This window comes from Callorhinchus milii, unplaced genomic scaffold, assembly GCF_018977255.1.
Source record: "Callorhinchus milii isolate IMCB2004 unplaced genomic scaffold, IMCB_Cmil_1.0 Scaffold3, whole genome shotgun sequence".
In the NCBI taxonomy this organism is placed as follows: domain Eukaryota; kingdom Metazoa; phylum Chordata; class Chondrichthyes; order Chimaeriformes; family Callorhinchidae; genus Callorhinchus; species Callorhinchus milii.
In genome coordinates, this window is record NW_024704744.1 from 87,705,337 (window position 1) to 87,993,694 (window position 288,358).

Sequence of the window (288,358 nt, forward strand, 5' to 3'; positions counted from 1 at the left end):
GAGTCAGAGAATATTAACATAATATTTGAAGCGATCTAATTCAGGTCTTCCTGTACTTTGTACTTTTTTCACAGCTTATATAGCATCATTTTAATAATGCTACATAAGGTATGATAAAGGTTGTGTTAACTATGCCACGAGCAAAGCAATATTGGTGTTTGAATGAACAACCCTGCATTATCATTAACATATTGTTTAGAACATTGCTGTCTTCATTTGCATAAAGAATTTCACAAAGATCGTGTCCCATTATTTTTCTCTCTTCTCAATTTTTTCCTCCAATTTTCTCCCCTCTCTCCCTTTTGTTTCCCTTTAGTGTACAGTTCTACTCTGTAGGTAGCAGTCATATCTGGCCTAAGTGACTATTATTCACGTCAAAATTGTAACAGTAAGCATTTTGACCACAGGGATAAGAGAAAGTAGGGGGGAGGGAGAAGTGGGGAGAGGGTATTATATCTGAGCTTCATCATGCTCTCTGTACCTCTAGAAGTCATCACTGGATAGCAATCAGTAGTTGGGTGACTTTCCACTCTCTAACCCAGGAAGCTGAGACTAATTTTAGCACCCCTAGTGCTTCCCTGACTGAGATCAGCCAACTCAGCACAAGCTGAAGATTGAACCTGAGAACTTTCTATTTTGTATGGTTTAGGTACCCACTGAATAAACTACCTATCTGATGAGCCTTTATCCAGCAGTTATTCTATTCAACAAATATTAGCAAAATGAACAATAATTTTGAAGCATAACACAATAATAACACAATAAAGCGGCATTTCGAAGGGTTTCGAGTGTTTTACAAGGTCAAAACTCAGCAGGAGTGGAAAAAAGTTAATAGCTTGTGAATAAAGGACCAAAGGAAACCGGAGAAAACATTTACTAATTTTTTTCAAAAAACAGAGGAACAAAACCAAAGAAGAATATGATATGTTTCACATGTATTGTTAGTCAATTTCAAAACATTAATACATTTTGCATGGATATATTTCTGATAACAACTGAGAGTTTTTCCAATTGTTTATTCATCTAAAATTATTAATTTAGCACAATAAAATCTCAAAGAACGGTGGAAAATCCCAGCTCGTTTTTTCATTGCATCCACACAGAGAATGAATCAGGATTCATGTCCTCTTTAAATCGCTTCTCCAGTTTTTGAATACGTCTTTTGAAACCGATCAAAAAGTTTAATGGATGAGAAAAAAGTTTTGAATGGCTGGAAAGAGAAAAGAAATGTCTTTTACACAAAGTGGTTTTAGGATAATATCTGGTCTCAATATACAATACACAGGATTACAAAAGCTTGAGGTGCACATTAATAGTCAACTATCTGGCTGCAATCCATTGATTAAATGAGTAAACAGCCCAACTTAACAAACTATTGATTGATTATGGCTATGAAATGTGAAAAACTGTTATAAAATTGCCCATGAACCAACCAACATAGGTCACCCTTTACCAACAACCATTGTAGAGCTCTATTTATAATAATAATAATGCTTGCATTTGATATAATGCTTTTCACATCTTCTAGACGTCTCAAAGTGCTTCACAGAATGGGCGAAATGCGGCAGCCAATTGTGCACAGCAGTGTCCAACAAACAGTCATGGATTGAAATGACCAACTTATTATTGTTTTTTTTGAGGGATGTGGGATCAGGCGTGTGGAGTAAGGAAACTTGCCCAAGGTTTCACTCTGCTGGGAATCGAACCCAGGTCTCTCGCTTGCAAAGCGAGTGCTCTAACCACTGAGCTACAGGACTCCACGAGTACTTTAGTGTAGCATTTAGTACTTGTATTACATCTAGAGGAACCGTGAATGTGTAAACATTTCTATCTGTGGAAAGTGAAATATCTTTGAACCAAACTGTTTGATATATTATCTCCTGAATCCATCCACAGGTTTTGGCATTGTTTAAATAACTGATACATTTATGCCTTTTTTTAGAAAAAAAAATGTAGGTGTAATATGAGCAGAACAATACCACAATTCTCAAGAAATACAGCTAGAATATTACTCAATGAACTAACATTAGGATCTAATTTGCAGCATTCCTTACCAGGATTCCTTAATTATGCAAAGGGGGACTGCTTTGAGTAGCCAGAAATATGTCACACTAATCCACAAGATCTCACTCCAATGTGATCTACTTCCGATATAAAGGAATCTCATTAAGAAGTACAAGAATTCAAATGTCTCCAAATGAGGATTTACCACAGGTATACATTTAGGGGCTTAATCTGTTCCTGCACAACTCAGCAGATGACTGAAGATCACATGTACCAGTCAGTGATTAAGCTCTCTATCTAAAGGTTAGTTAACCAATACTTGGACAAAATAGAAAAGGGTCATCTCTATCTTTGGAGATGCACACTGGCCATAATCACATTTAAAGAGGAAATCAAGGAGACAGCTCTATCCATCCTATAGGAGTTTTCTTCCAGGACAGAGTAAATCTTTATCCTACTCTCAGAGGATATGTCTTGCAAATGATCCCATAAGAGGTGTTATTAGTGAACAATATAGGTCCAGGAACTGCCATTATTTTCAACCTAATAAATCCATTTTCTGGCCTATATCTCAGCTGGCTATCTGACAATTGACACAAGAAGGTTCAGGTTAAGAAAAAAAATAAATCGTGTTCTGGTAAGTGGCTGGATTATTTGAAATGTTGTGACTGTGCCACATGAAGCCTTACGAACAGGAAAGCTTAGCAATGAACAGCACTCAACAACTGTATCATACCTAAAAAACTAGAAGTATCAGTAGAACCAGGGGAGCTTTAAACACAAGAGTTATACCTAAATGCTTCAAATGAAATGGAGGCTCCTCATCCATCTTAGCCTGTACTTGGGTATAGACATTGTAAACTGGTGGCTCATATCAGGTTCAAAATCTGGCTTGACATGAGGGAAGACTCCAGTAAGTAAAGGCATCAACCTTGTCTTTAAGGCCGTGGAGGATCTCTCGTCTTTAAGGTCTGTGTCCTAAAGTTTACTAGAGATTTTGTTCTGAAAAACTCATGTCATGAGGGAGAAGAACTGGGCTAAAACATTCAGAAATGGTATATGTAATTAGCAGAGTGAATTTAGTAACATCAACTTCAATAGTCAAGCTTGAGTTTGTTGGAGGTTAGTGTGAAGGTCAACAGTTGGTATCAAAACCCTCTTTACTTAGGAATTGAAAAGGGCTTGTCCTAGACTATCACATGCAATGAATAAACTGGAATTGTTCAAGATCTAATAAAGCTTGTGAAATACAAGAGCACAGCCCCTAGGATTGTTAATATTGGACAGCCCCACCTTGTCAAAGCGTGTATGACCTGGGGGAAGGTTAGTTAGCCTTTCATGCTTTTATCTTTTTAGCCACTTGTCAAAAGTACTTCCTTGTACAGGAGCTGAAATTAAAGCTTCAATACTGGAAAGATTGGGCTATCCCAGTGAAACTCCAAAAATAAAGGAACAAAAAGGAAGGGACACTTCAGCTGAGTATTTCTATATATTGAAGCCAGCACGAGTATCATATCTATCATCAAAATGGTGAATACCCAGCAGACAGCACATTCATCATAAGAGAGGGAGCTTGGAACAGCATCATCAGCATGAATGGAACCCTTTCAGTTTGTAGCTGAACTCTTGAGGAGACGAGATAGCTGCAAACAGAGAAGAGGAGAGTCAAGAAGAATCGAATAATTCTGAAAGTGACATGTTCCGACCAGCTGTTGCCAGGCATAAAGGATAGAACAGATGAAGGCCTCATGGCAAGGATTATAAAAAAGAGGGTATCTGCAACATAGTGAGACATCTCAGGAGAAGCTTCAATGATTTTAAATCTTCCAGTCAGCTACACAGGCAAAAAATTAAACCCATAGGCATCTGTGTGTGCAAAACCTGGTTTGAAGGACAAAGAACTGCATAAATATTGGAGGCCAGATACTTAGACTGTAACCCGTCCAAGGGTTTGGATAGTGTCATATATTCTGAGAGCAACACTTCATTGGGTAATGAATATATCTGCTGCAGCCTCAAAATGTGCTGCTATGTTATCTTTATTCCATACAAGAAACACATACGTGCACGGTCAAGCGTCTATTTAAAAGACAGTTTTGGTGAGGTTATACAGAGGGGGAAACGTGACTGAAAAGTTTAATGGTGAACAGAAGAAAGTGTCTAGAGGGAACAAGGGGTGCTGGCAGCCTGGATATTTTTTGGGATCAGCCAGGTGACTGACACACACAGAACCCCATGCTTAAGAGTATCCAGACCAAACAAAGTTCCATGTATCCCACCTAAATATGAAAATTCCAGAGAGGGATAGTTGGAATGTGCACTCTCTCTCTGGAGGGACGCATCCTGCTTACCCAATTCCAGGAAGTATTTGGCATAGGTTGGCAAGAGTCAAGGCTTGGGGACCAAGGTGTGCGGTGGGATACTGCTGGAGTCTAGCCAGCTAAAACTGCATAGCTTGCATTGATATCACTGTCTGACAAGTTTTCCCGCTGCTTGTTCAGCTAGGACCACCCTATCCCTTAGGGCTTTGGCTTGCAGGTAACAGGAGCTGAATGGAATAACTCCCCAGTGACTGGTCTGCCCTTCCTGGTCCTGCTGATGAGCCAGGCTGGCTGTGCTATCATCAGCAGTGCCCTGGAATACTGCGAACCCGCCAGGCTCAGGAACCGGACTACCGCCACCGAGGGCTGGCTCGATTCTGACTTTCCATTGCCAGGCATGTCACTGCTTGTCATTCCATTGCCAGGAGCCAAGAGAGACCAAGGAGACCCCGCTTACAAACCTGGATACCTCAGTGAGAAGCAAGTTAACAGTCATATGTGCTGTGATTCATATTGGGATATTACACCACATTTATTTTGTATTTTTNGATATTGATGTAGATCAAGTCTTAAGCGTTCAAAAGACGCAATACATGATATTTTCAAAGGTTTTGGCAGTCAGTCTCAATTTGACTATCTCAATTATTGTTGTGCCTTTCGTGTTAAGTAATAATAATGATAATAATATACTATGCTTCACAGGATATACTATACAATGTAGTAACTGTAGTATTTTGTCAACAAAGTAATAACAATATGCCCAATTGACACACTAACTCAGATTGCTATGATTAAATAAAATGTCTGATTTTATCCTCTCAGGAGTTGCACATTGTTCTCTTTCTCTACTTAGAAGTCACTGCATCACAATCATCTGTTCTCCCCTCCTGAGATCATCATCATCATCACAGTGGTACTGCTTCAGACTGCTCACAGCACTCTGCCTCAGCAGTGCAGTGAGAGTTGAGCATGTTACAGATGCAATTTTGTTTTACATCCAAAAGGTAGGTGGCACAAATTATATAAAATAACAGGTGCCGTGTCCTGTGCTTAAGGCTGTAATTCAGTCTGGGTTTTCTGCTGATGTTCACTAATTGCTGGAGCGGCACCCTCATGCTTTATGGCATCATCAGAAACCCTTGTATAGCCTTGTAACTCACTCCTCAGGATCCATTGTTCTATACCTGCTACATAAATCTACATGTCAGGCAATGTGGAAACACTTCTGAAAATCTAAACCTCAAACAATTTCAATCATACATAAAAAGCTAAGAGCTTTAAAAAAATTGAGTTTATTATTCTGCTCTCTTCTTTTTTAAGACAAACACATGTAATAATAAGATATTAGATATTGGTTTTGGTACTCTTAAGGTCGGTGATGTTTCATAATCATAATGGGAAATCTCACTGATAGGGCACATTATTGTCAAAATGCACTAAGCATACTGGTCACCAAGCATGACTGCGAATGCAGCCAGAGAATGCCACTGTCAAGGAAGTGTAATCTCAAGTGCCAAATCTTCATTACTTCAAGAATTAGCGTGTGATTATGTTGCAGATGTTTTGATTATTTGTGTAAATTATTATACAGTATATGTGTATCAAACAATATTTTCATGTCCTTAAGAATTGTTCATTTGCACAATTTTGTTATTGTTTTTTAAATAGCAGCTAACATTACAATTTTATGTTTAAGTTGTTACTGTAGAAAATCTACGATTTTAGCTATTAATGTGGTTTAAGCTTGAAACCTTCCATCATGGGCATTACAGTTTCCATTCTCAATTTTCTGCAGAATTTATGTTCAATGTGATGGTACATTTAGCGTACTTTAACGATGTGCGCGGATAATGGGATTTTATTAGTTCTATTGTCCTGAATAGTCAGACAGAATAATATTAATCAACACCTGCAGTATTCCCAAGGCAGCAGTATAGAATGTATTATGCAGGAAAGTGAAATAATTAAAGTTGAGTCAACTAAAAGGGCAAGTACAATCATCAATAGGCCGGGTACTAGGTGAAGATTTTAAAAAAAAGGGAAACCTCAGCCATATATGTAAACTTCAGCCTCCACGAGGCTGGCAGAGATTCTTGTTGAATGGACAAGGTGAAGTGCAACCGCTGGCTAATGTTGTGCCAAAACATCAGCATGCACATTGGCTCAATGAAACGGATATTTACAGGACTCTAGGGGGTATCCTATGAATGCAGATTATTCCAAAATGAAAACAGCAACGATTATTGGGTGTGAGGGATGAATGCTCTGGGTAAGCAACAAACAGCAGCTGTATACTTACTGTAGATTTATCTTTCCCTTTAATACAATACAGAAATGTAGCTGTTCATGGCATGCACTGTTTATGAAATGACTCTGTTATGCCCTGCAAATCACTGTTTAATAAACCTGCTGAAACATTGCCACAAAGCAGTGTAATACCTCTCTTTGAACATCATTTACTCATACTCTGAAAAGATTCATAAAAAGGGCAACAAATTCTTGGAACTTAAGTGGAAAATGTTAAAATGTCCTTACAATTCAGGTTGTATTATGTAAAACAAGATACTTGAAAAATAACTGTTATGATGTCAGTGACCTCTGTGAATTATTTTTTTCAAGTGACCCAAAATAAACCCCTGCAAACGATAATGATGGTACAGAAATGTCAGAGATAATTTTATTTATATATTAATATATTTTACATGACTGAAATACCTATATACAATTTTTAATAAAGATTGAATATTTAAAATGTTACTTCTGTTCTGCTTGCCTCTTTTTTAATCTCCTTATCCCTTTGTAGGAACACAGAAAAACTGGAACAGGAAGAAGTAATTCAGCCCATTGAGCCTGCTCCAACAACAACCAATTACATTTGAATAATGCCTTTCATGTCAAGAGGACATTCCAAGGTGCTTGATAGTCAGGAATTTGTACCTGAGCAGGGGGTTGGGACTAGGAGGGGTGGAGGTTTTAGACCCTGCTAGATTTTCCATACTAACTATTTTAGTTTTTACTTTATACTATATATTATACTTAACTTTCAATTTATTTTTCTATTGCTTATGTTAAGTTTAAAATAAAGATCCCATCTATTTTGGGGGCATCAATCATCCAGCAGTAGTTTCTTCTTTACCCACATAAGTAAAACTGGCTTAATGAATGCTGGAGGTTGACTGACCAGGAAAGAACATGTGATTTTCAGGTTGACATTTGGAAGCCCAAAGTGGGCAAAGAGAACCCAATGAGAACATTTGTCAGCAATGCAGGGAACTGAACACTGTCAAGAATAGTTGTCAAGTTAAATGTGTGATCTAATCTTGGAGAAAATCACGCATACTTTGGCCCAACAGTTCAAGACATCATTAGATCCTCCCTTGATTTGGTTACATCACTTTTGTACAGCATTAACCACATAAGTCAAATGTCATCTGCTAGATGGTTCCATCCTGCCTGCACCATCACCTTCACATTTCTAACACAACCGAAGGCAGTGACACATCAGTTTGCCTCAAATACAAGTGTAGCCTTCCTGCCTGTGAACATAGTGAGATTTCAACAATGCAATGCATTAGCTAAATGCATCACTTAGTAATAACCAGTGCTGCACTGATTCTCCACTGAGATTGGACTGGTTAATATTACTGAAACCAATTCAGTGAACTTGTGAAATAAAAATGTAAATGTTGTGGGACTGTCCATCAGTCTGTCCTTAAGCTTTTAAATGTATTAAAGAGGTATCTGTACTTCAGCTTTCTCACTATATTTCACAATTAACCTGTGTTTGGTGTCGGCATCTGAATTTTGTGTTGTGTTTTATTGTCTATGTGCAGAACGCTCCTCAGCTCCAGAGTTAGTGGAAGGGGTTAAGTATAAATCCTGCTTCCCATTCCCAGTTGCTTAGATCCATATCTAATATATATAAAAAGACCATTAAACTACATTATACATCTTGATAAATGAATGTGCAGAGTTGCAAAAGATAAATGCTAATCAGAAAGACACAGAACTGCTAATGATATTCCCCATGCTAAAATCACACTGAAAACATAACCACCAAAAATAGAACAAATGAACATTTTAGTTTACTATACCAAATCTGCTGAACAGTCAAAGTTATATTTTTTAAGTTCTATTTAGGTATCAGTATGGCTCAGCTGGTAGAAGGTTGAGAGTTAGAATACACTCAAGCCCCACATTGAGACTCAATTCATATAGTCTAGGCTGACACTTCAATGCAGTGGTGGTGGTACATTGTGTTGTCAGAGATGCCATTCTTCCGATTAAACGTTAAAATGAGGTTCTGTCTACCTGCTCTGGTGGACATTAAAGAACTCGCAGCACTATTAAAGTGCTCCGGGAAGCCGTCTGGCGTGAAGGGAGCTATATAAATGCAAGTTGTAGTTGTTACTTGAAAAGTAAAGGGAGTTTCTTCCAGTGTCCTGGTCAACAATCCCCTGGATCCAATTGGTCATTCACTTCAGGCTGTTTGTGGAACACTGCTGTATGCAAATTAGCTGCTGCATCGCCCACAAAACACACAGTCACTACACTTTTTCAGTGAATTTTGTGGAGCACTTTGAGATGTCCTCATGACATAAAAGGCACTATATCAAATGCAAGGATTATTATTATGTAATGTTATTTTGACAACAGCTTCCAGCAACTTAAAATGTCACAATTAGCAATTAAAAATTTCAAATAAACATCACAAATACATGAGTATTTATTTATTATGTTTATTACATTTTGGGAATTTTTCAGAACTTTTTTTTCAGAACTTCATCCAAAATCTTTCATATGAAATGAAACCTATGAGGCTTTTTTTTGTACATGAGTTAATCATTGAGAATTGGGGAGATGAGACTAATAGATGACAATGGAGTTCATAGAGGGTTTAGTTACTGCTGCTGTATGAACTTTGAATAAAAAGAAACATAAATTCATTTGTTAGAAAAGAAAATTCAAACGGAACATTTCATTCTGATAAAGGTTTGGAATACTAGAGGAGATTGGAAATATTTTATTACACATTTAATAATAGTGTGTCTGATAGTATAGTGACACAATTCACTGGTACTCTAGTCAAGTGTCTGATTTCACCCATATTTTCAAGGGGATGGCAGAGCAGAGGTTACGTGCCTTTCTACCAATGCCATGGTTAACCATCAAGTGAGTCATCCTGAGGCTGATCTTGTGCACTTTTTACAGCTAGCTCAAGAGCAACACAAGAAGAGACATGAGAGTGGTTTGCTTGCCTATTCTTTCAGGTGTGGTAGTGACAGGAGACAATTCATGGAAGCAGAAAATATAATGAGAAGGGACAGTTAAATAAAGAGGCACTATCCTGTCATTATAGTATCTTTAAACTAGCTGTTTCCCCCTTGATAGCCTTGCTCATTTGGTAGCATTCTTGCCTCTGACCCAGAAGATTGTGGGTTCAAGCCCTTTATCAGGCCTTTGAGTTAATCGTTTAGGCTGACATTCCAATGCAGTGCTAAGGGATCACTGCATTGTTGAAGGTGCCGTCCTTCAAATGAGATGTTAAAATGAGGCCCTGTCTGTTTTCAGGTGGACGTTAAAGATCCCATGACACCATTTGAAAACAATTCGAGTTTCTTCCACTGTCCTGGACAAAATTCCAAGATTTAATTTTTTTTATTTACAATACGTTTGCCTCCAAGTATACAGTCACTAGACTTTACAAGTCTCTGAAATGCAAAGTGCTCTGAGATGTTTCAATGTGTTAAAATGCTATATTGAATGCAAGAAATTATTTATGTCTTGTGGAAAGCTGCAAGGTTCTCAATAGTGGGTGTTTGGAATGTTCTTATAACCTGTAATAGCTTAAATCAGAGAGGCGCTTCTGGAACTGACGAGGCTTTTAATCACAGCCGTAATACATTTATCACAAGGTGCATTTAGACCATTAGTGATAAATGCAAGTAGCACAACAGCAACCATGACCTCATTCTAGCGCAGTTTGAAAATCTAGATATTTTTAGTTTTACTGGATTCAGGCTTTATAACTGGTACAGTTGCTATGGAAACTGAGGGCCTTCTGGTGTTCCCTTGGTGTCAGCCTTACATTATGTCCACCCTTGAGAATGATTTTATTTCAAATTTATAACCCTTACAAGGCTGGTAATTATGTGTCAGGGCATATGTTGATGAGGTGGCAGAGCACAAAATGGAGCAAAAGTTTGATTAGCAGGATGACAATAATTTTTCAAATATTTCAAAGCTTGACTGCAGACTAAACTAGGTCTTAGGCTAGTCAAATGTTCACATTTCAAACAATGCTTTGTTTAACTTAACGTACACTTATCATAAATACCATTAACATTGCAAACAGGACTCCCTGAAAATAGGGGGAAAATACTCAAAATGCGAAAGATTTGAATGATCTGAAGAGAAGCCAAAGTATACAATACTGGCTACAAAAACTTGTTTCATCTCGAGTTGAAGTATGCATGCACAATTGCTACAAATAAGCACTTAATAATATCCTCTGACAAGAGATTCCCCACAAATGGGAGCGCAATGAAAGTATGTATCCCAATTCTTATTTGATAAATAATGGCATAATGTATAACTGTTTGAAAAGAGCTCTTGATAGCCATGTGGATCACCGAAACTTCCCATCAACTCATAACAGCAGATAGATGGCATTGGAGTAATGATAATAATAAGAATGAATTGGAGTAAAACAGTATTTGGAATGGTTTGGTGGAGCACTGTATCAGTACATGGAAGAAGAGTGCCTGATCTGATCAATCACCGCGGATTAATCAAACAATATTGCAGAATGATTGACCCTCCCCAAAAATATTATGTCATTGAATCAAACCTGAAGCTGGTATTAAAGCTGAGAAATTAAGGCTGCAAATAGTGGAATGTTGATGTTTGGTCCCAAAATTTACAAAACGGGAACATTTTCATTTTTCTATTCCTCGATAAGGTTGTATAATTGTCTTCTCAAAGCCTAATGTCTAGTTAATCTAGTCGACCCAGATCAACAGATGTTGGTGAACTCTGTGTTCGAGCTTCTGTTAGAAAAAGGATATTGTTCTGCTACAAAGGAGAACTATACAGGTAGGCAAAGTGGCATAATAATAATAATCCTTATTATTAACTAGTGTTTGGTGGGAGTCTCAAAGCATTTCAAAGGATTTTATTTATAAAGTGTACTTACTGGGTATTTTGTAGGTGAATATGGAAGCAAATTTGTGCATGGGAATGGCCCACAAACAGTTATGAAGTGAATGACCAATTTTTTCTAGGGTATTGTTGGCCAAGACACCAGGAGAAACTCCCTTCACTTTTCAAATAGTGCCATGGGATCTTTAATATCCACCCGAACAGGCAAATAGGACCATGGTTTAATGTCTCATCCACAGGTTGGCACTTTTGATAATGCACTCCCCAGCACTGGATTGGAGTGTCAGCTCAACATCAAAATTCCAATGTGGTGCTTGACATGGGGACACAACCTTCTGAGACATGGCCTGTTGGGATTCACTGCTGGTTTAATCTGTGGACTATACACAATATAATAATGCTTACATTTGGTATAGCTCCTTTCACATCACAAAGATGTCCCAAAGTGCTTCACAGGGTATACTGTAAATGTCTGTGTGCTTTTTGTGGCAGGCAATTTCCTTACAACAATGTCCCACAAACAGCCACAAAATATCTGTAATGTTTGAAGTTACATTAACATGGAGAGTTTTTCAAGCACCAGTGCTATTCCGGTCATAATTTGGTAAAAGATCAACAGCTCAAATCATGTCTCCAGTGCTAGAGACACAAGGCTCAGTACTAATAAAGCTAATTTCGTTCACCGGTTCCTTTGACCAAGAAATGGGCTTTCTCTGCAAGAATGCGGAAGTTGGCAATGCTGCAGAAGGGTCATAATTTCTTGAAAATTATTATTTATCAGGTTTTCAACCATTCTCACTATTTGTTTAATCCACCATAAATCACAATCAAATATAAAACAAAGGATCTGAATAGTTGTAACTGGGAGCGATCAACTTTTTCGTGCTTTATTTGCACTGCCCACATTTGTTGGTAAATTACTCTGATTTTGTCACAACGTGTGATTCTTTCCCATGCAATGTAAACACAGTGGGTGTGAATGGTATTTGACTCGCTCCCTCCCCTGTGGCCTGTTTAAAGATCTTAAGCCATCCATTAGAGAGTCAGGAAACTTTCTAATGTAACTAAAGAGCTGACTGCTCACTGGCATTGCGTGTGAAAATTCCCAAAACTGAGCGTTTGGGATTTTTTGAAAATAGAGAAGAAAGGAGAACTCATGCTTCTCACTCCATGCTGCTTTACTGCTAGACATGAAGCTGTTTCACCCACTAGCACTATCAATACAGCATGAGACTAGAACTGTAAATTTAACATCACAGTCCATCTTCCTCGATATTTGCTGAATCTCAACACTGAATGTTTCTCAGTTCATTGTCCAATTCTGCCTATATCTTCTTGCAGTGATTCAGCTATTATTTTTCCTTCAGATGGAAAGTTAACCACTTAATAGAGGGCATGCCACCAGCAAAGACAATAGCACCATTTTTGACCTTCATCAAGTCACTGATGAAGATTAGAAACAGAGTGGCTAAAAACACTTCCCTGAGGGATTGCTCTGCACTCAACACTCACTGTAAGTGTTGCAATAAAAATAAAAATGCCCATTTATCATGACGAGATATGCATCCTGTGAAGAAATCATATGTACAACCTTCAATCCTTCCGCAGTGCAATTGCTAAATCTTACTAACCTTGATCTTTGTGTTCTTTGATAGGGCAATGGTAATCTTGATACGGTTTCTTCAAATCTCTTGCAAGTCTAACTAACAGCTATCACCTCCCATCTTCAACAGATTCACTCTCGTTTTGTCAATATTCTGGACTTCACTATCTCCACTTTCTTCTCTATTCTCACATCTCTCCCATTGCTAAAACTATCATTTCAGTTTTCTGCTGAATATTCTCAAATCTCAAAGCAGCATTAAAGAAATATGAAGGCCCTACATAAAATCTAACATTATCCATTTGTTCAACTTCAGCATACAAATAGAAGTATGGAAAGATGTGCATACTTTGAGCACCCACATCTCTATATAAGCTTATAGAAGCATTAAGGAGTTCATCATCTTCATTTGTCAAGTCATTAATTTCCAGTAAAAACATACAAACTGCTGCAAGCAGCTGCCCTGCAAATTCTCTTGAGAAGAACCTTTCCATGTTGGCCTTTGGGTGAGTCAATGTATGAGTGAATGGATAAAATGTCAGTCCCATGTTTCTGCGAGATAAAGGTCATTAGATACAAATCTTGTCAAAAGCGATGCTTGAGGTCTGATAACTGACCTATGTACATGCCATACAAGATACAACCAACACATACCAGTCACTACTTCCCTGTGCCAAGATGAGGGTCTGTAAATTAATAGTTTTTAGTGAAGAAAACAGTTTTAGAAAAACAAAACAAAAAGAAATAAATTAAGTTCAAAGGAACAAAACGTAAAACCTTTCATAAATTGGGTCATTTGGATTTTCCCCAAATATTCCAGTAGACGTGGGTGGAATGCAGATGTAGCAGCAATGTGGGTTCTTAACAAGCTCACATCAGAAGTGTCCCTGATCTAGCAGCATTTGTAGAAAGAACACATCGTGTCTTAACACTTTGAAACTGCAGTGCTGCTATCAGTGATGAAACATTTTTACTTATTGTTGTAATCTTTCAGACTGGAGGCTTTCCTGAATGTTGATAATATAGTAACATTCATTGCTAGAAGATCTCAAGATCACAGAGTGGTTCAGATGAGGAAAGATCATTTGATCTCATCCTTCCGCAATATCAGTCTCACCTTGTCTCCATTACCACAAGCTGTTTCTTGAATAAATGTAGTGTTCCAACTTCAAACAGCCATTCTTTCTAATTGATTACTCTATATGAAGCTTTGGTAGCTCTCTTAAATTTTCACTTCACAACCCTTAATATTGTCCCGCTGTGTTAAACCACCTGAAAGTGGTACAAGTTTACTTTCTCCATTCCATTAAGCATTGTATTTGGCTCTAGGATGTCTCCTCTGAGATATTTAATTTGGAGGCTGCATAGCCTAGTTTTTCAAATCATTCCTCAAGGCTCGTAGCTTGAACACTACAGATGAGCTTTCTTCTTTGCATTACCTATAAGACATGGGCAATCACGTGATGATCAAAACTGTAAGAGCTATTCCAAGAGTGGTGTAACCAGGCAATGTCACTGGGCTACCTTGTTTATAACTTCAGTTTCTCTGCAAGAATGCCTACATTGCTGATAAATAGATTCTCCAGTGTACCATTAAGAGATACTTTGTTAGGAAAATATTTCCTCTCAGCTTTCATAGCTTCTTGTGTAAATATGAGTCTTGGGTTCCCATGACCTTGAATGCAGTGCACCAGTTTCAGCCAGGTGTGAATTTGAGCTGAACAGCTTTTTGACTGCATACTTTTTCTATTTAGTGAAAAATAACAGGGTGTAGCTGTAGACAGTCAACAGCCCAGGTGTCAGTCTGGGAGCCATCTAACCTCTGAGTCAGAAGGGAAAATCCCTCATCGGGACTTTGAGCTCATAGTCTTGCCTGACACTTTAATGCATTGCTGGCTTTGGCCTGCTCCTTGTCCCCCGGACCCTCTTCCCCACCATCGGCTGCCGTGCTTTCAGTCACTTCGCCCCAAAGCTATGGAACACTTTCTCTCTCCATGGCTTCGCCTTGCCTCCTCTCTCCCCATTTTCAGATCACGTTTGAAGACCTTTCTCTTCGACCATGTCTACCTTCCCCCTCCCCCTGGCTCGGCATCTGGCCATGAAGGCCATTATATAAATGCAAGTTGTTGTTGTCTTGTTGTTGCTGGGTGAGTGCTGTATTGTTGGAAATGCCCTCTTTCCGAAAAGATGTTAAATCAAGGTCCCTTCTGTCTTTTCAGGTAAATGTTAAAGATTCCATGGCAATATTAAAAAAGTGTAGTTTCTCCTGGGTCATGTTCATCATTCCTCCTGATAAAATTGGTTATTCACTTCATGGCTGTTTGCTCTGCACAAAGTGGCTGCCTCATTTGCCTACAATTAGACAGCCACTGGACTTTACAGAAACTTTGTGCAGTTCTTTGAGACTATATCAAATGCAATAGTTAATAATTATTACAACTGTAATGAGAACAGACAGCTCTTAAATGTAATCTTGGTGGTGGGTGAGAACACAACTAGACTTTAATGATCATGTTTTTAAACTGACACAGCTATTAAAAATGAACACAAACATAAATAAACCAAACAGTATCTCTCTGCTCTCTCTTCTGTCGTATTATAAAAACACAAGAACTATTACAGCCTGTACATGTATACACAATAAGATGATGAGGCAGATACTGTAATATGGAAAGCCACTAAATTTTAAATTGTTCTACGACTAACATTTTGTTCCATTTTTAATTACATAGGACTTGTTGCATAATATTAACCAATTGTTGAACCCTGACATTTGGATATGAGGCAGTAATAAAACTAATAAATACAACTTTACTGCATAGTATTAGCATGTCCAGAATGTAATTTGTGACTTCATATTTAAAGGATTGAGAATCTAACAATCTAAATAAAAACAAATATCCACACAATGTTTGTTGATCAGTCATCCGTTACTATCTGTAACAATTTTGTTACTATCTTCTGAGGCATTTTAAAAGGGGATTTTCATGCAATAACTGCTGCTAATGGACGAATGGTGTGAGAATTTAAATCTCCACAATGACAGTGCAAGAAAATAAGGTTGGGTACGTGATGAGCTATAACCGTGGAACTTAAAGACTAAACATGTTTGATGTTAATCGTACATCAAGGCTCGACTATGCAAACTCACTGCTTGTCGGCCTCCCCAACTCCTCCCTCCACAGGTTGCAGATCATCCAGAACTCTGCAGCCCGTGTCCTCTCCTGCACCAGGCTCCGCCACCCTATCACCCCCATCCTCGCCCAACTCCACTGGCTTCCCATCACACAGAGGATACAGTTCAAGATCCTGGTCCTCACCTTCAAAGCCCTCCACGGTCTTGCTCCCCTCTAACTCTCCGGTCTCCTAACCCCCTATCACCCTGTTCGCTCCCTCCGCTCAGTGGGCTCCGGCCTGTTTCACGTCCCCCGCCTTGCTTGCCCCACTATCGGCGGGCGGGCCTTCTGCCACTCTGCACCGACCCTCTGGAACTCCATCCCACATTCCCTCCGTCTCGCCCCTTTCCTCGCCACCTTCAAAACCCACCTCAAGACCCTCCTCTTCGACCGTGCTTTCGATCTCCCTGCTTCCCCCCTGCCCTCCCCCCTCCCCCACCCCGACCCTCAGCTCGCGTCCGTAACTCTGTCTGTCCAGTGCCTTGGGACGTCCTCTCGACGTGAAATGCGCTATACAAATGTAATTTTTTTGTTGTTGTTGTAATTGAGATCCATTAAGAGACAAAACAGAAGACAATTATTGCATGGAAATAATGGTGGTTTGAAATCATATGGAAAAAAACTCTACTGAAAATTGCTATGCCAATACCGCATGTTTGAGTGCACTACATTATTGTGTAAGATTTAAAGTGTCAAAACTGTGGTATCTCACCTTCTGTAAATAAGTGACAATGTATTAACATAGAACATAAATACTAGCATGTTAATTTTTTCATAGTTAAATGTATAGGGATCTTGACATCCTGGTTTTCTAGTACTCGTTCACCTGACTCAATAAACTTTACTGGCTGAACTGAAGGAGTAAACAAATCAAGACAGCCATACTAACCCGGAGTTTATTGATTTCCTGCAGGTACACTGGACCTTGTTGGTTACCCTAGAGACCCTGGAGCTGGCAACCGTGCTCAAAATGTATTATCTTACACACTGACAAAAGCCACTCTGTGGAGATATGATCAGAAATTTCAGCCTCATCTCCCTGTTCTAAATGTGCCTTTTCAGCGTGTAAGATTATATAAATAGAAATGTTTGCCCTCAGTGCCCCAGTGCAGTATCCAGGCTTTCTCGTAGGGTCATTCCGTCCCCCACTTGCACTGTACATGTCTGGGACCTATCTGTGAATATCATTAACTGCTGTCCAGGGACAGAGGTGATGATCACCCTGTGTAATGACTGTTAAAAAAANTCATGTGATTCATTTTTCATTCAGGTTCAGCCCAATACCACCAGAATGAAAATACATGGAGGGAGTCAGCACTGGATTACATGAAATTTAGAGGTTAATAAATGAACCAGAACAAAAGCGCTACTTATAGTCTGAAATAACCAATATTATTACATTGAATACACCGACTGTCTGTTTTATTATTAAAAATAAATAAATGAACTTACTGTTTCTTTGAATCAATCTTTCAGCTTATGAAAACTTGGCGCTTACAAATTTTACTATGAAGCGTGAACCAATGCTTGTCTGCAACTGGTCATTTTTCAAATAACCTTTGGTCTCTTCAATAGAAGCTTAGCAGTGATAAATAAAAAAGGAAAGGCTCACACCCCTTGGCAGAGTGAACAGACGTAAGCATCAGTTTCTGTCAATACAACACAATCGTTAGTCCAGCACTCTGCCTCACTAAGCCCACTGCACTCTCCTAAAAAGATTGATTTATCTGCTCTCAGATTTCTTTGGGGCGAACTTTTTTTTCACAACTGAAACCAATTAGTGGGCATGGCACTTGTAGAGCAGAATGTAGGTCAGCATCAAGTAATAAAAAAGTATCGACTTTTTTCCATCTGTAAGCAGCATGAAAGGGATGCCATGGCCTTGTCTTACATGAAAAGAGGTCCATTAATTTCACTTATTTCAAGAAAGCCTGTCAAATACTAATGCTTCCATTGCACTTTTTCCATAAAGTATATTGACACAAATCCCAGTCCTAGTAAAACAAGTTTACCATATTTCAGCTGGGGAAAATGTCTGTGTAATGATTTTTAATTCCCACCAGCACAGAAATGGCAATTTAGCTACTGTTAAGCTGCTTTGCTTTGGAGACGTAGCATTAACACCAGGCGACTCTCTAAAGACAGAGTGATACTTTCGCCATCACGACTAATGGAGACTATAGACATTACAGCACTCACATGACTTTGACAGAGATGTCTAGAGTCATAGACTGACAGAATATCTAGATTCATACAGTGACAGGTGTTTATGGTATAACTATATTATACCAGCATAACATAAAAGGGGAGCTCCCCATGGATTTAAGAATCCGTGTCCTCCAAATGATGGTCTACTCCATACATAGAATAGACTTGTTCTTGCTGGTAGTTTCCTCTGTAGGGAACGCATCTGCCTATCGTATACCCTATTTGTAACCTTGAATTCATGGCTATATAAGATACTGGTCCTGCAAGGCATCTTAGTTCTTGGATAATAGGCACTCTATGTCCCTCTTCAACCTCCAAAGATTCTTTGGAGGAAAGAATGGATAGTTGAAAAAATTTCCTGAAGAGTACTCTGAAGACTGTGACCAACTATCCCTTCTCCTTAATTGCAGAATTCTCCCACATACTGTAACGTGTTTCCAATAACATGTTCATATCAGCCATCTGGAAACCAGGGATGGGTTACTCTGGCTCAGGTTCTGGTAAAGAAACCGAATGAACAGAACAGAATATAGCACACATTTAGCTAAACAAATGAAAATAGTTGTGCTAATGTATAATAATCCTTGCATTTGATAAAGTAGGTATTCTTTGATACATTTTACTGAATCGTTCATGCAAATTGACCCAAAAGTAATCCAGAGCCTGGATAATACTATGGCTAGGTAAGCAAAAACATCAACATATATAATTGTATTTATATAACGCCCTTCACACGTGGTAACGTCCCAGAGCGCATAGACTCAATTATAAACAGCCTGGGTGTTCTCATGCTCTTAGCCTGAAGACCACCATGTTAAAATGTTTAACATTTTGAAGACATCTTAAATTCAGACTTAATTTTGACGCTGTATATCAGAAAACTCTGCAGGAAACCTGCAAGAAAATTCTTGCATGATCTTAAATTTTAAGAGGTTTTAGGTCTTTAGGCTGCGATGAAAAAAATATTGGCCCTCAGGTTAAGCCATGAAACCTTGATATTCTCCACTTGCCATTTTAATAGTTTCTAAACCAAACAGTCTCTGACAAAATGCCAAAAGCTTTAGATTGTCTCAATCTCATGAAGCGGTTGTGATTAAAACATAAACCTTGATTGAACTGTATTACTGTGGAATATGCACTTTTGAAGACCATAGAACAAAAAAAGAATGACAGCATACTGTTTCGTAAAAAGGTGTCAAATGAGGACAGCACCTTAGAGAGAAACTTCATCAAATGCCAAAGCACTGCCCTGTTGTAAAAGTAAAAAGTCAAATACCAACCACTGTAATTCACTGATCTTCCTTGCCAAATTATCAGTCATTAGAAAGGTTACTTTCCATGACAAAAACTTCAAATCACATTTGGTAATTGCTATGAAATGCTATGTTTAAGATCTCATTAGCAAGGTATGACCTTATAAGTGGGGTTGATATGTCAAACTACTTGATAGGGCTTGATTTACGTCTCTGCTTATTTACATAATGAAGTAAGGTGGAATTGTCAATTCACATCAAGACTGATAGTTACAACCCCTATCCTCAGCCCCCCCTCCCAACTAACTACACTTGACTGTGCAAGTGCCACAAATGCATTGTATTTTCAGAGATGTGACTCTCTGCATTATTTTCCGCTTGGCAGGTGCCTTGCCGAATGCTGAGTATTTGTTCACCTCAGACTGTACCTATCCCTATATCTGTGGAGTCCTGTAGCTCAGTGGTTAGAGCACTCGCTTTGCAAGTGAGAGACCTGAGTTCAATTCCAGGCAGGGCGAAACCTTGGGCAAGTTTCCTTACTCCACACGCCTAATAATAATCCCTCCATCCAAAAAACAATAATAAATTGGTCATTTTCAATCCATGACTGTTTGTGGGACATTGCTGTGCGCAATTGGCTGCCACGTTCGCCCACAAATATACAGTCACTTCACTTTACAGAATATTCTGTGAAGCGCTTTGGGACGTCCAGAAGACATGAAAAGCGCTATATCAAATGCAAGGATTACTATTATTATTATTATTATTATTATCCACCAATACTGTCAATAATGTACTGAAGCAGGTATTTATCACTCTTTAAAAAAAGATTACAGAATACCAGTTTCAAAATTAGGGTTATATTTAAGAATTTGCCAAATTCTGGAGGCGTAAAATGCTACATTAATAGTAATAAAATTAATCTCCAGTGTTGTCCAAAGCTACACAATATTGCAAATGTTACCTCACATTAAATCTACCTGATATTCTTTAGCCCATTTGCCTGAATAATCTTTCTTATATTCTCTTACTTTTTAATCAAAAAATCCAAATAAGTAGGAATGGGTTTCAGAGCTTTTTTCTCTCTGCATTTACAATCTGAAAGCTAAGCCTTACAGTTTTGTGCAAAAGCACTGAACTCTGCCAACACAGAGACAAACAGTTGCTAGAATTCCACAATCGTTTGTTTGAAGGAAGTCCTGAAGTTCCATGGGGTAGATTTTCTCTATGCTATCAGAAACAATGCTCAAGATGCATCCCTTGTTAGAAATAGATTCCATAGTGCCTAATTGTGGAGCTGGGGGGATTCTAGTAGGAGCTGAAATGCCATGAAGATATTTATAAAAATCCTTGCATTTCATATATATGCCTTTCATGTAGAGCAGGCATCTTAAAGCATTTCAGAGGATTTACTGTAAAGTGTACTGACTGTGTATTTTGGAGGCAAATGTGGCAACCAATTCACACACAGGAACATCCCACAAACAACAATAATAATAATAATCCTTGCATTTGATATAGCACCTTATCACGTCTTCTAGGTGTCTCAATGCGCTTCACAGAATACACTGCAAATTGACCGTTTATTATGTGGGCAAAACAATAAAGTCATTGATCAATGTAATGTAGTATTTATACATTTTACTGTGTCTATTTATTTACATTAATTGTATTTACATTCATCGTATGTACATAAATATAAATTTGGGGGAACACATTCACTTCTGAGCTCCTCTTGTTATCTTAGCCTTCATAAAATCATATCTGTTTCCCCTCAGATGCCATACAGTTACAAATAAATTGCACATTGCTTGAAATGAGCCTCAATAACACAAAGGCACAATGTGTTTGCAACATACACCGGAGATACCGTGCGGTTGGTGTCCTGTCGAGTCTCAGAGTATAACAGCTCTTCCCCGTGAACCTTTCCTCAGCTGGAGAGGGAGAAGCTGCAATGGTCTGGGATCATTGGAGTACGATTTATGAGACTTAAATGTGAATTTCCATATATGGGACTAAATCTGGGGGAACATCATAGCTTTTGCTCAAAGGTTTATGACAATCAAAGTATGAGGTATGCAGTGTCTTCACTGATCCTATGCACCCAAAAGTGGTTCAGTAACATACTGGTAAAATTCAGCTTTGTTCCTGATCTTTATCTACTGGTGGTTGATTTCCCTTCATTCAGGGGCACCAACTTGTATGGTTTCCACCATCACCTCAGCTAATTCAGCATTTACTAGGAAGTGAACTTTCCACATGGCTCAGCAGTGGCTTTATCAACCAAGCCACTTTAAAAAATAAATTAAAGACCCTTCATACTTTCTTCCGATTAACCTTTTTTTAAAAATACTATCTATCTTATATTCATGTCCTCTAGTTTTGGACTCAGCAAGAAGTAGAAACAGCCTTTCAACATCACCATATTGAATCCTGTCTTGACCAAACATCTCTATCATGCCCCCTCTCAATCAGCTCAACACTAGAGAGAAAAGCTGCAAATAGCTTGAAATGTTAGCAATTCCTCTCCTTGCCTTCGCTGGTCAAATGAACTGAAAATAGCTATCAGGGGAAGAGTTCTAATAGCGGAAAAATAGAAGGTTGCATGAGGCCTGGAGAAAAATCTGTTAGAGGGACTGGCTGACTTTCCTGGTTAGTTAAGCTGTTACTGTATTACGGTACATGGAACACAACTTAGTTTGAAGAATGATGGTCACTTTAAGTAAAAGTGAGTAATCAAACGTATTCTAAACCTCAAACGTGATCAATCAAAATGTAAATAAAATCAATAAATATAAAATTTTAGTGCCTTCATGTGACCTCTGGTAGAACATTCCTACTGCAGTCAATTCATGCATCAAACATATTTTACCTCCCAATACAGACAAGATCTTATGAACTATCCAAATCCTAAGTTCCTGATTGTTTTCCCAGGCACACACATTTGTCAATTGTAACAATCTACAGCATTTTCCCCTAGTCCTGGTATTCAATACAGCTTGCCCAACCTATTCTTTGGACCTTAACTGCAGACTGCAGTTATGTCTCAAAGAAGAAAGCATGGTCTGTGTTTGTAGGAGATGTATCCTGAGGTCATCTCATTGTTCTGACTTCATTTCATAATTAATGTTGCTTCCAACTCTTATGTTAATCTGATATATTTCTACGGAGAATGTTGATTAAGCGTGCATTACTTCATTCACCGCTGGAAAAAAATCTATTTATGGGAAAATAAGAAATTGATTCGGTTTGGCAAATAAAATGCATTCGATAATTAACAATGGACAAAATAAGCATCATCAAATTTCGCACTCAACAGGGAATAGTAGGAAATGTTTTTCTAATGTGTGTGCTTCAAAGTATTACTATCTTTCAAGCACAAAAATATAATTACAGTTTCATATAAGCAATTACAAAGTGCACATTTTAATTAACTTTGAAGCATCTGAGCAATGGATTCTGAAAGTCTTTGATTAGTTCCATGTATTTACAAAACAACTGGTGAAAAAATGTTATTAATCACAACTGAATGTCCCCTTTCTTTGAAAACATAAATAATTATAGTCACTGGCAACAGATTTGAGCTTCCCAATAAGTACTGTGCTGTTACTGTACCTAATAATTTTCCCCCAATTTATTTGGCTAAAGGGCTATGATATATCCCAGTATTATGTATAAAATGTACAGCCGCAACATTAACAAACAACTGCACTTCATTTCCTACATCTATTATGTAGCATGGTCATTGCAAATACCTATATGTTAGAGAATATAACATAGAGAATTCACAATGTTTGTTTATATGTGTATATCATACAGTATATATTATACAGATAATCTATTTAGATTAACATATTTTCCGTTTATTTACATTGGTATGACACAGTTGGTTAGCAATAAAAGTTGATGATTATTGGTTAGCATTTCAAACAAAATGCTTGTCCAGCTATGGGTTTTGTTTTTAGGCTTAAAGTTCTTATCTAAACCTCCAAAACTCACTGTTTCTGTATTCTCTTTTTATCGTGTTAGAAATATATGTTATCTGGCAATTTTGTATTCAGCTGCTTTCTGGATGGCTTAGAAGCATATAGCATTGGTTTCCAACCTCAAAGATCCAAATTTTCCTTTTTGTAAAACTAGAAACCAAAGCAGACTTCAACATCTACTTGTGATGTTTGCTAAAAAGAGAAAATCAATGTACCTATCCGACTTCACCATGAGAACAGTCACTGCCTCAGTCACTCCCATTCTATCAACCAATTAAGCCACTGGAAAGTCTCCTTTTTGGTTTTCTATTTAAAACTTCCGGCAGAATTCACAAACTGCAAAGCTGTGATTACTGGAATTGCAGTAGTTACATAAAAAGTCTAACACATATTCTGAAGTGAGAATTTTGATAACTATATCAAGTGGGAGCTCAAACCCACTGCACTGAAATGATTCTCGAGTCCACCACAGGCTAAAAACAGTTGTAATAATGTTTTTGACAAAACCTTTCTTTCACTCACAGGAGCAGTGTAAATGGAACCAATTATAATAACCCCCAACAAAACTGAAAATGGATTGCATGCAGATGCTATATAAAACGCACTTCCTCAAGACTTCCTCAGCCAAAACATAAAACAAATCAATGAAAGATCAGCAACACTTACTAATAAAAAAATTTGGAGTGAGATGGAGATGAGGAATTTAAGACTATAGATAAAATCAGATGGACTGTGTATTGTATCCTATCCAATCTTTAAACTCAGCTGTAGTTGGTTTTGTGGGCTCTACTAAAGGTCTAACTCAGAAAACATTTATGTTCCTGCATCTCGCTTTCCAGAATAAAACATACAACTTTCTTAATATTTCCTTTTTGGTTCTTCTACCATTCCCTTTCTGTTTTTTTGTGTGGCATTTCTGCTCTTATACCAGGAGAGACTCTTCTAGCCCCTTTCTCACAACATATTACATGAAAAGACCCATCACCTATTTAGTGATCCTTGAGTCTGCATTCTTTCTCTCTGCTCTAAGCCATTCACCTAGTTTTTTTAGTTTACAATAGAAGAGTAAGAAAGAACATGGCACTAGAAAAGGAACCATAGCTAGGAAACCAAAGAAACAACGTCAACATGGTAGACATGGTGGGTGAGGGATGTAGATCTCTGCTCATCTCATCTCCGGGTAGCCTAATTATCTACACAAAAGTCAAACAATTCGTCCATGCTTCCTTTGCTCTCACTCAGGTCTAATTTTATTTATTTCCAGCATCATGGAATTTTACATCACAGAAGGCAGCCACTCAGCCCCTCATGCCTATGCTGGCTCTGTGAAAGAGCCATTCATTTAGACCAATTCCCTACCCATTCACCAAACCGTTTTATAATTTTATGTTTTAAATATTTGTTTAGTTCCTTTTTAAAAGCTATGTTCGATTCTGCTTCCACTGTTATTTTTGGGAGGGTATTCCATGCCTTAGTTTCCGTGTTAGATTTTCTGTGATAAAAGGTATTCTCCAAACCTCTTCCTTTGTTCTTTGAGAAAAGATGAAAACATGTTCATCATTTGCAATTATTGTTCTCAACAATGAGCTTTCCCAGACAAAGTTTATCTCAGTTTTTCTTTTAAAAATTCCCATTTTCCTCAACAGTGCATTTTCCTCATTTTATGCCTGCGTATTTTGCTGATATGCAGCTCCCTTTTGTAAGGGGAGGGGAGTTAGACAGATTTCTCTGAAACCATCATTACTTCTTCCTAGTATTTGACTGACAAGGCACATTTGTCATGAGACACAGCCTGTTTTACCCTGCTCTCACCCCTTTCCCACAGACACTACACTCTGTGACTGACAAACCTTATCAGGTGTATGTTTGGCAGATTCACATTATCAGCTACTCCCTGGATCCAAACACATGATCAAAGGGTTACAATTGGTGGGATCCCAAAGGAACTAGTCCTGGGGCTTCTGCTATTCATAATCTTCATAAATGACCTTGATGAGGGCTTTGCAAGAATAAGGGAGTTTGCTGACCACACAAAAACACCAAATTATGTGGGGAAGGAAAACGTATCACAGAATTGGATATAAAGAGGGATATGGAGAGAGATTGAGCACACACATACATACTGTTGATTATGTAACATTATATTTCGCCCACAAAAATGTACCGTCAATTTACTTTACAGTATATTCTGTGAAGTGCTATGAGAAGCCTCAAAGACGATAAGATGCTATATCAAATGCAAGGATTATTATTATTATTAAAAACTGATAAACATAACATAATGCACACAGGCACAGTTAAGGCTAAGTGAAGTTTAGAATTTTCACTGTATATTCGGACATCCAGAAATGAATGTGGCAAATGTGTCTTTCAGCGAACTGTACAAGCATGAGTTTGCACCTGCGTAAGTGTTTGTTTCTTACTGCAGGGCTGTGAAGTCACCCCACAATGCAAACAGGGTGAATTCCACAGCATTAGCAACCGATGATATTGCCGAATTACTTCTACTAGAAGCAGCTGAGCAGCCTCGCAATATAAACACACCATAAGTCTTTCTCCTTTTTTTCAGACCATTAAGTACTATCATCTTAATCTAGTTATTCTTAAAAGATAAAGAGCTCATATTCTTCTCGGGTGATATATAGCATTACAGAGCACAGGATGAATCAGTGCAAAGAACCATCAGTTTCATTTCCAGTACAAGGCTTACTGAGCATTTCACTCAAATGCAAACTAGTTAAAAACAATTCTAATTGTACCCTAATTGTAACATTTTATCTCTTTCAGTTCTGTTTACAAAGGCAGTACGATTTAGAATGCAGAAATTGTGTCTGTCTTCAACTGGTATTGGCACCCATGAAGAATAACATGGCAATAATGCTAACCACTGACAATAAACTAGGTTATAACTGATAGAATTCTGGGCGGATAAGAAATACAAGTAAAATAGACAAAAAGTAAATTTATAAATATCTTCTTGATAAAGAAAATCTGTACAATAAGCTTTCTTTGAAAATGTTACAATATTGCAAAATCAAGAAATTGCACTGAAATATCCGCAAAGATTACCAAATAATTTTTTTTTTTAGCTACATTTTTTTCAATAATAGGGGCCTATTTTGTTAAATCAGTCAATGTACATTATGTGTGTAACAATCTCCCTCTATATTTCGTACACGATTAAACGTTTATACACATATGTTAAATGTGACTGTTGTGAATTGCCTCTTCAATGTTGGTAGACCAACACGTCACTTCCCTGTTGCTCTGTCACTTAATTCCACAGCACTGCTTACAACTGCAATTTAATAAAACTGTTACAACAGGACTACAGCGATGCTCTTCTCTGTTCTAAATAATGATTAAATCTAGCAAATTTGTTTTATGCAAAAAAAATTAAATTCATTTTCAGATCAGTAAATGTTAAAAGGACTACATTTCTGAAATTTGTATCACAATACATAAGGTATCATATAAGATCATATTCTATCATATTAAGATATCATATTAATATCTTATTGTAATGTGTCTAGCCAAATATGGTAAAATGTTGCATTAAAATCAATTGGTTGATAGATCTTGAATGCAGTGTTTTAACTTTGAAATGTTAACATCTTGATTGTATTTTGACTGATATGGCAAGTGATAAAAGGGTTTTAAATGATAACTTTAAAATAATTGTTTCATGTTAAAGTTAGAATACTTAAATATGAAAATGAAACATATTTAGTGTAGAAGAGGGCAATATATCAAATAGTTTTTATTTAATTTTGATACTTTTTCATGAATCATTCGCCACTTGATCAGCCGATGGTAGTAATAATGAAATGATATTTTAAATTAGAATCTCCAAATACAGTTCTGCACACATAATATTTCAAAATAGCCTCTGCTTTGAAAGCAATTACAGAAACAGCATTAAAATGCCAAGTACGGCAGAAGCAATTCTGGATCAGTTAAAAAAAGTGATTGATGAAAGTCTAATCCAAGCCGAAGGAACAGTTTTGCAGTGAGCTGTAACCACTCCATACACTTCATTAGGTACCATAATTAGCCTGGTGTTTCAATTTGTTAGAACTGGTGCTGACAATTCTCTTAGAACGCAAACATCAAAACGCAGGCTCTCAGACTTCCGAAAGGCAGTGATGAGCGTCTTTAATCTAGTGTGCGTTAACTAAAAGACTAATTACAGTAGATGTGAGCCTGCATAGCGATTGTCAGTCTGTCTGCCCACATTACATACAGCATTAGAACAGTGACAAGGCAGACACTGGAGTGGCTGAAAAAGAGTCTTCAGACTGAGCTGGAATGATTATCCAATAATTCAAATGATAATACTCTTGATTTTTAAATTGAAAAATTGATGTCTGTTTACTACCATAATCTTCTCCCTACAATTCTTTGTTTATATAAATTGTCAATATTTGCCTGGATTGCAGGTTATCCCATTAGAAATCTAAGCTTAACTAACCGACCGAGATAGCTTGTATAATGGTATGATCGTGATGGACTTTGGGCTGATCAGAAGACATATTTTTTGAAAATAGCTGGATAGCTCTGAATATAAGGTTAAATTGGTGTGACGTCTTAATTTCTTATTTAAATGTTCAGAAGCAATAAAGTGTTTTAACTTACCATAAATGTGGTCAACAACACCAACTTTGAATGGAAAATTGCAATGTGTAATATGATAATTATCACTTATGGTATCACATACAATATTCCCCCCCACCACCACCTATATGTATACAGCAGCATAAATTGGATTTAGAAATGGATTTGAAATAATGGACACATAAATATTTCTTCCAGATACTGTAATTTGTGAATTCAGACCTTAACACTTTTACTTCTTTATCAATCCAATCTATCAATGTACAAAAACTTCATAGAGAAGAACCAGGTGTATCTGGCGAGGAATTCAACCTTCAGCCTGAGGATTTGAATTCGAAACCTTGCCTTCACTCAACAATCCCCAATGTCAGCAATTCTCAACGAGGCCACTAGGTGGAATACTCAGAAGTATCAATAACTCCATCTCAAGAGGAGGTAAAACTGAGTTGATCAATCACATAGAACAGTACTGACTGCAGAACTGGAGAACTCTGCCATCCAACATTTCCTCCTGGTGAAATACTGGCAACAGATGGAATCAAACTGGGAAGTAAGGGAAGATCAAATATTTTAACATAGAATTAAACACTGAGACATCTCTCCAATAGGTTAGTTGGTAAAAAAAAACATTGTCTGGAATGATACATACAATCCGGATGGTTCCAGATTCTATTCCTGGTCTGTACCGAGTTTGTTCATTTCAGCAAGGGCAGGAATAGGGATGGTTCAATCATCTACAAAATCCTTGAGCTAGAAAGGGAAATGATCACCAGACAGTGTTCCTCTTGCTCCTGATTGCTGTTGATGCGCATTTGTAGATGTCAGGTGAAGAGTAGAATCAATAGATATTTCACCCATAAAATCTTGCTTCTTCCTCCACCAAATTGAATAAACTATCCCAATACAGTAATTAGCAAACATAATGAAATACGTGTCCCCCTCCTCCCCAATATATAACATATTTAACTAAATCTATAAATATATGTCTCCCAGAACAGCAAAAAAAATGAAATACATAAATAGGAAGAAAAATATATTTCCTAACAAATTCAGTGCTTGGCTTCGTTATGACCTATGATTGGTAAGAGAAGAACCAGGAAATTATTTGGGTTTAAGAAGAAGGTTGTAATTCTGTTGCCCAATTTTACTTGCCAATTCCCCGCTCCCTCAAGACTTCAATGATGTAGTCTCATTCAAGAACACATTTCTGCTTCTTTCTTTTACTTCAGGAAGGCCTCTTTCACCACAATAGTAGAGATTTCTCAGATTTCACCTCACAGTTTAATGAAGGAATAATGAAATGACCAAGAAATTTTTAAAAAACTTTCATATTTCTGATAATTGCGGCAGTTTATGAATTCAACAAGGTACAATGCATTGGGGAAAAAAACATCAAATTGTTCTAGCAATCGTGTGTTATTTAAAAATATTTAAGGCAATATTTCAGGGAACCCCTCGTAATTTTACTTAAAACATTTACAACCGTACAGAGGTTGAATTGCGCTAATTTGAAGTCTAGGACCCACAGAAACTTTCAATTAAAAGACCAATGAACCACTACAATATATGTAGTGCAATGTAGCATTGAAATACCTGATTTATACTAATTGTGGTAGGCTGCTCAAGCATGACTTACATCACAAGTAGAATATGGTCCAAGAAACCAAGTACTGCAACATTATAACAAAATACATTAGCTTTTTTTATCTCCAGCCTACACTGACACTCCTCAGTTTTGTACCAGCATGCTCAATCCATTTTTGAAACTTATTTTCTTAGATGAAAAAATGAGAACCAGATTAATACCCCAGTATAATACGATAGCACAGGTGGGCAACTCAGACATCTCAACAAGTTCTCTACTTCTAGACCAACAGAATTCAATTTCTCTTACATTTCTATTTCTCAACATGTTTCTTCTAGAGATGAGGTCATAAAATTAAGTTGTTTCTTTAAACTGTAACCCTTACATCTTTTCATGCTGCACTACATTTATGTCAAAGTGGCTAATTATTAAGCATTCCATCTGTTAAAACGTTTTGTTGGAAATCTAGAGTGAGATATTCTTCCAGTAGTACAGTCCCAGTGAGACCAGGTAAAATGAGAATAGCTCCATTGGTTTATTTGCAGCAGTCCTCGGTTTGCACCAATGTTTATCTGCTTTGAATGTTGAATATAGTGTTTCATACGATTCAAATTTTAACCTGTGAAGAAAGAGAGAATCCATAAAAACTTCTTCACTCAGAGGGTAGTGAATTTATGGAAATCTCTACCCCAAAGGGTTGTAGATGCTCAGTCCTTGAACATATTCAAGACTGAGATTGATAGATTTCTTGTGGATAAAGGGATTACGGGATATGGGGATAAGGAGGGTAGGTGGAGTTAGAATAGATCAGCCATTGAATGGCGGGGCAGGCTCGAGGGGCCAAATGGCCTACTCCTGCTCCTAATTCTTATGTTCGTATAGGGGTCAGGTTTCAAAATAGCATTTTTAAATGTCTGTGCAGGAAAACTACAAGAGAAGGTATAACATAAGTTATAAGATAAATGTGATAAAAAATTTAATTTTAGATTCCACTTGAAGAACTTATTGGCTGTAAATTGTAGAAAATACCACAATATTAATCCCCCAAGCACAATTTCATTACAATTTTTACTAGAAAACAACTTTCCTTGAACAATGTTTACATTTGATATAGCGTCTTATCATGTCTTCGAGATGTCTCAAAGCGCTTCACAGAATATACTGTAAAGTGAATTGATTGTATAATTTATGGGTGAAACGCGGCAGGCAATTGCACATATCCCAGAAACAGTCATGGGTTGAGTCAACCAATTTATTCTTATTCTTATTTTTCTTGAAGGAATTATTACCCCTGGAAAAGCGATCCGTCAATCGACTAACAACCAGGTTCGTACTTATTGCTAGGTAAACATTTGCAGTTTAGCAAGCAAACTTGGCTAAGGTTTCACCCCCCATGGGAATCAAACCCAGGTCCTCTCGCTTATGAGGCAAGCACACTAACCACTAAGAACAGGACTCAACAAAGTTAAAGTAATTTTATCACTGTAATTTTAGGGTTTTTCAGCATCACAGTTTTTGGAATGAGTATATTTGAACTCTTCCTTATTCTCATGCCAATTGAATTTAAATTTCTAGAGCCGTGGTGATGACAGATCACTAAAATTGGCATTATGCAGGAGTTTATCAGTTAGAGGATTTTCACGTCAAAAAAATAAATTTATTGCATCTGATTTCTATGAATTGTACACATTAAATACAACAGTTATAAAACATACAAGCAAGCACAAAAAATTGTCAGTATTCATCGGTATGTATTTCTTCTAAAAGAAACCTGAGATTTGTGCATCTGAAACAGCCTTCAATAAAAGTTAACTCTGGGACAGATTTAATATATCTCTAATATACCGGTTACACTTTCGATTCAAGATCATATTTAATTTAGGGTTGGTATGAAGTTTTTTTGTTTTGTTGCAAAAGTCCAAATATAAATTTTGTTACAGCAAAACATACTTTCAGCCATAAAACAAAGCAACAAAGGCTTTGTTCCAATCCCCATGCACTGCATTTTTATACTTTGCTAGGAAGAGCAATACTCTACCAAGGAGTTTGCATGATCTTATGTCCCAGTAGAGAGAGAGAGAGAGATCAACACCAGCAGAACGATGACCTCTGATTTACATCTGAAAAATGGAACAAAGTGCTTATTCTTGTAAAACACCAGCTGAGAGCTTCCACTAACACCAAATGAAGCTAAACACCAAAAAAGTATAGTTACACTTAAAACAAAACAATTAATGCACTCATATCCTTGACATTACAGGAATCAAATACAAGCTTTTTTGAACTTCTTTCATTTTTTTTTAGACCTATAAAACAAGAGCAATAAAGATGTAAGTGAGTTTGTGTTTTGCTCTTGGCAGATATCCAACTATTCAACCGTGTCATCTCAAATGGCTACTAGAGGTAATGCAAAAACTGCATACATATATAATATATATATCCTTGCATTTGATATCTATCCATGTCATTCATTTGCAGGAATTATCAATCCTATGAGTACTGGGTAGCGGAATATCATGTTTGGTCCCAATACACGTGCAAATCTCTTAAATTGTGTTTGCGCTAAAGATTGCATTTGTACCATTTCTTTGAGTTGACGTCTCTATCCTAAATTAAATTTCCAAGATTTATACTTAACACAGCTCTAGTTCAGCTAAGTTCTTGGAGGCATTAAATTACCTGCCAAACAATGGATGGAGGTTTCAGACAAAGTATTTGTACCATTTATTCACAACCCAGGGCAATCCAAGGTGATCCAATATGAGTTTTTATTGTCACCTGCCATATTGTTGTAAATAGCTCTGAACTGCTTAGATTTGATCACTTGCTGCAATCCAGCTGCAAAATTTGCAGCAAATGTGAATCTGCAGTTCTATTATGAATGAGACTTGGAAGTTAAAGGTAAGTGACTATTCCTGGATATATGTTCACTCGTATGACAATGTTTAAACGCTTTGGAGATTCTTGACTTGTTTTCACTTCAAAACATCATGTGGGTATCAGTCAATTTAAAGTAGCAGTAAGTGAACAGATTTTAAACTTTAGGGAAAATGTCACAAAATCTAAACAAAACCATTTGTTTCATTTTGAGTAGTTGGTGGGTTTCTACAAAGTGATTCTGAAACGGAATAGTAAAGCAAATGCTCATGGTCTTTAATATTTCTCCTGGAATCTTCCATTAAAACCCATTTATTATTATTATTATTTATAATACCTATTAGAAAGTTGACTAACCATTGACCCTTCTTCTAATGGCTCTGCTGGCAGTTTAATGCCAAGAGTATGCGAGAAATATATAATAGAAAAATTCCCTTTGGTAATGATAAAGGCACACAATCAACAGCAGCAGGTTCTGTATCGTTACGTGTGGGTAGGAACGGAAAAGTGCTAGGTGTTCCTTAATCAGAAATGCATTCAAAAATCGCCTGTTGGTTTTCCCTTGCAAACCAGTAACACTAAGTTTAATCCATCATTATTTTACTGTGAATCAAAATAGCGGCTTGAGAGGCGGCCAGTACATGCTCATTAAAAATAGGCATCCCTTCTGTGCCACAAATCCACAACACTCAATGTTAAATGAGGAAGGTAGACAAAAGAAAGACATTCATCATGCGACAGACAAATGACACAGGATTGCTAGTTAGACAGTATAATAAGTACCATCTAATTTTCTCTTTAGAATCAATTTATTTTCTAAAGCTGCAGATCATCATCAAGGGATTGTGTTTGCCCACTGAGAAATTATAGAAGCAAGAATTTGATTTTTTTTAAATAAAAAAACTTCAACTATTTCCTGACAGATGTGAGGTAGGTAATTGCTGGAGAAACTATTTTTAGAAAGTGGCTTCTAATAAATTATTTTATTATTTTTGTAATAATTTCACCATTTCTTTACTTTCACCCTGTTACTTAATCCCCTGTACACACTGCTTCAAGCTCCTTCCTTCACATCATTCAAAGTCCATCTCAAAACCTTCTTCTTTGACCGCACCTTCAGTCATCTTCCCCCAAACATCCACCTCTCCTGAATCCAACCCGCAGCTTGGGTACAAACTCTAGACTGTCCAGCGCTTTGGGACATCATCCCAACGAGAAAGGTGCTATATAAATGCAACTGGTTTTTGTTATTGCTACAGAAATAGTAAGCCACATTTTCTGTAGCATTCCAGCTTTCAACACGCATTGTGTTTGGAACTCAGTGATATTACACCCAAATTTTTTATTGAAAGCTGCAAAGCTCAAAAAGGCACAATTGTATCTGTTTAAAAAACATGTGTTAACATTGTTGACATTCATACAGCTGACTCAATTCTGCTTATTCCCGTTTGCATGATGATTCTATGCTGTGCCACATCACTTTCAACTGTAAGGGTAGATAGTGTCAGCCATGACTCATCTTTGCTACCATCAACCTAAAAAGACAGTTGAGATATTTTATGATTCCGTATTTAGCCATCAAGTTGAAATCTCAACTTCAAACTGTGGTTCAAATGATTCCTAATGCTATTCAGTATGCGACAATATATCTAATTCATCTTGTAGATATAACAGTCATAAGGTAGATATAAGGTTGACTGTGTCACGTTCAATGCTGTATCTATGTCTACTGTGTTTCAATGCAAGTAGCCACATTCTATTATCATTAATGGCCCCTTTTCATGCTGATAAAAAGAATAATCAGTGAAGAATTTGTTGCATTTGGACGAAAGATATGATACCTCATAAATCAAATAATGAGATTTTTAATTTCAAAACTGTTTAGATTAATCTATTATAGAATTATAGAATCATAGAATATTATAGAACAGAAGGAGGGCATTCAGCCTATCGTACTTGAGCCAGCTCGTTGGAAGAGCTACCCAATCAGTCCCACTGCCTGCTCTTTCCCTATATCCTTGCAAATGTTTTCTTTTCAAGTACCTATCCAATTCCCTTTCGAAAGTTGTTATTGAATCCGCTTCCACCACCCTTTCATCAGGCAGTGCATTCCAGACCATAACAACTAATATTATCATAATAATAATCCTTGCATTTGATACAATACCTTATCAAGTCGTCAAGACGTCTCAAAGCACTTCATATAAATTACTGTATAGTATAGTGAATATGTATTTGTCATTAGACAGACAAGGCCGATTATTAAAACCTGAGTCTCCTAACTTTCTTCCCATGGTCTGATTCAAATTGGTGCTTACTCTTAGGTCAACACTGGGTCTCACCATTTAAATCACCTAATTCTTCTCATCTTCATTGAAAATAATTTTCTGTGAGTGTAAACATCGCCATGGACTTTTTTNAATGTAAAAAAAAGTACATAATAATAATCTTTGCATTTGATACACTGGGATTTCAGCCAAAGGATGGCACCTTTGATAATGTTGATAATGTGGTGTGCCCCAACACTGTATTGCAGTGCCAGACTAGAATAACACCACTTATCCTTTTGATCAAATTAAATCTGAATTGACGGCTATCAATATTTCAAATTGCTTCTGACGATGATTTCAAATCATTATTAGGGAGTAGGAAATAATAAGAAAAAGGCCTGTTTGGTATGACAAAAATAAGTTATGCTGCATGTATATAGGACATTTTGCATTGAATTACTGTAAGTTTGGTGGCAATTGCTGTGAAACATGCTGTATAATCAAGCTAGACACATGAAAATTACACTGAGGTTTGTGTTGTGGCATTTTGGTTGGTGAGTATAACACGTACTGAGAGTCTAAATTGGCCTGCAGACCTGTGAAGGTTTACAATATACCTGAGACAATTGGAATCCACCTTTGAATCCTCAAGGAATAGAAGGAAGAAATTGGTATGGTTCTGGTTAATAATTTTAGCAGTATCATAAATTCAGGGGCTGTACCTGAGGATTGAAGAATAACAAATGTTATCCCAATATTAAAAGGGAATGAAACATGAGCTTGGGAATTAGAGAGTAGGTAGCTTAACATCTGTAGTTGGGGAAATGCTCGAAAGCATTTTATGGGGATGCTATCAATGTTCATCAAAAGAGTGCAGGACCATAAGGAATAGTCAGAACGAATTTAGAAGCAATAAGTCATGGATCACAAAGTTATTGAAATTCTTTAAGGAGGCAACTAAAATCTAATAACTAAAATAAAAGATGAAGACCTTCCAGTGGATATAATTTAGTTGAATTTTTCCACTGGTAATTTATAAGGTGCGAGGCTTAGAAAAGCTTCAAAGGCGTTAAGGAACGAATAGTAAATTTTCCAGCTTAATTGAAAACTGATTTAGCAATAGCAACTAAAACTGATAAATTAGAAAAAGTTCTGTATAGGGGCAGTGCATTTTTGGGGTTCCTTATTGCCAGAGGTCTGATTTTAGTTCCCAAATATTTATATTATTACTAGTTACTATAACCAGCATTATAGAGTTTGCCAATGACACCAAGCTTGGTGGACAGGTGACAGAGACAGATGAGTTAAGATTCCTAAAATTCATCCATAATTTCACTAAAATTAGGTTTTGATGAGAGACTCACAAAAAGTAGCTTATTTTCATTGGAGAAAATTATTAAAAAAGGATAAGATTCAAACATTTAAAATGAGAAAATTGGATACAAGTAAATTATTTAACTTGAACTGTGTGACTAAAACTAGAGTGCACAAGTACAAAAACAGTCAGCCTCAAGTGAAATAAAAAATTGGCATAGGGTAAATGTGAAATAGACTGCACAAAAAGCAATTAATGCTGTGTCAATAAACTTATTTTAAAAAGACAAGGGCAAATATCTGTTTAAGAACAGATTGAATGATTAAAAGGGTAAAGATATAACATATTGGCACACATGTTGTTGTCAATATCATGGAAAAGATGCCAGAAAATCCAGGATGAATTGAAAAGTTGACTTAATATTCTAGTTTTACTTTTTCTGCTATGGGGGAAAGGAGGCAGGCAAGGAAAAAATCTCACTAAGCCTCATCTTATTAGTTATCCAAACATTAGTTCCTTCCCAGAGAAGTGAGGATTTTAACATGCATCGACTACTAATGCTAGTGTTCATTTTGCTACTTGCTTAAAAGGGAGCATACATGTATTATATTAAAAAAATGACAAAAATATTGCTATTCTTACTGATCGATACATCATGAACTCCTCAGGGAGTTTAACAAAATGCAAAATGGGGAAAATTGTGATCTTCCTGTTAAGACAACTGAAGCAATGGGCCAACTTCACCAGGTGTCTCTCTGACTCGTTTCCTCCCTTCCTTTATTCAAGCCCTGTCTCAAGGCACTTTGCTTGTTATATAACAACAACAAATTACATTTGTATCGCGCCTTTTAAATCAGGAGGACCTCCCAAGGCGCTGGACAGTCAGGGATCCACACTGTATCTTATAATCCATAACAAACATTCCAATTTTGGGTAGCCACAATAAATAATCCACATTGACATCCCATTCTAATTTATTCCAGCTAAATTTACAAAGCTATTAGGAAAGAAGTTTTTAGTTGATTTCTATTATGCTTTGAGACGTCTAGAAGATGTGAAAAGCGCTATATCAAATGCAAGGATTATTATTATAAGCCTGTTTGGGAGGGGAAGAAAATTCATTAGTAGCTCATTCTGCATTTTCTTAATTGATGCCCAAGTATGTATAGAACCTACAATATGTAGCACATTCAGAGGAAGCCCACTTTGATCAGCCCAAATCTCAGTTTTTCAGTTACATTTCAAGTTTGAACTGAAACGCCGATTTACAATATGTGCAACCCCATCATCAGGGATAATACCATTTGTCACTCATTCATTAATCCATTAGATCATCATACTGATATGCAGCCAGGTTACATCACCCAAAGCTGTTGAGGAATGTTGGTTCCGATTCTGGTTGTCCAATAAAGCTATCACTCCTGTACATGACAGTCAGTGATAGAATTAAAGGGAAGATCCAACTGAGGAACCAACTCAATAACACTCTGGGCCAACAGGAGGCAAAGCTGGATTTAACTGCTCCCCTGAAATCTCCACAGAAGCAGAGGAAGCACCTGCCTCACCAATCTGCTTTGATGGTAATTGGCTAACAGATCGTAAAACAGCCACTGCATCAATCAACAGCATATGTTGTGCCAGAGTAATAGACTTAACAAACTCCTTTTTAATCATCTCAGGGGTCAATTTAGAAAGCGCTCATTTTGACGAGAACCCCTTTTCCCTGAGGGCTACTAAAGTCTGGTCAGATAATTCAAATTCCCGTACCCAATCACTGATATTAAATTCCTGTTGGCTCTCAGCCATTCTTACCAGGACATTGCAGTAAAGAAATAATAACAATCACTTAATTACAAATCAAATTATTTTTAAAGAAGTGTATAGATTCAGGGGATTCTATCTCATTTGTTTATAGTCTCAAATAAGTTTTTTTAAACATATAAATTACAAAAGTTGCGATTACCTCCAAGGGACATCCACAAGGGCTCCCTCTCTCACACTGAAATTAATAAGACAGAAAGGAATGAGGCCCAACCACTACACTCTAAAGACATCAGAAATCAGAAAATACAAAACTATTCTTTAATTCATCATATTGAAACATCTTTTCCATATAGAAGTACTACACACAATAGTAGGAAAGAGGAGCAAAGTAACATGGATATGCACCAGACCTAACAAAAAAAATGTAGTCAACTGACTGGGGGAACCAACACTGGAATAACAGTGCAGACACTGCATAATATATGCCATCGCAGCAACTTCCCCAAAATTGTTCCAGTATTGGGTCCTGTGGGAGCACCTCACAAGACAATATAGAAGATTGTTGCAGTAAACAAGACAGCACCACTAAAATCCATCAACAGGATATTCAACTTTGTAAGATAAAACTCAAGAACACAAGGAAGAAATTTCTCTTCTTTATATTCTGCCTTACTTAATCCCCACAGGATAGAACCACACTTGTGTAAAATAAAAAACAAACTTTTGTCAAATTATAACATAAAACCTCAAATTGCTACATCCCAGATGTGGCGGAATTCCCAAGCCAGAAGAGTTCGGCACAAATCAGGGAATGCTGGACAAATGGACTCACTAAAAATATTAATTTGTAAAGAGAGAACTTTTAAATTATTGTACATCAGTATTCAGCAAGCATCTCCACACTATCTAATCCTTTGTAGATTTCTTTGAAAATGTGCAAATTTTTTACAAGATGGATTTGGGGGTGGTGGGGGTGGAGGGGTATAGAGGAGAGAAAGCAGCTTGCCCTATTCCTTTAAAAGACATAACTATCGAAATATAGAAGAAACAAATTTCATTCCTCACACTTGCAATTTCCCTGATTCCACCATGGATTTCCCTATTTCTCATTGCAGGTAGCAGGTTTGTGGTTGCTGTTCACGGCTATTTTCTCTGCATTAATTAAAATAATAGATAACATTATTCGTGGATTGACAGAATAGTGGAATAATGCGATCCCTGGTACTTGAGCAGTTGGGTGCATGCTTTTCTAGTGGTCTGCGACTGGAGCCATAAAATTGCTAACAGTGTAAAATTGATTGTGTACTCATTCTTTCAATCATTTATTGTGACTTTTAAAAAAAAAGCCAAGGAAATGAAAACAATTGTTTGCCCTTGCAAACATACGCAGCATGTGTACACATAAAATATAGGTTTAGCTGTGAAGCCAACCTGCTGAGAACAAACAGTGTAACAGAGGAAGCTTGGATCAACTCACTTCCAGTGGTTCAGATACATAGATTTTAGCAACAGGTTTCAGTATAACCATGACATTAATTGTGTTTTGATACTCAGTAGATGCCTGAGCTTTGGTTTGCATGATTGATATAATTATCTCAAAGTTTCATGTTTGAACAGCAGTGAATAACTTCACTGAGGGAGGTCTGTATGACTTTGACTTTGCTGTTATCATGGCAGCTACATTCAACATCCAAAGAGTTGTGTCTGTGAGCCTTTGTTTTCAATGAAGTTTCAATCGACATTTTAGTCTCCAGATCAATGTAAATTGGAATGTGCCTAAAGGACATTCTTCCATTTTCATATTTCAAAAGAGTAAATGTAATGAATAGGTTTTGTATACTCCTAACTGAAAACAATGCACATCCACTTTTTATTCTTCACCAATACATATATATTTTTTAAATCCTGAATATCAGGATCCTAAAACAAATGTATGTATTTCATTTGTTAAACTATATGGAATTTCCTTCAGTAAAATTATATCATGTTGTTTGAATTGATTCAATGAAAAAACCTGATTCAATTTACTTACAAATTATTATCAGATTCCTGAAATTCAATAGCTTGCAAGATTTTAATCAGTTTAACCAATTTAGGCTAAATGGGGTGAAATTTGCAACCTTATATAATGTGTTACTTGTGATAACTATCATGTTAAGAAACAGTGCAAATTTGTTCCTTAATTATTCCTGTCTTAAATGTACCTGTCACAATTCACCAAGGTACTAACATAAGATCACAAGTTTGGTCTGGATTAAGAAGGCCCTTCAGCTCATCTGATCTCATTCTTGCAGAACACCCATCTTACCAACTCACGTCACTGCATAAAACTGCTTTTTTAATGAGTCTAGTGTCCTGGCCTCTAACACCTTTTGGGGAACCTGTTCCAGTTGTTGATTACCCTCTGCGTAAAGAAAAAATCTTCCTGATAAGTGTCTTGAAGTTGCCCTTTACAACTCTAAACTTAAGTCTTCTTGTTCTATTGTCACGATACATCCTAAAGCATTGATCTGGGTTTACTTTTTCAATCCCGTTTAAAATGTTATACACCTCTATGACATCCCCTCTGAGTCACCTCCTCTCAAGACTGAAGAGCCGTAGCTTGTCTAGTAGTTGCAAATCTGTATGTAGTTTTCAAGGTAATAATAATAATAATTATTATTAGTTTTCAAGGTACAGTCTGGGCAGAGCACTGTACAGCCTGAGAACGACACTGGGGGCCTAAACCCACCGGCTGCCACTCCACCCCCATGTTCAATTTTCACCCTCCTATAACTATCTGTCATTGAGGCAGATTTCGATCTGCCTCAATAAAAATAATAGAGGAAAATGGTTCTATTTCACCCCCTCCCCTGTTTTGGCACAATGGTTGAATTTGTGGGAATCCTCATTTAAAACCTGGCACAAAGTAGCGTTTCAAAGCTGAAGATCAGAAACTGACTAATTATAATCATTTTTTTTAAATAATGGCAAACTAGAGGGAGCTGAATGGTGAAAATTCTGGATGGCAGCAGAGAGACAGCTGGTAAGCTATCACAGAAAACTTCATGAAACATGCAAATTTCTTTTCAACGTTACGCTTAAAACATGAAAATATCTATAATATGCAATATCTGCTTTATTCACAGCAGAAAAACTAAGATAAGTTGTCTTATGTTGTATCAAGAAACTTTGCCTATTCACTTTCAGTTGTTGGGTTATCGAGAGTCATAGTATAAGGTGGTAGTTTTTTCAGTAAACTACTTCTCTCAATATGATTCAGAGACCAAAAAACTTTGATGTAAACATGCAATTGTATTAAAGTGCTTTGATTTCCACAATCCACAATAAAAACTCAAACCAGTCATTTACACGCACCAGTTAACAGTACTTTTAATAGCAGCTTCCAGTAAAAATGTAATTACAAGTGGAAAACAGCTTCACATTTTCTACTTCAAAATTGAATTCTCTATGGTTCAAGGAGAGCTGTGTGCATGTGTAACTAAGCTCTGATAACCAACACTAAATGCTGTCCTAGTTGTGTGGAGCCTGCTTTGGGACAGAATATAGTTTTGGATGGATTGGAGATTTTGGAAATGGAGCTGAGGAGACCAGGCGAATATAGTATTAGAGAATTCTAGCCCTGAGGTAACAAAAGGTTTCTGCTGCACGTGTATGAGAGAGGGATATAAGCAGGCAATTTTCTAGAGATGAAAGAAGGTGAAAGTCTTGGTCAATGACTGGATGTAGGGCTTGAAACTGAGCTGGGGATCAAAAAAAACATGAAGGTTACACACTAACTTGGGTAACCAGAGCCATCAACTTGGGAGATTGATGGAATCAGAGCCAAAACTAGAAGGTGCTTGAGAAAGACAAAAAAGATGGCTTCAGCTTTGCTGATGCTCAAATGGAGGAAATTAACGCTCAATCAGGACTTGTTTTCTGGCAGGCATACAACTTGGAATAACCTATAAATTAGTTTATTTTGATGCTAGGACATGCTGATTATGAAGATATTAACCTAATCACTTTGCATAAATATCTACACAGGGATAAAGACAAGACAAAATAAGTAATCCCCCAAATAAGTAATATTGCTATGTTTTCCACGTATCACTCCAGGTTAGGCACAGAAGTGTTTAAGAGATAATAATAATAATCCTTGCATTTGATATAGCGCTTTTCTCGTCTTCTAGACGTCCCAAAATGCTTCACAGAATATACTGTCAAGTGAATTGACTGTATATTTGTGGGCGAACGCGGCAGCCAATTGCGCACAGCAATGTAACACAAACAGTCGTGGATTGAAAATGACCAATTTATTATTGTTTTTGGTTTTGGAGGGATTATTATTAGGCGTGTGGAGTAAGGAAACTTGCCCAAGGTTTCGCCCTGCCTGGAATTGAACTCAGGTCTCTCACCTGCAAAGCGAGAGCTCTAACCACTGAGCTATAGGACTCCACAAATATCCTGTCAAGCCAGGTGTTCTGTGGCAGTGCTTCTACCCGGACCACAAACATCAATTAAAAAATGGAAGGGGTCTTCAAGAATAATGCAAAGTTGTCTGTTGAAAACATATTTCATCCCAATCAACATGTAAAAGTACAATTATCCATAACCAAAGCTTGCTTCACAGCTGTAAAGTTCAGCTGTAATGATCCTTGCACATTGCATTTGCACATCAATTATGATAATCATAATCACGGTCGTTAAGCCGAATGTTCATTACTGTCAGGATGCTACTGACAGCAGTTTCAATCATCAGCTGCAATAGGCAGGCAGTCACAGTCACACCCATGTTTCTGCACCCAGGGTTTTGCCACATTAAATCCATGAACTGTTCTACTTCCTACACCATTTTGCAGCTACTGATGAAGAAAAGTTGACTTTGTGTGCTGAATGATGTGCTAAGCTTGTTTCCCTTTGATTTGTTTTAAGGATTATAGATTGGGAGTGAGCAACCTAACTTTCTTTTTGGTCTTCCTCTGCTCCTATCATCCATTTTGGAATTGGTAATACAAATATTTATGCCAGTATTACCATTCCCCAATCATTTTTTCCACTGGCTGGGTAATGGCTTTACCAACAACAACAAAACTACATTTGATAGTGCCTTTCACGTCGGGAGAACATCCCAGCTGGATTTGTAAACAATGAAGAACTGAGAGACTGACGAATGACATGGCACCACCATAAACAAAACCAGATTAATCTCTGAAATAAAGATCACATTGAAACATTAAGCGAGAGCCATGAATGATGAAACACATGCATAATGGTTCAAAGATTAAGTTGGCATCCTTTGCTTCATGCAGCAATGGACTAGAATTCACAAAGTACAAGGTATTAAACTCAACTCATATTTTAACCCCTAAGTACTGCTGACCAACTTATCTGTAGAAATACAGTGGACCATAGATGTGATGAATGCAGGTATCCATGGAAGAAGACAGGTTTGCTGATTTGGTCCTGGCTGTAGAAGGTGAAATGTTGAGCTAAGCAAGAAATAATGTGGCATAATCAATGGTGACACTAGAAATAATCAAACTTGTGTCAAAATGTGCACCTTCATTAAGGGAACTACAAAATGAGAGTCAACGTTCAAATTTCAGTGACTATTAAAATAGATAAGGAAACAGAAATTGCAGAAGAAAAAAAGCAAAACATTAAACAACAAGAGGATCAATAACTCTGAAAAGGATTTCAAATCAGATCTCTTACCTTCTAACAGTTTCAGTTCTCGACAATTTTTACAATTATTTATAGATCCTTATGTTTTTTTCTATTTTGGATCACTAGATCACTGATAGAGACAGTACCCAAAATGGAAAAAAGCTCTTGTAAACTAGTTTTTTTTTCATGATGCTCTATTTTCACAAATGTCATAAAATTCCAGCTCAAAGAAACTGTCCTAATGCCGCATCAAGTCACCTTTGTATAATATATTTAATGTTCTGTTCTAAAAGTACTTTACTACCATGAACAAAGGTGGAACTTAACATTGCCATTCTATTCTGTGTGTGGTTCTTAGTAGACGATAATGGGAGCTTCTCAGTGAGTCCTGCTGAGATTTAAGTATCCATTCTAAATTGTTTCCAAATGCACAGTTGGAAATAAAATTAATGATACTGTTTGAATAGTTACAATACTCTACTTTATAGAAACTCTTGTATTCCCTTGTATCATTCAGTAAAGTAAGTTCCATTATCTCTGCTTGTCAAAATTACATGGTAGAATATCACTGCTTGTAAAATCATGTGCCTTCATCACAGGAGCCTATAGTCTGCCACTATGCACTATGCTGGCTAAAACAAAATGATTATAGTGCACAGAAAATGAAAGATCATAAAACCATGTCACAAATTCCTATAACACAGAATAAAAATTCTAGTTTATTCAAGGTAAAGAATTTGTTATATTATAAAATTCCATGAAATTCTTCCCATGGTTATATTATTTTAAAAAAATACTGTCCTACTGCCATGTAATACACTGAGATAGAATATTCTACAGCATTTCATAACTGATTTGTCACCAGTGATGACTAAATCACATATTACAACAATTCAATAAACTGGTCGCTAATTATCACCTGGTGCTAATTATCATGAATTGATTATGAAGCGCTGCATATTTTATCCCATACAATTTTTTTTTATCTTTGGAAAAGCACAAGCACCAGTATTTTTCCTTTAAAAGTGAAGCACATAGAAACATTCAGTGCCTCACCGTAACAGCCATTATTTGCATTCATTTTTGTTAATAATTAAGATACTGTATTCAACTGCAATGGCTGTGCCAGCTACATTTGATGAACTCAGCAACCTCCTCCTATAATAACTTTTGGAAGAATACAATGGCTATTTTTTAATAGAATCATAGAAAGTGCAACTTAGAAGGTGTTTCCACTCAGGCGTGAAAATAAATAATGTTTCTCAATTAAATGTTATTCATTATGATAGTAATGTAGAAATGTATCTACAGATTTTGAAGATATTACTACGGTGCAAGCAAACTAACATACATTTCCATTTTCAGAGTTGATCATCGATGGAGAGAATCTAGTGTAAAGAAAGTTGTGCTGTGTCATGGCTAAAGTGAACAATGGGACAAAAATGCATCTTATTACTTGTTTTCTTACTTTCTTTTTGCAGAGATTTCCTGTGTTTTCAATTTCTCTAAAATGCTGAGTTCCATAAGGGATAGGTCCGTACTTGGTGGTCGTATGAAGGAGTGGTGTATACTTGTTGAAACCAGATGTATTGTTGAATGGGAGGAATCTGAAATACAGCGATTGTGACAAAACAAACACAGATGATTAGAGTATTCATGGGTACAATAGTTCATGTAAGGGTCAATTTAGTGTTGCATTTAACATTAATCACAGTGAATGTATTCAGATGAATTCTCCCCCTCCCTTCCCAATGTCATTCTCAGTGATGAAGTCCATGAAGCCTGATCTGCAACATTGGGATCCGGCATAATTTTCAACTGCTGGTTAGATACTTGCTTTTACTAATCCCAAAAATTCTGCATCTTACTAAAGTCAAGAGTGATCTTAAAGTTTAATACCACTGGCCTATCTTATGGACCATCACTGAGGGCAGTATTGGGGAGAGGGTAATGCAAGGGTCCTCCCACACCACACCCTCTCTGACATATCTGAAACTATTTTCTTGATCCAAATAAAATTGCTTTCTTCTGTCAAAAACATGCCAAACAAAGCTATGCAGTGCCCTGGGACAAACCCCTGATTATCCAGTGTCCAGTGTCTTTCCAACATGAACGGCGCTATACAAATATAATTTGTTGTTGTTGTCTCGATATCTCCTACCAGTGCTTTGGGACATCCTCCCGACATGAAAGGCGCTATACAAATGTAATCTTGTTATTGTTGTTGTTGCTCATCTATCGGTACAATTTGTACCGAACCCTCTCTAAATTCCTAAAGGAGTCTGACATTTTCTGAGAGTTTTTATAAGTCTTGCAAAGCAGTTTTGTTTCTCCTGGGCATCTATCAGAGACCCAAAATGTTTTGTCGTCTTAGCTTAAAGACTATCTTCAAAAAAATAAGATTGTGCTGAAATTTGGAAAATTCTAAATTGAGTCTTAATTTGGCAAGCAGTTATCTGAATTCCCTTTGGGTAATGTGGAAAACCAGCTCAGAAATTCAGACTGAATTTGAGAATTTTCCCAAATCCTACATGATCTTAATTTTTAGGACAACGATCTTAGGCTAAAACCAAGAAGGAATTAAAGCTTCATTTGTTTGCATATCACCAAATTTCCAGGCTGTTTGGGGAGTGAATCACCCTGGAGCCCAACTGTCAATATCCCTTTGAGGAGGTGGTTTCAGATAGAATTCGATCAAGTAGTCAACCCAGTGATATGAATCAATACCACAATGTGTCCCTGAAACTTCATGGGAAGTCCAATGGATCCCTTAGTTTCCAGCAGAGTGGCACTCGTGTTACCCTGCTGGTGCTGCCATTTTCAATGTGAGAGGGATGAGTAGATTGCAGCTGCACATTCCAACCCACCTACAGTCTGACCCCATTTCACAGGCTGGCCATGCGACAATGACAGATGCAATAGGCTCATGAGGAAGACCTTTAATAACTCATTGGTGACTTTGTCATTTATGAGTTATTAGGTCTTCCTTATTCGTGAAATAAACTGGATATTTCATTGTTTCTCCCCTTGTGTGTTCCCTATTTTTCAGTACTGCTGAACAAGTTGCAAGAATCATGCCTTGTCGAAAACAAGAAACAGAAAGTAGAAAAACCATTACAATTAATTGGCATTAATGATAATTATATAATCAGTAGCTACAAAGGTACCAATTTACTGAGACAAATTTGGCATACTTGGCATTAGGCTTCAAGATTGTAGGTTTCAAACAGGTTTTTGATGCAAATAATAGCTTCAAAGATGATAACCTGACAAACAGATTTAAACAGACAGTGGGAATTTACAATCACAATTTTAACAAAGCAAAATACCTCAAAGAGAAAGTATAGCAATTGTCAACCCACAATCCTAAACTCACAGCAAAATTCATTGTAACATTAAAATTATTGGAATAATTTAACAGAAGGGGTTATGACATAAAGGTGTGGTACTGTGTACACAATGGAGTTCTAGGAAAGCTGCCAAATGTTAATTAAAGTGTATGTTGATTTTGCAAATTACACCCTAGACACTTAGCTGGGGGTATTCTATAAACAGATTTAACCAACATGAAAAGGTGGAGTGTCGGAGGAGTTCTAAATACCAAAGGGCTTGCTGATGCTCAAAGAAAAGGCAATTCAGACTTACTTGCAGCGAAAGTAAGCTTAACATTCAACATATGAAATTAAGTAACAAGATTGGTCCTTAATTCAATTACAAAAACGAGTACTTCGCCATATCCACTACAGTTCAAAACGGACATGTAACACAAAGTTCTTTTGTTCAGTAAAAAGGTTATGAACTTTCCAAAGACTTTATTCAAAAAGAAAATTCCACTGTTCTTTCACAGTATTTGTGCAAGTCAATGAGTTTGGTGTCAGCGTGTCGGTAACAATCACACCTATGAGTCTGAAGGTTGTTGGTTCAAACCCCACATTATCGCTTTAAGCTCACAGTGTAGGCTGACACTCCAGTGCAGTGCTGGGGGAAAGCTGCATTGTTCAGGTGGATGTTAAAGATTCCTTGGCACAATTTGAAATGAGAAGGGTTTCCCTGGTGTCTTGGCACACCAATCCTCAAATAAAAAATTGGTTGTTTGCAGCTATTTATGGGACATTGCTATGTACAATTCAGTGAAGTGCTTTAAGACTTTTCAAAATGATAAGAGGTTATTTCAAATGCAAAGATTATTAATGAACAATGAATGGGAATATTGCTATATTGTACCCATCATTTTAGCTCAATTCTAAATGATTAATATCATAATAATTGAGACCACCACTCATCAAAAATGTAATAAGATTAAAATACGTTCACTGTGATGCAAGAATCTTCTGAAATATGCTGACCTGTGTTCTCAAACTAATAGTTTACCCATGCACATTCTCAATGATTTGGAGTGATATTTTAACCTGTGGGGATCATACATCATTTAAGACCTTGAAGAAGTATGTAACTTCACAAGGCTTTGTAGATATAGCTAGAAGTTGCCTTTGTTCCAAGACATTGCTGGGGAGAAATTCCATCTAGGTTCTAGATTTGTTTTTTATGTAACATTTCTGTGTCAAAAATTTGGTCAATTGTTGAATTCAATCTTAGCTTTGAAGTTTTTTTTACGTTCTTAAAAGAACCTATAGAAAAAGGCTTCAAAATTAAGGGTATATTTAATAATTTGCCAAAGTCTGGACACTCTGAAATGCTACATAAATAGAATAAATCTAGACCCAGGTAGAACTTCTCTCCATACATTTGTTAAAATTGCTCTCTTCCTCTTATGGGCAGAATATTTACAAAACACAAATATTGTAAAATAAAATACAAATGCATTTGAATAAATTTGTCAACACTTAAATAAACCATGATTGTTGAAACATTAGAATTCTTTAAATATATAATGCCTGCTCTCATATTGTAAACAATACCAGCAGCCTAGATCTTAACACATCCTCAACGTTAAAGTTAAGAAAAAAGTAAACATATTACTGTGAAACACAAGAAGGTTTTCTATCTTTAAAAAAAATCAGTCATAGTGAAACATATTATTTTATGACACTCTTGACATGTATTCAATAAGCAACAGGTGGCAATGAATATCTTGAGTTCTCAGCTTCAACTTTAGTTATTAGCAGGGTTCAGATAACAGGAATTGGCTATTATTTTTCTCCCAGTTTTGAATTACAGCCTGTCGAAATGGAGAAAATATCTATCCTTAAAATTGCTTAATAAAAGGGTTGTCAGAATAATAAGATGGTTTTACACTTGTTATACTATTTTATCATAGGCAAATGGTCAGTGGAAGAAAGACACCAGTAAGCATGCAATATCTGAGCAAAATAATGAATGGCATTTTATTAGAGTGGTTGATTGCTCTTTACACAATAAATGATTTTACCTTGCTGTTGAGCTAAGTGATGAAAATCTACGTGACCAGTATAAATCAGCAAAACGTAACCAGTGGTTCTTATAAATATACAAGTACACGGTTGTCATGAGAGAGATAAGCTACTGAATCTTATCCTTGGACCTTTTTTCCTTTCCTCAGTGTGAGTTGGCAAGTATCACCCTCTTACCTCCTGCTTCCATATGTAAGCTGGAATGAATTGGTTTTGTTTCTATAGTAACAATATCAGCATGTTGCCAATGTAAGCAATACCTATGTAAACACAGACCACTGCTTGTAGCATTGTTCCAGCACAAGTAGATAGTGATTTTTATCAGAAACATAATAGATATCTCTTCACATTTCAACTGTTTTCATTTTATTTGTCTGATTAGATGTTGTATGTAAAGGTTAGGGGTTTGCTCTTGTTTTCTCGTGTTTATCAACTGGTAAAGAGAAATAACTTATTTTCAAAACTGTTCAGTCCTACCTTACACTAGAAAATATGATATTATAACATCTTGGGAATTACTATTTGCATCCCATGAATGATTTGCCATTGTTATTTTTTCACAGTAACAAAATCAATCTCCAGAATAAATTTTACTTGCTCTATATTTTAAATCTGGACAATTATTCCATACAATTTTAAATATATTTAAAACAGGGGTAAATCAGGTAAATGGTAGTATGCTTTTAATTGGAACTCTTGCTTATTTGTAGACCTATATCAGATAATATAATGGAAAATACAGACACCAATTAATACATTTTAATATAAATAAGCATAAATGATTTATTTCAATTAATTTTCTGTGGAAATATGCCATTTTACAAACAGAAACAAAATAAAGTCCAATTACAATAAAGTTAGGCATTGTCATTTTAAACAGAGGAGAGTGTATGAGCATAACTATACTCACGAGAAACGAACATTCACACAAGACAGATTATAGTGCTAGGAATGCTAATTTGCACATGGGACAGTCATCACCAAAAAATTAATGTGGCCCCAATGTCCCAGAATATATTGAACTGACGCTGTGAGCCGGCTGCTCTATGAGCAGTTGCCATCCTGTTCAAATCATAGCTTCGAAATAAGGGCAACAAAAGTGAATAGTAAGTGCAGGAGAATTGTGTTTAGTAAGATGATAGGCATGTGGAGAAACTACTGTACAAACACAGAGGGCAGAACAATGAACTATTATAAATGGTTTCAAAAGGGGCCTAAAGACATTGTTTAAAATTAAGATGATTTAGGATTATTGGATGATGAAAATGATGTCAAAGGAATCTTTTAGAAAGTTGAATGAATAGGCTAGATGGACAAATGTTCTAATCGTGTCTGAAATTGTTACTATGTTATTAAGGGAACAGTCCATCGTTCTTTCCTCAAACTCTACTTTAAATATAATGGTGTATAATTTGTGGGAGATCTTATTGAATAATCAATCATCACTATTCCCGTCTCCTCCTGTCGTCTACCAGCAGGAATTCCGTTCTAAATGTAGATTGTGTCAGTGTAGAGCTGCCCCAAGTTGGCTCAATGTACTTTTGGTTACCAGATAGATACAAACTACACAAAAGCTATTCATTATCATATATTTAAACTATTAGTGGATTCAGGCACTTGAGCAGTACAGTGCCTCCATGTTTCAACATGCCATATTATTTAGTGATAGGACACAGGTTTGCAGCTGTGATACCTGAAACAGTGGGATCCTGATTTTGGTCAGGCTTTCATGGGGAGGTGCTGAACAAAGGCTAAATACTCTCCCACCTGAAGGATGAGTCACCCTGAAGTAATTTCACACATTGTCTAGCAGCTAGCTGCAAAGGCCATTGCCACTGAGAATAGATAACATGGTGACTTGTTCACCTGGGGAATCGGTCCCTAAACAGAGATGAGAACAACTCCAATACAGGTACTATATTTGGAAAATAAATTAAATTGTAGAAATAAGTGATAAATTCAGATGAAGAGTTACTTTAAATGGGCTATCTGTAAATTATATCTGGATTTTCAGCATCTTTAAAAAAATCCTATATACTGATCAATAACTGTATTCTGATTGAACAGCTTCAATGAGCGAGGAAATGGCCAAATGTGTCCCTTTATCTCTATCTGTAGTATTAAAGAGAATGCTTCCTGGAGGAGTATAGTATATGGAATGTGCAAAACACACTTTTTAGTGATCAATTCAATTGGCAAGCTCACAGATATCTGGCTAATGCATAAAATGGAACCATCAAAGTATTCTTCTGCAGGTGGTTAAGGTGGGGAGGGGGAACGGGTGCGTGGTCGAGAGTTCAGCAATGAGAGAGTCCATCAAGCCAATACTGTACTTGACTTGAGAGTATTTTCTACAATGGAAAGAAATTTCGAGAAATACTCCCTTTATTTTCTGTTGCTATCTCTTTTCCTTTATAAGCACAAATGCACAAAAAAAATCATTCTGGAGGAGTTTGATAGTGAGACCTCGTTAAAGAGCATAACATAAGAAAGTGCACTTAGCCAGGCCATATTATACACATATTCACCGTTTTTGAGGACTGTAATATTTAAACAGAGCATCACAAATTACAGAGGTGATTGCAAAGCCTGTTATAATGCTGCAAGCTGAAAGATGAGGCCACTGTTACAAACTCAAGGTCACTTCCATAACCAGAGGGGCAATATTTATACAATTTTCTGGCTATAAGTGCTGTCAATATTTATTTCATCATACACTTTGCCTAGAGTCATTTACCAGTGCTTCAGCCATGTTGTCAGTTACTTTGGAGAGCAGTACTATTTATTTTGACATCAGAAGCCAAAGTTCATTCAACTGGGACATCACTCAGAGCAAAATAGTTTTCATTGTGACATCAAAAGCCAAAGGTCATCAATGAAGATAGTGCTATTTGGGCGAATGGGTGTATTTTCTCACTCTGTACCTTAATCGTTTCACCTATTTAAAAGCCAGGGTGAACAAAGGTTCATCTGAATTGGCAAACTTAGGTTTCATTAACACATCAGGCATCAGGACCTTGGAGGAGTCCAATATTTGTTTTTCCGCTTTTAAACTATTTTAATAACAGATTTTAGCTAACTATATTTGAGATTATGAATACTTACCCTTGGTGTAGAATACTGGACTCAATTGACTTGAAATGCAGTCAAAGGCTATACAGTACTTTGTTTTTTACTTTTGTCATACTGATTTAATGGAGAAAGTACTGAGACAAAAGAATATTGTCCTTGGAGTGATATACAGCAAACATATTTGCTCTTTAACGCAACAATAGTAGTTACCTCATCAACAGTGCTAAGAATATTAGTTTTCCCAATTTTTGTAAAGATTATTGTTAAAAATGCCAATCCCATAAGCATAGAAGCTAAGTTTTCTTCAGGTACAACATACACAATAGAGAGCAATAGATTGCAAAAAAAAATCAACCCTATTAGCACACATCTTTCATTGTCACTACACTTAGTGGTACATGGAATCTTTCATCTGTCAGTGTTAGGCTTCAACACTTGTAAGCACCATAGGTGTAAGTGAATCATTTTACATTAATTTATTTTTCAGAATTCATGCTTTCTGTTGTATAGCTGGTTTTTACACGCTAGATTTTTGATGCTGAATGTTTAATAAAAGAAAGAGCTATAATACCAATTACAGTTTGTTTGTGTAAACAACGGATTGTAAGCCAGTTATAAATGTAAGAAGCAGAGAAGTTAATATTATAACTAAAACTAGCTAAGGTGCAAAAGTAAAAGAATTGAATGTTACATTTTTCACTTGGAGTATTTAGTCACAATGAAACTAGCAAAAAGGTTAACCAAGTACCAAAATATCTCCTGAGCACAATTTATTACGTTACTGTTATCTCACACAAATCATTCATAAGACCACATTTTGAATAGTGTGCAGGTCTGGAAAGTTTTCCTCCAAAAGAACATTGAAGAGAGTTTAAATAAGATAAGGGTGATTCTTGGACAAGGTTCCACGTTATGAAGGGAAACAAACATTACAGAATGCATTGGAGAAAAGGTAGGAGACATTTTTCAGAACACTGAGAAGATAATGCACGATAATGATAATGAACAATGCAGACTCAAGCAGACAATTTAGCTTAGACTTAGAGACCACAACTACACAATTAACAAGCCTCACTGAGACCACTGATGAAAACAATTCTTAATCACCCCCTCCCCACCCCGCATAAAGTTTTATGGAGCACACTGCCAGAGGACAGATAATAGTATACAATACAAAATTACATTTGTATAGCAGCTTTCACATCGGGAGAACCGATTAACTCCTTTAAATAAATTAGTTGGAAAAAATATCTGTTTATTAATGGTTTTGGAGGTTATAAGCATAAGTGTATATAAAGATGATTCTTTGAAATACTCTACGAAACATGATACTGTGCAGTTGCATCTATGGAAATGTTATCTGTGGAAAGAAACTGGTTTGAGTTGAAGAATGGAGGTTATAAGGTTAGAAAGACATTTTGAAGTTTTGCTCAATTACTTTTCAGGGGTCAGAGATAAAATTTGCACAACTTTTCCATAAGATATTAAATATTGGGATACAGTCCATGAGAAGGCAGATTGCACGTGGTTTGATGGGCTTCATCACCTTTTCTCATTCCAGACTCTAAGCCTGTCTACTTGCAGAAATGGAACAATCATAGCAAGTTCTTTAAATTTATGCTGCAATTAACCTCAATACTGCAGAAAATTCACATTTGCTGAGATAAAGAAAGCTAAACTGTCGAAAAGAAGCAGAAGCAGAAAATGTTGTCATAGCTGAAGTGATGAGATGACAAGGATTTCATTTATAAAACTATGCATGAGATGTGCTTTCACGTCTTCAAAAACAATGAGATGCCCAAGGATTGTAGGACAAGCAATATTTTACCACTACTTGCAAAGGTGAACGAAAGCTTAATGAAAAGTTGCAGAGGAATCAATCACTGCAAAAGCCAACAATACTATTGGTAACAGAATATGACTGCTTATTAACTCTATCTTGTAGAGTAAATGACAGGTTTTCATTTAGAGAGAAGCCATGTCAGTCAGGTAGATTTTGTGCAGATTAAGTTAGGGGGCAACTGATCAACAACTACATACTTTGTTAACCTCATTGATTTCACAAAATATTTGGTTTGAATGTTTAAAACATGATAGTTTTTCTCCTTGCCAATTTGCGACCCTCACCCTTCTCTACTGAAAGCACTTAACTCTTTTTTTTCTTGAATTAATTGGAATGCATTTTGAAATTTTCATTTATAAAATCATAGAATGTTACAGCCCAGAAACAGGCCATTCAGCCCATGAAGTCTATGCTGACTTGTTTTTCACCAGATGAAACAATCTAATCCATTTCTCCCCATAATATTCCTCCGCTTCATCTATTTAATTACTTTTTAAATAATTTATGACTGATTCAAATACGTTTTTGATGGAAAATTTCACATTCCATCCACTCTCTGTATAAAGAATTTTTTTTATATAACATCCACTTTAATTTTTTTGTGATTATATTAAATGTGTGCCCTCTCGTTACTGATTCACTGAGTGGAAATAATCGATTACTATTTACCTTATTGTAACCCTTTATAATCTTGAAGACCTCCATCAGGTCACCCCTTATCCTTCTCAGCTCTTGTGACAAGAGTCTTCTTCTTAAAACATTCATTCAACTGGCTTAAATCAAGCATGGAACAAAATCCTCTCTTTTTTTTGGAGAAGAGAAGAAAATCTTTTTCCCTGGTGGTACAAGTTTGATTACTCCAAATTGTAAGAAAGTATCAATCTCAATTTAAATGTGCATTGTCTGTGGCATAACCAGAATGCTGCAGATAATAATAATCCTTGCATTTGATATAGCGCTTTTCACATCTTCTAGAAGTCTCAAAGTGCTTTACAGAATATACTGTAAAGTGAATTTACTGTATATTTGTGGGCGAAACTCAGCAGCCAATTGCACACAGCAGTGCCCCCACAAACAGTCATGGATTGAGTAAACAATTATAATTTTTTTTAAGGCTTATTATCCCCGGAAAAGCGATCAGCCAATCAACTAACATCCAGGTTCCTACTTACTGCTAAGTAAACAGAGGCGTGTTGAGTAAGGAAACGTGTCCAATATTTCGCCCTGCCAGGAATCGACCCCAGGTGTTTCACTTGCGAGGCGAGTGCTCTAACCACTGAAATGCAGGACTCCACTAATTAGATGCACTAATCTTCCTGAATTAAGAAATGCATTGAAACTAAATTGAGTAACCTGTGGATATTAATTCCCTATTTGAAACCTATTTCTTGGAGGTAGTTTTTTTCAATTTTGAGGGTAACTTACTCTCATATTTTGGTGCTCTAGTTATTTTGAGCCAAATTCATCTGTAACTGAAAAGGTACACAGCTCAATGATGGTCTGACCATCCATTGGAGGATCACAAAAAAGGCCTTGGAATGACCCTCCCTTTGATTTTACCCTTACAATAAATCATTAGCTATGGCACTGAATTAAGAGAACTGAGAAGTGTGGTTAATTGAACCTGCATCTGAATAATGAGCTACATTGTTACTCCAAAACATTTGTTGACTTTACCAATTTTTTTTCTTCAATGAAAGAGCCAAGAAAATTATCCTAAATTGTTAAATGTAAAGTTTAACCAAATTTAAAGTTTAACAAAGACAGTCAGACTGACGCATCTACTGACTTGACTCTGTAATTTTCTTTCTCCTAAACATCTGAAAACTGATCACAATAATAAACTGATCTAAGAAAATCTGTTCATCCTTGGTCACAAAATAATCTTAATGGATGGAGCAGTGGGTTAGATCCCTTTTCACTGTGGGGCCTCTTTTCAGTTTAAGAGCTAACACTATTGTTTTTTTTACTCTCACAGCAAATGTTATGGGAGAACAGAATGGTGATAGCTTACTCTTATAGTTGACCTGATCTATTCCACTAAAACTGTAAGAGGGGTCAAGATAGAAATTCTGTGTTGTGATTCTTTTAAATTTGGGGGATTTCTGGGCTTATATACGACTCAATGAGTGCGGAGCGATACTTGGCTATTTTTTTCTTTTCAATGAATGATTTGATATTTTTGATTTGCACTAATCTTCCTGAATTAAGAAATGCATTGAAACTAAATTGAGTAACCTGTGGATATTAATTCCCTATTTGAAACCTATTTCTTGGAGGTAGTTTTTTTCAATTTTGAGGGTAACTTACTCTCATATTTTGGTGCTCTAGTTATTTTGAGCCAAATTCATCTGTAACTGAAAAGGTACACAGCTCAATGATGGTCTGACCATCCATTGGAGGATCACAAAAAAGGCCTTGGAATTACCCTCCCTTTGATTTTACCCTTACAATAAATCATTAGCTATGGCACTGAATTAAGAGAACTGAGAAGTGTGGTTAATTGAACCTGCATCTGAATAATGAGCTACATTGTTACTCCAAAACATTTGTTGACTTTACCAATTTTTTTTCTTCAATGAAAGAGCCAAGAAAATTATCCTAAATTGTTAAATGTAAAGTTTAACCAAATTTAAAGTTTAACAAAGACAGTCAGACTGACGCATCTACTGACTTGACTCTGTAATTTTCTTTCTCCTAAACATCTGAAAACTGATCACAATAATAAACTGATCTAAGAAAATCTGTTCATCCTTGGTCACAAAATAATCTTAATGGATGGAGCAGTGGGTTAGATCCCTTTTCACTGTGGGGCCTGTGTTCAAATTCAGCTCAGAGATGCAACTCAAAAGGAATTGAATGCATCAGAGTAAGTTCAGAGAACAACAACTCTTTTCAGTTTAAGAGCTAACACTATTGTTTTTTTTACTCTCACAGCAAATGTTATGGGAGAACAGAATGGTGATAGCTTACTCTTATAGTTGACCTGATCTATTCCACTAAAACTGTAAGAGGGGTCAAGATAGAAATTCTGTGTTGTGATTCTTTTAAATTTGGGGGATTTCTGGGCTTATATACGACTCAATGAGTGCGGAGCGATACTTGGCTATTTTTTTCTTTTCAATGAATGATTTGATATTTTTGATTTGCACTAATCTTCCTGAATTAAGAAATGCATTGAAACTAAATTGAGTAACCTGTGGATATTAATTCCCTATTTGAAACCTATTTCTTGGAGGTAGTTTTTTTCAATTTTGAGGGTAACTTACTCTCATATTTTGGTGCTCTAGTTATTTTGAGCCAAATTCATCTGTAACTGAAAAGGTACACAGCTCAATGATGGTCTGACCATCCATTGGAGGATCACAAAAAAGGCCTTGGAATTACCCTCCCTTTGATTTTACCCTTACAATAAATCATTAGCTATGGCACTGAATTAAGAGAACTGAGAAGTGTGGTTAATTGAACCTGCATCTGAATAATGAGCTACATTGTTACTCCAAAACATTTGTTGACTTTACCAATTTTTTTTCTTCAATGAAAGAGCCAAGAAAATTATCCTAAATTGTTAAATGTAAAGTTTAACCAAATTTAAAGTTTAACAAAGACAGTCAGACTGACGCATCTACTGACTTGACTCTGTAATTTTCTTTCTCCTAAACATCTGAAAACTGATCACAATAATAAACTGATCTAAGAAAATCTGTTCATCCTTGGTCACAAAATAATCTTAATGGATGGAGCAGTGGGTTAGATCCCTTTTCACTGTGGGGCCTGTGTTCAAATTCAGCTCAGAGATGCAACTCAAAAGGAATTGAATGCATCAGAGTAAGTTCAGAGAACAACAACTCTTTTCAGTTTAAGAGCGAACACTATTGTTTTTTTACTCTCACAGCAAATGTTATGGGAGAACAGAATGGTGATAGCTTACTCTTATAGTTGACCTGATCTATTCCACTAAAACTGTAAGAGGGGTCAAGATAGAAATTCTGTGTTGTGATTCTTTTAAATTTGGGGGATTTCTGGGCTTATATACGACTCAATGAGTGCGGAGCGATACTTGGCTATTTTTTTCTTTTCAATGAATGATTTGATATTTTTGATTTGTGAGTACTGATTATGATTACAGATTCAGGCAATAGCCTTTTGAAATTACTGCTTTCAGAAATAACGTTTGGTTAACTTCACAATTAATTAATTAATTAATTAATTTCACAAATAATTCTGGATCATCAGGTAATACTGAGCCATTGATCTACATTTTCAAAATCCTTGAATAAAAGATTCCTAGTCTGATTTCAAATGAAGTAATTTTAAAGTTATCCCTCTGTATAGTAGTCTCTTCTCTGCATAGAGGCATAAAACACTTTTCAGACACCTGTCATCCTTTTGGCCTTTCTGAGCACAACTGTCAGTTTAGTGCCAATGGGGTAAATAATAAACCATTTTATGCCGTGGGCTCACGCTCACTGCAAACTGGGCTGTGATTGCCCAAACATATTCGCAAAGGATACTTAAAGCTACACGAGAGGAGATTAGAATGAAATATTACTGTAAGAGTCAAAGGAGTTCAATTCTTAGTTCAGAAAGAATTCCCTTCAACCAACGTTACAATATATTCAATATATTTTTTATGCCAAAGCATGGTACTTTGCTATGCAATGGTTTTGATGTGCAAAGATATCTTGGCAAAGTGCTTCTATGTAATCGTAATCTGATGACTTGTGAGGTAGAAACTACTCAGTATTTTCTAAAATAAAAGGAGCCAGAGATAGGGCAATAATAAAACTGTTATACCAACTGCTTCCGTGGGCAAAGCTGTAGTTACTTCTTACTGATTGCATGAGTGTGAATTGAATAAGTTTTGTGGACTAGATGACTCAATATAGACAGACACTGAACTGAGCACTCCATTTACAGAATCATTTAATATGTAAGATAACATCCATATTTCCTTGATGCTTTCACAAATGTACACAATGGGGTGCCAGGCATTTCTCAACCGACTAAATGTTACAAAGACTGATGTTATAATTAAAATACAGCTAGAAGTAGTAACAAAACAACTAACCAACATTTCCAAGCCAAATAAAATAACATTGGTTACATTTCTAGTTCTTGGAACGATGGGGTAATTTGGGTGTGGATTTATGTGGTAATTAGCACATGCATTCATTATAGCAACATTATGATAATGATAGAACACATGTGGCCCACCACATTTTTTTCAATGGTCATGTCTGACAAGTCCTCTGGACATAGGACTTATGCCTTAAGGATTGTGACATTTTATGCCAATTAGTGGGATATCATCTTGACTAAACACAAACTCAGCGTAAATGTTGGGTTCCAAACAAGAGTCCAATGCAAAATCTAAAACTTGCCCCAATTAGCTTTTTGGATGAAACCATTGAGAAATTGTTTGAGAAGGGGCTTCTGCTTTCAGCACACCTGGGGGTGGAGAGGTCGGGTCAGTCAATATGTTCAATGGAAGGTCGCTCAATTGAAAACATGTGTAATTTAACACGTAGGTGTTAATTAACACATCACAACAACATGAAATTTACTCCAATGTGTTATCAGTTCAGTTCAATAAATAGTCAATAACTGTGTCTCTGAACATGCTACTGTTCTGTTCTCTAACCTGTTGATTTTAATTAATCATGCCATGTGATAAAGTAACTCACTTGGGAAGAGCTCAGTTCTAACTAGAAGTGATGACTACCTTCTGTTGGCGCATTCATCGCATATTAGTAAAAGTTTCTTCACTTTAAAACTGATGCAAAACAAGATTTCAAATATTTTTTCTCTGAACTCGGAAACCTGGAAACTGCTTCTCAAGTTTTTACCTGGTATAGTTTCATTCATTTTTCACATTAAAAAATGTGGAAAATATTATCTTCATCAAAAATGTTATAACGTGCCAAGACTTCATTAGCAAAAACAAGCTGAATAAGTCAGGTTCTTCTTTGAAATTTTCCACTGAAAATAAGCTGGATAGAGCATGGTAAGACTGGATCAAAAGAAGCTAATCATGCTTAACCATGCCCCAGAGCACATGAACACATAATACGATTTGCACAGTAACTGACTCTCATATTATGAGTTGTTTGGGGTGTTCTACTACTGGGTTAGCAGAATTGGTATTCTAACTTAAAAGCTTTGGTAAATGATGAAGGCCCCATGCTGAGATGGTAATTAATCTAAGTGTAAATGTTACCAATGTACTTTGTTTTAAAAGTATGATTTTTAAAATATAGAAATCTGATGTATTTCACATTAAAAAGTTTGTTTATTATGATTTTCATAATAATTATAATTATACCAGGTGAAAACTTGAGATTTGTTTATTATAATTTTCGCCCACAAATATACAGTCAATTCACTTTACAGCATATTCTATGAAGTGCTTTGAGACATCTAGAAGACGTGAAAAGCGCTATGTCAAATGCAAGAATTATTATTATATTATTATTATTTTACTCTGCCAGTTCGTAAATGAAAATACATTGAATTTTGAAATAAATTCACACTTGTGTTTTTCATCATTTGTATAATTTGTAAAATGAGAATAAAATGTTTTGTATCCCCTTGTTGTTAAAAAATAATAATATATAGTTGTTTGATATTCTAGAAAAAGTACACAAAGTCTGAAAAGTTAACATTACAACAACAGCAACAAAATTACATTTGTATAGAACCTTTCACGTCGGGAGGACGTCCCAAGGCACTGGACAGACAAAGTTACGGACCCGAGATGGTGGTCGGGGTGGGGGAGCGGGGAGGGCAGGGCGGGAAGCAGGGAGATCGAAAACACGGTCGAAGAGGAGGCTCTTAAGGTGGGTCTTGAAGGTGGCGAGGGAGGGGGCGAAATGGAGGAACTGCGGGATGGAGTTCCAGAGGGTGGGTGCAGAGTGGCGGAAGGCCCGCCCGCCGATAGTGGGGTGAGCATGGCGGGGGACGTGAAGCAGGCTGAAGCTCACTGAGCGGAGGAAGCATAAGCATTAAAATCCTGATTTTGATTTATAAATTCCTAAGTGGAAAATATACATTTAGAGATTATTTTAAAGTACAGTTAGATCTCAAGAATGATCTGGATTTAGAAGACCCTTCAGCCCATCCGATCTCAACGCTCCAGAACAGCCACTCTACCACAATAATAATTCTTGCATTTGATACAGCGCCTTACTATGTCTTCTAGACGTCTCACAGAGTTTCACAGAATATACTGTGAAGTTAAATGAGTGTATATTTTGCGGGCGAACTGCAGCAGCCATTCCCCAACCTGCAAAAAGCTGCTTTTTAAATGAGTCCAGTGTGCTGGCCTGGATTGTTACAGACTACATTCTCCGCCAGGCTGTTCCAGTCATTAATTACTCTCTGCGTAAAGAAAATCTTCCTAGTATTTGTCCTGAAATTGCCCTTTACAACTCTAAACCTATGTCCAAGTTAATAATAATCCTTGCATTTGATATATTAAAGCACATGAAAAGTTGTATCCTAAAGTATTAGGTAAATTGTAGTGCCATATTAACAGACCATAGTTTAACAAAAGCATTAAAACCCTGATTCAGAAACTAAGGGTTAATTCTGTGTATCAAGAACAGAATTCTAGTTAGTGACATGGTCTGGGAGAGCTTTACACATGTTGCTGAATCTTTGTTTTTGGCATTCTATGTAGACCTTTTGGATCGATAGAGAAAGAGGAGGTTCCACTGCAGAAAATAGAGATAACATAAGAATGATAACATAGTAATAACAGAGACTTGAAGTAGGCACAAGAAACTCTTCAGTTGTTCCTCCTGTGATAATCATTTGAGAACTGATAAGCCAACTAGATTAATACCTAAAATATAGAAAAGAGTCTTAGCTGGGATAAGCAGCTGCATAGAATTGGGTTATATTCTTCAGAGTTGAGAAGGTTAAGGGGTGAACTCACTGAGGCATTTAAAATAATGAAGGGAATTAATAAGATGGATAGTGGACAACTCTTACTTCTGGTAGACAGATACAAAACGAGAGGGCACCATTTTAAAATTGGAGCCAAATTGATTTGAAATGAGATCAGAAACCAATTCTTCAAAGCTATAAGAAAGTATAATCCATTGCCCCAGAGGCATAATTAATTGTCTTGTTTAAAATAGGGATAGATACTTGAGGTATTAAGGGGGTTGGAGAAGATGTGGCAAAATGGGATTAAAGTATCTGGCAGAATAGGCTGAATGGACTTTCCTTTATCCGTGTTCCTAACTCCATCACGAAGGTGGACTTTAGGATGGTATAGCCTATCTTTGCTAACTCTACCAGTCACCCCTCTACCTCGCCTCTGGCTCAGAGTCAGGCTCCGCCACTGTTAAGCGCTCTGAGACGCTACCCTGTGTGGAGGGTGGTATATAAACGCAAGTTGTTGTTGATACCTATGGAGGGTGAAATAATCACACAGAGGAAACTACATCTGATGATATCCATCAGACAGCTGATCATGAAACACTATATCTGAGTCAAACCATTTCTTTAAAAATTACTGTATTCACCCAATTAATACGGTACATGATCTGTTTCAGCAAAGTTAAAGATAAGCAGAACTATTTTTACTTCATACTAGAGTTGAGCTAAAAGGGATAACAATTATCATTCCCCTTTAATTAGGACATTATTGGGACACAAATAATCTTGATTCATTGTTTATACGTCATTTAATTTGTAGCATCTTTTGCACAAATTAATGATATGCATACAAAACAAAATTTAGAACAAGCAAGGATCCTATTTTTCTCTCGTTATCAGCACATTCTTAGAAAATCCAGAGTTACAAGTAGTGGTCCCCTGTCCTCAAAGATAGTTATGCTCCGCATTCTATGGACAAGCTGCCTATCGAAACACCAAGACCAATTGATTCTCATTTGGTGTAAGAACGTTTTGGGACAGAACAATCAAACTTTCCATTTTCTGATCAATAAAAGAAGTGCAGTTGGTGATGACAGGAGAAGAACTGATAGCTGTTAATCCATTATAGCACAAGAAGGAGTAGGTCATATGGTTGAGCCTCAATTTCCCCATGTTGAATAGGTGACTACCAATGGTTTTCAAATTAAATTCAATGAAAAATGTTGAATTTATTCTATGTATTCTATTCTATAACAATTTTGTTGTACACCTAAGTTGAATAAAAACGTGACAACTATAATTAAATTCTCAATTTACACTGTGAGCAGTTCAATTTTAAATTAGGCAAAAAAAAGCTAAACTGTATTGTTACAATTCATAGATCCATTAATGATAGGAAGCTATAGTTTGAAAGTAAAATTACTTTGCAATCAAAATCTTTAATAACTTATTACATGAAAAGGATAACTTTAATTTCTTAAGTAGCTCACGTTAGCAGGAAGCCATCCCTTAGGAACCATTTCAGAACTTTTGGATATATTATAAATGGTATTATTATAATTCTTTATATTTTGCTATAAGATAGGATTTACCTTTTGAGGATGGATTTTCTGCTTGACATCCACAAAAATTACTCTGAAATGAGCAAAGCTCTCATATAAAATTAATTTTCATCAGTCACATAAGCAATATCAAAATTATTAGTCCTCTGGAATGGATTTCTCAGCTTGGACTTTTGCCCAGATTGGTTTGAACTGAACAACCTCAAAAAAATCTTATATAAAGGAATTACAAATGCAAAAGTGAGCACCATTTAAGCAAAAATTGGGATTATTCCTGTACGCTTAATAAAAATGAAGATAACTGGTTGCCTGCTAAAACATTAAAAAGCGGATTACAATGAAATACAAAAATGAGAAATGTGCAGTTTATATAGCACTTTATTAAAACATTAAAGGTAAGGTTTTAAAAAGTTCATTGAATATGTAAAACGTGTACCAATTACACTAATGTAAAATGAAACATAGTCCAATGTTTAGTCCTTGACCCCAAATTAAAGCCATGGAAATGCCAAATGGTAACAAAGCAAATATAAAATAATATTGAAAATAAAAGATCAAAGTTGTTGGTGTAAGGGATCAAAAATGATCTAAATTCAAATGTATATGTCTTTTCCTTACTTGAAAGTTAACATTTTGGTGAAGACTGGATGTATGATACTGTAGAGCCTTTCATGTAAAACAGCTCAGTGTGCTTTACAGAATAAAAATACTTAAAAATTAAGTGAAAAGTTAGTATGTTGGCAAACATTGCAAATAATTTGTGTTAGCAATATCCTACAAACAATTAGAGGCACAGCCAACAAATCTGTATTTTTTTGGAGCCAATTTGAATAAGGAGATATGTTACATCAATGGATCCTTTACATCTGGAAAATATGAAAGGATTTATGATGTTAATTCTTCAATTTTTTAAATCTACAACAGCAGGAAATAAGCCACTCTTCCTGGAATGGAATAACTCTGGAAAACATCTCCTTGTACTTAAGTTCCTTGCACCTAGTTTGTACATTATCTTCACAAATCCAATTAAATAATTACTTCATCATGTGTGTTTGTTGGTGGTGATGAAATTATATGATGGTCTATTATATCAATAGAAATGTCATTGTAACCTGAAATGCAGATAACCTGGATATCAGCAACATTATGCAAAACTATAGTAACCTTAAATGATGGTACACCAAACCATTACGAAGAAAATTCACTGTGTTCAGGTTTACAAATAAATTCTTGACTTGGGTTTAGACACTTCAGGGACTGTGATGACAAGCACACTGTAAAACAGATTACTTGTTTATGACAGTAAGATTAAAGTTCAGTCTGCATGATGGTGTCAAGAATTCACAACAACATAGCTCAGTCTGCTTTGCTGGTTGCTGTCCTCGTTGGATTAGCAGATCAGTTTCAGAAAACCCTTTTGTTGGCCGCTGTTCTCTGCTGCTGTTCCGCCCCAGATCAGCCTGTAGAAGTCTCATTGCAGGCTGCTCCTTTGCAAATCAGCCTTCAAAGGTCTTCCTAGTGGCTTCTCTTTCACAAATCAGTCTTCAGACAACCTCTTGCTCTTTGATCTAGATCAACATCCGAGGTCTCCTTGCTGGCTGCTCTGTGACCTCTGCCCCAGATTAGCCAAAAAGGTCCTTTTTCTGGGTGATCCCTTGACCCTGCAGAGAGTGTTCCCCCAGCTAGTTCCTCCTCCCCAGCCTCTATAGCTCCATTATTAGCTGCTCTGCACTGGATTGCTATTACATTTTATTATCCATCAGAATTTATCAAAATATTTACACTCTGACAACTGCCTATTGGCTAAAACATTTATTTTGTCAAAAAACACCTAGTTGCTTCAGTTGACTAGAACTATCACATACTGTACTGTAAGATGATAAAGAGAGTCATGGCTTGATTTAGGGACTCTGTGATTTATTTTAACACAAGATTTGACAGTCAATGTATTGATTTGTAATAGAATTAGGTCCCCTGGCCACTCTCTCACTATTATATTAAAAATAGGTTAAAATGCTGTCACCATCTTGCTGATGGATATGATGGACAGAACTCTTGTTTCTCATATATGGTTTATTCAATTTTGTTCCCATATATGTGTCACCTTTTTTATACGTATTTTAAAAGATCCTTACACAAGGTCCTCAGGAAGTCCAGTCTATAAAATAAGTGTGTAACTTTTAGCTGTGATAGTCTTTAGTATGCCAGATTCTTGACTTTTAAAATCTATACTTGCATTTCTATTATCAATAAAACATACTACGTCTCACTAAAATATTTTCCTCATTATGACATGAATTTTGCACAACTTCTAAACAACAACAACAACAACAACAAGATTCCATTTATTGAGCGCCTTTCACGTCGGGAGGACGTCCCAAGGCGCTGTACAGTTGGGTCAGGACCCGAGCAGGGGGGAAATGGTCAGGGTGAGGGGAGGGAAGGGAGGGAGCGAGGAGGAGGGAAATGGTCAGGGTGAGGGGAGGGAAGGGAGGGAGCGAGGAGGGGGGAAATGGTCAGGGTGAGGGGAGGGAAGGGAGGGAGCGAGGAGGGGGTAGAGAGTCGAGAGGGGAGCTAAAGGCACGGTCAAAGAGAAAGGTCTTGAGACCGGCCTTGAAGGAGGAAAGGGAGGAGGCGGCGAAGGCACTGGGGGATAGAGTTCCAGAGCCTGGGGGCTGAGAGGCTGAAGGCCCGACCACCGATAGTAGGGCGGTTGGGGCGGGGGATGTGGAGCAGACCGGAGCCAGAGGAACGGAGGGTACGGGCAGGTAAGTAGGGGGATAGTAGGTCAGAGAGGTAGGAGGGAGCGAGGCCGTGAATGGCCTTGTAGGTGAGGATCTTGAATTCAATCCTCTGGGGGATGGGGAGCCAGTGGAGGCGAGCGAGGGTGGGAGTGATGTGGTCGCGAAGCCTGGTGCGGGACAGTACACGAGCTGCAGAGTTCTGAATGACCTGCAGCTTGTGGAGGGAGGTGCCGGGAAGGCCGACGAGGAGAGAGTTCCCATAGTCCAGCCTTGAGGTGATAAAGGCGTGGACCAGAGTTTCAGCAGCGTGAGGGGTGAGGTAGTGCCGTAGGCTGACGACATTCCGGAGGTGATGGAAGGCGGTGCCAGTTGTGGCGCGGATATGGGGGAGAAAGGACAGCTCAGGGTCGAACAGAACCCCGAGGTTCCTGACTGGCTTTGAGAGGTGGAGAGTGCAGCCTTGGATGCTGATGCTGTCAGCGCCTGAGGTGCGGAGGCGCTGACGCGAGCCAATCAGGAGGGCCTCAGTTTTGCGCACGTTGAGCTGAAGAAAGTTATCTCTCGTCCAGGACTCGATGTCGGACAGGCAGGCTGTCAGGACATCGGTGGTCGTGGAGTTGAGGGTAGAGGAGGAAAGGTAGAGTTGGGTGTCATCCGCATACATGTGGAAGTTAACCCCATGTCTGCGGATGATGTCACCGAGGGGGAGCATATAGAGGGTGAAGAGGAGGGGACCGAGGACAGAGCCTTGAGGGACACCGCACGAGACAGTGCGGGGGCCGGAGGAAAAAACATTTGTGGAGACAAAGTGAAGACGGTGGGAGAGGTACGACCTAAACCACTCAAGGACAGGGCCTTGAAGGTTTAGGTGGGAGGACAAGCGGTGGAGGAGGATAGCATGGTCGACCGTATCGAATGCTGCCGATAGGTCGAGGAGGACGAGGAGGCAGAGGGAGCCCTGGTCACAGATGGTCAGGATGTCATTGGTGACCTTGACCAGGGCAGTTTCTGTGCTATGGGCAGCACGGAAACGCGACTGAAGGGGTTCGAATAGTGAGTGGTTGGAGAGGAAAGAGCGCAGCTGGGAGGCGACAACTCGTTCCAGGACCTTGGATAGGAAGGGATAGGTTGGAGATGGGCCGGTAGCTTGATAGCTGCGATGCATCAAGGGAGGGTTTTTTTAAGGTGGGAGTGATGGTGGCAGTTTTTAAGGGAATGGGAATAGAGCCAGAGGAGAGGGACAGGTTGATGATGTCTGTGATATGTGTGTAGGAGTCGGAGTGTGGGAGGGAAGGGGTGGGTGGTGGGTGGATGTTGGAGGGGAAGTGACTGCGGAGCGGATTCCCTTGATCTTGGATTCAAGGAAATCCAGCATCTCCTCGCAGTGAAGGTTGGAGGAGATGACCTGCGCGGGGTGGCGGGGGGACAGAGGAGTTGGGATGTGGTAGAGAACAGTAGCCTGGGGTTGTCCTTCGCCTCCAGGATTATCCTGGAGTAGAAGGACGATTTGGCCGAGGCTAGAGTGGAGCGGTAGATTTTGAGGAGGTCCAGACAGATTTGAGGTGGGAGTGATGGTGGCAGTTTTTAAGGGAATGGGAATAGAGCCGGAGGAGAGGGACAGGTTGACAATGTCTGTGATATGTGGGGCAAGGAGGTGGAGCTGGGAGATAAGGAGTAGAGTGGGGATGGGGTCAAGGGAGCAGGTGGTAGGTTTCAGGGAGAGGATGAGTTTGGTGACAGAGGATGGGGAAATTAAAGATACCATAACCCACTATGTTCAATCTGCAAAATTATGACTTCTCCAGTATGTTATTTTCCAATACAAGGCACTTTATGCTAAACCAAACATCAAGGAAAATGCTTGATTCTGTTAGATCCTATTGATTTTAAATACACAAAATAACTGTGTTGTCTCCACGTTTACAAAATTAATACACATTTCAGTGAGTCTTTTGTTTTTAGATTATACTGTATTTTTATTGGTTGGAACAACTGCATATTTAATTCCAACTTTATCTTACAGTTGTTAACTATCACAGTTTCTGTCTGTAGACGGGATGCTGTAGCTGCTGTCCGTACAAATTCTGGGTGTATGAAAAAAGGGAGACTTCGATGGTCAGTAGAATTGTAGGAGTGAATTCCTTCATATCATTACCCTTTCCAGTCAAATGATTGTTAGCTGAGCAGGATTTTTCTCCAGGAGGTGCAATTACATTCAATAGAGTAGGGTTTCTGTGATATGTGGAAGAAGTGGGCTTGATGCACCAAATTGATTTTATACGTTCCAAGTTTTGGCAAATCCCCTAACACTGTAATCCTTAATCCAACAATAAATACAAACCAAGTTAAGAATAATCCTTGCATTTGGCATAGCGCCTTATCATGTCGTCGAGACTTCTCAAAGCACTTCACAGGATATATGTTAAAGTGTTATACGATTGTATATTTTGTGGGCAAAATGTAGCAGCCAATTTGTGTTCAGCAATGTCCCACAGCCAGCCATGGAGTGAGTGACTAATTTTATTTGGGGGATTTGTTAGCCAGATCGCCAGGATAGTGCCATGGGATCCTGAACAGCTAGATGGGACTTCTGCTTACCGATTCATTCAAAAGACGGCACCTCCAACAATGCAACAACCCCCCCAGCACTGCACTGGAGTGTCATCTTAGATTATGATTCCAAGTCCAGACGTGGGGCTTCAACCCACAATCTTCTGACTCAGAGACAAGAGTGCTACCATTGCGCCAGGCTGACACATCATCTAAACTGTCCTGTTAAAAAAAATTCCAACATAACTCTTTTTCAAGCCAAAAAGCACACAAATGCAGGCGCCTTTCCTTTTCAATTACAAAAACAGATGAATATTATCATAAACACACTGAAACCAGGAAACAATATTCAATAATTTTGTCTGTATAGATTCTGAATAAAAATATACTCTAGTGTTTGTTCCATGTAAGTAACATACCTTTGAGCAAAGATAACCCTTAAAAAAACACTGCTTGAGTTTCAATAGATGTGTTGCTACCTTGTAACACATTCTAGATTCTGTATTGTCCTATGTGTAATTACTGAACGTAAAAAGTGAGCAATAGTATGCAATTTAAAATTATATTAAATTGCAGTACTGCATTACCCTTTACCAGATTAATAGCAAATTCCCTTTTGAGTGGTAGAATCATTTCCAGATTGCATGAAACCAAATTGGTACAGAAGGTGTTAAAGATAGTGACTTACATATTGTCATTCACACGATTTCTCCATTCTTCTTTCTTCAATTCTTCTCTGCACTCCGCCTCTGATATGATTGATGTTGCCGACCGCAAGGTTGGATCCAAAGGCTTGTAGCGCTGTTGCAATACTTCAACAACATCACGGAAAGGACCCTGACAGGTACAGGATAAGGTAAATGTTTTATTGTTGTGTTTTTTGACACATTATTGATGACTGAGGAACCCGAGCGTCTGTGTAAGTGCTGCTAGCTCCTCTATTGTAAATTATTTATAAAAGTAATACCTTTCGATATACAGTTACAAAGAATATGAAAGTTGATAACATTTTGTTGATAGATGGGAATTCAAAAATGTATAAAAGTTTGATTTTGAAACTGTTAATCAATATTATATTGAGTTGAAGAATTCTTTGCAAAATATTGTTGAAGTGTAGAGTGGATATGGCCTCTTCATATTAATCTGCAATTATTCACATTCTAATTCCTGCTCCAAAAATATCTAAATATCTCCTCTTTTTAAGTGTGTTTTACCACCAACATCTTTCTACTTGACAGGATGGGACAATTGAGCCTGAGGACATCTTCACAATGACCAACAATGCTACCTGATAATCAGCCAACAGTATAGTATGGCACTATACAAAGAGGACACACCACATATCCCCCAGAGAACTGACTAAATGAACCAATCTGAGGCTGGCAAATTCAAATCTTTGTTACAGCAGCCATAATGTTGATCCAAGACTATCTTGAACTGTCACTTGTAACGTCATATGTTTAAACAAACTACAGATGTGAAGAACTCAAGCAGTTGAACACCTGAACTCTGAGTCTGAATTGTTTGAATTTCTGATCTCATTTTACCTTGTATACTTTAGTTGTTCAATTTTGTTAGTGGCCAAGTCACCAGCGATGTTCTTTTTATGGTCAATGGGAAGTGGGGGGTGGACGGGGAAGGAAAGGAACCTGCAGAGATTGGGGAAAATAGATAACATCCCAACTGGTCTTGCTTGAATTGACAGCATTGACAGCTGAATGAAACTATGACTTTAAAATGGTGAGAGCCAAGAAGTGGGAGAGAGAATGATAGAGAAAATAAATGTGTCAGGTATTGTGGTTTGAAACTACAGTGTCCATCTTAAGTTGCCAAAGTCCTAGAATGCGTTGTTGCCAATCAACTCCTCGCACACCTCTCCTCCCACTCCCTCTTTGAACTCTTCCAGTCCAGCTTCTGCCCTGCCCACAGTACAGAGACTGCGCTTGTGAAAGTCTCAAACAACATCCTCTCTATCTGTGACCAGGGCTCCCTCTGCCTCCTTGTCCTTCTGGACCTCTCACCGCTTTCAACACAGTCGATCACGCCATCCTCCTCCACCACCTTTCCTCCATCATCCACCTCAGTAGGACCGCACTCGCCTGGTTCGAATACTACCTCACGAACCGCCAGCAGTACGTCTCTACAAATGGCTTTTCCTCCCGCTTTCACCCATGGGGCACCCCAAGGATCCATCCTTGGCCCCCTCCTTTTCCTAATCTATATGCTCCCGGTTGGGGATGTCATCCGCAGACATGGGTATACTTCTACGTGTATGCGGATGACACCCAACTCTATTTTTCCACCTCACTTTGCGACCCCCAGTCCCCTGATGTTCTGTCAGCCTGCCTGTCAGACATTAGGAGCTGGATGAGCGCAAATTTCCTTCAGCCAAATGTTGACAAGACCGAAGCCACACTCTTTGGCTCTCATCAACATCATAAATCGCACGGTTCTCACCACCTCCACCTACCCGACCTCCCCCTAAAACTCTCCGAACCCGTACGCAACCTTGGCATCAGGTTCGACCCCCAATTATCCTTCCTCCCCCACATCCGGTCCCTCACCAGCACTGCTTTCTTCCACCTCTGAAGGATCGCCCGTCTCCACCAATATCTCACCCCAAAAGCCACTGAAACCCTGGTCCATGCCTTTGTCACCAATCGGCTGGACTATTCAAATGCCCTCCTCGCCGGCCTCCCCTCCACTACGATCCACAAAATTCAGAATTCTGACACCTGCATTCTTACCTGCACCAAACTCCGCTCCCCGATTGCCCCAGTCCTTGCCAGACTGCACTGGCTGCCTATCCCAGAGAGGATCGACTTCAAGATCCTCACTCTTATTTTCAAATCCCTCCACTTCTCTCCACCACCGTACCTCTCTGACCTCCTCTCTCCTCACAACAGTGCCCGTTGCCTTCGCTCCACCGGGACTGGCCTCCTCGTCCCCTAAATCCTCCGCTCCACCCTTGGCAGCCGTGCCTTCAGCCATTACGCCCAGAGGCTCTGGAACTCCCTTCCTCACTCCCTTCGCCTCACCTCCTCTCTTCCTATTTTCAGGTCTTGGCTAAAGACCTTTGGTCACCCTCCTCCCCCTCCCCCTGGCTCAGCCCTGGGATCCGTTATTATGAAGCGCTCTGAGACGCCATCTGGCGTGGAGGGCGCTATATAAATCCAAGTTGTTGTGTTGTTGTTGCTGTTGTAAATGGCTTGCACTGTATTTCCAATAATACTCAATCATTACAGAATTTAAGATCACAGATTATTTAAAGCTTTTTCTGAAAACGTCCACGTAAAACATATTCTTTCTGAGAGAGCTGCATTACACAAAAACCACTACAGTCTGTAAATTGTTCTGAATAAAAGTATAGTTTGGCTCAGATAGTATTAACATTTCGCAAATCGAAAACAACTAATCCACTGGTTGTAACAAAACCAAAGGTGCACATTTATCTTGCTTTTAGCTCACATTATCATTCTTTAATATGCTGGATTGTGCGTAAATGTTAACACTATTATAACATCTAATGGCAATACGCTGTCTATTTAAATTAATCTCTATATACTATCCTAAACTTAGTTCAGATTAATTCTTTATGTATTTGCATTAGCTTTCATGGTTCTGATTTAAGAATAATCCTTCTCTATTCTTTAATAACTACTGTGGCAAACTGAAGACTGGTTGGCTTGATTAACAGTCTCAGTGAGTCACTGTACAGTGTCTCCAATCAGACCTGGTTTCTCATCAAAATATTTACACTGTTCATCTTTTCATTATTTCAGGGCAAAGATTTGCATGGCATTTCAGGACATTATTTTACATGTAGGGTGCTATTTATATAACTAATACTAATAATCCTTGCATTTGATTATCACATCTTTGTGACGTTGCAAAGCGCTTCACAGAATATACTGTGAAGTGAATTGACTGTATATTTTGTGGGTGAAACACAGCAACCAATTGTGCACAGCAGTGTCCCACAAACAGCTGTGGATTGAAGTGACCAATTTTTTTTTTTTTTTTGAAGGAATTATTAGCCCCCGGAAAAGCAATTCGTCAATCGACTAACAACCGGGTTCCTACTTACTGCTAGGTAAACAGAGGTGGAGTAAGGAAACTTGACCAACATTTTGCCCTGCCGGTTGTTTGCAAAAATTTGCCTGTTAGAAAAGACTTCCAAAATATTTAGGTAATGAGTTCTGTACGGAAATGTGCATTGTGTCAATGAAAAGAACGATACAAAATAAACCAAGGAAAACCCCGGCAACATAAAAGACGAAATTTATAAGTGACGTGTTCTTTACTGAGTAAACCAGTCATAATATTATTAGTACTGGATACCAGCTTTGATTCAACTTTGACTTCCCAAATCCAGCACTGGATTTCTAAAAATTGGGCATAGAAATCAGATTTTTTATGGGTGAAATTCCTTTCGCTCTTAAGTTCACCAAGATCACAGGACAGGTTTAGATAAATAAGGCACAGCAAATTTGATGTCATCTTTTCACATATACACATTCGCCCACAAATATACAGTCAATTCACTTTACAATATATTCTGTGAAGTGCTTTGAGATGCCTAGAAGATGTGAAAAGCACCATAACAAATGCAAGGATTATTATTATTATTATTACCAGCCTGATCATTCTTTCCATTACGGCATTAAAACAATTCTCAAATGAGCCCATTGTCCTGGCCTCAACTCTATCTGTTCTGGTAACCATTCTATCTATTGATTACCTTGTCTATAAATTCTTTCTAGTAAGTTTTCCGAGTTTACTTTATCCCTATGAGATGTATTCAAGTGGAAGCTAGACCTTCACATGAGGGAGAGGAGAATAGGAGTAAGCAAAGGGAGGAAATAAGGAATGGGTGAAGGCTCATGCACAGTAAAAACACCACCATGGACTGCTTGGGCTGAGTGGCCTAAAACATGCTGGTGTTTTTGCTGCAGATTCTTTGTAAATCTTGAGATGCTATCAGAGTGAAGGGTGCTATATAAATGCAAGTTGTTGTTCTTGTGTATCTTGTTTACCTTCCCATTATGCAAAACTTGTATTTCCAATGCTGGAATTAAAATTTTGGGTGAGCGAGCCTCCAGCCAATCTGCCGCCCCTCTATCCCGGAGTCCTTCCACTTTGCCCCTTCCCTCCACACCTTCAAAATCTACCTTAAGATTTATCTTTACAACTGTACTCTTGGACATCTTTCTCTCCCTCCAACAATCAACCCCCTCACCCCCCAACATAGGGTCTTAGTCAGCTGTGTGAAGCACTTTGGGACATCCTCCCAACATGAAGGTGCTAAATAAATGTGAATTGTTTTGATGGACATGCCATACCTTATCGAGCAGCTTTTCATAGTTCAATCAACCCTCCAACATTGAGTTAATGAATTTGATGATATCTACAGAATCTGTTGTGGCTGGTCAATGGAATCATTGAACTGGCTGGATAAGCACTTGAGGACTAAAAACATTTCAGAGGCACTAAATACAAATTTTGGACTAACCTGCGACAAAATTGGAAAGTGGGATAAAAAGCAAAAAAGGCAATTTCCCAAAATGGGTAGTAATGGCATAGACATAACGGGAGAAGCCCCCCGCTTCTGAGCAGAACATTTCCATATATCCAACATGCTCTTATATTTGGAAAATCAGAATATTGAGTGATTAAATATAATAATATACCATTGTTTTATTTTGCTTGTCTAATTTAAACTATAGTATATACACTTATTTTCATTAAATTTGGGAAACAACTTCAGACAGATCTTGGTGTTACCGGAGGCAGCAGCACTGCTTAACAGCACTGCTGCTACAATCAGAGGCCGTAACAGCTCGTAACATAATTACGTCATTACATGTTTGAATGGTTTAGATGTGTAAATTGAATATGCCTTTAACCATCTTTATGTCTTCTTAATGATAAAAAAACACATAATGGAAGAATATTTAAGTAGCTGAAACACACTAGAAGGAGTTAAATTGATTTGGAGCATTCCTTAGAAAAACATAAAGCGTGTTATTTGATTCTCAAGGCTACGTGCACCCATGTAGTTTAGAACTCAATAATTCAATGGGTGAGCTGATCAGTAACCCATCACAGCTGGAGTTGCAACAAGCGCACAGTGAAGAAACACAGGGACTAATAAAAAGAAATGATTCATGGCTCATTTATGTTCACTTCTGTTTTACATTAATAGAAACCCATAATTGGAGTCAGTTACCATTAAAAATCAGTGACTGTAAATAACACAAATGGCAAATAGATATCATCACATGACCAATTAATAGTGCACATGAAGTATTTTGCACTGCCTGGGGCTACAAATGAAAGTCATGTAAATCAAAATTCACTCCCAACCGATTCCTGGCTCTCTCCCATCCCCAATACATCTCTGGCTACAGTCCTAGCACAACCCATTCCTGGCCTTGCTCCCAACCATACCCAATCCAGGCTACATCCTGATCCTGGCTACTCTACACTCACTGTTTGATTGAATTTCAACTATCCTTCCAGCCTTCACTGCTCCTGGCAAGATTACTCCCAGCCCAGCCCAACCCAATATCAGCCAAACGCCCTACATGATCTGCTCCTGGATACACTCCTAGCCCAAACCAATCTTGGCTCTTTTCCCACCCCATCTTGCTTCTGGCTGCTCTGCACTCCCAATGTAACCCAATTCAGTCTGGCGATATAACCAACTCCATCCTGGCAACTCTACACTTCCAGATTGACATCATATCAGCTATCTTCTCAGCTCAACCTGCTCCTGGCGATGCTCCCAGTCTGACCTGACCCCCCCATATTGTGCTAACTCAATCCACCAGTGCCAGGCTCAAAAGGTTTGCAGTAAATCTAAATCCTGCAAATTTATCAAAAATCAGTTTGTTGTGACATCACTTTTTACAGTACCTTGAGGACATGAGAAGTTTTGGGAAGTTTTAAAAAGTTAATTCTCTTTACAACAGTTTCGCCCACAAAATACACAATCAATACTTTCCAAATATATTCTGTGAAGCGCTTTGAGACGTCTCAACAACATGATCAGGCGCTACATCAAATGCAAGTATTGTTATTATTATAATACAGTGTGTTAGTTTTTTCAATGGTCTTGTAATAACTTTCATCCAGTCACTTCTATGTAGCACAATCCAAAGCAGGGTGAGTGTTAATGATCCGAGTGCTGTTGCTCCACATCAGCCACACTATTTTGCACAGATTCTCAGGAATTCAGAAAATATATGAATTTGGGTAAGAGTTTTGGAAGTAATAGCTGTGGAACTGAATTAGGTATTAAGTAAAACTTAATATATGCCGACATTGTACTTTGTCTATCTTTCTCTCTCTCTCACCCTATCATGTGCTCCCTCCCCCCCACTCATATAGATAACCTGACCACCAGCTAGTCTCCCTGGAAGATAGACATGACTGCTTAGGTAGGACATTGCAACATCACGTTTTTTGTCACAGTGATCGTCTCTTCAGATTGGTTTCGACTGTCAGAAAAAATATGCAAGAAACCTAAAATCTGGGGGTTAGGCACCTGCTTGTTCTCTTAAAAATTCTGCAACCCCCTTACAGCCTTGCATCTCTGTTTAAAAATAACACTCAGACAAAACAATTGGATTGCAAGATTGATTTATGATAAATTTGCAAATTGTAACTGACTTTTCAATCGTTTACCCTTTGGAAAATCAGTCTCATTGTTTCTTCAGGCCAATGTTAAACATATCACTAGGAAATTTCAGAGATACTAAATTATAGGTCAGATGTTACACTACTGCGTATGTGGAATCATCTAGTGTATTCACATATTGTATACAGTGATAACCCAGACAAAATGTTCAACAGTTCAATTAATTTTGTAAATGTTTACATGAATGGCAAAAATGTTTCTTTGCTTTTACTAATTAGCAAAATAAATTGTGTTAAACTGCTTTTATACCATGTACAGTATCACTCGGCCCAAGAGGTAACTACCATTATATATTATAATAATAACTATTATTAGAGTTGCATTTGATACAGAATGTTTCACTTCAGAAGGACACCAAAGTGTTTCACAGTGTGTGATGCAAAGTGTAGTGACTTTTTTTAGGCAACAATAGGATATTTATGGAACTATTTTCCATGAACGTTTAATCAATAGCAGCAATTTCCCCATGATCCATGTGTCACAGAATATCCTAAACAACCAAAGCTACCTTTATAAAAGAGTAGAAGACATAACATATTTAGATGTTTCTGGCCTATCCTAATCATCAAAATTTATATCTTTATATGAAGCACGTAGTCAACTATAACACAATCACATTTAGTACCTCTGCTTTATTTAGGCGATTCAATTCAATAAACATTGTATTCATTAGGGCTCAATTTTGTAGCTTCCATATATGTATTCTCTCGGAGTAATAAACATTGGAGTGAAGTGCAGGAACTCCTGCATTGTTAAACTGAATTGATACTAAACTCGATGCAAATTGTAGGAGCTGACATTACAACGTTTTAAGGATTGAAGTGGTAAAAGCTGAATCCATCTGTTAAAAAGGCACTGCACCACAAGAGTTACAGTCAAGGCATAAAAATGACAAACTAATGACATTTTCTATTGTCAGCTAATAATTGTGTTAACTATGTACTGCAAGAAAAATGTTTGCAGCAGCATAAGTTTCATGTTAGTTGTGAATAATACATTGATTGCAAATAATTTTAGTTATTCCCTAAAACAAATCCTATGACTAATAATCTTTACATTTGATATAGTATCTTTCGGGCCAAGAGAACATCTCAAAGCAGCTCATAGGATTTACTATCCAGTGTAGTGACTAGAGTCCTATAGCTCAGTGGTTAGAGCAGTCGCTTTGCAAGCGAGAGACCTGAGTTCAATTCAAGACAGGGCAAAACTTTGGGAAAGTTTCCTTACTCCACATGCCCAATAATAATCCCTCCAAAAAAAAAAATTGGTCATTTTCAATCCACGACTGTTTGTGGGACATTGCTGTGCGCAATTGGCTGCCGCGTTTCGCCCCCAAATATACAGTCAATTCACTTTACAGTATATTCTGTGAAGTGCTTTGAGATGTCTAGAAGACGTGAAAAGCGCTATATCAAATGCAAGGATTATTATTATATTATATAATTATTTTATAGGTAAGTGTGGCAACCAATTTGAGCACAGCCATAAAGTGAATGAACAATTTTATTTGGGGGATTGTTGACCAGGACATCAGGAGAAACCCCTTCTCTTTTCGAATCGTGCCATGAAATCTTTAACTTGAACAAGCAGATGGGACCTCAGATTAACATCTCATCTGAAGCATGGCACTTCCAAAATACAACACATCCCTAGCACTCAGCCTAAACATTGTGAGTTCAAAGTCCTGATTTGAGGCTTAAACACACATCTTTCTGACTCAGAGGCAAGTGTGCTACCAATTGAGTCAGGCTAACATCAATCCATGCTTTTAGAAGAAATATCTATCCATAAAATATACACTGTAAAATATTGATGCAAAATTTCTGATTTGGCTAAAGGATTTTCTGTTAAGAGTCATGAAAGTTTACAATTAGATCCCTAGCTTTTAGATACTTATGTTTCCCTTCTACATCCACATTGCATCATAAAAGAATAAAAGGAAACTTAATATTTATTGATAGTTAACACCACTTTATTGGAAGTAGTTTGTGGATATCCTTGAAAGAATATAAAAGGCATTCCTTTAGAATACTTACACTGAGTAACTGTACTGAAAATGTATCAACATGAGCAATAAAATATGTTGTCTATGGGGTAAACTTATTTTTAACCAAGTGCATTATATATTTTTTATATTTTTTATGTAATAAGATTTCTATCACTAGTCATGTTAAATTATTTCCATCTGCTGCTATGATTAATGGAACACACTATAGCATGTTTAACATCAATAAGATATGTGAGTTACCGTAAAATTAAAATGTACTTCACAATGAAAAATGCATTTCACAATGGAAATTGATTTATATCTATCTATTCTCATAATTATGTATTGTTAAATAAAGCTCTTATCTTTTTAACTATCTCATTCGATTTTATACAAATATAATTTATCAAAAGACATTGCTGATATTACCAGAAAATTTCCATAATTGTGCTGTAACCTTGCCCTCAATGAAAATGGGGAGCAGCACTGCAGTACAATAAAACAGCATACCTGTGGTTTCCCTTTGCCTATGGGTGGCAGTGGCTGTATTGAATGAAAAGTGAACGGAGCACACAGTGCTGATTTGTCCACAAGGCCCTCAGGGGTGTCCTTTATCAGGTATTTCATCTCATTCAATGGTTTAACCTGTCGTAACCTCGCCTCCATTTTATCAGGCACTGCTCTATATGGAGAGTTGTAGATACCTGGAATCTGAAAAATAAAAGTTTTATTAATTCATCCAAATGAAATCATTGCATAAAAATGAAACTTGCATTCAGATATGTCTCTCTGTGTATTTGTTCACATGACTGCATTTATTACATTTAAATATAAGAATATGTAAAGTTTCATTTACAAATTGCACAGTTCACACCAACAATAACTAGAAAATTCAATACATTTATTTACTATTCATATCAATACTTTTGTTTTTCTCAATAAACTGCTGCATGTACTCCAGCAATAAAAAATGCTACTTTCTTTCTGGATTTAAAAAGTAACATTGTACAAATTCTGAATACCAAATGATGCTTCGCATCCAAATCATTCATTCCTGAGAAATGATAGTTGTCTGTCAAGATTTATACATCAGCATTTGTTAAAAGCTTATGTGTTAGTAACATTTATTTTGCCATTCTTCCATTCAAGTTTGTAACAAACTTCGGCAGCCCTTTGCCATCAAAGTAGCCTGGGAATCCATTTTCTTTGGCAATTTTCTAAACTGACAAAGACTTTAGGGAAATCTATGGTATCTGGGTTAAAAAAAAACACACACCTGAGTTCACACTGTACGTTCAAGCTAAAACTGAACTCAATAAAGCTGGTGAATTCTCAAGAGTGAGCCTGTTAATAGCTTCCCACTGACCTCTCTACATCAAGTTCTACTTCTGGCTAGTGCACTGATCATACAATAGGGCAAATGAGCTGTGAAAACACTGATATTTTTAAGTGTAAAATTCTGGGTTGTCATGAAAAATTACAAGGAAATGAGTTATGCAAGAGACACAGTTTTGCCTGTTTAAATCCCCCTTGATCATAAGAATTCATGCATGAACTAGAATATTAATTGCACCAGGTCAGGCATACCTGCAAACGTGCCTTTTGTTGGCCAGTCATCCATCGAATAACATTTAAATTCTGGACCCTTTTTGCAAAGCTATCAATCCATCAGTCAGCTACCTCCCCAATCTAGATGTTTTTTATATAGGCCTTTTATAATTAGGGCCACAGGGGATGGCAAGGAAAGGCACAAGAAGTTTAATGACCGTAAAGAAGAGCATGAAGGAGATCAGTGAATGAAGTATTTGCTGGAGATGGGATTGCTGAATCAACACTGACCACTGTACTTCATCATAATTATCAGGACATACAACTGCCACGGGATTTATAAAATTCCCACTCAGCAAATAATTGCCCTGCCGTTAAGAAGTAGTTGGACTGTTAACACATTGTCACAGTATTGCATTTAGTAAGATATTCAAGATTTAATTACTCTCAGAGAAAACTCAAACGGTAACATGACCGCTTGCCAACTACACAATTACACTTTTAAATGAATAGCTGTAAACAGTGTTGGGTATTCCTAAGAGGACTGAAAATTATACATTACCATGTAGCAACATCCTTTCATTCAAGTAAAAGCTTTGTAAAAAATTAACTAAACAAATATCATAATTAATGCTGAAAGCGAGAACAAATCAAATAAATAGAGAACTGTAGCCTAATAGTGAAGTACAGCTTTTAAATTTACAAACTGTGAAGACACCATAAAACAGAAATAAACATCATAATTTCTCATTTATATGTGCTACTTCTCTCATTAAACCCATTTTTTTTAGAAATATAATTTGGCAAGATACACATTTAATTATTGTTATTCTTTCTGCAACATATATTGGAAAAAATGAACTTTCTGTTTTTTGAATTTGGTCTCATAACCTCAGTAACAATAAACAGTGTCTTGTTGAATTTTTTTCATTTATATTGCCTTTACTTTAGTTAAGAAAATATTTTCTCTCAGATTAGGAAACTGGTAGAGTCAGTCTGACATTGCTGAAAGTTTCACAATCAGAACAGAAACTACTGCAGGGCAGTAGGATCCATAACATCATTTGCTTGGTATCTAGAGCTAAATCTTGACTGAATGATAACAAATTATTACTTGTACAGTTATTTTAAAGAGGGGCCAGTGTTTTATGTACGTAACTATTGAAAAGGCAACATTACTATTAAGATGCTCAATGAATAAAAAGTTATCAATTGTTATCAATTGTTCCCCCTCCAAAAAGGCAGAATTTTCAATGTTTCCTTTGTAATTCATAAATTCCTTCAGAACATAGCAAATAATTAGTAAAATAACATTTCCTGAAAGATCTTACAGATTGTACTTGCTTGGGTAGAGTGTACCCACAGTAATTCAAATCTGATTCAGAACTTGATGTATTATTTTCTATTATATTTTGTATTTTAACATTAGCGGTCTGCTTTGAAGTTATTTGCTTGCTGATGTTTTAATCTTGAAGGTTTATTTCTAGGTATGTTTAGGTATTGATGTTATTTTACACACTGCGATTTCGGTTTATTTTCCTGCCTTTATAACCGAACAGGAATACATACTTTTCTATGTGCAAAACGAGGGAAAAAGAATGAAGCAACTACCAAATAAACATTCAACCCTCTTCTTAGTTTCTTGAACTAACAATAGCTGTAACATTACTGGGTTTTCTCGTACAGCAGGTTATACAAAGGCTTAGAAGCCTGACATAGAGAGGCTGTATCATTCCTGTTCAAAATACAGCAGCTGTATGATAAGAAGATGCAGACACAATAGTTTCTATGATCGTTTCATCAACTCCTTTACATTTTTTCATCTCATTAGTGCTATATTTCTGTATTGCAGGACAGTAACTCAAATTGCCTCTGAAATCTATACACTGTCATTCTGAAGTAAAGGAGTAAATAACTATAAAAATAAAATGTGTAACAAATGTATTGCATTGCCAGCGAAATACAAAACCCTAATGTTGCTAGATACTGTATCTGGTAATTATCTGTCTACAAATGTAATGAAACTCCCAACTGATTACACTGTCAGTGTTCTCTGCCAAACCTATCCTTAAAAATAAAGAAATGCTGGGTACATGAAATAAAATAAACACTTTCATTACATTATGAGATATTAAAGTTATAGAATCATTTTTCTAACCTTGTTTCCAATGTCTTATATTGAAACCTACTGTATTAAATAAAGATTACTTTCAGTCATTTGAATTTCTGAATTTAATTGCAATTACCTTTCTCTGAAAATGATTTCATTTTTATTGCAGTAATTACTTACTGATAGAATTGCTTCAAAATTACTTTACATACCTACAAATTATTGGTTAGTTTATAATGAACATGAAAGTTGACTTGAAATTAACATGTAGATAACTGAAAGGCAATGTTACAGGATACCTTCAGTTGTGCTCTACTATTCCAATGCAGGATAAAAAGTACCTCTGTAACATTCTTTAAAAATATGTTAGTAACAACTTTGAAACAGAAAAAGTGCCAAATAAAAATAAACTGGATTTTATAGCTTGTCTACTATTTTGGGCTTTTTAAAGGGATGTTATATATTGTAGTAATTGGACTTTAACCACCAGTATTCAAAAATGGATTGATTAATTGAAGTGCATATCCACGAAATGCTCCTACTGGGCTATACACTACTGCTTACATATGGTGCTTTGTAGTCTGTGTAATTTAACAAACTGCTAACTGCGATACGTTTAGATGACCTAGAAGTACAGAAAAGGACTTATTTCTACCTTTAGGTAAATTCTTTGTTTAGACTTCTACTTTGTAATGCTCAATTTGCGACTATTTTCAGAAAGTTTTAGCATAGCAGTTATTTAAACAAATTACAAGTCAATCACATCTATGTTTACTCTTGATTATCTTTCAAGATGTTAGTTTGACAATAAATATTCATTGCTTTAATAGTATCAGTTAAGGTACAAAAAATAAGTTTTGGGTTATTTAACTGATACAGTAGAACTTAACTAGTCATATGCTACTCTTTATGCTTATTGAAAACCTGCTAACACAGGAATAATATGCTTAAGTTTGGTTTGGTTTTGCTTACAACAAAATTGAACTTCATAATTCTGTTAAGATTTTAGCAATAGTTTGAGAGGAATGTGTGCAACATGTTTAAATTATTTGCATTCAAGGTTACATGTTCTTTAGGCCATTAGCAATTAATTTGATAATAAATAAAGTGAATGCATCATTCTTCTCAGTACAATCACCTCTACAATGTACAAAAACATTTGCGGTTATGGTTTAATACAATTTTGTGTGAAAAAGCAGTTACTGCAGTCTATTTCCTATGCATTAAGGTATCCGACATCTATACCTGTAAGAACCTCAAGCTGAATAGACTGACATAATAAATTCATAGTTTGTTTAAACGTGAACTTGGAAAATTCAGTTAAAATAAGAAAATATGAAATGTTTTATACATTTTGAATACAAAAAGGTTCACATAACCCCAAAATCCTATTTAAGAGGTTTCAGTGAAAGTCATCAAATACAATATTAACAGCCATAATTATGAAGAGTTTTGACATTTCTACCCTGGACTTGTGCCATCTGTCACTGTCAATTATTTTTCATTCATATTAATTAGATAAACAGGATTTTACAAACTGAAAACAACTATTGTTTAATGAAAGATTAAAATGACAAAGGATTTGAACTTGTTTAATGAGTCTTGAACATTTGATTTTGAAAGCTCATTTATTTAATACTTGCATTTCATATAGCGCCTTATCACGTCTTCGAGACGTCTCAACGCACTTCACAGAATATACTGTAAAGTGAATTGACTGTTTATTTTGTGGGCGAAACGCGGCAGCCAATTGTGCAGAGCAGTGTCCCACAAACAGTCATAGATTGAGGTGACCAATTTATTATTATTATACATTTTTTAAGGAATTATTACCCCCAGAAAAGTGATCCGCCAATCGACTAACAACTGGGTTCCTACTCACTGCTAGATAAATAGAGGCTTGTGGAGTAAGGAAACTTGCTGAATATTTCGCCCTGCTGGGAATTGAACCCAGGTCTCTTGCTTGCGAGTTGAGTGCTCTAACCACTGAGCTACAGGACTCCATTTAATCCTGAAGTCCTCAATAAAATTACATGGGACCTGGCCAAAGTAATCAACAAAATTCACCATAATTTTGGATGGTGTATAAATAGCCCATGTCTAATTGTGCTAAGGATTGTAAAACAAAACCTCTTGCCAGGTGATAAAAGTGAATTTCAGAGGCTTCAAAAAATATTTGATATATTTTGCACTTAAGGTTTGAAGGACTAAATACTCATGCAGTGATAGCAACAGACGTTCAAAGTCAAAATAGAGTAAGAGAATCAACACAAAGTTAAAAACAAACTTCTAAACCTTCACAAACCTCAATAAAGTACTCATCCTATTACTCTGTTATGGAGAGATTTTACAAATTTTACTATGCAAACTTAAATATTAATAGTGCCGCATTCATATCATTTAAGACAGTTGAAAGTATTACTTTACCACTAAATAAATATTTATTGGCATCACCATTTTCTAAACTATTTTGTCTTTAATGTGTTTAAGCATTAACACATTCACCCCTTGATTAGTTGAAGCGAAAATCAATTGCTAAATTGGTAGGAATCCCTTTCTAAAATTCAGTGTTTTGAATTAACCCCATGATTTGCAGATGTTTGATCTATCTCAAGGGCTGGTTATTGGATGTTTCCTTGCATTTGGATGTATTGTGTTATATGTATTGATTCCTAAAACTGACTAGTTTGACATTACAAGTCTCAGTCACCCTGAAGATGGTTGATAGCTTGTCTATATTTCATGTGCCAAGATACTACATTTAATTAGTTCACTAAGATTTCCCATGATTTCACTGCAGAGGTCAGTTTTTAAAATTATGTTAAAATGAAATAACACACTGAAGAAATATCTTTAACTTGATTGTTTGATTTCAAAGGGATTTTGCAAGTGTTATTCAAAGGAGTACCCTACAATACAGGTCACAAACCTTTGCATTCAACTATTTCAAAATTTAGTACAATATAATTGGGGAATGGCCATTGTCAGCCTTTGAATATCTTGCCTGAGTTGGTATTCTTCATGCCCAAGCCCAGGTAGTGCCACCAGTTTATTTGGTATTAGGAAGTATCATAGCTAAGCCTTATGCTAGTTTCTTCCTCTGGGATCCATACACGCACATTCTACAATACAAATATATATAGTACCTTAACGCCTTTCACATCCGAGCCAGTGCGGGGTGGGGGGGCCTCAAGGCGCTTAACAGTCCAGGCTTGGCACCTTTTAATTCTAACTGGATTAATGGATATTATTCAGGAATTGGAACACTGGTTGAGTTTTCCAAGCCTTATCCCAAGAGCACGGAGTCCAGTTGTTTCCAGTGCAAGAAGAATCAGCAAATTTACAAATACTGTGCATTAAACCTTACGCCTTGACTGTAGGTATTAGTACCATACCATTTAACCACTAAGACACTGGGTGCAATGTGCTTGGACAAATAAAATTTGAAAACAATAGAAAGACAAGCGTGCAAAGGTCATGCTGTTTTATGATTGTGTATTGAACTTGATGAAAGATCATATTGGTTATTCTTAATACATTTTATGTAACAAAGTCCTTGCATAATAGTTTTATTTAAAACGTGAGTGGCATTTTTAATTTTACTGCAATTAGCACTGATTGCGTTTTGTGTCTGATAATTTATGTTCAGTTGTGAATTTTCAGAAATGTGTTGGACGTATAGAAAAATAAATGAGTTATTTTTTGCCGAATTAACTATTGAAACAAAGGAAATAAATTTGACGCCAAATTATTAGCTTCTTTTCTTCTGTGCTCTATTTTAGGATTTTCTGCTCCAGTCTTCCCCAACAAATATAAATCACAAAAATGCGTGATCTTCCTATAGGATCCACAAGGGGGTAATTGAGATGAATTCTAGCCTGATAATTGACAGAACAATATGATGGTTTATTAAAAACTTTATAATTTAGTCAGAAGATATGAATAAGAACTAGGCATTCAATCAATAAAATAATAATAATAATCCTTGCATTTGATATAGCGCTTTTCACGTCAGGAGGACGTCCCAACGTGCTTCACAGAACACACTGTAAAGTTAATTGACTGTATATTTGTGGGCGAACGTGGCAGCCAATTGCGCACAGCAATGTCCCACAAACAGTCGTAGATTGAAAATGACCAAGTTAATTATTGTTTGGGGTTTTTGGAGGGATTATTATTAGGCGTGTGGAGTAAGGAAACTTGCCCAAGTTTTCGCCCTCTGCCTGGAAATGAACTCAGGTCTCTCACTTGCAAAGCGAGTGCTCCAACCACTGAGCTACAGGACTCCACAAAATGTGTTTCCTGTGAAGAACCAGACTATTTTCAACTATTCAGATAGGATTGTTGATCTAGGCATGCTGAGTTCAACAATTAATCGCATACCCCAACCCATGGAGTTTGAAGGTGACTGATTCTTGAAGAGCAGCAGACATAGAAATTTATCTGAACCCAGTGTCATTATTTCCATTAAGAATTGGACTATGAAGAATAACGTAAAATAATCCAATTTGTTTTCTTGGCAACTGACTCCAAACTCAAATATGCTGGGAGAGATTTAGTGAAATCCATACAACACGCAGTGAAAATGTGGTTTCTTCAACCCTCCTCTTCGACCATGCCATTGGTCACCCTACTTCCCCTCCCCTCCCTTCTCCCCCCCTGACCCCAGCTCGGATCTGAAACGCTGTACACTGTCCAGTGCCTTGGGACATTCTCCCGACATGAAAGGCTCTATACAAATGTAATCTTGTTGTTGTTGTTGTTCATGAAGGTGGTAAATATTGGTGGGATACTGTTTAATACCCAGTCATGGTTGTCTATTAAATTAATCAAATAACCGTACTGTGCCTTCTCATGAGCTGATATGATTTGAATGGGCTTTAGACTTCAGAGTTCATTTAGCAAAACCCAATCCTACCTTTACTTTGTCCTTCCACAAACCTCTCATGCACACTTCCAGGAAGTAATTAGCTGCAGGAACACCAGCTGTTTTTTTCCTTTCCTTACATCTGTGAAATTGACAATTGCCAATTGTAACACCTCCTGCCATGCTGGTCTCAGTTAACTCAATAGTTAACTCAACAGAAGCTAGGAACTTTCAGTTCTGTGTGCCATACAACCACCTCACTGATATATCCATTGAGCCAGTGGAGCTCAGAATTGGCTGCCTTAATAGAACAAACTTAGGAATTGATAAAGTTATGCCAAGTTTATACTGTACTTTTTATTCTTTAACATTAAAAATCTAACACGGCTAGCAGAGTTTGGCATATGTATTATTCGTGCATGAACAGTCTTCTTCAATGCTCCTAACTCCTGATCTAGCTAACAGTTACACCCACAAGCTAATAGCAAAGGTTTATGCAAACTATCACCCAGTGCTTGGAAACAGGTGAGTAAAATTGTGGACGTGCAACTCATATGTATGTCTTATAGGCTATAAGACGTAACTTTCTAACATGACTTGTCATATCCTTTACAATCTAAACAGCCCTTCTCTTAAACCAATGCAAATTTGAGTAGAATGAAATGTGACCAAGAGCCAGATAAAGTTCGAATGTCATGTTCGAGGGCAATTTTAGGTGAACGAGATGTACAGCCTTACTTCTATACCAGAAGTGTTGGCGTGAATCAGCTAACACTTACTGCCCTACCTAGCCAAGATCAATGCAAGAAACATTCTGATTTTCCCACCATAATACTTGTCATAGCCTCAAAGGAAGGAATATGTTAATATGTGAAGAATACAACCATGACAGTATCGCATGTCTACTGACCTACTTGTCTGGAAGCAACATATTGCTATCCAGACTGCTTCTAATTCCAACCTTTGAAATGTTATCCAGGTGCCCTGTATCAATCTGTCCTCCAGGTGGAAACTCCATACTGTGAGGGCGCCAATTACTAGTTGGATTTAGAGAAATACTGCTCCAAACGTTCCACTACCATATGGCCTCCACTGACAAAAAGTTCATTACCATTGCCTGATGCAGGCAATATCCTGGAGTGACTGCAATTGTGACTTCTCTAGATCTGTAGCTATCACTAACTGGCATTTGAAGGTTCTGAGTGTGTCAGTTAGCAACATCTTGTTCTGGTAGCACTTCATTGCAAACCTTTCTATTGCATTTCTTAAACGCTCTGTGGTAATAGGCATCTTTATGTTTGATGGCACCAATCAACCACACAATTTGAATAATTATGGGTAGGATGGCCATTTTGAATGGAATTTGAAGAATATATTTGACCTTCTGCCATTTGGGATTGGTCTGCAACCAAATCCTTTTGGCATAACAAAACACTAGAAATAAAATCTGCTTCTCTCTGTGTCTTCTCACCATAATAAATGTCTCATGACTCATGACATTAAATCTCCCTTGAAAAACATCCCTTCCCCAATAACACAACCAGTGACACAATGCATTGGAATCTTTGGAGAGGATCGATAGCCCTTGGATGTGATCTTCCCTTATTCAAGTGACACAAGTAATCGTCTTCTGGTGAATCATGTGAATAATATTTTGCCTCTGTTTGGGCAAAACATATTTGTTGACAAACATGCTATTATACCATTTTTACCGGAATTTCTGAGAACAAATTAAGGAATAGCCCAAATAGCTCTTTTGTTAATTGTACCTTAAGCAATTTTCCATCTTAATTGAAAAACACTTACATTCTCAATTTGAAAATTAAATTATTGATCTACAATAAAGTTATGACTTAATGGCAAAGAAAGAATTTTTATTCTGACCATTAGCAAATCCAACAAAAAATATATTTGATAGAAAATTATTTAAAATATTTTTTCTTGCTGCTAATATGCTAATTAATATCAAAATATTACTTTTGTGTATTTATATTAATTCATTCAGCTTGTAATTAACACAAGTAATTAACACATTTTAGCATATAGTTTATGTACTTCAGTTTGTAAATATTAACTTTTAAGATACAGATAGAAAACTTTCATATTACTATGACAGTAGTACGCTTTCCGATTTGAATGCTAACATAACATTGTGGTCAAAATTAATTTGTTTTGTTTTGCTAACTTATGTATTGCTTGTTACAGATTTGCAGCCTCAGCTGAACAATGTAACCTTTAATTCTGCAATTGCTCAATATGTTGTGGGTGTATTGCATAAACTACTGTCAAATTCCACACATAAAACAATCACAATTTTTAAAGATCTTTGCATAGTTTCAAAATTGCTAATGACATAAAATGTAATTTACATCCCAAAACATTTGATATAACTACGTTCGGAAAAATAAACAAAATATAATATTAGTGTGTAATACCCACGGTTCCCTATTAGTCCAGTACTTCCAAGTTAGATTTCCTGGTTGACAAAGTTCATTGATCTAAAACTTTCCTGCACATCCAGCATCCCTATCCTCACCAAGTTCCAATGGCTCTCTGGCACATGACAAATTTGTTTTCAAGATCCTCACCCTCCTATTCAAAGCCTTACTCCATATCTGTAGTTTTCTTCAGCTCTCCATCTATGCACCCGCTTGCTCATCTAACACTTATTACTCTCTCACCCACCATTTCTTCCTCTCCACCAAGTCTCCAGCTACCACATCCTTATTTCTGAATTCTCTTCCAAAACTATTTTGCCTCCATACCTTTTTCAGTTCTTTCAAAACTATCCTGAAGCTGTCTGTATCTTTTGCTCCCATTCCTAATGTCTTTGAGACTTTCTTTCATATGAAAGTGGCTTTATAAATGCAGTTGTTTCCCTATTCTGGGAGTTCTCCAATATAAAAAAAAGTACATCAGAAACCATTATGGACAAGGAAAGCATGACTAACTATTTTTCCATTAAGGTTAATTACTTATGTTTCAGTCACTTTATGAATGATGTTTGGATTATATTGCAAAATGAAAGTAAAAATGGGCTAAGTTAACTTGTGGCTTTGACAATTATATATTTTCTCTACAACAACATTGTGAGAGTTAAAGAGTTTAAAAATTCCATAGTGTAAAAATTTCCATAATACTTAGTGTAAAAAGAGAAACCTCTGCTAAGAATTTGAAAGTAGGTTGTCAGTGTTCTGGTAAACAGTATTGAAGTATTACTTCCATAACACAGCTAGTTATTTATGAGTAGAGCTGGTTTAAAATACACATCTAAAAAACATTTTTCCTTACCACAACATTCCTTGATAATTAAAGTCTGATCCAATATATATCTGCGTCAGTACATAGATACATGATACAAAATACTTTATAGTATACCTTGTGCGATGTTCCAATTTTTGGGGGAAAGCAAAGATAGAATTATTTATTGATATTTGTGCACTACACTTAAAAATGTGAAATAAAGAATAAGTGTTATGAATGACACATTTTAGTGATCTGACATGGAAAACATGAGGTAAACTTTCAACATATGCCAACTCAGGTTAATGTTTCAAGCATGACCCTGCTTTGTGCTGAAAATGTTAAACCTACTTTTCTCTTTCAGATTCTGATTGAACTGCTGTGGACTTCCAGCATTTGTTTTTGATTTCCAGATTTTTTTAGTTTTTCTTTGTTTCTTGTAAAGCAACTTAGTTAGCTGTTCTACAACATGGCAATGTATTACACATGCTGACCAGCAGTTTGAAATTATTATTTTTTAACCACTATATTTTTCTCTATATTCTGCTAAATATTATGCATAGACTGAGGCTGCTTTGTTTGCTTGTAGTAACTCATCAAAATATTCTTCCAGACATTTCTAGACACATCGATTTCGAAAAGCGTCTGCTTTATGAACCTAAAGCAGCCTTCATAAAACAAGTCTGTCAGTTGCAATTAACCTACTCTTCGGAACTCTACCCTGCTGAAACAGTTGCAGAAAAGATAAGACAATTAAAAAAAATGTTTTACCATCTTAGTTTAACAGCTTGTTGGCTAGTGCCTGACAATACTACAACACAAAACGAGGCAGTCAAAATGAGCTGTTAGGGTGAGGTTATGCCCTTCGTGTTGTGTTATCTGCCAGCAGATCAAACTGCTGACTTGGGCTCTTTCTGCCAACAATGCTGATGCTGCCTGTATGAAGATGCTGTCACCTAGTAGTCATGGTGTTTGCACTCCACAATAGAAAAGCACTAAATTGAACTCGAAGTATTGTCTTTGTGATATCATTTCAGCAAGTCATGTCCCATTCAGCCTGATAGTTTATCTCTGTCAGGCAGGGACCCAGGCGGCTACACAAGCTGTCAGGACAGGTACACAGACCTGATCAGTACTGAGGAGGTAATGCATCTTTTGGGCTTCATAATGCTTTCTTCTCTCTTCCTTTTCTTGGGCTTTTTTCTTTCGTTCCCTCTCCTTTGTCTCTGCATACTCTTCTAGTTCTTTTCTATATTTGGGTGAAGAAATGCACATAAAGAAGCTGAACAAAGCAAAATCTATATGCAACTCTTTCAGTTTCAATAGTTATGGCTTTTTCAATTACTCTTAAGCATAATATTTTACTCAAGGTTACTACAGTGAATATATTGACATTTAAAAATCACATTGCTTTACTTTTGCAGAGGTGCAATTTTTATCAACACTGGACTAAATTGCAAAGTAAATGTATTACCTAGAGTGACATGGCCCCATTTTACAATCCTGCTACTGAAATTGCTTATTAATATGAAATAAGAAGTTAGAGAATAGCCAGTTATGTTTATGCATAGTTTTTCAGGTCTTAAGAGCTTGAAAAGTTGTACTTGCTATGCTGTTTTTAACTGCACTGAAACCTGGTAATATGACCTTTCCTGACCTGCATCTCAAAGCTATTATTAACTGCTAAGTAGGTTGGTAAAGCCAAACAAATTTATTTCCAATGAAAGGATCTCTATCTGTGTCTGAAGCTTTGTACTGCACCGAACAAACTTCATTAACTCCGTCCGTTTCTGTCAGAAACCTAAGATGTTTGGAACATCAGTGACCTCTTTTGTCCTTAAAGAAGAGATTTTGTAGCAATTAAACCACAGTACAAAATAGCATTTAAAGTGAAATGTTGCTATGGAAAAGGAGTTCAGAAAATTCTACCACAAAAAACATGATGAAATCACCATCAATACCAATTTGAAAACTAAGAAATAAATTAATCTTTGCATATGTTGGTTTAACAAATTGAAAAATAAACGGCAGGATTCTCTGCATCATTTAAGTACTAACTATTTAACTGAATATCTGATGTTAAGTTTAAAACACTCTGATTATATTAATTTCTATTACTTAAATATTTTACTTCAATAAACCACACTTTTCAAGCAGATCTACAAATGAAAGTACACACGGTTTACATTCTGCACGATCTTCACGATAGCTATAGGAGTCATGTTTGGACATAATGTAAAAGCAAAAATTCAACAAATGAAATACAGTCTAATGTACACATGCAATAATTTAAATCACTTACTGTTTAAATTTGCCTGTTTTATTGCGTAGCACAAATTCATTATTTTAATGTAAAGTTAGATTCAAGATGTTTAAATAATTGATTATAAGGGTATCTTAAAATGTAAATTGTCGAAAACGTAATAATTGGGAACATCTCAATCGGTGCTGAAAAATAACAGTGAAATCCGGCACCGGCATTGTTATTGTTTGAATCCTGCTGGCAGAAGATTAAGAATAAGCTATCTTGTGTTTGTGGGATTCAAACTGAGCCTAACTCGATATCCCTGTCCACTGAAGGCCAGCAAGGGTAATGAAATGGGTGTGCGCGCTAAGTGAGTGGGCTGGCGGGAGGTTACACACACGCGGGCCACAGAAATGATTCTGTTTTGGGCCTGGTCCAGCTAGGTCTGAATTCCTGTAAGCTGGGGTTTTATTGTACTGTATTTGAAAACGGAAGGAGGGTTCCTCCGGTCTTGGCCAAAAACTCTTCAAATAAAATTGATCATTCATTTCATGGCTGTTTGTAGGACATTGCTGTGGTGGCAAATTGGCTGCTATGTTTGCCGACAAAATACACAGTTATGACACTTTACAGTAAGTCCTATGAAACGTTTTGAGATGTTCTCCCAACATGAAAGGTGTTATATCAAATGCAAAGATTATTATTATTCCAGCATATGCATATTGTAGTTCAGAATAATTACAATTGTAGTTCAGAATAATTAGTACTACTAATATATCCTGATTAAAATACACAAACTGTATTTTCTAAAAAGGCTGTAGCTTACTAAATACTGTACATATTCAAACAAAACATTTTTTAAAAAACAGATTTATCAGTTATACTAGATTTTATTAAAAATTGCAGGAAGTTTGAATTTTTTACCTTTTACAGCAACTTAAACTATTTGCTCCTCATCAATTCCATGGTTGGTATTATTACAGGCAGTGTCCACCTTCCATTACCTAACATAAATTTGTAGCAGAAGCTTTGTGTCCCACCCCCTCCAATATAGCATGAAACATGTTTTTATGCAAAAAAAATGTTTGGTTTTGGAGGGGTTAAATGAATTGCCTCACCAGAGAAAACTTACACAGGGAAAATTATCTGATCATGGCAGTAATAATTGCACAGCTGTTTAACTCAGATAGAGAAATAATTCATGTAGGCAATAGGCCGTGGTGGCAATGACATTCTGCATTTAGTAAATATGCAAACTGTTCAGTTCTAATTACCCATACTAAAGGATGCCCTTATTAAATGTATAAACTCAAACTGTCTGCTTGACAAGTGATAAATTATTATATTCTGCAAATCTGTACTACAAAATTATGACAGTGAACTTGGGTCTTCTAACTTCATTAAGTGATTTTGCAGGGAAGTTGAATGATCAGAAGATGGACACTGCCTGTAATAATGTAACTATGGAATTGACAAGGAGCAACAGTCTTCCACAGTGCAATTACTCTGTTACTTTTAGTATTCCTCAGTCAGGCCCTTTCCAGAATAAATCAGGAGCAATTTAAAGAAAGAACATTTCAAGATTCTACACATGACTAAAATGTTTGCTTTGACTTTAGCAATAAATAACAGTAGCTTTTCTGAGCTCCAAGCTAATAACATTTTATTAATGTCATGACTCAGCAACAGGGTGGCTATTTTTTAATTTCATGATATCATTTGCTTCATCCAAACATTGGTCTGTGTTTTTGCATATCTGGTTAGAGGTTAGAAGTGTAGAAGCTTACCAATTGCATACTCAGCCTTTAAATTAATCAGATCAATTTATCACTGTAATAACACAAGTCTTAATTTGAAACCATATTAACAGCTGCACACATGTAATAAAATGTCCAGGTGACTATAGTTGAGATAAATAACATATTTAAAATTAGGAGCTTTCTATTGCAGACAAATTTGGTTGAAAATTATTCTACACCATTAGAATGCCGTGTTATTTCAGTAATGGAAAGTCCTATCAAACATCACTACATGCAGTCTTACACTAGTTCAGCCTGTTCATCTCTCATTTGATTTTACATTGGATGATGACAGAAAATATCACACAGTTTAACAGTTTTTCAAACTTTATTTTGTAACAATATTTAAAAATCTTCTTATAAATTATGCATATATTATGGAAAAATGCTGTTTCATCTTTGCCACCAAGATAATATATTTTTAGTTTTCTACCATTTTCTCATGTGTTGGGACTTAGTTCTGTTGGGGCTCCTATCTCTACCTTACTTCAGTGGCCGTTCATTATGTTTGAGCCTTGACAATGAGTATAAGCAGGGTATTTAGCTCGGGGGGACTTAATTGCTGAGTCATATACCGTTCACGAAGGAACATCGCAAAACCACACTTTCCAGCAGACATCAATAGAGAATAATCATGACAGGGATCCTGGCTGATTTTGTTCCCTCTACTTAGGACCGTGAAACAAATTGTTCTACTCCATCTGAGATCAGCCAATTCCAGCAGAGACCAAACATTGGGGTCTGGGACCTTCATGGACTACCTGTCTCACAATCATGACTTAATGCATTTATCTACTGATCAATCAGAAAAGCCAGGTGCCAAGATTTTGTCTGTAGGATCTGCATTACTTCTAAGATAGTACAGATACCAATGGATATCATAATGTATCATCCATGTTGATTAATTGTAGGCATTATTCTTTAAAGAATTTACACTGGGAAATCTTCAAAATGAGTAAATTTTCAACCATTTCTCTTTTTTTGTATATGTTTGATTGCTTTACAAATTCCTAAGCAAGTACTGACAGAAAGTAAATCTTTACTCATGGGTTTATAAAATACAGAAGTCATGGAACTCTTACCTTATAATCTGATTTTTCATGCAAAGTCCTCTGAAATACTTTTTCATTGCACAGTAATCATGGATGTACTTTCTACTGTAATATCCATGCCATCTTTTCTGGATCTGGCAAGGCAATTATGAATATGTTAGCTTTTTCATGTATTCACTTTAGTCTAGTACTGTATTTCTTTGAATATTTGATATAATTTTCAGCTTTTGAGGTAAGTTTTTCTACAAATGATTCTCCCTTCTTAAGGTTTCCCCATTCCATGGGCCATTTCCAGGACCAAAGATCCTGTAGCTCAGTGGTTAGAGCACTCGCTTTGCAAGTGAGAGACCCGAGTTCAATTCCAGGCAGGGCGAAACCTTGGGCAAGTTTCCTTACTCCACACGCCTAATAATAATCCCTCCAAAACCAAAAACAATAATAAATTGGTCATTTTCAATCCATGACTGTTTGTGGGACATTGCTGTGCTGCCGCGTTCGCCCACAAATATACAGTCAATTCACTTTACAGTGTATTCTGTGAAGCGCTTTGGGTCGTCCTCCCGACGTGAAAAACGCTATACAAATGCAAGGATTATTATTATTATTATTAGACAACCTGCTGCAGGCATCTGCCAATGCTGCTCTTAATCTAGCCACTAGGAGTCTAATTTATCCCTCGCAGCAGACATTGAACCCAGCGTGACTTACCCTTAAGTGCCGAGTCTCTGCTTACTGCCTCCTTACTGGCTGCAGAGCAAAAGTAAGGATTTATACTGCATCACAGGTGTAAATTTATAATAATAATAATCGTTGCAATTGATATAACACTTTAAGACGTCATTGAGATGTCTCAAAGCACTTCACAGAATATATTGTAAAGTGGATTGATTGTGTGTTTTGTGGGAAACTTGCCTAAGGTTTCAGCCTGCCCGGGAATCAAATCCGGATTTTCTCGCTTGCAAGGCAAGCACACTAACCACTACTCTACAGGACTCCATGCTTAGATCTTGCCATTCAATGGTGCAATATATTGGATCAAATATAAAGCTTTCTTCCTTAAATTTCTAAAAATTGTGTTTAATGCAATGCATTAGCTGAAATAAGTATAATAAAAGGATATTCTTTTGGAATATTTTCTAATTTAATCTGGTGACCCTTTTATAATCTCAGTACAAAAATACTTCCAGTTCTCAGAGGGTTAAAGCGTTTTCATAATATTCATTGAAATGTAGTCAAATTGAAAATGAACAGAAAGGGTATTGAAACTTGTTTATATTTCCAGACTTTTTAAAGAATGTGAAATGATGAATCTCAATGTATCCTTTCATCTTTGATGAATCCCAGTGCTAACGGGAAGAAATCAATATATATTATATATAAAAGGATGTTAATAAGATGGAAAATAAAATAAAAAAAAAAAATCAAATACAAGTATATCATGCTTTTTTTTAAATGTAGGTCTCTGAAAATCCAGTTTGCCCCCAAAATTCTCTGGGCACGTACGGCTGAGTTAGTTTTAACCCCTTATTTGTATGCCAAAATTATTGTCATTGATTAATGCCTTGTTGGAGATTTCAATGGAAGCAAATGTGTGCTCAGCAGATAACATCTTCTCAACAGTCAAGCACATCCCTTTCCAAAAGTCAGCTGTAAGTGACCTTTAGAATCATCCAATCAATTATGCAGATTCCTCATTAAATAATGTCAGTCCACAACCAACCAACCCAATAATTTACAGATGTAACAACACTTAATATATAAAACTGGTATTTCCAAAAGTTAAGAAAAAACAATGAATAAAATCTTGCTGTTCAGGAAATCTATGAAACAAATTTATTACTTTACTAACAGTAACAAAAGGTTGGTCAATAATTTATTTTTAAATTTAAATGTTTTTATTTCTCTTTTCTATTTGGAATTTCATCTTCACACTCTTCTGTTTCCAACCAGGAGAGGAGGCTGGTCTAGCACTGTCTCATGTGGTGTCCCTCAGGGCTCTGTCCTCGGTCCCCTCCTCTTCACCCTCTATATGCTCCCCCTCGGTGACATCATCCACAGACATGGAGTTAACTTCCACATGTATGCGGATGACACCCAACTCTACCTTTCCTCCTCTACTCTCAACTCCACGACCACCGATGTCCTGACAGCTGCCTGTCCGACATCGAGTCCTGGACGAGAGACAACTTTCTTCAGCTCAACGTGCGAAAAACCGAGGCCCTCCTGATTGGCTCACGTCAGCGCCTCCGCACCTCAGGCGCTGACACCATCAGCATCCAAGGCTGCACTCTCCACCTCTCAAAGCCAGTCAGGAACCTCGGGTTTTGTTCGACCCTGAGCTGTCCTTTCTCCCTCACATCCGCACCACAACTGGCACCGCCTTCCATCACCTCCGGAACATCGCCAGACTACGGCATTACCTCACCCCTCACGCTGCTGAAACCCTGGTTCACGCCTTTGTCACCTCAAGGCTGGACTACGGGAACTCTCTCCTCGCCGGCCTTCCCGCACCTCCCTCCACAAGCTGCAGGTCATTCAGAACTCTGCAGCTCGTGTACTGTCCCGCACCAGGCTTCGCGACCACATCACTCCCACCCTCGCTCGCCTCCACTGGCTCCCCATCCCCCAGAGGATTGATTTCAAGATCCTCATCCTCACCTACAAGGCCATTCACGGCCTTGCTCCCTCCTACCTCTCCAACCTACTATCCCCCTACCTACCCGCCCGTACCCTCCATTCCTCCGGCTCCGGTCGGCTCCACGTCCCCCGCCCCAACCGCCCTACCATCGGTGGTCGGGCCTTCAGCCTCTCAGTCCCCAGGCTCTGGAACTCCATCCCCCAGTGCCTTCGCCTTGCTTCCTCCCTTTCCTCCTTCAAGGCCGGTCTCAAAACCTTTCTCTTTGACCGTGCCTTCAGCTCCCCTATCGACTCTCTTCCCCCTTCTCGCTCCCTCCCTTCCCTCCCCTCACCCTGACCATTTCCCCCCTCCTCGCTCCCTCCCTTCCCTCCCCTCACCCTGACCATTTCCCCCCGCTCGGGTCATGACCCAACTGTGCAGCGCCTTGGGACGTCCTCCTGACGTGAAAGGCGCTTTATAAATGGAATCTTGTTGTTGTTGTTGTTGTAGCCTTTGGACTTCTTTTTGGCCTATCTCTGCCAACAAGCTCAGCAAGTCACTAATTTCAGGACAGATACCAGGAAGTTTTTCTTTACGCAGAGGGTGATCAACAACTGGGACAAGTTGCCAGGAAAGGTGGTAGAGGCCAGGACCCTAGACTCAAAAAGCAGCTTGCTGCTGTGATGGGGGTTGGTAGCAAAGGTGTTCTGGAGGGATGAGATTGGATGCGCCAAAGGGCCTTCTCCATCCAAACGCATCTTGTGATCTCCAGTCCATTTCCCTCAGTGAAGAATTGATTTCAAAAAAGTTACCTTAGTCAGAGACACAAACTGGAGCTTTTGAGTTCTATAATCTTACTTTTGCTACTACAGTATCCCAAACAGTTTGTTAACTGAAAAGCACTGTGTTCAAGGAAATATTTTAAACAAACTAAATGGCTTTCCATCTGTACTAGTACTGTAATTACTGTGAATCCTTAAATTTCCCCAAGTGCTCCCTGCTCAAATTAGTTTTAATGTTTTCATAGCTTTTGCATTCATTACTTGATGCTTCTGTTGCATTATGACTCCAGGATTACAAAATTTATTTTCGAAGAGAACCCAACTTCTTTTCCATAATTTAACATTTTACAGGCATGACATTTGACAATTTCTGAAGCTGAATACTAAACAGAAAGATCAATTTCTTCTTAAGCAGCAGCAATAGATTTGTTCACTGAACGTTTGTTCAGTGAACAAACGTACTCCGTTTGTTCACTGATATTTTGTTGATTTAGTTGCTCTTTTGAACTCATTTTATTTTTTTTCCACATAATTCCAATGAACTGCAAAGCTACACGTACTGTTGTAGCTGCATACTTTCATTAAACACAGTTAAAATCTCCTATCAATTGGATTGAAGTATATTATTACTCTTATTGATTAAACCTGTTATCTTGTAACACTACACCTCAATTGTGTAGTTGCTATAGATTCAGCATATTGTGTAACTGAACCATATATACCAGAAATGTCCCAATTTGAAAGTGGGCTAAATACTCCAAGAATAAGGACTTGGACCCACACCATATCGCCATCCGGTGACCTTTGCTGGAGATTGTTTGTGTTTGGATATTCAGGGCATTATACTGCCAAATTGAAAATTGAAGACAAGAAACAAAAAATTCACGAATTTATTTTGGTAGTGAATAAAATATCCTATGATGTTTTCACATCAAATATTATTTTTTTTGTCAATCAGTGCTAATTTTGTGACCCCTACAACAATGGTAAATGAGTTAATTAATCAATTAATACATAACTGTTCCTTCCTCAAAATCAAATATAAAACCTGTTTCTCCTATAGATGGTTCCCACAAGATGGCATAATTGTGACAAAGCACAGATTAATAGATAGCACTATCTGTCCTATGAATGGCCGACTACACATTGTCATTCTTCTGCTAAATTTTAAATACATTTTAGGTAAAAACACACAGAATAATTTATACAATAAATCAAAAATGTCTTTGTCCTACTATATCACTTACACTTTTGGAGATTGAGTCTCTTATTACTTCCAATTTGAATTACCAAATATAGTACAAAAGCATATTTAGAGCACAATTGATGTTATCGTTTGTTGAATAATGCGAGAGATATATTTACCCTGACAGCCATTTCACTGTAGAAATTCATCTTCATAATAAAATATGCTCTCTGTGAATTAAAGAAAAGATAGAATAGACTGTAGTTACAGAAACATATAGCTCAAATTTGACATAGAAAAGTTAAGAATCTTTATAAATAATCCATAATAAGAATTCCAGTCACAGAGAGGAAAAACTCAAATTTTACATCTAAAAGACAGCCATCGTTTTATGTATAATGCAGAGTTAACCATTAAAATATACTATATTCAAATATCATGCTGGTTGAGATAAATCATCATGAAAAGATCTACACTGAGTTTTATGACCAACATTACTCTTCTTAGGCTAGAATAACAAAAGAAGAAATATCCACAAGTGCTTATGGCAATCTGAATTGTAACATTTTAGCCATAAGGTCTTTTTAAGAGTTTCATCGAAGCATAAAGAAAATGTAAATTTTCAAATGTCTGGTTGAATAAAAACTTTAAAGAATCAGTTATTTTAACTCCCAACCTTCAACAACCTCTGTACTAAACAGATGCCTTCTAATCATCGGTGCAAGATAACATATATTTAGCATTCCATATATTTATTATTAGAAAATTTGCAACATTTAAATTGTTCATCTGGTCATAACATAAATCATTTTACTAAAGCAGCAGAAAACCTTTTGGGTAGTATATACAAATAATATTATTTACTAACTCCAGATAGCCCAGTGAGCAATTACATTGCCCTGTGCAGCGTTGAGTCGTAGAGACTCAAAAGATCACTAGTTTGATTCGTAGTCTGCGCTGGGTTGACTGAATGATCTCAACCAGGGTAACTATTGGTGCACTACAATTACGATCAAAGTCACTTAGGGATTCCACTCTTCATTGCAGTCCAAGGATATGTGCTTAAACTGGGCCTGATTTTGATACACTTGCTCGAGATTGAGTAGCCTGCTGTCAATCACTGTATACAGTAGTGAAAGTCCACAGGCAGGTTGGGTGAGCTGTTCAAAGGGATTGTCAGTACAGGTCCAATTGTCCCCCAGCAAAAGTCAATGCCCTTAGCAAAGAATGAAAAATATGAGAAAATTTGCAAAAATGGATATAATATGCTCATCAAACATACAAAAAGTAAATATTTTTGATCAAAAATATGCATTATTCTTTATGTCTCGTTGTCCTAATTAAATAGTTCTTAAACTGACCCACACTACACTGTTATATGCCTGACCTTTTAAGAAACGTTTAGGTTCAGTAAGCTAGCAAATAACTAATACAATGATTAGTTATTTGCTAGCTTACTGAACTGATTAACCCAGTTCTATACTCTATTCCTCAAAGTAATGACATTTTGTTCTGTACGTTTTTCTTATTACAAGAAAGGCAACAATTTTACATCAAGCTTTATGGCAAGATGGTGACCAAGGTTTTTAGCTTGTACTCAGGGATTTTTCAGTCGGGAACTATACCAACTTGTGTGTCAAAACACTGTCTCAGAGTAGGAAAATAAATGATTTCCATTTTTTAAAAAAATCACAATGGTACAATTGTTTCATACCCAATACTTAATTTCCAGTAATCATGAGGCCACAAAACAAAATTGGCCTCCACTTTAATCTACACTTTAAAGGTCCATAATAACTTTTATATTAATAATAACATACTAACTATTGGGTAAGTGGAGAATTTCTTCTGAACTTATCAGCGAAGAAACAATGTGGATGTACTGTGATTAGAACATTATTCTGCATCCTATGTGTAGCTGGCTGCCGCATTTCGCCCACAAAGTAGACACTCAATCCACTTTGCAATATATCTTGTGAAGCGGTTTGAGATAGTCTCAGAAAGATCTTGGAGGGCATTTTACATGAAACTCTTCCCTGTCCCACTTGGAATCCACACCTCACACATTCCAGCTGGGTAATCTTCATCTTCAGATTCAGAAACCTCACCAAATATTTATGAAAAAATTATGGGATTAAGGGATATGGGGATAAGGCAGGGTTATGTTATTAGCTGGAGTTAGATTGGAAGATCAGCCATGATTGAATGGCAGGGCAGGCTCGAAGGGCCGAATGGCCTATTCCTGCTCCTGCATGTTGTTAAGCTAACCCTTTATATTCATGCAGAGTGTGGGCATTCTAATTAGATACTGTAGAATGGATCCAAGGTTTGCAAACGGGGCAACATGTCAATATACATGAAATAAAAGTTGGGACGATATTGATGTCCTGCCAGCAATAATGTATTACATTTACAATACATGCTAAGGACATCTAGGGACAGTGTATTTTTTTTACGCAAACTTTTTCTCCACTTTTCTTGAATCTAATGCTTATCCTCAAACATTTGTTCTTGGGAATTGAAAGGACTATCTAGTTTTATAGTCTAGACCAGACAATGGTATGGGATACACAGGAAATTCCTACTAATTAAGGTCTATATTTATTTTGTTCTATATATCAGTTATTATATAATCTAAATTACAATTTCCTGATACACTACCAAATTGCTTAATAAACTCTCATTCACTCCCTGTCTCCCATGCTGTTCATCAGTTTCATTATAATTTAAGCAATTCCATCTAAGTCACACAACTTTTTCCTGCAGCCCTGAGATTTGTACTTACCACAATGAGGGATGTCAGTGCTTCCTACAAATCTCAGGAAAAAGTTGTGTGACTTAGATCAATATTGTCCCAACTTTTATTTTTATACATTGACATGTTGCCCCGTTTGCAAACCTTGGATCCATTCTACAGTATCTAATTAGAATGCCCACCCTCTGCATGAATATAAAGGGTTAACATAACAACATGCAGGAGCAGGAATAGGCCATTCGGCCCTTCGAGCCTGCCCTGCCATTCAATCATGGCTGATCTTCCAATCTAACTCCAGCTAATAACATAACCCTGCCTTATCCCCATATCCCTTAATCCCATAATTTTTTCATAAATATTTGGTGAGGTTTCTGAATCTGAAGATGAAGATTACCCAGCTGGAATGTGTGAGGTGTGGATTCCAAGTGGGACAGGGAAGAGTTTCATGTAAAATGCCCTCCAAGATCTTTCTGACACTCACTGCTGCAGATCAACTATGAAGAACTGGACGCCAACTGATGCCATTATCACCATACACTAGCAAAATTAGGTATTCTTTTAGGAATGGAAGGAAAATAGCCATTACAAATTTCTACAGATTACCACATCAGTGATTCTTTAGAATTAGCTTAGCTGTATGTCAAAGCAAACAGAGTTGCAAATTCCACATCCTCCAAACATTGTTGCTTTTCCGGGAGTAATCATCCCTTCAAACCAAATAATAATAATAATTTGGTCACTCAGTCCACAACTGTGGGACACTGCTGTGCGCAATTGGCTGCCACATTTGTCCCACAAAATTCACAGTCACTACACTTTACAGTATATCCTGTGAAGCGCTTTGAGATGTCTCAACGATGTGATAAGGTGCTGTATCAAACGCAAGGATTACTAATATTATTGTACATTTTTTATATCACTCAATAGTCATAAAATAGAATTTGATCTGGATTCTGTCCGAAAAATATATTTTCAAGTAGCATATAATTTATATTTAAAATTGTAAGTGAATTACATTTTAAATGTTATATTTTAAATTGAAATGAGATTAATGAACAGCATGGAAAGGAAGGAATGAATGGGATTTTGGTTGTGTATCAGTGAACTGTAATTTAGGTTCTGTAATAACTGAGATACAAAACAAAAATGAAAAAAAGACTTCATTACTTGGAATTTCTCAGGCATTTAGAGTGCTGCATTTTAACCCCACAAAATGCTTCCTGCGATAGAAAAATCACAACCATGCTGATGCCGACATGATACAATGTTTAAACGATGAAACTGCCCTGACCACAGAACATGACTAGCAATCATGAGTGTGATTTGTCTGAATGGGTCCACAAGTTGGACATTATGCCACATGACGAGCTGTGTGGTCATAACAGCGTGTTATTCACATCATAAAATGGGTAGTTTAAATTAAGAGAACATTTTTAAGAAATAAAAACATTGTGTTAATGCAGTGATGAGGCAAGTAGAAGCCTTTACCTAACAAACTCAATGGCAGAAGCAAATGAATAAACTGTGGAAGGAGAAAAGAGAGTGGTAGCAAGATAAAGGACAAAGAGGCACAAGAAAAGGACAAAAACATCAAAAGATAGGGGGATGATAAAGAAAACTGGGACATGGGAACTAGAAAGAAAATTACAACTTCATGCAGGAACAAATACAGCACAATTTATACAATACAATAAACAAAGATAGAGAATCAATCATAGTAAACTAAGAAGAATTTATGAGAGAACTATGTCCCTGGTTACTGTCAGTGTGACTGTGTTAGTTACACAATTCAGAGGGTGGAAGTAGTTGAGTTTTCTTATTGTAGAGATCTAAATTATCTTAATCTGGTATAAACTTTTAAAAAATCCATAAAGTAATGCCCAAAACACCATTACACAAAACTGAAAACTAAAAATAATTATCTTTTAAACATGTCATGCACAACATTGTAAAATATTAGGCTAGGGACTGAAAGGTATAGGATCAAGCAGGTATTAAGTGAAGTTTTGTACACTGTGTGAAGGAGTTGTATGTATGTAAGGCAAATGCACATAGAAGAGATCAACAGGAACATTAGTTATAACCTGGGCCAATAGAAAATTGTGGAAATATTTGCCAAAAATTGAGGGGCGTTTCATGGATTTCGCAGGAAATTGCAGAGTGTTGGCTGGTGCTGTTGACAGACACATTTTCTGCTAACCTACATGTTCCACTTTATTGATAAAAAAAACTAAACATAATTATGTTTAAAATACTAAAAATGTTAATTTCAATAGTACAGCACTTATCAAGAATTCTTTGCAGGAGCTAAGTTTAGGCCAGGCAGCGAGCAAACAGACCACAGTAGTGTGTCGCATCTGGTATGTCTATTGTAGGTCACTCACTAGCGGGCACAGCTGAATTCCTGCTCGAGTAGCAAACAGCGCAAGAGGCCTAGCACACTGTGTGTACAGGTTTGTAGTGGATGGCTGTTTGAGTGGATTCCGCAGAAAAGTGTTATAACCTCAGCCAATAGAAAAGTGCGTCCCAGGTTATAACCCACTTTATCTCTGCGTGTGTGTGAGTGTCTCTATGTGATTGTGTGTGTCTCTCTCTATGTGTTTGTGAGTGTCTGTGTGTGTCTCTCTCCTTTATATGTGAGTTTATGAGTGCCTGTGTATTTGTGTGTCTCTTTCTCCTCTGTCTGTGTCTATGAGTGTGTATGTTTCTCCCTCTCTCTGAGAATGCGTCTTTCTGCGTCTCTGAGTGTGTGTGTCTCTCTCTGTGTTTCTGTGTCTTTGTGCAGTGCTGGGCCCTGCAAGTTTGTGAACTCCTGTAGCCCAGAGTGCCTGTTTTTTGGCAGATCTCCAAGCTCTTTGGGCCTGAGCTGGTGTTTCCCCCTCCCAAATGGGCTACCCACTTTTTGTTAAAGAAACTAATTTTAAAAATATAACAATCAAATATGTGTTATTTATCTCAAGTTTAGTTTTCATCAATAAAGTGAAAAAATGTAGGTTGGCACCAACCTCAATCGCACCAACCAACATTATTTCCACACTTTTCTATTGGCCCAGGTTATAACCCTAGGTTATTGTGGAGTCCTGTAGCCCAGTGGTTAGAGCACTCGCTTTGCAAGTGAGACACCTGAGTTCAATTCCAGGCAGGGCAAAATCTTGGGCAAGTTTCCTTACTCCACACACCCAATAATAATCCCTCCAAAAAATAAAACAATAATAAATTGGTCATTTTCAATCTACGAATGTTTGTGGGACACTGCTGTGCGCAATTGGCTGCCGAGTTCACCCACAAATATACACTCCATTCACTTTACAGTCTATTCTATGAAGCGCTTTGGGACGTCTAGAAGACGTGAAAAGCGCTATATCAAATGCAAGGACTATGATTAGTATTATTGTTGACCTAGGTTATATACTGTAAGACTAAGGCTTCAATTCTATCAGCATTGATGAGGTGAAAGTTTTCTCTGTATGACAGCTGTAAGGGTTTTACCACAAACAAGTATGGACAGTCCTAACCTAGTTTTCATTCCCAATAAAGAACACGTTTTTTTATAGAAAAAAATACCATACTTTTTAGATTTCTGTAAAAAGAAAAGTAAAAGCTCCAAATAAAGGAACTACATCAACAAGAATGTGGGCTTTACCTTCACTGTGTTTCTGAAGCAATTTCTGCCAAGATATCCTCGCCAATGCTTCTGAATGACGACTGCCGTTTTATGGAGAAATCTTTAAAGACAAAACTATAGTGTATTCAAATTAATCTAATATTTACTTTCTTTAAATGTACATCACTTTCCTCATACAACTATGTGTTCACCTCTCTCACCATCCCATTTTTCAGGCACTTGTCAGAATTTTGACCTGCCCTGGTCACAAATGATAATCCGTCTGACTGATTCACTGGAACTCATTCTCCTTTCTTGATCTTTCTGCTGATTTTGATAATGACTGATCACGCCATTCTCCTTCATGGTTCACTTTTGTGGTACCTGGCTTTCAAGGTTCTTTCCTGCTTGTCCTAATGACATCACAACATCTACTACTAACAGCATTGCTTCTTGTTACCCAAGAAGTCACCTCTGATACATTTCTTGGTCATCTCCTATCTTACATATACATACTGCAATGTATGTTGAAACCCAACGTTATCTCTCTCTCTTCAATTCAAGGACTGTTGCTATTCTGACCATCCACCCATCTGACACAGAGTTGCATGAATTTCTACAGGGAAACATCAACAAGATTGAAACTATTTTGTTTGTTTTCTCCATTGCCATTATGCCTCTGATTCTGATTCAAAGAATCACCCTGCCTGCTGACTCGGGCAAAATCAGATGTTGTGCTACTTGGCAATCTGCTTGACCCTGAGCTTTAATTTCAAATCCAACAACCAGACCATCATTAAGATTGACTTCTTCCACTTCTGGACCCTATCCTTACCTTGCCCTCACTGCAGCCAAATCCAATATCCATGCCCTCAACACCCCATTCATAGGTTTTCTCACTGCTTTCCTCACTAGTCTCCATAGTTCCATTCTTCAGAAGTGGTCAACTGATCAAAAACTCTGTAGACTGAGTTCTCTCTCAAGCAAATCTTTGCAAAAAACATTACCATCCTCAACAAGCTCTATTGGCTATCAGTACCTAAGAAGATCAAGCTTACAATCACTGTTATGGTGTTCAAATTCCTTCACAGTCCCACCTTACCTCTAAATATTTTTAAAGAGATTTAAACATGCATATTGTACCTGATGTGTGCCCGGATCTTGCACCCTCTGAACCAGCTCTGGATTGTCACAGCAGCACCATGTTCTCTTTCTCTATTTACTTCTGCAATACTGAAATATTATTATTTTGTTATGGATATATTAGAGTGAGCTCAATGGGCTTGCTTACTCCCTGTGTTCTTGTAACTAATTCAATAATTAGAAAGTGGAATTGCTTTTGTCACAAAGTACAAATAACTTTCCAAATATGCATTTATTAAGGGGTTTAATTTGCAAATTCAATAAAGGTATGGAGTCCGATAGCTCAGTGGTTAGAGCACTCGCTTTGCAAGCGAGAGACACAGGTTCGATTGCCGGCAGGGTGAAACCTTGGGCAAGTTTCCTTACTCCACACGCCCGATAATAATCCCTCAAAAAAAACCAATAATAAATTGGTTTTCAATCCATGACTGTTTGTGGGACAGTGCTGTGCACAATTGGCTGCTGCATTTCACCCACAAATATACAGTCAGTTCACTTTACCTTCTATTCTCTGAAGCGCTTTGAGACGTCTAGAAGACATGAAAAGTGCTATATCAAATGCAAGAATTATTATTATTAGAAAGTGCTAACTACCACTTCCAATCAATTTGCAATATTTGCTAAATCGGTAATTGCGATTTTCCAAAAAACATCAAAACCTGCAAAAAAATAAGCAAAACACCATCTCCCTGTGACCACCCATTACAATTAACCTTTCCCATCCCTTTGGCAAGTATTACAAATTAGACTTTACTGTCAAAATCGCTACACAGTAGAAACGGATATTTTTCACTCCCCCACTCCACCCAGATTTTTGTTTTAATTCCATAAAAACAATAACAGACCTACATCCAGCAATAATTTGTACCCTTTGTAATCCCGTTTATACGTGGTCTGGCCCATCTCGATTTTCCCAAAATATAAAAACATATTTTTAAGACTTGTTAATTATTACGTAGTAACAATGCTTACATAATTGCATTACATAATTAAAAAGTCTTGTAAGGGGCTAGAAATGATTACAAGGGTTTCACATTATCATAAACCATCATGTAACTTCCATCTGAATCCTGAGACGAGATTATTGGCTTGAAATTATCTTTTTACCATATATGCCTTGGAGTTGGATGGGTCAGTTTTATTTAATTTTTCTTGCTTGTTTGCCAGATGGCAAAGGGTGTCGTGACAAACACTGAGAGGCATAGGATGCCTAGGATGCTCCATGTAGCTAACATGCTCACTGAAGGATTATCTGTGGTGAAAGAAATCTGCATCCTTATTAAGTGTTAAGTCACAAGATGTATAATTTTTGATGATTTTACCACCAACTTGTACCAAAAATTGAATGTCCTCTGTATGTTGCAAACATAAGGATCATTATGACTAAGGCTGCAGGAATATGACATTATCTTTAGTTGCTGAAAAAATACTCTTTGGAGTACCTTTGGCGAGGTGTATGGCAACATGCTCCAAAAATAATTCCAATTAACCATAGAACTACAGTAAACTCCTGATAACCCGTCACTCCAAGTAAAAAAGACTCAATAACGAGTTATCTGGAGTGGCAAGTTAGGCCTAGGTATAAATACATAAATACATGTAGCTGGGATATTGACAGCATGATGACTTAAGTGATATTAACTAGTTTAGCCAAGGTCAAGTTATCAGGAGTATTACTGTATGAAACAATTATGGTCATTTGGTCCATCTTGTCTGTGTCAACTCCTTTAAGAGCAATCTTTTCAGTGTCATTTTTCTGCCCTTTCCCCAAAATCCTGTAGCTGACTTTTAAGGCATTTATCTGGTTCCCTTTTGAAAGCTAATGTAGATTATGCTTCAACCACTGCTCCCAGCAGGGTATTCCATATCCTACCTGTGAAAAATAACTCCTAACCTCCTCATTTGCTCATTTTCTAACTAAATTAAAAGAGGTTTTTTAAAAAAAAATACAAACTGTCTCGGCAATATCTTCACTCCTCTCGTAGAGGCAGAGATGCAGTTTTACCAGCATCTCATCCATTTCTCAGAAATGAATACAAGGCACTTAATGCCATCAAGGCTATGAAACCCAGGGGCATTACATCTGAGCCTAATCCTGTTCTCACCTGACATTCAAACATGAACACTTTCCATCAATAGTGATCAAGAATGGAAACCCAAAACAGATTTTTCTCCTCCCTAACCTAGTTATGCTGGCCCTAATGGTAACACTTAGCTGTTGCCCTTAAAATCAGGTAATTTGGTATCTTCTTAGTCCGTACCCCATCTGCTATTTGGAAATAATATTAAATCTATCGTAAGATACAGTGAACAAAAATGACTAACCTGAAATGTAACTTACATTCCTTCTATCAGCAGACCACATCTAAGTCAAAACTTCTTTAATCATCATTTCCATGGCAAACGGTGTTTGTAAAATACACATCAGATTTCACAACCAGCTCTAACATATTCTCTTTCTCTACAAATTCATAACAAGCTGGGTGAGTGCCAGTTCCCAATGAGGACTCTTCTACTTAGTCTCTATAAATCTTATTTTTGTTTCTTAAGTATGTTTATTTTTCTCTTTTCCTTCTCTTTTGTTTATTTTGGTCAATTTATTTGAGGGTCTGTTTGTTATACCTTTTGTGTTATTATCCTAAACCAATCACAGCCAAGAGTGTAACCTGATTTTAGTTGTTGAGGCCACTCTTCAGCCCGGTACAAGAACATGCACAATGACATCTGCCCAGTGATGATTCTCTCTGCCTGTGGAAAACCTCCTGGCTTCTTTCTCTCTGTGCCTTCCAACAGCAATGGAGTAAGATCTGAAATTCGTGGCAGCACAAATTGGTGTTCCAATGATCTACATCAGCAACTGAGAACATATTTGTAACACTGAAAAAAGATACAGAATTCTAGTGGGCCTGGGAAGGGGTGGAGGGTTATCTCCCCTATTGACATAGATTGGTCATATAATTAACATTTGTATGGTGCTTTATCATAGCAGATGTTCTCAAAGTGCATCACAAGTAATTATTTTCCAGTGACGATTTATGTAGACAAAGGCTGCCAGCGAGGTCCATAAAGAGCCATGAAGTGAATACTCAATTAATATAAAGGATTATCTACCAGAACACCATGAGCAATTCATTTCTCTTTCCGAATGGTGCCATGGGATCTTTAATATCCACCTGAAAACAAGCAGGTAGGACCTTACATTGATACTGCATTGAAAAGATGGCACCTCAAAAAATGCAACATGAGCCCAGATGATCCATTTCACCCAACCTGAAATGTTAATTCACTTTCCTCTCTCCATAGATGCTACCTGACAAGCTGAGTGTTCCCAGCGACTTCTGTTTTTATTTAGCATCTGCAGTATTTTGCCTTTTGCACACCTAGTCCTGCCTGTTGCTTGTCTCATTACCTGCTTTTATCCTTTGATATTGTTAATTTAATTGCAGCTTTTGTGGTAGAACGTAATTTACCCGCACAACACATAATCACTACACTTTCGGTATATTCTGTGAAGCGAAGCGCTTTGAGAAGTCTCAAAGACATGATAAGGCGCTTTATCAAATGCAAGGATTATTATTACTTTAAGTAATAAAAATAAGAGGAAGGTTTCACAAACAATTACAGAATTAACAATAACAAATGATTGTAGCAATATAGATCCCTGTTATACAATAATTTTTCAACAAATAATATTTGGACTTGGTTTAGAAAAATGAAGTATAGTGGCTTGTAAAAACACAAACTGTTACGGCATCACAAATTTCTATTCCAATGACATCATAAATGGGGACAGCGGCCTGAGGGCTTGGCTCAGTGTTCATGTTATTTTGAGTGGAGGTCTGCAGTCTTACCCCTTGGTTCCCTTGAACCAGCAGTTTTGAAGAATGATACAAAGAAACCCAGGTTACTTGAGAAACAGTGGTAAGGATGTAACTGTTTTCTCTTTATAACCTCTTGGATTAGAATACTTATACACGAAGCCACTGGGAAACAAAAATTTTCGCAATCGCCTTTGGTCACTGTTTGCGCTAAAGCCTTCTTTATTCTCACATGCTCTTATTATCCAAAACAACTTGTATGGAAATAGAACCAAAATTTCAAGGTCTTCTTTCATATAATCCATCTTTACTCATTGCCTACCTACACTGTGCAAAATGTATTTATTCCAAGTGTTATGGGGTAATATTTATAAACTTATCATTTATTTATTTTAAAACTGTTACCAGTCAGTCCCTAATGTATCTGCTCCTCTCCTCTAGATATTTACCACAAATTATAATAATAATCCTTGCATTTAATACAGCGCCTTATCACGTCATCGAGACCTCTCAAATCGCTTTACAGGCTATATTGTAAAGTGGAGTGACTGTGTGGGTGAAACAAATTACTTTAAATTTAAAAAAATTAAATGAAATTCTCCCGGTAATCCAGAATTGTTTCAAACTGAGTTTGCTGCTCAATGGAACTCAGGTGGTTGAAGGTACAGTAAACGGAAGAGGAAGTTTGAGACGTCTCAAAAACGTGATAAGGCACTATATCAAATGCAAGGATTATTATTATTTTGATTTTTTTAAAAAAAATCTTCCCCTCCCTCCCTCCCTACTTCCTCCCCTCTATCTCGACTCGGTTCTCTCAGCCCTATTACCGATATCTCAAGAAATATGAATCCTTGGTCCTCTCCAGCTCCGTCTGGTACCTCATCAGCGCCGCCATCTTGCTATGGGTTTGTGCCGCGTTGCCATGGTCACGGGAGGAGGAGGCGGGGCGGGCTCCTCGGCAGCCGCAGCTTACGTCGCCAGATTTGGGCGGATTCACGCCCAAATGGGCGGGTTTTGTGACACTTGCGCGGGCTTTGGGCGTGTACATCTTTTTTAATTTTTTTTGAAAAACATGAAACTTGTTAAATGTTTTATTCCCCCCCTTTAGAAGACCCTTTCTTCCACCTAAAATCGGTCACTTTGCTACCCATTATGCAGGCGACGCATAATCATCCTAAGTCATCCTAATTAATATTGGGCTACTTTTGGGGCTAGTATTCGGTGGACTATGGTGGTGCACAACAAAAGTGTATTTTATTTTTTAATGTCTGGCAAAACCCCCCGCCTGGCCTCAGGTAGGAATCAATGTCAAAGCAGAAAGAGGAATAGAGAGATGAAGAAGCGCGATCCCATCAGCTCCAGCGGTTGCAGTTGGTGTTTTTTTTATATATATTGTATTAAAACCAGACGGTGTTAATACTGCATTTTGCCAATGTAACTGTGTGTGTGAATCGCGAGTGAGTGCAGCTTCAGGGAGGGCCGTGTAACCAGTGTGTTGAGCCGGTTTCCGGTGTGCGCTGGGCTCTGTCCTCCCCCCCCGGCTGGAGCTGGAGCCTGGAGCTCATTCGCAAAGGCCCAATTTTTTTTGTGTGTAAGTTTCAATTATTCTTTGTGTGTGTGTCCCCTCTCTCTCTCATCCTCCATTTAAATTATTATTTTCCTCCTCTTCTCCCCGAAGGAGAAGGAGGCGGGGGGGGGGGGGATAAAGTAGAAGAAGAAAACAAACTCCCATCCCTTCCCCCAAAATATTTAGCATTAAAAGGCTGAGAAACCTTTAAAAAATCACAACTCTCCCCTCCTCCCCCCAAAAACCAAACGCCTTGTTTGATGTTCGACGCGGTCAACAAACAAACTCTGTGTAGTTTAGGCAACAGCTGGTGAGTAGGGCCGGAGCCAGGAAGGACTTTCTCTCTCACTCTCTCTATCTCGCATAACACATGGGGTGTAGAGGAGGCTGACCCCGGCCTCAGCCTCGTTTGTTTTCTCTCTGCCGACCTATCTATTTACCGACCTACCTAACTATAACTAACTAACAACCGCTATAGGGGATCCCTTCTCTATCTTTTCCCCTCTCTTTTCCCTTCATCACGTCCTGTTGCAAACTGCTATCTAAACCTCTCTGTCTGTCTCTTAAGAGATGGCGATGGCCTGTCCTGGCCCAAGCTGACCTGAGCACTCTCAGTCACCTCAGGTTAGTGCAGTTTTCCTAGTCACTGAAGCACCGTCTTAACTCGGAGAGAGGGAGAGGTGAGCCTTCGGGCCCTGTGATAATTATCTGCACAAAGTGGGGACGATCCTCCTCTTCCTTCCACCCGCCCCCGCTCGTTTCCCTCTTTCTAGACATTGGGGTCATTGCGGGGACGGACATGTCTCGAGTTAACTGGCTGTTAGTTTGTAAGCTACTCGGTCTATCTGGACTGCTTCGGAGGCACACAAACCTACACAGAAGTGACCGTTACTTGAAACTTGCTGTTTAGTCTGCTATTTAAATTGAATATTTGGAAAGCAAGCATTTTATTTTGTTTACCAATCGAGTGAAACATTGGTAGAAATTAGAACCACCTGTGTAAATAACTGCTCCATTTTCCTTAATGGTCAATGCATGAAATGTACATTTCGCCCACAAAATATACAGTTAATTCACTTTACAGTATATTCTGTGAAGCTCTTTGAGACATCTCGAAGACGTGATAAGGCACTATATCAAATGCAAGGATTATTATTTAGAGTAATAAAACAAGAAGACTTCACAAAGAATTACAGAGTTAACAATAACAAATGATTGTAGCAATATAGATCCCTGTTATACAATCATTTATCAACAAATAATATTTGGACTTGGTTTAGAAACAAGAAATATAGTGGTTTGTAAAAAAACATAGGGTTTTTCAATATCTTAGTCTTAACGATTATTTCTGTCGAGATAGTTAAGTAAATATACATGGAAACAAGTGGAACTTTTGACAATGAAGTTTGTTAAAAGTTAATAATTATTTTATATATTACATTTTGTATATCATTGTCAAATTATTGCTGGGGAAGACATATCGTTACAGAAAAAGTAGCTCAGGTGAGCAATTGAGAAGATGGGAAATAAAGGCCCAGATCCAGGTGTTTATGTGATATTGTAATCTGTGAGAGCAACGTTTCACCAGTTTACTATTAGCAAACACACCTTTATAAAACTAGGGTTGTAATTATTTTTATGAGTTGTTGAGAGTTTGAAGCAAAGTAGTTTTTGTTTTATTGTGGATGCTTGCTAATAGCCAATATATTCCATCCATTTGGTCTGTGACAGTTGCTTGTGATTTTTTTGTATTGAGAGCTATAATCTCAACCTGTGTTTGTTTGAGAGTCATTTCTAAGAATGCTGCAGCACCTTGCCCATGGATTGTGGATCTCTCCTCGCTATTGCCACCTACTTTTTGATTTCAATTATGATGCTGTGGCAGTTACCAAGTGTAGACCAGGCACTTCATTTATGGGAACAGTTCTACCTTAATTAAGTCCCTCCAATTGTTTTTTGAACGCTTGATAAATATGCAAGCTATGATGGCACCCACAATAAAACAATAACTTTTTNCTTCAAACTCTCAGTGTCTTATATAAAATATATAATTATGAACCTACAGTATTATTAAGATGTTTTTGCTAATAGTAAACTGTTCTATTTTGGTCAAGAGAAATGAGTATTGTAGAAGGGATTAGTATGAAACTTCAAATCTGACAGCATCTTGAATGGAGATCCAGGAAAATGAGCAACATTACATCTATAGGGTTACAAGTAAGTTGAGATGGGTCGCAAATAACTCTTTCCCCTTTCTCACTTCGGTCTCTCTCTTCCCCCCCCCCCCCCCCCCCCCCCCCACATACTTCTGGGACACACAGCTGCCGAGGCAGGATGATGTTCATACTGATCTGTTACTGATTGTGAAAAAATCATATAAGAGACCTGAGTGATAATCCACAATTACCAAGAAATCATTCCAGTAGCTATATTTCAGGAACAGGTCAACGTTGTTTTTTTTAATTATTATTCACTGGTTCATTTTAATTTTGATCAAAGAGCGACACATCCATGTAATGACATTCATTTGAGGGTTTTCTTTTGTAACCTTGTAGATTTTAGAAAACTCATGTAATATCTTCCATACTATGTTACAGTAAACTGATAACTCGTCACTCCAAGGGGAACGAGCTTAGTGGTGAGTTATCTGGAGTGCGAGTTAGTCATGTGTAAATACGTAAATAAATACAGCCCAGATATATTGACAGCATGATGTCTTAAGTGGTAATGACAACTTATTTATTAGAATGCATCTCTATTGAATTTATTCTCTTCAAATATTTTGCAGTTTATTTTCCTTGAACAAGTATTCCAAGGTCTCATTGAATACTGGGGTTGGGTAATGTCTTCTGTGTGGGTTATGAATGCAGTGGGTTTTAGGAATTAAATTAGAATTAAGTTAGTCTTTGTGGTTGTGGGAAATTAACAGACGAGGTTTCACAAAGTGGGAGTAGGAGATTGACTGGAATAAATTTGCAAAATAGTGGCCCACATCTCCGGGTGTTTGCCTGATTCAGGTGTAGCCTGTTATTTGAGGTTATTTGCACATGGGTATATGGGAGAGGGGGCATTGGTTTATGTTACACACGTGAAGGGGAAAATGCCTAATGGTTCAAAAGTGAGAACTTCTTGAATTTGTGGGAATTGAGGGTTCATTTATTATTTATATAATAAATTCTTACATTTGATACAGCGCTTTATCACATCTTTGAGACATCTCAAAGTGCTTCGCAGAATATACGGTAAAGTGAACTGACTGTATATTTTGTGGGCCAATTGCACACAGCAATGTCCTACAAACAATCGTGGATTGAGTGGCCAAATTATTTAGATTTTTTTTGAAGGAATTATTATCCCCGGAAAAGCGATCCGCCGATTGACTTATAACCAGGTTCCTACTTACTGCTAGGTAAATAGGCATATGGAGTAAGGAAACTGTCAAATGTTGCTCCCTGCCGGGAATCGAACCCAGGTCCTCTAATTGATGATATGAGTATGATTTGGGTTCAGGGGGCGTATAATGCAAGTGATACACTTTTAGATGTTGGAAGCCATACAGAGCTATCCAAAGAGCTTGAGCTAGAGTCATAACCAGATTATGTGCCCTTTTGGCAGCACTTCCATCAGTGCTTATTGGCCTGGATAGGAAATAACATTTTTCAAATACTTTTTTTGAGATAGAAGAAAGATGTGTTGTATTTTTAAGCGGCATCTCAGTGATTTTAACATACCAAATTCTTAGAAATTCAGCAAAATATAAAGTTATGGATTGTGTTGGTCCAGAGATGACCAGGTATTTTTCAGGCACTGGTGAGATTGGTCAGGAGGTTGGTCTACCACTGTTCGGCAAGTGAGTAAATTGTTTTCTCTGAACCAACAGATTTTGAGCACAATTAAATGGGTTTGTGTCTGGAATAAATATCTACTTGCTCAAGCAGCAAGTGCTACCAATGAAATGAAAAGTTGTTGATGTTGCATAAGTAAATAGAACTTTCACTTTTTGAGTCATGATGATCCACAGACTTGCAGATCTGGGTGGGTCTAAGTTTTTTTTTAAATTCCAGTGTGTAATGTGTGGATTCAACAGCCACATATCTCAGTCAACCATTTTGATTCAATTTTGAATGAAGCGTTGCAGTTGTCAGAAATCTATGCAGAACATTGTTCTTAACTAAACATAAAAAGCTTCCTGATAGTATCCTGAACTTAGCCGATCGTTGCTAGGGAGCGTTGGGTGCACTACACTAGGCTTGGGACGTCCTCCCGACGTGAAAGGTGCTATACAAACTTAATTTTCTTGTTACAAAGGGAAAAATCCTGAAATGTGCATGTATGTGGACAAGATCAGTTCTGATGTAACATAGTCACAATCGAATAACCAGCCAGCACTCATTGGCAGACCAACCTCCTGACCAATCTCACACTTCAATGTATTGCTGGAAGGGGAAACTGATGCTCTGAAACGGTATTCTGGTTGAAGGAAAAAGGGGAATTGAGTGCTTGAGCAGGGCAGAAAAATGGCAGAGAAACAAAGTTACCAATATGTTTCGTATTACACAAAAAATATAATCAACTACTCCAGAAGCACAAGATAATTTACCTTTATGACTGAAATTACTTTTTGGCATTACATATGTCGCAAGTAATGCTTTCAAGATTGGGGATGAAAAAATACTACAGCAGGCTGTTTTGTAGAAGGTTGATTTGTATTTCATGTGCAAAGGTACTAACTTAATAAGGCAAAAAGAGCTATTTGATGTTTCTTAATGTTTGAAGTGTAGTGACTTTTCCATAGAAAATTGATGGCTAGCAACTAATCTGTACCAGAGACATCCTATAGTTTGCTGAATTACTACATTTTAGTCTTTTTGTTGGGGAATGTGTCCTTGAGGAATATAAGCCAGGACACTAATTTACTGTAGTACTATTGGATCTTTGACTTGCACTTGAAATACTGAAATAGGCAGACACCTCTGTTTTAGCATTTCATCAGATTGATGGCAGTTCTAACAATGCTGCAGTCCGCAGTATAGAACGCGAGTAGCAGCCTGAATAATACTCTCAAGTAGTGGAATGGGACTTGAACTTGTAAACTTGTAACCTTCTAGAGCAAAAGGATATACAACAGTGGTGATCTTATTATTGTGTATATTGTATATGTGATACTTCCCATTTCCTATTGTATTTTCACATGTCTCGAACCACTAAATGTGTGGTTGAATTGTGAAGGTATTCTCCATTCCCATGAGTGGCAAAACAGTCAAAATACATTTTTATTAGTATTGTTTGTACTTGTACTAACAGCAGGCCTTTAATAAGTATCAAACAAAATGGGAATTGTCTATTGGTTTACAATTTTTTTAATAATAATAGTTCTTACATTTGGTATAGCGCCTTATCACGTCTTCGAGACGTCTCAAAGCTCTTCACAGAATATTAGGTAAAGTGAATTGACTGTATATTTGTGAGTGAAACACGGCAGCCAATTGCGCACAGCAATGTCCCACAAACAGTCATGGATTGAGTGACCAAATTATTATTATTTTTTTTGAAGGGATTATAATCCCTGGAAAAACGATCCACCAATTGAATAACAACCGGGTTCCTACTTGCAGCGAGAGAAACAGGCGTGTGGAGTAAGGAAACGTGCCCAATGTTTAGCCTTGCCAAGGAATCGATCCCAGGTTCTCTTGCTTGCGAGGCGAGTGCTCTGACTATTGAGCAACAGGACTCCACGTTAGTAGTTATGTCAGGGAACCTAAATTATTTGAGATTTTAAAAAAGTATACATACTGTAGTTTATTATTGTTAGAGATGGGTCTCAAAGTCATCAACGGTGTTTGAATGTTAATCAGTAATTTAGATTTAAGGATTCTACCTTTTTTTTTCCCTCTACCACACATGTGTGTGCCTATTGTAAAAGTTGATCGTGAATGTCAATGAAAGTATTGCATTATGAAAACATGTCTGAAACAAGTATCATTCAATTATATACTTGGGGTGGAGGGGAGAGAGGTATTTAAAATCAAGTTATAATAATAATCTTTGCAATTGTTATAGCGCCTTATCATGTCTTTAAGACGTTGCAAAGCGCTTCACAGAATATACTGTAAAGTGAATTGACTGTATTTTTTTGTGGGCGAAACGTGGAAGCAACAACAACAACAAAATTACATTTATAGAGCACCTTTCACATCGGGAGGACATCCCAAGGCAGCCAATGACACACAGCAGTGTCCCACAAATAGTCGTGGATTTAAGGAATTATTATCTCCAGAAAGGGAGGGAGGGTGAGGGGTTACTACAAAGTGACAAATGGCTGGAATATCCTTACTCCAGGAGGGGGGTGAAATCGGCCAGAGTTCATGCTCCTTATTGCTATCCAGTGACCCCTACTGGAAATTGTACGTGTGGTGAGTACGTGATCAGGTTCAGCTGTGATTCTCCTCACAGTTGAATAGATGTCTGCATCCAAGTTAATACGTGAAGAATGGTCGCTTGGATAAGGCAAAAGGCACTGCTAGCATTTTAGGTGCTGCAGAAAAAGAGTGTAACATTGAAAGGGGAGATGTAACTAAAAACAAAGGATAAATGTAGTAGTCTGTGGTTGAAATTGAAGCTTTCCACAAAATACTGCAACCCCTTTATTGTAATGCTTCCCCTGGGAGCCATATAAAACTGTTGCAGTGAAGTGTGCTTCATAGCAAGGGTTTTATTACTTTATTAATTGGGCAGCCAGAAACAAGCTGTTCTATCAGAGGCCATGGTGTGTATGAATGTATTTATAATGTGTTATTGTGTCCTACCTTAGGACTGCTTGAACAGGACAACCAAAGCTATTGAAAGTCCTGAGCCTTGAAAACGCACACATATACGGCCAGCGCGTGGGTTTGAATTCACTTGGATGTGATTTTAAAAAAAAGCTGCTTTTCCAAAGAACAGTAGGAAGGTTCCCCTGATGGTTCTGGCTGTTATCCTTCCTTATTCAAATTCACTTTTTTTAAAAAACTTGTTTCCTTTCATTGTTATCTGTAGGACATCAATGACACAAATTAGCTACAATGTTTGCTACATAATATTTGCTTTCTAATTATTTGCATTTTGTGAAACACTTTGAGACATTATTCTTCTACATAAACAACATTTTTTTTTGTTTTGAAGGCCCATCAGAATAATGGAAGAATTGGTTCATGACCTGGTCTCTGCTCTGGAGGAAACTTCCGAGCAGACCCGAGGATGTGCAGAGTTTGGGGATGAAACTCGGAGCTCAGCTGCGTGCCTTCTGAAACGTCAGGCCAGGAAAAGGAGAGGCAGAAAAAGGCGATCAGACACTGGCCATCACATCTTGGAGCATGGCCACTGCCTGAGTGAGGGCTCCGAATCCAGTCTGGATGAGGCAATCCGGGACTACAGGGAGAATAACAACAATTACAGCGACTCTGATGACCACCTGATTGTTGCCAAACGCCTCTCTTCTCTGAATGTGACAGCAGTCAGGGGGAAAAGACACTCATGGCATGAGTCGGATTCCATCACCGACAGTAACTTAGCTGGTAGATCTTTGCGAAGGAGGAGGAAGGTCAAGCGTATGGCTATAGATCCACCAGCAGAGGTCAGTGATGCACTTCACCCACTGACCCAGGGCAAAGCTCAAGCCATGGACCCAGAAAGGCACCAAGCATCACCAAACCAGCTCCATCTCCAAGTCCAGGAGATCAGTAAGGACAAGATCACCAAAAGAAAGCTTTCCTCTACCAGAGGGCTAGAAATTCAGGATGAAGGAGTGGTAGTGGAAAGTGAAGAAATGTGCAACACAAATAAGGACAAAATGGAGTACGAAGAACAGAAAGGCTCAGATGATAACATGAGTGACAGGTTATTAAGATTAAGTCCCAGGTTCTCTATCCTGAGATGAGTTGTTGTATTTAAATATAACTGCAGGGTTTGAAATACTTTCAGCAGAAGTGCCAGTACTTGCTCGCATTGAATTTCAAACCTGCACACCAGGGAGCACTCAAGTTGCAATAAAACTGTGCTCAGCCACAAATAATTTCTGACCAGTTACCAGCTCCTGTAAAATAATAGTTGTTTATCTTGACACAAAAATAATGATTTGGCTATTAATGGATATTTTTTCAGATATACACAATCCACTTGCAACAAATTGGTGCGTAGAAACATGCCGTACTTCTGTACATGGAGCTATAACTGCAAAGATAAGTATTTCAATCCCTGTGTAGTCATTGTTCTGCTATTAATGTGGAAGTATTGCAGCAGTAATTCCATAACTTGACGATTGGGAAAAAGTTCTTTGCAGCATTATAAAATAGCTAAAGTCAATTCTAAATGATCAAAGTGAAAAAAAATTATATTTCAGTAGCGGATCCGAAATTTAATTCACAACTTCAGCACAAATGTGTTTGCAATTGTGAAAGGAAAGCTGTAAAAGCTGTAACAATGTATTTGGTTGTATGTGAGGCATCTGTATTTCAAATGTCATGGCAAAGTTAAAGTCAATTATGAAGTGGCATCATCCTGTTTGATAGTTCTTGGGCCAAATTAATTACAAAGCATGCAGTAAATGCTGTGGTGGCATTTTAAAATCATAAATTGGGTGGCCGTTCAAAGGAATCAGTTTCATTGAATTTGCCTGGGATATCAGTTCTCCTGTTGACCATGAGGGTTAATGGTACCATTAGTATTAATGACCATATGGAAACAAAAGTTCAGAATAACTCTTTTTTAAGTCTTATCTGAAGGAAGAATATTTTTTGACGGTCTGGACGGGATAGAAATTATTATGAATAAACTGATATGATGATTTTGCATTTTCAACCTAACAGTTTTTTTTTATTGGCCTTTCTTTTATGGCCAACACATACTTATCCTTGGCCAACTACAGCCAGTATTGCCCTTTAACTAGCCACAGTGGTATGTTAGAATGGGTCAGGCATCTACCTTCTTGTTCCATTCCTGCTATCCTTGTGGGGAATTGCCCATGTCAGTCTTTTGTCTTGCCTGATAGCATGACCAATCTCATCACCTGAGCAATGCCTGACTTCTTTTGGCTGCTTCAGTAGAGTGTAATGTGTGGAAATTTAATTTACTTTGTTGAGATAAACAAAGTACCTTGAGTATGTATTGCATTTCACTGCACCTTGATTGGAGAAAGGCTGCACTTATTAGCTTATTGTGTCTGCTTCTGTGCTCTACATGCACATGAAGTAGGATTTACCCTTTAGCTAGAATTATTTGCTCCTTCATGTAGTGTATATGAAAAGATGGGTTTGGCATTTTGTAAAAGCATCAGTAAATTATTTTACTTTTGTGGTGGTCTAAAAATATAATTCTTCAAGACAAAAGATTCTGGAAGTATGGCAGGTTCAGGAAGTATAATGTTTTTTTATAATTAACACTATTTTGCAAAGTTTATGAATTCATGACTCCCATTTTTAAGACTTCTGAAAAGTTGCCTGCTGAATTTAAACCGAGGTAAACACCCGTTGAACTTAAACCATGAAGATGACGTTAATGAGCATTGCAGTGATAAAGCATAAGCTGTTATCAATAACATTGGCGGATTTTAAGCGTTGACAGAACCATATAGAGTTAACTTATTTAGAAATTGATTAGTTACCACTCAGCAAGTTGCAGTCAGTAATGCTTAGTGGTTATCATTCTTCATCAGAAGTTATCAGCTTCTGTACTTACCAGTTAAATATTCTGTGTGTGGTATGGCATAAGATGGCTGCAGGTTGCCTGGAATACAGATAACTGCTGACATTCTTGGACCAATTTACAGTGCTGGAACACCTGAGCTTGTGGTTAGAAATATGGGGGGAATAGTGACCCTTTGGCAGCAGGCCTCATCCATCCAGCCCAGGCAGCAGGCACACCACAATGGTAATTACCTCGGAAGTACTATTTTGACAACACAGATATGTGTAAGTAATCATTTTCCCTCCACACAGATGAGATGTCACCTGGAGAGCTGAGGAGTATGATCATGTTTACAGTTCAGCATGTGACCTAATTCTGTTTTGATTTAGAACACAACAGTCAGCAGGGTTTTTCATTAAGTTTCAGGCAAGCAGATAACATTTCAAAAGTAAAGGGAGAACTTACTGCCCTATGTTAAATGTGACAGTCAGAAGATACAGAAGCATACCAAATCCTCTACATACCACTTAACCCTTTCACATCTTGTACTTTGAGATAAACATACAGATTATTTCACATTGCCTTAACTTTTTTGTGAGCAATGATTGAAGTGCACATAAAACGATTCAAACAATTCATGCAAAAAAATGGCTGATTTCTGTGGTTCTGAACAATCAGAACTCAAAATTGTGTTTTAAAATACTCTGGGTGATTTTTACACGCTAAGAAAACTTGTCTTCAGCGCTTTTCTTTAATTTTACCAAAATGGTATGTCAAAGGAATGTACTTTGCTATGATCCACTTTAAATACACCACAAATCAATTGCCTCCATGAATGTTTTAAGTCCTTTTATTGGGCTATTATTCTATTCTAATTCATAAACATAGTTGCAATTTTGATCACAAAAGCAAATGTTTAGAAGCGCTGAAGTTCATAATTACATAGAATACTTTAAAAAGTTTCAGTGCAGCAGAGGCCCATTTGGACAACTGTGCTCATGCCATCTATCCTAGTCCCATGCGCCTGTTTTTCTCTCAGCCTTTTATCTTTTGCATTTAGTTTTCTTAAATGTCCTAATTCAACCTCAAAAGCCACTTGCAGGAACAGTTATTACATCCTAACAGCCTTATGTAAAACAAATCATCCAAGCCCGCTCTTTGCAATACTGTATCTTGAGTTTGTGTCTCTTTTTTCGCCAACAGTGGAAATAATATTTTATGATTTACCATGTCAACCTCTTTCACGGTTTTTACACTGTTGTTGGATTCCCTGAATCTAACGACTCCAGCGGATACTACCGTTTTTTTAAGCTTTTCATCATGGCTATATCCTCTCCTTGCTGGTGTCCTGTTGAATTAGTGCTGCTCCCTCTGACTGGTTCTTGCGTCTGTTCTATAATGGACTTTTGTAAGTGCACACAATGCTCCAGCTGTTGCATATTTTTATGCAATCAAAACTAGTTCAATTCAATGTAAATATAGAATACATTCTAGCTCTGTTTGCTAACTAATTTGCAGTTGCCTGTACTATATATCTAACTCTCTGTATCAGGAGCAAGCAAGCACTGATACATCTACAGTCTCTACAAGTGTTGTTTTGTGGGCAGTTGGTAGGGGGTGCTACACTTTGTGACCCAGCTGAGACAGCAGCTTATTGTACAGCAAAAGTATAAATACCAGTTGTAACTGAGATTCAGGCGTACAATGTGTGTGTTTTATTTTGCACAATGCAATTTAAAAAAAAAAACAGCATCTTTATATGGAGTTTCATTATATCTGCTGATGATTAAATGTCTCTTATAAAGTAAAATGTTAAGCAATATTCTATGTTGCGTTGATGATTGAAATATTTTAACTAAACTGGGTGATGCCTCTCATTGTGGAAAAAAAATTGCTTCTTTAGGGAAGGGCCTATTAGAATTATAAAACAATTAAGTAGACAGAACTACCTGTATTTTGACTGTGTGTGTTTTATATATATATATATATTCAGATTTATTATAAATTGTCAGGTAATGGGTGTACCAGGTTTTTTTACCTCTCAGAGTGGGTTAGTTACCGTGTACATTCGTAGACCCTGATTCAAAATGTGGTGTATATTAGGTCTATACAATGTTCCACAAAATTTGGATTCTTAAACCAAAATGCATTAAGTCAGAAAAGTTAATTTTACTCCCTGCATAATGAAAGTGTATTCCTGTACCATTTGCAAATGGTGTTGCCAAAAGTAATAACATCTTGAAGCGGTTTTATTTCATGTCATGAAGAAAGGCTTTGTATGCTTTTGATTGAGAATTTTCATTTTATTTTCCCTGATTGAGCAGCAGTGTTCCTGGATCAAGCCAAATAGCATGGCATAAGAAAGAGGAGGGAAACATTTGATGGAGGCAAATAATGAAATGCATCAATTGTGTCAGCACCTTTGCTGTGGCCACATCTGGCTTACTGTCAATGCCCCCATTAGATTCCCAGGGTTATATGTGGCAAAAATAATACGCTCTGTAGTTAATGGAATTATGATATTTGCAGTTTGATTGAAAAAAATCATCTTATTTTGCTCAGATCTTTGTCAGGCTTAACTTCCATCTGACTGCTGGCTTGTCTCTTTAAAATTTTACGATTCGGAGATCAATTGTTCTTTTGATGTATTCTTTTTCTTATTACAGTGAATCCAGCAGCCTCAGCAGTAGTGATGCTGGCTTGTTTACCAATGATGAAGGGAGGCAAGGTATTGGTACTTTTATTATTTTCCTCCTTAATATAAAGCTGAATGAATATTAAGATGCTGGGTTTCATAATCATATCTATAATCTGCTAATACTTTGTGTAGATTGTTGTTTTAATCATCCAGTTATGATAATATAATAATGGTGTATCCTGTGATGAGTTTTCATGTATTTATGAAGAGGAGGTGATAGATTTCAAGCAGGCTGCCTTGAAATGTATTTCCATTTATATTTTGCTTTTAATTCAAAAGAAAGTTTGTAAATGTTTCAGAGATTCTTTGTGCCTGTGCAGTACTGCACAGATTGACGAGCAACAGCTCGGAGCAGTGAAAACGTAATGTGATTCTACAAAGGTGCTAACCCAACATTCATTCTGGAATCTGGATCTAAGGGGCAATAGTTTTACAGAGCTGTAAGATTATTTCATTACATTTGCCTCTACAGAGTCATTTATCTTTAATACCATTTTCAATAGAATACATGAATGGTGATGTTAAATGCTGTACAGGTTTTGTTAGTTTCTGATGCACAAGCTAGATAAATTAGAGAATTGAGGTTTCAAAATATCATTGAAACAATTATAAAGTCAGTTGTATTAGTCATTTACCTTGTTTAACCTAATATTTTTAGTTGTATAAATGGGTTAATATTTTTGTTAGCTACTTATTACTTGCAATTTTAACAAATTTATGAACCAGTCCTTAAAAACAATGTGAATGGTGTAACTCCAACCCAGTTTCATGTTTTCCTTGAGTTAATTTCCATTCTTTGCGGCTCATCTCCTCCTGAGTACATAATGTTTTATGGTAGTGGCAGTTTATTCCCCCCATGAATTCCCCCCATATTTTCGTTCGTATTTAACATTTCGGGAAAAAAAGACAATCCATTGGTCCTATCTTTCTGTGAAACTCTTGTGTCTGTCAAATACTCAGCTGACCAAAATAAATGTATTCATCTTTTGTATCTTTTGAGGAAAATGTATCTTTTAATGTGGCAATGCATAGCCTGCATTATGGTGGAGGCTGCAGTTTTTCTGCTTTGCAGATATATTAACTGATGTGCAACCAGCAATAAGCAAATAATGCAGTATATGAAAATAATATTTTTAAGTAAGTTAAAATGATTTGTTTTTGCATGTTAACAAATGTTGCAAACTAGTATTCCAAAAGTATGTGGTACATAACTTATTAGCTGTAAGTAAGTTCTGGAATTTAGCTTTGGAAACGTAAAATGGTTGTTATATAAGCTATTTCTAGTTGGTAAGTAATGTTCCAATTTAAATCTTGAAAACCATATAAAGGATAATAGATACTTCTTGGAAAAGTAGAAGGCAGTAATCCAATTGAAAGGTTCGAATGACCTAATTAACGATGAGCAACATTTTCTGTTCATCATCCAAACCTGAGGTTTAATTACTTCATTAAATTCACCTCAGAGTATCTTAACCATGGTATGTACAAGATAGTGAATCATCTTTACGGGCACTCTCTCACCTTTACAGTGCTGCATTTCTGTTGATAGTCATTTAAACAGTAGTTTGTTTTTTGGGAGGTAGCATCTTCATCTCTTTTGACTTTATAGCACACAGTAGATATATACTATATTGAGTTTTCTAATGTTCGTCTCGTAGTGTAGAACAGAAGTGCCATCTCTCCATTATCTGTGGTGTTCGTGTCAGGTGTTTTCAAGTGCCCATCCCAATTGCCTATATGCCACTGTGTTATATTTGGTATGCTGCTTTGGCTATCAAAAGGAGAGAATTCAGGACAACTACTAGGAGACAAAGCTAACAGTCATGCCTATAATGCAGAACAACAACAACAACAACAACAAGATTCCATTTATAGAGCGCCTTTCACGTCAGGAGGACGTCCCAAGGCGCTGCACAGTTGGGTCATGACCCGAGCAGGGGGGAAATGGTCAGGGTGAGGGGAGGGAAGGGAGGGAGAGAGGAGGGGGGAAATGGTCAGGGTGAGGGGAGGGAAGGGAGGGAGGGAGGAGGAGGAAGAACTAGTCTGTTCTGACTTTAGGGAAAAAAATTGTCTTAAACTCCAAAAGAGAGCCAGAGAATAGCTGATGTTTAATGTGGTGATGTCATGTGGACGCAGGAGGAAATGCTCTTCTGGTATTTAAGCAAAGCAGAGTCAGCTTTGCTAATGCATCTTAACTGTACATGGTTGGGGAGTGCTTGTTGGTGACACTGGATGCCCAAAATTGCTAGCCAGCACTAACATCCATCTTCTTGAAAGCAATAAATTCACTTTAAAATTGTAATCAATATTTTGGCAAATGAATGAAATGCCAGGGTTCAAATCAACCTTCTGCTACTCCTGGGGTACATTCACCACTGCCCCTTAGCAGGAGACTTAATTTGAATGAGACTTCATTTCGAATGTAAAAATAGACATTGTTGCCTTAGTTATTATTCAGGCAAATAAGACAGGCATTCAGGCACATCAAATGAGCCATGTAGTTAGAAAAATTAACATTGAATCCTGGAGCAGGGGTAGACAACCTGAAGAATGGGAAAATTAAGATACCTATTGGCCTCTTGAGTTCAGCCCCCTGGTAGGTTACCACATTACAGTACTCAGAAAACAGTGCACAATGTTGACAGGTTAACAGTAAATTACAGGAAAACTCTACTGTGTTTTTATATACATATAAAATTATATATAATGTATTTTTGTACCATTATTATTTGGCCATTTTATATTCCCTCCGCCAGCTTCTTTTGGGTCACACAAAGTTTCACACCTCCTGATGCCCTTTAGGTTCCTGTGAGATTAATAATTTGAAAGTGTAAATGCTTAGATGAACAAAAATGGGTTGTAAAATGCATTACTGACCTGTTAATGGCATATTCAGCATAGAGTTAGTAAAGGCTTGGAGAATAAATTTTAGTTTCTGTAGAGTTTCTAGGTAATTAATTGACTATGCCATAAGGAAGACTGCTGGGGAGATGTGGGTTTTCCCCTCCTTCTCTTCTTTTTAATCTCTGGCTATGTTAAATCAAAGGTTGTTATTGATGAAGGTGTGTCAGGATTGTTCTAGGAGTCCTGTAATTTAGTTATGAGAGCACTTGCCTTGCAAGTGAGAGGACCTGGATTTGATTCCCGGGCAAGGCAAAACAGTGGGCAAGTTTCTTTACACCACACGTCTCTGTTTACCTAGCAGGTTGTTAGTCGATTGGTGGATCTCTTTTCCGGGGGTAATCATTCCTTAAAAAAAAAAATTTGGACTCCCAATCCAAGACTGTTTGTGGTTCACTGCTGTGTGCAATTGGCTGCCGTGTTTCACCCACAAAATATACAGTCAATTTGAGAAGTCTAGAAGATGTGATAAGGCGCTGTATCAAATGGAAGGATTATTGTTATTTATTATTATTATAGGTGTACATCTGCTTTGCACTTAATGCCGGAAAAAAATATTCATCATTGGAACAAAGATAAGGATTTGTATTTGAAGAATAAAAAAAGCTCAAAATATATTTTTCAAAGTCCTCAAAACTTGACTTTTTGCATCATTGTATATGTCCTCATGTTCTAAACATAGTCACATTTTGAGTATTTTGAGTATTTATAAGTTATGAATGAAAATTATGCTCATTATACATTTGAGAGAGAGAAATGTTTGGTGCACAAGGCTTGGAATTTTGAGGAGGTGTGGGGAGAGGGCAGGAGTGATATTTTCTTGGTATATGTAAAATAAGAGCAACAGAAAGTATGTCGTCGTGAGAGTTTGTTTCATAGCGAGTATATTAACTGGTTTTGCCATTAACAACAAAAAGTGGTCCATCTAAGTTTCCTGTATGTAAGTGTAAAAGAGAAATTGGGGTGCACATACGTGACAATCATCTTAGCACTGCGTTAATTTGAACTGGTATAGTTAAAGTATCATTGATTGCCTTCTGTAGTCTCAATTTTTTTAAAAAAAATCAGTATCCCTGTTGACATAATGTGTTTGTATTTTACCACATTGTTGAGTGCAATGGGCTTTCTTCCCTTTTAACCCAAGAGAAAATGTGTCAAAAATCTTCTAGAGTAATTCAAAGTCTTGCTATTAGGACTACTTGTAAAAATCAAACAGTTGCATTTATCGGTATTGTTCACATTCATTTGTTTTGCATTTGATGTTTTTGATCTTGAAGCAGTGACTGATGATGGCTATTGAAACTTTGTTCGTAGCATTAAAGTCAGCAGTGGGAGGGAATTACTTTAATACCCAGATCACAATTCATTCAATAATTAATGATGTTGATTGAAATCTTTCACACTGCCTGATTCAGTGAATCTTTAGCCTTACCCAACTATAACCCCAAAGTCACTGTTGTTTAACAAATCACTAGAAAGTTGATCAAATTTTAATTAATTTGAAAGATAGTCCAAAAAATCTTGTACTTGCATCTCAAAATTGAGATTAAATACTATTTATTTAAATACTATAAATATATATTTCTCCAGCGCCTTTGGGTGTCCTCCCGACATGAAAGGCGCAATACAAATTTCATTTTGTATTGTATTTTGTATATACATATTTGCACTTGTTTTCTGGTTGAGTATTTAATGAATGACTACAGTTATACTAAGTATTTTTCCCTTAATTATGTTTGGTTCTTTTAAAAATGACTGTTTTTATCTAGGTGATGATGAACAAAGTGACTGGTTCTATGAAGGGGAGACTGGTGGGGCCTGTGGTATCGCAGGAGTCATCCCCTGGTGGGAGCAGGAGGATGCCCTGGCACTGGAGAGGGAACTGCCTGATCCAGTCTTTGAGAGCATCTTAACTGGCAGCTTCCCTCTCATGTCACAAGCAGCCCAGAGAGGTCAGTGCCATCCTTACTCCCAGTTGAAGGTGTTATGCTATTAAATGATTTTACTTGTTTACTTGACTGGAAAGTCACCAGTGGCCCACACCTGAACTGTGAAGTGTTAGTCTATCAATTTTAGGATATTGGAAGTGTGTTAACTCGGGATTTTTTTCCTTTTCATGCTTTTGTCAAGTGTGTAATTCCTTTAGGAAGGAAATGGATTGAGTAGATTTACTGGAATCAATAGAAGCAAGCAAGATAAAAACATTTTAATATACAAAGAGGGAAAGAGGATCCATTTTATATGACTTGTCTTTTGAAAACATGAATTGATGCCCAGAATGTCAACTAATAGTTTTTTAAACACTAATTCCTGAATAATTTGTTTAAAATACAACATTTAATATAACTAATAGGGTTTACAGATCAATATAGGAGCAAGTTGTCAAAACACATGGTTTTTATTTAGGTTATATGCTTTTATATTGTTGAAACATTTTTGTATCTAATACAACAAACTACATTTGTACACAACAATAAATTACATTTGTATAGCGCCTTTCATGTCGGGAGGATGTTCTAAGGCACTGGATTCAAACAAATATGGTTTGTTTGAATCAATTCTTATTAACAATACTTGCATGTAATGACTCATGTCAGTGTCTCAAAACACTTTACCAATTAGTTGCTTTGGCTGTTTTTGTAGACAAATAATAATAATAAACCTTGCATTTGACTATAATAATAATAATATAATAATAATAATCCTTGCATTTGATATAGCGCTTTTCACGTCAGGAGGACGTCCCAAAGCGCTTCACAGAACACACTGTAAAGTGAATTGACTGTATATTTGTGGGCGAACGCGGCAGCCAATTGCGCACAGCAATGTCCCACAAACAGTCGTAGATTGAAAATGACCAATTTAATTATTGTTAATTATTGACTATAGTACCTTATCAAGTTTGGAGACGTCTCAAAGTGCTTCACCGGATATACTGTAAAGTGAATTGACTGTATATTTTGTGGGCAAATATATAAATATGGCAACTAGTCTCTGAATAATATCCTACAAAGCACAGTGAGATTCATTTCATTTTTATACATTTGGATGTGGTAAGAATACTGACCAAGATATCATAAGTCCCTGTTCTTCAAATAGTGTTGTTATATCTTTAGCATCCACTTGAACCTCCAGAATAGGCAGACAAGACCTCAGTTTAACATAATCAACCAAGGATGGCATATCTTAACAATGCTGCACTGCCTCAGTGTTGCACTAGAGCTGTTGGCCTAGATTTTGAGCTTTCAAGTCCTGGTGTGGGGTTCAGGTATACAACCTTTGATGCAGAGGTGAGAGTGATACCAACTGATTCAAATTGACTGCTTAGCCGTTAACTCTTTTGCAGGTACAGTACCTCATGCGAGCATGCAGCAATTTTCAATGTAAATGGGCTACCATAAATAAAGTGTACTGGATCTAGAATTGCATATACTTTTGAGGAAAATTTTCAAAAGTGATCTTCAGCGAGTGGTTAAAATATTAAATTTAAAAATGAAACTGTGTGAAATTTGTTGTGAAGCATTTATTCCTGTATGAAATTCCCATATATTTTTAAATTGTGTTATGTGACAAACTTGTAGAAATATGTGAATGGAACCTTTTCCAATTTTTCCCTTTTTTGAAAAAAAAGTTTCTAAAATGTGGCTGCAGTTTTCAAAGGGTTAATGTTTTTTCTCTCCTCACCCCTACTGCATAAAGAGATTAGTATTGTCCATAAAAATTAACAATTATGCTTGCCAATTACTTTTTGCCTGACTGTGGTGGTATTATTTTAAAGGGTTGAGGTCAGAGTGCACCCCTTACCCCTTTTAACTGAAATAGCTGTCAAATAGGTCATATCAAAACCTCTTAAACTATTGCTTGACTGATAGGTTTTCAAGCAAGACTTTCCCGATTGCCTGGAATGTCAAATAGAATTGGCAGAAAGGGGCCCCGGAAGCTTTCCACAAAGGTAAGCACATTTATACTCTTTCCCTTTGTTCTGTTTAAACTGTTATAGATAGTTTAGATTTGTACCTTGCTGAAGTTAGATGTTGAAGGTGTTGCAAAGACCTTGGCCTGTGACCTCTGCCCTTTCTGGTCATGATTCAGGTGGCCATCTATCCCTTGATCCCTATCCCACCTACTTTCTGTCTCGCTTCATTGCCAGCCTGAGCATGGCTGGGATTTGTAGCCTATTTTCCAGTCTTATTGCAATCTCACTGTGGTGTTTTATAGGAGCCATTACAACTGATGGATTAGTTTTCATGGTATTTATGACATATGACGTACTCATGGTGTTACCAGCAAAGGGCATGGAAAAAGAAGATTCCTCCAAAAACCTGAAAAGCATTTGAGTTTTAAATGACAAAAAAAAGTTTTTTAAAAAAGTGTCTGCAAATCTACTATGATGGTCTCTGTTTCAGTCCCCAGTTATCCTTAAAATGTTCCAGATTTTTTTTTTAAAAAGTGTAAAATGTTGGTAAGAGACGATAGCTATCTAGCTCAATATGATATAATTGCACACTGTCAAATGTCGACATTTTTAAATGATTCATTTAAAATTCATAGCTTTAGGTGCCAGCGTTTGGGAATTTTGTAGGGTTAATAGATGCACTTGGGTTTCCTGATCACTCTTTTAACCAGATGTAGTTTGTTCTGTTTTTTTGTTTACTCTTACAAACATAAATGATCAATTTATCAATCAGTTAATTTGTTTTGCTTTTCATATTTTTAAAACATTTTACTGATTATTGAGATATAAAAATAGTCTATTTTATGTTTATCCTTTTGGTATTTTTTGCATACACAAATGATGGTTTCAATGGTAAATGTGTTTGGTTGCTTATACAAATATGAAATATATCAAAGCCATGAACGTGTTCATTTTTTTAATCAAAGAATCATAAAACAAAAGCGCAGTTATACATTTTAGGTGTAATTTTATCTTTTCAAAACTTTCATATTTATTCCTCCCTTATTTATTTTATTTTGAATGCTCTAATTCTGAACCATGTTTAATCGCTGTTTTTTTTTGCGGCTAAAATGTAGATTTTTAAAAAAAAATAGATGGAAAAAAACCTAAATATTCTACGCTTGCTTTATTTTGGTTGCAGAAATGTCACTTTAAGCCTCATAGAATTAAAACAAAATCATCCAACTGTAGCAGTAAATGGATTTGAGATTATAGGTATGAATAGAGTATCCAGCACCAAAGTCTTGTCACAGAATTAAATGTCAAAAATCGTCTTCAGTTTTAGATATATAGTTCACAGCCACTGGGTATGATTAATACATATAATCTAAATCATTGAAAGTTCCTCTGTTCTTTTCGTAAAATACAATGGAGCACAAATCATTTAAACCATGGGAGGATAACAATTGGAAAATAATGCATCTTCCCTACCAATGAATTGTCAGTTATATCTAATTTAACCAAAATCAATTCATCTTTCTTGCATTAGATGAAACTACTTGCAATAAATCTTCACCTAATGTTTGATCTGTTTTTTGATGCATCCACAACAGTCTTTATTTTCTAGCTTGTAATCTTACATTTAAAATCTATGCAAATACATACCAGTCTTGATTTCTTTTTCTCCCTTGTCAGAATTCAACTGTCCCTAAGTTGGTTGTTATTTTGTATTCCATATCCCTCCTCCTTTATAATGCTTTATAATTTCTTTTCTATTTTTGGCTTAAATGTATAGATTTCCTTTTAGTCTTTATTTAAAACTAGTATCATTTTCAGGAATTCTTCGGTTTTTCTTTTCTCCTTCATTTTTCTCCCTGTGCACAGAGCTTCCTACCACTCTGGAGCCTCCTAACGACAGGAAACTAACTAATGGGCTCTTGAATTGAAAGACTGCTTCTGATGTTCCTTCATCGGCCAATAAGAGGCTAGTGTAGAGCGATTTCCAATGATAGTACCAATTATTGGTTACCAGCTGATTGGCGAAACTTACTTACAAAGTTATGGCAGTAAAGAGAAACCCTGTAGGATGCTAACCATTTGGTTGGGAGTATAGCTCCTGGGCTATACCACTTCAATTTAATTGTGTTTTGTGCTTAGGACTTTTGTTTTTTTCAATTATGTTTCCTTTCTCTATTTTTNCATTTTTTAAATTCTATTTTGTTTGTTTTCTGGCCCAGTTTTATTTTTCTGATAACTCTCATTCTGTCTTGACTTTCCCTATTTCTTCAGTTGTTCCCATGCAGTCTCTGATCTCCATGAAATCAAAATTTGAAAAGTTCTTTGTGCAAGGCTAAGGCTCTGCCAAGCTCTTGCCACCTGCTGATTTGAATATCCAGGCTTACAGAAATATTGTATGATAACACACATAAAACATGTTTTCTTGTCCTTTAAAATTGTGTTTGAAGCTAAATCATTTCTTGGAGAAAATAGTTACACAATGTTGTTCTGAACTGAGAGAGATCAGCATTCAGATTGGAATGACCAGCATATCTAGGTCAGCCGTGGGATCTAGTTTTTTTTAACAAGAGGAGGGAAACAGCTTTTGGGAAAAATAACATTGCATTCTTAGCTGTCGATGTGCGAGGGAGCAACTAGGTTTTCCTCTTGAACTGGTATGATAATGCCAAGTTTCTTAATGGAAGGATACAAGTCTGTTAACATTTGGAATAGATACTGTAGTGAGTTCCCTGAATGCTGAAGGGTCTCAACACAACATAATCCTCTAACAAGGTGGTAAAATGTTTCTTGCTGTGAATGAAGTTATGTTATGCAGTAGCTTTCTTAAGTCAAGATTCACATTTTTCAGAACTTCAAGTATTCTGCAGAATCCACTTTGAAATTGGCAGAGGACATTTACAATTTCAAAATGGTTATGAGTTGCAAATTTCTGCATTAACAACTAACAGCTCATAATTATGATTTAGAAGTTAGACAACTATGCACCAGCAGTCTGATTTGCTGCCACTCTGTTCAAATTCTAGATTGCTTTGGGGAAACTGCTTCTTGCTCCCTTGAGCTTTGTTTTTTTAAATATAATTTTATTAAGTAAAAATACTTCTTAACGTCAATTAATGTATCCCTGCTGGTTGCAATCAACATTCTCATAGATGGTTGTGAAAGATAGATCTGTTAACAGACTGGATAAATTTGTCTCCACAATGGTAGGCAAACGTTCTAAGAATATAATCTTCAACGATAGTCTCTTTTTTAAAAAAAACTACATGAGATAATATGCATTTTCTGCTTTGGCATTGATCTGACCATTCTTGATTATAGATAAATATGGACAACAACTCCTCAGTTTTAAAATTAGGGTCTAGAAAACGAAAGTATGGAACACCTATATCGCTCTGTCGTACCAATATCAGCGGCTTATTTACTGCAATTAAAATGTGCAAATAAACCACTACAACATCATTGTGGAATAGATTTGGTTATATACCATCCCTGTTTCCTTTGTGTTCATGAAATGCAGGTCTAATAATTAACTTTCTGTCATAACTCCCAATCAACCCAGCACAGTAAGTATCAAAATCACAGCCGCTTCAATTCAGACAAGTGAAGTGTAATTATGTTTAACTCAATTTATATCCATTCAGCAAGATGTGAAAATGTGTGATTTTATTGTGAAAGATTGAATAGACAGGACTGCTAAATTTATCCTACCCTGAGGGATCCCCTGACATCATGAATTTGTTGTTGTTCTGTAAACAAGCATATGATGGTGCTTTTTGTGTTGAGTAGACACATCGCCCTGAAATGAAGTTGTAGAAAAGAGTTATAGCAGTTTGTTTTTCAGCATGCAGTAAACGGAGAAGTGATATATTACCTATAAGTAAATTATTGAGTCAATAGCTACTGTGATCTCAAAATGATTTATTTTAGGTGTTAAAAAATCATTTGTTTGGATTGATTAGCATTCATTAATTATGCTAATTATATTGTGAGAAAACAGATGTTTTATAGAGCTAAGACCAGGCATAAATTATAAGTCCTGCTTGTTAGTTTAAAAACATCCTCACTGCCCTATATCGCAATGTATTACTGATTGAAATATTTGAAAAATGTGGATAGGTTCCGTTCTGAGTGTCTTATAATTATTTCAAATGCAGCAATTACATTAAAATCGCAAATATGAAAAATTCCTGCTGGACTAATCACTTGGCTGCATTGTTGGGAAGGCAGTTTGATAAATTGAAAACACTTTTTGTTTCACCTCTTAATTCACTGTTCTGCTGCTGTGTTACAGAAGGAATACATTCAATGATGTTAATTTGTTTGGCATTTACATCCTGGATTTCCATTACTTACATTTTGTGTGACTAACCTGAAGTAAAATTTACTACGCAGTAAATACATCTACGTGTGTATGAGCATTGCTTTATCAACATGCTGAAAAGGGGAAATTAAATCTAAAACTATCTCAAATTCTGAAACCAACAATGTTACAAATCATATCGGAATGAATTACAATCTTTGTAATCCCACTTCAAAAGATCTATTTTGTGAGATTCAGGTTATTTTTGAATATTGCCGTGGGAATTTTTTTATTAGATTCTTTTAATTTGAAGGAATAGTATTAATAAATTAATTGTTTAAAAACCTTAAAAGAACATGGAGAAAGACTTGGAAAGTGGGAATCATTTAACAAAAAGTGCTACTTAGAAAAAAACAAGTAGCAATGGTATAGATATGAAAGGCCAAATGCCCTCTCCTCTGCAGAATTTTTCTACATTAGAATTCATAGCATTAATTGTTTTTTGAAGTCATGAGGTGGTGTATAAAATGCTTGCAGGATTGCATTGGCTTTGCAGATATGGTTGGAACATTGCGTGACTAATGTCGGGACAGTTTGTATAGTTTCCCCCTTGGAATCAGTTTGCTTAAAGGGTATGGAGGAATATCTGAACAGGATCTATTGGTCAGGGTGGGTTTCAGTTCAATGAACAAAATCTGGCCTAACCTAATAATGCCCTTCTCATGTTAGGTTCCAGAATCATAGAATTTTAAATCACAGAAGGAAGCTATTCAGCCCATTACTTCTGGTAAATGCACTGGGCAGTTCCCTCATTCTGGATTAGGTGAAGGGTTGACCAGGTCTTTAAGGATCTACAAAGAGGCACAGGCCTAAAGTAATCTTCTGAATGAATATCTAGAGAACTGATCACTTACAACTAGGATTTGCTGTTTACAAATCCTTTTTGTGAATCTAGCATTTTAAAGTACAATATGCACTTACGCTGTATTTTCTGTGATTTTTTTTGCATTTGATAGAGTTAGGCACCAATATAAGAGAAAACAGTCCAATTTACTTGCAAACGATTGTAGTTTGTGCCTAGGACAATATTTGGATCTAATTCTTGTCATTTTAATGACTTACTTAATGAGTGGTGCAATACGATGCATAATAAAGACCCAAGTATGCCACTTGCAGTGTATATTTTAACTTGCTTGTAACTTATTCACCTTTACAACTTCAGTTTGATCTAGATTTTCCAGCAAATTTGATGGCCAATTGATTTTTTTTAAAAAAAGGTTGAACTACGTTTCTCAGCTCCAAAGTTTGCTTATTTATGTCATGAAAAGCAATGCACTATTACAGTAAGTCTTGTGCATACATACAGTAAGCAGATATTGTTTTTTCTGAAACAACAGTTTTAGAAATGTGTATTTATAGAAGCTTTATATTAAGTGGGAAAAGGGGAATACATTCAACTCAGCTGAGAAAAAACAAGTTATTTATGTTGACAAACAGTACACGTTTGGTACTGGAGTGTGATACAAAGAAAATTCATTAAATTAAACCTAATTAATAACACACCATCAGCCTTTCCATCAAATCACCATTTTTGGATCATAACCCATGTATGCCTCAGCAGCTCATCACTATGCAGAGGCAGCTGTGTGTGCAGACCTGGTCAGAAGTGGAGGGTAGCTTGGTGGATCAAGCACACCTTTAACATGCAATTCCACTCCTTTAATTTCAAAGCTCCCGGATATCGCTGTTTACTTTCATACCAGTTGCAAAGAAGATTAATCGTGCATGATCCCATACAAGTGGAAAAGGTGTTCTGGGGGTCTGCATTCTAACATTTACTTGTGAGTGGAAATACTAACTGTAAAAGAAACCAAACTTCTGCACTGTTGTGGCCAGAACAATTTGAATCATGACACCTAGATCTTGCACACCCACAGAGAAAACATAGACGTATCTCTCAACCTTCAGACTGCCCACCAGTTTATTTGTGGGCTGACTCTCCAGCGTTGTCACAACAAATATATTTTACTCTAACCGAGTGGTTCACAAGAAAAAAATCTGTGAGATGACTTAAAATATATTAACCAAAGAGACTGTGTGCTGGTTGTATACTGATCAAAGATTATAGTCATGGGAATTTGAATAATACGCTACCAGTTTTGTATTAAATCTTCACCAACACAAACCTATGTTGCATTTGTGTCTACTCTGTTTTATGTTTCAGTGACCAGTAACCATTTGTATGAATATTCAGGGTATAAAGTTTGACTAATGAGCAATTCCTTAAATAAAAAGATTGTGGCAAAACATCAACCCAGCTTTATAAAAGTACCAGGAAACTAATTTAACATAATGGTTTGGATGTCCATTTCACAGATATCATGGGCTCCAGTCAAAGAGGTCTGTAACCATAGAAAATTATACTGTCTACCCTTTAACCCAGAATAGGTTATTGAACACATACCTTTGTTGCATGCTAATAAACTTCTTAAAATTAATTTTTATTATAGTGGTGTTTCTACTTTTACACAGTAACCACAAAATGTATCTGTACAAATGTCTTCCTTTGGAATTGTTAAAAGAATTGAAAAGAGGTATTTGTCTAATCTGAGAAAACTATAATGAAACTTCATTACACATTATAAGATCCAGGAAAGCCTTTCTTTGCCCTTCCTCTCTTTTTAGTAGTATTTTACAAATATAACATTAGGTATGATTTAAAGTTATATTTTAATGACCGGAATATTGATTTCTGAAGTTTTTCCATCATTTTTAAAATCTGATTTGTCATTCTTCTCATTCACAATGTATAGTATTTTCATTAATGTAACATAAATCTCAGTGTGATGACACCAGTTTCAAAAAACATTTCCTGTATGGTGTATTTGGATCCATATTTTCCTATTGCAGCTGGAATGTGCTTACTATGGTAGACCAATGTCTTAGACCAATAGGGTGGGAAAAATGCTCATTGAAGATTGGCAACTAGCTTCATATCAACCCATTTTCAGTTTATCCTAACTGCAAACCCCCACTATGAGTTCTGTTGACAGATTATTTTGTATCTTTATAAAAACATATCCATTACCACTCAGTAGAGAAAATGCTTATATTACATTGCTTCATTGCTATGAATGAAGCAATGTATATATAAAATCTTGCTTTTATGAAGCCTTTTATGTTGTTTTAACGAATTTAATTTCTGATAGATTTCTACTGTAATAACAGTGGGAAACATTTTACAGTTTCTATTAGTATAGTAGTACGACCTTGGGACATCCGCCCAATGTGAAAGGCGCTATATAAATTCAATTGGTGGTGTTGTAATATGCACTTGTTTTATAAACCTAATTTACCATATTTCTCAGTGTAACGGAGTGATTAATACATATGGGTATACTTTCTCATTTTATCTTAAGGATTGTTGGTCAGAACATCAGGAGAAAATCTGTTCTCTTTTTTAAGTCACGCCATGAGAGCTGTAAAATCCACCTGATTAAGTTGACTGGACCTCAGTTTAACGACTTATAGGAAGTCCAGCACCTCTGACAATGCAGCACTACATTGGAGTGTCAGCCTAGATTGTGGCGGTACTAGAATAAATTAATGACCGAACCTGAATCTATGTTTAGTTTTTTTAATTAGTTTTTTTTGATTAATTATTGTTGAGCAGGACAATTATTTAATGTTGCAGTGATTGCTTCTTCACAGTACACCTGGCTCTTTCAGAACAGCCATGCATACGGTAAATTTATGAAAATGATGAAACCCCTCAAAGTTGTTAAGTAGTAATCCTGGCATTTTGATATACTGTCTATAACATTGACTTTTGCCTGCAAAATACATAGTCTTTACAGTATATCCTGTGAAGTTGACCTCCCAAATGTGAAAGGCAATATATAACAAATGAAAGGATTATTTGTTTCAAAGAACTTCGCAGGTAATTGCTGTTAAAACTGTATGTTGCAGACATTTTTTGCACAGCAAGAACCCACAAACAGCCATGAAGTGAATGATCCATTTACCGGGAGGACTGATGAGCAGGACATTAAAAGTCAACTTCCTATATGTCAGCTATGCTCAAGAAGTGACGCAGATGTTGCCACCTCAAAATAATGTCAGTGACACTTCTTGTCCAAAGCAAGCATGCATAGTATACAGGAAGTTGCATTAACAGTGTTTCCTGTGCATAGCGCAGGATGTGTCAGCAGGGACCGGTCAACCCAGAAGTCAGCCATTTTGTAGCACGGGAAGCTAGACAGTCCGCACCAGAAGCTGGAATTGTATTGTGCATACAATAACTGGGTTCATAGGACATCCGAGTTAAAAGCAGTAACAACAATAACAACAACTTGGATTTATATAGCGCTCTCCACGCCGGACAGCGACTCAGAGCGCTTTACAATAACGGATCCTGGGTCCGAGGGAGGGGGAGGAAGGTGACCAAAGGCGCGGTCGAAAATAAAGGTCTTCAGCAGAGACCTGAAAATGGGAAGGGAGGGAACGAGATGAAGGAAATGAGGAAGGGAGTTCCAGAGCCTCGGGGCATAGTGGCTGAAGGCAGGGCCGCCGAGTGTGGAGCGTAGGACTCGGGGGACGAGTACCAGGCCAGACCCGGAGGAACTAAGGCAACGGGTACTGTTTTGAGGAGAGAGGAGGTCAGCGAGGTAGGGGGTGCAGAGGAGTGCAGGGACTTGAATACAAGGGTGAGGATCTTGAAATCGATCCTCTCTGGGATAGGCAGCCAGTGCAGTCTGGCAAGGACTTGGGTGATCGGGGAGCGAAGTTTCGTGCGGGTGAGAATGCGGGTGGCAGAGTTTTGAATGATTTGGATTTTATGGATGGTAGTGGATGGGAGACTGGCGAAGGAGGGCATTGGAGTAGTCCAGCCGAGAGGTGACAAAGGCATGGACCAGGGTTTCAGCGGCTTTTGGGGAGAGGTATTGGCGGAGATGGGCGACGTGTCGGAGGTGGTAGAAGGCGGTGCTGGTGAGGGACTGGATATGGGGGAGGAAGGATAATTGGGGGTCAAACTTGAGGCCTAGGTTGCGTACGGGTTCGGAGAGTTTTAGGGGGAGGTCAGGTAGGTGGAGGTGGTGAGAGTCGAGAGATTTTAGACGTTGACGAGAGCCAAAGAGTATGGCTTCCGTCTTGTCAACGTTCAGCTGAAGGAAGTTTGCACTCATCCAGCCCCTGAGATCTGACAGGCAGGCTGACAGAACATCAGGGGACTGGGGGTCGCAAAGAGGTGGAAAAATAGAGTTGGGTGTCATCTGCATACATGTGGAAATGTACCCCATGTCTACAGATGACATCCCCAAGAAGGAGCATGTAGATCAGAAAGAGGAGGGGGCCAAGATGGATCCTTGGGGTACCCCGCAGGTAACCAGGTGAGAGTGGGAGGAGAAGTCGTTTGTGCAGATGTCCTGCTAGTGGTTTGTGAGGTAGGACTCGAATCAGGCGAGTGCGGTCCCACTGAGGTGGATGACGGAGGAAAGGTGGTGGAGGAGGATGGCGTGATCGACTATGTCGAACGCGGAGGAGAGGTCCAGGAGTACAAGGAGGCAGTGGGAGCCCTGGTCACAGATAGAGAGGATGTCGTTTGTGACTTTCACAAGCGCAGTCTCTGTACTGTGGGCAGAGCGGAAACCGGACTGGAGGGGTTCGAAGAGGGAGTGAGAGGAGAGGTGTGCGCAGAGTTGGTTGGCAATGATGCGTTCTAGAACTTTTGAGAGGAAGGGCAGGTTAGAAAGAGGGCGGTAGTGGCTGGGGTTTGAGGGATCTAGGGAGAGTTTTTTCAGGAGGGGGTGATGACAGCAGTTTTGAGGGAGGCAGGGACTGATGCAGCGGAGAGGGATTGGTGATGTCAGCCAGTAGTGGGCAGAGGAGGAGAAGCTAGGTGATCAGTAAGTTGATGGGGAAGGGGTCGAGGCAGTAGGTGGTGGGTTTCATGGAGTTGATGGTGGGTGAGAGGGAGGAGGGAGAGATGGGGAGAAAGGAATGTAGAATGGGGGTGGTGGTAGGAGCAGATGATGAGGAAGATGAGGGGGACAGAGATGGTGGATGACAAGGGGCAGGTGGATGAAGCTGCCTGGCGGATGTTAAGTATTTTAGAAGAAAAGAAGTCCATGACCTCCTCGCACTTGGCATGTGATACAAAGATTGAGGAGGCCTGAGGGGGGGCACGGAGGAGGTAGTGGGTGGTGGAAAAAAGGATTTTTGGGTTGTGTTTAGCCTCCAAGATGATGTTGGAGTAGAAGGCTGTTTTTGCACGAGTCAAAGAACGGCAGTAGCTGTGGAGATGCTCGAGCCACAGTTGGCGGTGAACTGTCAGGCCAGTTTTCCGCCATCTGCGCTCGAGCAGACGGGTTTGGGTTTTCTGGCGGCGGAGATTGTTGTTGTACCAGGGGGATTCGGTGGATTTGGAGATGGTCCTAGATTTCAGGGGCATGAGGGAGTTGAAGGTGGAGGAGAGGCAATCAAGGACCAGCTGGACAGCTGCTTCAGGATCTCTCCAGGTGGAAGGTCAGAGGGATAGGATATTGGAGGATGTGAGGACCTTTGTGAGGGTCTCAGGGGGTAGCCTTTTCCAAGGGTGGTAGAGGATGGTTGAGGGCTTGGTGGAGGAGAGAGGGATGTGAGAGGAGAAAGAGATGAAAAAGTGGTCCGAGATAGTCTTGTCCACAATGCTGAGGTTGGAAATGTGAAGGCCATGGGTGATGACGAGGTCAAGTGCATGACTACGGTTGTGAATTTATATGGAGGGTAAGGTTTAGGGAGGAGAGGAGGGCAGTGAAATCGGCAGAAGTGGTGCAAGGGGAGTTTAGGTGGAGGTTGAAATCGCCCATTATGAGTAGGCGCCTGGAGGAGAGGGACAGAGAAAAGAGGAGGGTAGAGATGTCTGTGTGGAAGGAGCTGGAGGGCTTGGGTGGGCGGTAAACAAGGAGGATTTTCAAAGGGAGAGAGGGGTGGAAGAGGGTGAGGTGCTCGAAAGAGGGGAAGCAGCCAGAGGAGTAGGGGGTGAGACCAAGGGAGACTTTGGAAATGAGGGCCACCCCACTGCCACGTTGGTTTGGATGGGGGGTGTGGTGGAAGGTGTAGCCTGGAGGGTAGGCTTCCACTAGGGGGACGGAGTCATTGAGGGAGAGCCAGGTTTCGGTGAGCCCAAGAATGTCAAGGTGCTCGTCCAGGATGAGGTCATGGATGGTGAGGGCTTTATTTGAAGGAGAGCAGACATTTTGGAGGGAAATGTGGGTGGGTTTGCTGGAGGGAGGGGAGGGAGGAGAGAGTGGTGCGGAGAGGATTTTGGGGTGACAAAGGGAGATGGTTGTGGAGAGTGGTGTGAGTGGAGGGTACGTATGAGAGAGGGGAAGTTGGATATGCCTTGAGGCGGTTTGAGTGGAGAGAGTGAATGATGGGACACTTGGAGTTGCTGCTCTGGGACAGCCAGTGCCGGGAGCCACGATGGGCCAGGCGGAGGATGCCCAGGCTGGAGCTGAGGGAAGTGGTGATGGGGTCGAGGAGAGAGAAAAGGCGGGGAGGGCAGTAGTAGAGAAGGACAGAGGGGGAGTAGCGGATAGAGGGGTATGGGAGGAGAGACATAGAAGGGGGCAGGAGGAGAGATGGGGGGGGGGGAGGCTCGGGTCAGGGCGGCAGCCAAAATGCGCATGCAGAGACCGGGAGCGAGCAATCAGCAGGACGGCAGGCTTAGCCTCCCAGGTCATGGCCGAGTGGCAATGGCTGCCAGGCCGTTGTTGTTGTTGCTTAAGCCAGGCCCTGTGATTGTCTAGAGGAAAAATTGATGAGTAAGTAATAATAATAATCCTTGCATTTGATACAGCGCTTTTCACGTCTTCTAGACGTCCTAAAGCGCTTCACAGAATATACTGTAAAGTGAACTGACTGTATATTTGTGGGCGAACGCGGCAGCCAATTGCGCACAGCAATGTCCCACAAACAGTCGTGGATTGAAAATGACCAATTTATTATTGTTTTTTGTTTTGGAGGGATTATTATTAGGCGTGTGGAGTAAGGAAACTTGCCCAAGGTTTTGCCCTGCCTGGAATTGAACTCAGGTCTCTCGCTTGCAAAGCGAGTGCTCTAACCACTGAGCTAAATCTTGCCCAGTTGTTATTACATGGCTGCCAGCAACCAGCTCAAGATGATTTAAGCAGAGGCCTGACAACCAGTCTCCTGAAATTCTCAGGCAGGAAGTGAATCACAGAGCAGCCGGTGCCTCTCATACTTCACCACATTCAGTTCATTCAAAAGAACCACATTGACAATCAAGATTCCCCAAACATTTTGAGGTTACTCATCTAGTTATTATGCAGACATAAAATGGGCCAAGAGATGGGTATAATGCTTAATAGTCCTATCATCATATTCAAATAGGCCCCCTCCATTTCGTCCTGTAATTTCTTTTAAACTTATTTTTTTTAAACCCAAAGCACATTAGTGTTTTTATCTAAATTAAATGCAGCAGTACCTCATGTCATATCTGTGCCTCTAATTTCACTGTTGGAAAAAGATTACTTTATGGCACTATGTTCTGCATCCTTACAGAATGTCTATCTTGCAGTGGAAGAATAGGGATAATTGTTTGGAAATGGTGCCATCCTATGTTCCCTAGTGTGACTGAAGGCTTTGTTACTGATGGCAGAATCAGAAAGCTTTTGCTCCAAATGCGGGGCAGCCTCACCTCCCGCTTCCTCACAGCAATGTCTATTTTTCTCTCGCTGTGAGAGTAAGTGTTGCTGGCTCCTGATATTGACATTGGTTCTGATAGGGGACAGATGTAGGCATATGGAGCAGTCCTGGCAGAGTAATGATAAGAAATGGTGAACATAGGCAGATACATTGAAGGGGGAAGAGAGAGATTGAAGGTAGAAAGGGGGAAAAAAACGTAAAAGCTTGCATATCAAATATTCTCAGTATTTCACAAATTATCACAAAGTGTAGAGTTTTTCTTAGCAACTACAATAGGCCATTTTCCATTTTCACAAGCAAAAAATAATGTAATATTCCTTGCATTTGATAGAGCACTTTTGCATATTGTCAAAGTCTCAAATACTTCACCAGGATTCATTGTATAATGTCACTGTATATGGTAGGCAAACGCGGCAGCCAATTTGCACATAGAAATGTTTCACAAACAGCCATAAACTGGATGAACAATTTATCTGGGAGATTGTTGGCCCAGGATACCAGGAGAAACTCCCTTCTCTTTTTGAGCAGTGGGATCTTTGACATCCAGCAAAACCAGCAGAAGTAACATCAGTCATGTCTCATCCAGAGGATGGCACATCCGACAATGTAGTGCCCTCCCAGCACTGCTTTGGAGTGCTACCCTAGTCTGGGAGTTTAAATTCCCTACTGAACTGGGGCTTAAGCCACCAACCTTCTGATCCAGAGGCAAGAGTTGTCCTAACTGACGAGCTGACATCTCTCCCAAAAATAGCCAAGCCCGATATGGAGCTTCAACCCACAACCTCTTGTACCAGAGAACTCCTGACGTAAGACGAGCTTAATAGCTTTGATTTGGATCCTTGCCTGGAAGTTGTCCACATGATGGCCTCCCTATCTTGTGTAAGCTATTGTTGAAATACTGTGGCCCTGCATTAAGAGGGCCTACCAGAATTATTCCAGACATCCTCTTAAACTAGTCAGGATATGATTTTCCGTTAACAGCAAGTACTCCACTGTTGCTCCTCAGCCGAGCAGTAGTTAACATTCGAAGGGAGAAAGAAATTAATGAAAGAGAAAAAATATTGAAAATGGGTGACCGTTTTAACTGTCTATTGAACTGATGCGCAAAGGCCAGCATTTTGACATCTTTGCATTTGTGAACGTATTCATACTTATTTTTTCATATGGGCAGAAAATATTTGACCGCTTCTAAATGAATCACAACAGCCAAAAGTGGCAAAGAGTGTAACTGGTTCAAAGCACAGCTTGGCAAATATCAGAGGTTACTACTTTTATTTATTAACAGGAAAAATGTTGGCTACAGAAGCCTGGAGTGCACAGCATTTATTGTAACCACATCTCTTTTGTACTGGCGTATCTCCATCTTGGAACACAGCAAAGCCAATCATTAGTCATGGTTTCAGTGTGTGCTATTGTAGACTTGCGTTTGCTTTTCGCATACTGCAGTATATGCAGGAGCCAAAGCCAGCTACTCACTGGCTTCATATCTCATGGCTACTGAGCCTACTGGCTGAGCATTAAAAAAAGCCCCTATAGTCATGCTGTGAAGCTCCCTCTTCAGCTGTCAGTTCATGCCTTTCTTTGATATGATATGACTTAATCCACCAGCTACAACTTCTCCAGTTTGCAGGCTTTGGCTGTGAACAGATCCATTGACCATGTGGCAGCTATTTATACTTCATGACCCTACACTCTTAAATCAGGGTAATAAAGGTTCCTGTATCCACTGCTTATTAAATTCTAATGAGAGAAGCATATGGGTTAACCCCTCAGATGCTGTTTAGAATGTAATTGACAATATTCAGGTGATTTAGGAATGTTGACAGAAAAATAGTACAATATTTTATGTACATTTAAAATTAATGGATAATGTTTAGCTTAAAGGTAAAATAATTAATATTTTTTACTGATTGCAGTCCCCTAGAAGCTATGGCTTAGAGAAAACACAGTAATGACAGACAAATTAATTAGATCGTTCAATGAAATAATTTTGGTATTGGTATACAGCAATGCTAATGCAAACATGCTATTTTGAGGGATGGGTGAGCGGGGATTAAAAAACGTTTTATTGCACTGAAAAACTTTGTAATTTTGTACAGCCAACACATTCAATAAATAGGTTGTGGTGATGCATTTTGCTTAAGAATAGGATGTTTGACATTACAGATTTCAGTTGTGTAAGCACTGCATTTATATAGCTGTCAAGGGAGTGAACTGGAGATCCATGGCTCATATAAAATAATGGTGTTTTTTGGAATCTCCTGTTTTTATTTTGAATCAAAAGTGTTGAATATATTCATCAAAAAAACTGTCTTGCATGAGGAAGAATTAACAGGGATCAGTCTGGCTACTTGCCAATTTGCCAGTTACTAATGCAAGCTTTATGTGGTGAAATATATTTTCATTTGGCTAATAACCTGGTGAAAAAGTACTGTGTCACAGCATCATTGTATTTAATGGGTTGACTGATGAACTTCAATTCTGGCTAATAAATTTTCTGACTGGCTAATTTTATGAGGAGTAATGAAAAAAATCCAGCTCTGTTCCTGAGTGGAAATGTAAAAGAAATAAAGGGAATTTTGTAAAGTGAATTATTCAGATACCTCTGTTTTATAATGTATATGATTTTTTTTACACGAAATAAAAGCTGCACAATTGTCCTTTTCACCCCCATGACCTGGGTTCAAGTCCACCTCACACGGTTCGGATGGTGTTCTGTTTCTCTCATCTGGCTGTTACTATTCTGAAGTGAAATAAATTGGGTCGGTGGTAATCCAGTTACCGAAGGACATTAACCCGTCGCAGAAATCTGCCTTAAATTCAGTATATTGTCACTAATTTAACTAGTCAGATGATACAACAGGAGTGTTGCTCCAAGATTAAAGTTTAGACGTGTCTACATCTTGTGCGTGGCTAACATTGCATTTATGTTAATGTTGGCTGGATATTGTGATTTGTCATTCATGTTCTTAAATTCAGTAGTAAATACATAAATACGTTTGTATGTGGTGCATACAATACGATAAATACATTTGTATGTGGTGGTTCAATATGTCAGAAAAAAATAAGCAAAAATTGCTTTTCTTGTGTGAGAGATTCTATGTAAAAGTTTATTGACATTCTTGTGATAGCTTGTCATCAAATGCTGAAATTATAAGTGAGTTTATGTCCTTGCAACACAGTGCTGAGTGCATCAAGTAAAGAAAATGTATATCTCTCTGCAGTGGAGACACACCATTGACAAGCTTTAGCAAGGCTGTAATGTGCAAGAATTAACCTGACAGCTGCTTTGTGAGGGTTGAGGTAGTGGAAACTTTTTTTTGTGAGACTCTAAACTGTCACTGCGCCATGACATATCAGCTTTCAGAGCTGGCTCTGCATGTGGCATGGCAAGAATTCAAGTAACCACATGGGAATGGCATCTGAGGGTCAGCAGACATTGTTTCATTTTATTACGATGCAGATAAAATTACCTTCTAACAGATAAACTTCCTGTTTGCTGGCTGAGGCCAAATCTTTCAGATCATTTTTCTCTTCATCTGAGCACTTTGATTTTTAAATGTGATTTATTGCTGAATGAAAAGCACAGGGACATCAGTATGTTCACCAATCCAGTTTCCCATTAGATGTCTCAGATGCCGCAGTATGTAGCTTTTTCCCTTCTAATTTTAATGGCTTCAATTATCATTAGGATTATATTTGAGGGAAAGTACACATGTAGATAAACACTTCAAACTGACTGTTTGGTGTAATGGTTCTCCAGCAGGCCAGCTGTGTTGTGGAAATGATGGTATCTAATACTGTAATATTCAATTGCTGAAAACAAATTAAGCGCTCCTATTACTGCTCTAAGGTTACTTACCCCATTCGTCAGGAAAAGAGCTTTATTTAAATTTTATTTTCCAGTATAAAACAACTAAAATTTCAGAAGGCAAAAAAGTTGAATTTTTTAAAAAAAAAACTGCCCTTGAAATAATTGACCATTGTCTTGCAAAGATCCAAGGAGTTTGTCATATTGATTTTCTATTAAAAATGAGCTTTTCAGCTGTTGCAAGTACAGTGAAATCTACTGTTATAAAGTGTTAAAACTCTTTGTCATAACAAAAAAATTCTGACTCTGGAGGTAGCTGAATTATAGCTGATATATAAGTGTTGACGCTCAACAAGGTGAATCAGCATTGCCATTTTATTCAAATAAGTTATACTTCAAAACTAATTTTAATACCTAACGTTAGGCAATTTATTAGTAAAATTATTCATGTAATTTACGTTCTATGAACTTCTGATCTACAAATAATCTTGATCCAAGCAAATAACAAACTTGTGTAAATCTCTCAATCCCAATGAAATAATTATTTTGACTTTGTATCAGCCAAAATAAACAATTGTTTTAACTCAAATGGTTAACTGAAGCTAAAGTATTGAAGCTTTAAGATTAATAACATTAAATATTTTAATACCCAACATTTAGCATTTAAGACTAAATTTTTTAACAATGTAATAATCTTAAAACAATTGTACTGTTTTACAGTTATATTAAATATTACCAGTTTTACTGAATTGTTTTACTGTATTAACATTGCGAATGTTGCAATGTTACACATGTCATTTTACAAGAATATTTTCATTTATAATTAGCCCATTTTCATCAATAAAATAATTTTTTAAAAAATGCAATATTTCTCACCTTCATTCTATTTTCTTTCAACCTTGTTCCTTATTCTGAAGTTAATTTAGCAATTGAATTGTGCTGATTCCTTAAATACATTTGTGCTTCCATCATTTTTACTGTAGAGGGAAATAATGCACATGCAAATTTTATTTTACTGCATTAAATATAGACCCTCATCTACAGTATTTGCAACAGTCGTAACGTAAACTCTTGTTCCTTGATGGTGCTGAAATGCATGCGCTTTGTGCCAAGGGTAAAAATCCTTCATAAAATAACTGAAAATAGATTATTATAAGCTTCACTTGTGATTTATGATGCTTTCTTTGTAAAATGAGAATCTGAGCAAGTGCTGCATGCCACACATTTCTGAGCAGGCTATAGCTACCATCCTCTGATCTATGCAGAATTAATGTCTCTGTGAGCAAACCTTTTGATGGTGCATATGTGCTAAGTGCATGGATTTGCTGCTACAGTTTGAACATTTCTTAAATTAAAATGTATTGCTCCTTCTAGATATATTGATTTACACATTGCTGTGTCAATATTAACTCCCAACAATTTTTCCAATAACTAATAAGGATCTGCCAGTGGGGTTTGAATCCATTGGTGCGGTTTGAATTTGTACAGCAGTACTTTTCTCAGCTTCTCTCTCTTGTTCCTGGAGTCTTATTTATTTTATTTAATGATTAAAATAAAATGTTTACTTGAGTTGCTCTGTTGCAAGACTTAGACGTTATGTCCAGAAGATACTTTACACAACAGTGTAATGGGTTGTTCCAATTAAAAACGAAGTCTGCTCTTTGCAATTTTGTTTTATTTTCAAATGTGCCATAATTAAATCTGCTTCTATACACTGGTTTCTATACACGCACTTTCTTACCAGTTATGTTTTAAACTGACTAAAGATTTTCAATACTTGACTTTTGTTTACATTGAAGTTTTTCTTTAAAGAAAGACCCCAATGTGTTGAATTAAAATGTTATGTTATTGACGTGAACTGGACGATACTGCAACTGTAAAATTGGTTGGATGGATTCTGAGAAAAAAAAAGTTGGCATAAATCCAAAATTACATGGTGTTGATATAGAGGAAATTCATAGTGTGGATTTGCATTATTGATTTTGGATATTATTGTTCTATAATTTTAAGTAATTGAGTTTTAGGAAAATTATTTTTAATAGAATTGTAGCACTGGCTAGCTTGATCCTTCTGCAATTATCTTTGATTTTGTAGAATTGTCTGTTTTATGAAAAGTGTAGACAATTTAGTTTTGTGGAATGATCTTCAAATCAATTTTTATTTGCCAGAGTAAAGTAGTTTGAAGAACGATTATAGCTTAATCGGTATTCTTGCTTTTACATGTATGGAAACTTTTCCTGTTTTTTAAAAAAAAACAGAAGGAGCTCTGCCACTAGATGTCACTGGTTCACTGGAGTCCACGTGTTAAAAATGGTTTAATAAGTTTGTTTGTTTCTGACTTATCCCTGGCAAGTCTAATTATAAACTCCTAGCTGTTGCATCATCTTACCCATTACAATTAATAGTGCACTGCATACTCCTGTAGTACAGGTCATCAGAGTGGCATCAACGTTGCTTCTTGTTCGCTGAACATGCAGAACACCGGAAGTGACATCTGTGGCAATCTGATGACCCAGAAGTTGGCCATTTTTAGCACAGAGCCAGCTAGTGTGGAGAAAGTGAGCCAGCTGGCTGCAAACATGTTCAGTGAATGGTTCCCACACCCCATTTGTGGTGTTTACGGCTTAGCACTCTGATGAAACTCATAAAACAGCATTGCACTGTAGTTTTATTTGTTAGCTGTCTGGAGATATTTAAAGGTAACTGAATCAACTTTCTTTTTCCTTACAAATTTTTGGCTGACAATGCTGTTAGTCGCTCCTGGTCCACTCCCGATGATTTCTGTTAACCTCTTCCCTAGAAGTACAGCATTGATCACCCTCTCATATCTCATTGCAAATAGCCATTATTCAAATGTTTGCCTCGACAATGAAAATTAGTTAATTATTTGACTGCGGCTCTGATCATCCTCCCGACGTGAAAGATGCTGTACAAGTGTAATTTGTTGTTGTTGTTGTTGATTGTCAGCTGAGCCTGAGAGTCGATACTCTTCCGATGCTCTCTACTAGCATGGGGTTGCTGGATAATCAAAAGGTGAATTATGACTAAATTCTTTCTAAACATGGCTAAACATAACCTAGGGTGTTGAGGCCGTTTGCTTTAGTCCTACTGATGCCTTGGCTGAGGTCAAATCAGTTAACTGAACACACAGAGCAGGATCAAACCTGACATCTTCCCTATCTGTATATCTTCCCTATCATAAACCAACTGGTCAATTGTAAGCGGGGAGGGAGGAGTTATACTAACTTCCATCCAATCCCAATATAATGCTTCTCGTTATAGCCTAAGTCTGTTTTATAATGGTTTTGAACTCACACTCTACTTGGAATACTCTACAATTCCATGCTGATTGTCCAGCTTCCAAACGCATGGGTTCAGCTCAGGAAACCAGCCAGTCAACTGCAATTACTCTAGGTGTTCTAATGCAGCCCAGCATCTTGGATAGTTACGTCAACTCACAGATATTTAAGATTAGATTTGAAGCAATTAATAATCAATTCATATAGTGATTTAATATGTGTTGTGATTTTAATTTGAGAACAGAGAATTTTATCTTCCAAAAAGGACCTTTTATAAATTTTGACCTGTAGAAATAATTTCTTTAGGTTATTAGAATTCCACAGCACATTAAAAAAAACATTAAAAGCACATATTTTACAGTGGTAACCTTCATAGGTTCAATTCTTAGCAAAGGCTGATACTGTTCAACCTAGGGATGAGGAAAGATTTGTATTTGATATTGTCATTAAAGAGACAATTATCTGAAGGCAGTTTTGTTCATGCAAAAATGAGGCCAATTTCCCACAACTTATTCTCTAACCTGGAGTGGCAGTTTTTTCTCTTCAATATTGGGTTCGTGGCTGAGCATTCCAATTGATTTGTATTCAGACCACCCAAAATTTGGATGTTTTGAAAGTTAATTGCAAGTTAACATGACTGGCATTCATGTGAGAATACCCACCACTGGGAAGTATGATATGTATCTGCTACTGGAGCATGAGACATCGACAAAATCTGATACATAACGAAGAATATCATGGAAATAAGAGCAATGAAACACATGCTCAAGAAAAAGCTCTAACCTGTTTCTCCTCTCTCTTATCAGTTGCCAACACCAGGCTTAAAGCTAATGCTGCAGTTATCCTGCTTGAAGCAATGTGATGTCACTTCCAGCAGTAGGTTGAACTGGAGGCCTGATTTATATTTCTCACTCCATTATGTCACAAGTGTTGAGACTAAAATTTGATTTCAGAAGTTATGCATATGGAGAAGATCGGTTTTGCACTCCACTCCATATGCATAGAATGCAGAACTTGAGTGTTTGCAATTTTAATATTACCAGTTACGGTTGATTGTATGACGGGCCCTCTGATAACAAAAAATTGCCCTTTGAAAGTTGTTATTCAATGGATCGTCTGAGAATTTCCAAGGTACCTTGGGGAGTGCAGACCCCAATCTGACTCGCTTCTGCTGGGGTTAGGAACCAAACAGCATTGCAATTTGCACTGGCTCAATTGTATGGTATAAATACAGCATCACCTGCTGCGCCAATAAACAGCAGAGCAAAAATAGCAAATGCACTGCTAGCAGTTTAACAATAAAGAATTGTCATTTAATGTCATTTAAGCAAATAGGAATGTTCGTTTTTTTAGGTTGATTCTCTCCCGCACCCCCCCACCCACCCTCCCTAAACTATATAGCCAATATCAATAATTTATACTTATGTAGCTCTTTCAATGTTGGGAAGATGCCTCAAAGAGCTGCACACAGTTGACTGGACACCCAAACTGGGGCAATCCTGAATTTTACTTTGATTGATAGAAGAAAAACATTACAGTCCTTTTACATTGAAATCAGAAGATGATCTGACAAAAATTTCTGTGTGATAGTTTTGAGAGGTTACTGATTGTGTGGTTTTGCCCACACAAAGTTGCTTCAACTAGAACTAAATAAAGAATATGGTGTGTTTTCTATTTCAATATTCTAGCATGTCTGATGTTTGAAAATATGATTTGATCCGAGATTTATAAATACCAGACGGACACTATCACAGTTAGCTATTTTCCAACATTCTGTTAAAAAATGTTTTAGCTTTCTATTACCTCTTTCAGCTTATCATGCTTGTTTATTCTAATCGGTTTTTGATATCTTTTCATGGTCTATTCTCAGCTGTGCCTCAAGATCAGACATTGTATCAAATGCCACTTCATCAATCTGTCTCCATGGAATTGCACTTCCTGACACTCAAGTCTGAAATGAGAATTAACACAGGAAGCTATAGCGTTCAGTGTAAGTAGCCAGATGGGTGAAAGCAGTCTTGTCATAAAAGAATTCCTGTTTTCCTCTCAGGGAAGCAATAACCAAATCATAGAACAAACTGGGGTCAGCCATTTACATTTAGTCACCACAAAAAGCACTTAAAAATGAACCATGAACCATTAGAGTAAACATTTTGGGTTTATTCGTGCCAGAGAAAATTGTCACAGCATCACAGTCCATTTGAATATGCTGCTCCTGTCCAAGATCTTAACTTCCTGTCATTTTTTAGTTTGAAATTTAGATTCCCTTCCTATTTGTAGGTCTTGCTTATCAACTCAATCCCTTTATATTTTCTGTTGTCTAGTGTCTCTTTATATAGCAAAGAGAAATGGAGAGACAAATGAGACAACAAAGAAAGACATGAACACAATGAGGAAAAAGATGGGGAAAGAATTGCTGAGAAAATTAATGCCCATTAATACAAAAGTCTGCAGATGCATCTTTGCATGATAATAATAATAATAATCCTTGCATTTGATATAGCGTTTTTCACGTTGGGAGGACGTCCCAAAGCGCTTCACAGAACACACTGTAAAGTGAATTGACTCTATATTTGTGGGCGAACGCAGCAGCCAATTGCGCACAGCAATATCCCACAAACAGTCGTAGATTGAAAATGACCAATTTATTATTGTTTTTGGTTTTGGAGGGATTATTATTAGGCTCTGTGTGGAGTAAGGAAACTTGCCCAAGGTTATGATTATGATTGGCAGATAGTGGGATTAATGCTTAGCTTTCTAGGAAGCAGTTTCTAGTAAATCTGGGATCGTTACTGGTCTGGAACTAACTGGATCTACAGTAGAGATGCACATGATATTAAAAAAGGAAGTTAGGCAATCCTGAAGGAGAATGGCATTGTGGTTCAGTGTGTTTGTGCTCCAGCATACTCTGCCTTGTAGCACTAGTTTATAGATAAGCTTGACCATTTCGGATTTTGATCAGCAAAAATTGGAATTCATCGTGTTTTCAATTTGATTCAAATTAAGAAATTAATTCCCATTATTAAACATTGTGTTTGTTATATTTTGTTTTGTTTGAAATTACCAAATGACCAACTTTTGGGTTGAAAGGTTGTCACAGATGTCACTTCTTGCATGATGCTCGTCTACACCATGCACAGGCAGTGTCCCAATCATCGTTAGTGAAAAAGATTGCAAAAAAAAGAACAAATGTTAATATTATCCATCAAAACATTTTTTTAAAAAAGTCAACAATATTCATAGAGGGCTCCCATCTGGCTTTCTGGGATGCTGAAACTTTAGTAATGAGTAAACTATTAACTTAACTGAGATGCTGTGTTGGAAACTGAATATTTTTATTGTTCCCTGAACAATTTACTGTTTGACAAAATAATCTATTCAGTAGTAAGTAAAATTAGGGATTTGTTGTGACCCATTGGTTATGAACCGCCATCAAGTTGGTGTATAATTTCATTCAAAGGAGACTTTTTCTGTACAGACTAATTTCTATTTTATGAAAAACTGTATAAAGGTACGCGAAACACTTTCATTATAGGCATGGGCACCAATTCCTTCAAAATAAATTTCAGGTGCAATATCCAAGAAAAACTTTTCATTGTACTTAGATGTTACGGGTAAGGAATTTAAGTAACTTCTTATATGCCTATTTATCATTCACATGAACTGAAATTTATTCACGGGCTGAAACTATCTTGAAAAATACAGCATTTGGATTACTGTATTTCTTCATTGAAACATTTAAACCCCTGTTATATTGTCATAATAATCTAAAAAATCCCAATAAAACAATATTTTTCAAGAATTGATTTGCTGTCACGTGCCATTTATATCTGAACGTGTCATTTATAATCTTTTACTGAAAAAAAATACTTTTCAAGGTTTGAACCATGAACTTTGCTTTGTGACAAAATAAGTTGATGCATACTCTGACTACTATTATGTAAAACCACGTTCAATAGAGACAAACCATGAGGTTAACATTTGTATTGCGATGCATGCAAACTCATATATGTACTACATGATAGTTCAGGTATGAATTGTGTAAAAGATGTTAAAGGTGTAACATCGTCTGGGGATGTGATATTGTAAAAAAAAATTGCATGTGATACTGAAACAGTCTAGGGATGTGATGACCTTCTAAAAGCATCCAAGCTTCACTCTTATGACATCAGAAATCTTGGATTGTATTACTAACTTGAACCACTCCCACTCTTTTTTGAGCGCTCTGAGATGTCGTCCGGTGTGGAGGGCACTATATAAATCGAAGTTGTTGTTGTTGTTCTGTGTTTTGCATAGTAAAATGTATCTTTCAAGGATATATATAACCAAAAGTGGAATTTGTCTTTTTAAAAAAAGTCTCTTATTGAAAGCCATTTTTTTTGCCAGTTTCTGATTCAATTCACTGTTCAAATCCCATCCCCCTCACATTGTCAATACACATCTAATTCCACTTTAACAACAGTAATTGGCTGATAGAGTAGAAGGTATAGATTTGTTTTCCTGATGACTCCTTGACTTTTTCTTCTGGTAATACTAATAGAATTCCAAATCCTTGCTGGTGTGATCATGTCATGAGTAGGTCAACAGTCGTGTCAAGGTCCTATTGGAAACTTCATAGCTAACATCTTAATTTAGACTTAGCTATCTTTTTCATGTATGAGCAATTGTAAGCAATTCTTTTGAGTCTTGCACTCATTCTATTATATCAGAACTCATTTAATTCAGTTGGAGCCAATTCTGCATGTGAATAATTTTGCTTGCTAGCATTCAGTGGATGCAGTCTGCAGAGAGGATTTCATGCACTGGATTTTTTTTNACTGATTTAAGATCCACAGGGAACAAAAACAAATCTTATAACACTTATTCCCATTTATGGAGCTAATTGGAACTTTAAATTGTTTTGATTGATGGACCTGAACAGATCGAGTTGCGATAGTTAGGTGTAGAATGATAATTAGAACACATTAGTGTTCTGGATTTTTGGAAACCCAACTCGGTTAGAAAAGCTTAATATTTTACATATTGAGTTGTCAAACTATCATAGCAAACGCTGGGGCATGAGTATTTTTTTAAAATATATTGCTAAGAACCCCATCAATTTAACTCCAGTTTTGAGACTACAATAATTAATATATTGTGAGTCGGGAAGTCCCGCTGGGATAATAGTTGCTTTCAAGAGGAAAAAAAAGTAAGAATCAGTTTTAAAAGGCAACCTGCAATCTAGAGATTAATTTAACAATGGGAGACTGCTCATTCTCACCTTGAATATATTGCAGTTCAGTTGTGCAACCATAAAGTACCCCCTTTGTGCCTGGTTACACAGCCAAATCTCTGCCACGTTGTTAGTTAAATTTAAGTGAATTCATTATAATACCCTGTTTATACTAAGCTACAAAAATGCCACTTTGATATTTAATTGCAGCAGATGGTCAAATTTAAACAATGGGTAGTTAGTTTAATGTTTGGAATAAAGAAAAAAACTCATCCACTAGACTTGACTGGGTTATTGAGCAGGATATTCGCATCAGCCTATTCATGCAAGATACAAGCTCTTTACTGCAGCCTGTGATTTGGAAGAGAATGTCATGAGGACTGGATTTGGGTAGTAGCCTGTTAGTGTAAACTCAAGGGGAACACATCCAGAATCAGATTGTATAATCCAAGTACAGTAAAGCATTTCAATTCTGAGTGAATATAATTCAGAGCGACAATTGAAGCACATTAGCTCAAAAAATGCTTTTGTTAAGGCAGTTCATTATTAATCTTAGTGAAGCAAAATCCAGGCAATGGATGAGTGATAATTGTTTTGGGGGGCAGCCTAGTATATGACGCGTGCGGAATCCCATCATTTCCTGGGAGTTCCTTGTACTTACCATCCACCTAGTGAGGCTCAAACCCACACTTTTAGTGGGTGTCGAACGATCGACTAAAGCATGGAGATGGGTTTCGGCATGTGTCAGACGCCTGGTTAACCAAAAAAAAATGCTTAAGAGTATCCAAACCAAAGTGTGAATTTCATGCATTTTGCCTGCACATGGAAATTCCAGGGATAGATTGTTGGAATGGAATGCGCACTCTCTCCTTAGAGAGACTCACCCTGCTTACCTAATTTCGGAAAAGTATTTGCCGCAAGTTGACTTGGGAAACCCAGTATGTGCGTTGGAATACTGTTGGAGTCTTAACTAGGTAAAACGGCATAGCGTACCATTGATATAATAATAATAATCCTTGCATTTGATATAGCGCTTTTCACCTCTTCTAGATATCTCAAAGCGCTTCACAGAATACACTGTACTGAATTGACCGTATATTTGTGGGTGAAATACGGTAGCCAATTGCGCAGAGCAGTGTCCCACAAACAGTCGTGGATTGAAAATGACCAATTTATTATTGTTTTTGTTTTGGAGGGGTTATTATTAGGCGTGTGGAGTAAGGAAACTTGCCCAAGGTTTCGCCCTGCCTGGAATTGAACCCAGGTATCTCGCTTGGAAGGCAAGTGCTCTAACCACTGAGCTACAGGACTCCACTCCATATGACTGATAATACTAGTTGAACACCCAAACCTGCTTTTAAAATGGCGAAATTAAAAAGTGCAAGTAAATTCAACCTAGTTAAAAAGTGCAAGTAAATTCACACTGTATATGTGTGACGGTCACTGTGTGTGTGTGTGATGGTCACTGTGTGTATGTGGCTTTTATATGACCTCTTGTTGCTTGCGATTTCAGACATTTGGCGACTAGATTTTTGTAGATTAAGGATAGCAAGTTGGAAATTAATGGAGTATGCTTCAACCTCTGTCAATTTCTGAATTATTGGTGATATCCTGGATTGAATAGATTGTTTAATTGCTAACACTGATCTTTGAAGATTTTGTGCTGCTCACCAAATTTAAGGGGAGAGTTGTGTTACAAAGTGAAGGAATTTAGGAATGTACAGTATTGGATTATTAGATCATTGGGTTCCACCTGGCATATCCCAAAATGCTTTTTTAAAAAAAAAACCTACTCAATTGTCTCTCATATCCACTTTTGATTTCTTCAGCAAATAGCTATCTGATTCTGCCAAATTTAGTGCATAGGTTTCATAAATTCCACCACTCCCTCACAGAGGAATGTTGGGAGGATAATGGCTTTAGGGTCATAACCTACATGGTATTATGCCTCTACCAGCTCAGATTTATGTAATATCCTTTCAATAACTTGTCAGTATTTCAACTCAAAACATAATTGTATGTCTCTGCAAACTATTGTGTGAATAGAATGTGTCATGATTGAATTGTCATTATGTGCCTTGAAAATAACAATGCAAAAAGAGAAATACAATCAAGTTAAAAGATCTCATGTTACAGTTTTCAGGATGGTAAGGAGAGTAGCTTTATTTTGGCCAAAATGGCATTATGCTGCTCATTTTGTTCAAACATTGCTTGAAGTCTGCAGAGTAAACCTGAGGCCTTTGTATTCCTGGTTGAAATGATTCTTATTATTCTAATAAAAGACCAAAAATTCCAACAGTGAGATAGTAAAATATTGAGTTATGGACATGTATGCTGTGATATCAAGATATCTGAAAATGTAACACATCTCTGTACCTAATATAAATTGTGAGAATACTGTATATTATATGGTTTCCAAAGGTATCCAGGCAGCAGTGATGTTGTTTCAGCCAAAGTAACTATCATAGGTTAGCATATGATCAACTTGTTTGATTTGGACTTTGAGCACAATAAAGACAAGCTGCTTTAATACAATGAAAGTCTGATGGCTTGATTATTTAATCCTTTGAAGCCTATAACTTTGCACAGAACAAGGTCCCAGAGCTCCTTATTGGCAGTCAATAGTTGTGCCTATCCCTTCAACACACTGACAAGCAGACTGACTCAAATGTCCATGGGCTGACACAAACATGGATGGCATACAATTGGACACTGATCGATCAGAAATACTCATAGGCACTTTGATTTAAGTAGTTGTTTTCCCAGCCCCTTTAGATCTTTGGTATTATCAGAAAGGAAGAGATGATTTTTTTTCACAATTCTACAGCAGCCTGAAGGTCATTATTGCATCTTTGCAATAATTATTTCCTCCCCACAAAATATGCAGTCAATTCACTTAACTGTATATTTTGTGAAGCGCTTTGAGAAGTCTCAAAGATGTGATAAGGCTCTATATCAAATGCAAGGATTATTATTGTACATGCTGATTTCAAATTATTGCTTTGAAAATTTAGAATCTGGCAACCACTGAATAGTATATATAAATAGGTTTTAAGAACAAGAACATCCAATTGTTTTCTAGCCGTATAACAATAACAACAAGTAATTATATTTGTATAGCACCTTTCATGTTGGGAAGATGTCTCAAGGTGCTGGACAGTCAGCGATTTGGATCCAAGTAAGTGGGTTGGGATCAGAAGGTGTGGAGGTAGTGATAGGTCCACCGCTGATGGTGAGGCAGGCCAGGAGGGGACGTGGAGCAGGCTGGAGCATGCCAAACAGAGGGAGCGGACAGGTTGATATGGCGTTAGCAAGTCACAGAGCTAGGAAGAAGCATTGCTGTGCGCAATTGGCTGCCGCCTTCGCCCACAAATATACAGTCAATTCACTTTACAGTATATTCTGTGAAGCGCTTTGGGACGTCTAGAAGACGTGAAAAGCGCTATATCAAATGCAAGGATTATTATTGTTATTATAAGTAAGTCCGTGGAGAGCCTTGAAGGCAAGGATGAGGATAGTATCCCAACAGCTATAAAAAGAATTTGGGGGTTTTAAAATAAAGTTATAAGCCGCAATCTCAGCCTTATTTAATGCTTAGATTTGATTGTTGTCATTTGGGCAGTTTGACAAGTTCTTAGCTCCATTATCAGATGTAGTTTGGGATGAAGAAACCCCTTCGGCTCATTTGATCCCATCCTTTCATAATACCAGTCCTACTATCTTAACTATCAAACTATTTCTAATATTAGTTCAGTATTTTGGTCTCAGCCATCCTTCCCGGTGACCTATTCTCGTTGTGGTATTACTCTCTGTGTAAAGGAACTGGTGTACGTTTGAAAATATTTCTTACTGCCTGTGCCCCATCACAATAATCCAAAAAGGCCATTCTGAGTCTCGTCCACATAGGAATCCAATTTGTGATTCTCGTAAGGGGTGAGTAACACAAATTTGGATTTGTTTTATGGTCTAATTTGTGATGCTCACAAAACATTTCATTGCAATTTTTAATGTGTTTTGATCTCTGACTGCTCTGGGATCCTACCCTGCATGAGGAACTCTATATAAATGCAAGTTGTTGGTGTTTTTGTTGACTTTTTTGCACACTTTGGCGCCTTTCAGAATTGCATTTTCATTCGCGAATAAGTTAAACTGCTTAAAATGAAACTGCATTTAGCACTTCCTATCTATTTTGCAACTATTGTAAATTAGATCCCACTCATGTTATCACTTGGCAATATTTCTGTTGATTTCACTAGCAATAGAATAAGTGAGGTTTTCAATGTATTTTCTTGAATCAGCTGAATTGCTCAAGTGGCCCTCATCAGGACTCCAAACAAAGGTGTATCTAATTACAGGAGGACTCCATTATAAGATGTCATTGGGGTCCATAAATACTAGTTATATTATAGTGGACACGCTGAAGAGTGGATGCCAGTCAGTCCTTCTGGGTTGTAATGTAACCGATAACGTTATCAATTATGTCACTGAGCAGAAAGTCGGACAGATGTACCATCAGGATTTAGAGTGGAAAGACAGGATTCCAATTGTCAGGTAACAAAATGTCAGGGTCCACAATACAATTGTGTTATAAGGAAATCCAAGCCATGTTATAACGAGCCTCTTTATAATTTTGTTCCTTGTAAATAGGCCAGCTAAATATTTTTGCTGGAGAAGTAACAAATAGCATAGTTGCACAGCCATGGGATGGCAGATGTGATGGTTAAATGTTTTTCAGCGACAACTCAATTTTGTCAGCTGAAATTAAAATTTTCGGTTCCCTGCTTGGAAAATGCATACATCTCCAAAACAAAACATGTTGACGCCTCTTAATAGTTTGTTCATTTGCAGGATCTCCATCCATTCATCCAACTGTTGCCTTTTACCATGTACTTGTGCTTAGTTTATTTCAACAAGGTGGCTGGCTATTCATGAAATTTGAAAAGCAGGGGTTACCTGTTTTCTCATCCATTTAATATCATCCATTGTTGGTATTAAATATATGAAACTAATTGAAATATTTCCCCCAAAATGTGTTTTTTAACAAATAATGAGGAAAGTGGGATACTTTCTCATAAAGCAGTTGAAGGATTATCACAGGTCATCTATTCTTGTAAGATAAGGGTGACTTTCAACAGTGCATTCATGAGTTTCTTTTGAAAGCCAGCAAAAGAGTAGCAGCCATTTCAACAGAGCCCATCTTTTCAGAAACTGTACTTTCCAGCTACTTCATTAGCTTCTCATTCTGTGTTTCATTCAAAGCTCAGGTTCTGAATATTGTTGAGATGCCCTTTTAGCTGACCAAGATTATTTTATTGCTTCAAATGCAACTTTCCTTAGTTTGTGCCAACAAAGGGCTCTGCAAATAGAACAGGTCGACTAATGTAGTGAAACAGTGTGCTATTGCACTGATCTCTTTCACACAAAGAATCGCCGGAGGGTGAGGAGAGGACATCTGGTGGATAAGGGTTCAGCATGATGGGGCTGATAATGCAGCATCACTTCCCATTCAGAAGGGGGAGAGATAAGTTGTTTAATTGCACTAGAATGTATTTAACGGTGAGCTGGAAGATTGTGATGATGTAATGTGTGGAGTCAAACTGAGCTATTACACTTTTAGAGCAAAAAAAATTGAAAATTGTTCACTTGGGGTAAGACAAATGGCATTAAATGAGGAAGCACACCATGAATTGCAAATGGGTCTGAGTTAATTTGTTGCTACAGTGGTGTTGCCCTACTGCTAAATGAAGGTGGTGTAATTATCTAGCTGGCAGAGATAATGTCAGCACCTCATTCCTCCTTACACGCCTGTTTTTTACATGAGTGCTAATTGAGCTGCAAGGTGACAACTTATTATATATTCTAATGATAGTTTTTCATGCATTTGCAAATAAATGTTCATTTTTTTAAATAAGCAGATTTTAACACCTGTAGAATTTGTACAGTTCAGAAAAAATGCAATTTTTTTGTTCCTGGAGAAATGTGATGTAGAGGATTGTGGCATTGGCTGAGATCCTCTTGCTTTTAGGCATCCTGATCAGCTCACATGTTGTTATTACTGCAGGATGGAAAGACCCCTGGCTGTCTGAACAGCCTGTAGAAAAGGTTCTATATTAACTATGTTGTGTCATTTTATGTACCAAAAAACAGATAAACAGATAAAACTCACTAAATAAACATCATTCATACTGATGTGAAAAGTTATTTCAGTCGTAACATAGTAGGTTTACAATTAATTAAGTCTAAACACGAGTGGTATGTGTTGGATATGATACAATTGCATTAAACAAAAATCTCTTTGTCTCTGAAATTCAGTATTTAACTTGTGAATGTTTGGTACCTTCATCAGTCTGAGCTTTCTATAATCGATACTGATAACTTGGAGATATTATTTAAGCATTTCAAACCAAATGGGGGAAAACCGTGGAAGGATTTAAACATAATAATACTTGCATTTGGTATAACGCCTTTTCACGTCTTCTGGACGTCTTAAAGTGCCTCACAGAATATACTGTAAAGTGAGTTGACTGCATATTTGTGGACGAATGAAGATGAGGATCTCAAATTCAATCCTTTGGGAGTTAGGATATGGGGTGTTAGGCTTACAAAGTCAAGTGCAGGAGAGGTCATGAGCTGCAAAGTTCTGGATGGTCTGCGGCTTGTGGAAAGAAGAATTGGGAAGTCTGGCAAACAGAGTTGCCATTGTTTAGCCTGGATGTGATATACACTCTTTGATTGATAGGGACGTGAGGACATCTGGCTCTCATCCTCAATGGTATTCATCAGAGCTTTATTTTATTCTCCACTTTGGGGGAGGCCTTATGTGCACCAAGGCATCGCCTAATGCCCCAGCTGAGATCAAGAGCTCACAATGTGAGTGTCTCGCATGCTCTGTTGCAGCAATTTTGTTCACTATACTGGAATGAACTTCTGACTTACATCTGAGCACTACGCTCTTACTAGCAATCTTAATGTGACATCGCTTCCAGCAGTGGAACAATTCAGAGCAAGAAGCCTGATTAATACTTCCTGCTTGCATTCGCACTCTCCAGAGGGACCAAGCAGAGCTCCCTAAAGCAGCCTTAATTTTTAATGTTATTCAAAAGTCGGTCGTGTGGCAGGATCTTTGATAACATTAAAATCAATCCCTTAAATTTTTTTACAATTCGCCACCCAAGAGCTTTTAAGGTACCACTTCTAAGCAGATTCATACAATTGGCCTTTGTACTACACAGGTACGAATCAACATCCCATTGGAAGCACTTCCTCAACCTGGTCTTGGGAGCTGTGTTCCTGCCCAAGTTGTTTTGGAATCCCTTTTTCTGGGTGTTTGTGTTGATTCGTCATGATTTTACCTAGTCAAATCACCTATCGAAAGCATAGTAATCTCGTACAACAGTCTCAACAAAAAAATGTATATCTTAGAAAATAATTGGTTTACACTGCAGTTGAGCAAATAATTTCTTTGGATTCTGAATCAGCAGCATAGAAAAGAATGTCTGACACAGAATCTTAGTTCCCAAGTTGTACGTGAACCAAGCAGCATTTTCCTGGAAGTTGACAGCTTTATAAAACACAAAGTGAAATTATTTGAAGCCCGTTGATGAGAAAATGTGCAGCCTGAAGTTACAGAAACAATTCTTTTCTTAAGCTGTTGATTAAATAATTTGGTGCCTGAAGTTATGTAAACTATTCTATCCTTAAGATTCTGGTTAACCCTCAGCTCTGTGCCGCACTTTTTCTTTATTGATGACCTTCAGGCAAGCTTCAACTCCTTCAGAATCTTAATTTTCTTTAGCAAATGACCTGATTCAAATCTCTGAGCCAATCATTCTTTTTTTATTACCTTCCTCTGGTACTATAGGCAGGATTCAGCGAGAATGGCTCTTTTGTAATGTACAGGTTACAGATTTTTATCTTGCAAGACAATTTATACACTCTATAATTATAGTGGTACCAAATGAATGGTTCCTAGTTTGCTGCCTTAAGTCATTTTAACTTTAATAATTGAACACATTGTTTCTTCAGCCAAAGTAGCAAAATAAAGTACAAAAACGAATTTATGCATCAACATTGATTTGTGTTGTTCAATTTCGTTTTCTTCTGCCCCCTCCACCCCCCCGGCCCCCCCACCCCATATAAAAAAAGTACGGTAGATTGAAACTTCATACAAAAAGATTTTACCTTCATCCAATTGGTATAATGGTGGAGCCAAAGCACTTTTCTGCCTTCATCTTGTATGTAATTTCATTTTCTCAAAATTATGTAGTTATGATGTCCATGTTTATGAATTAAACATTATGTACATTTCAATGGGTAGAAATTCCACCTGGATCTCGATTTATTCTATGTAGGATTTCAGAATGAAGGGAATTCTTAAATAAACCTTAATATTGAAGCCTGCTTTCTGTAAATTATTTTAAGAACTACAGAAAATTAACTTCAAAGTTAAGGCAGAGCTTAACAAATAGTGAAGTTCTGGATGTTCTAAAATGCTGCATAAATAGAGTATATCCAGACCCAGTTCAAATTTCTTCCCACAAATCACGTTGTACACATTTTATCATACATCAATGAAGTAGCATTGGTCTCCTTTTGCAGCTTGCATTTGAGAGACTTCAAAAGGGGAGGGAAAGGAGTGTTAAACTATTGTGTTAACTAACATAAGTTAAACATAGTAGAAAAGAATAGTTGGCCTTCATTAGTCCAGACTGCAGTACATTTGTTCCATGTCTCTCTTGGTAGAAATAGAACAAAGATATTAACTAATCTTTCCCATAGTATATTGTCCTTCCCACCGCTTAGCACAAAAAATAGCACTGCCCCTAAAGAGAAGCTGACAATTTTTCACAATTCCAAATGCTGAAAAATAAATGCGATAAGCCATTTTACCTCTTCAACTCACTCCCTATCCATTCTACGCCACTTTTCCCCTACCCTTTAATGTGGCTGAAATTCTTTATTTATCTCTTCCCTCTTCACCACCCCCCTGCGATCTTCTGTTAAATTCCACCTTCATTATATACTTTAAATTAGCAATTAAAATTTATAAAACAAACATGATGTGTGTTTTATAAATGCAAAATGTGTATAAAAGCAAAAAAAATGCAAGTTGTTGTTTGCTAAGGTTTTGTTATGGTTTTGTAGAAAAAAAACAGAATTGCCCTAAGGAGGCTGCCCATAGCACAGAAACTGCCCTGGTCAAGGTCACCAACAACATCTTGACCATCTGCGACCAGGGCTCCCTCTGCCTCCTCGTCCTCCTCGACCTATCGGCAGCATTCGATACGGTCGACCACGCTATCCTCCACCGCTTGTCCTCCCACCTCAACCTTCGAGGCCCTGTCTTTGAGTGGTTTAGGTCATACCTCTCCCACCATCTTCATTTTGTGTCCACAAACGGCTTTTCCTCCGGCCCCCGCACTGTCTCGTGCGGTGTCCCTCAGGGCTCTGTCCTCGGTCCCCTCCTCTTCACCCTCTATATGCTCCATCTTGGTGACATCATCCGCAGACATGGGGTTAACTTCCACATGTATGCGGATGACACCCAACTCTACCTTTCCTCCTCTACCCTCAACTCCATGACCACTGATGTCCTGACAGCTGCCTGTCCGACATCGAGTCCTGGACGAGAGACAACTTTCTTCTGCTCAACGTGCGCAAAACTGAGGCCCTCCTGATTGGCTCACGTCAGTGCCTCCGCACCTCAGGCGCTGACACCATCAGCATCCAAGGCTGCACTCTCCACCTCTCAAAGCAGTCAGGAACCTCGGGGTTCTGTTCGACCCTGAGCTGTCCTTTCTTCCTCATATCTGCGCCACAACTGGCACCGCCTTCCATCACCTCTGAAACATCGCCAGACTACGGCACTACCTCACCCCTCACGCTGCTGAAACTCTGGTCCACGCCTTTATCACCTCAAGGCTGGACTATGGGAACTCTCTCCTCGCCGCCTTCCCGGCACCTCCCTCCACAAGCTGCAGGTCATTCAGAACTCTGCAGCTCGTGTACTGTCCCGCACCAGGCTTCGCGACCACATCACTCCCACCCTCGCTCGCCTCCACTGGCTCCCCATCCCCCAGAGGATCGAATTCACGATCCTCATCCTCACCTACAAGGCCATTCACGGCCTTGCTCCCTCCTATCTCTCCGACCTACTATCCCCCTACCTACCTGCCCGTACCCTCCATTCCTCTGGCTCCGGTCTGCTCCACATCCCCCGCCCCAACCACCCTACCATCGGTGGCCGGGCCTTCAGCCTCTCAGGCCGTACGGTCTGGAACTCCATTCCCCAGTGCCTTCAGCTCCCTTTCATATCCTTTCAGACCTTTCTCTTCAACTGTGCCTTCAGCTCCCCTCTCGACTCTCTACCCCCTCCTCGCTCCCTCCCTTCCCTCCCATCACCCTGACCATTTCCCCCCTCCTCGCTCCCTCCCTTCCCTCCCCTCCCCCTGACCATTTTTCCACCAAGGCTCAGGTCCTGACCCAACTGTCCAGCGCCTTGGGATGTCCTCCCGACGTGAAAGGCGCTCTATAAATGGAATCTTGTTGTTGTGTTTGAGATAAAACCAGGTTTTTGGGGGGTATCCATTGATGTTTAAGATATTGCTCCAGTTTCAAATGAAAGTAAATAAAATAATAATCTATGATGTATGTGTTCTTTTCTGCCTATATTTGAATAGCTCTTTCAGACATTCTCTAAAACAGAGATTCTTATTTAGCCAAAAGGGATCCCTTTCGAAACCTACAGAATCAGAATCTGAATTTAAAAAAAACGGTGGCAACAGTCTGTAACCTCCCTCCTGCCTTTTCTCCGAATATCTGCTTAATAACTTCTGTGCAATGGCACCAACTCCCTCCGCCTCAACACCATATGCAGCCAACCACTGCAAGGGGAGGATTTCTTAAACATGTGTGATTGTATTTATGGGCTATGTGCAAGATTGGAAAATACTGCCTACAGTGCTCAGCGGAGTATGACACTGTGGGAGCATACACATATGACCCCAACATGGAAATAGTCTGTGATACAAATTACTTATTGTGAATAATTATATCACACACTTTTGGAACTTTGTTTTCAAAATATTTTAATACGCATGCACAAGTACTGAGATTGTTAAAAATGAACTGCTCTACAATCCAGAAGTAAACCAAACTGGCCGTGTTGAAGCTGCTTTTTATATGCACATAAAAAATTACCTCTGGGAATAAGATCTACGATATAGCTTAATTTTATTACAATGTTATAAAGATAACTTTGCCACAATGAAATAATTTGTATTATAAGTAATATTGCATAAGATCCTGCAGCTGTAAGTTGAGGATATGGTTCTGTAATTTGTGACTTCCATTTGATGATACGAGAACTGGATCAGACCAGAAAGTATACATTATTAAGGCTGTGGTGAATAATCCAGCAGGTTTTATGCTAGAATAGGGGACAGATAACTAATTAATCCACTCAAATGCCCCCTTTCTAGCATAAAACATCCTAGAACACTCATTATGACAATTAGTGGATAACATTTCATTGTGACATAACTAATGAGCTGTGGCAGTTAAGGTCATTCCAGTAATGTGGGGTTTTACCACACATTTAATACCCAACCCATGTTCAAAGTCAGTTGAATCACTCGGTTATGTGATTAGTTGACAGGATTTAGTTTGGCTAGTCCATAGGTACTGCTGTTGTCGCATCCTATAAATTGTGTGCTTCTCCTGTTGTCCTGGCCAGCGATCCTCCACATAAATTGGTCATTCACTTCACAGCTGTTTGTGGGAATGTATTGCATGCAAAATTGCCTGCCACGTTTGCCTGCAAATAAAGTCACTAAAATTGACAGAAATTACCTGTGAAGTGCTTTAAGATGTTTCTACATTATATCAAAATGCAAGAATTATTATAATGGTCCCTTGTTTCTTCCCATGCTGCTGTCTGTGACACTGAATACCCTTTCTATGTGAGATGACAATTTAAATGTGCCTGCTCTTTTTTTTGCTGTTTGTAGTGTAAGTATCAATTGGCTGACCACTTCTAATTTTTTTAAAAAAGTTATTCTAGTTTTATGTGCTTTATCTCTGCTGTTTCACTCACACCTGTGGTTTTTATGCCTTTGTCTTTCTAATGCCCGTGTATCTAATATTTCTCTGCTAAATGTCTAAATTATAATCTGCAGGGATTCTTAAATTGTGGTAGTATACGCATCATGAGTAAGTTAGACAAATAGCCAGCAAAATTCCATTTATGTGCCAAGATGCATATGATTGGATCCATATAATTCATAGAAGTGTAAGCTCCATGCAAAGAATGAGAGAATATTAAATGATCCAGTGCACATCTACCTTATTGATTCAGAAAGTCAGTGATAAGGCCTTTGGACCTTTCTTGAAATTTGCTCCAGTTCAAGCTTATAACTCATGGTTCAGGCATTGCTCTACTTTGCAAAATTGTATAAATTGATGTGGATCAATCAGTGGTATCTTCCTTCTAGGAGCTGTGACTGGCCCTATTAAACAGTGGCTCACCTCCATTATTATTCCACCACTGGCTACTTGACATTGACCAGCGATAACTCCTATCGATATTGCTGATAGAACAGGGTCTGGTTGATGGAGGGACTACTTCTTCAGAAAAAGCTTCAACTCCATCTCTCCACATGTATTTTCACAGGCAAACATTACACATTAGTTCAGCTATTTCTTATGTTCTTCATTTGATTTCTTCATTTGATTCACTGTCAGATACAATTCTTGGGTGTTGTAATTTTGTTTTACTCTGCTTTTCTCCTCATGCAGTTACTGCTCAAGTTGCAGTTAATTTCATAGGTGCTGGTAGCCTTCTAGAACCCCACTCAAGGGTCACTTTTAATTTCTGTAGGAAAGGGACTGAAGTCCCTCATGCTGTGTGTTCAGCTAACGTATCATAAACCCATCAAAATCGGAACTTTTCAGGAGAGCATGGCCCAGTTTTACTGGGACTCATTAGAGTTGCTAAAAAGACAAATTTCTTGGCAATATCCAGCTGATCCATTGCATCGATCCAGTTCCCTAAAGTGAGATATGATATCTGGCTCATATCCCTGACAGATCTCAGGCTTCCAATTGCACCTACAGTTGAAATTGCTGATTTTCTCTTGGAGAAACTAAGGTAAACTGCATTGCAAAGTTTCACGATATGCTGCTAAAGTTAATCTAGTTAACAGACAAGGGGGTTATTCATTTGAAACCAGTTATTGGTGACTTGAAGAGCAGGGCTTGATTTGAGTTACTCAGCTGTCATATTTTCAATTGGTGTGTGAATTGCAAACAAAATATAGTAACTGCTCTCTAACCGTAGCTTCAATCCATACAGCTTCAATCCTCCTACGTTTTCTTACAGCTGTAAACTTTCTTTAGCAGAGAGATTAGTGGATGCAGACGAGTTGTCAAGCAAGGCTAGGATATGAACCTGCAGTGACAAGTGCAAAGTGAGCAACAATACTGTTGTGCTCCTGCGTAGCTGCATGACTCTTGGGTTGATGGATTAATTGATAACATGCACATAGACATGCACACATGTATGTACACATACATACACCCGCATTTGTATTACACATTGTGGACTATCTCACTGCCTGTATGATGTTTGATGAGGCACAACCAATTGATAATGCAAGATGTTATTTATTCATGGTTCAACACAGGCATAATATGATTGTGTCTTTTCCTCTTGTTAAACCACAGCTTATTGTCCTGGTCTTCAAACTTTGCAATAAACTACAATGGTTACATTTCAGCTTTAAAATCATTGCTTTCTCCACACAATCATAAAATATTATGGTTTACTTTTTAGAAGTTTAATGATTAAAGCTTTTCAAAGCTGTCATAAAATGTAAGATGTTCTGGATGGCAATCAAAAGGTGTGGCTAGCTCTGTCATGCATAATTTTAACTATTTGTGATGACTAATATTGTGGTTATTTTTAGTTACCATTGAGTAAATATGACAAGAGATAACAAGATCACAAAAGCTATCCTGACAGTTCCTGCAGTGACTCGGCAGTGCCCTGCAACAAACCCCAGTCGTGGGTTCAGTAAGGTGGTGACATCATCATGCCACCAGCACACTGCAACTTTCAAACCTCCTTTTTCCTACTGGTTGTAAGAAGAGAAATGATAATCAAGATTTTAAAAGCATCATTTGTTCAGATGGAACATTTTCAAATTCTTTAGCTACATACAAAATATTGTGTAATAACACAGATCATCTTATTTTTGAGGCTATGTTCCCAGGATATTTGGTGGAAATTGAACTTTAAGGTGCAGCATAAAGGCAGAACTGATTAGTGATAGTTGATTTATTGATTACCAATGTTAATTAACAGAAACTTCAAACAGGGCAGCTGGACCTAGTCAAAACAGACAAAAGAATCTTTCTCTGGATCCTTCATGTTTTCATTGACTGCTAGTTTGTGTGATCCTCTGTGGATTATTCCCATCACTTGAAACTTACAAGAGTAGATACAATACCGTACGTATCATTGTTTATTAGGGTCAAGGTCATCTGTATAATGGGCCATTTGACCTCCGGAAAATCTGCTTATTTCCCTTTCCACCACATTTCTTTAATCCTTTTGTTCCTTGATTCGTTGTGTCAGCTTGGCTCAGAGGTAGCACTCTCACCTCTGAGTCAGAAGGTTGTGAGTTCAAATCCCACGTCGGGACTTGAACTCATGTAGTCCAAACTGACAGTCCAATGCACTGCTGGGGGTTGGAGCGGTGGGTTGGTGGGGGGGTGTGGGGGGGTTGCATTGTTGGAAGTGCCATCTTTCAGATGAGTTCTTAAACCGAGGTCCATCTGCTTGTTCAGGTGGACGTTAAAGATCCCATGGCAATATTTGAAAGGAGAAGGGAGTTCTCCCAGTGTCCTGGCCAACAATCCCCCAAATAAAATTCGACATTCGTTTCATGGCTGTTTATGGGACGCTGCTGTGCGCAATTGTGCTGCCACATTTGCCTGCAAAATACTATATTTCACAGTAAATCCTGTGAAGCTCTTTGAGACATCCTTTCTGACATAAGGCTCTGTGAAAGATGCAAGGATTATTATTGATTCATCCTTTTATTCACCTTCCAGATCTTTGTTTCTTTTTCTGGCTATAGTTTTACACACAATCCTTGACATTATTATTGCTCTGTAGGGTATGTAGTAGTTTCAGATTTGTTAAGCGCCATGGGTATTGATTGACTTGTGCCTTGTATGTTCCTTAGTGGAGGCTATGTAAGTTGCTTAGAGTGGTTTAAACTGCAGCTTGGATAGCAACTACTGCCATTGGGACTTCTTGTACCATGATCTCCAGCAAACGAGGCAGAAAGGGGACTGGTGGCAAAAATGTCAGAAATCATCAGCTACTTCTTGGGAGTAGCTGATGACTTCTGACATGTATACACATAAAATACTGAACCTAGATAATATTTTTTTACATCTGTCATTATTTTGGTCCCAATTTTTTGTCATTGCCCCTCCTGAACTCTGAATCTAACTTGCTTACGCATGTGGAAGCTTAAGTGTCAGAAGATAATAAATGTTGACTGATCAATCCAGCTGGTTTGGGCATGGTAAAGCATACTGCACGCAATTGGCTGCCGCGTTCGCCCACAAATATTCAGTCAATTCACTTTACAGTATATTCTGTGAAGCGCTTTGGGACATCTAGAAGACGTGAAAAGTGCTATATCAAATGCAAGGATTATTATTATTATGTGGCCAGTGAGATCCTGTTGTATAAAGTACCAATGAGCATGTGAGTCACCATTGAAAAAAAGACTGAAACATATCTGTATGGCTTTTCGATGGAAAATAGGGAATTTATTTGAGTTGTTCAACGAGTAAGACGTATTTAACCAGATTTTAACCAAATGTTAAATGAGAGTCCTCTTCTCATTAAGACACTGAGTTTTTTTTGTAAAAAGATGAATACTCGTCAGCATTCACATTTTCTGTTTGCACATCATAGTAAAATCATCTGTCATCTTTTAAAATTTATTTAGATTTGTCATGAAGCTTAACCTGTCAAGCATAAAGAATATTTGCCTACAAATACAAAGTCACTCCATTATAGAATAATTCCTGTTTTGAGACGGTTTGAGAAGTCCTGATGTGAAAAGGTGCTATACCAAATGCAAGGATTATTAGTGTTTTTAATAACAATAAATTACTTGTTTTTCTATCTATTTACATAAAAATATAAAATTTTATATAGTGTATTTGAATTACTCATATCAAACAATTTATAATTATGTTGGTGGCTGGTTTACCGACTTCAGGCAAAAGGATATCTTGTCCCTTAGCTTCATAACTCTTTGGTTCTTTCAGTAAAAGTAATTTCTATGAATTGTTTGGATTGGTAGGTTAAGATTAACATGTTCATGACCCTTTCCCAGATCAAAAAACTATTTTTCCTGCTTTTTTAAAAATCTTTCCTCTATTCTTCTCTTCATTCACTATTTGAATGCACAAGACAACATGTTTCTATAATCGCTGATTTCATTTTCTTCCTTTTTTGTGGAGGCTGGAATAAGACAGATTGAAATAATTGATAGTTCGGAGTGGCCGCTGCTAAATAAATGCTACTTTTAAAAATCAGGAGATTTTGTTCAGAAAATTTATGATGAGGTTTGGAGACCAATTTAGTTGGTATAAGGCCATATGGTGCAGGATCACATCTAAGTGAATAAATTATTCTTTAATAGCATCCTCACCATTTTATCAACATGATCTGACTTTAACAGCTTTTATTTATGCAAAGGGATCCCAGTCAGGATCCTGATCCCACACTGAATTGAAAGTGGTGGTTAATTAATTCATTTATGCAAGGAAATCTTGATTGGGAATCTGATCCCACTATAAACAGAAATGATTCCTTATACCTGAATCCAATCTCTGTAAAACCTTTATTTTTTAAAAAAACATGCAAGATTGTTGCATTGTATTGCATTGAGTACACTCTGTCAGCTTCACCCTTTCACCCCAGCACCTCCACATTAGATACCCTTAAATAATAATAATACCTTTACTTACATATCATTTTTTCACGTAAATTATTCCCAAGCACTTTACAAAATAGATTATAAATTATATATTATAAATTATGTTGCATAGACAAACGTGACAGCAAATCTGTGCCCGTTATGTGTTTTATTTCTGATAATTGGTTGCTCTGCTTTCTTAAAAAAAGGGGAAAATGTGATGTTATAATACCAGCTATAAAATTATAATATATAATCTTATCATATTGCCATAGTAGTAAGTGGTGTACTGTTCACTAGTTCTAACAAATTCTGTGTTCCCCACTTAGATGAGAAATCCCATTATAAGCACAGAACACAAAGTTTGCGTGCACTGATATACAGTGCATTATTTGATTTTATGCGCCTGTCAGCTCTTCATGCCATTTCATCTACATTACACCGGCTCTGATTCACCTCGTCTGCCTGTCACATATTGGTAAGAAAAGTAAATGGAAAAACAAATCAATCGCTTTAAGTTTACAGCTCAACTTTCACAACACTGATTTCCCACGTGTATTTTCCCAAGAATGAATAACCGAAACCCAAATTAAAAGGTTGCGAGATGTATCTTTTTAATCTCAAAAAATGAAGGTTGTACAATTCATGCATTAAATTTTAACTGACATTCCTCACATATTAATCACTGCAGTATTACAGTACATCACCGATGAGGTAGAAACTAGGTGTTGTTTCACCTTAGAGAAGATTTGCAGTAGAAGGCATGTATTGTGAAGGTATGTTAACCATTTTGTAAATATATACTTCATAATTTAATACGGTTTGTGGCCTTTACTACTTTCTGAGTAGTAACAAAATGCCATCAGTCCATTACATGTTATGCTTTTACTGTTGAGTAGAGTACAAAAGAAATGTGTATGCTCGTATCTAACTGTCAAACCCATCTCTATGTTATTATTAAGTGCTCCTACAAAGTGCGTGGATCTGTGTCCAATAAAAAAGAGAGCACATTTCCAAAATTCTAATTTTTTAAATTGACTTTTCCTAAAACACATCTTGCAAGTTTCATTCAAGCATTATTGGTATTTTGACAACAATACCAATCCACTAAGTCTCAAATTGAAGCGTTTTGTGGGTTTCAGCATTTTTGTTTGGACAGCTGCGGAAACAGATCACCGTGCTTAAGAGTATCCAAGCCAAATTGAATATTCCATGCATTACACCTATACGTGGAAATTCCCCAAGATATTTGTTGGAATGGAATGTGTTCTCCCACTCTGCAGGGACGCAACCTGCTTACCTAATTTTGGAGAGTATTAGGCACAGGTTGGCAAGAATCAAGGATTGAGGACACCAGAGTGTGTGTTAGGGTCCTACTGGAATCTAACCAGCTAAAACCACATATCTTGCCATTGAAAGCACTGTCTGTCAAGCTTTTCCACTTCTTATCCAGCTAAGATCATCATTCACTTTAGGACTTTAGCTTGCTGAGTTTAACAGGAGCTGAGTGGGAAGAATCCCTGCTCCCAATGACTGATCTACCCTTCCACATCATGCCGACGAGCCACGTTGACTGGATATCATCAGCAGTGTCCTGGAGTACTGCATTTCTGCCTGGCTTAGGAACCGAACTACCGAGACCAAGGGTTTGGTAGATTCTGGCATTCCATTGCCAAACATATCAGCTAAGCCATTTCAACTCCAAGGGGTCCCCTGCTTATCTCCCCAACCACCCTCACCTACTTTCCACTTCTGATTTAAAAAGCTATCTCCCAATGTGAGATTTCTGTGCATGAATTCATATTTAATGTTTTAGCTTTGTGACTTGCAAACAAATTGGCTGAAGTTTTCAATCTGAACAATTTGTTCAGGTTGATAACGCATTACTTTGGAAGACGCAGATAAAATTCAGCCCAAAATGTTTCTTGTTTCAGTGGATGGTTTGATACATCCAAATAGGAGAGCAATTGTTTCAGAAAACAATGGGCTGTTTGATGACTAAAATAATTAGTTGGCATAGCCTTGCCCTGATTATATTACCCAGCACACTGCGTACACATTGCAGGACATCTTTATTTAGCAGTGTTGTGACAAAAAGATCAAAGCCACCCCTATAAATGCAGCCTGGCATGAAGAATATTGATTCAACACAGTGGATGGCTATCGTGACAAGCGGAGGGGAAGGAGTGGTTGGTGGAGAGTGGGCTTGCCCTGGCTGGTGACCCTCATAATTTCCAGTAGCAGGTGTAGGTGGCAATTATAGCTGCAGCCGCTATCCTGAACCTTCCATAGTAGGTGATGAATTGCAAATAGCTGGCACACAGTGCACAACAATAAACTCAAATAAATCTTCACCTGTAATAATGACAGCATAGGAAGACTGGCAGCTATAACAAGGCTTCTGTTGTCACCCACTTTACCGTAGCCTTGATATTCATCATTATCAGCCAGGCCTTGCTCAGAAGATGGACAAGTAAACCCAAAGAAGGATGATACGTTTGCTTTAAACCATCCAGCAGGTCCCATCTGGCAGCCAGCAAATGGGATTTTCGCCTGTTCACCCGGCCATAGCTGTCCATCATTTTCGGCAGGTATCTGATCACATCTCAGTGTGGGACAATATGGCATCACACTGTACATTACGGCCTTGGCAACCAACATAATGCCAGCAGTAGTACAGTACATCAGTACATGCTGTGATCCTATTTGAAAAAGGGAAATAATGTCATTGTCATGCACATAATAGTTAATGTATCTATGGTACATTTTAAGTAAAATGATTTATGAAATCTCTGGCAGCATAAAGTATTACAGGTACTTCAACCTTGTGCATATATAAAATGGTGCTTAGGCATTTGCTATTCTTTAAGTGTCTTCTGCATTTGCTGTAGATATTTTTCCTAGATTATTGTGCAGGCGGTGGAAATACACTTTAAATACTAGTAATTTTTCTAGGCCCTAACAATGTCCTATTGAAGAATTTCTTGATTCTGCTAAAATGGTTGTCAAATGAGTATTTCATCTCAGGGTTGCTTTGTACTGTGCTATGATTAAGCTTCATAATGTGCATAAGAAATGTGTTTAAAATGTAATTTTTTTAAAGAAATTCTAAATAGGATATCACATTGTACTTTTGACTTGTAATTTCTTCACGCTTCTCATTACCGGCAAATGGCTGGATCCAGCTATTTTGTACAGATCATTGGTGAAGCCACACTTGTACTGTACAGTTTTGAGCACCGTACCTTCAAAATGACATTGATTTCTTTGGGAGAATTCAGAGAAGATCGTCAAGCATTGTTCAATCACTTAGATCTCATGCCATAAAGAGAGACTTGGAGGGCTAAACTTATTTTCATCAAGGAAAAGCACGTGGGGATTGGAGAAAGTAAAGTAGATGTAAGAGTAGAACCGGAGAATACTTTTTCAGCTCACACATTATGATGCTAAAAGCTCTAATATCCAGTAATAAAGCTATTTCAACATTAATATCTGTTAACCTTTAATGCTAAAATCATTTTGTTTTCTCCATATTGGCTTTTTCTTCTTCTATTCCCTCTCTCCCTCCCATTATCCTGAACAATTTCTTAAACACTTTTCTGTATATTCTAGTAATGCTTAGCTTTCAAATCTGTTTGCTTCTTTCTTCCAGCACCCACCATCCATATTGTAACCTGGAGGCACTTTTTTTATTGCCTAAAAACAGACTTCCATTTTGTACATTTTCTCACAAAATACACAGTCAATCCACTTTGCAGTATATTCTGTCAAGCGCTTTGAGAAGTCTGAATGACGTGATAAGGCACTACATCAAATGCAAGGATTATTATTATCCAATGAAAAGCACAGATTCCAATGATTGATGGGGTTAAATCATATTATCAGATCAATCCCAAAACAAAATGGCATCAGAAGCAGGAAATAAAACTGGAGATGGGAAAAAAATCTTCCCACTGAGTAATGGATATGTGAAACAGATTCCCAGTATAAGTAGTTAATACCATGTGGATGAACCACTTCAAAACCAGTTGGATAGATATCATCTGGTTAGCAATGTGTTTGAAGCCTATAGTATGATTATTAACTAACATGATCAAATGATTCATGGAACATGATATGTTTTGGATCCAACCCCTCAGAATTCACAAGTGGAAATAGATATATTTTCTGGGAGTTTGTTTGATTATTTTTGATAACTGGGGAGAAATTTTAAAGATTTGATAAGTGGAGTCTGTGAAGGTTTGGTCTGTGCAAGGAGTGAACTTGATAGACCAAATACCCTTTTCCTATTTTATGTTATTTTTCTTATAACATTGGATTTGTTTTAAAGATCACTACCCGCTACACCAATCTGCTTTTCCTTGATGAAAATAAGTTCAGCCCTCTATATCAGGTACTCCAGCCATCCCAGAGGTATTGGATATGCCGTAAGGATTGCCCTCCTCTAGAAAACTCATTTTCATTCATTTGAAACCCATGCTATTCATTGAAATGTCTTTGAGTTGTCGATTATTTTGTACAGAGTAACGCATCAGTAATCCAACAAGGCTGGAGTATAACTACACGTGTTAACCTCTCACCTCTTTCAGTGTAATTAGCTAAAATAACAATATATTGACTCTAGAATACACTAAGCAGCAAACATTCTAAATAAATTACATTAAAATACTATGAATTTGAAAATATACGATCCCCAAGGTAAGTATTTATGATTGAGCCTGCCAAATTACACATAAGGCTTCTCCCTGGCCACTGGCCAGAACTAGTGGCATACTATTTTTCAAGTGAATTTGTTTTCTCTCACCTTATTTTATTATAAATCTTGCATTCCCCTTAGCATTAGCTATGTAAGCAGATGCAGGTACACTTTGGCAAAGAACTCTTGATGGAATAACATCTGACAAATTAAAAGTTACGGATATCATTGATCATCTGAGTCACTTTACCTCAAGATTGCGGTAGCCAGTGGAAAATGTATGTCAAGAAAGCTGTTTTCTCATGCTGAAATTTGGGCAATTTGTTTTCAGCCAGCCAGAGCAGTTTCCAGACTATTTTTGGAGCCCCTCTGTGGCCCAACCATACGTTCCAACATAATTTATGGTCACACTGTAACATATGGACTTTTCATCATTGTCCAACTTGAAACCCTCTGTTGGAAGTAGCTGTAGTTATGTGCGTGTGTGGAGTGGGGTGGGGGATGCATCTTAAGTTTGAAAAAGCATGGTGTTTGTTTAGGTAATGCCTATTTAATTTTATGAGGAAAGGTAGTTTTCAAGGATAGTCGTGTGCATTGCTGAACAATAATTGCAATTCAGGTCAGGTCTCGCTTCATAAAAGTGGGGGTATGCTTGTTTGCTGGTTGTGTGTCCCAATGTTAAATCTGTTGTCGTCATTCCTGTACATCACAGCTCTCACTGTAGCTATTACTATAAAACGCTCCCTAAGTACATAAAGGTTCTAATCGTTAAGATTTTTATTACCAGCCACACATACAGAGCAGCACAATTGCCTTGTTTCAGATTTATTATGTATTACTCTAGAAATTCTATAAAGATCAAAAGAACTGATTACAATGTTGACCTTTGCATTAACTCATCTAAATTTAAATTCGAGTGTTTGATTTGGGAAAATAAGTCCATTTATCATAGGGCTGCTACAGAGGGGATTTTGCAGACCTGATTGGGAATGCAGAGACAAAATTTATTTATTGAGCGTGAGCCTGAAAATTGTTTGTAGGACAAGGAAAACCAAAAGTTCAAGCTGTTATTGTACGGTGCCACATTGACAGTTATTTTTGAAACACCTCTCAGTCAAGCCAATGCGCAATGTACTAGAGAGTAAGCGAAATAGAAAAGGGAAGCATTTTTTTTTAAATGGGAAAATTGGACCAAAATATCCTTTTGTTTCCTATCAAAAGGCTTTGTCAAACCAATGAAAGCCGAAGGATCACTCAGAGTAAAGTAATATAGTGTATAGTCTTCAAAGTTATTGAGCCGCTAACTTGGATTCATATCATTGCAATAATGGATAGCCATTTTAACCATTTAGTTTTGTGAAGTAAATTGAATTTGAAGAAAAGTAGTCATATGAATCAAACTATTAGATATCATATGATCATGCTTTTGTGATATGTTGTTTACAATTATAGTAAAATAATTACTGTGTTTATAATATTGCATTTATTCTCCAATGAGCATAAACTCATATTTGTTTCAAACATTTGTACATCACATGAGTTTAAAAAAAACTAAATAACGAAAGGTAAAATTGGATAGGCTTTGTACTCCAAAAAGGTTTAGAATATCTGTGGTAAATTTATTTATTAAAAAGATAATTTTGAGCATATTGATACTATAGTGGCATGACAAAAGGACTCATACTAAGGTACACACAAAGAGTTGGAAGCGTGAAGGGGGAAGGTGACTGAAAGCGCATTTGAAGGCAGAAGAAAGGATTAAGGCGGGCGGATTTAGGGAGAGTTCCAGAGTGTGAGGCTTAAGTGGCTCAAGGCTTGTTTATTTTGATGGAGTGAAGCAGGTGGGAAACTTGAAACGGGCCAACATGAAGTTGGAGAGGAGGGAGTGGCCAGGATAATAAGCTCGCTGCAAAGCTATGGAGGAATTTGAAGGTAAAGATGAGGATCTTAAAATTGATCCTCTGGGGATGGGAACCAGTGAAGTCCATTGAGGGTAGGGGTGATGGACTCGGAAAGCCTAGTGAATGAAAGGATATGGGGCGTGTGGTTCTGCATGGAGTGGAGTTTGTGGGAGCTGTAGCTGGCAAACATGGCATTGCAAAAGTCAAGAAGTGACAGAAAACATGGTTTAGGGTTCCGCAGGCATTTGGAAAATGGTAGTAGTGGAGGCGCAATATGTTGCTCAGATGAAAGCAGATGAAATCCCAGATAAAAGGTTTATTGGAGTGTTAAGGGTTATACAAAACACTGAGGTTCTGCACAGGTTCCGTGAGTTGGAGTGAGCAACAGGGGAGATCAATTCAGTCAGGACCTGAGGTGCGGAGGCACTGACTGGAGCTGAGTAGGATCACCTCAGTTTTCCTGATTATGAGATCATTGAGGACTTGATGTCTGACAGGCAATCTGTCAGAACAGCAGTGGTCCAGGAACTGAGTGAAGGCAGAAAAGGTAGAGATGGGTGTCATCCGTGTTCATATGGAAATAAACCCCCTGCTTACAGATGATATCACCAAGGGGGAAGCGTATTGATGATGAAAAGGAATGGACCAAGGACAGAGCCCTGAGGAACATCTCAAAGTGACCAGGAGGGGCAGGAGGAGAAGCCATTAGATGAGACAAAGTGGAGTCTGCGCCTTGGGACATCCTCCCGACGTGAAAGCGCTCTATGAATGTAATTTTGTTGTTGTTGGTATGTTATCCATTCTATTGAAGCCATATGCCTGCTATCCTCATAATGCAGCAGCAAGTCCACTCGCTCATGCTGTTGCAAGTATGCTGTTGAGCTTCAGAAAGATAAATAAATCTTGTGTGTTTTCGGCCATCCGCTGCGTTTCTTGAAGCAAAGTGAGACAGAGGAGTATTTTACAAACAAGCATTTCCTCAGCAGCTTTTCTCTTTTAATGGATTAGTGCTTCTCCTCAGTTTCGCTTTACATAGAAAAATCCTGATGGATGGTCAAACACACAGAGAAACAGATTTGTTTTCTCCCTTTACTTGTGAACTGCACCAGCAGTGACATAGAAGCATATTCATGATGCTTCTCTCATGTGTTGCTGTTAATAGCTAGTCCTTTTTTTAAAAAAAGGGATCTATAGTATTTGTTTTAAAAATTTCAAATGTCTGGCTGATACCATTATATTTGACTATAAAAGTTAGAGCCATAGGAACAGGATGAGGCTATTCAGAAAATTGAACATGGTCCATAGCTACTTTATTATACTGTATTTGTGTCATCGTACAAAGTAATTTGGTGTTTTAGCTTCTGTAAGACTTCTTCCACATGAGGTATCCTCAGTAAAACGTGTAAAAAAAAGTTTTAATTGCAAAGCCATTAGTGATTTTTTTTACAGAAAGATGTTGAAAACGAATGCAACAAATGTCAGCTTGCATTCAGGTGACCCATTCCAAAATGCATTTAGTGGAGCTGTTATGCTGTGAATGTTCCTTTGTTAATGTCCTAAAAAGATCGTCATGCATCAAAGGCATGGAGCTAACTGACAGTTGGCAATGGTGCGAAAAAAGCTTTTAAAACTATATAAATGTCCACCATATTAGTAAAAAAGCCAGAAAGTGAGTTTGCAGCTATACTATAATATAAGACTTCTCCTGAGGATGCTCCACTTGTGCTTATTCTCTTTGACACAATGTCATCCAATTCTCCCAAGTCAGGACTTGAATTCATATCTTCTAAGATGACATTCCAATGCAGTGCTGGGGTGTGCTGCATTGTTGGAGGTACTTTTCTACGAATGAGACATTAAAAATGTGGTCCCATCTACCTGTTCAGGTTGATGTTAAAAATTCTATTGCACTATTTGAGAAGAGAAGGGTGTTTTCTTCCGGTGTCCTGATCAGCAATATAAATGCAAGTTGTTATTGTAGTGCCAGTTGGCTGTGGCTGCATCCTCACCAGACCCTTCCTGTTAGTGTCATTACTGAAGCAGAGCAGGAGATGGATCCCAAGGATCCTCGAAAGACGAAGATTTCTCATTAGCGTTATAACATTTTTTAAACTGTTTATTTTTCATTTTCCAAACACAATCTTAAAAATATTAAAACTAACCCTCAAAGTTGGGGAGAGAGACTCAATTCCAAGTTTAGAATCCTATTCAGCAACTACAGCCACAAATAATAATAATAATCTATTATTTGATATAATTTGATATAGCGCCTTATCACATTGTTGAGATGCCTCAAAGCGCTTTACAATATATACTGTAAAGTGGAGTGACTGGGGGAAACATGGCTGGCAATTGGGCATAGCAGTGTCCCACAAACAGTCGTGGGTTGAGTGACCAAATTATTATTTTATAATATATTATTTTATAATAATATAATCCTTGCATTTGATACAGTGCCTCATCACATCCAAATCATATATAAAAAAAATCTTATTGAAAGTAAATCAATATGGGTTCGGGGGAGCTGGGGCGAAGCACGCAACAACATATACAGCTACTTGAATAAGAAAAGCTCAATATTCAGGGATGGGAATAGGCTGCAAGTCAAAATCATACGCTTCCCAAACCTCTCACTGGTGTATTTGAACAAAACAGAGGAAACATATAGTTTTACTTCACTTGTCTCTACTTCCCCTTTCAATATCATATCTTCACACTGAAAGTTAGTGGATGCCCATTTGTGCATTAAATTAGGTTTCTTTCTGGCAAATTTTGAACAGGGTTGTTCAAAAGATTTTCTTTTGTTATTGGATTTAAAGATAGTCTTGCTTTATGTAATCAGAAATCATTCCAAATTGGATTATTTTCAGGAATGAACTTATTGATGTATTGCTTACTGTAAAACAAATAAAATCACATCATAATATTAATTGACAGTTTACAAAATACTAATGTCGGACATCTCCATCATAAAAAATAATTTTTATGACTAGAAAAAATTAATAACCTTTATACCAGCTGTTTCCTCCCCATATTGATTTTCTCCAAACTGAACTCATGAACTCGACAATAAAAAATACTGTTTACTTTTCATTTGCACAGCAGTGTTTTGCAAGAACTTTTAATTGGTCTGTGCACAGAAAATACAGAAAAATCTGTGAAGAAAAAGCTTCAAATAGTAGTTGACTTGTGTTGTCACGCCATCTGTATCTTTGCAATAGAGTGCTTATGCTGGGCATGATAATGTATTTTATCACACTGGCATATCCGTGAACAATTTAATGGAAAGAAGAGGTAGGCTGAATCCAAATTTGATTTCTGGTGTGAAATGAGCTTCACTTGTCACACAGTGATGGTGATTTGGAGCTGTCGGGTCACTTTTGACACCTGAAAAGTTTTTCTTTCGTTTTCACAAGCTCTCTTTTAATGCTCAATCTTACCTATAGATTGGTTTATTTTCTGTTTTTATTTTCTGTTGCTCTGGAGAAAACCCCAGAGGACTGAATACAATTGTCTGAAAATGTAGGATTGTGCAGAATTCTTAAATTCAGTCCAGTTTCCAAATTAAGGTTGAATTGAAGTGAGCATGTTGTCACAATGACTAAAGACTATGCTGAATTTGGGGCTTCAGACTTTGAAAACTTTTTTTTAAATGGCTTTCTCCTGTGCATTATTTATAGAGATTTCTTTAATTATTCCAATGATTTAAAAAGTAAATAATTACACAAGGCTCAGTAATGACAAATATAATATCTAAGGAATACAACTTTTGAAACCTTATTGTGCCATATGAATGTGGTTTGTAAAAATCGAACACACGTCATACTCAAACTGTACACAATTTGTAGAACTGGTACTAGACGAGTAAATATCAGCTCCTATGATTGTCTGACCTGTTCCACAGTTAATTCTTTGTTTATACTGTGCTTTTCAGGTACATCTGCTGTGAAAAATGCAATATAACGAGTTGAGTAGCATGATCCCAATGTGAATCAGGCAGGAGCTGAGCTGTCGAAGATCACCTTGAGGGGGTTTATTACAAGTATCAGAGTTCTGCGCATGCATTGTTTTGCGCATGTGCAGACCTCTGCACAGCCCCCAGCTAATGTGATTAGCTGCACAAAATATAAATTGGACTTCCCGTTCCGCATCGCTCCACTGATGGAAGTGATATCTCTTCACTTCCAGAGGTATAAACCAGGCATTAATAGTGGTTACACTGCAACAGCAGGCACCCAGCATAGTCCGGGTTGCAGCATGTTGATGAATTAACGCTGAGCCAAACAGTACCAGATATGAATGAACTGTTTACCCAAACATAGCTGCGTATGTTTGTAATACTTTTGACAGCTATTACTATGAATGTTGCATAAACTGCCTAGAATAAGGTGCAGAACTTTTAAAATTCAAGTTTTTTGACCTTTTGCTTTTAGAATAAGATTCAAGCTTCAATATTGTTCCAAAACAATCTTTACAATCTTCACAGAATTATGTTAAGATCATTAATCAGCGAGCTTTTTAAAATAAATATTCTATTTACAAAATTAAATGATTATAAAAAATTATGATATTTTAATTTGTGTCCATTTCACTTTGGTCTAATAAAATGTATGTGTTTATGACACCAGCTGAACTGGCTTGGAGGAGTAACTCAACCCAAAAATCAAATTACCATACACAGCAGAAGTGACACAATTGATGAAGCACCCTGGGTTAAAGACTGCATCTACTCAAATTAATTCAGATTTTTTTTCTCTCTCTCCCTCTCTCAGTAGGGCTCAATAAGTATTCCCAGCCCATTTTCCCAGTTGATGTTATTAGGACTCACCATTTTAATTTTTTTTGAAAAAAGGATTTTAATAGTTTCATTCCTAGAAGCAGCTGCTGCTGTTGACTTCTTGAAAGGTTGAAAATCTGCTATAACTTAAAGTAATGTGCATTAAACAAGATGTAAAGAAGAAGTTTTAAGAATATTACTTCAATGATGCATAGGAGAGGACAAACTTATTATTTAACCTGTTTCTACCTTCCATTAAATTTTTGTTGATAGTGATTTATTTAATTGATTTAATACCGACACTCAATCTTTGTGACATAACATACTGCAACTCATTTGCAATTTGCACAATTGCAGTTTGATCAGCACTCACTGTCTTCCTAGGACTAAGGACAGCAGCATGGTATAAGGTTGGTTGGTTGTCCATCAATGCTCATGTTGACAATGTAAGTGTTGCACACAGAAACATTACAGCACAGACATTTTGAGCCTCCACCCCTTCCAATCCCTTCTACCAAACCCTTCTATACTCTCTTCCCTCATGAGGTTACCTCTTAAATAAGTTAATGTTTTTTGCTTCCACGTTCTCACCACCATGTATAAAGAATTCTTCCTAAACTTCCTTTTAGAATCTGCTAACTGGCTATCTCTTATTTATGCTTCCTTTTTTTTGGCCTTTTGGACAGTGGATACAGCTTATTGACATCCACCTCATCAAATCCTTTCATAATTTTAAATACCACTATAAAGTGCCCTCTCAATACTTCTAAAAAAGCATGATCCCATTAATTATCATTTATGACATACTTTAGCATATAAACTGAATGCAACAAACCTTTTGAACACCAGTTTCCACCCTGAAAGCCTCTCCAGAACTGTCCGAATGCGGTTTGGTGCGCAGGCAGGGCATGCATGTTAAAAGCAAACTCGCACTCCAGCAAGGTACTTGATAGAAGTACTCTAGTTTAATGGAAAACAATATATATGGCTAATGAAACATTTTGGTAATTTTTCAAAAAAACTTAACAGAAAAAATTGAAGAATTCTTTTATTATTACATCATACCTGAGTTCCTTGGTTTGATTGATATCTTTCTAGGCTAATGAAAAAAGCTTACGTTGCATCAGAGTGTCACATCCCAATGGTTTAGCATGAGATGAGGGGATAGCTTGCAAGTCAGTTACCTCTTAAACAGGTTACCCAATGTCAAGGTTTGAACCAGCAAACCTTGGACTTATTCCTGGAATTAAAGATATGCATTCTTTACTTTGTTTAAAGTTGAATGAATTTAAAACAAATTTGCAGATTGTGTAGTTTTAAAGTCTGGCACTTACCATTTAACTATGTATCCTCTAGGCCATATAATACTGAAATCCACTGGGTAAGAATCTTAATACAGAATGAATAATTTCTAATAATAGCAGAGAGTCGTACACCTTGTGCATGTTATTTGTGTCCCATCTTTATAAATTCTAAAAGAAAGTTGTACATAATTATTGAAAGTACACCAGACATCATTTAACCGTTCCCCCCAGGCTATGCAATTTAATTAAATCTAGTACACGGAAATTGTAATATTGAATTATTTCCAGTAATTGCAATATTGTACTCTTCTGTCTTTGAGTTTTTCCCCCAAATCATGTGGGGAAATTATCCATTCTCCTGTTTAATTGTTAGTAAAAGTGGAACATTTACCAGATATTATTAAGAAGGCAGAACAAATGTCTTTGAATGACTTGCATGAACCTGTTCAGATCTTTATTCAGTAAAATACTTGGTGCGAGTTAAGTCTTAAAATGTATCAGTTTTCTGTTCATTAGAATACAGTATTACGATTAAAGCTGCTTTAAAAAAGCAGTTTAAACCTGCCACATACAAATGTTTTTTTTCCTGACTGATGCTTGTTTTCAGGGACTTTAAAGCTTGATGAAAATGCAGTAATTGAAGTTTGATATTTTGCATCTGTGTTATTCAGAAGCATTTTGTTAATATTCAAAATGATTCAAACTACATAGAGTGAAAGTGGGTGTAAAACTGAGTAATTATAGCCAAAGCAATATGGAAGTTGGCTGTAAAGTTTTTTTGTCCATTGAACATTTGTGCTACAGGCCCAAAGTGTCACAGGGATATTTTCTTTTCAACTAGCAAAAACAATCTGAATCTAAGTGAGACTAATGACTAGTTTATAAAATGAAGACTGAATCGTGAGATACTGACATACTGAGTTATGAATCTCACCAGCAATGTTGTGCTGGCGGATAGAATGCTGACTAGCAAAACAGAAAAATTCACTCGCAATTTGCTAGTCAGCTAGCATTAAATTCAAGCCCTATATTAGGAGTCATTTGACCTGGGGGTTCTGTCATAATAAATAACATGGTATCTTCATGCATTTTTAAAATGATAATGACACTCTGGAATTTTGTAGTTTATTCTGTTATGGTGCAGTTTTTATCCAGTGGATTGTTGTAATTCAGTACATTTTCCATCTGTACTTTTACTGAAAATAATTTTGAAGTAAATGATTTGTGATGAATAGCTTGTCTGCTGCCAGCCAAAAAAGGCTTAAACCCCTATTGATTTCTTCACCTTTTTCACCTTTTGTTTTTTTTTCCAATTTCAAATACTATTGTACACCACTAATTTGGTTTAAGAAATTGTCATGGATTTTCTTGTCGACCATATCAAAAATTGAAAGGCCAGATCTACATTCCTCTGAAAGATGCTGAATGTTTTTACACAAGGTGCAACGTTTCTTTGATAACTTTGTATTCTAAATCATATGGTGGCATTTGTGCTTCTATAAATTAGAAATTTCTTCCAGAAATTAGTAAATATATTGTTCTCAATAAGTCTGTGAAACATTTTTGGTCAAATTGACTGATGTTTATAGCATGCTTCTTCCCAGACACAAGCAATTCCCTTCACGAGAGATTGTTATTTTCAATATAAGATTGGAAACTTCAGAGATCACAGTTATACAGAGTGCCTATTGAAATATTTATGCCTGGAAAAAAAGCACTCTACAAAACAAAAAAAGACTGAAAAGTTAGGTGAGAAGATTCAGGTAATAAAATATTAATTGTTCTTAGGTCTCCAGATCGCAAATAAAAAGGATTCAAATGTGACATTGCTTTTCACAAGTTGTTTTTCAAGCAATACTCTTGTTTGACTAATCACAGCAAAATTGTACAAATGATTGAATTTAAGTTAAACTACATGTGTTTTACTATTGTCTGGCTTCCACTTCCACTGTGCATTGTGAAGATGCAAATAGATTTTTGCAGTGCATTTGATGGTTTTGTTGCACAACAGTCATTTTGCCTTGGGAACAGAATGCAAGTAAAGAGTAGGGTAAGGTCGCCCATGTGGTGGTATTTCAGTGTACTGTGTCATCGAGTGGTTCAGGATAGAAATGTAGTTCCTCATTTGGTGAATCCCTAATCTTTTAGCTTCGAAATAGAAGTGAAAACATTTCCCGTAGGAATGACTGAAAACATTGGAAGATTAATCAAACTTGCTCAACTTCACACAAATCTTCAGTGACAATTTTAGAATAATATTGGCAGACGAGTAAGTCTGCTACAATCATTCCCATCCCTTCTGCCGGTAAACCATGCATAGAATAAGAGGATAGTGAGTGAATTAGTTATGGGAAGAGGAAAAAATGCAGGTTAGAAAAGACTACATTGATAATAAAAATACAGAAAAATAAAAGTGATGCAAACGAAAGTTCAAAGGCAAAATCTTACCAAACAAAAGAGTAAAAAATAAAAAACATGAAGTCAAAAGAAAGACAAAATATTAAAAGGAGGTTATTATTAATTTCCAGTAAGAAATAATACTTGTATTTGATACAGTACCTTAGTCAAAAATCTCAGTGTTTCACACAATGCGTTGATTTGAAATTTAGTGATATGTCGGCAATTGAGAGAGCTGACCTGTTCCAGCAATGTTCCCTGTGTAGATATCTGCATTTAATATTCCCAGTGCACAAGACATTTAAGAGAAGTTGTGAATAATAAGTCCATAAATTGTGGAGCTACCAACTAATTGTATAAGAACCTGGTTTAGAATTTGTATTTGTACAGATGACAAGTATAATTGAATTGCAATTGAGAAATCGGCAATATAAATGCTTCATGATGTTTTGTAAATAACAGTGCAACTGTTTAACCAGGTTTAACCAATCCACGATTGTGGGACACTGCTATGCGCAATTGATAACTGCATATTGCCCAGAAAATACACTTGTATTCTGTGAAGCACTTTGAGATGCTCAACAGTGTGATAAGGCTCTATATCAAATGCAAGGATTATTATCATTGTTATTACGCTTTTCTACTTTCTAAATTCATAACAATCTTATATTGTTTGGTATATTCACTAATTTACCATCAATTTCTAATGCCAAATCGTTCAAGAACATAGCAACACTGTTTTTTATTGTATGCAATTTGAGATTAAATGGAAAAACTTGAAAATATTTTTGTTAGATGCGATGCTGTGTGGTACAGGTACTGAAAATTAGAGAAGTGGTTGCTGTGTATTCAAGGATTAAAATCCTGATTACTAGAGTTTGTAGATTTGTTTACCCATTTTATTTTTTGTGCAGGTCATCAATGCTTTGGGATGGATTGCATTGGGACAGTTGTGTGGGAAAGAATGCCACTAAAGCCACTGTGCTCAGCTGTTTATAATCTTGAATCTAACTGCAGTCTTCAATAATGTTTTATCAGATTTTTAAAATGTTTCCTCTGCAGTCAAATTTGTAGGTACTATTATTATTGTTACTATTTCAAGTCAGTGATATTTCCGTAACCAATATAATCAATATATGGCAACAGTGGCTAATGGAACTATTACTGCTTAAGTAAAAAGAATTGAATTTGGCGGAGAGCAAAGGATTACTTGCAAAATGTGCTCATATTTTAAAAGCTGCAAAAGTTATGCAATATTTAATTAGATACGATCTGCATGGAAGGCTTTCTGAAACTTTTTTGAACTGCTGATTGTATTGAAAGCATTCAAAATAATAGAATGTACTGTAATCTACAATGTTAGAGGAAAGAACTATAAGCATCAATTAGACAAATGAAGCATTCAGCCTTGAAAAGAGACATCTCAGAAGAGATATAGAGGTATGTAAATATTAAATGGGAATGAAGAAATAAGCCCAAAACAATACGGTCAGGTATGCCATGGCAGAAGAACAAGAAGATGCAGATTCAGGGTAGAAAAGGGCAGTTTCAGGACAGGACATCTTCACCTGGAGGAGAATTAATGACTGGATGAGGCCACATTGACACCACTGCTAAGCGCTCTGAGATGCTACCACACTGGAGGGTTCTGTATAAGTGCAAGTTGTTGTTGCAGTACTGATTTTAAAACTATTGCGCTCGTTAGAGTGGAATTGTAAGAAAGTTAATGCTTGGTAGATATTCTCCATATATATCTTCTCTATAGATATAATCGTCTAATGACCAAAAGTTATTAGCCAATTCTAAGAAAGTGTTTTTGATGAGTTGTCTTCCTTCAGTCACATTTAGTAATGCAAAATAAAGTAATTTTATTTCCAAGGTGTCTTGTTCAAACAAAACTGTAAATCATTTTTCTATTTCTAAGCTCTCCCTGTATTAATGCTTTTGGCAGCTACAGCTTCAAAGCCGTTGTATTCAATTCTGCAAAATTATTTAAAATTATCTGCAATGTACTGAAGCCTCATGAATAGTGTATCCTTGATCCTTTACTAGATGAAAACTGAACATCATTTGGAGCCTAAACACCCTTAATTAAATTTTAAGAAGTGAATCAATAAAATCTACATTAACTGCAATGCGGAGGTGGGGCACAAATTTAGTTTTTATGCTGCATTTATATTGCAGATACCAAGTGATTTGGAGCTGTTAAACCAGAGTTATAGAAGCAGCTCCATATCATTCTTGGATAGGCTGAGTTCAAGCAAAGGAAATCGCTATGCATATGTGTATCCAAACTAACTCTCCAATTATGTTGAAAGGCTACAATATATTTACTTCTTTTATTTTACAAGTTTTTAACTTTCCATTAGAAAAATATTGCATTTATACGCTGTGTACATTGTGTTGAGAAATTTCTTTTTACCAGCTTTTGCTTAATGACATAACGGATTCTGAAAGCATCCAGTTAGTAGTAAGATCTTGTCTTTGTCCTTTATCATTTAATTTAGCTTTATCTTAGACGTTACTGGACAAAATTGTTTTCAATTGTGTGCACTTGCCGGGGTATTTTTTAAAAACTGACAATACTCATTGTTTATGTTTATGCAGTTGTTTCAGGGAAGCTTAAGAAATTGCAGTGCATCAAATATACTAATTCTGACAGTGTAGTGGCACAGCAGGTTAGTGTCCTAAAGTACTGTGCCACGAAGTGATAGGACACTAGTTTACGGCTGAGATTCTCCATGTGGTCTTAGACACAGCCTTCTGGTAGTAAGCAGGGATGAGAGTTGGAAAGAAAATCAACTTGCATCGCTCATACATTCTCCTCATACAGTTATACACTGCTATTGGCAATACACGGGAACAAATTATTTTCTGTGCAATGGATCGGAGTGGGTTTGAAGTGAAGGACAACAGATGTGTTTGTATGTGTGTGTGATAATATACATATAGTCTTCCCACAAACTGATCATTACATCAATGGAACCGTAATTATTTCATGGATCAGTATATATTGGGGTCCATCATGAGTTTGTTTTAAATTCTGTAGCTTTAAGGAAGTGTGTACGAACGCTAAGTACACTTACAAAAAAAATCATGAAACGTGTTAATATGAATACTGTATTTATGCAAAGTATAATCCTGACTCACTCAGTACCTCTTCTCTCATGGGTCCCCTCATTGCTTAAATGTGGTGACCCACAGGACCTAAATAGACTCCTCAATCAACTACTTTACATACAGTACAGTATTAGGGATGTTGAGTAGCAAATGTTACACTGTACAAACTCATTAAAGACGAGTGCCATTTTAGCGGAGCTTCTTCTCCAACCTCATCAGTATCTATATAATGTTTAGTGACATCTATTCTGTAGGACATTCTAGCCTGGTAAACACTGTAACCCGTGGCATAAGACTCACAATAGGATTTGGAGCCTGACAGTGGAATTTTTAAAGATAATTGTTTTAGACAGTAGCCCAGTAGCATACCAGTTAAGCCTCACAACCCCATGACCCATCCCCAAGTTTGAATGCATTTTCAACTGATGCCTAAATCCACTATCCCCACTTATTGAGGAGTTTTTCTTATTGTTAAGATTGGTTTACTTTGTAACAGCAGATTTTCGCAAATTGGGATTTCAGTACACAGTATTATGCTTTGTTCCTTTTAAAATGTTGCTATCATAGGATTGATGTAAAATAAATGGCCCACTGCCATGTTCTGTAGCCAAGAAAGCAGTCAGCCAACAATGCTGTTTGTGGGACTTTGTTGAGTGCAAATTGGTTGCTCTTCAAATGCAAGGATATTGTTATTATTTGTAGAGTTTGGTGGTTATATTGAGCTTGGTTTGGATACTTTTAAGCATAGTGATTGGTTTCTGCAAGCGTCAGACACCTGGCTGACCAAATATATATATATATATATATTGAGAGAGAGAGAGAGAGAGAGGGGGGTTATAAAGCTTTGCGATGACTATGTCTAGCCAGCACACAACACTAGTGGCATACACAAATATATGGTCAATTCACTTTACAGTATATCCTGTGAAGCGCTTTGAGATGTCTAGAAGACGTGAAAAGCGCTATATCGAATGCAAGGATTATTATTATTATAACCCACTTAATTTCTGATTAATTTCGTTGTTGAGGCACTTTGAGACATTGCTTTAACTGAAAAATACTAGATAAAAGTAAAAGTGCTATAAATGTTAAATGATTATAGTGGGTCAGAAATCCAAGAATGATCTAACCTGTGTGAGTTCAAATCGAGGTCCGAGAGGTGAACAGAATTTTTTAGCTACTTTACCCATTGTTCATTTGAAAACAAAACTAACAACATAGCAGAAAAAAAAGACTTGAGAAGCAAGCAATCAGCCAGTCAGAAGATCAGAGGGTATTGGGATAATCAGGCTGAAGATGATGGCATATGTAGATTGAAGCAAGACTGGGTGGACTTGATGGACAAGAATATTAAACTTGATTGTCTAACACAGTGTTTCTCAGCACCTCGTCTTGAGGGTTGCACTGTTCTGTGATAACCATGCAACATATTTCTTTGAGTAATTTGGCAGGTTTATTACGAATGCCCCATCACATTTTAAGAAGAAACTGACTCAGTGTCGAATATTTAACACTGCTTAGAGATATTGGGAGCCAATAGAGATTGGCAAGAATTGGGGAGAGGGGAGTAATAGGAGCTTTGTGAGGGAGAGCACAGGGATTGAATGTTTTTGCTGAACCATGTATTACAAAAGGAATGTTTTATGGTTTTAAAAAAATAAAGGAAAGACAAAAGGAAAGCAGTAACTACTCTCCAGGATTATTACATTATAAAGCTTCCACACAATCAGTGGCAAGCACTGATTGCTAGTAATTCAATCGCAACATATTAGTTTAGATAGAAACATTGTTGTTTCAAAATAGTGTAGCAGATTGATTTTGTGGAATAAAAACTGCTTAGTAAAATAAACTACCTTTTTTCTAGGTTCAATGTAACTGCAACAGTTTCCTCATTCCTTGTAAATCCAAATGTTTTGTTTGTTGATCGTGAAAATAATTTATGTAGAAATGAATTTATGAGACAAATCTTGATTTACAGGTACAATGATAAATTGATCATGAAGATTGATGAGAAAATCATCTTGTACAGTAATGAAAGCAGATAAATGATTCCAGCATGAAAAAACATTTGCTAGGGCCTCGACAATTGATCTCCTTTGATAAATGTGAAGTTTTGTGGACTTACTCGCAGCAGAAAATCAGTTTCAATTGGAATATAAACAGTGGTTTACTCAGTTAAAGCATTGATTAATTTCATATATTCTAACTTAACTGAGTTTCTATACTAATTGATAGTGAGTACTCGTTGCCTGTGAAATATCTTTTTCCCGAAGTGGCCACAGGTTACAAATTCCTGAACAACATTGTAATCGCATCAAGAATTGGGTTAAGCTATCATCAGCCTATATGTTTTTAGCTGGTTGAACTCCAGCAGTACCCCAGCACACTCTCTGGGATCCCCAAGCCCCGGCTCTTGCCACCCTGCACCTAATACTGTGAAATTAAGTAAGCAGGGTGCCTCCCTCCAGGGAGAGAATACGCATTTCTTTCGAGAGGTAGGGAACTTTCCACATCTTAGTGGCATATATATATCGGGTTTGATAACTTAAGCAGGTGAAAGGTGTGTGAGACACGTATGTGACCAAAAACAAATTGGTAAATCTTATACTTTTTAATTCTAATTTGATGATGCAAATGTCATCTGCTTAGACCAGACCACTATTGCAAACATTTATTTGCCATTTTAGTCTACATTTTTAGAATTTTTAGCAGTTAGAATCACGAGAGTTGCCAGAACTTCCTGTTGTTCTTCAGTGGTGTAAACTTTTGAAAACTCCTTTGACCTAATAGTAGGGGAGGTGATTGAATCTCCATGTTATTGTAGCTTGTTGAGAGTTTATTTTTCTCTCTCCTCCCCTCCAGCCCTACCCCTACCAAAAATGGCCTAATCTGGCACATCAAAAATAGACAAAAATCTGATCCAAAATTAGACCAGGAAGATTGAGTGATCGTCAGCTCTCTGTCTCAAACAGACGATTAAGAGTCTAACTTTCGATATTTCATTTCTTTTATGCATGTAAGTGAATTTGAACTGCAGTATTTTACCTTGTCTTGTTATTTTAAAATATTAGCAGGATGCTTGAAACATCAAGAAATGTGACTTTGAAATCCATTCATAGGCCTTGAGTGAAACTCAATTATGTTTCTCTCTCTACTTTATGATAAAAAGCAGCCATCAAGCTTCTCTTTCCATCATGTTGGTATTTATTGTGCCTTATTGTGGCTTAGCTGTAATAGTTAAATCACAAGTCTCTGGATTCCAACTCCCTTACTCCAACATTGAGTATCTTCAGCTTGACTTATTGCATAACAATTCTGAAAAAAATCAATAACTCTTGTGTTTGTAAAATATGGAAACCATTTTTCAGTTAATAAGATTTATGGTATTGGAAAGCTCATGCTATAATGCTAATTCATTTTGTACACTTTATGTAATTGTATGACTACAAGTGTAGCGTCGTGAAATTGCTGCTTTTCTTTTTAAATTCCCTTGTGTAATATATTATTACCCATCGCTCTGTATTGCCCTCAAATAACAATGTTAAACTGGTTCAAAGATACTGACTCTTATGAAATTCATGCTATTTGTTGTTGTTGGTGCACTAAAACCTTTTTTGGGTGAAAGCAGTTAATGTCAAAAAATGAAATAAACTCAATGTGTTCGACACACCATGCACAAAACCAGTGAATAAAATATTTGCTTGTTAATATTTGGTTTTGATACTGTCTACCTTTATATTGACATTAATAATCTTATGGGGTAGAATATTTATATACTTTTTTTAAGTAGATGGTAATGTTTTGCTATCACCTGCAAATGAAATGAATCATGAATAATGCATTTGAGGAAATAGTTGTTTTCTGAATTAGATTAGAAATAATTTAGACTGGAGAAACAGTGTGTAAGCCATGGTTGGATAGTAGATAGAAGCAGGATGATAGTTTTTATTACAGTTCAATCTAGCCTTTAGAGCTTTACATGACTGAGACCAATAAAACTATTTTGCACACGGAAAAAGCAATTGATCACACTTTTTTATAGTCATTTATGTAAGGTTGGCAGTGCCTCCAATTATATTAATGATATGATGCAATGCTGCTGTATGTAAGCATGGCAATAAATGTATTTAATATATGTCAGAAATTGCAATTCAGTGATTGTATTTGAAAAAGCAAATCTTAAGACAATTAAAATGTGAGATAATTGCTTGATTTCTTGGAAAGGGGGAATCTATCTATTCCCTGTACTTTACGGTTTTAAATAGTGTTTAGCTATTGTTTTAACTGGTTTGATTTGCTTGAATGATTTTGTTTTTGAACATCCCTGATTACCACATTTCATCACATAGGTCAAACTGCTCAATTAGCCAGTTTTCTTCTCTGACCTGGAACGTCGCAAGTGCAAAGGCACAGAGTGATTTCATATGTAGTTTCTGGTAAATTCATTGTACTAACATTCATGTGGGTTGGCCACTGCCTCTTAAATTCTGTTGCTAGTGATCCAGTATGGTCTTATAAGTAAACTAAATGCTTACTTCACTCTTGGATGCTACTTGTGTACAGGAAGACTCAATTAAAGTGTAAAACATTATGACACACGTTTACAGAACATAGAAAGGCTTGTTATGCTGGTATTCTCATTGGTCATTGGCTAAACTTCTAATTGTGCTTTTGAATTCAATCATTCTATCATAATTGTTCTTTCAATGAAAAACTTGGGAGAGTTGTCCATGCATTTGATGTTTTTTTTTCCTCCAAGCCCATACAGGCCTATTGGTTCCCGAATGTGTTTTACCTGTCCAAAAGACCAGCATTGCCATCTAAAGGGGCAATTATGAATACAGTGCAACTCGTAAAATAAATAGTCCAATTATTTTGTATTCCAGAAAGAGCCCAGTGCAACAATTTTGACCTATCTGTGTAATATTAGTTACCTTTGGCATGTAATCAAACAGCCAGATTGAAATACAGTATGTGTTCTAACCGGAAAATGCAAAGATTGTCAGTGTCAAAACGAAAGTCAAAACAAGGTCTTTCCTTGCAATTAAAAATTGGCATTCCTTATTCAATTTGCAACCGCCTACAAAGACCTTGTAGAATACATGGTAGTGGTTTGGCTAGTTCTCCTGATTTTTATTTGATTAATGGTGAGAAATCAGCACACATTCTTTAAAAAAGACTTTCTCAATTATCCAGGTAAGGGAAAGAGAGAGAGAGAGAAATTCTAGAATGTTGTATAATTTGTTAACCATGGCAAGTGAGTAAATAAGATTAATATTGGTTGGAAAACCTAGTCAGCAGTGTAGACTGAGGAATGCACTTTCCCTCCACACATTTTATACTGTACAACTGAATAAAAACATCATGTCCGCCATGAGATAATGCGATCATGAACCTTTAACTCGGCATGAAACATGCATAGTCTGCTCATCTTGCAGTCATTGTGTAAAAAAAGGATTAATGTGTTGCAGGAATACAGACAATGACACAGAATGAAAATCTCTTCTGCAGATTAAAAAAGAAAAGATTCCGATCTACACTTGGCTCATAATATAATATTAGTTTAATAATAATAAGGGAGGGATGTGGAGGGAATAATAATAATAATAAGTTTGTTTATTTGCCGAGCTGGAAGTTGGGGGGGAAATATTGTCTGCAAAAATAGAATGCGGGTTTCAGACATTCTTGTATATATTTTATTAACTTGTGACATTGATTTATCACATCTCATTCATATACCCTATTTTTTTTAAAAAAGATGCACCATCTTGATTTATTGAAATGCATTACAATAGAAGAAAGTGTTTTAACAAATAAAAGCAGCAGACCCTTCTGTGTTGTTTTGTCTGTGTTAAATAGTTGACTGTTTTTCTCATGGGTGAGTCATGAAACTGAGAATAAACAGCAGTTGTAAATTGTTCATTTTTAGTATTACCTAATAATTATCGGAAGGAGTCCACAAAAAATAAATTGTGTTTTTAACATTAGTAGGTTTAGAAAATAACTTCTATAGTAGGGTAATAATTCCTTTTCAATATATAGGTGCAAAGGTGCTAACTCCTGAAGATTTATAGGTTGGTTCAGAATGGAACATTTTCAGCAATGGAAAAAATCTGAGTCTGGAACTGAGCTCAGATAGCTTTATTGGGTTTGTTTTTGTGAAAAGAAATTATTTTTCTGAAGTGCACGTTTTTGTCACTGAAGCACACAACAGTAGGTAAGGCAAAGAAAGTGAAAAAAACGCATACACTTCAAGTGAATCCTTTCGCTCTGTTTATGTGCTGTTTTTTGGTTGACTGTGCTAACCTTCTCATTACTAGAATGTATATTCACCTCAGTAGGTGGGATGTAGTCTCTCTGCAGAAGAACACTGTATCTTTGGCTCTGACAGCTCTGCATACATCATGGACTCCTCTGAGCAATTTGTTTCCCTTTTCCAGATTAACACTCCTGGGTCTGGCAGTAATGAGAGACTGGTCCACTTCTCCCAGGACCCCCATCACCAAGAGTGAGTATAATTTACATCAATGATTCCTCATCATTACCAGTGCCCAGACTTATTTATTATCCCCCTGCTTTGTGAACAATATCCCAGAGAAGCATGGAACTGTGAATTTTATTTTAGGTCAAAGGTAGTTTATATAAAAGGGTAAAACCTGCTTTTTTTCCAAATGTGTAGCATTTTCGTATTATGTTATGGTTTTAAGAGATGAAAAGTACTGAATGATGAATTCAATGCTAAAGGCGTTACAACCATGACTTGACCTTAGAATTCTTAAAAATATTTTCAGTGTAAATATATATGTATGCTTTATCATGATTACACTTCTAGCTAAGAAAACAAAAATATAATGCCACAGATATATAAAGGTCTAATATGCGAAGTTAGATTCACTGCAAAATGTCAATCTTGAATATGTAGCCTGTTTACTTCTTGGGTTAGGTGTTTTTGTTGCTGTCGTACAAAAAACAGTATGATTTGATCCAATCCACAGGCATAACAGATATATGTAATGCCCAATATTAGGGATGAAAAGAAAACCATGTGAATCCTAGTGATTAGCGGTTCTAAAGAAGGGTCACATCCAAAATATTAACCTGTGTTTCTCTCCAGTGTGATCATCCATTTCTGTGAAGTGTTGAGGCATCTCAACACTTGAGTCCTGTAGCTCAGTGGTTAGAGCACTCGCCTTGTATGCGAGACTCCTGGGTTCAGTTCCAGGCAGGGTGAAACCTTGGGCAAGTTTCCTTACTCCACACGCCTAATAATCCCTCCAAAACGAAACAATAATAAATTGGTCATTTTCAATCCACGACTGTTTGTGGGACGCTGCTGTGCGCAATTGGCTGCCACGTTTCGCCCACAAATATACAGTCAATTCACTTTACAGCATATTCTGTGAAGCCCTTTGAGGCGTCTAGAAGACGTGAAAAGCACTATATCAAATGCAAGCATTATTATTATTATTTTCAGGCTTTAATAATGCCATAAAAATAATCTTTGCATTTGATGTTGGGCCTATAATGTTGAAATGTTTCACAAAGTGCTTCACAGGCAATTATCAAGTAACGTAACTGTGTTTGAGGCAAACACAGCAGGCAATATGTGCACAGCATTAACCAGCCATGAAGTGAATTACCATATTTATCTGCAGGATTGTCTGCCAGGACACCAGGGAACAGAACTTTTAGTCAATTTCCTCTCACCCTCTGCAACGTTTCTGAAATCCCTCTGCCTTGCCCTCTCTCTCACTCCCCCTGCTTTCAAAACCTGTCTAAAGACCTATCCGTTCACTTGGTCCTTCAGCCAAATGTTGTTGTTTAATAGTATCATGGGATCCACCTAAACAGGAGGACGGTATCTCAATATTTGAAGCACGGCATCTTTGACATCACTCCTCCAGTACTGCACTGAAGTGTCATTTTAGAAATCCCAGCATGGAGCTTGAACTGACAAATGTGTGATCCAGAAGCAGGAGCGCTACCTGTTGAGTCAGACTAACTCAGTTTACTGCAGTATCCCATATTTAATATGCAGTGAAACCAGCTGTTACACCTCGTTGGATGCCAACCATCATGTTAAAACAGAGCTCCACAGTCTTTCATGAATACGTCTTGATCCACAAAAGTCAAACAACATTAAACCTATTTCATATAGGACCTACCCAGCTGATTGAGAGAGGAGATTTTCATCCAATCAGTTAAGGTTGTATTTAAACCCAGGTCCCGGAGGTCAAAGGCCAGTATGCTAACTAGTCCTGCAAATTGATGTGTTTTGATGAAATGTAGGCGGGGGTGGGTGAGGTTGCAGTTTTGTTCATGAAGCAAGTGCCTCTTAGATCAATAAGATAAAGACTAAATGAAAGAAAGAGAATAAATGCAAGGAGTTGTTAGGGAAAGGTAAAGAAATGTCTTGCTCTAAACATTTGTATTTGTTTTTGTGGAAAATAAATTCTACAGAAGTGGCATCGAAGTTTCGCTGATAAAATGGGCCCGCTGTCAGAAATCGATTTACAATCGATGTAATTTTGTGGAAAGTTTAATTGTGTAAAATTAAATTGACTGTGAATATTTCCTGTTATTGGGTATTATTGCTTTGGCATAGATGCAAAGACAATTCAATACTGTACAATACTGTGGGAAAATTGGCTTTATCAGGAACAAAATTCTCTTACGATAATGAATGAGGGTATCTGTTCAAACTATAAGATAACATTGGGAGTGCCACTAAACAAGCACATTCTATCCAGGTTCCCAGGCCCATTAATTTGATATTTTGTACAGTGTGATTCTTGACATGTTTACTGTTTGAAGACCAAATGTACAACTTTCCAAATCTTTTATCAGAGTTTATAGTTTACTCATCCCTCTCTCTCCATCCAATGAAATATTTAGCCTTATCTTTAAGAAAATAAATTCTAATGGTCACATTCATAATGTTGCTATGTCTCGAGACAAAACGTAAATTATGAAACTTTGCCTAATGTGTAATTTAACTGCTGTTTATTAAATTGGAACATTGTAAGTAAAATCCTAAATGTAACCTTTTGATTCCACCGTCATTAATACATGCCACTTTCCTGACACAAAAGTGAAATAATAACTAATTTTTCACAAATGCGCAAGGTACTTTTTCTAATTCCCGCAAACAGCGATAAAAAGATTTTTTTTTAAAAAATGGTTTGTGCATCGAGTTTTAACCACTGCTTCCTTCATTGGTTTATCCACGACTGTTTGTGGGACATTGCTATGCGCAATTGGCTGCTGCATTTCGCCCACAAAATACACAGTCAATTAATTCACTTTACAGTATATTCTGTGTAGCACTTTGCGATGTCTCAAAGACGTGATAAGGCATATCAATGCAAGGATTATTATTATTATTATGGCAGAAAATAATGACAATTCTAAATTGGCTCGGGTTCAATTTTACACAGGCTCAAATCTGTGTTTTAATTTATTTAATTTTCCATCTAGTTCTTCCTTGCTGGGGTTTATTTCTACAACCTTCTGAACCCACAGTCAATTGGCCATTCTGCACACTTGAGCCTGAGCAGTGATTGTCAATGAGCAATTCAAGAGTTTGGACGTTACGAGGCGCAGTGGGGACATTATGGCCGACTGTAATGTTCTCTCCGCTACACTGGTTGAGATCAATTAACTCAACACAGATTAGGGATTGAACCTGAAGCCTTCCTGGTTACCAGAGAGCACTCGGGAGAGCTACACCAGAGTAGTAATTTCACGGTAGCCTTGGGACGGGAATCAATTCTGTGTTGTCTGCCGGTGGATCGGTTTTCGTTTAGCAGATGAGCAGAATTTAATCATATCTGTTCTTATTCTACACCAATTATAGAATATTTCAAACATCTATCTGTTTTACCTATTAATTTATTTTGTCAAGGTTCTTAGCTCACCTCATTCTTATATTCAATTTTTTCCAATTAATTATTTTCCCTAATTATTAATTATTTTATCAGGGGGTTTGAGAACATGACATTTTCTAATAATTGGGATGGGTTTACTTTCCATTCTCTTGTGCCCGCAAGAGAGCATTGGTATTGCTCATTTTGGTATTATTTCCAAGAAGAGAGTCTGGGCCTTTCAGCTGCTTCCCTTTTCAGGAGTAATTTTTTCAAGCTTGCACAGCAATGGTTGGAGCTTGCAAGTTAAATTCTATTTGCATGGGTTTAGATTCAGTGTTTGTGTAGATCAGATTGACATCTTGCTGTCGCGTTCATGTAAAATATGTGTTTTAATGTCATGTTACTAGGCCAGCATTTTAGTATGTCCTAATTAAATATTTGCCAAAGCCACAGTATCACATATAGCTATCGTGTGCTTTGCATTCATAGCAGTGCCACTGGTTCATAGTGGGTCTTGGGACACCTTGGGAAGTCCTCCCGATGTGAAAAGCGCTTTACAAATGTCAATTTGTTGTTGTTGTTGTCATCCTTGAAGAGTGCTTGGTTGGTAAGAGTGGGGTAAAAAGAAGATGCACTAGGTTTGTAGAATTTGACTTGCTTAATTAAACTTTTTTATCATCTTAAAACATCATAAGTTCTCTGAGACATTGCTCTGTGTGAAGGGTGCTGTTGTTCTATTTTATGAAGGGCCTGTGTCCCAGCTCCCACTGGATGAAGCAAAACTAAGCAGTACAGCCATATGAACCTTGATTAACTACAGAGAAACTTATTTTAGCAAGTGATGGTATTGTGGATGGGAAGAAAAGTGTATGTTGTCACTCATTTTGTGCCAAGTTTCAGATTCCAACTTCCATGGCGAGGTGCAGTGAATTGGCAAGTCTAAAACCCTCTGCATTGCCCAGTCTGAGATAATGCTCCTGGCTACCTATAATAATAACATAATAATCCTTGCATTTGATTTAATGTCTCATTTCAAGACATCTCAAAACGCTTCACAGAATATACTGTAAAGTAATTGACTGTATTTTTGGGGCAAAAATGATAGTAGACTGCAAATTCCTTACATTGCATTTTACAAACTTTGATGTTCCTGGTAATACAACACAATACAAAAATACATTTGTATAGCGCCTTTAACATCGGGAGGACTTCCCAGGACATTTATCAACCTGGTTATCACAACAAATACTGTAATACTAATAACATGCTAATTTCAGCACAGGAGGAGGACATTCAGCACATGGAGTCTCTGCCACAATGGCTCCCCACTGGTGCTGTCCAATCTGATCTTATTTGTCTGCTCCTTTGCCACAGTTTTTGATATCTTCAATTTTCATGTGTTTATCTAATTCTGTTTGAAGCATCTTAATTGACTCAGCAGTAATACCCCATGCAGAAACGCCTTTTACACCCTGAGTTTTTGTATTGTTTTAACCTGGCATCAACCTAGCAAATCCTGTCCTTGCATCCATCTCTGATATCTTCTATAATGTGTTGCTCATAACAGCACACGATACTCTAGCAGTGGCCTAACCAATGTTCTGTTCAGATTACATATCACCTTTTTTTTATTCAGTGTCCCTTATATAAAATGTGTTTGCATTCTTATAACTTGTGTTCAACTAATCTGCAATATTTATTCCTACATTCCTGTGGAACTTCATTCCTTTTGGTATTTAGGGGGTACTTCCATTTCATGTTACTTTTCTAAAACATGCAGTATTGTACAGGGTGACCAAAGAGTTGTGATACAGTTTATTTTAATAATAATTACTTTATTTCTTCAAAAACAGTGCATAAAAAAATGAAAAATACAGACTTTGCTGTTACCTTCTTATTAACTAAACTACTGTTTAAAAATAATAATGGAAAGATGACTTCCCTGTACGTCTACACATTCACAACAACGGTTAATTACATTTTCCATTAGTTTCTTGAGTGTTTCGGCTGGAATCCTGTACAAACTCTCTGATACTGTCCTTCAGAGCCATTGTTGATTGTGGACGATTTTGATAAACTAGAGACTTAAAATAACTCCACCAAAAGTAATCGGGGGCAGTAAGAGCTGGCGATCTCGAGGGATAACACCAAACCTGGAAATGACGTGATTAGAGAAAGTTTCACACAAAATTTGCCTTAGCAGTACAACATACTGCCCCATCTTGTTGGAAGAAAGTTTGCGATGTTCAAGGCGGTCCACTTCTTTGTACATCTTCAACACTTCCTGTACCACGTAATGCAGAAACATAGCGCAATGTGGACATCTTTGATGGACTATCACGTAATCCATTTTTTTCTGAAACTGCTGCAAAGACCAAATTTCCATTCCAAGAAGTACAGTTCCACAATTGCAGCGTGATATTCATCACTACATTTCTCCATGACTAGATCAATTTTCTTATTTTTCAGCTACCTTATTATTAAAAAAAATCAGTATTTCTTTAAGACTTATTAGACAATGTGATGGTATCACTCTGTATTTATCTACATTGAACTTTTTTTTTCACATCTACAAACTGTAGAATTCTCCAGAATTCTTCTTCAAAATTTGCACTGAACTCTAATTTTTAATCTGCAAATTTTTATATAATTCTCTTAATGCCTGTGTCAAAATAATTTATGTCTTTTTCTGGGACCTTGCTAGAATAAATGATGGCCACCAATATCAGTCACATCTACAAATATCAGTCTTTTTTTATTTGATCTGACACATGCAGAAACCCATCACCGTGCTTAAGAGTATCCAAGCTAAACTGAGAGTTTCATTCATGCATGGAAGTTTCATGTTTGGAATGGAATGCTCACCCTCTCCCTGGAGGGACGGATTCTGCTTACCTTATTCCAGAGAGTATTAGCCAAGGCTCGGGAACGCTAAAGTGTGTGTTGGGGTACTTCTGGAGTCTAACCAGCAATCAGTTAGTATATTTGAAAGGCTGAAATTATTTGTAAAGCTTCTTGAAGATTTGTTGCTGCAAAATTACGATTTATTTCTTCAAATAGTTGATCACAAAATGCTACTTGCCCATTTGCAATTAATGTATAAGTTTGTAAAGCTCTGTCTGAGCAACTTGCTGCTCCCCTGACTCATTTATCTCAACAGCAAAATGGGTTCAAAGATGGATCAAATAATTGGAGATCAATATCCTTATTGCCAGTCTGTCAAAGTACGTAGTTAAAAAGTTGGTATAACATCTCAATCACAGCAAACGTTTGTGTTACCAGTTTAGCTTCAGAGCAAATCATTCAATTAGAAATGCTTATATTGTCATGGTCCAGAAATAGTTGTTCTCTCGATTCCCATCAGAAAGTTATAGAAGTGACCCCCAACTTTTCTATAGTGTACAATATCTAGCCTTCTATAGTGTACAATATCTAGCCTCATTGAGACACAGGTCTTTCGTGGCTTATCCAGTGAGCAGCAGAAGCAGATACATGACTTCTGAGAAGACACACATATCATCAGCTCATGATGAATGGACGTTATTTATCTTATCACAACACCGACAAAGGAATCCCACAGGAAAGTGTTTTTCATCATCTTTAGCGACGTAGTAGATGTCATCAGAAGTGATGATGATGATGCCTTTTCTGATGACTCTGCACACTAGTTAGCCCATCACCAGAATTTTAGCGGCGACTGAGTCCCTGCAAGTCAAATGATGTACGGTATTTGACCGTGTTAAATAAATAGTAAGCCCTGTTACCTTCATTCTGACTGGACCGAGTAAATAATTATCGAGAAGGATTGGCCATGATGTTGCTGCCCTTGAATTGCAGGCAATCAGGATCTTTGACTTAGTAATTTCACTTGATTTTCATTGGAATAAGAATGAATTGCAAAACGTCTTAGAAGAATGAGAATCCTACATGATCTCCTTCAGCAACTTCAGTGCTCATAAAGGGTTTTCTCAGCAGAGAAAACTGCCTTTTGCTCCTGGATTATTTGAAAAGTCATGAAGACCAGGATACTGATAATCCTATAATAAGCTTTGCATTCATATAGCGCCTTATCACGTCTTTGAGACATCTCAAAGAGCTTCACAGAATATACTGCAAAGTGTATTTATTGACTGTGTATTTTGTAGGTGAAACCCAGCAGCCAATTGCACACAGCAGCGTCCCACAGACAGTCGTGGATTGAGCGACCAATTTTTTTTTACATTTGTTTTTGGTTTGAAGGGATTTTTACTCCCGAAAAAGCGATCCACCAATCGACTAGCAACCGGGTTCTTACTTACTGCTAGGTAAACAGAGGTGTGTGGAGTAAGGAAACTTGCCCAATGTTTTGCTCTGCCTGGGAATTGAACCCAGGTCCTCTCTACTTGTGGATGGACCCCTTGATGCCAAAGTCTTCCCTTTATGACATTGGATAGAAATGGTCAAACTGTCTGTCCTCTGTAAGATTCTAACAACTGCGATAACACATTTATGCCAGAAGAAAAAGTGCTGCTGATTGTACACCTCGAAATTCTCTTGTCAATCCAAAAATGATGTTAATAGCTTAGAGTCAATTAGCAATTATCGCTATCCTTTTCCATAGAATTTCAAATATAGACCTGACCATAATTGGTTTGATGTTATGCTTAATCTGGATGGCTGTATGTACTGGTGAGGAATTGGTGACTTCTCTGTTAGTACACTGGGATAATATTTCCAGGTCTGCCTTTGTTCCCAGCAACTACCCAGGGTCAAAATCAGGATGCATCTGTCCTTGTTACAGATTTCTTTGTCCACGTACCGATAGCACAGGCAGTACCTTCAAAAAACAGCGTAGACAAAATATTAATGTATCATTTCTTCAAAAATAAAGAGTAAACCTGCCCAGATATTACATTACACTCTCTTAGTTTCTAAAACAAAAAAAAGTCATTTTGTCATGACTTGAGTTCCAGGAATCTATTTAGCATGCATTTCTTTGTGATGTTGAACAACCACCCATGGCAGTGGAAATTTTCAAGCTGAATGCTTGTTTGCATTCAAATCAAACCCATAAAACAGTTAGTGAGGACTCTTTAACGTCCCATAAAATGTACCATTAAATAACAGAATATAACAGTGTAGCCTATGGCTATGTTATCGTAGTGATTGTTAAATGGCCAAAATGCACGTACTGAACCATCATGTGATAGCACATGCTTACGGAGATGTGTCATTAAAACCTATCCGTTTTCTCCCACAGCCTTTGGTTCTGCCCTGGGGCCAGGAAGGATCATAGCCAGGTACGAAATACTGCAGCCAAAAACCGTTTGCTCCGTGCTCCTGCATATTCCGGGTGCTGGTTTTGGATATTTTGTTTTAAAGCCAACTGCTGAGGCATTAACTGGCTCTCACAAAACCGCCTGGCTTTTTTTATTCACAGAATTAGCCATAAAAACAATCTGTAAACAGCTTTCAGCCGCCCCAACAGAATACATTAGATTTATTGACATATTGTTTTGGCATTCTGCTTAACATACTTGTAGATATATTGCATTTTAAAACAATATTTGTATGCATGAGAGTGTAAGAACTTGTTGTCCAGTCTCCCTTGGTTTAATTAGACCCAGATGTAAAAGAAGCTGTTTGCTTTCTGTATTTCTTGAATATTTGAACTGTTTAGAAATAGATTGCTAAAAGGCAGAAATTTGACTTTACAAATTATTATGAAAACTTTCATTCACAACATGCGTTTGATATGCTTGATACTTAATACTTTGTTTTTAAAATTTGTTCCAATAATGCTTTCAGAATAATCATTTTGAAGCTTGGAGCATATTTATATCAAATTGCCACAAAGCAGAAGATTTTTAGTTCACTCTGAGATAGGTGGAAAAATTCAACCTTAAAAAGTGCAGAAACTCTACTTTAACTATTTGTGTTTCAAGCTGTGGAATTTGAGTAGCTAAAGGGGAATCGTCACTAAAGTAATAAATATGAATATTATCTATTTAGATCAGAATGACAGCAAAAGCACCTACAACTGTATTCGCTCATGGTAGCAATGCTAGAAAGTGTGCTGTATGTTTCAATTAGCAACTTATGAAATTCAATAAAATGGAATTTATTACTGCACGTTAGCACTTAAATCAAAGATGTGCAAAAGTAATCAAAAGCAGAATGTAATTGACTTTAACAAAGTTGTGTGACTTTCTATAGCTCAGTTACCTGCGAGAAGTGCATGGTGACAGAACACCCAGAAAGACCAGCTCGTTGCGATCACCTAGTGGGTAAGGTGGTTTCCTCATTCAGCCACTGAAATATGCCCAGTAATGAGCAGATACTATACGTTGCATTTATTTATTTGTGCCCCATATTGGGAAGGTAGTACTAGACTTTTTGTGTATGAGCTTTGATGAACAAAACAATGTTAAATTCCTAACACATTGCGGAGCAATGATTTGAAAATCTCCACATTTATTGAAATAAGGCAATCAGTGGTAATTCAAATGGAAGAAATTTCTCACTGTCCCTTGCGAGAGTCAACATTACTATTAGATGTAATACAATTCTTAAAGGCATTTTCAAATTACACATTGGAAATAAAGTTAAGTATTGAAAGGATTAACAGTACAGTGTACAGAACAGCTGAACAGAATCACTTCCTACACAAATTAGACTAGTATACATTTGAGAAGTTATGTATTATAGCTGTTTGTAATAACTCAAGATATGTATTTATACTCAGTTGTAATCAAAGGAATTTCAATGGACTTTATTGTATTTTTTTTCGACAGTTAAATACATTTTCAGTTTTAGAAAGAGGGTTTTCTCCACAAGGTAGTAGAACATTGGAACAGAATCAGAAAAGGCAGTGCATTCTAAGTTGATTCACAACTTCAGAAAGAATTGGAAAGTGTGTCTGTGGAATTGAGTGTGATTGTGATATTAAAAGGCTATATACACGAGACATGTAGGTCTGTGCTGCTGGCAACCATAGAAAGCATCTGGCCCAGATTAAAGATGGAGAATGGACATAGATATTTTGGAGCTCCACTGGATTAATGGAGCCAGTGGTCAGCCGGATATCTGACGCATATAAAAATCCACCACAGTATTTAAGCATGCCCATACCTATCTGAGAGTTCCACATATGTATGTCACCTAGACGTGGAAATGTTCCTGTGTCTGGAATGGAATACTTTCTCCCTCGAGGGATGCATCCTTCTCAATAATAATAATAATAATAATCCTTGCATTTGATATAGTGCCTTATCATGTCTTTGAGACATCTCAAAGCACTTCACAGGATATACTGTAAAGTGAATTGACTATATATTTTTCTTTCTCCATTTCTGAGATTATTAGGTATAGGTTGGCAAGAATCAAGGCTTGAGAACCCCAGAGTGTGGGTTGGGATACTGCTAGAGTTTAATCAGATAAAACCGTAGTTTGCCATTGAGTGCACTCTGTTTGTCAAGCTTCCCGCTGCTTGTCCAGCAAGGACCATCCTACGTATTAGGGCTTTAGTGTGCAGGGCTAACAGGAGCTGAAGGGGAAGAATCCCTGCTCCCAGGGACCAGTCTGCGGCTTCAGTTCCTGCCAATGAGTCACGCTGGCTGATCTGACACCAATGCCTTGAAGTCCTGCAGACCCTCCTGGCTCAGAATAGCAGGACGGCCACAGTAGATTAACTCAATTCTGACATTCCGTTGCCAAAATTCCAACATTCTGTTGCCAAGTACGTCACCCGGGAACCAGTTCAGCTCCAAGGAACCCCACTTACCTTCCCTTCCTCCCTCTGCCCCCACCCCCGAGGATTATCACTAGTTGCTAATTTAACACTAGATTACCATGATCCCTTAAATGTCACACAAACCAAGAATTTTTAGAGAACTATTTCTGAGTTGAAGCAGAATTGAGTCACATTGCTTGGTGTTATATTGCAACAATGTGAATTGATTCCATGGTGAAATTACTTCCTCAAGATCTCCCAAAATGAATGGCTTTACGATTACCCTGATTTATAATGGACTTTCCATGTTCATTCCATGTCCTTATTTTCTGTGCCAAATCAAAAAAAAACACTGTGTAAACTGGGATTTAAATAAGAGACAGCTTGTAGGCAGACATTTTTATAAAATTGCTGCTTATGTGGTACGCTGATGTTCAATCTATTCACAACACCAACGAGAAAAGTAGTAGCTGAATTCATTCACCGTGGCCCGTTATGGGGAATTTGACACAAAATGCCTGTCTTACTCTAAATTAGCCATTATTGCACCTTGGGAGACCAAATTGACTTGCTCATCAATGTATTTTGCTTTCCTCTCTAATTATAGGTTCCAACAATGTTCCCACTTAGATCAGAAACTGACTGTGAGAAACAGGAGGAGGGAGATCATCGTGGGTCTATGCACTACAATAGATTAGTCAACTCACACACTCGGCCACCATATCACCATTAGCAATCCCTACTAGAAATGTAGCTACATAGAAAAGATTTACATGTATTTATAGTGTGTAGTTTTTAATGCTTTACTGGGGTTTAATGGTTGACAAATAAGGTATAATTTCAGTGAAAAAGTGCAAAATGCTAGAATTCTAGACTGAGTTTCATTAACAAGAGGACGATTAAGCAAACCCGTATGTCTTTGCCAATACCCACTGGAAGACTGGCCAACAGATGTTAGGATCATAATGATTTAATATATTTGCATTTTGACCAGATGTGACCATTTGAGAAACATGCAAAACCTGTGTGAAAGTTGAGAAAAGGCCTGTGATGAGCCAAAACCTCAGAATCAGTTTTTAAACTTGCAACGGTGGAAGAAAATTACTCTTCTCTCCTTACTGTGAGAAACGAACACATGCTTCTGTGACTTTTATTAGTTTAATTAGGTCTCATTATAGGAGCTCTTTTAACAAATGGTAGTAGCAGTATTTTGGAATTATTTCATGTATTTTATTATTTCGTAGTCATCACCTACTGTAATTGTAACTATCTTTTACACTGTTTTTGTAACAACGGTTCATTTCAGTAGCTCGCTTCATTTCACTGAATAACTAACAAGCAATTATGATAATAATCCTTATATTTGATATAGGGCCTTTCACATTGGGGAAAGTGATCCTCCTGTGTATCGTTCCCATATCTTCATATATCCTTCACAGTTGTACTGTAAATGGAGTGACTGTATTTTATGGATAAATGCAGCAACCAATTTGTGCACACCAATGTCCCACAAGTAGCCGAATGACCAATTTTATTTGGGGGATTGTTGGCCAGGACACTGGAAGAAGCAGCCTCTCTCTTTTCGATTAGTCCATTGGATCTTTTATGTCCTGAACAGGCAAATAAGACTTCAGTTTAATGTGTCACCTGAAGTACAACACCTGCAACAATACAGTATACCCCCAGCACAGCATTGGAATGTCAGCAAATGAGTTCCAAATCCGAAGTAGGATTTGAACCCACAGACTTCTGACTCGTAGGCAGGCGTGCTACCAATTAATTCAGGCTGATGTACAAAAACCAAGTGAATATTTTTGATGCATGAATAGAAGCCGAAACTGCCACCACATTTTATGTTGCATTAATTCCTGTTGACAGAATGATTTTAGCTTGCCTTTGCTCTTTGCTTTTTTTTTAGTGCGTTTTGTGTTCTGGTATTTAAATACTTCATTCAGATAGTAACTTGTAGACAATTTATATTTTGGAAAATAATCCATTACAGACATAAAAATCTCTGATGAGTAAATATTTGCAGGAAGTTATACTACTTGAAGCAAATACAAGGTTAGATACCATCCCAGGTTAAGATTGGTTTGCTTGTAGTGATGGTTTACTGTGAACCCACCCTTTATTGTACGTGTGGCTTCTGCCACTGAATTCCAAGCTTCCTTCTCCCTCCAAAATTCCACTTTCCAGGTTATTAGGTTGCCGCCAGCGTTGTGTCCTGCATGCATGCACATTATATCTAGGAAGTGCCGCTGTTGTTTCTTACACATAATACACAGGAAGGGACTTAAGTGGCACTTATTGCACAGAGTGTATATGCCGCAATGTGCAAGAAGTAATGTTGGCAGCAACCCATAATCAGCCATTGTTTTCACACTTTTTAATGTGGGTATTATGAACCCTAATTACTGCTTTATAGTGGGGCTGCCATATAAAACTATTGAAAATAGAACATAAAGAAATCCAGTTGGGAATGTACACTTAATATAAATACTTGTGTTTTCATTCAGTACCTCAAAAGGAATGCAATACAATTGTAAATCCCCCAGGATCTTTTTTTGTGTAAAATAGGCCAAAAGTGGAAGGCGGGGTTTATAGGAAAAGATAAGAATAAAACTATAAATAGATGGTATTTTATTTCAGAATTATTTAAATTACAACAGTAATCGTTTTAAAATGTTACCAGGCTATTTAGGTTATTTGTTTAACAATCATATTTGAAAAGTACACTTCCATAACTGATTTGAGATATTGGCGCTTTGTTAGAAGATTGTTGTTACTGATACGGGATTTTAGAGGGCAATGTCCCAAGAATTGATTCATTCTCACTCAGTGCATTTAGACTTGTGTACAATTATATACCCAACTCGGTATGTCAGCCAGTGACTTTTCAAGTATAACAAACTGGAGGAAGCAAATGATCAGATTTTCTGCTTTTGGTTTGGTGCTTGTTTATCTCATAGTTAATTAAATTCAGGCAAATATGTTTTCTTGAGAAAATATTATAATTATATTAACTTGTGGCTGGATAACACCTGTCCTGGAGGTGAGTTGGTTTTATTACATGATTTTTTAAAAAAATCCTTTGTATGTACTGTGATATAAATCATCACAGAAAACTATTTAGCGGCTTACATTTTATATGTATACATATCCAACTATAGGCTTATCATTTTTTCGTGCAAAGCTTTAAATTTTCTTTTTAGTTTACACTTTTATTTATGTTGTAGGAATTTGATGTCAGAGTACCCTGGTTATTTTAAGAAATTATATATTTTCAATAGAAAGTGACCAGAGCTTGGAAAACTTGAAAGAAAAGCATGTGGACATTTTCTTTTATTTTCTGGCAGCTGTTTAACTAAAGGCTGGTGCATTTGAATTTTGATTTTATCCGGCTATAAATATATATGGTAAAACTCCCATTTCATAATGTTATTAGTAGCTCATTTATTTGACACAAGAATTATAAACCTAATCTAAATACGGTGATCTGTCAGTAATTCAGATAATGCCAGAATGTGTTTTGAATAGAAAGTGGTACATTTTAGTATCTTTGAATGGAACATCTTTTGTAAATGGTACATCAAACAAAAGAATCAACATAGATCAGGAAATTGTGTGAAAGATGAAAACTTATTTCCTTATTTTAAAAAAGCTATGAATTTTAGCCTTCCGTCATTTCATCAACTTGATGATGTGCATTTTATGTTTGTGAGGGACTTTATTAATGCCTTATGACATGATGAAATCTTGGCTGGCTTTTTTGTTACAACACCAAACTGGTTGTCATGGATCTTTTCCCTCAACGCAACTTTGCTGCTATTTTGACACTTCAAGGCCTGTTTTGGTATTGTGCAGCTGATGCCCTGTCCATGTGTATATGTTGTATATTGACAATGAGTGTTAATGCCAAACCCCAGCAACCATAGTCACATCTGTTTGTCTCTCAAGCTTAAACTTGCATCTGAGGCTATTTGGAAGCAGCTTATTACCAGAGGATAGCTTTAACTAGGCTTGATATGCTGACAGACCTCTGTTTGTAAGTCCTTACAAAAGGGGGACAAATTGCTGTTGTCTTACTTTAAATGTTATCTTGTTTGACACCGCTTCCCTCAGTCATTGTGAGCACTACGTCAAAAGCCAAAGTTTAAGGCAATGTCATTCTTAGATTTTTTTAAACATATATATTTTTATATCAAATGAGCTTCTACACTGCTTCTTCTGACATGTTGGAAAACTATTTATAAATAATTACTTAGAGCAAGTCACAATTTGGTATGTGGGGATTAAAAAAACACTCTACTTTCATTCATGTGTTTCAATCTGTCGAAATTTATCACTGACCTAACCTAGTTAATTAGAGGTCAGAGTGTGCTTAGCTCATGACACAAAAAAGTAAAAAGCACAACTACCTGAATTTCTAAACGTGTATTTTTGTGCATATTAACTTTGTGATGCCTTTGGATGGATGAGATTATTCGATTTATAAAGAAATTTAGAAGGATACAAAAAGTTGCACACAGCAAAAAGGGCTTGCCTTCTGAATTTCAGTAAACTCTTCAGAACTATGAAGACTATTATTTTTTCAGTAGAAATCAATAAATCTAAATTGTTCAGTGAAATTACTCCATAACAAAATTTCATCAGTGAACTCCTTTAATAATCTCATCAGTGGATTTTACCAATACTCAGCGTATAATAACAGATGGCCGTGGATGAATTTCTAGACAGTTGCGCTATCGAGGCAATGAGATGATGTCATAAATTTTAAGGGAATGGTATGCAGCATTTTTATGTCCTCTGAAATCTGAGGTTTGTAACCTACTTGAATGCACTCACATTGTGTTTTTTATTGTGATGTCTAGTGGGTTGGTTTTAGTGTTCTCGACAAACGTTTATAACATCACAGCTAGGAGAAAAGCATTTATCTTTCTATGCTGTTTTGATGATTCAAATTGTACCACAAATTATACTAGTTTTGACTTTTCCTGGATACATCTTTATTTCTAATTTTTATTGCACATAATTCTTGAGTCTAGAAAAGTGTCCAATCTCTCCTTTGAATGCAATAACTAATAATTCCTAAAGTCTGTTGCTCTCCACACGTTTTCCATTGCTAACGCTGATCGCTGTGGCTTGAATCATTTTGCTAAGTTGCCAAATTTATCTGTGATAGAAATCTACAGCAAATTTGGAAACGTTGAACTAATTTTTGCAATAACAAGTTTTTTACCCAGCCACAATGCTAGGGTTTTGACTACAGCAAAATAAGACATATAGAATTGCAAGAAATAAGGAAATGACTGCATTACAATGAGGTGGTAGTTTGTATCTCATATCTTCAAAGTGGAACGTTAGTTCATTGGAACTAAGGTACAATTTACAGATTTGATGCATCTACTAACGAAGTCTCAGCAAGAAAAACAGTAAATTCTGCTCTAAATATGTTTTCATTCCACTTCCATTCAATTCAGAGAAATTGATATCCCTGCCGCGATTGGTTCTAGCATCACTGATGACTGAGTGCAATTATCTACTGATAATGTTCTCGAGTACTTGGTCAGCTCCAAATGGTTGCACATTCTATGTCATTTTGACATCCTCCCGACATGAAAGGCGCTTTACAAATGTAATTTTGTATTGTAATTTTGCCAGCAAAGACATCTGCAAGCCACCTGTCATGCTGAAGGTATTGGAGGCCCCAAATATTTCATGGTCCGCACTCTATTCCCACTGTAAGTGAACCCATGTTATAACAAAGCTTGTTATGGTGGGTTCTATTACAATTGGTTAGTGAAAGTTATTTTCCACAGTTAGTAACGACTGTATCTGGGAGAAAATATCTAGAGGAATAAAAGATAGTCCAGTAGTGCCAATTTTGAGCAGGTATTCTTAGATTGCATTTATATGATTGCTGGTTAGAACAATAATTGCATTTTCACCAAGACTGTTTATCAACCGACGAAGAGCAAACCTAAATTTAGGTTAAAGACTCCACTACATGTCTAGAACACTATCTGATCAATATGTGGGTTATGGCAAGGTTAGGTAAGGGAACTGTTCAAGAACAAGGTGGATATCATCTTGGCTCAGTTGCTAAGTCTAGGTTGGAAGATTGTTGGTTCCAATACTGCATCAAAGACTTTGAGCTCATGATCGAAGTTGACACTCCAGTGCACCATTGGGAAAGTGCAGTAGTGTCAGAGGTTGCATCCTTTAATAATCGTAATCCTTGCATTTGATATAACGCCTTATTATGTCTTGAAGACGTCTCAAAGAGCTTCACAGAATATACTGTGAAGTTAATTGACTGTATATTTCGGGAGTGAAACGCGCACAGCAGTGTCCTACAAACGGACGTGGATTGAGTGACCAAATTATTATTATTTTTTTGAAGGGATTATTACCCCTGGAAAAGCAATCCGTCAATCTACTAACCACCAGGTTCCTACTTACTACTAGGTAAACAGGTGTGTGGAGTAAGGAAACTTGACCCAACGTTTCTCTCTGACCGGGAATCGAATCCAGGTCCTCTCGCTTGCGAAGCGAGTGCTCTAACCACTAATCTACAGGACTCGAATGAGACATGAAGGTCCTGTTCACCTTGTTTAATTTTACCCTCTATAAAACATTTCCCTAGTATATTCTCCATCAAGTGCTTTGGATTTGTCAATTGTTCTTTAACTTTGCTGGTTTGAGTAGCTCAAGGACATATCTGGGATGGGAAGGGACAAAGTCACTTTATTGGAATAGTCTAAATATCTTAAAAGAAAATTGTCTGTGATTCTTTTTTACTCCATGTACTTTGTTTTTTTCCCCTCCCCAACAATAATTTGACAGGACTATTTGGAAGTATGTGAAGATTGAGAATGATCCTACCAAAAAAGTAATCTATCATTTTGAGCACCTATATTTGTTCCAGGCAGAAATTATTCCCTCTATCAATGGAAAGAGAAAATATGGCATCCTACAATGAACTGTTTTAGATTGATAGACTGGTTAGTTGAGTAGAAAAAAAATTCAGAGGCCGTTTCCCCTTCTTTCCTCCTCCTCCCTTTAGATGGAGTATTAGATAGCATAACAATTATGTGCAATAGTAACAAGGACAGATACTCACAAATTGAACCTTTGGGATTACTTCTGGCAATAATAAAATAAGAAATTGTATTGGGGCGCTAGCAGGAAAATCAGCAATTTCCTGTATCTATTATGTGTAACAGCAATCCCAATTCAGCAAGCAAATGTTCATTCACTCTACATTACAAGGAACAGAGTACCAGGCAATAATGCTGTCACACAGAGTTTCTCATGCAGAAGAAGCAGTCTTTGAAACTTTGCTACAAATACTCCACGCACACATAATTCTGAGCTGCAGCTACGGCAGCTCTAGTGATCGTGGCATAAACATTGAGGACTGACTTCAGTGCAAGCAAGCATTGTTGTGTTGCTTCAGTCATGATTAGTCTGGCAGCTGATGTTGTGGACAATGAATTCTGGTAACTCGTTCTCATCACTGTCAGCAATGTACATGCTGTGCTGAATCCGAGAGCAAGGGCTGTGTTTTTCTGCAGGCTGGCAAATGAGGCTACATTATTACATCCAGGTTTAATTTGTGATATTCAGAATAATTACTGGGACTGTCATGAAAGTTTCTATTTTTTTTCAAGCTTTAGCTTTGAGTTGGCATACATTATTATGCTAGGCCACTGAAAGCCTTGCAGTAGACAAGAGTTTGACAACACAGTATTCAGTAGCTAGCAGTGTTTGGTTTGTGAGATCTCTTCTGTAGCTCTACAGTGGATCAAAATATGGAATATCTCCCTAGTTGACTTCACAGAAGAGGTGATGCAGTTTCAGTGGTAGCTTGGGGATTTATTTTAGAGCAGCAACTTTATTTTTACTTTTAGGTTAGATTGGAGTAGGAGTATTCTTTATGCTGTTTGTATTATATACAGTGTGTGAGGAATTATGCTTCTGCCAACCTCCTGTCTTCAGTATTGTGTATACATTCCTTCAGGTTGTTTTGATTTACTCCCTCATGTCTTCTTCCAGCTTCTGACTTGGATTCAATAAAACTGTTGTGTTCAGACCAGCATTATGTTTTCATATTCCTGAATAATGGAAATCCCAAAGCATACATTTGACATCTTTACTGGTTACGCATTAGGTTCTTTTGTACAAATTCTCTTGGGATTTATGTCCCCAGTGATTAGTTCTTAACAAGGTGTTGATTGTCTTTTGTGCAGGACATCTTCAGATTAATGTTAGTGGCCGTCAGTGATGGGGGTCGCTATGAGCATTTCAAATTTAGATCTATTGCTGTGTGCTTTCTTTGGTTTGTTATCCTTATTTTCAATAGATGAATGTTTGTAGCCGTATAATTATTATTTTAATGCAGCTTTGCATTTGATATAGGATCTTTCGTGCTGGGAGGATGTCTCAAAGTGCTTCATAGGATTTTTCTGTAAAATGTAGCAATTGTGTGTTTTGTAGGAGAATTAGCAGTAGCTAAACTGTACAGTTTTGACCCACAAACAGCCATGAAGTAAATGAGCAATTCTATCTGGGGGATTAATGGCCAAGACACAGGGAGAAACTCTCCTCATTTTGAATGGTGCTATCGTATCTCTAGCATCGCCTGACAGACAATTGGACCTCGGTTTAATGTCTGAGGATGGCTATTCCGACAATCGGGTGTCATTCTAGACTGTGAGTTCAAAGTTACAATGTGGGGTTTGAATCTACTGACTCAGAGGTGAAAGGGCTAACACAGGGGCTGACACTTATTATTAGGATGTTTACTCATGTAATTGGGGAAGGGTTGTTCCTTCTTACCATGCTAGAAATGTAATGAGAATAAAAACAAATGAGATAATATCACTCAAAATTCACCCAAAATTATATCTATTGTTGTTGTACTTGTACAAGTAAAAATAATATTTATGTACTGAAACATACTCGGAACACCGTTTTTAGATGCAAAACTCCTATAGGTTTTAAAAATAATCACTCCAGTTGCAAAATGTACTAAGATTTGCTTTGATCTTTAAACTTTTTTTTAAAAGTGCCTGGACAATTTTTGATTGTGAAGTGGTGTGCAAGCTATATCTTTCGCCCACAAAATATACAGTCAATTCACTTTACAGTATAATCTGTGAAGCACTTTGAGATGTCCGAAGATGTGATAAGGCGCTATATCAAATACCAGGATTATTATTGCTATACCTGCCACTGAGTGGTGGGGCACAGGTGCTATCCCATGCTTGGTGAGTACATAGCTTCTAATTTTAACAGGATTGTTATGTAACTAAACTATTATTTAAGGAGGCCATCTCTTCATTTAGCGCTTTGGGACGTCCTCCCAACGTGAAAAGCGCTATATCAAATGCAAGGATTATTATTATTATTATTATTATTCAGCTTGTAAAAATCAAACAATTACAAACGATTATCCTAGACATCAGACTATGAGTGATGATATTTTAGGGAGAGACTAACAGTGCAACAGAACTGTTAATTCATTGATGATAATTCAATTCCTTCTATTCTGTGACTCCTTAAGATTTTCCCTGGTGATACCATTATCCTCATGGTTTAAACAAAATTATTTTTAAATATCAACAGAAATACAAGAAAGTATATTACTTTCTTAGATCTTCGATCTGTTGATTTGTTTATGCGTATTCTTAAGGTTTCCCATTAATATTGAGATGGCTAACTAACAACTGGATTGCCACTTCCACAGCTGAGCTATCTTGTCAGTAATGTACTTAGCTCAGAGGTCAACTTTTCCTGGTGGATCCTACATCCAAAATGAACTGTTGAGGACCACTACTCTAATTATGTACATCTAGGCCATCACTCCATTCCTGAACCATTAGTTTGAGTGACGCGTCAACTGATTTGCTGTAATGTTATGTCAGTGATTAGATAGCAGGTTGTTGTGATTGAGACATTGCAACAGATTCTCATTTACTGTGGTTCCGCAAACTTTGACACAAATGAAACCGTATTTGACTTTAGTGATAGGACTCTGGCCTTGATCCCTTTTTGTAGATATGGAAAATGTTGCTTCTTTCGACTCAGATGAAACGTGGTCTGTCGACAGCAATCGTTGAAAGAGATAAGCGTAAAAGAAGTTAGCTTCTCAAATAAGCCTTAAGAACTTGGGTATCAGGCAATAGTATTTTAGGATTAAGCTTTTGCAAGAGATATAAGCTTTCTCATACTATGATTTAATTCACCTGTTTAGGCTGCTGCTCTTCAGTTGAACTCTTGGATTTCACATGATGTTTCTGTAAATTTGACTAATAAATCAATTATCCACAAAGGTGATGCGCATGACTCCATCCTTCTGAAGCGGTACCAGAATGAGTTGAGCTAAATGTTGCAAATGCTACAATCCTTTTTATCTGATAATTTTGCAGTTCAAAGTTAATCTCAGGCTCATATTTTTGGTGAGCTGATGTCAATGTTTTTTTCATGCGGGGACTTTGTATGGAGAGAGGCTTCCCTGACCTTTTGCTTCACTGATCTTCACCACCTGCTAAAGCATTTCCACAGTTAGCGAATACTCAGCATTTCTTTCATTTCACTACAGCTGTGAGCCAAGGTCTGTGTGTGCATAGCTACTTGGCTAAAGGAATAAATTGATCTGAGCCCAAATGATGTCCGGATTTTTCGACTTGAAGCTGGGATCCCAGTCTCAGTTGCAACTTGCTGTTTGCCTCTTTCCAAATGTTGAAATTAAATATCCAAACTTGCCTTTGGCTGTTTTAAAAATACCAATAAAAGGCTATTCGCATGTAGAGCAAGTGATCGTCAGGCTGTGCCAACTGCTACTTGTTAAGTACTTTGAAATAATTGGCAGTTTGTTAAAAGCAGACCAGTAGATGTTACCACTTGGCAAATAAAACATCTCTCGATGAAATTAGTGGCAACTCTGAAAGGAGGGAAGCATGGTCACGATGAGAGTTTTTTTTGTATCTTAGAGTTTAAGTTGCCGATCATGAGAATCGTAAAGGTGCTTCCACACTTTAGCTGCAGTATAATTGTCGAACCACCTTTGGAAATATTAACACAATGTAATTGATGTTTGTGCCATGGTGCTCTCAAAATAGATCATCGTCTGGATGGATATGACTCAGTGGGTTGGAAAATACAGTATGTGATCCCTGTTGATGATAATCATCACACGGTGGGATATTTCACTCCTGGAAATGTCCCAGTTAATGATTACCTTAGCTGAGCCCTTCCCATCCCACATTTCATTCAAATGGACGTTGCACCGGCACTTCAGCTAGCCTTGATGTCTTTGAACTTGATGCCACATGCCACTTGGATCTCTGCATTGTTTGTTGAAATGCTGGCTTTAACTCAGTTTTAAAGTTTTTCATTTTGTGTGAGATATCGAACTGTTCACTCACAGTATTGTACACAAATAACTAAACCATGTGATTTAAAGGTAATTCTTCCAATATCATAAACAAAGTGATCTTTCTGCCAAAAAGAATAATTGCAAAGCATTTCTTTAAGTGTGGTTTAAGTTTTAAACATGCTGTTGAAAATGCAGACTAGATAGTTACAACATATGCAGCGGAATTTGGCTTTTTTATCATTTATTTATAATGATCAAAATATAACCTTCAAAACCCAAACTGATATGCATCCATGTATTTGCATTCGGTTATAATAATTGGAGTGCTCAATCATTTGTCATCCACCTCAGCCTCTGTCTCTGCTGTCATCTGTCATTTAGCCTCCGACTTTGCTGTCGTGTCATCTAGCATTCAGCTTCCGGTTGTAGTGATCAAGCTTAGATCTGCTCAAATTGATTACTGCAACCAAAATCCAAATAAAAATGGGATATAAAACGCCTTAAGATTGTGTACAGTGTTAGCTGCAAAAGGTTTATATGTTATATTTTTGAAAATTACATTGGTCTGCCTTTTAAAAGCCCCGATTTGCCTATCTTTTAGCTGCATATTACACAAAACTTTTCAAACATAACTGAGAAACAGCTTGTTGCTGAAATGAGAAGACTCTAGGTTTGCTATTCTGGAAGTGTAAGGTCAGATAGGCCAAAAGACCTTCCTCATCAGAAATACCTGTGATGTTGTGAAAACCCCTATTTAATATGAATGTACCATTGAATACAACAATATTTTAATACGCCACATACAATGTGATGTTCAGTCAATTATAATAAAATGTACAGACTTTTGTAAATGACGAGGGGTAAATAAGCATACATCTAGACACAAGGGATTTATTTTTCTCCTTTGAGGTTTCCTGTTTCCCAGTTCGCTTTTTAGCAGGTAATAATTTTGATTTTTTGATTGTGATTTTGAACATTGCTTGATGTTAAAATATATATTATTTCATTCTCACCTTGACTGGTAATCAAAGTGGTAGTCCTTCCTTAGAAAGACAAATGGTTCATTTATGCTGATGGAACAAGGCTGCCTTTCAGGCTGTCATTGATTTTAAATTAAAAAGTAACTGCTGTGTTCTACATGAAGAGTGACAACAATAACAAACTAGTCCTTACTTAGTGCTATTTGTTGCAAGTATAGCATGTCATTCTGTGAGAAAATAAAAGATGCCTGAGTACCTTAATCTTGGTGATCAATAGTGTAGATATCTCAATGCAGCATAACAGATAATCAATTCTTTGCAAAATTACTCAAGTAAAACTCACTTCTAGACCTGTACCTCGGGCACTCATAGGGTCTTCAGGTTCAATTGGAGGTCTATCTAAAAGATTCATTTCAGTTTTTGTCCGTTTGTGCCTTAATGAATGCAATGCTGACAGTGAAGTATTAGTAGCCAATTGAAATCTCAGCGACTGTATTGTAATCCCTATAGATAATTAATCTCCACCATTTGCCTGTCAAGGCAGCACCGTTTGATTTTATGTGGAGCTGGAAAGATTGCCAGTTTTGAAAATTAAAAAGCATTCCTTTTATATTATTCATTCTGGTAACAATTTATGATGCAGAGTCTGGCCGCTGAGCAGTTGTCAAAAAGCATAATTATGTTTTGATATAAACAAGATTGGTGGCTTTATTATGCAGCTACATCTTCATTGTGGGTGTTTTGATTCAGGGTTAGATCATACAGGCTTTGTGCATGTAGGGGAGACAGATGCTAGTGTTTTCTCCAAGTTAATAATTTTCTTTGATAATTACTTGCAGACAAACAAATGTTCATTTAGGATCACTGTGCACGGGAGATATCAAACGGAGAAGAAAAGCAGCACCTCCCCCTGGACCTTCAGCAGCAGGTACTGTACAAACTCAGAATAAAAATCAGCATGTTCAAACTTGCTAGGGACGAATAAATAATAGAGCCATTTATGGTCACTGTTTTGTACCAATAATTCACTCCTGGGAAATATCTTCCTCCTGCTTGTGTTAACAACAACAACAAGATTTCATTTATAGAGCGCCTTTCACGTCGGGAGGACGTCCCAAGGCGCTGGACAGTTGGGTCGGGACCCGAGCAGGGGCGAAATGGTCAGGGTGAGGGGAGGGAAGGGAGGGAGCGAGGAGGGGGGAAAATGGTCAGGGTGAGGGGAGGGAAGGGAGGGAGCGAGGAGGGGGTAGAGAGTCGAGAGGGGAGCTGAAGGCACGGTCAAAGAGAAAGGTCTTGAGACCGGCCTTGAAGGAGGAAAGGGAGGAGGCAAGGCGAAGGCACTGGGGGATGGAGTTCCAGAGCCTAGGGGCTGAGAGGCCGATGGTAGGGCGGTTAGGGCGGGGAATGTGGAACAGAAGAGGAACGGAGGGTACGGGCAGGTAAGTAGGGGGATAGTAGGTCGGAGAGGTAGGAGGGAGCAAGGCCGTGAATGGACTTGTAGGTGAGGATGAGGATCTTGAATTCGAACTTTCATTTGAAGACTTTGCAGCACCACAGAAAGGGAACATCAATCACTGAGCTGATTTTACTACTAAAGACATAATTTTGGTGCCATTAGAATATTTTTCGTTATTTTCTGCCTTTCTCCCCCCTTTACCTCTTCAATATTCATCCTCTGCAAAAGTTCAGAGGCATTATCAAAGTCTCTATGTTAATGATATAAAGTGGACCTGATGCTTGCTTTTTTTCAAGTTAGGAACCCCAGCTAAAAATAAAATAAATCCTAAATATGTCCATACCAAAACTTAAACTTCTGTGTTATAGGAGTATGAAATAAGCATCATAACCACTGACTGGAAATCCAATGACAACTTGAAATGACAATTGGCTATCAAAAAATTGTTGCAGTAACAAAGATGATAATTATATTCCACCTAGTACATCAATAAATTGTTGGAATTAATGATACTATGACATCAGCTTTAGGCACTGAATATTTTTACTTTTTCATCAATTTGTCAACATGAATTGCTCAGGCTTTCTCCTCCTCTTCTACCGCCCACCCCCACTCCCACATGTATGTGTGTGTATATATATATATATGTGTGTGTGTGTTTAGTATTTTTGTGTGGGGTGGGGGGTAGTTTAAAAAAAATTGACCCTGTACTTTTTCTCCCTGTACTAAAGAAAAAGAGCTTCCCTTGTCAATTTCATCTTTTTAAATATTTTGTACCAACCCATTCATTAGCGGCACAGAGGTGAGACTCGCAGTCAAGTCTCTCCTTCAAATGCTTGCGTATTTCAATAAACGTATTGCAGCTAAGAGTCTTTGAACCTATAGTATTGCGAAAAAAACTTGAACCCTTGTTAATGATCAGCCATTTAAAAAAAAGCACTTGATTCATGCTATTTATTTCACTGCTCCTATTCAGTGCATTTCCTCATTTGTATTGAAAGAAATAAAATTAATATTGATATACCCAAATATTGATTTCTGAATTTACAGCTAGTTCTCAGCCTTGAATCAAAGTCAGGCACCATTGTTTGGTATTGCTAGTTCAGATAATGAATAGCACTATTTGCTCTTGTAGCCCTAATAAATGATTTAAAAAGATTTTATGCAGTTTGAGTTGTTTGGTGTGTGAAATCACCCAATCGGATTGGCTGTTGTTTAGCAAGGTACTGCATTAAATCACTGAATGGACCATTGAAAGAAAGTATTTTGTTTGAATATTACTTATAAAAGCATTAAATCTGCAGCAAAAAAAAATCAGTTTAAAATAAACTAATATTAAAAAAATGAAAAAATACATTGAGAGATAGTCGGTATCAAACCAATTATGATACTGAAATGCACAATTCATTTTAAAGTCATCATGCAGTTTTAATACAGTGTTTTATAATGTACACTATTTTCTTTGCTCGTGTCACTTAAAGTAGTTGATTCAATTAGGTAGACAAGACACAAAATGCTGATTAGATGTGCAAAATTCAATTTTATCCCTATCTGGATGACAAAAAAGGAACTTTTTGTATCCGTGAAATATAGAAAATATTTTCCTCTGGCTAATGCACCATATATGGCTACTTATCCAACATCAATTCAACCACTTTAGGTTCCAGATTACTAAACAAACTGCCAATTAGGCCTGCAGTCAGTTGGATAGATTAGTGGCTGTAGAGGCTGATACAAGATTTTCATCTCTTGAACCAATTACACAAGTGAATTACTATCCACTGTAATGCTTGGAAGATTTGAGTGGAAAAGAAGGCTAATTCGTGACAGCCCTAACTGAGGTACAAGATGGGTTGGCAGGTCTTGTTCTATAGTATTGCCCAGCAAATGCTGATCCTTCGAGAAAGGATTTGAAAGAATTAGTGCCACAAAGACGACTGCCAGCGAGGAAATAATCTTGTTTATTTAACCCGTAAGCACAGATATGCAGGGTCCAAATTTCCAGTGATTTAGTACTCTCTGAAGGAGCTCAGAGAGTAGGTGGGACTGACAATAGAATCCTCCTTACTCTATGGACAGTTCAGCCAAAGGAGAAATTGCAAGAAAGACCTGCCCCATCAAAAGATTTCATCCATCTTTGTGTTGCATTTCTTTATTGTGTCACTCCTCCTAATGTCATCTTGGTTCCTTTCCTCCCAACACCTGAATTCATTGTATTTGCATTTCTTCTACAACACAGGAAAACATTTGTCTTGGGCAGCTCAGCCTGTGATCTTACACTAGTTTATTTGAGCTTGTTTAAAGTTCTGACTAGCTTGTTGTTTTATATCTGCCAGCTCTAATCAACTAGAATCAATGCTTTCATTTGTCTCATGACTTGTATCAGAGGTTCCGTAGAAGGTCAAAAGAAATGAGACTCTAATGCCTTGGATAGCTGAAGTGACACCTCACTTCATGCAATAGTACATTGTAGAAAAGCACCAAGCATCCATTTTTCTTTTTATCACAATTGTCTTTGGTGATGGTTCCATGTATCTTCATTCACAATTTGAAATTGCATTGATTAGCACCTTGTCAGAAGAATGCTCCTTTCTCTGACCTAGGAACTATGGTTACCCTAACCTTTGGTCATGATTTTAAGCAGGTCCATAAATTATTAAGATCAGTTGATATACTCGGTTATCCAGCAGTAAAAAGAAAATCCTATGAAACTGAAAGGCCTATTGTTTGTGAATGCTACCCTTAAAAGGTGTTCAATTCTCTGCTGTTCTGACTTTCACTTTTTGGTCCTGTTTGCTATTGTGGTCCCGTGCTCTTCATGTTTTCATCTACAGCGAACTCTGGGTAACTCGTCATTCCAAGGGAAAAGAGCCCAGCGATGAGTTATCCAAAGTGGAATCCCAGGCTGTTTTGGGCGCGGTGACTGGTACTGATGCACGATGAAGGTTGGGCACGCAAGCTCAGATGCATCGCAGAGGCTTTTGGTCTACTGAAGGGCCATGCCGTGGCCTCCCGCCCCTACCCTTTAACATGCAACTGAGCAGGTGCACCCATCCTCAGTACCACTCACAAGATAGGGCGGGAGGCCTCCGCGATGCAAGACAGACATCTTATAAGACAAGTTATCCCATCAATTTTACATTGTAAGAATTTCTGGAATGCGACTCGATACCTGATAAGCAGTGTGACAAGTAAAGTGGAGTTCTTTGTTATTACTTTGTATGGGATGTAGCCGGGTTATTGACAACATGTTGACTTACGTGGTCGTGACAAGTTCAGCCAAGGTTGAGTTATCAGGAGTTTTCTATACTTCTGATTTCTAGGACCTCGTATTTCATATTTTCACCTCTTCAAATCTTGTCTAGCCTTTAGCTGCCAATGTTTCACTAGAATTTCAAGCTTTCTTACTGTCATACCATTGTTCTACTTTTACATCGTCTCCAACATTTACTAATCTGGAGATGAGCCATTTATGGATGCCATTAATATTTTATTTTTTTCCTGATGGCTTGATTTTCTTGTTCCGGTATTGCTGTCCTCTATCCAATGGAGAGGCCTTTCAACCCACCCATTCTCGTTCTGATGAAAGGTCACACCCAAAATGTTAACTTGTCCTTCTCTTTTCAGATACTGATTCACCTGCTGATCATTTGCAGCATTTTATTTTTGCATTGCAGCGTTTTCCTTTGCAGTTTTCTAGTATTTAGTTTATCTTTTTATCAAAACCATTAAAATACTTTCTGTGTGATACAACAGTGTATAATAACTGTTTCATGTGTGCATTAAGCTGTTAGTACATTAGAGAGTGATTAAGCAGATGTGTAGCTTCTGCCAGCTGTAGACCTATGATCTGGTATTCAGTTTCCAGTCAGATGGAGAGGAAATGAATTCTGGTAGTCTGTGTAATGTAGGTGAAGTGCTGTGTTGTAGGGATATTTATAAATAAAGATTGGCTAGATTGATTTAATTTTGAGCAACTAATAGCCATCCAGAAAAAAATTATAAAATGTAAATTAAATTGCTTTTCATTCGTAAATTGTTTTAAATATTTTTAAAATGCTAACATTTTAGTTTCCATCAATTTGTAAATTGGATTGATTGGAAGCATTAAAACATTTATAATTATTCCTTAAAAAGATTGTTTTTCAGCAGTTCATTTATATTAAACCTAGTTTTATTTATTAAGAAGATAAATTAATGTGTTGATGGCAAGGAAAGTAACGTGTTGACAGGAGGAATCAAGTAAAAACAACATTGTTGGATTGCCTGGATTCACAGCTTCACTCTGTGCTCAGGTCCTCCCATGGCCTGGCAGCTCTGAAGTAGCTACTCCTGACAGATGCAACAATTCTCGCTCTGACTTTCTTCTCCGTCCAATCTGCCCCCATCACCACCACCCACCCACTCAGTGGGTTTGTGCTTGACCATAGCAATGCAGATGAAATTGAGAAGTCAACAGAGTGGGGGTGGTGAATTGGCAGTGAGCTCTTTCCCTCTGGTGTAAAGCTGTGTTGAACTTTTGAAAACCTTACCACACATTCTGTGAACCCGAGGGACATCACTGAGGTCAGCACTGATGAGACGGACCATCAGATAAATTAAGAGAATTAAAGAACTAAAGATTTTGAACTCTTAATTGGGATTATCCTGCTCTTTTTCACGTGGCTTTGCTGATTAAACCTGTGTGTCCTTTTTAATCTAAGCATTTATAGGTGAAAACGCCCACCCCATCCCAGATTCCAACATCGGTAGTCGGATGATGCAAAGCATGGGTTGGATTCCTGGCACTGGCCTTGGACCAGACGGCAAAGGGATTGCAGAGCCCATTAGAGCATTACAGAGACCAAAAGGGGTCGGACTTGGCTTCAGCTGACAGACAGGTAATCAACCCAACAGAAACCACTCCCAACAGCCTCAGCTCAGAATCGTGTGAAGACATTGGAATATGTGGCAAGGAAAATAACATTGTTATAAAAAAAGACCCTTAATTGTTTTAAATTCAACACACATGCTTATTTTAGAATAGGTGTCAGAGCTGATTTACTGTCTTAATTGTTATGAAGGTTTTTTGATAGCAGGAAATGAATTTGATTACTGTACACTGATGCACAAGTCCAAAGGTCTTTGGGGACAATAATTCCATTCCATCCAAAGTTGTGTCTGCAAGCTGACTGAGGCTGTGGATGTGAATTTATTATGAAATATGGCAGTAGTATGAATCTTCTGCTGTCCGGTGTATGAATATCTCTGTATGATTTGCAAGTTGTCATCCTGTTCCAACTGCTGTGCTTCTATTAAAAAAGTTGCTGATAATGTGGTGCTGAAAAGTGGTAACATTATTCCAATGAAGAACCAAGACAATGTCCAACTGTCCTACGAAGTTGCAAAACATTTTTTTAGTGATTGGAAACTCAAATCACTTTTGTTGCTATTGCCATGTATTTATTTCAAATTCGACATTGTCATTTTATTCGCAGAGAAATAAAACAATATTTCAGGAAAAATACCAAACAAAACTGTACATTGTCCTGGTCTTTGTCATGAAAGGAATGGTTATTTATTGCATGGAATAAATCAAATGTTGTTAAATGGGTCCCATAGTGCTAAATATACACAAATTCATTTAGATTTGTAGGTTATTCTGTAGTGCCATTTTTTTCACGTGTGAGGACAACATGATGCTTTCAAACTTCAGTAAAGAGCCGTTGGCACGGTGCTATATTCAACCATCCAATAATCATTGCTGTGGTTGTGATGTGTCCTGATAAAAGGAGCAGGGAACTGAATGTGAAGCTGAGTGCTTTCATGAGCCTGAGGTACTGTGTTCCAGCATAAAACCCACACTGGATCATTTATTGTAACTAATAGCAAACAGAACCGGCTTAAAATTTTTCTTAGAATCCAAGATGGTATGATCCTGCTATGATTGGTACCACACATTTCAGGAATGTGACATTTTAGTGTGCATCTCTCAACTAATTGAATTGCTCAGTTCTGCTAATCTATCCATTGAAGAGTATTACAGATTGTTGCAAAACATCGGATTTCATGTCCGAAACAGCACTTAAATATTTTTTAAAATAAACAAATGGTTACAAATATCTTACCTACAGGAGGTCTTTCATATATTGTAATTAAAGTCATTTCTGTTGGACAATAGATACCAGAGTCCTAAACATATCTGTAGATGGGTGATTACATGGCAGCTATGGTGGCCTATTTGCCTGAAAGTTACTGTTCCATTTAATTTCAGCTTCAAATGTGTATTCTATCGTAAAACTCCAACATGCTGCTAATAGCAAGGAATATATCATAGTTAACGATTTTTGGTGACAAGTCAATATGGCAGAATTGTGTAAAATGTTTGATGGTTAAAAAGATTTACAATGGTAAGATAAATAAAATATGGGCAAAAAAAGTTTATGTAGAAATAGTACAGGTAATATAGATATCTTGAACTCAAGTACAGTATTTAGTTGTGCTTTACTTAATACAATCATTATTCTCTGTATTACAAAATGATTTTTTAAAATTTAGCAAGTAAAAGGCAATTAATATAGTATTTAGCAGAACCAGCTCAACATGGTGGCAAAAATTTGAAATGATATACCTGCTTGTTTAATGGATTTGACATTACTTTGACTTTTAATGTCAATTTTATTTAGCAGACAGTTACTATTATTATCAATGATTTGATACCCTCGAAACTTATAGCAGGTGTGGGTATCAAAATCAGTTAGTGGGCCAGTGGCTGATTATCTCCCTTTGAACAGAGCAAGGTTTCATTGTAATGCAGTTTGAAAGCTGACTTATCTGTTACATGACACAACATGGTACTTGAGAACAGAGCAGCAGTGCCTGTGTCAAGTGCCTTAATTGGGTAATTCTACTTCATGACGTATTTTAAAACAACTCGAGCCACAGGGTTACAGGGCTAAAACGTGTGGTACCACACTCCTGCATGAAAGAAATGGAAAATCAGACCTTTTTTTTAAGTTTGCATGTCACAATTGTAGATGTACTGTTTTTGCTGCAGAGACAGTAAATGTTGCTCCCCATGAGGAATATGGGAATACATGACTTAACAATTCTTATGGGAAAAAAAACAAGATATATTTAAGATATTGAACTGTTATTTTATGCAATAGATCTAAATGGATAGGAACTGCTTTGAACCAAGTTTATTTGTAACATGCATATAACCATTATGAGAGGAAGCATTGAGCCTTGGAAGCAATTTAGTGATAAGAGTATAGCTTATGTAGGTTAAACTGTACAATTAAAAGTTCCTTTGGGTTTGTTCGTATGAAGCATGGCTTGAATGAGACAGACTAGCAGATATTTATCAAATTACCATTTATATAGTGAAATATAGAAATCAAGCAACTTTGCATTTAATCTGTTGGTCAGCTAATTCCAAGGTTTTTAACAATCAAAATTGGGAATTAAAATCTAGCTTTTTTCTGTCTAGAAATGTTTCTACAATTTTCAATAACAGTAAAGTGGAGTATCACAGTGGGATCTAGACTGATTTATCCTTTATAGCTTGTGTATCTTGTGCCTGTACTTGAATTTAATGTGCATGATGTGAAATGTCTCGTATGCCTATTCCATACTGGCAGGTAAACTTGCAAATTTGTCATGTATTGTGTCGCCATGTTTAGCAGTGTTGAGAATCAGTATTATTTCTCTGTACAAATTCTTTCTGAGAGAATTCAATTGTTCTTGGACTTAAACTGTTTTTATAGAAGTTCCAACGTTTTTAACTCTGCATAACTGACCCTTAAGATGAACCTTATCAGACCTTTTGCAAGTAGGTAAATAAATGAGCACCACGACCAATTGTTTGTGATTATTGCTGTTCATAAATCAGCCCTCACATACTTTATACTCAGCATGACATACATTTTAGTATCTAAATTTAATGCGTCTTTCATCAGATTTATGGGAATTGTATTTGACAGAATTTGAACCATTCCTGCAATGGGGCAGTGTGGTATCGTTTCCCGTAAACTTGCCTCATACAGTTTCATGCCCATGATTTCTCACAATGTGAGAATATCAGTCTCAGCCACATTTACATCCACTGGAGTTTAAGGCCATATTTATTATGTTGGAACATGAGAAATGCCCACATTTGCATCAGGTGTTGGGTTACAGGGTTATAACACAGAATGTCCCATTTGACAGATTTCATCAATTTTTTTTATTTCAAAAGCATATAAATCAATCAATCTGACTGGCCATTCTCAGCAAGCTATTTGAGACCAATACTTCAACATTTAAAGAATATTATTATTTTCTTGCTATTAACTGTTTTCAATTCCATCAGCAAGCACAGCTGATGGCACTTGCCTGCAGTGTAAGCTACGTGCAAGAAGTGCACGTGCCCAGTGCAAGTGATGTTAAATGCAATGCTTTTTGTATATTGTACAGGAAGTGGCATTATCAGCCTGGCCACTCAGAAGTTGGATTTATTTTAGGTGGGAAGCTAGCCAGTCCATGTCAGAGGTCAGTACAATGCCATGGGCTCTAGGCACCATCCAGTACCTTGCCCAAGTGGTGCTATTCATGTATTATCCTTGACTGTGAGTGTCGGAACACTATTCAATCGTAGAGGAAATAGCAGCCAAGCCCAATCCTGTCTTCATTCGGATGATCACGCATGCACATCTTTCCAGTTCAAGTGGGAACCCTGGCTAATCTTACCATCTCAACCTTGGGCACTGAAGGTAGTTTTTCGCCCCAAGTTATTTCTGAAAATATAAATGATGAGTTTGACATATTGTGAAACAATGCGAGTCATTTGTTTAAAACAGTGGCATTTAACAATGTGGGAAAATGACAGTCAAAAGAGAACTTACAGGTAGGTAATCATTAAAACCACCAAGGTCCAATAAAGGTATTAGGATGACCTCCTGATGTGAAAGGTGCTATACAAATGTAATTTATTGTTTATTGTTGGTGTAGCAACATGCTGTATCTTAGTGTGGGGGAGTGCAGATTCCTGCCTCAGCTTGACCAAGCCATTGGTCAGAGAGATGAGATGAAATGAAGTTAAGCTGCTGTAACCTCAACAGTTGTGGGTCAATTTTCTTTTGGAATTTAGCCCAGATGTATAAAGCAGAGAATTAACCTTCAGTTCTTTAGGTTGATGAAATAAAATTCAATCCAAACTAAAAAAAATCATTTTTTTGTGGGAAATTTTGCACAAATATATCTTTCATATTTTTATTAATTCCCTCTCTGTTCAAATAGCCAACTATTCACAGCTCCCAAGCTGCACCAATATCCGATCTTCCCCGATATACGTTTTACATTGAGAGTTAAACAAATTCTTGGTTCCACTGAAATGGTGTCACATTGGTTACCCAACCCAAGTTGTATTTCTGGTCCGTTATGAATTACATTTTCATAATCTGCATCTGCTGCACTTTATAACTGGCCCTGTGGAGTTCATGCAAAAACTATGGTGACATATTGGCAGGACACATTGGAGTGATAAGTACATGACACACAATTCCTTAGTTTTAGCTTGTCCTTTGGATCCCGACAAAAGGCAAAGTGGATCAATGGTCATGGAAAAAAAATTGGAGTATGTTCATCTGGGACGTCCTCCCAACGTGAAAGACGCTATACAAATGTAATCTTGTTGTTGTTGTGGGTGGTGTTTGCGTACTTCCAACCAGTTGTTCACAGAGTGGTACTAACACACACATAGGATCATCCACTTGGTTCTCGTTGGAAAATATAATGTGGTCTGATGCTGCAGTGATTAACAAGGAATATGGAAGTATATCACACTGATGAGTGGGAACTTGGCTCTGACTCAACCTACTTTCACAGGAGAGTTCCCAATAGCTGGCAATAAATGGGTGACATACTTGTAGTTACCAAAAGGAGTCCCCACTTAATTTTCGTATTAATCATTATAAATCACCACATATTACTCCATAATGTGCACCCAAGGAATCCAAAAGAAGGACAAAGCCAACAGGAAGGGTATGTCCACTTGAAGGATTGGAAAGCACCTCTGGATGGATGCCTCGGAGCATTTTTTGACCATTTTAAACTGTGCCACCAGATGGAGTGCTTTGCTATGATGAGCTGCTTCAAGTGGGAAGAAGAGAAAATGGGGAGAAAGTAGTATGATTGACCTGGCTTGACTGCAAGAGCATCTTTTGCTAGCCTGTCATAGTGAGGTTGAACTTGTCTGTTCAGACCTCCTGACTTAGGTAGGCACCGTTAGCAGTAAGTTCAAGGAAGTAAGGCAGTCATTCAGAATGCAGAAGTGTATTTTACAACAATATGTAATCTGCACACCAATTTAGCATCAATCAGGAAATGTCAGATTTGGTGTTAAAGTGCATCTACATTGTGTTAATGGAAAATCACACTTTCTGATATAGGATTAGCTCAACAGCAAACCCTTGCTGTCAATGAACTAAAAATATAATTTGAGCCAATTATTGGGGGCAGATCCAATTAAATTAAGTAACAAGGCATTACTTTTATACCACAGGTTTTAAGCGTCAAACACAGACGTGACAAGTCTGTTGTCTTGATTGAAGCCATGCATGTTGTTACAGCAAGAGGACAATAATGAAACAGTATTGTGACAGTGACATAAGAGAAGAACCAGGGTTGGACTTTAGCCTGGGAAATGGTATGTTGACCATTTTTCAGTGAAGTTAAGAATGGTTCTGGTTTATAAAATAAATAGCAAAAGAGGCATGCTAGCTTGCAACTCCTGACTAGAAGGGTTCCACAGTAACTTCACTCCACACATGGCTATAAACATTGACAGTAACCACCAATTTCTTAATCACAAGGTTTTTCTAGGCTCTATGGGCAATTTTACTATTAGCCAGGGTGCCATATCTTACTGCATTCAGGAATCACTTCTCTGGCAGGTTCATTCATATCTTCACGTGTAGCGGATACAAGACGAGATATGGATGCCCTCGGTCAATCTGTATGGTCTACAACAACCAACTGTTAGTGCAGTTGTCTGCCAAGCAGCCCAAATCTACATGTGACTCTTTCCACTTATATGTCCCAAGTTACTTAACAGTTTTGAAGACTGCATGAAACAGGTACATCGCATCTTTAGCCTAGACCCAAAAAACAGCTGTGAATCAACATAATCGGGTGCTACGATGGAACAAACTTTTGATCTATACAAGCAGAGATTTGGATAACTAGAGCACTTGAGCTGCTTGGAATGCGACCTACCCAAGGTTTCTAATTTAGTTGAGTTGTGCCTTATGCTTTTATGGGGACGCATTAATATCCTGGCAGTGAAGAGGAAGGAACTCCAAGAGTCAGTGTGGTGGAAGTTGATGCACTCACATTAGTTTGAGAGCTTATTGGCAACTTCACTAAACAGCAGATGAATTCAATTCTCTTGTGCCACGGAAACTCTCACCAAGTGAGCAAGAGTGGCACCTAACATTTCATCTGCACATGCAGTATGCAGAATATGAATTACCCCAAATACCCCCAAGTCTTTACCTCACGCAAATGATAGCTCAGTATCCACTGTTATACAATACAAAATTACATAGGTAAGGTGCCTTTCACATCGGGAGGGATTAGGACCGGAGCCGGGCAGGGAGGGTAGTAGGGTGGCCAAAGGCATGTTTGAAGAGGATGGTCTTGAGGCGTGCCTTGAAGGAGGCAAGGGAGAGGGAACGAGGCAAAGGGAATGTGGGATGGAGTTTCAGAGGGTGGGGGTAGAGGCTCAAGTCCCACCCGCCGATGGTGGGCCAGGCTGGGGACATGGAGCAGGCAGGAGTGGAGCGAGCAGACAGGTTGATAAGGGGTTAGCAGGTCTCAGAGTTAGGAGGGGACAAGGCGATGGAAGGTGAGGACGAGAATTTTGAACTCGATCCTCTGAGGGATGGGGAGCCAGTGGAGCCGGGTGAGGGTGGATGTGATGGGGTCACAGAGCCTGGTGCAGGAGAAGACAGGAGCTGCAGAGTTCTGGGTGATCTGCAGCTTGTGGAGGGAAGAGTTGGGAAGGCCGAGAAGCATGAAGGTGTTGTAGTCGAACCTGGATGTAATGAAGGCATGGATGAGGGTTTCGGTGGCCTGAGCGGTGAGGCAGTTGCGGAGTAGAGCAATGTTGTGGAGGTGGGGGAAGGTAGAGTGGGTCATGGCACAGATGTGGGGGAGAAAGGACAGTTGAGTGTTGAACAAGATACCTAGGTTCCTGACTGGCTTGGTGAGGTGGCGTGTGCATCTGTGGATGCTGATGCTGCCAATGCATGAGGGGCTGAGGCGCTGACGTGAGCCAATAAAGAGACCCTCGGTCTTGCTGACTTTCAACTGAAGAAAGTTGGCTCTCATCCAGGACTTGATTTCTGACAGGCAGTCTATCAGGACATCAGTGGTCGAGGGTGAAGGCAGAGAGATAGAGTTGAGTGTTATCTGCATACATGTGGAAGTTGACCTTATGTCTGTGGATGGTGTTGCCAAGAGGGAACATGTACAGTTTGAAGAGTTATGTATAAACGTCTATTGGATGATACACATAATATACATCTTTATTGCCAATAATTTATTGTCCAATATCTCAAGTTTACAAGTTTCATTTTGTGCAGTTGCTAATTTTAACCCATGCTACTTTGTGTTGTTTATACGCATATATCTGCCCATAACCTTTGTAATTTCTTTAGTAGCAGTAGTAATAGTTAATAATAATCCTTGCAATTGATATATCGCTTTATCATGTCTTTGAGACGTCTCAAAGCTCTTCACAGAATATACTGTAAAGTGGATTTAATTGTAGGCAAAATTTAGCAGCCAATTGCACACAGCAGTGACCCACAAACAGTTGTGGGTTGAGTGACAACATTATTATTTTTTTGGAGCGGAGGGATTATTACCCCCGGAAAGCGATCCGCCAATCGACTAACAACCAGGATCCTACTTAATGCAAGATGATGCATCCAAATGAAAATGTGAAATTTGGTCCATGGGTAATGGGAGGGACATTGTGAAGGCTGGGTATCAGTTCACTGAACAGCTTGAGCTGCCTTGTTGGGACAGCCTAATGTTTCTGTAAGGGGGGGATAATGTGGGTGGGGGGAATCATCCAACGATATATAATGCAGCCTTTATGCTTTTCTTACATGGGTTACCAACCCTATCGATCTTCATCACAAATCTAACAGAGACCAAACTAAATGACATCTCCTACCTTAGCAGTGATCAGAATCACTTAGTATTGAATAAGAATCAGTTCTCCTCAGGATGGAAAAAAAATTAAGATGCAGAGCAAGCTCTCATATTCAGCAGCATTTGAAAGAGCATAGCTCTTTCACTGGGTGATTTTTATTGAGAGATGCCGGAGATTCTTGTTTGTATATGGAAGTTGGACTTCAATCTAAGAATGAGGAAGACCACTCCTAAGGTTGGTAATCTGAACATATTGACAAATGTTTTTGTAATTATGGATCTCCTGTTACTCACTGTTGGAATAATATTTATGTACGCCTTTGCAACATGACTTGAGCACAGTTCCCTCAAAGTTTCAATGGTGCCAGCTTTTATTTTCCACAAAGCTTGGAATGGAAAGTAATTATAGAATTAGGCTACTCTGTAATTATCTTAACCACTGTTTTAAGCCTCAATGATGTCCTGTATTATCAGCCTTGTTGCTTCACTTAAGTTCTCAATAAAATCCGATAACAAATTATCAGATTGGAGGCAGACAAAACTCACGCCATCAATCTTGTAAAGGTACATAAGCGAAACAATATTCTGAATCAGTTTGCAGGTTCAGAGAGAAGGCCTTCGGGACCTGAGAACCTGAAATTAGCTCCATGATCACTCGCAGGGCTGCTCTGCCTCAGGGATTTGCTGCCAGTTTAAGGCCAACCAATGCCAGAACCAAGCATGTGAGTGAAACATCTGGATCTTCAACTCATGTCATCATGCCAGCTGCTGTTTTATACTTCAGCTTTGGCCTAGGTAGTCACTCTGAATAACCTCCAATCGTCGATGCAATCCCAAACAACACTAATAAAGTCAAAGGTAAGTCAAAGGTAAGTTTGGTTGTTGTTCAAATCAATTCCACAGTGTGTAGCACAGATCTCAGTAATTGGAAAGGTAGCTCATTTCTGTATTGCTGATTTTATGCTTTTCTAAAATCCATGCCAACTTTGGAAGCAGACCTCTAGAAGACATTTCAATGTTTAATTGGAATTATAGAAGTTATATCCATGCTACACTTTGAAATCTGCAACTACAACAATGACATTTTATATAATATAAATTCTGCGTACATTTTCCCCCTGTCATTTGATGTAGCTTTATTCCTGCAATTGGGTTAGTAGTCGAAAAGAACAGCTGAAACATGGCATTAACTTGGCTGTTGTATCTAAAAACACAGGTTCTATACTGGAACAAGCGATACAGAGCTAATTAATCAGTTTGAGGTCTCTTATAAAACACTTGCACATTCAGCCACTATAGTAATTAGAAGATACATTTATTACAATGCATATGGTGTCTGCTTGGATGTAGAGTAAATTCCTCAAATCTACTGGCTCTTTTTGTTGAAACAGCATCTTGGACCGTTAAGTGCTTGAGGAATTGGTAGCCGTGTGTGCCAGCCAACCAAATTGCTGTATTCTAATAAGCTGCATAATTATTTTGTTTTCCACTATGGACAGGCGCGTTTCACAGCTGGATTGAAACCAACTGCTTGTCAACTGTCACTGCTCTAACTGGACAGATCATGTTATAAGAAGAACACCTGGATCACTCTGTGTTATAGATACCTTGAACTGTGAGCCTTGTCAATCACACGGTATATTTACATCCTGATGAGTCATCAGACCAAAGGATCTGCTTTAAGTGCTTTCAGTTCTATGGGAAGTTGCTTCCAATGTTAAGTACCCATTCCTTTTGCTGTGTTTTTTTTGCTGCAGTTGAGATGCAATTGTCAACTGGACCATGAAGGCCCCTTCTGCTAATCTCCTACCAAGCACCGACGCATTACTTTGCGCACCTGACATTTTGAGTTGTTCTGGCTTCCGTTCTTCACAGTCAGCAACACTAAATGCCAGTTCTCCATTTGTAATGATCTAGTATTCCAGCACTTGGCCTTTTCCCTATTGCAGTTTGTTCCTCTGAGTGTTTGTATCCATTTTTTACATTTCTACACTACATGAATCACTCTGCTGCTCTATAAATATTATCAGTGGTGGATCAGAAGTTACGATTCACATCCATACTATTCCAGACCTACAGCATTGTTTTATATTTTAACTGTAAGTAAACTGAAAACCCATGTAACATGGAAGATACTGTGCCCGTTTTCTGCTCGGGTCAATTTAATTTATTTCAAATTAACCAACGAGTGATCTCATGCTGATTGAGAAGGACTATTAGTAACTAGATTATAGCAGTAAAAATTAAATTACTTTTATAACAAAGTGATCAGGATGAAATAATTACAGAATTCAGAGGACATTGTCGTTTATTAGGGAGCTCTAAAAGGACTCGGTACTAAGCTGCCCCTGTGGCTATCTGTCTGAGCATCACTGTCTGTCACAGTGATCAATAGCAGCAGTAATATCTCACCTACATCAATGAAATTCACTGAAGTGTTAGATTAATAGAAACAAAGTCAAGAATGAATTTCAGATTATTCAGAGTTCAAGAACAGTCAAAATTAAACTTTTAAATCATTACCATGCCGATACATTGTTTTGTTTCATAATATCATGCCACAGGGAAATGGTCAAAAATGCATTCAAAGATGAGTTTATTATGCAATCATTAACATGAAGTGATGACTTTTGTGACATAGCAACAAAAAGAATAATTAATTGGGTACAGTAGTCTCAAATAGCAATAATTAATATACAACATGGAATCGGGGATATCTTGAGAATTAACCTCACTATAAACTTCCACCCGGTAGCTTTTGAAAATTCATTGAATGGGTCGTAATAGGTGTAAGAGAGGCATGGTTTGGAATCCCATGTAAACACTTGATTTATTGTGCTATCTGTAAATGTAGTAAGTACTCTGTCAACTCTTACCACATTCAAGATGGGGTGTGGAAACCTGACTGGCACTAGATTTTTGTTTGCTCTTGTATAACATGGCTCCTTGCATTATTTTCACCAGAATACTTTAATATTTAGGCAAAAGTAGAACAAATGGCATAAAAGTACAGCATTGTAGGTTGGAACTTAATTCTTCACCTCTTGGACTTGGTTTTAATTCAGAGATCGAATAAAAACTCTATTCCCTGTTGGTAGTCCGAAAACCTAAATAACTTGGCAATTATAGTCCAGTGGACATGATGCTACACCTCAATTCTGTCCCCCTCACAATTCAAGCCATAAAGTTGCCAGTCACTTGAGTTTACCTGTCACTCTTGGGAATTAGACTTGTTAGTTTTCTGCTTGGCTGGTAAATGGAGTTCCTTGTTAATGTAGGGCTCTTAGGTTTCCTCTTAGAGTGAGGAAACTTCCATAGTCAGCGTGCTTCACTACAGTGTACTTCCCATTGATCAATCATGCAGTATTGGAGGAATAGTTTTCAATCATGACGGTTCAGGCTGACTGTTCAGGCCTTGGAGGAATAAGTGCTTTTCAACAAAAAAAACTTTAAAAGGAATAATATTCCTCTCTTCCGTCTTTTCTTTTCCCTCTCTCTCTCATCCTCGTCTCACCCTACATAATTATTTTATTTATTAATGTAATGTGATTAGAGCGAGACGTGGACAGATCCGATGTGCTAGCATTACAACTGCATTTAGAATTATAATGCTGCTCAGTACTCACTTATACGTGACTGGAACCACAAACCTGGGATAAAGCAACGTTTTTAAAGGATAGTGCTCTTCTGAGGTTGAGCTTTAAACACAAGGGACCTATTTTTCTCTGAGGTCCAGAAGGGGGAAGGGTATTGCTTTCCTACATCTTTAATCTTTTTTTGTTTTTTCAAATTGATGTATTTTAAATATATGCTTTAGAAAGGAATCACTTTTTTTGGGTTTGGGCCTTTTCAATAACTCGTGTCATGGCATTCATGTGGTTCAAGCTGTCACTTGCCTCATTTGCTATAATTGCAATTTGTCTACAAAATACAGAGTAAATATACTTCACAGTAAATCCTATGAAGTGATTTGAAACATCCTTTTGACATGAAAGGTACGATATTAAATGCAGGTGTCTTTTTATGTTAAATTGCAACTTTAGAACAATTTCTAAAAAGTAGTGTTTTTGACCAAAGAAGTAATAATGTCTGTAGTTGCACCAGTTGTGTCAACAAGAAGGAATTAGCTTCATTGTGACGGTATGGTAGAAGGCTCCTTGTTATGCAGGGAATGTTTTTAGTGCTCTCAATGGATACAAAGTGGAATACAACACAGCATTCCATTTCCCAGCAGAGTCGTGCTTCACATTAATGAGCATGTAAATGTAAATAAAGACATGTTTTATTGTTATTTTGTTTACATGCTTGTGGATTTCACAACATGTCTTACATCTCAACTTTAATGATACTCAGACTTGGTTAATCCCCATGAACCACGAGTAATTGTACTGTATTACTTCAGTACAACAACAACAACAATAAGATTCCATTTATAGAGCGCCTTTCACGTCAGGAGGACGTCCCAAGGAGCAAAACGTTGCTTTATCCCAGGTTTGTGGTTCCAGGACCCGAGCAGGGGGAAATGGTCAGGGTGAGGGGAGGGAAGGGAGGGAGCGAGGAGGGGGTAGAGAGTCCAGAGGGGAGCTGAAGGCACAGTCAAAGAGAAAGGTCTTGAGACCGGCCTTGAAGGAGGAAAGGGAGGAAGCAAGGCGAAGGCACTGGGGGATAGAGTTCCAAAGCCTAGGGGCTGAGAGGCTGAAGGCCCGACCACCGATGGTAGGGCGGTTGGGGCGAGGGATGTGGAGCAGACCGGAGCCAGAGGAACGGAGGGTACGGGCAGGTAGGTAGGGGGATAGTAGGTCAAAGAGGTAGGAGAGAGCAAGGCCGTGAATGGCCTTGTAGGTGAGGATGAGGATCTTCAAATCGATCCTCTGGGGGATGGGGAGCCAGTGGAGGTGAGCGAGGGTGGGAGTGATGTGGTCCCGAAGCCTGGTGCGGGACAGTACACGAGCTGCGGAATTCTGAATGACCTGCAGCTTGTGGAGGGAGTTGTCGGGAAGGCGGCGAGGAGAGAGTTCCCATAGTCCAGCCTTGAGGTGATAAAGGCGTGGACCAGAGTTTCAGCAGCGTGAGGGGTGAGGTAGTGCTGTAGTCTGGCGATATTCCGGAGTAATGGCTCCCACTCAACAATACTGCATTGACACAAAAACAGGGATTGCTAGGAACACTCAGCAGGTCAGGCAGGATCTACAGAGAAAGGAAAGTGGGTAAACGTTTCTGGTCCATGACCCTTCGTCCAAATACCAAATGCTACGTTGACTCCTGCCTCCTAGAGTGAGAATCCATCAAATGATAATGCAGTTGTGTGGGAAACCCACAGGCAAAGCTCTTCTCTCCTAGGTAAAGGAAAACAGGAGTGAGGAGGGGAATACTAATTACTAAAATCTTAAGCAAACTTGCAATTATTTGTGGAGTCCTGTGGCTCAGTGGTTAGAGCACTCGCTTTGCAAGTGAGAGACCTGAGATCAATTCCAGGTCAGGGTGAAACCTTGGGCAAGTTTCCTGACTCCACACGCCTAATAATAATCCCTCCAAAACCAAAAACAATAATAAAATTGGTCATTTTCAATCTACGACTGTTTGTGGGACATTGCTGTGCGCAATTGACTGCCGCGTTCGCCCACAAATATACAGTCAATTCACTTTACAGTGTGTTCTGTGAAGCGCTTTGGGACGTCCTCCCGATGTGAAAAGCGCTATATCAAATGCAAGGATTATTATTATTATTATTAATTAGAACCATTCAGGAGAATGTAGGAAATGCAACAGATTTAGTCTTGCCAATCAACAGTGGTCAAAATAAACACTGTATGTATACACCAAGGCCCAATTCAGGTTTGTGGAAGCAGCAGCTGATTAAAGATCTGATATCCCTTATTGTTGCTGTATGGCTCTAACTCTCAAAACTATATTGTGATGGCCTTTTCCTTTAATAGGCCGCGCAACATTGAAGCCTGCATATGCCAACTGCAAAGCTATTAGCTTCTGGCATGCTTGCCAAATATTTTGAAAAATGCACTGCACTAATAATTTGCTTCCAAAACAAATAATGAACTTTGTGACAGCACTATCATGTGAATCTAAAGATAGGTACAATATGATCATTTGGACAACTGCTGCTTTGGGAAGGAGTATAAAATCTCTAAGGGCACATGTTTGAACCGCTATCAAAGAGACACCACAGTGACATAAATTTATCAACGAATGATTGGTGGGGTGGGGTGGTAAGAAATCTTCAAAAATAATTGTTACTCATATACTCACACCAGTGTAAAAATATGGCAACTATGCATTGCAATTTCCTGGCACCAAAGCAAACAAGGCAATATACATGACGGGTAAAAAAATGCAATTACTTTTCTCACTTGTTTCTTAGAATGGCTATTTGTGGCTTTAACCCTTCGAGGACCACAAGTGATGTTGATGAGCTCATGACAAATCGACTGGTATTTTCTGCAATTAGTGAGGAACGATGACCTCTCATCTCTCTCATTGATTTTTCTATGTTTAATTTTAAATCATGGATATTTTTTTATTGCAAAACCCAGGTCCCTAGTGCAAGGCCAAGGCCCCTAGTGCAGGATACCATCGAGGTTAAAAAGAGTAGGAAAGAGGACTAAATAAATCAAGAAATGGTGGCTGGGTGACACAAAGCTTAGATTTTTAAATTTCCGTGGAATGAAGGAGGGAGGGAAAATTGAGGGAAGTGTTGCACAATGTTAAGATCTGAGGTTGAAATTCAACCTAATTCTAGAATTGCCCTATTAGCATTTAAAAATAATTTACAGAAAATTGGCTTTAAATTAAGGCTGTGTATAAGAATTGCTCTAAAATGATATGTAAATAGAGTAAATAATAATCCTTGCATTTGATATAGCTCCTTTCACTGAGGAAGATCGTCTCCAAGCTCTTCACAGGATTTATTGTAATGTGTAGTGAATGTATACTTTGCAGGTGATACCAGGAGCCAATTTGCACCCAGCAATGTCCCACAAAGCAGCCATGAAGTGAATGACCAATTGTATCCAGTGGATTGTTGGCCAGAGTAATACCAGGAGAAACTCCCTTCTCTTTTGGAGTAGGGTCATGGGATCTGACCAAGATGGAATTTCTCCACAAATAAAACTAAAAGAGCCTGCATTTACAATATATTTGACAACATTTTTCAATCTTTTGTTTCAAACCATTTTTCATGGACATAATTCTCAGCAGATAAATTCAGCTCAAAAAATTAAGGGGAATTGAAGGCTGTGTCCAGGGATGATAATACAGTAATGGAGGAGAGATGTATCAAAATTCATCCTGACGGGATCCACATACTCCCAAAACATTTCTTTACAGGCTGAGAGTGAGAGGAAGAGTTGGTGGCTGCATTGCTGGAGCACGGTTCTTTGCAAAAGAGGATGTTAACTTGAATGTAAGTCTTCGGCCTCTGAGGCTTAAAATTCTACCCAGTTATTATACAAGTTTTACTCTTACCAGTACGTGTAGTAATCAGCAACAACACAAATATTGCCTAGTAGTCGCAAAATCAGGCTTCCAGAGGCCTTATTTTGTTCCTCTCTGTTATAGGTAGAGAGCTTATAATTGGAAATTGGGAAAGAGCAGAGAGAGTCTGAAACTTACTAGACTATCAGTAATGAACAGTATTGCTACCTGCCTTGATTTGAATCTCTGCTGTCACGAACATTGACAAAAGGGAGAAATGACTAGGTGGATGTTGGTTTTATCCCCCAACACAGCTAGATTCACATTCTGACCCCAACCAAGGTCTGTATATGACACTTAGATCAAAAGTAGAAAATGACTCCAGTCATTTATCCTAATCTTTTTTATAACATCAAAACAACAAGAAACGAAGCAAAGGAAAAACAACACCATTGTCAGGAACATCCATTCAGCAATTCCAGTGGACAAGTGGTTCCATTGCTTAAAATCCTTCATAGACTGGATAGATATTCACATTGTATGCAGTAAATCGACCAGTACCAACCTATAGTGAAATCAGTGTTGAAAATGCACATTGTGCCTGTGCTCCTGCTAGCTTCTCCAGTGGAGTGTTCTACACTGGTCCCCATTCACCTGCTCAATCCTATATCCTTTAATGTCATGCTTTTATGTGTGTACCAAATTTGACGATGTGCCTTGTGTTGCCCTGTTAATACACATGCTCAAAGCTGTTGGACATAGAAGCACGAGGAATTTCCTATCCCACTACCTTCTGAGTATTTTATGGTTTCAATGTAGGTACAAAGCACCAAAAGCAAAGAATGACCCAGAGTTTCGGGGCATAGTGGCTGAAGGCACGGACATCGATGGTGGAGGGAGAGGGACGAACAGGAGGTGGTGCGAGAGCATGAAGGGATTTGAAAATGAGTGAGGTTCTTGAAATCAATCCATTCAGTAATCGGGAGCCATTGGTGCCTGGAAAGGACTGTTGTGATGGGGGTACAGTGTTTTGTGCAGGTGAGAATCCGGGTGGCAGAATTCTGAATTAGTTGAATTTAGTGAGGGGGTGGGAACTGAATGGATTTTAAAAGGGAATAAGGCATTCAGGCCAGATGATTAGTTATAATCTGGATGATTAGATTTTGGATTTGTTCCATTCTGATGTATAGTTTATTGTATTTTAGACATGTCGAACACCTCTGAAGTGTGAAATAGAACTCCATTACTCTTTCTGAAAACATTTTATTAAAGTGTATCCTTAAAAATGCTACATCCCGATAATATGATTATGTTGAAACTGGGACTTTGGGAAAAGCAGGAATCAATGGTTATAGCTTCAAGTCTCAGGGGTGTTTGACCTTCATTCTGGTTAAAGACTGACAAGTTTTGTCATGTGTTTACCAGCAGCTAGGCAGGGATACAAATATCAATTCAGTTTGTCACCTTGGGTGCCAAAATTCCAACTGGATTTAGCCACCTATTAACAAAGATTGAAAGTTCCTTTTAAAAATAAGGCTTCCAAATTAATAGTGAATTTAAGTATTTTCCATAGCTCAGTGCAATTTTAAATGTTAAGCCAAAACCATCGGGGAGGACTTCAGGCCTCTGGAATGGAAGACAAAGGAGTAAAATAAATAATAGTAATAAACCTTGCATTTTCTTATCACATCTTTGAGACGTCTCAAATATACTGTAAAGTGAATTGACTGTATACTTTGTGGGCAAAACGATTGATACATATATATATTTCTTGTAGTACCAGAGTTCAAGTCTTGATGTCGGAACTGTGGAGAAGTTGTGAATTTGGTGATTCTTCCTTCCAGCTGAAGGATTCCAATAACCTCAGACGTTTATCAGAGCTGAGATTGTATATGTGCAAAGAGCGAGTCAGAGAACAAAGCCTTTGCAATGTACAGAGCTATGCTTATTTTTCAAGGCACTTATGACCAATTTATGTTGCCATGCTTATAGTGGAGAGAGTTTGGATGGGATTTTACTTTGGAACAAGCCTGATGATGTAGATCCACCTCCCCTGATCATCAATACTGTGCTTGCATATATCCTTGGCCTCACCCTGAACCATGAGAATGATATCAGTGGCTGTGTACACTCTACAACAACAACAACAGCTTGCATTTATATCGGGCCCCTCACGTAAAGTTGCATCCCAGAGCACTCTATAGGAAATCCTGTGAAGCCCTTTGAAATATTTTAGAAATGTGATAAGAAACTATATTACTAATATTAATCTATTAAAATAACAAATCGACACAGGAGCAAACTATCATCTCTCATATGAGATGCCAGTGCTATCAACTGCCATCCACCCACATTATTCGGTTTAAACTATTCAGGACTTGGAGCAGTATGAACGCAGCAGGCCTTTAGACAGATATCCAAAGTGAAGCCACAGGGCTCAATCTAGATACGTATGAAGGTGGTATTCCAGTGGGTTACAGTGCTTGAATCATAATGAGAATGAGATTCAGCAGGTCTGCAAGTGCATTACCAGAAAGGGAAATGTAACTGTAGTATTGATTCAATTAAATTCAACCTAGATATGTTTTCAATTTTTGTCATACTGAGGAGAAAAGATAGAAGGGATTGATAAAAGCAGAAAATGCTGGATTACCAGCATGACTAACAGTTCTATCGAAAAATCACAGGGTGAGGAAGTCATATTGCTTGCTTCAACTGGCTAAAATAGATACAGGGGAGGAATCATAGAAATTGCAGCACAGAAGGAGATCGCTCATCCCATTGAACATATGCTGGTATTGGCTCCTCCACTGGAGCTTTCCACTCTAATCCCAGTTTGATGCTCTTCAAATATTCACATGTGTTTTTCTGAGAGAAGGGAATTAATTCAGAGATCTCAACACATTACTTTTAATCATTATTGGGGTCCAACATATGGGATCCCTAACGTCCACCTGAACAGGTAGAACAGACCTTGGTTTAACTTCTCATCCGAAGGACAGCACCTCCAACAATGCAGCACGTCCGCAGCGCTACACTGGAGTGTCAGCCTAGACTGTGAGTTCAAAGTCCCAAAGTGGATCATGAACCCATAAACCTGACTCAGAGACAAGAGTGCTATCAACCGAGCCAGGCTGATATATAAAGCACACTTAAGACCTCCATTAAATACAAAAGAAGTTTAGCGTGGCTTTCCTGCACAAAGTAATTAATTTAATTTTTGTTTGTTGGGAAATTTCTAAATCAGGATTAAACAGATCAAATAGTGCAGCACTGGAAATGCCGCAAGCAAACATCTACAGTAGGATGAACGGCATCATTTGCACATCTGATTTGTGAAACGTTGATGACACTAAAAGCTTTCACTCTCTGTGGCTTTAAAGTACTAGAGCTCCTAGGGTTAGCCCAACAAAGGCAACTTGCTTTGCAGTTCCTTTATACAAAGTGGTGGTTTTTTTTAAGCATAAACACACATGTGTAGACAGAAATAAAAACACATAATAAGCAGTATATACACAATAATGGAAGATTTACAAGGTCTTGTGATTTAATAGTTGTGTTAAATGCTTTAATTTCTTTCATCTCATTCCCCACTGTAACACAAATTCGAAGAATTTAAGAAACAAAGCACAAACTGAGCTGTACAGTGTAAGTCAGCCATTGTTTTGGTTTCAGGCAAGCGGAGTGAAGATTTTTTAAAAAAAATTCCCATGATGGGTGATTATTGCTTTTTAATGATGTTCTGACCTGCAAGGCTTAAACCCAGGAGTATGGCTGCCATGTGCGTGTACTTGGTTAAAAGCTGCGTTTGGAAGCGTGTGGGAAACGGCATGCAGCCCGGCCACTCCACTTTCTTTGAGATGGAACTCTCTAGTTTGCATGGCTGCTTTGTTAACCACTGGGCTAGCAGAAGCAGCAGCTTTTTTTCCGCTGTGTGAGTGATTGTCTGCACAGCAGTGACAGATGTGCAATATAGCAGCTTCTTCAGGAAAAATTAACAGTTTGTCCAGCATGTCATCTCCTTCTTTTTAGTGCTCTGAGGTCCTGGCCCCATTACGGATGATTTAGAAATTCAGGCAGGCAAAATACCAGCTGCTTTGTGTTCAAAGCTTTAGATGCAAGAGCTCATCTGCATTCTTCTATTCACTTATACATATAAATTGTTAAGCCCCTCTGGCCAGGAGATGAGTACAGGATGACAGTGGCTTGATTTGCTGAGAGGATGGATAAATGGTTTTTTGGGACGAGGAGGAAATATCACCATTACTGGCCAATTTACAGCTTTTTATCTGTTTCTCAAACATGTCACTTTTGTTATTGTCACTTGGTAATTACATAGCGTGTGTGTGTGGGGGGGGAAAAAAACAACAAATTTTGGTTTATATTCAGATGGACTGCAAAATCCTATAATCCTGACAAATACCCATTTAAAAATACTAGTGCCTGAAAGATTAATTTTCATTTTGAAAAGCAGAGCAGCTGTAAATAGAGGAATTGTTGCTCATGAATGTGATTGTCTTAAAAACATTAACCTCTTAGTTGCTTCCTTTTCAAAAATAGAGAAGACCCTGTACCGCTGAAAGCATCTTGGCCGTTTACTTTACCCACATTAACACTGAGACTTGTCAGGGCCAAGGCCAAAAGGTTAGACTTGTTTCACTCCCATTTAAGGTCGGTGGTTGGGGGTGGGGGTAGATGAGCAACAATAAATTCATAACTAATGTTTCCACTGAAAAGTACGTACTAAGATTTGGATAGAAATTCCCTCAGTTTCAACAACAACAACAAAATTATATTTGTAAAGTGTCGGGAGGATGTCCCAAGGCGCTGGACACACACAAACACACATTATTGGAAATTCAAAACTAGTAGAAACTGAACTGAAGTTTGGAGGTTCTCCAGGTATTAGAACCACAATTCCTTTTCCAGCTTCAAAATAATAATAATAATAATAACTCTTGCATTTGATGTAACACTTTATTACGATGTTGAAACATCTCAAAGTGCTTCATAGGGTTTCCTGTAAAGTGTTGTGGCCATGTACCTGTTAGTGGAACCATGATGATCAATCATGCAAAACCAGTCGACTTCTCTATGTTTCTAATTCTGAATATCACACCATATACGTTAGGAATCAGAATTAAAGACATTTATACAAATATTCCCAAACAGGTAATTCACAATAAACAAAATTGCAAATCGGTACCGTGGTTAATGATTCCAATGTTAATGTGTTGGACTCAGCGGCTGAAGGTCTGAGTTTTTGAAGCCTGATCGCAGTTAGCTTAATTAGGGGGTTTTGCCAAGCCTCACTGGGGTGCTAAGAGGAACACTGCGCAGTACAGGAGCTGAGTGCTTTTTCTCATAGGAAAAACTGGCAGACTCAGTGCTACCTCACAGAAGCACACCTCAACTTGATCAATCACAGACCGTAAGTGTGGAGACGTTCGAAGCCCTACAGAGAGGGTCCCAGCTTCCCAGTTGAAGAAGGCAATTGCTGCCAAGCAGCAGCAGTAGAGATCTGAAAGGAAGAGAGAAAGTAAATCAAAAGTCATCTTTTATTTCTATGATATATTCTTACATTTGCATTCAACATAGTCCTTACGCATTTCAAAACATTAAGTAGGTACTTGCTTGGCAAGCAGAGTCACTGTGTATTTAGGAAGCCATTTTGCTCATAGCATAGTCTTACCAATGGCCAAGAACTGAATGACCAATTTATTTGCAGGATATTGGTGAAGAAATATTTGTATGATGGAATAGTGTCACGTAAATTGATTTATTTGTGGAATTTAGGTTCAGATCCACAATAATGTTTGTGCACTCTGCTGTTTAATGCTCCTAACTACGATGCATTTGGTTAGTTCCCACTTGTTTCCATGTGGCCGCTAGTCCTCAGAAGAAAACTGTCAATCATTCAGCTCCAGTTGTAACTGAATTCAGTCATTGCATTCTCCCTCAAACAGGTCCACATTGATGGTATGGAAAATGCAATTGTGATATCAGTGGAGGTCAGGGTGACTTGTATGGTGGAGAGTGACTTGTGTACTGGAGAGGGATTAATACAGTGGAGAGGGACTGGTATAGTGGAGAGTGTTTAATACTGTGTAGAGTGAGGAGTTTAGTGGAGAGTCGTGAGTAAAGTGAACAGTGATTAGTACTGTATTGAGTGATTCGTTCATTGAGACTTTGCACTCCCAATCTAGGCTGACAATCCAGTATGGTGCTGAGGGTGAGCTGCATTGAAGGATGTGCTGTCCTTCAGATGAGATACAAAACCTGTTTACCTCTATCCCAACTGCCTGTTAAGGTGAATGTTAAAGATCTTGTGGCACTCGTCAAAATGAGAAGAGAGTTTCTCCCGGTTTTCTGGCCATCATTCCTCCAAATAAAATTAGTCATTCACTTCTTGGCTGTTTGTGGGACATTGCTGTGCACAAATTGACTGTTGGGTTCACCAAGAAAATGTGCAAAGAGAAGTGACTGAACTTTACAGTATATCCCTTGAAGCTCTACGAGGTGCCCTCCTGAAGTGAAATATCAAACATATATATATATATCAAATATATATCAAATGTTTCTGCTTGCGGACTATCACTTTGCAGGATATTGTCTTATCTCACTGAGAGATACACCAGTAACCTGTAGATTGGTTCACAAATTCTTTTCTCTGATGCAGGCTTTGGGCCCACCAGTTGAGCCGACGTTGGATCGGAGGAAGGGAAGGAGGAAGGAAGAATCTGACCAGTCAATAGACTTGGACTGCTTTCGACGGCAATTTTCCACGATCTGACAACTATCACATGTTCGCATTTTTTAACCCATCTTGGGGTGCCAGGAACTGCAACCGGTACAATATTTGCATCATTTGATCAGCCTGCGTTTATGAGCAGACTGAGAGTCAAAGTGGAACAGGCAGATTCCAAACATAGTTTGTTTCAAACTTGCTTGATTTCTGCTGTGTAAATAGAGCCTTGAAATCGCACAGGGAGGGTTTACTGCTGGCATAACCCAAAGCATTTGTTGAGACTAAGTGAAGCATGACCCCTTTTAAAATGTATTCCTTTGCAGTAACTTGACTGTTCAAAATCTAGCCTCTGGACATCCGATCCAAATTCAGAAATGGGAGTTTAAATTTTTAAATAGTGTGGAAATGCTGAACTTCATTGTTAAGCTACTCTGAGGTAATATATCTGCCCAAATTCTTTTTTGTTTAGCAACTGCGCTCATGTTTCTTGAACCTTCAATAAATCTTTATTTAGCAAGACCTAAAGTACGAAACTAAGCTTCTAAGACCCAGAATAAAACAGTTTCATTTTTTTAAAAAAAACAGCCTTTCCAATAAATCCTTCCACAATTACTTGACCCTTTATGACGTGTGATATCACTACAATATGTGTATAAAGAAGCAAATATATCTTCCCATTTAACATTAAAACAATCTCCTGGAAAATAAAAAGCACACTCACTTTCTTGTCTTGGCAGTTGATTGAACCACATGCAACTTGTTATTGTATTAACAATATGAACAATATGAACCTTACCAAATTAAGATAACTTTAGAATCAAAAACACAATGGAAATGTTTCCAGTCTACAAGTTTAGGCTGATTTTCCAGTGCAATGCTGAGGGAGCGCTGCACTATTCGAGCTGCCCTTCTTCAGATGAGACATTAAACCGAGGGCCCATCTGCTTGTTCAATGGATGTTAAAGATCCTGTTGCACAACTTAAAAGAGAATGGAGTTTCTCCTGGTATCCTGACCAACAATTCCCCACATAAAATTGGCCATTCACTTCACAGTTGTTTGTGGTACATTGCTATGTGCAAATTTGGTGCTGCATTTGCCTATAGAAACACAGTCACTATGTATTACAATAAAATCCTGTGAAGCCCTTTAAATTGTTGTCTAGCATAAAAGGTGCTACATCAAGCATCATTATTATTTTTATTACTATATTATTATTTATTCACAATATTAATTTACAGCAAATCAAGTCCTGTACCAGCAAACATGGATTGAGAACAAATGCTCTTTTCAAGTACTTTATAGAAAAATTATCTTGAGGCAAGTGTTTCATTTTACAATCGCCGTACATGTTTTTTTATTTGTTGTTTCCTCAAGTGCTGTGCAATGTCTTGGTCACGCTAGGTCAGGTAAGTGTGAATTGGTCTATTAACCCCATGACCCCTCTTGACTTATTCCTATGTAACTTGCTGCTATCAAGTACAAGATTAATATGACATTTCCTCCTAATTAGCCTTGTGCAATTTTGATGTATGCTTGAAGTAGAGCTCAAAAACAATATAGTAAAATTTATTAATTTATTGTGGGCTTTCTCCTAACTACATGAGCTGAAATACAGTTAAAAAAAATCAAGTCAAGATTGGATTATCAAGCAGGTCAACATGACTCTGTTGACCATGTTGCAGAAAACAGCAACATTGGCAGAGGCATGAAAGCAGGATTCCTGTTCAGTCTCTTGACCTAGGAAATGTTTTATGGATGGCATGGATTCTTTCCGCCTAGCTTCCTGTTAACCCTGTCACCTGAAAACTCAAACATTTTTTTCCAATGATACACACTGGAATCAAGTTACAGCACTACATATACTGTTTGAGTGCTATTGGTGAAAATGGATTGAATAGTGTTAAATATGTTTCCTGCACTTGACACTTAATTTGTGTGTTGCTGCCTTGGGATGTCCAGTATGCCCCTCATGGCAGGCATTGAAATAGAATGAGTACTTTATGTTGCTGGTAATCTACATTAATGTTGGCAAAATATATCAAGGCAAGAAGTTCCAGGTTTAGGGTTGTATAAAGGCAATTTCAAATTGGCTGCTGTGTTCCCTTTATATGGTCACTCACTTTACAGCATATCCTGTTAAATGCTTTGAGACATCCTTGTGACTTGAAAGGCGTTGTATCAAATGTAAGGATTATTATTATTGTTATTAAAGTTTTACCATAGTCACCAGGAAAAAAATCTCTACACAGAGACTGAAACAATTGGAGTAGGTTGCAAACAAGGATGTTTAGGTCAGGATGCTGGGCTCATTTAATGAACAGTTTAAAGCTGTCATGGGAGGATAGTAGGGTGGGTATTGTGGAAGAATGAGATCAAAGGAGTCAAAGAGGCTTCTTAATCCAAACTACTCTTGTGCTCTTTTATGACAATTATGAAATTGAGCCAACCACTCCTTTAGGAAGCAGAAATATGGTACATGTATCCAAGCATGTGTCCTGTGAAATCCTTAGTCTATGAGGTGAACAAAATATGATGTTTTACACGTGATATGTATCTGCTGTGTTCTGAATGTGTTGTGAAATAGCATAATTTTCACTCCTATTTCTTGACATAATGGAAAATCTATTTCAAATAAGTTACTGTTTAGACGAGCTCTCAAGCCCAAATAAGATATGTTGCTTCTGTGAATGAGAGGAAATGTAGAAGAGTCAGTGAGTGAGTGAGTGAGTGAGTGAGTTGAATCAGAGTTCAGACAACAGACAGCCATTACTGATAGTTGAGCGGAACTGTTCATTCAGTATTTAGACCACCAATGCATGACAGCATTGCTTGTGAATGTAGTAGCATGACTGCACCTCTTGAGGAGGGACGTTAAGTACATCTTATAGATTTGAATTAACTCTCTTGCAAGTAAACAATATAAATGCATGTGGGAAGCGATGCGTGTGTGTGTGTATACATTACAGGAATTTGCCTTCTTTCATTTTTCATACTAACGTTTAAAAAGCCTCTTGTAGGTTTTGAGCTAGTTTTACAGTGAGGCTGTTCCACCCTGTTATTTTACTTCAACGATCCTCACAATGGAGTCCAATAAGCAATAATTGTTGAGAGGATTCCTTAATAAGGAATCCTAGTGAGTACTCCTTGCTGAAACCAGGAGGAAGTCACCCCAACTCACTCCAAAACTATATCATACTGAGTGGAATTCCAGCAGATAGGCATGACAAATGTTCACCTTACCTATTAAGAAATCCGTCAGATATCACTGGATACTGTACACAAAATACTACTGAATGTATTTACATATCTGTACAGAAATGAGTAGAATGTTCTGGGAAAGTGAAAGTTTGATTTACTTAGCAGTCAGTCATAGCACCGATCATTTCTAAACTTGTGGGAATGTACATCAGATTATTTGTTTTCATTTATTTATTTGCTATCTACTTTTTTTGCCCTTCAGGTCTGTGAATACCACTCACTATTTCCTGGTCACAATAACCTGTTTCCAGTGCTTTCCAGTTCTACTGCGGAGGAGGTATGTAAGTAAGAGGTGTGGGATTTATTCAACTTCCAATTTAGTACAGGGAAACACCTTGCCCTCTTCTTACTTCCTCCTCAGGCAGTCAAGCTGGAAATGCAGCTTTCTCCTTGTGTCTTCCATCTCTGTACCTCTCGTACTGCATCCACCACAAGAATGCCATGCGTTAGTCAGCTTTGATCCTGAGTTTGTCTAAGTTGAACCAAAGCTGAAGCCAAAGGTTTCAAAGAGCAGCAACAACATTTTCCTGAATAATTTGAATGATCCAGACGAGAACCATTTTGAAATAGCTGATGAAATATTTTGAAGGATTAATCTGATTCATTGTTGATATCCACCCCAGAAGGATGGGATGTTTTTGAATGCAAAGCTGTCCTGTCTTTCCAGTTCAATCAGTGCATTGCCACCTTTCCACTGTAAATGGAACATTTTATATTTAAAAGAATCTCCCCAAAGTTAAAGCGCTCTGAGACACTATCCTGCATGAAGGGCGCTATATAAATGCAAGTTGTTGTTCTAAAGTAAAAATAGAAAAGTTAAATGGCATCAGAATTGTGCATCACTGTAGATGCACAAGTGGCTATGCTAGTGGCAAGAGAATTTTCAATTCTGGGTGCATTTCGAATCTCAAAGCAATGATAGTTTAAAGACTAAAATAATTAATTTACAGTGGAATAAAGTGTGTGGGCATCCTTTATGATTGAGGCTCAGTGTTGTTTTTTTAAAACAAGGAATAAAACATTTTTCTTTGACGTATTTTAAGGTTGTGTCTTCCTGACCTGCAGTACAGGTGAGTGTACTCATCAAGTGAGCTCAGCATAGCTGCAACCCTGGTGCTTGTTTCAACATTTTCCCTCTTCACAGCACTAAATGTTTCTGGGGTCTGCCTTTGTGTCTTTTTNAAATCAAAAGCAATTCTGTGTCCCTGTAAAATGCTCATTCACAGGGATAAACTCTCACTTTGAAGGAAGCCTGCTAAAAGAAGGGAGAGATTTTTTTAATATAAAAAACTGCAGCTCAATTCATTAGTGCATCATTAACTTTCCACCCTAAGTGGAGCAGGGATGTTTTCAGCAAATTGGTGATTTTCATTTTGCCCCTCTGGTCTTTTCCAGCTCTCTGACTGTGTTATATGGAAAAGTAACATAGATGATTAATTTGCTGCAATCTCATGATAAGTACTCTGGTTTCAGTATTTCAGACTGCACCCAGCTCTGAATAGGCAGCAATCAAAGCAAAAACTGGATGCAAATGAATTGCTCCCTTCTCATGTATAAAATAAATTTCAAATTCACTCCTCAGTGAGCGAAACATCTTACTCCTCATTAGTATTTTGCCATATTACACAGGTTTGACAGCACAGCCTGGCTCCCCTACCCAATGTCTCTGTTTTGTGACTATATCCTGCTGAAAAATTATGTGCCCTGTTATGTTCAGAATATCTGACTATCTTAATCACAAATGGTCTCAGTCCTAGAGTTCGAAATAATCCAAACAGTCATATTCCCTTGTAAGACAGCAGTGTCAGTCTGCTTGGTTGGTAACATTCTCACCTCTGAGTCAGAAGGTTGTGTGGTCAAACCCGATGGTGGGTTCTTTAAACTAGACAGTCAAGGTTGATACTCCAGTGCAGTTCTGGGAATTTGCTTTATTGTCGGAGGAGCCGTCCTTCACGATGAAACATTAAACCAAGGTTCCATCAGCTTGTTCAGGTGTATGTTAACGATCCCGGTTGTGGGATATTGCTCTGTTGCCTTATTCACCTGCTAATACAGTCACTAAACTTTAGAGTAAAATCCTATGAAGTGCTTTGAGACATTGTGACCATGAGATAAGGTGCTATAATCAAATGCTTTTATTGGATTGTTTTTATTACTTAGTAGCCACTAACCTGACTACATTTATGGTGTATCATCATTACAAACAATCGATGAAAATAGGGGGAAATAATTATCACGTCACACACCACATTTCTCACAGCTAGGTTTACTTAGCCAGGAAGAGCAACTTTTAAAGTTGAGTTTACCTGGTGTTCCCCACAACAGCACTGAAATGCTGGGATGCTCAGAGCAGCAGGTTCAAAGATGCTTGTGGTTGGCGCAATGGATGTTGTTAAGACAACATCTTAACTAATACAAGATCAAGCTGGTAAACGCACCTCTTTCGGAATGGTTTTGTTCTTCTCTCGCTCTTTTTGCTCAGGTTTGTACACCTACAGAAAGTGGAGCCTTTCACCTATGCTGAATTCAAACCTAGAGGTTCTAGAGGTGAAAGGATGTGGTGCTAACCACTTGTACGATCCGAGTGCTCCTGTGCAGACAATTTCTAATTTGCCTCAGGTTGAATTAGAACTCCCAAATTGAATCACAGCTGTAGCTCTGAGGCTCTCCTTTGCCAAAAAAAAAGAAAGCTTTGTTTAATGCAGCAAAGTCAGGTTTCGCAAGGCTGCAAATGATAATGTGAGTTATTCCTTGTGCTTCAGCTACTTCTTCATTGACAATCTGCTTAAAGTACCCTTCGCCTCCTGACAAGGTTGGAATATGTAAAAGAGAAGGGTTTGCAGATCAGATTGTTGATTATTTTAGAACATAGTCGGCCCAGCCTAATAACAGCAATCCCACGGCTTTAAATACAGTCCTTCTCCCTGCATACAGTTAAGTCTTCGTATTTTTCTTAAAATATTTTAATTAGGAATACAGAGGCAATTTACAACAAGAATGCCTCTGGTGTGTGACTTAACAACGCACTTGCTTTCTCATTTGTATTCCAGACATTATTGTTTGAGGTAAGTCATCCGATTTATCATTTAGAGAAAGCACATGTTCAAAAAGTCAGCACTGGATATTAAATGATGATTGTCTGCAATGTATTTTCTTCCTAACACCCACAATGACAATTTCACCTTATTCTTCATTCCATTTAAGTTTAAGTGAGAGGTCTTTAACATACTAAAATGAGATTCAGTACATTGTCTTGCAGAACATCACGTTTCACAGGCTTCATTTAGTCTATTATAGAGGGAACAATAAAGTTTATCAACCTGCAGAAGCATCATATCGTACAATTTATTACAAAAATAAAAATGAAGTTATGCATTTCAAAAGCCCCTGGGTAATTTCTACGTTTACTAGCCAGCTGCTATTAAGTCTAAAAAAACTTGCTAGCCAGCCAATCTTTTTGTTTCTGTGCTCCAGTATGCCTTTCTGAATTAACAGGACTAATTATTGAAAATCTAATTTGCACCGTGCTTTATTCAAAGTTTCTCAAAAACAAATCTATATTTTCAGACCGCATATGGTTAAATACATTGGCGGTGAAAATATCAATCTTTCTTAACAGATAGGATGTGCTTCTAGCACATCAAATCTGTTAAGAAACATAGCAATTTTTATCCCATTATGTTAAAATGCAGGGTTTTCCACATAGGATTATGCAAGTGTCCTACAAACTCATGTTCATAATTTGCAACCTTTTTGTAAGTCTACAAAGGGGCATGGGGTGAGAGAGTGATGTATGAGGTTACAATACTAAATGGGGTGAGGAAATGAAGTATCAGTTAGAGTGGTAGGTGGGATTTGAGAATGATATATGAGAATACATCTTACCGAATGGGCCTACAAAAGACTGATGTTGGGTTAGAAAGTTGTATAGGCAAGTATAAGAGTGGTTTGCCAATGATACGCAAGATTATTGGGGTGAAAAATGTTTCAATCTTTCGATTATCAAATCGAATCTATTATGAAACATTGCATTTTTCTCCACTTTGGAGATTACGAGTTGTTATATAGAACAAAAAGTGCTGTAAGGTTAGAGAATAGTATATGAAGTAAGAGCAAAGTTAAGGATTGAGTTAACAACAATAACAACAAAATTACGTTTATAGAGCGCCTTTCATGTTGGGAGGACGTCCCAAAGCGCTGAACAGTCAGGTGTCGGGGCCCGAGCATGGGGGAGGAAGGGTAGTGCAGGGGTGAGGGAAGGCAGAGAAGTGGGAGGGCGACCAAAGGCACAGTTGAAGAGAAGGGTCTTGAGACCGGCCTTGAAGGAGGCAAGGGAGGAAGCGAGGCAAAGGGACTGTAGGATGGAGTTCCAGAGTGTGGGGGCAGAGAGGCTGAAAGCCCGGCCACCGATGGAAGAGCAGGTCTGCCAGGAGACCTGGAGCAGGCCAGAGCCCGCTGAACGGAGGGAGCGGGCAGGTTGGTAGGGAGTCAGCAGGTCTGAGAGGTAGGAGGGGGCAAGGCCATGGATGGCCTTAGAGGTGAGGACGACGATCTTGAACTCAATCCTCTGGGCGATGGGGAGTCAGTGGAGTCGGGCGAGGGTGGGAGTGATGGGGTCACGGAGCCTACAGAGTTTTGGATGATCTGCAGCTTGTGAAGTGAAGAGTTGGGAAGGCCGATGAGGAGAGAGTTCCTGTAATCGAGCCTTGATGTGACGATTGCGTGGGTGAGGGTTTCGGCAACCTGAGGGGTGATATAGTGGCGGAGTCTGGCTGAGAACCCAGAGTGAGCTACGTCCGGAGTGAGGCGAGGCCAGAGTGTGAGGGAATTTGGTGAGAGTGGGAATTAGGTGCAGAGGGGGAAGTGGGGGCAGGCTATATATCTTTGTATCTATATAAAGTTTGTGAAGATGGTGTGGCAGGTAAACTGTGAGGTCTGTCACATGTGGGAGTCAATGGAGGGCGCCTTAAGTCCGGGCGACTTCGTCTGCCGCAAGTGTCTGGAAATCAGAGAGCTCCAGCTGAGAGTAGCTGAGCTGGAGTCTCAGGTGGAGACCCTGCGCAGCATTAGGGATGAAAAAAACTTCCTGGACAGCTTTATCCTGGAGCCGGACACTCCCCTGAGTCCCAAGGAAGAAGAATGTAGCAGCGACGGACATGACTGGGTGACAGTCAGGCGGGCAGGCAAGCGTTCCCGAAAGAGAGGGGCTGAAGAATCCCAGACTTTAGCCTTGTCTGACAGGTATGAAATATTGGCAACCTGTGTGGACAAGGAAATCTGCGAGGAAGACGGGCAAACTGACCCCAACACCCCTGTGCAGGAGGTTAAAAATGTAATTCTTATTGGGGATGAGACAGTCGGGAGGACTGATACAGTTTTCTGTAGCCGTAGCAGGGAGACAAGAAGACTCTGTTGTCTTCCTGGGGCCAGGGTGAAGGATGTCACCGCCGGGCTGGAGATAAATTTGAGGCATGAGGGAGAGGATCCAATCGTAATGGTACATATAGGGACCAATGACATTGGTAGGACCAGTAGGGACGAGTTAAGGAGCGAGTTCCGGGAATTGGGAATTAAACTAAGGAATAGAACTTCCAAAGTGATGATATCGGGACTGTTACCTGAGCCAGGAGCTAATTGGTACAGGCAAAAGAAGATCATAGATCTGAATGCCTGGCTAAAAGAGTGGTGCGGAGAGCAGGAATTCCAATTCATGGGCCACTGGCACGAGTATTGGGGAAGATGGGAGCTTTTCCAAAGGAATGGGCTCCACCTAAATAGGGCTGGGACAAATGTCCTGGCTACGCGAATAAATAGGGAGGTAGAAAGGGCTTTAAACTACTAAGGGGGGGGAGGTAAAAACATAGTAAAGTATAGTCCACCACAGTTAAACTTGAGATCAACAAAAGCAAGAGAGCAGATTAACAAGGGAGAAGAGCAAAGTGTGTCAAGCAGGGAAAGGAAGTACAGTGATAGAGTGCTGGTGAATAGGGTTAATAGCCGGAAGTCAGAATTAAGGGCGCTATATCTGAATGCACGAAGCATTCGTAACAAGATAGATGAATTAGTTGCACAAATAGAGACAAACCGGTATGATCTAGTAGCCATCACCGAGACATGGTTACAGGGTGATCAGGGATGGGAACTGAATATTCCCGGCTACGTGGTATATAGGAAAGATAGGCGATGTGGTAAACGAGGAGGGGGAGTGGCCCTGCTAATAAAGGATGGGATAAAAACAGTAGAGAGGAAAGATTTTAAATCTGAAAAGCAAGATGTAGAGTCAGTATGGGTAGAGATACGTAACTTCAAGGGGCAGAAAACTATAGTGGGAGTAGTTTATAGACCCCCAAACAGTGGTCAAAGTATCGCTCAAGGTATAAATCAAGAGATTAGTGGAGCATGTAGCAAAGGAAAGACACTAATTGTGGGTGATTTTAACCTGCACATAGACTGGGACAACCAAATTGGGAAAGGTAACATAGAAGAGGAGTTTATAGAATGTATTAGAGATAATTTTCTAGATCAATATGCTGAGGAGCCGACCAGGGAACAGGCCATATTAGACCTTGTTTTGTGTAATGAAACAGGGCTGACCAGCAAACTGGAACTTAAGGCTCCTCCAGGGCAAAGCGATCATAATATGATGGAATTTAGCGTTAAGTTAGAGAGGGAAGTAGTTAAGTCTGAAGCAAAAGTCTTCAATTTAAATCGAGCCAACTTTGCTGGTATGAGAGAGGATTTAGCCAGAATAAACTGGGAGACTAAACTTAAAGATTTGACGGTAGACCAGCAATGGCAGACATTCAAGGAGATAGTGCAAAATTCCCAATGAGCACATATTCCTTTGAGGAAAAAGAATGCCATGAGAAAGGTGGTGCAGCCATGGCTAACTAGAGCAGTTAGGGAAAGTATCAAATCAAAAGAAAAAACCTATAAAACAGCGAAGATGAGTAGTAAACCTGAGGATTGGGAGAACTTTAGGGACCAAAAAATTGATCAAGAGGGAGAAAATAGATTACGAGTGATGGGATCACAGCGCCTGGTGTGTGAGACAACACGAGCTGCAGAGAACACTGCACAAGATGGTGCGGGGGCTGGAGGAGAAGTCATTTGCCGCGACGAAGTGGAGGCGGTGTGAAAGGTAGGACTTGAACCAGTCAAGGACAGAACCTTGAAGGTTGAGGTGGGAGGAGAGGCGGTGGAGGAGGATTCAGTGGTCCACAGTGTCAAAGGCAGCGGAGAGAACGAGGAGGCAGAGAGAGCCCTGGTCACACATGGTCAGGATATCGTTTGTGACCTTGACCAGAGCAGTTTCCGTGCTGTGGGCAGCATGGAAACCCGATTGGAGGGGTTCATGGAGGGAGTGAGAGGAGAGGAAAGAGCGAAGCTGGGAGACAACGGCTCTCTCAAGGACCTTGGATAGGAAGGGGAGATTTGAGATGGGCTGGTAGCTAGATAGCTTTGATGTTAAATTAGTTTTAAGGAGGGAGAGTGCAATGTACTCCATAAAGGTAGCATGAGAGAATAAAGATTGGTGCATAAGGTTTAAAGAAATAGTTATAGGGTTGGAGAGTGGTAGTGCCGTAGAAACAGCCACAAATAAAGTTGATATGATAGTAAGCAGGTTTAGGAGGCATGGTTTGGCTTCTGTTTATCATCCACCGTGGCTTGTGAACCACAAGAGAAATTAAGTGAAATCTATCTCCACATTCAGGAAAATTAAATGTATTTCTCAGGATTTTTCATCTTGGCAATGTAAGTTTTTTTTTAAATAAATGAATCAATGCTACTGAAGCATTGTCTATGAGGACAATGCTTGACAATGGATGAATCATTTTTTTTTGGTCTACAATTCAGTTGAATAAGTCCTTAATAAGTGGGTATATTTGGTAACCAGTGACAAGTGGTGTATAAATTATTTTAGTGCACACTGTATCATGGTCAATATTTGTCCCTCATCCTAGTTCACCATTAAAATAAAATACTGGTTCAAATCTTAGCTATTTTAGGTATGTTGCTGATGCAGATTCTGCCTACATAAGAATGGTCACAGCACTGCAAAAAATGTCTTACTGAAACATTTCACTGTGATACATCAAAAGCAAATATTTATCATAATTATGTCTATTTACTTAATCTATTGAATTAGAGAAAATAATGGGTATTAAAGAGTACAAAGCAAATCAAATAACGATACTATTCATCCCATCAATGCTGTTCCACAGTGTATTGGATTTTGGCATTAGTTTGGTCTATTAGATCTTTCAAATCTTCCAATGCCCCTCCCTCTCTCTATACTGCATAATATCTCTATTACCCAAGTATGCCTATCTCTCTATTAATTCCTTCCACCTCTATAGCTTTCCGGGCAGAACTTTCCCCAGATTCACAACACTCTGTCTAAAAAATACTTACTTCCTGACCTATGCTCTAACTGTCTTAGTTCTGATTTGAACACTATTCCACCTTGTAATGGATCCCTCTTTAAGAGGGGATAATTGTTCACTATCTAACCTGTCAATTCCTTTCGTTGTTTTAAATATTTTAATCAAATCATCCCTTAATCTTCTCTGTTCTCAGGCATATAACCTCACTCCACCTAGCCTCTCATCATAGCTAAACCCTTTCAACTCAGGTATTAATCTAGTGATCCGTCACTAGATTAATATCCGTCACCCTCCAAGGCTAATGTATCCTTAGATTTTATAACAGTCCACCACTACAGGTATTATCTTAACCAGGAATATATATGATATTGTTTGAGAGGTAAAACAACAGAAACGAAAGTTTCAAATAAACTGAAATAAATATCTTTGGGATGTGAAGTGAGAGCTCATAAGTGTGAATAGTCTCAGATTAAATGCTCTCGGAGAACTGATGCTTATATAATTTTCTGTAATGTATTACCATTGTTGCACTGCTGTGCTTGTAGGTTAAACTTATGGTGTGTGCCTGAGAAATGGAACAAAATGTCTAGTTGTGGGCAATTTTGGGGGTGCATAGAGTGAAGGCATCAATAAATGTTTAATAATAATAATAATCCTTGCATTTGATATAGTCACGTCTTCGAGACATCTCAAAGCGCTTCACAGAATATACTGTAAAGTGAAGTGACTGTATATTTTGTGGGTGCAATGTGCAGGATATGTAACAAGACTGGTGAATAGCGAATTCTAGACTTGTCAGAGCCGACTCTCTGGAACTTCGCTTGGATGCTGACATGGGAATCCAAACAGATCGGCGTTCAAGCAGAGTTCCAAAGGATCAGCGAGCAACATATTGAGGATTCCTTTTACAAATACTGCAATTTAGCTCCCAGTGTGTGTAATTCTAAGCTGCATTCAGTGAAATGCTAAAGATTATTGACTTCTGAGTGTTACAAAAACTTGCATTTATATAGCGCCCTTCCCAGAGCGAATTTACTCCTGAATGTTACTTTATCAAATGTAGCATGACCTGGCCACGATAAGAGCTGCGGCTGCTTATGAGCTCTAGTTTCTGAGCTGATCAACATTAAAGTATAATACCTTAGTTTTGCTCAAAAATCCAATATTACAATGCTGAATCTATTAAAATATTTTGCATTTGAATTTAGATTTTGCAACAACTATTTTCCCTTCAAACATGTAGGCTCCAAACATCAAGAAGTGGCTTATGGCAAATTTAACTGTATGTTATTAATGGGTCCTACAAAGATGAATGGTTTGAATAGAGGATTGGATACACAGGGGGAAGAGGGACTGATGGTTTATTGAAAAATTAATCATAGAATGTCACAAAGTGCCATAACCAACAAACCCAAGAACAGATGCTGCTGGGAGTTCAAGTTGCCAGATCTCTCTCTCTCTCTCTCTCTCTCGCTCCTCTCTCTCACTCTCATTCCCCTCCTCCACCAGCCCCCCATCACAGTACAATATTAATATGAAAGGAAACAATAGAATTCTTTGAATTCCTACTTTGCAATGAGCCACTGATCTCAGACAGAGCAGCAGTCTGGCTACTAAAATTGGCCTCGGTATCGCTGAACTAGCAAAGCCAGTAATAGGTCAGGGCTGCCAGTTCCAAAGCTAATGGTTGCCTGCGCCCCCTGATCAGGACGCTAATTTTTGGCTCCTGCTGGAAAACGTCCTCTGATGCTGAGCAGCGATATGATCGGGCTCCGTCGTGATGTCCTCCACAATCGAAAAGGCTGCCGACAAAATCTGGGCTGATTAAAAAAAATGCACTCCTCAGAAAAGCAGGAGAGTCACTGACAACTCGGCAATGGAAAAAGCTTCTCACGGCATAAACTGCATTTCCAGCAGGGAACCTTGTGTGTCGCTTGCCTTGCTGACTTGAGGGACGTTGGCAAAGACCAGAGATGTCCCCAGAGCCAAGGACATGCAAGTCAGCATGATGTACTTTGTAGCCCACTAGTTTACCCAGAGAGTCGGAGAGACGCTGGGAGAGAATTCCAAAGAATGGGTGCAAACTTGGCATGGAACTTGCCCACCTGATGGTGAGGTGAATCAGGTGGGGGACATGGAGCAGGCCGGAAGTAGCTTTGGAAGTGGAAGTTGAGAATGTCACTCAACATGTTGCTGCTAAAGTGGCATTGGGTCTAAAGTTAAATATTCCCAAATATTTATCTAGTCTGAATTCCATCTTCAAGAATTAACAAAACATTAGATTTGCAAAGAAATCGTAAAATTGCGTCACCATTGTAATATATAAGACATTTAATTCAGAGGAACCGGTTTTAATAAAAATGCCATAATCTGCCCTACATATATTCCAATTTCAAAGTATCTAAAAATTGTCTGATAAGTGAAAAACATAAGCTAAGATATAAACATGATGGACTCGCTTTTATCCAAAGCTGAGAATTTGCATATCTTTATTATTGAAGGACAAGGGTCAATCGCTAAGCAAAAAAAGTGGACAAAATGCAACATTTCATAACACGTTTAATGTGATATAATTTTCCATCCTATAAGTTCAGTAAATATTTTTTACTTCAGTTTACTATTATTTTAACTTAAATAGCACAACAGGTGATATATACATTGGTGTTGCCTTAGTTGTGAAAATTATTCTTCAAAATTCTAATTTTTCTTTTAGGTTTTGTCAACTTTAGATTTTTTTTCAACTCATTAAAGACAAGAAATTACTTCTCCTCCGCACACCTCACAGATAAGCCTAGCCTGGAACCTTTGAATACGTAACTTCTGTCACCATTTTAATGTAGAAAAAAATTACTTCAGAGGAATCGGTTTAAATAAAAATGCAATCTTCCCTCCCCTATGTATATTCCACGCAAATATATAATAATTTCTCATTTCAAAAACATTGTGCAACAGAGGCTCAGTTTGGTTTAAAATTTTGACTTATTTTGATGGCCTTGAAAATAAGCGCAGTATATTTAAATATTGTTCATAAATGACACTGCTAACGTTTCCCCCGTCAACAGCTCTGCATTGTACACCTTCACCTTAATCCCTCAATACATTTGTCTACTTTTGTTCATTATTAGATAGTTCTGGAGTGTCAAGGTACATAATATAGACATGCAGCACTTTTTATGGCCGCAGAATAAGTAATTAAAGATGCCTGGGGCTCAGTCGCTTGATTTTCTAGCCTGCTTATGACCTGAGGGAAGGGGAGTGCATTACAGAGCAACAGCAAGCAATAATGACATGCCAGGTCCCTTTTGATCAGTTCATTAAAGTGTTAATCACTTGTGAGGACATTGTTCTCTACTCAGGATTGCAGGACTTCAATGCAGCACAGAGATCTATTGTTCCACCTTTTGATAGTGTTTGCTTTCAGCAATAAGCTAATGCTTATGGCACGGTCTGATGGCACAGTATGCTAGTGTAATGATGTTCTAGACGGACATGCAGATTTCACTCTACAATTCGTCTCTTTCTCCTCGTCACCCTGACATCATAAAAACTGGTATAGCAATAAAATAAATAATCTTTGTACTTTCACATCAGGAGGATGTCTCAAAAGCACTTCACAGGATTTTACTGTAAAGTGTAGTAACTGCAAGCAAACACTGATGTCCTTGCTGTATTAGTGTACTGCAACCCTTATTATAGATGAAGAAAGTCTGATGGTCTATTTGACCTCATTGTTGCAGAATACCCACCCTATGTTCTTCCCATTACAGCATCAGGCTGTTTCATAAATGTCTATATTCGTGGACTTAACTAGTCTTCCTTTAAACCTGTCCCAGCTCCTGATTATTCTTTCGTTCTCCAGTTAAGATGGCTTTGTGGGAGATGGAGGGGGTCGGGTTGGGTATATATACATCAGCACTGGGAAGCAAGTGCATTATTCTCTGCTTGTCTGGAAATTTATTGACCTTTCGTTGTACATCGGCAAAGGCTTGAAATTTACTGAGCAGCCTCAAAGGTGCTACTGCTGATGAAAGAGGAAGAAGAAAAATCAGAATCCACACTCGCTACCTGAGCGCTTACTGGTGAACGGTCACAGTCTTGGTACAGGAATGGGGCCCGGTGACGTCAATGTGAAGCCTAAATAGCAGCAAACGTCTTCATCCAGAGAGTAAATAACAACTGAGAATAGGTTACCCAGACACTGGACTCTCTTTAAAAACAAAGCAGCTTGATGGTTCGTTGAGAGGATAGTAACGTGGATAATTCTGGAAGGACGAGATCAAATGGGCCAAACTTTTCTTCATCCGAACCGTTCTTGTGATGTTGGTTGACCTTGTGGAAGGAACATCCACTACCCAGCGCAGGCTCCGTCCTGCCACAAACATTGAAAAGCTTTGCTGTGGCAGCAGCTCTACACACAGTGTTTTAGTGACACATTTGTCATTGAAGCGACAGTGACACAGCACTAAACACAGCCATTATCCTTGCCCGGCACACGAAGGGGAAAATCATGAATGTAGATTGGTGTGATCACTTCTCCCATCTCCTTGTAGGCTGCTCCGTGCTTTGTTACTCCTCCCCTCTCCACCCTGATGGTGCTTTTATACTGCTGCAAACCAGAAAGAGAGAAAATCAGATGACTTACTATGGCATATTGTTATTAGCAGGTAGAAAAAACACTGCAATCCATCCTTTGGTTGAGACATAAAATTAAGGTCCCGAGTGCCTGTTCAGCTGGTTGTTAAAGATCCCATGGCACTGTTCAAAATGAGACGAGAGTTTCTCCAGGCCAATAATTACGCAGATAAAATTGGTCACTCATTTCATGGCTGTTTGTGGGACAGGGCCGTGCACAAATTGGCTGCTGCATTTGCCTATAAAATACACAGTCACTACACCTCAAGGAAAAATTCTGTGTAATGCTTGCTTTAGGCATTTCAATACCTTGATGAGGGGTTGCATGAAATATAAGGGTCGTCATAATAAAAGTGCTGTCAGTTAAACATCAGTCAAAAAACTCTCCCTGGAGATGTTAATTGGATTGGAGACAGTTAAAAATAAGGAAACAAGCTTACATGAACCCCTCCCACGATGCATATAGAATAAATAGAGGAGTTTGCCTTCTAATGGAAACGTTGTGCGCAGTTGTTTCACCAACTAATTTGAGGTCAGGCCTTTCATGTAGGAAAAGGAATCTACAAGAACAAAATCTGTAAATATGTATTTATATTCTTCATAAATCAACTCCTTTGTTTATAGAGGCAAGTGGAAAATCAGAGTTGATGAATTAAGTTTAGCTTAATGCCTTATACCTTACCTACATGGTATTCCTGTATTCCATTCCACGCAATCCACAGTAAAACTGTAGTACAGTTAAAATAAACGGGCCACAGTACACCAGACTTTGCCTAAATATTCCAAGATATAAATTTTATTGAGATTTCTTTAAGAATTCTTCAGGTTTCCTGAAATTTATCCTGAAGGATCAAACAGGATAAATTGTGAATCTTATCGGATTATCATTACATCTTATTGGATATAGGGGGAAATCCTATAGAATTATTGGAAAGGGCAACATGCCTTTTGTCACTTACTAAAGTATTTGTGTGAAAAGATAAACCCAGCAGGACTCAGCAAGCAGCTCTGGCTTCAAAAAGCCTCAGTGAGAGCACGTACAGCTCCCTGAAATGTACGCTGTGGCTTCTCTTTGCTGTTCACACACAGTGTCATTATCCTTACACATGCTCGATCATTCTGGCTTGCTTCTCAGAATTTTTCTTTAAATCACCTGTTATGAGCAATTTGTCTTAAAATTTAAAATTTAAGATTAAAAATTCAATCTTAAATTGGAGGGGGCTGGTTTTCTGCAGTTCTTTAAGAAGAAACTGCTTGCAAATTTAAAATCAAAAGGTGAGAATTTTTCACTAATTTGCGTAAAAAAATGTTATGTTTTAAGACAAAACAGTTAGTGCAGGGGAAGACCAGGTTTGTTGTATATTATCAGATGGAATCTGATGTACTGAGTTCTAAATTAATTTGTTCTCATTAGAAATTCTTCCTATGACCATTAAGGAATATTAGGTGTGCAGGTATTTGTGCTAAGTATCTATGAACCGAATTACCCTTCATTTGTAATGTATGAGGAAGAATTCCATGTCCGGTCTGACCAGTTCTTTACCTGACATTATTTGGGATGAAATTGCTAGTGTTAGGTTTTCTTTATATACCAGAATTAACTTTTAATTTGTATATCCTGTATGCTATATTACAAATAGCACTGTGCGAAATGCTGCTAAAATATAACAGTCTGCTTAGTTGAAGAAAAAAATATTGTTTGGTGCAATAGAATAGAATTATATATAAATGTAAATTGTATTGTAATTTTGGTTGAGAACAGTGGATGCTTTTTGTTCACTAAAATAATCTCTGCGTAAGAAATTCTTCAGTGAAGCAGTAGAATGTTTATAGTCCAAATATGTAGCCTGAAGTGCACAGCCACCACTGAGCAGTGTCTGTTGTTTGTGGGGTTTTGGGGCTGCAGCCTCCAGTCAGTGATTTGGTTTTGACTGGCAACCTGCCTTCACAAATGGGAGGAAGCAGATTGCCTCTTGCCTGCACGCTCAGAAGAGGTACTGATTTAATAACACTGGACAAGCGGCTGGGAGCTGGGCTGTCAGCCTGTCACAGGCTGACAAATCTGTTGTTCATATGCAGGCAGGGTGCACTGATAGACTGCCATCATTGGCATCCAACCACTCCAGGCACGCAAACGTAAGCAAGCTCTCCAGCACTCAGGCCAACAAAACTCCTCTCATCGTCTTTCCCTTTGAGTGCATCAGAAAGAGAAAAAAAAACACAGCAACCTACGTCTCAAGAGGGTCACTTCTCAATGATGGAGATATTGAGTTGGAATTGTCAGTCACTGCTGACTCTTCTATTATGCGGTGAAGTGATCAGAAGAGACTGAGGTGAGACCTTGCCTGCCATTAAAAAGGCAGTTTCCTTTTCATTGCCGGAATAGGCTCTGCTTTTAAAGTGTTAGAAATCAACGCCCTTTGACATGGCCAACACATTTATAGCAAGTGTCTAATATTTAACTGGCATGTTATAATGCAAAGCTTATCAGCGTTAATTAATTATAATAATAATAAATAGGGTTTAGTCAGAAAGAAAATATTAATACAATAAATAGTAGGAGTGCTTCCTCTTTTTCTCTTTAATATATTCAGATCCTTTTCCCCCACAATTATATTTTTGTAGGCTCTTTTTTGGGGCACGATACATGCAGGTGCTTAGAACCCAGTTATGGCTATCTATAGCAGGTAGGTAGAGTAGCCTGGCTTACAGGACCTGCCTCACCACTGTTCGTAGCATCTCAAAATCGACTGGTATGAAGTGAAATTTAAGTAACCACATCAAAATTACATTTGTATAGCACCTTTCACGTTGTGAGGATGTCCCAAGACGCTGAACAGTCAGTGTTCAGAGCCAAGCTGGGGTTCAGGATTGGGGAGGGTGGAGGGTAATCAAAAGCATGGTCGAAGAGGAGGGTCTTGAGATGGGTCTTGAAAGAGGCAATGGAGGGGCAAGGCAGAGGGACTGTGGGATGGAGTTCCAGAGGATGGAGGCAGAGTTGTAGAAGGCCCCCCATGCCAATGGGGGGGTGGGGGAGGTAGGGGACGTGAAGCAGGCCAGAGCCCACTGAGCGGAGGGAGTGGGCAGGATGGTAGGGGTTTAGGAGGTCGCAGAGGTAGGCGGGAGCAAGACAATGGAGGGCTTTGAAGGTGAGGACCAGGATCTTGAACTGTATTCTCTGAGTGATGGGAAGCCAGTGGAGTCGAGCGAGCAAGCAGGGATGGAAACTTTGATTTCCCTCCCCTTCCCTCCATGGATGAGACATTTCACCTCCACATAGCACTCTTTCTAGTGACCAGGTCAAACACTGGAAAAAGTCATCCACTTGGATCAAGGAAGTTCAAACAATGGGTAATCCCAAGGCTTAAACCTATCACTTTTGTTTTGGGAGTCGAAGACTAACCAATTTCAATTGGCAGGTTAATAATAATAATAATGATAATAACTAGCCTAAGGTTCCTACAGGTGCATTGGACTACTGTATTACACACTATCAATTCTCAGAGACCTCTCCTTCAAGGTCCCACAGTTAATGATCATTACTGAGTTTTTAAGTAGAAGTTTCACTGTCAGAAACAGTTGACTTGCGATCATTTTTATTGTGTTGGTGCATCAGACTTTGCAATTTCATTACTTTGTTCATTGAGTCTGAGGGTGGTTTCCACATTTAAAAAATATCACCAGAGCACAATCACTCCCACTTCTTCTGAATCCTGTATCGTCTTTTGAGCTTCAAGAATTCATCAGGATGCTTTACCCTGCAATGAGCTGTGAGAAGCTGGAAAGATTGTTATGCCTGTCTGATTCTCTTCTTCTCCAGCTTATAGAAAGGTCTTATCTTTTAACCAGCACAATACACCCAGAATGACAATCGAAGTAACATATTAAATATAGTCATATTAAGATTTCCAGCGCCTTGGGACCCTCCCGACATGAAAGGCGCTCTATAAATGGAATCTTGTCGTTGTTGTTGTTGTAAGATGACTAACCATTAACTACCACAAAAGGTACTTTGTGCTTCCTTACAAAAACATACAATCCGGAATGCACTGCCTGAAAGGGTGGTGGAAGCAGATTCAATAGTAGGTTTCAAAAGGGAATTCGAAACGTATTTGAAAATGGAAAAAATTTGCAGGGCTACGGGGTATGAGCAGGGGAGTGGGACTAATTGGATAGCTCTTTCACAGAACCAGCACAGACACGATGGGCCTTCTTCTATCCTGCAAGTTTCTAGGATTGTTTTCCTAGAACCCCAGAATTTTGCAGCAGAGAAGAAGGCCCCTTGGCTCATCATATCTGGTGTGGCTCTTTAAAAGAACAATCTATTCAGTTTGATTTACCTGCCCTTTCTCCCCATACTCTTCCTACAAATCATTCCTTTTTTAGATATTTATCTAGTTACTTCTAATCCTATTAGATGTTTTTCTATTTAAGAATTATAATTTTGAATTGTAATCCTCACAATGAATTACAATCCTTTCACATCGCGAACATCTCACAAAGCTTCGCAGGTTACCCTGTAAAGTGGAGTGACTGTTCTGCAGGCAAACACGTCTCTGTGCCTTTAAATAAAAAGCCGCCAGAACCCTGAACAACCTTTAAACCTATGACTTGCTATCTCAAGAAGGGGAAGAGTTCAGAGGGTGAAGCTGCACTTTGCTTTACTTTCCAGCAGTCAGAACGCAGTGCACATCCACCAGGTCGAATACAAATGGACTCGATTTGCCCAACAGGCAGTGATAATGAATTGGCTGACGCCACTTCAGCCACTTATTTGCCCCACTTCATACAGCTCGCGTAGCGGAAAGGAATATTTATTGCAGGCCTGTTGAAATGAAAGGCTTTTACATTTTAATGAGCACTAAATAGGCACAAAGAAATATTGTTCATTAGCTGTAATCTGTGGAATTGCTTGAGTGAATTTCCTTTGGAGGCCGGTTTAAACTGTTCACTCAAGTAAAGCAGTTTGTATGATAATTAAGGGAGCATTTCTCTATCAACATCTGTGCTGCTATTTATAAGACTGAAGACAGCTGATTACTTCACCAGTTCAGCCTTAGGAAGGCAGACTTTTTTTCACCCTCAGAAACAATTCTGTCCACCATTGTGTGATACAAAGAATTATCTTTCTGACATCTCTTCATTAATCATATCATAGCTTCACAATGCTGGGAGATGCAAGCTGCTCGGCAGATGAGAGTGGCATGCTGCGCTGATAGGCTCACCCCAGACGTGGGGTAGGAATACCGCAGCTGTTGCTGCCATCATCCACAAACTTATCACTGTGCTTTCACATGATGCCAAACTAGTGAGTCTAAGGGCCATTCTTTATTTCTTTTTTAAAAAAGGATCAAGAATAAACCTGTGGCCTGTAAATATATTGCTGATTCTTTGTTAAATAAATGACCAGGTTACTGCCAATGTTTGGCTGCTTCATGTGGATTCCTACTGTGTGTGTTTGTGAATGTATTGCACGCATTCAAATGGCTGCTATAGAGGAATGCTCTGGCTTCTGTGCTTCTGCTCCCTAACCCGCGCACAGGATTGCATGCACTAGTCTCGCTGCTGAAGTGTCTGCTTCTTAACTTAGATTTCTGGCAGAGTACTGCAGTAAGAGTTTCCAAAACTCTTGTGGTTATATCGTGGCTCTTCTGGAAGCCAAGCCTGGAGTCAATATTTGGCTCTGACTTTTGAGAGTTTGAAGGCACTGCTGCCACTTTTAAGTTTTCTTATGATTGTGTCTTTGGTCAACACCCTAACATTTTCCCTCCTCCCCTCCTTGTTCAGTCGCGCCAATCATGATTGTGCAGCATTTTGAGGGTCCATCCCACTTGCAAGGTGAGTTGTATGAGGGTGAATTGCTTTTGCTGAAAGTCATTTCACAAATTGCCTTTGGACAATTTGAGCTACTTGTAAAATGGTTTCCTATAGCCAAATGATTTATTAAAATTCTAATGAAATAAAATCTTTTCATTCCATTAAACCGAAATTAAACAAATATTATTTAAACAGGACTTTTGTTTGTATAGCGGGTAATGGCCACTGACAAGTGCGGAAACAAAGGAATGTGGCAAACGGATTAGGATCTCTTTGAGGTCTCATTTGCCTGGATTGTACTTTATATATCAGTTATACACCAAGTTGATAGTGTAATCATCAACAACAACCACTTGCATTTATAGAGCGCCCTTTGCGTGAGATGGCTTCTCGGACACTCAGTGTATGGAACCATTAAGTGTATGTTATTTGAGGTGTTAAGATGGATACTATTGTATTGGGATTCTTTGATGAAGGGTGAAGATCCATAATGCAGTGTGCCACAAGGGTTGAAAATGTAGTAGAGTTTGGTCAAGTGTGATTTTCTGTTCCATTAGAATAACCTACCAAGGACATGTCAGCCACTTCTCCACAACGAGAAGGAAAAACAGGCGACAGACCATCTTGGGGTGACCTCAAGCAGCACTACTGGCTGCTTCAGGAGTGAAACTGATAGGGCAATAGGTCACAGGTTCAGTTCTTTTGACATGTAATTTTAGGACTTTCACCGAGAAATATTTCTTTACAGAATCACAGGGATTTGGAGTAAAGAAGATTGGGGTATGAAGAAAAGGCGAGGGGTTAAAGGATCTATTGGAACTGGGCTGAATGGCCTCCACCTGTTCTTATGGTGTTAAACTGATTAACCTCAAGGAAGATGGGATAATAATAATAATAATAATAATCCTTGCATTTGTTATAGCGCTTTTCACGTCGGGAGGACGTCCCAAAGCACTTCACAGAATATACTGTAAAGTGAATTGACTGTATATTTGTGGGCGAACGCGGCAGCCAATTGCGCACAGCAATGTCCCACAAACAGTCGTAGATTGAAAATGACCAATTTATTATTGTTTTTGGTTTTGGAGGGATTATTATTAGGCGTGTGGAGCAAGGAAACTTGCCCAAGGTTTCGCCCTGCCTGGAATTGAACTCAGGTCTCTCGCTTGCAAAGCGAGTGCTCTAACCACTGAGCTCCAGGACTCCACGGATGTGGTTAATAGAATGTGTTTATATAATGTGCTTTATAGAAACAGTGGACGTGAAGTGTACCTGACAGGATCATGAACTGATTCTGCAAGTGACTCAAACTAGGTTCTTTAGAAAATAATCCTTGCTAATGTTACCCCACTAAAATTCAGCAATATTCCCTTTGGCGGAGCCATGATATGAATAGTAATATGCATTTCACAGCAGTTAATATAAATTGCATGTAATTTGAGCTGAAATATAAGTGCAATAATCACTTGACAAACATTTACAATGAAAATGAACATATCTAAAGTGTCTTTGTGTTGCATAAAAAAATAAAAAAAATTGCAAAATGTGTTTGAAATGTACAAGGGTTGCTACATTTTTATACACGAGGCCAAAAGTCATATAGTCTCAGCTTTAAGACCATTATCTTAAAAATTGTAATTGTTCAGGATTTGGGAAAATCCTTAAATGTAGTCTTCATTCGGAAGCTGGTTTTCTGCAGGAGCCAAGAAAGAGGTGTCGAGAACAAGTTTCCAAACAAAGAGTTTCAAGAGTTTTCTAAAATTCTCTATGATCTTGAATTCCCAGACAGTAATCTTAAGGCTATGACCATGAGAAATGTTGGCCCTCAGGTCTCGTCGTCAGCGCTGTTAACATATCCCAGGAGGTCAATGTAATTTTGTAATAATAGGATCTCAGGCATTGTCATAGTGGGAACACTAAAGTTTAAAAAGACAGCAGCATGAGGGTGGTTTTAAGAAAGCAGCATCTCATAAGTGCAGTAAAGCTGCACTGGGAAAAGAACTATTACTGTTGTATTAACGTGCTGACCGCACTCCACAGACTGACACACTGTGTGTGAGTGATACTGGGGATCTTGGGATTTTAGAGCGTAATACCTTTTCTCCACAAAGTATAATTTTTACCATTATGCACTTTGTAATACGGTTTAATAATAAAAAAGTGATATTAGCTCGTCACTTGTTAAACAATTCCGACATCTTCCAGCAGAACTATTTGGAATAAAAGGTAATTACATGACTTTTAACAATGTTAAAAGCACATTGCAGCGTGCCAGTGTTTTTTGCGACATACACAAAAAAAATTAAATATTGTATGTATTTTTATTACTCCTGTAAATACAGCCAACAACAGCTGATGCCATACCAAATATAATTCTAATCCAGATGTAGATTCTAAATGCACCAAACTAACGTCCTTTTATTTCTTTGTATAGAATATCCAATTCACATTTAAAAATCTTGATCTGTGCCTAAAATATTCCTGTTTTAAGGACTCAATGTATTAAGCACATAAAGTAACTGGGTTGTACATAGTTACAATTCAGTAGTAGATTTAGGGGTTGTCTCATAACTATAGTCAGCTGTTACCTCTGAGAGCAAGGTCCATTTTGTATTTGTATATTGAGTCCTTAAAACAAGAATATTTTAGGCATAGATCAAGATTTTTAAATGTGAATTGGATATTCTATACAAAGAAATAAAAAGACGTTAGTTTGGTGCATTTAGAATCTACATCTGGATTAGAATTATATTTTGTATATTGAATTTGGCCTGGTGAGTTACCAATGGGTGACTGATATTTTCTTTTGGTCAGTTGGATGTCTTGACACATGCAGAACACCTATCACCATGCACAAGAGTATCCAAACCACATTGAGAGCTGTGCGTATATGCATGTCACCTATGCATGGAAATTTCCCAGTGTCTGAAATGAAATGACTGATGTAGAGCATCTCTGCATAGAACCGAGTGTCTTCTTGTTCAGAATATCAAGAAGAGCTAAAGAAGAGTGTGCTTGATTAGTTAATATTGTGATTCAGCTAAGGTACCAAGGCCTTGCATCTACCTGTTCTGAACTACGATTCAACAACGACAACTTGCACTTAGGCCACGCAACATAATACCCTTCATGTGTTCCGCAACCTCTTAGGCAAGTATCCATCACGTTCTGTGTTGTGACCGACCATCATTATTGATATGTCCAAGATTCTCCTGGTCTATGGTTAGTGACTAAAGGGCATCAATTTAAGATAGTTAGCAAACGAGCAAATGGGGAGTTTAGGAGAATTGTTTTCTCTCACAAAGTAGTTAGGATATGGAATACCTGGCCAGGAGCAATGGTTGAGTCAATATCCACATTAGCTTTTAAAACGGAACAAGATAGATATTTAAAAAGGGGTTATGGAGAGAGGGTAAATGGGGCTGGAAGGATTGCTCTTAAAAGAACCAGCAGAGACATGATGGCCTTCTGTGCTGTAAATTTCTATGGTTCCATGTCTACACCAAGGTATACAAAATGCTGTGTCTCGAAAAGGCATCCTATTAGGTACGGCAATCTTGATATACTTGAAGAGAGAAGCCAAGCGCTGCTATGAATAACATCCATTTGGAGTCCTGTAGCTCAGTGGTTAGAGCACTCGTCTTACAAGCGAGACACCAGGGTTCAATTCCAGGCAGAGGGCGAAACCTTGGGCAAGTTACCTTACTTCACACGCCTAATAATAATCCCTCCAAAACAAAACAATAATTAATTGGTCATTTTCAATCCACGACTGTTTGTGGGACACTGCTGTGCGCAATTAGCTGCCGCGTTTCATTCACAAATATATGGTCAATTCACTTTACAGCATATTCTGTGAAGCGCTTTGAGACGTCTAGAAGACGTGAAAAGCACTATGTCAAATGCAAGGATTATTATTACTATTATAACATCTCATGTCATGATATCTCAGAAAGCAAATTAAATGTCAGGAGTCTTTGTTGAGTTCAGAAAATGTCGAAGAAAAAGTATTTCTTCAAACCTTTAGACATTTTAAATTGTACTCTATGTAAGAATTAACTTTTAAATATATTGAAGATCAATTTAAATTTAACAAGTCAAGTTGATTTGGTTTTACGGGTAAATAATTTTCAGAAGGAGGGTGTTACTGAGAGAAAACACATGCTAATTGCACCGAAAAGGAAATGGTTTAGCAAATGCTGGTCAATTCAGATATCAATAAATCAAATCTACTCTGTCAGTGGTGATGAATGATTGCATGCACAAGGGAGAAGGGAATAGTGACGTCTGGGAGAGGATACAGAGGGGTAGAGGTTCATGTAGTGTTTAAACACCGGCATGGACTTGTTGGACCTAATGGGCTGTTTAGATGCTGTAAGGTTCTGTACATGAAAATCGATATTCCAGAGATCATGGGTCAAACTGCCATGCTGATTTTTCTACCATCCTGAAGCATATAATTAGTTATTAGAGGCAACAGAAACATCTTTTGGGGTCAACCGGGAGTCTAACACATGCGGAAACCCATCACCAGGCTAAAGAATATCCAAACCAAACTGAGAATTCCATGCCTCCCACCGACACATGGAAATTAAAAAACAAATTTGATTCTGACATTCCATTGTCAGGCATGTTACAACAACAAATGATATTTGTATAGCGCATTTCACCTCGGGAGGATGTCCCAAGGTTTTACCTAAATAACATTTATATATGTATCTATTTATATATATGTATTTATTTATATATTTATTTATATATGTATTCGTTTATCAATATATATATTTAATTATATACATATTTATATATAGAGAGAGAGAAATGGTTGAGCTCTTCTCATCTGAAGTCAACAGAATGATTGATACCCCCACAAACCCTTGCAGAAATATCCCAGTTTTCTGTGTTAGAAAACACAAACTTACTGAAATACAGCACTTGATGTTTCATGCCATTTACATCTGACATCAGTTTTGTTTCTAAAGAAAACTGTCCTTGCTATTCTAAAGGTTTGTGGGAAATACATAGATTTTAAACAAGGGAGGCCAATGTGGGAGCTGAACAGCAATATTGGCATCCTGCACTCCTTTGCTTGCCTCCTCTGCCCAGCTAACTCAAGCCTACTGCGCATCCTCTGCCCCTTCCGCACTGCCATCACAAGCGAACCTTTAGTCACTAGGTGCTCAACCTTTGGAACTCTCTGCCTCTCCCCCTGTGCCTTGACCCCTCTTTACCTGTCTTTGAATCCTGATTTAAAATCTACCACCTATGGTCACCTCGCCCTTCTCTCTTGTTTGGCATCTGATCCTATCACTATGCAGCTCACTGAGATGTTATCCTATATGAAGGGTGCTATATAAATGCAATTTGGTGTTGTTGTATTGAAGGTGTAAAATGCACACTTACTTACATCTTTGGAGCTTTTTAAACGTCCTATTTCAGATAATATGAGGTAACCCATATCTTTCAAGCAACACTTTCTATTATAAAGTGATCATATTTAATTTATCTTAATAATGCTACTTGATTCAGACTGATCTTTTGTCTGTACCATGGACTGTTTTTCTCTCTCTAATTCATTGTACAGAAGGGTTTCAAAGTCTTTTGGCATTCAAATTACTTTTTTCTTGAGTGCTACTTTGTTTCATCTATTCCTGAAAAACTGGCTTAGACTGAATGTTGTCATTGGCTTCGCCTCAGCATTCCAGCTCCATGTTGCCAGTTGAGCTAGTGTTCTAGGCTAACACTCCAGTGTACTAGTAGAGTCCTGTAGCGTATTGGTTAGAGCACTCGCTTCGCGAGCGAGAGGATATGGGTTTGATTCCTGGGCAGGGCAAAATATTAGGCAAGTTTTCTTACTCCACACGCCTCTCTTTACCTACCAGTAAGTAGGAACCTGGTTGTTAGTCGATTTGCGGATCGCTTTCTGGGGGTAATAATCCCTTTTTTAAAAAAAATTTGGTCACTCAATCCATGAACCTTGTTCGACACTGCTGTGTGCAATTGCCTGCCACATTTCACCCACAACATATACAGTCACTTCACTTTACTGTATATTCTTTGAGATGTCTTGAAGATGTGATAAGGATCTTTTTTTCAAATACAAGGATTATTATTATTACCACTGGGGGAGCACTGCTCTGTCAAAGGTGCCATGATTCAATTGAGGCAATTGAGGTGCCATCTGCCCCTCCTCAAATAGCTGTTAAAGGTTCCGTAAGCCTTTTTAAAAAGATAAGAGAGAACACCCTGGTCCTGGACAGAAAAATTGGTCGTTCACCTAATGGCTGTTTCTGAGGTCTTGCTGTTGCAAAATGATTGCCACAATTGCAGTGAATAATTACTTGTGAAGAACTTTTAGGTGTTTTGACACGATAAGGTGCTGCAAGATTTTGCTTACATGTGCCTAGATGGTAAACCTTGTAATACTGTAGTCAGTGTCACTAAAGTTGAAAAAATCTTTCAGAACAAAATCATTAAATTGAATATTACATGTCCTAATAAGACAAGTGATCGAACATTACATTTCTAACACAAAAACAGAAGTCGCTGGAAACATTAAGGAGGTCAGGCAGCATCTATGGAGAAAGGAAAGTGAGTTAACGTTTCGGGTCCACGACCCTTCGTCAGAACCCAGTCCATTCCCGGCGACTTCTGTTTTTGTTTCAGATTTCCAGCATCTGCAGTATTTTGCATTTTGATTACATTTCTAACATTCATTTACAACTCAGAGCTTCCTGAGCTTCAGTAATGAGTACAGATAAACATTCAGTCGGGCTCAGTTGGTAACCTGTCAAATTGTAGGTTCAATCCAGGGTTCAGATGACAATCCAGTATCATGCTGGGGGGAGCAGTGTTGGAGGAGCCGTCCTTCAAATGAGATGTTAAATCTCTCTGTCTGTCCTAGGATGGATGTTAAAGATCCTGTGGTTCTATTCAAAACGAAGAGGGAAATTTTCTAGGTGACCAGGGCCTTGGTCACCTAGAAACCTTGGTCACCGCCGTCTCTCGACGCCGGAGCGAGTTCAGCTAGGGAGGGGAGGGAGGGGGTGGTCTGGAGGCGGAGCGGGGGAACTGCGACGTCATAGATTAGTTTTCAGGTGAGTGCGCGCGCACAAAACAAAACAAAAAAAAACACCTCTGCGCCCCCCCCCCCCCCCCCCCCAGGGCTCACATCAGAGCCCACTATGGTCCTGTTGGGTTCGATGCCCCAATCTACGGGATAATGCCATCCACCTGACCGCTCGCTCCCGGTCCCCGCGTGCGCACTATGGCTGCCGCTTTGACCCGAGCCCCCTCACCCCCTCCCTCCCGCCCCCCTCCTCTCTCCCCCCAAACCCTCCCCCCTCTCCATCTCTCCCGCTCTCTCCTCCTCTCTCTCCGTCCCTCTCGTCTTCTATCCCCACTTGACCCTCCCACAACCTCCCTCTGTTCCAGTCTGGGAATCCTCCGCCGGGCTCACCGTGGCACTCGGCGTTGGCTGTCCAGCAGCAGCCACACCGACTGCCCCATTCCCCACCACTCTCGCCAGCCACCCCGGACACAGACCCGGGGAGTCAACCTCTCCTCCCTCATCCCCATTCCCCCCACCCCTGCCTCACAACCTGGACCCCCCTCCCCTCCCACACACCCTTCTGTCAACCGCTCCCTCCACATCGGACTGCAAAATGTCCGCTCCCTCTGCAACAAGGCCCTGGTCATCAACGATCTCATCCTTGATGAGAACGTTGATATCATGGCCTTGACAGAAACCTGGCTCACCCCAGGCGACACCTTCCCCCTCACGGAGGCCACGCCACCCGGCTACACCTCCCACCACATCCCCCGCCCCAACCGCCGTGGCGGTGGTGTTGCCCTTATCTCAAGGACACCACTTGCCCTATCCCCCTACTCCACTGGCTCTTTCCCCTCCTTCGAGCACCTCACCCTCTCCCACCCCTCATTCCTCTCCCTTAAAATCCTCCTCCTCTACCGGCCCCCTAAAACCTCTCCCACCTTCATCTCTGACATTTCAACACTCCTCACATCTCTTTGCCTCTGCTCTGATCGCCTCATCATCCTGGGCGACTTTAACCTACACTTCACCCCCTCCTGCTCCATCTCCACAGACTTCTCTTCCCTGCTCTCCTCACTCAACCTTTCCCTACACATAAACTCCCCCACTCACAGTCACGGCCACCCACTCGATTTGGTGATCACCCGGGGCCTCAGTGTCTCGGATGTCACTATTACCGACAAGGCCATCTCCGACCACTACTTCATCTCCTTCACCACCTCCACCCCCCTCCCCACCTCCACCAGACCCACCACCATCTTCTACCGCCCTTGGAAGAAGTTACCCCCACAATCCCTAACCGATGCCTTGGAGTCCTCTGAACTCCTCTCCCTCTGGCCTTCAACCCTCACCGACCCCTCTTCTCCTCTCTCCCTCCTCCACAATATCCTCTCCTCCACACTCGATACTCTTGCCCCCATCACTTCCCGCACTGTCTCCTACTCCCGCTCCTCCCCCTGGTACACCACCCACCTCCGCTCACTGAAATGCCAGGTGCGGGCTGCTGAGCGCACCTTTGTCAAATCTGGCCTAACGGTCCACCGACAAATCTGGCTGGACCTCCTCAAAATTTACCGCTCCACTCTAGCCTCGGCCAAGTCGTCCTTCTACTCCAGGATAATCCTGGAGGCGAAGAACAACCCCAGGCTACTGTTTTCCACCACATCCCGACTCCTCCGTCCCCCCCGCCACCCCGCGCAGGTCATCTCCTCCAACCTTCACTGCGAGGAGATGCTGGATTTCCTTGAATCCAAGATCAAGGGAATCCGCTCCGCGGTCACTTCCCCTCCAACTTCCACCCACCACCCACCCCTTCCCTCCCACACTCCGACTCCTACCCATCCTCCCCTACACACCTTCGTACCCGTTTCCCCACCCTCTGTCACTGAACTCATCCTATCCCTAAAACCAACCACCTGCTCCCTTGACCCCATCCCCACTCCACTCCTTATCTCCCAGCTCCATTTTCTTGCCCCACACATCACTGACATCATAAACCTGTCCCTCTCCTCTGGCTCTGTCCCCATTCCATTAAAAACTGCCATCATCACGCCCACCCTGAAAAAACCCTCCCTTGATGCGTCGCAGCTATCAAGCTACCGGCCCATCTCCAACCTCCCCTTTCTCTCCAAGGTCTTGGAAAGAGTTGTCGCCTCCCAACTGCGCTCTTTCCTCTCCACCCATTCTCTTTTCGAACCCCTTCAGTCAGGTTTCCGTGCTGCTCATAGCACAGAAACTGCCCTGGTCAAGGTCACCAATGATATCCTGACCATCTGTGACCAGGGCTCCCTCTGTCTCCTCGTCCTCCTCGACCTATCGGCAGCATTCGATACGGTCGACCACGCTATCCTACTCCACCGCTTGTCCTCCCACCTCAACCTTCAAGGCACTGTCCTTGAATGGTTTAGCTCTTACCTTTCCCACCGTCTTCACTTCGTCTCAACGAATGGCTTCTCCTCCACCCCCCGTACTGTCTCATGTGGTGTCCCTCAGGGCTCTGTCCTCGGTCCCCTCCTCTTCACCCTCTATATGCTCCCCCTTGGTGACATCATCCGCAAACATGGGGTTAACTTCCACATGTATGCGGATGACACCCAACTCTACCTTTCCTCCTCTACTCTCAACTCCACGACCACCGATGTCCTGACAGCCTGCCTGTCCGACATCGAGTCCTGGACGAGAGACAACTTTCTTCAGCTCAACGTGCGAAAAACCGAGGCCCTCCTGATTGGCTCACGTCAGCGCCTCCGCACCTCAGGCGCTGACACCATCAGCATCCAAGGCTGCACTCTCCACCTCTCAAAGCCAGTCAGGAACCTCGGCGTTTTGTTCGACCCTGAGCTGTCCTTTCTCCCTCACATCCGCACCACAACTGGCACCGCCTTCCATCACCTCCGGAATATCGCCAGATTACGGCACTACCTCACCCCTCACGCTGCTGAAACCCTGGTTCACGCCTTTGTCACCTCAAGGCTGGACTATGGGAACTCTCTCCTCGCCGGCCTTCCCGCCACCTCCCTCCACAAGCTGCAGGTCATTCAGAACTCTGCAGCTCGTGTACTGTCCCGCACCAGGCTTCGCGACCACATCACTCCCACCCTCGCTCGCCTCCACTGGCTCCCCATCCCCCAGAGGATTGATTTCAAGATCCTCATCCTCACCTACAAGGCCATTCACGGCCTTGCTCCCTCCTACCTCTCCAACCTACTATCCCCCTACCTACCTGCCCGTACCCTCCGTTCCTCTGGCTCCGGTCTGCTCCACGTCCCCCGCCCCAACCGCCCTACTATCGGTGGTCGGGCCTTCAGCCTCTCAGCCCCCAGGCTCTGGAACTCCATCCCCCAGTGCCTTCGCCTTGCTTCCTCCCTTTCCTCCTTCAAGGCCGGTCTCAAAACCTTTCTCTTTGACCGTGCCTTCAGCTCCCCTCTCGACTCTCTTCCTCCTCCTCGCTCCCTCCCTTCCCTCCCCTCACCCTGACCATTTCCCCCCTCCTCTCTCCTCCCTTCCCTCCCCTCACCCTGACCATTTCCCCCCTGCTCGGGTCATGACCCAACTGTGCAGCGCCTTGGGACGTCCTCCTGACGTGAAAGGCGCTCTATAAATGGAATCTTGTTGTTGTTGTTGTAGGTGTCCTGCTCAACAATCCTCCAGATAATTAATCATTCAATTCACGGCTCATTGTTGGACATTGCTGTGCACAAATTGGCTGCCAGGTTTGCCTACAGATACACAGCCCTTACAAATAACACAACGTCTCTGTGAAGCGCTGGGCGTCATTTCAACATTATAGGTGTTGTATCAAAAATATTGTTATTCAAATTCATCATCAGTCCTTCATGGGTGAGCTTCTTCTCATTTTGACAGCATCCTTTAGATGGAGCTCTGTTTGATAGTGCAGTACTCCAGCCCTAAGGGAAGGAAAAAGTGACCAGAATACTGTACTAATGTTCAGGATAGAGGTACATCACATTAACAGCTTTGATAAAGACTGTGAAGACACCGATAGTCCTGACCATCTTAACCAAAGGACAAAAATACAGCATTGGTGGATTTATTAATTATTAAATATTACTTATTTGCTTTTCCTTATTTGTCTTTTTTTTATAACTAAAGTAAATGCTATGTTGGTATTTGGTGAGTAATTTCCTTGTATTATTATACCTTTTTGCCCTTTTAAAATGGAAAATGGAGTCCTGTAGCTCAGTGATTAGAGCACTCGCTTTGCAAGCGAGAGACCTGAGTTCAATTCCAGGCAGAGGGCGAAACCTTGGGCAAGTTTCCTTACTCCACACACCTAATGATAATTCCTCCAAAACCCAAAACAATAATAAATTGGTCATTTTCAATCTACGACTGTTTGTGGGACATTGCTGTGCGCAATTGGCTGCCGCGTTCGCCCACAAATATACAGTCAATTCACTTTACAGTGTGTTCTGTGAAGCGCTTTGAAGCATCCTCCCGACATGAAAAGCGCTATATCAAATGCAAGGATTATTATTATAATATGTTTTGTGCGCTAAGACTGCATGTGCCGCACTGACAAGAGGGCATGGGGAAACCACCATAACCCAAGCCTCTAGCTTGGTGGAAAGGAGGAGTGAGGGAGTGATAGCGTCTCAGAGTGACTTGCCCTCAGATTTTCCTTCCAACTGAAGTCACAGCCCAAATCTGTTATGTGAGACCAGGGAGTTGACCCTCTACTGCAAATCGCTGGTGGCCAGCATGCTGCACTGTCCCTGTTGTGTCCTAGTTGTTTGTCAACTTCCACTGGTTTATACGAAGGGTCAGGTTAGTGGTCACTACTTGTCCCTATACACAGCAAGATCAGAGACGTAAACTCAACCATTATTCTGCTTTGGGTATATTTCATGTTCTCTCACGCACACTATTAGTCAACAACAACTTGCATTTATATAGCGCTCTTCACACAGGATGGTGTTCCGGAGCACTTATCAATGTCAGCACAATGAGGGATGTATTATAATGATTATTATACAGTAAAGACAATACCTTATATTAACATATTTGTTATAAGAAGTACGACAGTTAAAGACACTCAGTTAGCTTGTGTGGTGGTGTGTTGAAGTATAGGCTTCAGAGAGTTTTAGCATTGAAGACTAGTTATCCTCGATGGGTGAGTTTCACTGGTGAGTCATCAAAGAGCAAAATAATTTGCATTCACTTTGCCGAAACGCTTAATGTAGAGAAGACTCGTAGACCCACAGAATAGAGCATCTATTATTTGCCCTTCTGACTCCATTATTCATTTATTCTATTTCATTTTGTATTTAAAGTTGATCTGTTTTAGCTACAGCTTTAAAACAAACAAGAAAAATCTTTTCTAATGTTATTGCAAGCACAGTATCTGTACTGAGTGATTCTTGCAAAGAAAATTTCTTATTACTTAAAAATAAAATAGCTAGTATAATACAGGAAATAGAAATGAAGAAATTTCACTAATTATTGCTTACATTTTAGAAAGAGAAGAAAGCACTATGTATAGAAATGTTTCAAACCACCTGATATGGCAACACATAGACAAGATACAGAAAAATCTTTATTTTCCTTTTTCTCGCCAATCTATTTGATAGCAATGTTTCAATGTCTGTCATAAACTTGGCAGTCGAAACTGTCTCCATCCTGCTATCGCTTTTATTGGACATAAATCACTCTTGGTTAGAAGTTTTATGCCCAAATCCGTTTACTGTCCTTGTTCGTAGTCTTTAAATTAATATTTATAAGCTGCTCAAATCACAGGGAGATGCAGCAGTATATTCTTCGCTTGAGTTTAGCTTGCACTGAATTCCCTCCTTGACCACTGACACTATTTAATTACTAGTAACCCCTTTTATTCATTGTCATTTGCTGTGGCCACCAACACACAAATCATAGTGTTTTGTGTTGTTTTAGCAGGAGGGAGCTGAACTTTAGTAAAGTGTATTGTGTAATTCATATGAGAAATAGCTAAGCATTGATGCATGAAATAGAAGCTATCTTAACCACTTTATCATCTAAAGAACAGAAGTCTAAGGTTTTGGAATCTCATGTTTACTATAAAATGAGTTACTTTAATAGAAAACATCACCTTGATACTATCTGCAGAAGCCAGTGAATCTATTGCTCTCACATTAAAACCCTACACTACCTGCACACAATATCTGTGTAGCAATGTATTTCTGTACAACATGCATTTCCATAGATGAATTTGTCTGGTTTCAGCCGCACTGGATGTGAATTTTAAAAAAAAATCAGTCCCACTCACAAGCTATGATATACGCAGTTTCAAGTCAATATGGTTTGATAGCTTGCTTGTAGTCTGTGCGCATTTTTACAGCCAGCGTTCACATTGACTGCGGTGAGTTCAGAGACCTCAGCTGCCATAGTGACAACTAACAAAGACGCCGGCTTATGAAATATTGTTGATTCATGAGAGGAAGGACAGGAGAATGTCTGTGTTTGAAAGGTTTTTATACCCCTTAGCAAGGATAGATGCCCTGAAGTTTCCTTCAGAGGGTCGCAATGTACTTACCCTGAAGTTATTGCATGTCTGAAAGGAATTTTTAATGTAAATCAGAGAAATTACAGTGGTATCAATATCAGCAGATGTCCCTGCTGTCCCCATAAAACACAATCCCGAAAGCCTCTCTTTTTAAGCTATTTTACTTTGTGTGTGTGTGTGCGTGCGGATTGTTTCTGACCACAGAAGCAGCCAGTATTATCTGAGGAAACCATTTACTAAATGGAAATGTAACAAAATATAACAGACCTGAGATTGCTTGTCTTTGAATTCAAGGTTTCTTTTTTTGTGGAAAAAATACTTCTTAATACCATTAAGCCTCCCAATATTTAAAAACAGGCCAGTCCTTTAGCTGAATAATTTTATATATTGGTTTTAAATGTCCGAGGATGACACCAAGGAATCTGGGACAAAATTCCAAATATGCTCATCCTGCAGTCTTCAAATTTATTGTCTTAATTTGGAATCTGATTTTCTGTAGTTGTTAAGAATGACGATGAAAAACAGATTCCAAGTTCTGACTGAGTTTTCCCAAATCTTGCATGATGTTAAATTTCAAGACGATGGTGCCAAAGTGAGTTTCTGATCTCTCAGGGTTCCCGTTCAAGCCCTATGTAGCTGTACAACTTAAACAGGCAGTGGGAACTGAAACATATCAATCAAATCTCTTTTGGTTAATTATTGATCAATCCCCTTCCCTCCCTTCCATCATGGCTTTGTAACTCAGGAGCTATCCAGCATATCAATAAAGTCTCCCATTGTTGTATGGACAGAAATGAAGAGGTGGCTACATTATTTATACTCACTGTTTTGCCCGGCTCTGCAAACCCCACATGTGGGTGGTTTACATGATGCATGTTTTTGAGTGATTTAAATGTTTGTGCGATGTTACTTTTTACGATGTGAATTGTCAAGCAATTATCTCTGGAACCAGAATGAGTGACGTTGAAAGATTGAAGAGGCTTTAAGAGACCCCCGAAGTGTATTTATACTTTCTTGTGACTTATGTAGCCAGATAGCTGACGGTATTGACCAATCTGCTGCTGAGTTTTATTTTCAGGTTTACAATCTTAATCTAATCCCGATTCAACAGGACTGGTTTATATTATCAATAATGGGGGATTTAATAATAATTTAATAATCAAATCGTTGCATTTGATATAGCGCCTTATCACACTTCAAGACATCTCAACGCGCTTTACAGAATTGATGGTATATTTTGTGGTAAACACAGCAGCCAATTGCACACAGCAGTGTCCCACAAACAGATGTGGATTGAGTGATCAAATTATTATTATTATTTTCGAAGGGGTTATTACCCCCCAGAAAAGCAATGTTTCTGAGGCCTCATTTGATTATTGACAAATTCGCTGA

General features: G+C 38.1%; 2 protein-coding genes across 8 annotated transcripts; one reads left to right on the forward strand and one right to left on the reverse strand.

The window, feature by feature from the left end:
* Positions 1-1,008: 1,008 nt before the first annotated feature.
* On the reverse strand, positions 1,009-112,208 carry spata17 (spermatogenesis associated 17). The gene is made up of 10 exons (XM_042333756.1): positions 112,123-112,208; positions 107,478-107,567; positions 106,374-106,455; positions 100,155-100,205; positions 95,421-95,524; positions 91,420-91,543; positions 79,037-79,237; positions 69,526-69,674; positions 45,258-45,396; positions 1,009-1,210 (listed from the first exon to the last, which is right to left on the reverse strand). Exons 1-10 carry the CDS (start codon positions 112,188-112,190, stop codon positions 1,130-1,132), a joined length of 1,089 nt encoding a protein of 362 aa, XP_042189690.1. The 5' UTR covers positions 112,191-112,208; the 3' UTR covers positions 1,009-1,129.
* A 255-nt stretch (positions 112,209-112,463) lies between these two features.
* On the forward strand, positions 112,464-231,804 carry gpatch2 (G patch domain containing 2). Of its 7 annotated transcripts, none has more exons than XM_007904509.2 (10): positions 112,464-112,590; positions 120,024-120,737; positions 125,189-125,250; positions 129,891-130,073; positions 131,994-132,073; positions 199,007-199,074; positions 207,672-207,711; positions 208,628-208,698; positions 223,346-223,434; positions 228,666-231,804. In XM_007904509.2, exons 2-10 carry the CDS (start codon positions 120,037-120,039, stop codon positions 228,833-228,835), a joined length of 1,464 nt encoding a protein of 487 aa, XP_007902700.1. In that variant the 5' UTR covers positions 112,464-112,590; positions 120,024-120,036; the 3' UTR covers positions 228,836-231,804. The 7 variants fall into 7 exon arrangements, with proteins under 7 accessions (XP_007902700.1, XP_042188924.1, XP_007902699.1 ...); XM_042332990.1 differs by lacking the exon at positions 112,464-112,590 and adding an exon at positions 112,642-112,665; XM_007904508.2 differs by lacking the exon at positions 112,464-112,590 and adding an exon at positions 112,786-112,886.
* The last annotated feature ends 56,554 nt before the right edge of the window (positions 231,805-288,358 follow it).

Excerpts from the sequence above, each read along its gene's own strand:
- gpatch2 (XM_007904509.2), top strand. The coding sequence starts at position 120,037 with ATGGAAGAATTGGTTCATGACCTGGTCTCTGCTCTGGAGGAAACTTCC. Across the intron at positions 132,074-199,006 it reads CCCGGAAGCTTTCCACAAAG|ATTAACACTCCTGGGTCTGG; the intron begins GTAAGCACATTT and ends TCCCTTTTCCAG. Across the intron at positions 223,435-228,665 it reads CCCTGGACCTTCAGCAGCAG|CATTTATAGGTGAAAACGCC; the intron begins GTACTGTACAAA and ends TTTTAATCTAAG.
- spata17 (XM_042333756.1), bottom strand. The coding sequence starts at position 112,190 with ATGGCGGCGCTGATGAGGTACCAGACGGAGCTGGAGAGGACCAAGGAT. Across the intron at positions 79,238-91,419 it reads ACCTCCTCAGTACTGATCAG|ATTCCAGGTATCTACAACTC; the intron begins GTCTGTGTACCT and ends TTTATTTTTCAG. Across the intron at positions 69,675-79,036 it reads TAGGCAAAGGGAAACCACAG|GGTCCTTTCCGTGATGTTGT; the intron begins GTATGCTGTTTT and ends TGTACCTGTCAG.